The sequence below is a fragment of the Artemia franciscana genome, chromosome 8 (genome assembly GCF_032884065.1).
Source record: "Artemia franciscana chromosome 8, ASM3288406v1, whole genome shotgun sequence".
Lineage (NCBI taxonomy): Eukaryota > Metazoa > Arthropoda > Branchiopoda > Anostraca > Artemiidae > Artemia > Artemia franciscana.
Genome location: NC_088870.1, coordinates 11830784 through 12082912, shown reverse-complemented (window position 1 = coordinate 12082912; position 252129 = coordinate 11830784). Strand labels below are relative to the sequence as shown.

Sequence of the window (252129 nt, the reverse complement as noted above, 5' to 3'; positions counted from 1 at the left end):
TTTGGCTCAATAAATAAACAACATTTAAATTTCGTCAATACCTCTTTCTTTACACTAAAGCTTGAATTTTGTCCCAAATCTTCAAGAATGATCCCCGAATCACATGGGCCGTAGAATAAATAGTTGAAATTATTAAAAATACTTTAGCGTAAAGAGCAAGGTATTGGGGAGGAGACAAACCCCCTTATATGCTTAATATTTTATGTTCGTTTTAAGTTTTAATGCTGCTCATTACTTCCAGTTGAAAAAATGTATTTATTTTCTCATTGTTTTTTCAAATAATGCTAGAAAATCCTGCACCTCTTTCATGGAAATTCTCTTCCCTCATGATAAATTCCTCCGTGGAAAGATCCTTCCACATTACCCCTCCCCCCGACCCACCCCCACCCCAACGCGAAAAAGTCCCTCTGAAAACGTCTGTACACTTCATAATAACCATTACTAGATGTAAACAACGGTCACAGTTTGTAACTTGCAGCCCCTCCCCCAGGGACTGTGGGGGATTAAGTCGTCCCCGAGGACGTAGTTACTAGGTTTTCGACTAAGTTGAACAGAATGGCTATCTCAAAATTTTGAACTGGTAACTCTGGGGGAAAATGTGCGTGGGAGGGGGCCTAGGTGCCCTCTAATTTTTTTTGTCACTTAAAAAGGGTACTAAAACTTTTAATTTTCGTTAGAATGAGCCCTTTGACGACATTCTAGGACAACTGGGTCGATACAATCACCCCTGGGGAAAAAAAAAACAAACAAACAAAGAAACACGCATCCGTGAAGTTCCGCATTTTTGTAGATGAGAGCTTGAAACTTCTACAGTAGTGATTTCTGGTAGATGATGTTATTTTCATTGCGATTTAGAAAGCTTAATGGCTTTCTCATATTTTTAATCGGAAGATTTTGAGAAAATAGAGCGAGGGAGGAGGCCTAGTTGCCCTCCAATTTTTTGATTACTTAAAAAGGCTACTAGAACTTTTAATTTTTTACGAACGTTTTTATTAGTAAAAAATATACGTAACTGACGAATTAATTTACGTAACGAACTTCTATATTCGTATGTTTTTATTGCGTATATGAGGGAGTTCACCCCCTCGTCAATACCTCGCTCTTTACACTAAAGCTTAAATTTCGTTCCAATTCCTTAATAATTACCCCTGAATCACAAAGGCTGGTATTATGAGGAGGTAAACTCCTCATATGCGTAATAATTTCTGTTCGTTTTAAGTTTTAATACTGTTCCTTACTTACAGTTGAAGAAACTTTTCATATTTATATTTACATTGTTTTTTTAGATAATGCTAGAAAATCCTGCGCCCCCTTCATTGAAATTCTCTTGCCCCATTACAAATTCCTCCATGGAAAAATCCTCACGCGTAATCCCCTTTAACTTCTCCCCCCTCCCAAACGAAGAAATCCCCCTGAAAACGTCTGTACACTTGCCAATAACCATTACTATGCGTAAACACAGGTCAAAGTTTGTAACTCGCAGCCCCTCCCACGGGAACTCTGGGGGAGTAAGTCCCCAAAGACATGGTTGTTAGGTTTTTCGACTATGGTGAATAAAGTGGCTATTTCGGAATTTTGATCCGGTGACTTTGGGAGGAAAATGAGCGTGGAAGGGGGCCTAGGTGCCCTCCAATTTTTTTGGTCACTTAAGAACGGCACTAGAAATATTAATTTCCGTTATAATGAGCCCTCTCACGACATTCTAGGACCACTGAGTCAATACGATCACCCCTGGGAAAAAACAACAACAAAAAATGCGAAATTCCACATTTTTGTAGATATGAAAATAACACATCTGATGGTGTTATTTTCGTTAAGATTGTATGACTTTTAGGTGGTGTTTCCTCGTATTTTCTAAAATGAGGCAAATTTTCTCAGGCTCGTAATTTTTGACGGGTACGTCTAATCTTGGTGAAAATTCATGTTTAAAATGAGCATTAAAATGCAATTCTTTTGATGTAACTATTGGTATCAAAATTCAATTTTTTAGAGTTACGGTTACTATTGAGCCGAGTCGCTCCTTACTACAGTTCGTTACCACGAACTGTTTGATAGCGATCCCAGTAAAGAATTATGCTGTGTAAAACTTGAGAACAAACCGGTTTCATTTGCCTGTATTAAGAGAGACTAGCTTACGCTCAGTGGAAAACAAGTAGCGGGTAAAGTATTTGGACAGCGTGAAGTTAGTTTTTAAACTATTATGTTTTCATCAAGTTAAGGTATATTTGATTAGGATTAACAAGACTTCACTTTTTGAGTGAGGTCACCATAACAGATAAGTACCATATAATCCTTTGAGATTGACTTATAGTTCGTAATTTAAGTTTAATTTTTTCAAGTTGATTGAATTCTGTTTCTACAATTAATGTTTGACTGACAGAGAAATGGCATTAATATGAATTTGTTTTTGGTAGGCTACTCTGCTTGAGAAGATTTTAGAAGTATTTTTCTTGTGAGGGATCTTTTATTAATAGGGAGAATGTTCCATGAAGGGGGGAGTAAATTTTGGAGCCTTATCTGCAAAAACGGTCTAGGATTAGATTTTAATAGTAAATTTTATCAATTAAAAGTAATGAGTAACATAAAAACTTAAAACGGACAGAAATTATTCCATATAGAGGGGCTGTTCCATCCTCTGCCTGCTGCTCGTTACGGTAAAGTTTTCTAATGGTATAAGAAATTCTTATTCCATTTCACTAGTCTTTTTTTACCAGTCATGTCGTAAGGGTAGAGGGGGGTTAAAAACCTTGTTTTTATGATATTTGACAATTAAGGTCTGGCTCTTCAGGAGAGAATTTTCTCGGAGGGAATTTTTATTGGTAGGGAGAATATTCAACGAAAAGGGGTGGGGATTAAATATAAGGCCGTATTTGCAAAAACAGTCTGAAATTAAATTAAAAGAGCTAATTTTTTCCATTGAAAGTAAGGAGCAACAATAAAGCTTAAAACGGGCTGAAATTATTCCACATGTGATATGGGCTCGTCCATCCTCTACCTGTCCCTCGTTGCAGTATAATTTTTCTAATGCAATAAAGAAATTAAGTGGCCCTTATTCCAATTCACTGACCCTTTTGTTTCACAAATCATTTTTCAAGAGAGGAGGGACTAAAAATCCTGTTTTTAGAATATTTTACAATTAAGATCTGACTCTTCAGCAGGAACTTTTTGGGGAGGAGTTTTTTATTGGTAGGGGCAATATTCTACAAAGGGTGACATTTGATGGGGAGTCTAAGGCCTCGTTTTTACAAACAGAGGGAAATTAAATCATTTTTTTTAAAATAGATGTTTAAATGTTTTTAAAAGTTTTTTTTTTAAATAGATGTTTGGATCAACTTTCATGTCCGAATTATCTCCAGGGGAAATAAAAAAAAAAACATAAAAAACAGATAAACCCACATTTTTGTTCATTGGCCTGACTAAAAAAAAATCCACATACTTTGCAGATAGGAGCTTGAAACCTCTACTATAGGGTTCTCTGGGTTTTCCGACAGAGTATTGAACAATTCCTCTCCCGATTCTATAGGATCATTGGTTCGATGCAATCATATCTGGCGAAAAGGAAATAATAAAACAAAATGACAAACCCACATCCGTGATCTTTCTTCTGGCAAAAAAAAATCCGCATTTTTGCTGATGGGGGCTTGAAACCTCTACAGTAGGGTCCTCTGATATGCCCAATCTGATTTTGTGATTTTTATTAAGACAGCGAGACTTTTTCAGTGCAAAGCCTCGCTCTTTACGCTAAAGTTTGACTATTTTCCCAATTCTTTAAGAACGACTGCTGATAAAAAAGGGCCGGTGAATTGGAATGAAAAGCCCTTTTACTGCATTGAAATATTTAATGTAACGAGCGAGGATTAGAATCATTGGGTAGGGCTTCTCATAAAAAAAAACAATTTTTGTTGATGTTAATTTCTAGCTTTGCTCTTAGCTTTCCATTAAAAAAAATACTTTTAATCTCTGAAAAGTTTTTTTTCTATTTCTGATCAAAGATCATATTATTGTGTTAACAAAGAAGAATGTTTAGACAGCCCATTGAAGCATCATCAAGCCAGCTTTCGATTCATTAAACCTGTCGCGAACACAATATTTGATTAATTTGTGTTTATTAATTAAACACAATAAACGCAAACACAATATTTGATTACTTTGGCTAAGCATCAGTAGCGCTTACAGTAGTCTTATCTCAAGTATCAAATTATCATTCGATATTCATCCTATTAGCCATGATTATTCATAGGATTTAGCCCCCTCTCTTGGGTTTAGGTCTTACAATCATAACTTTAAATGGCAAGAACAAATAAGAATAGACTGAATTATATGGAACCGAACAGGCAGTGCAAAAAGTAGAATATCAAAAAATTGGCATCAATTCAGGCTTGTTCAAGTTCTATGGAATTAATGTTACTGAGTCTATAAACTCTTCCTTTGTTTTCTGTGATTTCAAGCTTAATCGCATAAATGTACAGACGTCATAGGTGAACAGTACCTGAAAGCATTTATATACACTGTAGCACACAAAGTGTTAACCTCTTTATTCTTTCTACCTGTTCATCCAGCTTTGAAACATTTCTTCAGGGCATGATTATAGGTCTGTGACTCATGCAGTGCTTCGTCACCCAAAATCCAGACTCTGAAAGAAGAAAATGGAACAAAACCAGGTGAACCGAGCACCACGATCTAGTTCTGGGTTTTAGTGGAATCTACTTGCATGTTCTGCGTTCCCTTGAAGCTCTTGAAGAAACAGTAATTAAAAACGTCTATAAAGGAATCACATTTGCCGTATACAAGGAACCGACCACAGTTTGTAATGCGGCTTATGGCAATAGAGCTATTCTGCCTAACGCTTCCCTCGTGTAAGACTTTTCAGTCACTTGGCTCTGATCTCTCTGCCCCTAGTAAACACAAGAAGACCGCCCTTTCCAGAACAACAGATATGTGAGAACTACTTGAAATGCTCTACTGCTTTCGCTTCTATTTTTAGCGAAGCTTAACTTTTTGACAGTACTTTAGGAGTTGAGTTACCTTGTTTAAGAGGAGGGGGAATGAGAGAGAAAAGGGGGAATGATTGTGTGCCTGAATTATTCTGATCTATTTGCTCACTATACCAGTCACTCTGTTTATTCATTTTCTAGTCTAGTTCACGTAACAGTTGATAACTTTAGTTATGGATATCAAACTATTTTGTTGGTCTTGAACCTATTTCGTTTGCTGTAATGCATCGCTTTCCCTACATAAACCATAAAATAATTTTCAGATCTTAATTATTTTTGAACCTATCCTCTTTTCAGGCCGCCATTGTCGTATGCATTTCTAGTCTAGCCTCTCCATTTTTTAGTGAGCTCAGTAAAAGAAAACTGACTCAGTCCAGAAGTATCAGCTAAAGACCCAATACTCCTTCCTCTTCAAATTTTCATTGCTTGCCACCTTAAAAGAAAGAAGGGATAGAATTCCTCTATGCTTTGCTTTATCCGCCACTTCTAACAACCGGCTTGAGGATGCTTCCCCAGAATTTTACAACCCTACTAGATTCCGTCTCCTCCACTATGTCTTTTCAATTGCTCCACATTGTTCGCCAATCCATGCTGTTCCTAATAGCTTTTAAATGTTTTTAGTTCCCTTTGTTATCGAGCATCATGACAAGGGTTAATATCTTCTTTGGAATAAATAGGTATTTTTCATCTCTTTTCTAGTATCATCGTATACAGTTACTTGTTTTAAACGTGTTTTTTTTCTCTCTCTCTCTCTCTCTTTAGGGCATCACAACGGTTTCATCATACTTGACATTACCGCATTTAACTTTTATCCTGGTAACTTTAAGCCCAGTTTCTTGTTGTTCTTTAGTGTCTGTATTAGTTTTAGGTTTATATAGTTTTGCATTTCTTGGCATTACTACATTTCCTTTCCTTTTTCGTTGTTCTTCCAGTTGTAAAATTATGTATCTTTTTTGTAAGACTTTTACGATTCTATGTGGCTTAGACCACAATCTTATACAAAGTTTTTAGCCCAAAAACTAGGATAATGGTAACATGCCCTAATTCTTTCGAAGACTTGGTAAGATCTTAGACCCAGTATAATTTACGACCTTTTTTAATTTACGAATTTATAATAGGTTAGATTGGTGAAGTTTTATGTTCTAAGCTGAAATTGTTTCTCCTGTCTATTTCTCTCTTGATCGAAGTCTTCCTTCCATAGTAAACGGCTGGGTTAAGACGTTCACCGATGAAAGAACGGATAAATTAGTTTAAACTCTCCAAGAATTTTAGTAGAATTTGGGCTAATCGTAAATTTCTCAGTTCATTATTTATGTAAAACTGTCACTTAAGATGGAAATTAAAAGTTTTTAAATTTTCTATTATTAAAATTACATGGTTAGATGAAAACTATAGATGTAGTGATTTTAAGAAAAGTGTTTACTAGTCTGAGGTCTTTAGAGCTCTGATACCCTGGGACCTTTGGTTTCTGAATTAAAGCTTATTAAACTCAGTCCGGTTTTCACACGTCCTAAAATTCCCATAGTATGTATGCCATGGGCAATTAAGGAATTTTGGTTGGATTCTAGAGTCTGTATTTTGACTAGCTAGAAAAACAAGAGGATTTTATAAGGATTTGCGCTTATAACCTTTAGTACCTGATCCCAGAAATTCTCAGCTTCTCATTCAACATAAGACAGTTTACTGTTACTTAAAATCTCCAGTCAAGGAGCGAAAGTAAAAAAGAGGGAGGGGGAAATTATAAGCTATATGTTGGCTTGAGGCTCGGTTTATCGGCATACTGATCGGCCCAAGTTACACCCTTTGTAGAATTAAAGCGAGGGACTATATTAAGAAAAGTAACACTCTCAGTGTGTTGCAAGGGAAAGACTTCATTGCTGAGTGTCCCCAAGAGGTAGAGTCTTAAAAACCAAGCTGAAATATTTTGACTTAGAAAAGCCAGCGCTTTATTAATTTGTTTTAAACTAGAATATCTTTATATCGAGAATAGTGCTGGTATTTCTTTTTAGAAGAGACTTGAAGAAGAGAAGCTGTTTGGATTAAAATAAGTGCGTAAAAAGAAACTCACTCGAGATCCGGTATTTGTAATTTTTTAATCAGAATTCCGTCCTCATTGCTCCGACTTGGGTCTTGAAGTCTGTGAAGGCTGGTAAATTCACTATAATTCAATTTTGCGTTACATGAGTAGTGAACTCTACCGGTTTATGGGGTAATGCGTCCCCTGTATTTTGCCCTCAATAACTTGAGAATTTATGGCTTCATGTGTTGCAAAATTCTTGGGTTTCTCGAATGGTACCTTCATATGGGTTTGTTTGTTATTTATTTATCCTGGATTTAAGTAATTTCAACTAGACAGTTTTTATTCAATCTAATCCTGTTATTAAATAAAAAAAACAAGTTTTTTCAACTGAAAGTAAGGAGCGACATTAAAACTTAAAACGAACAGAAATTACTTCGTATATGAAAGGGGCTGCTTCCTCATCAACGCCCCGCTCTTTACGCTAGAGTTTGACTCTTTCTCTCAACTCTTCTTTTTTAAACAGTAAAAAACTTTAGCGTAAAGAGCGGGGCGTTGATGAGGAAGCAGTCCCTTTCACATACGAAGTAATTTCTGTTCGTTTTAAGTTTTAATGTCGCTCCTTACTTTCAGTTGAAAAAACCTTTTTTTTTAATTTAATTTTTGAACGTGTTTGAATCAATGCATGTTATGATTTTGGCTCTCCGCAGAGGAATAATTAAAACGAAATTTGCATATTTATTTTTTTTGGCTAAATGGCTTTCTCATAATTTTGATCGAATGATTTTGAGAAAAAAAGAGCGAGGGAGGAAGCCTATTTGCCCTCCAATTTTTCGGTTAATTAAAAAGGCAACTAGAACTTTTAATTTTTACGAATCTTTTTATTAGTAAAAGATATACGTAACTTATAAATTAGCTTACGTAAAGAACTTTTTATTCTCATGTTTTTATTACATATATGAGAGGGCTCTCCCCCTCGTCACTACCTCTCTCTTTACACTAAATCTTAAATTTTGTCCCAATTCATTAAGAATGACCTCTGAATCACAAAAGCCGTAGAATAAATAGTTGACATTACTAAAAATGCTTTAACGTAAAGAGCGAGGTATTAGGAGGAGGTGAGCCCCTCATATGGGTAATATTTTTGTTCGTTTTAAATTTTAATGCTGCTCCTTACTTCCAGCTGAAAAAAGTTTTTCATATTTATTTTTTCATTGTCTTTTTTTTAAATAATGCTAGTATATCCTGCCCTCACTTCACGGAAATTTTCTTCCCCCAAGACAAATTCCTCGATGGAAAGTTCCTCCAGCATATCCCCCTCTTCTCAACCCCTCCCCCAACAAAAAAATTCTCGTGAAAACGCCTGTACACTTCCCAATAACCATTACTATATGTAAGCACTGGTCAAAGTTTGTAACTTGTAGCCCCTCCCACGGGGACTGTGGGGGAGTAAGTCGTCCCCAAAGACATAGCTATAAGGTTTTTCGACTACGCTAAATAAAATGGCTATCTCAGAATTTTTATCCGTTGACTTTGGGAAAATAATTATCGTGGGATAAGAGGGATAATGGGATAATGGGATAAGGAGGGCCTAGGTGCCCTCCAATTTTTTCGGTCACTTAAAAAGAGCACTAGACCTTTTCATTTCCGTTAGAATGAGCCCTCTTGCAAAATTCTTGCGATTCTTTTGATGTAGCTATTGGTATCAAAATTCCATTTTTTAGAGTTTTGGTTACAATTGAGCCGGGTCGCTCCTTACTACAGTTCGTTACCACGAACTGTTTGAAACCAAACATAATTTTAAATTTTTGAATGACTATAACATTGATATTAACGGTTGAATTTTGATTTTTTGTCGGTTGCTAGGGAGGGATAGTTGATTAGGGGTGGTGGTAGGGAGCAATGGCTGATTGGGTATTAGCGGGGTGCAACAGGTGGATGGAAGATTGGCCTGGCAGAGAGAGAGAGAGAAGGGATGTCGGAAGAAAAACCATAAAATGGTTTTTGCAGAAAAGCATTTCAAAATTAATTTATTAAAAGCAGGGCACCGTGGTCTAAGACACTATTAACCTTGATCGGAGGACTGCCAATCCCAGCATAGTTGAAAAAAAACAAGAAAGGCAAGATAATTCCCTCCATAACAACTTTTTTCATCTTAGCTTCCTAGCTTCCTAGGCTTAACGCGGTACAATGGTGAGAAGCAAAATGAATCAGACCTCCACTAAATACAAGAGCAAAATCATACATATTTACACTATATTTACAACAAGTTTTCATCATAATATCCCAAAATGACGTAATCAACCACCTTGTACCGGCGTAGTGGAAGCAGCCGAGTCTTTGTGTGCGAGAGTTCTCTGGTTCGATCCCTCACGGTACAAGGAATTTTCAATTGTTATTTCTAGATCCAATTTTTTATTATAATGGACGGATTATATACCCTGAGGACTATGGGGAGGTTGACATATGGAGAGGTGAAATTACTAAAAATACTTTAGCGTAAAAAGCAAGGTATTGTGGAGGAGATAAAACCCCTTTTATAGGTAATATTTTATGTTCGTTTTAAGTTTTAATGTTGATCATTACTTCCAGTTGAAAAAAGAATTTTGTATTTATTTTCTCATTGTTTTGTTTTTTTAATAATGTTAGAAAAACCTGCGCCCTATTGAGCCGGGTCACTCCTTACTACAGTTCGTTACCACTAACTGTTTGATTATCAGCAGTGAACTGCTGCAGATGACAGTAGTAAGGCTAAAACAAACTTTTGGGAGGGCAAAGGTGACACTCTTGTGCTATACTTTTAATTTACGTGATTTATTGAAGTATTACTTATGATTTTTATCAAATTGATTTGTTTATGGTTTCTCCAATTTATATTATTCGTATTCGTATTCGTTTATTTAAATAGCTATCGTAGCACTCAAAAATGAACGCTAAATTATGCTATTTTTACAATCGCAAAATTACAATTAACACTTGTTAAATGCTCTTACAAAATATGGTACAAAGGAGTTTGCGAATCTGTTCGTACGGCACTTGACTGGTTCTAGTTTGTTGTAATGCCTAGTATATCTGCTGATTGATTTACGCTAAAGTATTTTTAGTAACTTCAACTATTTATTCTACGGCCTTTGTGATTCAGAGGTCGTCATTCTTAAAGAATTGGGACAAAATTTATAAAGAGCGTGGTATCGACGAGGATTGAACCCCCCTCATATTAGAAGATCGTTACGTAAGTTAATTCGTTAGTTCCGCATATTTTTCACCAATGAAAATGTTTGTAAAAAATTAAAAGTTCTAGTTGCTTCTTTAAGTAATCAAAAAATTTGAGGGCAACTAGGCCTCTTCCCTCGCTCCTTTTTTCTCAAAATATTCCGATTAATTCCATTAATATGCAAATTTCGTTATAATTATTTATTTGCGGAGAGCCAAGATCAAAACATGCATTAATTCAAAAACGTCCAGAAATTAAATAAAAAAAAAGTTTTTTAAATGAAAGTAAGGAGCAACATTAAAACTTAAAACGAACAGAAATTACTCCGTATATGAAAGGGCCTCAACGCCCCGCTCTTTACGCTAAAGTTCGACTCTTTCTCTTAACTCTATTTTTTAAAACAGTGAGAAACTTTAGCGTAAAGAGCGGGGCGTTGAGGAAGAAAAGCCCCTTTCATATACGGAGTAGTTTCTGTTCGTTTTAAGTTTTAATGTTCCTTACTTTCATTTTAAAAAACTTGTTTTTCTATTTAATTGAATCAAGAGCTAAGCTGTGTTATAATGTATTCTCGCTTTTATGATCATTTTGGCGAAGTTTATCCTAAGGAACTCAACAAAAGTCACGGGAGAGCATGGAATCAAATGGGGAAGTAAAGCTTTCTTAGACTTAGATTTTGCTGATTTTGTCAGTTGTCGATGGCAAAGCAAAAAGCAGATCATCAAACAGTTCGTGATAACGAACTGTAGCAAGGAGAGACCCGGCTCAATAGTAACCAAAACTCTAAAAATGGAATTTTGATACCAATAGCTACATCAAAAGAATCGCATTTTAACGCTGACTTTAAATATATATGTTTCATCCAGTTTAATCTTACCCATCAAAAGTTACGAGCCTGAGAAAATTTGCCTTATTTTAGAAAACAGGGGGAAACACCCCCTAAAAGTCTCAGCCCCTCCCTTCAATTATCACGGGAGAGCATGGAATCAAATGGGGAAGTAAAGCTTTCTTAGACTTAGATTTTGCTGATTTTGTCAGTTGTCGATGGCAAAGCAAAAAGCAGATCATCAAACAGTTCGTGATAACGAACTGTAGCAAGGAGAGACCCGGCTCAATAGTAACCAAAACTCTAAAAATGGAATTTTAATACCAATAGCTACATCAAAAGAATCGGATTTTAATGCTGACTTTAAAGATATATGTTTCATCCAGTTTTAATCTTACCCATCAAAAGTTACGAGCCTGAGAAAATTTGCCTTATTTTAGAATAAAATTGTCCAAGGGAAAAACAATCCGTATTCAGATCTATAGCTGATTATTCTAATGATTGCCCTTGAGCTTTGTTGATGGTGATTGCTAATCGAACATTCCCTGTGTCCCCGTCGTCATTTATATATCACCCAGTGCCCCCGGAATCCCCCTGGTAGTGTGTCCCTGTGTCCCGGTCGGCATTTATATTCCCAGTATCCCGGTCGTCATTTGTGTCCCAGTGTCCCAGTCTGTAATTTCTCTTTGAGCGTCCCGGTCGTCATTTATATTCCCTGTGTCCCGGTGTTCCGGTCGTCATTTGTTTCCCGGTGTCCCGGTCTGTAATTTATCTTTGAGTGTCCCGGTCGTCATTTATATCTCCCGGTCGTTATTTGTGTCCCAGTGTCCCAGGCTGTAATTTCTCTTTGAGTGTCCCGGTCGTCATTTCTATTCCCTGTGTCCCGGTTTTTATTTTTCTTTTTCTCCATTATTATTCAGTTTTTTTCCTTTTTTTATTTTTTTTTTCTTTTTCAGTTTTTAGTTTTTTTAGTTTTTTATTAGTTTTTAGTTTTTTTTTCTTTTTAGTTTTTTTGTAGTTTTTACCTTTTTTTTAGCTTTTTTTAGTTTTTTTTCTTTTTTTAGTTTTTTGTTTTTTGAATTTTTTTTTTAGTTTTTTTAGTTTTTTAGCTTTTTTAGTTGTTTTAGTATTTTCTTATTAGTTTTTCATGTAGTTTTTACCTTTTTTAGTTTTTTTCTTCTTTTGTATTAATGCTAAAGCCAAGGTTCGAACCTGGAACCTCTCGGACCTGGAACCTGGAACATAACGCTTTACCAACTCAGCTACTTCGGCTTGAATACATTCGTTTTTGAATTGGTATATGATGAAATAATTCAGACGTCATATAATGACGTCACTTGACAGAGAGACTTGAAAGAGAAATTACAGACTGGGATACCGGGACACAAATGACGACCGGGACACAGGGAATATAAATGACGACCAGGACACAGGTATTTAAGAATATCGTTCAAAACAAATTTTTAATTGTAAGAAGACCGTTGAAAGAGAAATTTCTAATTGTAAAATGACTGAAGAACCTACAATGGCAACACCCGAGGAAGCTGCTCAAAACGAATGTATTCAAGCCGAAGTAGCTGAGTTGGTAAAGCGTTATGTTTCAGGTTCTACGTCCGAGAGGCTCCAGGTTTGAACCTTGGCTTTAGCATTAATACAAAAGAAGAAAAAAACTAAAAAAGGTAAAAACTACAAAAAAACTAAAAAGAAAATATATATATATATATATATATATATATATATATATATATATATATATATATATATATATATATATATATATATATATATATATATATATATATATATATATTTATATAACTATATATATAAAAATAAGTTGTTTTTCTGTCTGTCGAGTGACGTCATGTTTGTGTGTCGACTGACGTCATGAAGTTAGTTGTCGTCATTTTTGCTATGACGGTGACGTCATTAACGGTATTTAAGACATTTGTTCACGGAAAAATGTTTAATTGTAAAATGACTGAAGAACCTACAATGGCAACAGCCGAGGAAGCTGCTCAAAGAGTTTATGCCGAAAAACTTGCTGCTGATAGAGAAAGTAAGGAAAGAAAGCGTTCCGAGGAATCACAAGAACAGCAAGAAATTCAGGCTTGCAGCTGATAGAGAAAGTAAGAAAAGAAAGCGTGCCGGGGAATCACAAGAACAGCAAGAAAACAGGCTTGCGAGTAAAGAACGCAAAACCGCGCAGTTAGATGAAAATCCACCTGGACAGCGAGAGTCAAAACATATCAAAACTGAAAATGATAGCGATGATGATTTGGTTTGGGATTTTGACTTGGATAAGGTCATCAATGCCTACCAGATTTAAGTTAAAAAAACAAAGGTTCGTCGATATGTACTTCATAGTGACGCTGAAAAATAAAGAAGAAAAAGAAAACTGAAAAAAGAAAAAAGGTAAAAAACTAAAAAAAAAACTAAAAAGAAAAAACACTCAAAGAGAAATTACAGACCGGGACACAAATGACGACCGAGACAGAGGGAATATAAGTGACGACCGGGAACCTCAAAGAGAAATTACAGACTGAGACACCCGGACATATATCACGACCGGGACACGGGGAATATAAATGACGACCGGGACACAGGGACACAACTACAACGGGGACGCCGGGGGCACAGGCGGGATAAATAAATGACGACCGGGACACAGGATTGTTCGAATAGAAATTACAGACCGGGACACCGGGACACAAATGACGACAGGGACACAGGGAATATAAATGACGACCGGGACACAGGGACACATCATTAGAATAATGAGGTATAGATCTGAATACGGATTGTTTTTCCCATGGACAATTATATGTTGCATGTTCAAGAGTCAGTAAACCTGACAATCTATTTATATGCACAGACAATGGGACAGTGAAGAATGTTGTATATTCGCATGTTTTACGTAGTTAAAAACATATATTTATATCTATCTCTATTCACAGGTGGGACACAGGGACACAACTACAATGGCGCGTAACTAATATGGCGCGTAACGACTTACGCGCGCGGGGGGCTTGGGGGGCGCGAAGCGCCCTACCAAATAGGTGTTGGGGTGGCGCGAAGCGCCACCCCAACAGCTATTATATATATATATATATATATATATATATATATATATATATATATATATATATATATATATATATATATATATATATATATATATATATATATATATATATATATATATATAAATATATATATATATATATATATATATATATATATATATATCTATATATATATATATATATATATATATATATATATATATATATATATATAAATATATATATATATATATATATATATATATATATATTATATATATATATATATATATATATATATATATATATGTATATATATATATATATATATATATATATATATATATATATATATATATATATATATATATATATATATATATATATATATATATATATATATATATATATATATATATATATATATATATATATATATATATATATATATATATATATATATATATATATATATATATATTATATATATATATATATATATATATATATAAGTTATTGCTTCTCGGTAACAAGATCAAATAAATTGATTGATGATCTTTTCGTTTATTTATAGGATTGTGCAAACTGGCGCCTCACTGAAAACGCAAAATCCGTAGCAAAAAAAAACAAAAACGAAAAACAATCTTTTAAGAGCTAAAAAGACATTAAGTAGCATTGAGCAAATAATAACTATTTTGTTTGCCTACAGCCCCATAATTTGGAAGGGGTCGTCGCAGGGACTTTAGAGAGAGCGGATTGGACTAGGAATGGAAAGTTCTAGGGCTCTAGTCTAGAACCAATGTGATTGAAGTGCAACCACCGCTTTCCCTTTGTTACTACTCCCTGTAGCCTCCAAAAAGAATTTGAATTTGTTTTAGAGAGCTATTTTGTCCAAAATAGTTGAAAGCTCCAATCAAAATGTATCTGAGGTGACGTGACCCCCCACAGGCCCTAGGGAAGGGCTGTAAATAATGGAAATTGATAGGATGTTGACTGGGATACTGAGTTAAATCAAAAGTCACTAGCTACATCCAGGTTGTCGAAGGGGTCGTAAAAAAACATAATGAACGACTCACAGGCGGATCCAGGGGGTGGGGTGCCCTAGACCCCCTAGATTTTTTCTTGCGCCCTCCTTGCCTGTTTTTTCACTCTTTTTTAGAATAAATTTATCAGTTTGGTCAATGATTGGCACCTTCGTCACATTGGCCCCCCCCAAGACTTTGCTCATTGGCACCCGTGTCACATTCTCCCACCCCCCCAAGATTTAGCTCTAGATCTGCCCTGGAGCAACTAAGGGCATTAAGTTGAAACTTTCAAGGAATGCTGAGGGTGATGTCGAGTCCAGTCAATTTGCAAGAAATAACCCCTGGTTAACCCAAAAAAACAAAAAAAAAACAATACAAATGTTTTTTTTCGCTACTCAGACCCCAAAGATAAGTTAATTTCAAAAAAGCAAAAACTTTGCCAACCTAGCCCTTCCGTAAATTGGTCAAATTTGAGATACAGAGAAGGTGCAAGAAACAGCTTTTTCCTAGATCGACTATTTTAAAGAATAAAATACAGTATTCCGAAGTGGAAAATGTCAGAGAATCTAAATATGATATCTATTTTGATGTTTGGTTATGTTCGAGGGATCTACAACTAGTATGAGCTCTAAAATACTTATAGAATACTGCTCGTTTTGGGGTTTAATGTTAATCTTTACTTTATTCTAATAGCGGCGTATACCAGAAATATTCTCGGAAATCAAGAGAGATTATAGATCAATTTCTACCTCCACCCTCCTTCCTTAGGATTAATTTTGTATTTATCTGAAGGTTACATGAGATTTAGGATGTTTTGGCATCAAAATGCATCCTTTAAGGAATCTGCCCCCCTCCCTGATTACAAAACGATCAGAGAACCCTACTGTGGAGGTTTCCAACTCTCATCTGAAAAAATTTTGAATTTTGTGTTTTTGTCCAAGAAAGATCACGGATGTGTTGTTCGTCATTTTTTTTTGTTTCCCCTAGAGATGATCGCATCGAACCAAGAAACCTAAAAAATCGGGAGAGGGCTTATTCGAATAAAAATTACAAGTTTCAATGCTCTTTTATGAGACCAACAGATAGGAGGACGAACAACCCACAACCAACTCCACCTTTCCCAAAATACATCCAATTGAAGTAGTCATTTGGTTAAGCATAGTCGAGGGGCCTGGCCCAATAAATATACATCTGGGGTTGGTATAAACTACCGCTGGCCTCAGGGAAAGGGTATTTTGCAATTTCCCAATTGTCTACATATATTATTTGTTATTGAGAAAATACACGGACATTTTTAGTGGACGTTTTCTGCGGGGGGAAGGGGGGATTTTCAAGGGAGGAAATTTTTTGGGAGGAATTTCCATGGACTCATATACAGAAATCTGTTTATTTCTCTTTCTTTGGACGTACAGCTTTACATGTAAAGAGAATGTTACGGGGGATGTACCACGGGGAACTTTTCAGCAGTTACGGAATTTGACGGGCGGAAATTTTACTCGGGGGAATTTTCCGCAAGGGGTATTTTACAGGGAAATTTCCTTTGGGACTTACCTGGGGGGAACTTCTATCACCATTAGGTCGATTATGGTTCTTATGCATGCTCTGCAGATAAGTCATTTTGGCAAAAAGGCGAGGAAAGTATATGGGGCTCTGCCATCGACAAAAAAGATATATGACCGACCAACAGATTTGAGGCCGCCTGTACAATGCTTTGATTATACAACATATTTCAGCTATGTCAACATTTTAGACTATTTTTTCTGTAAGCTGAGCTCAGATTTTCTTAAGTATAATAAATTTCTTCTTAATTTACAACTGTAGACAAAGAATTCATCAGTGCTGCACCGACTCGGCATTATCTACCCCATTGCAGCTCTTAATAAGCTTCGGGCAGAATTCTTGAAGTCAGTCGAGACCAGTAGGTTTTCCGTTGTGATTCCTCCTTAAGTTTCTGTGTATATGTAACTCAAAACAAACAGAAATTTAAATGAATAATCGTATCAAACATAAGGATACCAAATATTGGCATATATGAATAAAATACGTAAATAAATCTATAAGAAATAAGTATATAAAAAAGAAATAAATATGTAATTGAATATTCAAGTTAAACTTAAAACGAATAGTAATTATAGTTAACACAAGTATGGCTACTACCACTCTTTCGCCTATTAGAGACTATCGCGTCATTTGCTCTTTACAGAATTAAATAAAAAAACAAACAAGTTTTTTCAATTGAAAGTAAGGAGCGACATTAAAACTTAAAACGAACAGAAATTACTTCATATATGAAAGGGACTGCTTCCTCATCAACGCCCCGCTCTTTACGCTAAAGTTTGACTCTTTCTCTCAACTCTTCTTTTTAAAACAGTAAAAAAGTTTAGCGTAAAGAGCGGGGTGTTGATGAGGAAGCAGTCCCTTTCACATAAAATGTAATTTCTGTTCGTTTTAAGTTTTAATGTCGCTCCTTACTTTCAGTTGAAAAAACTTTTTTTTTAAATTTAATTTTTGAACGTTTTTGAATCAATGCATGTTATGATTTTGGCTCTCCGCAGAGGAATAATTAAAACGAAATTTGGATATTTATTTTTTTTTGGCTAAATGGCTTTCTCATAATTTTGATCGAATGATTTTGAGAAAAAAAGAGCGAGGGAGGAAGCCTATTTGCCCTCCAATTTTTCGGTTAATTAAAAAGGCAACTAGAACTTTTAATTTTTACGAATCTTTTTATTAGTAAAAGATATACGTAACTTATAAATTAGCTTACGTAAAGAACTTTTTATTCTCATGTTTTTATTACATGCATGAGAGGGCTCGCCCCCTCGTCACTACCTCTCTCTTTACACTAAATCTTAAATTTTGTCCCAATTCATTAAGAATGACCTCTGAATCACAAAAGCTGTAGAATAAATGGTTGACATTACTAAAAATACTTTAGCGTAAAGAGCGAGGTATTACGAGGAGGTGAACCCCTCATATGGGTAATATTTTTGTTCGTATTAAATTTTAATGCTGCTCCTTACTTCCAGCTGAAAAAACTTTTTCATATTTATTTTTTCATTGTCTTTTTTTTAAATAATGCTAGTAAATCCTGCCCTCACTTCACGGAAATTTTCTTCCCCCATGACAAATTCCTCGATGGAAAGTTCCTCCAGCATATCCTCCTCTTCTCAACCCCTCCCCAACCAAAAAATTCTCCTGAAAACGCCTGTACACTTCCCAATAACCATTACTATATGTAAGCACTGGTCAAAGTTTGTAACTTGTAGCCCCTCTCACGGGGACTGTGGGGGAGTAAGTCGTCCCCAAAGACATAGCTATAAGGTTTTTCGACTACGCTAAATAAAATGGCTATCTCAATATTTTATCCGTTGACTTTGGGAAAATAATTAGCGTGAGAGGGGGGCCTAGATGCCCTCCAATTTTTTTGGTCACTTAAAAAGGGCACTAGAACTTTTCATTTCCGTTAGAATGAGCCCTTTCCCAACATTCTAGGACAACTGGGTCGATACGATCACCCCTGAAAAAAAAAATAAAAAAAAATAAACACGCATCCGTGATCTGCCTTCTGGCAAAAAATACAAAATTCCACATTTTTGTAGATAGGAGCTTGAAACTTCTAGAGTAGGGTTCTCTGATACGCTGAATCTGATGGTGTAATTTTCGTTAAGGTTCTATGACTTTTAGGGGGTGTTTCTCCCTATTTTCTAAAATAACGCAAATTTTCTCAGCCTCGTAACTTTTGATGGGTAAGACTAAACTTGATGAAACTTATATATTTAAAGTCAGCATTAAAATGCGATTCTTTTGATGTAGCTATTGGTATCAAAATTCCATTTTTTAGAGTTTTGGTTACAATTGAGCCGGGTCGCTCCTTACTACAGTTCGTTACCACGAACTGTTTGAAACCAAACATAATTTTAAATTTTTGAATGACTATAACATTGATATTAATGGTTGAATTTTGATTTTTTGTCGGTTGCTAGGGAGGGATAGTTGATTAGGGGTGGTGGTAGGGAGCAATGGTTGATTGGGTATTAGCGGGGTGCAACAGGTGGATGGAAGATTGGCCTGGCAGAGAGAGAGAGAGAGAAGGGATGTCGGAAGAAAAACCATAAAATGGTTTTTGCAGAAAAGCATTTCAAAATTAATTTTTTAAAAGCAGGGCACCGTGGTCTAAGACACTATTAACCTTGATTGGAGGACTGCCAATCCCAGCATAGTTGAAAAAAAAAACAAGAAAGGCAAGAGAATTCCCTCCATAACAACTTTTTTCATCTTAGCTTCCTAGCCCCTCCCCACTAGAGTTAATTTATGGATAGGCCTACTTCTTTTTACTGGCTTAACGCGGTACAAAGGTGAGAAGCAAAATGAATCAGACCTCCACTAAATACAAGAGTAAAATCATACATATTTACACTATATTTACAACAAGTTTACATCATAATATCCCAAAATCATGTAATCTTCCACCTTGTACCGGCGTAGTGGAAACAGCCGAGTCTTTGTGTGCGAGAGTTCTCTGGTTCGATTCCTCACGGTACAAGGAATTTTCCATGCTTGGAATTTTCTATTATAATAAAATATTCAATTTTTTATTATAATGGACGGATTATATACCCTGAGGACTATGGGGAGGTTGACATATGGAGAGGTGAAATTACTAAAAATACTTTAGCGTAAAAAGCAAGGTATTGTGGAGGAGATAAAACCCCTTATATACGTAATATTTTATGTTCGTTTTAAGTTTTAATGTTGATCATTACTTCCAGTTGAAAAAAGAATTTTATATTTATTTTCTCATTGTTTTGTTTTTTTAATAATGTTAGAAAATCCTGCGCCCTATTGAGCCGGGTCACTCCTTACTACAGTTCATTACCACTAACTGTTTGATTATCAGCAGTGAACTGCTGCAGATGACAGTAGTAAGGCTAAAACAAACTTTTGGGAGGGCAAAGGTGACACTCTTGTGCTATACTTTTAATATACGTGATTTATTGAAGTATTACTTATGATTTTTATCAAATTGATTTGTTTATGGTTTCTCCGATTTATATTATTCGTATTCGTATTCGTATTCGTATTCGCTTATTTAAATAGCTATCGTAGCACTCAAAAATGAACGCTAAATTATGCTATTTTTACAATCGCAAAATTACAATTAACACTTGTTAAATGCTCTTACAAAATATGGTACAAAGGAGTTTGCGAATCTGTTCGTACGGCACTTGACTGGTTCTAGTTTGTTGTAATGCCTAGTATATCTGCTGATTGATTTACGCTAAAGTATTTTTAGTAACTTCAACTATTTATTCTACGGCCTTTGTGATTCAGAGGTCGTCATTCTTAAAGAATTGGGACAAAATTTATAAAGAGCGTGGTATCGACGAGGGTTGAACCCTCCTCATATACGCAATACAAACATACGAATATAGAAGATCGTTACGTAAGTTAATTCGTTAGTTCCGCATATTTTTCACCAATGAAAATGTTTGTAAAAAATTAAAAGTTCTAGTTGCTTCTTTAAGTAATCAAAAAATTGGAGGGCAACTAGGCCTCTTCCCTCGCTCCTTTTTTCTCAAAATATTCCGATTAATTCCAATTAATTAATATGCAAATTTCGTTATAATTATTTATTTGCGGAGAGCCAAGATCAAAACATGCATTAATTCAAAAACGTCCAGAAATTAAATAAAAAAAAAAGTTTTTTAAATGAAAGTAAGGAGCAACATTAAAACTTAAAACGAACAGAAATTACTCCGTATATGAAAGGGCCTCAACGCCCCGCTCTTTACGCTAAAGTTCGACTCTTTCTCTTAACTCTATTTTTTAAAACAGTGAGAAACTTTAGCGTAAAGAGCGGGGCGTTGAGGAAGAAAAGCCCCTTTCATATACGGAGTAATTTCTGTTCGTTTTAAGTTTTAATGTTCCTTACTTTCATTTTAAAAAACTTGTTTTTTTATTTAATTGAATCAAGAGCTAAGCTGTGTTATAATGTATTCTCGCTTTTATGGATCATTTTGGCGAAGTTTATCCTAAGGAACTCAACAAAAGTCACGGGAGAGCATGGAATCAAATGGGGAAGTAAAGCTTTCTTAGACTTAGATTTTGCTGATTTTGTCAGTTGTCGATGGCAAAGCAAAAAGCAGATCATCAAACAGTTCGTGATAACGAACTGTAGCAAGGAGAGACCCGGCTCAATAGTAACCAAAACTCTAAAAATGGAATTTTGATACCAATAGCTACATCAAAAGAATCGCATTTTAACGCTGACTTTAAATATATATGTTTCATCCAGTTTAATCTTACCCATCAAAAGTTACGAGCCTGAGAAAATTTGTCTTATTTTAGAAAACAGGGGGAAACACCCCCTAAAAGTCTCAGCCCCTCCCTTCAATTATCACGGGAGAGCATGGAATCAAATGGGGAAGTAAAGCTTTCTTAGACTTAGATTTTGCTGATTTTGTCAGTTGTCGATGGCAAAGCAAAAAGCAGATCATCAAACAGTTCGTGATAACGAACTGTAGCAAGGAGAGACCCGGCTCAATAGTAACCAAAACTCTAAAAATGGAATTTTGATACCAATAGCTACATCAAAAGAATCGCATTTTAATGCTGACTTTAAAGATATATGTTTCATCCAGTTTAATCTTACCCATCAAAAGTTACGAGCCTGAGAAAATTTGCCTTATTTTAGAAAACAGGGGGAAACACCCCCTAAAAGTCATAGAATCTTAACGAAAATCACACCATCAGATTCAGCCTATCAGAGAACTCTATTGTAGAAGTTTTAGGCTCCTATCTACAAAAATGTGGAATTTTGTATTTTTTGCCAGAAGGTAGATCACGGATGCGGGTTTATTTGTTTGTTTGCTTGTTTTTTTGTTGTTGTTTTTTCCAGGGGTGATCGTATCGACACAGTGGTCATAGAATTTTGCAAGAGGGCTCATTCTAACGGAAATGAAAAGGTCTAGTGCCCTTTTTAAGTGACCGAATAAATTGGAGGGCACCTAGGCCCTCCTTATCCCATTATCCCTCTTATCCCACGATAATTATTTTCCCAAAGTCAACGGATCAAAATTCTGAGATAGCCATTTTATTCAGCGTAGTCGAAAAAACTTATAACTATGTCTTTGGGGACGACTTACTCCCCCACAGTCCCCGTGGGAGGGGCTACAAGTTACAAACTTTGACCAGTGCTTACACAAAGTAATGGTTATTGGGAAGTTTACAGACGTTTTCAGGGGGATTTTTCGGTTGAAGGGAGGGGCTGAGAAGAGAGGATACGTTGGGGGAACTTTCCATCGAGGAATTTGTCATGGGGGAAGAAAATTTCCATAAAGAGAGCGCAGGATTTTCTAGCATTATTTAAAAAAAAAACAATGACAAAAGAGATATGAAAAAGTTTTTTCAAGTGGAAGTAAGGAGCAGCATTAAAACTTAAAACGAACAGAAATTATTACGCATATGAGGGGCTCACCTCCTCATAATACCTCGCTCTTTACGCTAAAGTATTTTTAGCAATTTCAACTATTTATTCTACGGCTTTTGTGATTCAGGGATCATTCTTAATGAATTGGGACAAAATTTAAACTTTAATGTAAAGAGGGAGGTACTGACGAGGGGGGCGAACTCCCTCATATACGTAAAAAAAACATGAGAATACAAAAAATCGTTACATAAGCTAATTTATAAGTTACGTATATCCTTTACTAATAAAAACATTCGTAAAAAATTGAAAGTTCTAGTTGCCTTTTTAAGTAACCAAACAATCGGAGGGGAACTAGGCCTCCTCCCCCGCTCCTTTTTTCTCAAAATCATTCGATCAAAACTATAAGAAAGCCCTTCAGCCAAAAAAAAAAAATGCAAATTTCATTTTAATTATTCATCTGCGGAGAGCCACAATCAAAACATGCATTGATTCAAAAACGTTCAGAAATTAAATTTAAATTAAAGTACACTAGGATTACGATCCCTCGCCCTCTCGGAAAAAAAGATCCTAAATCCGGCACACCAATCCACTCGGCTAGGACGGCATTTAATCGCTACCTTTCCGAAATTACGGGGTTCTATAATTTTCCAAAATTTTACAATCATTAGAAAAAAAAAATCAATATGGTACTGCATGGTTTAAGAAATTATCATGAAGGGGTATCTAGAGTAATGCCCAAGTTCAAAGCGCGATATTTTTTCTTAAAAAAAAAGACAAAAAAAAATCTAGTTACGTATAAATTGATTGGTAAGAAATTAAAATTTACATGAAGATTTTTTAGTTTTTTATTTATGCTTTTCCTGTACATGGTCATCTATTCACCAATCTTTTAGACTTGTTCAGAAGAATTTATGAAAGCTATCCCTTAAGCCTCAGGTTAGTAAAGTATTTAGTAAGGTAACGTATGACCTAATAACCCCAAACTTTGGCTTTCTGTAACATTATAGAAGTAATTTACCGTAAATACTATGGAGTTGCTTGTTCCTCCAGAATTCTTGTTTGCTTGTATATTTAGATTTGTCACTCATCATTAATTCATATTTTTCCTAGAATCGTGTACAAATGGTTGTTTTTCTCATTTGATAAGATTATTTATCTATATATATAAAAATAAGTTGTCTGTCTGTCTGTGGATCAGGTGACGTCATGTTTCTGTGTTGACTGACGTCATGAAATTAGTTGTCGTCATTTTTGATTTCACGGTGACGTCATTCAAGATATTTAAGACATATGTTCACGTAGAAATCTATTAATGTTTAAGTTTACAATGACTGATGAACTTACAATGGCAAAAGCCGATGAAGATGCTCAAAGAGTCTATGCCAAAAAACTTGCTGCTGATAGAGAAAGTCAGAAAAGAAAGCGTGCCGAGGAACTACCAGAGCAACGCGAAAGCAGACTTGCTGCTAAAAGAGAAAGTGAAAAAAGAAGGCGTGCCCAGGAATCAAAAGAACAGCAAGGAAACAGGCTTGAGGCTGATAGAGAAAGAAAGAACAGAAAGCGTGCCGAGGAATCAAAAGAACAGCAAGGAAACAGGCTTGAGGCTGATAGAGAAAGAAAGAACAGAAAGCGTGCCGAGGAACTACCAGAGCAACGTGGAAGCAGACTTGCTGCTAAAAGAGAAAGTGAAAAAAGAAGGCGTGCCGAGGAATTACAAGAACAGCAAGAAATCAGGCTTGCTGCTGATAGAGAAAATAAGAAAAGAAAGCGTGCCGAGGAAAGTATTTGAACGTCGAAAACAGGGTAAGTCAGTCGACGGCCAACCTACCATCTTCAAAGATACCACGATAGGAAGACTCTACACCGTTCACCCCAATCAACATGAATGCTTCTTTCTACGCCTGCTTTTGGTGAATGTACCCGGTCCGACATCCTTTGAGTATTTGAGGACTGTAAATGGTACTATACATGACACTTACCGTAGTGCATGCCAAGCTCTGAATTTATTGGAGAATGACCAACACTGGGATAACTGCATCAATGACGCGTGCGAAACGTCAACCCCAAGTCAAATTCGTGCATTGTTTGGCATCATTTTAACAACTTGCTCTCCATCAGCTCCTACAGAGTTATGGGAAAAATATAAGTCAAAAATGTCCAAAGATATACTCCATCGAAAACAGTTAGAGACGTCAGATATGACTTTTGATTTTACATCAGAAATTTATAACTACACTTTAGTTGTTATAAAAGATTTGTGCGTACGTATGGCAAACAAACCTCTTCAGGATTTGGGAATGCCTTCACCTAACCGTATCGCTGCTGTTTCGACATGTGTAGAATTGGATCGTGAACAAAGTTACAGTACGAGTGATCTATTGTCGTATGTACAAAATAACATTTCCAAGTTAACGTCGGAACAAAAAGACATTTATGATACGATAATGCATTGTGTCGATAACAACGTTGGAGAAATTTTCTTTTTGGATGCGCCAGGAGGTACTGGTAAAACGTTTGTGATAAAACTGATTCTGGCATCAATTCGATCAAAAAATGATATAGCGTTGGCAATTGCGTCGTCCGGAATAGCCGCAACATTGCTGCCTGGTGGAAGAACCGCTCATTCCGCTTTGAAATTGCCTCTGAACTTGCATTCTACAGAAACTCCCACGTGCAATATTTCCAAATCATCTGGGATGGGTAAAGTATTGCAGCAATGCAAACTTATTATTTGGGATGAGTGCACAATGGCACACAAAAAATCGCTCGAGGCTCTGGATCAATGCTTGAAAGATTTGCGAGGGAAGTCGAAACCCTTTGGCAGCACATTAATATTGCTTGCGGGAGATTTCAGGCAAACATTACCTATAATACCTAGATCAACTCCTGCAGACGAAATGAATGCTTGCCTGAAAAATTCTAATTTATGGGCACACATAAAAACATTAAAATTAACTACAAATATACGTGTCCGATTGCAAAACGATGACTCTGGTCAAACATTTTCAGATCAATTGCTGGCAATGGGAAACGGAAAGCTCCCAGTAGACTCAATTTCAGGACGTATACAACTACCTGCTGATTTCTGTAATTTAGTGACGTCCAAAAATGAATTGATTGAAAAAGTATTTCCGAATATTCTAAAAATTATAAAAATAATAAATGGCTAAGTGAAAGAGCGATTCTCGCACCCAAAAATATAGACGTCCACGAAATCAACAATATTGTTTTGACCAAGATTCGAGACCAGGCAGTCCTTTACAAGTCAGTCGACACAGTTTTGGAACCAAATGAAGCGGTTAATTATGCATCTGAATTTTTAAATTCCATAGATCTTTCAGGGTTTCCACCACACGTGCTACAACTAAAAATTGGCGTACCAATAATACTTTTAAGAAATATAAACCCACCAAAGCTTTGCAATGGCACTCGACTTGCCGTAAAAAAAACAATGGAAAACCTAATAGAGGCCACAATCTTGACAGGGCCTTTTGAGGGTGAGGCTGTTCTTATTCCTCACATTCCCATGATTCCAACGGATCTGCCTTTTCAATTTAAAAGATTGCAATTCCCAATTCGATTAGCATTTGCAATCACCATTAACAAAGCTCAAGGTCAATCATTAGAAAAATGTGGTATAGATCTTAATACTGATTGTTTTTCCCATGGACAATTGTACGTTGCATGTTCGAGGGTCGGTAAACCTGACAATCTATTTATATGCAGCGACAATTGGACAGCGAAGAATGTTGTATATTCGCAAGTTTTACGCAGTTAATTTGTATTTTGGAACCAAATGAAGCGGTTAATTATCCATCTGAATTTTTAAATTCCATAGATCCTTCAGGGTTTCCACCACACGTGCTACAACTAAAAATAGGCGTACCAATAATACTTTTAAGAAATATCAACCCACCAAAGCTTTGCAATGGCACGCGACTTGCCGTAAAAAAAAACAATGGAAAACCTAATAGAGGCCACAATCTTGACAGGGCCTTATGAGGGTGAGGCTGTTCTTATTCCTCGCATTCCCATGATTCCAACGGATCTGCTTTTTCAATTTAAAAGATTGCAATTCCCAATTCGATTAGCATTTGCAACCACCATCAACAAAGCTCAAGGGCAATCACTAGAAAAATGCGGTATAGATCTTAATACAGATTGATTTACCAATGTACAATTGTATGTTGCATCTTTGAGGGTCGGTAAACCTGACAATCTATTTATACGCACAGACAATGGGACAGCGAAGACTGTTGTATATTCACAAGTTTTACGTAGTTAATTTGTATTGTATCTATCTATCTATCTATCTATATAAAAACGAGTTGTGTGTATGCATGTTTGTTTGTTTGTAAAAAGAGCGTTTGCATATGACGTCATTATTAGTACATACGGCTTTGTATATGGACAGACAATGGGAAAGCCAAGAATGTTGTATATTCGCAATTTTTACGTAGTTTGAAACACATATATAATTCTATCTATATTCACAGGTGGGACACAGGGACACAACTACAATGGCGCGTAACTAATATGGCGCGTAACAACTTACGCGCGCGGGGGGGCTTGGGGGGGCGCGAAGCGCCCCACCAACTAGGTGTTGGGGTGGCGCGAAGCGCCACCCCAACAGCTAGTATTAAATAAAAACATTGGTTTAAAAACAGCAAATTAGATCAATTGGTTACTTTTCTCATTAGATAAAATAAAATTCTCCAAAAACTCTCAGTGTACTTCCCAGAGTACAGTGCTATATTGGTTTTCTTTTTTTCAGGATCTCTTGATTAAGTTGTATGAATATCAATAACCTTTGAATTAAATTTTAGATTCATTATTGGTGGTTCAGAGTGATTTTCAGCTCCCATATCCCCTGATCATGGCAACAGGAGATGTACAAAGCATGCTCTTTGTAAACATAAGAATTCTTGCATTTATTATATGCTAGAGGTGTGTATTATATGCTGGAGATATATACAATGTGCGAGAGGTATATTGGGGGTTTTAGTATATGCTAGAGGTGTGTATTATAGGATAGCCGTATTTACAATGCTCTAGAGGTGTGTATTATGTTCTAGAGTTATGCATAATATGCTAGAGGTGTTTATTAGGTGCTAGATGTAGGTTCTAGGTATATATCGTATGCCAGAGGTATGCACTATGTGTGAGAAGTGCGTGTTTTTGGGTAGAGGTATTTATAGTACTCTATAGGTATTTATTATATGCTACAGATATGCATTATACGCTTAGGGTTTAATATGTGCTAGAAATGTTTATAGTACTCTAGAGATATGTATTGCGTTCTAGAGTTATGTGTAATATGCTAGAGGTGTTTATTAGATGCCAGATGTATTTTTAATACTCTAGAGATATGTATTGTTTGCTATAGACATGTACTATATATTACGGGTGCATTTTATGGGCTAGAAGTATTCATAGTATTCTAGAGGTATGTATTATATGGTTGTTTTGGAGCTTTATGTTTTGGGACTGTTATGGGGCTTTATTATGTGCAAAAGGTGTTTATAATACTCTAGAGGAATGTACTGCGTGATAGACATATTTGCAATACCTAAGAGGCATGCAGAGGCATATACTATGCGCTAGTAGTGTGCAGTATGAGCTGGAAGTATAAGTATATATATATATTTATGTATAAAACTGTTTTCAGAACACAGTGAAGGCATATATTTTCCTTTGTTAAATGCTTGAGCTCCGCCTCTCAACCTGGGAATCGTGCTGCAATAGGTGAGACAAAACTTTAGCCCTTGTCTAGAAGCGAACCTAAAATCCAAAATTTACACGAGAGTAAGAATCACTACAAAGAAGAGTTTGGTAACATAAAAGATTTCCAAGTTTAAGGGGTGGAGACGAGAAGAAAACTCCAGAAGCTCTTTTCAATGCAGACTTTAAGGCTTAAATTATTAAACCTTGCTGTATCCAGCAGAATTTCATTTATGAAATTCGAAAACTTTCTAATATAATAAAGCAGGTTAGGGGTTTTTTCCAAATTTACTTGCTTTTAAAAGTAGTTCAGTCACTTGAGTCCCTCAATCTAACTAATTACGCTAAATGACAAGTGTTGGACTGAATTTATACCCATAGGACAAGATTAGCTATTTCCAGGCTGTCAAACTGCCCTTCTGGAAGGTTTTTGCTAATTAAGAATGGCCTATCAGTGACTTCAGATAATATTAATACAGTTCAAATTACTCTAACACCTTCTGATATTCCTTCTTGATAAAAGAATGTTTTAATATTGGCTGTATTCTCAATCGCCTTGCCTTATCTGAAACATGCAGTCAATAATTTTCCTTTTGCCAAAAGTTTAAAGCACTAAACTAGGAAAATCACTTTAACTGTTATATATTTTGTTTTTGATTTTTATTTATTATGTGAGAAATGTTTTATACAATACTAAAACACGATAAAATTTAAAATTTTTGAAAATCTTTGAAAATACAACACGTTAGAACCATCAAGGTTTAGTATAGTCTTTGTATAAAAATTATAATAAGTAGTTATAATAGTTATAGTAGTTATATAATAGTTATAGTAATAGGTATAGTAGTTAGAATAAGTGCGATTCTTTCGCAAGGTTCTGAATGAAACTAATTTTTGAATTGCTGGTTTGATTGAAGTTGGACATCCTCATCTTCAACAAACAGCATCGAACCTCTGATGTTTACTGTTCTGAATTATCTCAAACTAATACCAATACCAGTTTCCTGTCTCCAACCGTTAGCATCGCTACCACGCACTGTGTCCCAAAAATAAATCGAGTTTTCATAACTGTATATTGGTATCTAAGCTGTGCTGCTACAGTACGGTACTTTACTTGACTACACTGAAGCCAGCTGTAGTTATGAAGCTGTGCCTCTAGCTGTAGTTGAGACCTTTAGTATTCTTTTCAGAACATTCGAACAAATTGGGGACAAAAATGTATCTAAATATTTTATGAAATCAACTATAATTCAGTTAATGGTCCAATTGATCAAAATTAACCCATACAAATTCTTGCAGAGCATTACCTCTTAGCCATAAAAATAATGAGAATTTATATCCAACTCTTTATGTAGAGGTAAAGTTAAATTGGGAGCCCTTCTGAATTTATTTTAAATACATTTAAAAAATTTAAAGGTAATATGTTTAATTATCGCAGGGTAACGTATAACCATTTACAACTGACGTAAGAGTGGCTGTGGTAGCCGCACGCGTGCAAATATTTTGACCTGTACTTTTTTCTAGCAAAAATCCCTCTTTTTGGCCCTTGATTTGGACTCTTTTTAGACGTCGGCAGTTGGCAAGCTTGGCAACAATAAGTCTTTGAAGCTTAAATCACCAAAAGCCTACTTTTCTTCTTTTTTTTATTAGTTGACTAATAAGTAGAATTTGCCTTTTGTTTTGGAATTCATTGCTTACTTTGAATTTTTTTTTTATATAAGGATTATTAGTTAACTAAAAAGTTTACTAGGAAACTACTATTAAAAATGCTTCGCTGTTATGTATCTACAAAGAATTTCTGGCAAGATATTTGAATTCGAGAGCTCATGCTACCCTTTATGGTAAAAGTCTTGGCTCTAGCAAAATATGATGACTGATTTAGGGTTTTTCAGATTGAATAAGGCAGCTGTTTATTAAAAGTACGTATTTAGAGGCTGTATTTTTAATACTCGAGTTTACTTTTCGTCTTATAAAAAACCTTGGCTTTAGCATTAATACAAAAGAAGAAAAAAACTAAAAAAGGTAAAAACTACAAGAAAAACTAATAAGAATATACTAAAAAAACTAAAAAAGCTAAAAAACTAAAAAATCTAAAAAAAAGGTAAAAAACAAAAAACTAAAAAAGAAAAAAAAAAACTAAAAAAAGCTAAATAAAAAGGTAAAAACTACAAAAAAACTAAAAAGAAAAAAACAAACTAAAAACTAATAAAAAAAACTAAAAAAACTAAAAACTGAAAAAGAAAAAAAAAACTAAAAAAGGAAAAAAACTGAAAAATAATGGAGAAAAAGAAAACTAAAAACCGGGACACAGGGAATATAAACGACGACCGGGACACTCAAAGAGAAATTACAGACTGGGACAGTGGGACACAAATAACGACCGGGAGATATAAATGACGACCGGGACACTCAAAGATAAATTACAGACCGGGACACCGGGAAACAAATGACGACCGGAACACCGGGACACAGGGAATATAAATGACGACTGGGACGCTCAAAGAGAAATTACAGACTGGGACACTGGGACACAAATGACGACCGGGACACAGGGACACAACTACAAGGGAGATTCCGGGGGCACTGGGTGATATATAAATGACGACAGGGACACAGGGAATGTTCGATTAGCAATCACCACCAACAAAGCTCAAGGGCAATCATTAGAATAATCAGGTATAGATCTGAATACGGATTATTTTTCCCATGGACAATTTTATGTTGCATGTTCAAGAGTCGGTAAACCTGACAATCTATTTACATGCACAGACAATGGGACATCGAAGAATGTTGTATATTCGCAAGTTTTACGTAGTTAAAAACATATATATATATATATATATATATATATATATATATATATATATACTAGCTGTTGGGGTGGCGCTTCGCGCCACCCCAACACCTAGTTGGTGGGGGCGCTTCGCGCCCCCCCCCAAGCCCCCCCGCGCGCGTAAGTCGTTACGCGCCATATTAGTTACGCGCCATTGTAGTTGTGTCCCTATGTCCCACCTGTGAATATAGATATATATATATATATATATATATATATATATATATATATATATATATATATATATATATATATATATATATATATATATATATATATATATATATATATATATATATATATATATATATATATATATATATATATATATATATATATATATATATATATATATATATATATATATTATATATATTATATATTATATTATATATATATTATATTATATATATATTAGCAATCACCATTCCCTGAGTCACCATCGTCATTTATATATCCCCCTGTGCACCCCGGCGTCCCCTTTGTAGTTTTGTCCCTGTGTCCCGGTCGTCATTTATATTCCCTGTGTCCCGGTCGTCATTTGTGTCCCGGTGTCCCAGTCTGTGATTTCTCTTTGAATGTCCTGGGCGTCATTTATATTCCTCGTGTCCCGGTGTCCCGGTCGTCATTTATATCCCCCTGTGCCCCCCGGCGTCCCCGTTGTAGTTGTGTCATTTATATTCCCTGTGTCCCGGTCGTCATCCCGGTATACATTCGTTTTTGAATTGGTATATGATGAAATAAATTTTTAATTTTTTCCCTTTTTTTCCTTTTAGTTTTTTTTTATTGGTTTTGACCTTTTTTTAGGTTTTTTAGTTTTTATCTTTTTTCTTTTTAGTTTTTTTTTGAAGTTTTTATCTTTTTAGTTTTTTTATTTTTATTTATATTTTTTTAGTTTTCTTTTTCTCCTTTATTTTTCAGTTTTTTTCCTTTTTTTAGTTTTTTTTTCTTTTTTACTTCTTTTGGTTTTTACCTTCTTTTAGTTTTTTTTAGTTTTTTAGATGAAATTTTTTTTTAGTTTTTTCCTTTTTTTCTTTTTAGTTTTTTATTGGTTTTTACCTTTTTTAAGCTTTTTTAGTTTTTTTTCGTTTTTTCTCTTCTATTTTTCAGTTTTTTCCTTTTTTTAGTTTTTTTTTAGTTTTTAGTTTTTTTAGTTTTTTACCGTTTTTTAGTTTTTTTAGTTTTTTTATCTTTTTTATTTTTTTATTAGTTTTTAGTTTTTTTTTGTAGTTTTTTTGAAGATTTCATCTTTTTAGTTTTTTTATTTTTATTTATATTTTTTTAGTTTTCTTTTTCTCCTTTATTTTTCAGTTTTTTTCCTTTTTTTAGTTTTTTTTTCTTTTTTAGTTCTTTTAGTTTTTACCTTTTTTTTAGATTTAGATTTTTTTAGATTTTAGTTTTTTAGATGAAAATTTTTTTTAGTTTTTTTCCTTTTTTTCTTTTTAGTTTTTTATTGGTTTTTACCTAGTTTTTTTTTCTTTTTTAGTTCTTTTAGTTTTTACCTTTTTTATTTTTTTTTAGTTTTTTAGATGAAAATTTTTTTTAGTTTTTTTCCTTTTTTTTCTTTTTAGTTTTTTATTGGTTTTTACCTTTTTTTTAGCTTTTTTAGTTTTTTTTCGTTTTTTCTCTTCTATTTTTCAGTTTTTTCCTTTTTTTTAGTTTTTTTTTAGTTTTTAGTTTTTTTTAGTTTTTTACGTTTTTTAGTTTTTTTAGTTTTTTAGCTTTTTTATTTTTTTTTAGTTTTTAGTATTTTTTGTAGTTTTTGCCTTTTTTTTAGTTTTTTCAGTTTTTTTTTTTAGTTTTTAGTTTTTTACCTTTTTTAGCCTAACCAGGATTTGAACCTGGGACCTTCATTCTCCGTTCTGACACCCTCTCTCACCGAGTGACTACTCCAGCATGTTCATTTTGGTGTTTTTATTTTTCAGTTTTTTCCTTTTTTTTAGTTTTTTTTTAGTTTTTAGTTTTTTTAGTTTTTTACCTTTTTTTAGGTTTTTTAGTTTTTTATCTTTTTTATTTTTTTTACTAGTTTTTAGTTTTTTTTGTAGTTTTTTTGAAGATTTCATCTTTTTAGTTTTTTTATTTTTATTTATATTTTTTTAGTTTTCTTTTTCTCCTTTATTTTTCAGTTTTTTTCCTTTTTTTAGTTTTTTTTCTTTTTTAGTTCTTTTAGTTTTTATCTTTTTTAGTTTTTTTTAGTTTTTTAGATGAAATTTTTTTTTAGTTTTTTTCCTTTTTTTCTTTTTAGTTTTTTATTGGTTTTTACCTTATTTTTAGCTTTTTTAGTTTTTTTTCGTTTTTTCTCTTCTATTTTTCAGTTTTTTCCTTTTTTTAGTTTTTTTTTAGTTTTTAGTTTTTTTAGTTTTTTACGTTTTTTTAGTTTTTTTAGTTTTTTAGCTTTTTTATTTTTTTGTAGTTTTTAGTTTTTTTTTGTAGTTTTTGGCTTTTTTTTAGTTTTTTCGAAACATGACGTCACCTGATCCACAGATCCACAGACCCACAGATCCACAGACAACTTATTTTTATATATATAGAAGATATATATATATATATATATATATATATATATATATATATATATATATATATATATATATATATATATATATATATATATATATATATATATATATATATATCTTTCTATATTCACAGGTGGGACACAGAGACACAACTACAATGGCACGTAACTAATATGGCGCGTAACGACTTACGTGCGCAGGGGTCTTGGGGGGGGGCGCGAAGCGCCACCCCAACAGCTAGTATATATATATATATATATATATATATATATATATATATATATATATATATATATATATATATATGGGGGGGTCTTGGGGGGGGCGCGAAGCGCCACCCCAACAGCTAGTATATATATATATATATATATATATATATATATATATATATATATATATATATATATATATATATATATGCCGATCGATTCACAACTCAGCATCTTTTCAAATATAACGTATGCTAAGCTGTAAGCCCTCTAATCATAATGGTGGCGGTCCATACGTCTCATTTGCGTAGCCTCCCAGTCTCGCTATTTTGCACCTGTACACTTGCGCACTTAAGTTGAAACAAAATGTAAAGCAGGTATATGAAATCATACCACCCGTTCAAAGTTTGAACCAACAATCCCATGTAATTCTATTTTATTGGTAAATGAATATCTTTTTAATCACTTTTCACTTAAAATTCTTTACAGTTTGCAATGGATTGTCAAATTGGAATTAGAATGAAAGCATGGCTTTCCATAGACATACTAATTTTGACAACAGCTTAACCCTTCGTCTATTATGAAGGCCAAGAAAAACAGGTATGTTTACATCAGTGACGTAATTTTGTCAAAATCCTAAGGGGGGGGGAGAAGTTGGAGCCATTTTCCCAAATCAAGTGAACATGACAGTGAAAACTGGAAAATGGTCATTACATTACCATAAAGGCAGAGATATACTATAGAAAACTGACAAAACTGACTGAAATTTTTGCAAAAACTGAATTTCAGCAGGGAGGCAAACTGGGTTCTGGGGGGACAGACTTGGGTATGGAAGGGGCAGTTACCCCCTGCCCCATATTGAAGTATGCTCCTAGTTTACATGTAAGGTAGATAAACATACTTTTCTTACTTTTCTGTTCCATTTTTTGTAGTTTTCAATTGGGTTTAAGGTCTGAGACTGAAAAAAGCAACGACTTTTCATGTATTAAATAAAAAAACAAGTTTTTTTTAACTGAAAGCAAGGAGCGACATTAAAACTTAAAACGAACAGAAATTACTTCGTATATGAAAGGGGCTGCTCATTTCCATTTTTTTCTGAAATTGCCTCAAGCAACGATTGTTAGCCATCTGATTCCCAGATTTATTTATTCAAATACATCATCACATGGACATATTGGACTTAGTGAACTGATCTTAGATAGACGCTGAAGTATCAAGAGAAAAAGTAAAAACAAAAAACAAAAATTACTTACTTAGACTTTGCGATATTTTATTAAAATCATCAGTCAAGGAATCGTTGACAACTGAGGTGGCCATGGCGGAAGAATTTGAATCGTGAACATCAATATGGAATAAATTGATAACTAGAAAAAGAAACTCACATTAAATCAGGTACCTAAGTTCATTAGAAAATTTTAATGAACTTACTAGCAGATTTAGGGGGTAAACTTGCCGAATGTTTGATTAGATTCCAAGCTGAAACATTGTTCGATTTGATATTTTGCGTCCTTTCCACTTACAATAATTAATGCTGGTGCAAAGTGTCCCGACTCCCTTTGAAAGCTTGGATATAGCCCTAATACACAAGTTTCCATTATCTTTTGTTCGAATTTCATATCAATAGTTGGTCATTATTCTTTTTTCCCAGTCCAAAAACATAGTAGAATACAGTTTGAAAGATCAGTTCATTTCAAGGGGTACATTATTGCTTGAGATTAGCCTTCCAATGAAGGAGCTAAATTGTCAACTCCCTTGTGTAAATATATATATATATATATATATAAATAAGTTGTCTGTCTGTGTGTCTGTCTGTGGATCAGGTGACGTCATGTTTCTGTGTCGACTGACGTCATGAAGTTAGTTGTCGTCATTTTTGCTATGACGGTGACGTCATTAAAGATATTTAAGACATATATGTTCACGTAGAAATCTATTAATGTTTAAGTTTAAAATGACTGATGAACTTACAATGGCAAAAGCCGATGAAGATGCTCAAAGAGTCTATGCCAAAAAACTTGCTGCTGATAGAGAAAGTCTGAAAATGATAGCGATGATCATTGGGTTTGGGATTTTGACTTGGATAAGGTCATCAATGCCTACCAGATTTTAGTTAAAAAAACAAAGGTTCGGCGATATGTATTTCATAGTGAAGCTGAAAAATAAAGAAGAAAAAGAAAACTGAAAAAAGAAAAAATGTAAAAAACTAAAAAATACTAAAAACAAAAAACACTCAAAGAGAAATTACAGACCGGGACACAAATGACGACCGGGACACTCAAAGAGAAATTACAGACTGGGATACCGGGACACAAATGACGACCGGGACACAGGGAATATAAATGACGACCAGGACACAGGTATTTAAGAATATCGTTCAAGACAAATTTTTAATTGTAAGAAGACCGTTGAAAGAGAAATTTCTAATTGTAAAATGACTGAAGAACCTACAATGGCAACACCCGAGGAAGCTGCTCAAAACGAATGTATTCAAGCCGAAGTAGCTGAGTTGGTAAAGCGTTATGTTTCAGGTTCTAGGTCCGAGAGGCTCCAGGTTGAACCTTGGCTTTAGCATTAATACAAAAGAAGAAAAAAACTAAAAAAGGTAAAAACTACAAAAAAACTAAAAAGAAAATATATATATATATTATTTATATATCTATATATATAAAAATAAGTTGTTTGTCTGTCTGTCGAGTGACGTCATGTTTGTGTGTCGACTGACGTCATGAAGTTAGTTGTCGTCATTTTGCTATGACGGTGACGTCATTAACGGTATTTAAGACATTTGTTCACGGAAAAATGTTTAATTGTAAAATGACTGAAGAACCTACAATGGCAACAGCCGAGGAAGCTGCTCAAAGAGTTTATGCCGAAAAACTTGCTGCTGATAGAGAAAGTAAGAAAAGAAAGCGTTCCGAGGAATCACAAGAACAGCAAGAAAACAGGCTTGCAGCTGATAGAGAAAGTAAGAAAAGAAAGCGTGCCGGGGAATCACAAGAACAGCAAGAAAACAGGCTTGCGGCTAAAGAACGCAAAACCGCGCAGTTAGATGAAAATCCACCTGGACAGCGAGAGTCAAAACATATCAAAACTGAAAATGATAGCGATGATGATTGGGTTTGGGATTGTGACTTGGATAAGGTCATCAATGCCTACCAGATTTAAGTTAAAAAAACAAAGGTTCGTCGATATGTACTTCATAGTGACGCTGAAAAATAAAGAAGAAAAAGAAAACTGAAAAAAGAAAAAAGGTAAAAATCTAAAAAAAAACTAAAAAGAAAAAACACTCAAAGAGAAATTACAGACTGGGACACAAATGACGACCGAGACAGAGGGAATATAAGTGACGACCGGGAACCTCAAAGAGAAATTACAGACTGGGACACCCGGACATAAATCACGACCGGGACACAGGGAATATAAATGACGACCGGACACAGGGACACAACTACAACGGGGACGCCGGGGGCACAGGCGGGATATATAAATGACGACCGGGACACAGGGATTGTTCGAATAGAAATTACAGACCGGGACACCGGGACACAAATGACGACCGGGACACAGGGAATATAAATGACGACCGGGACACAGGGACACATCATTGGAATAATGAGGTATAGATCTGAATACGGATTGTTTTTCCCATGGACAATTATATGTTGCATGTTCAAGAGTCAGTAAACCTGACAATCTATTTATATGCACAGACAATGGGACAGTGAAGAATGTTGTATATTCGCATGTTTTACGTAGTTTAAAACATATATTTATATCTATCTCTATTCACAGGTGGGACACAGGGACACAACTACAATGGCGCGTAACTAATATGGCGCGTAACGACTTACGCGCGCGGGGGGCTTGGGGGGCGCGAAGCGCCACCCCAACAGATAGTGTATATATATATATATATATATATATATATATATATATATATATATATATATATATATATATATATATATATATATATATATATATATTTATATATATATATATATATATATATATATATATATATATATATATAAATACATATATATATATAATATATATATATATATATATATAAAATACATATATATATATATATATATATATATATATATTTATATATATATATATATATATATATATATATATATATATATATATATATATATATATTTATATATATATATATATATATATATATATATATATATATATATATAAGTTATTGCTTCTCGGTAACAAGATCAAATAAATTGATTGATGATCTTTTCGTTTAATTTATAGGATTGTGCAAAACTGGCGCCTCACTGAAAACGCAAAATCCGTCGCAAAAAAAAAAACAAAAACGAAAAACAATCTTTTAAGAGCTAAAAAGACATTAAGTAGCATTGAGAAAATAATAACTATTTTGTTTGCCTACAGCCCCATAATTTGGAAGGGGTCGTCGCAGGGACTTTAGAGAGAGCGGATTGGACTAGGAATGGAAAGTTCTTGGGCTCTAGTCTAGAACCAATGTGATTGAAGTGCAACCACCGCTTTCCCTTTGTTACTACTCCCTGTAGCCTCCAAAAAGAATTTGAATTGGTTTTAGAGAGCTATTTTGTCCAAAATAGTTGAAAGCTCCAATCAAAATGTATCTGAGGTGACGTGACCCCCCACAGGCCCTAGGGAAGGGCTGTAAATAATGGAAATTGATAGGATGTTGACTGGGATACTGAGTTAAATCAAAAGTCACTAGCTACATCCAGGTTGTCGAAGGGGTCGTAAAAAAACATAATGAACGACTCACAGGCGGATCCAGGGGGTGGGGTGCCCTAGACCCCCTAGATTTTTTCTTGCGCCCTCCTTGCCTGTTTTTTCACTCTTTTTTAGAATAAATTTATCAGTTTGGTCAATGATTGGCACCTTCGTCACATTGCCCCCCCCCCCAAGACTTTGCTCATTGGCACCCGTGTCACATTCTCCCCCCCCCCCAAGATTTAGCTCTAGATCTGCCCTGGAGCAACTAAGGGCATTAAGTTGAAACTTTCAAGGAATGCTGAGGGTGATGTCGAGTCCAGTCAATTTGCAAGAAATAACCCCTGGTTAACCCAAAAAAACAAAAAAAAACAATACAAATGTTTTTTTTCGCTACTCAGACCCCAAAGATAAGTTAATTTCAAAAAAGCAAAAACTTTGCCAACCTAGCCCTTCCGTAAATTGGTCAAATTTGAGATACAGAGAAGGTGCAAGAAACAGCTTTTTCCAGGATCGACTATTTTAAAGAATAAAATACAGTATTCCGAAGTGGAAAATGTCAGAGAATCTAAATATGATATCTATTTTGATGTTTGGTTATGTTCGAGGGATCTACAACTAGTATGAGCTCTAAAATACTTATAGAATACTGCTCGTTTTGGGGTTTAATGTTAATCTTTACTTTATTCTAATAGCGGCGTATACCAGAAATATTCTCGGAAATCAAGAGAGATTATAGATCAATTTCTACCTCCACCCTCCTTCCTTAGGATTAATTTTGTATTTATCTGAAGGTTACATGAGATTTAGGATGTTTTGGCATCAAAATGCATCCTTTAAGGAATCTGCCCCCCTCCCTGATTACAAAACGATCAGAGAACCCTACTGTGGAGGTTTCCAACTCTCATCTGAAAAAATTTTGAATTTTGTGTTTTTGTCCAAAAAAGATCACGGATGTGTTGTTCGTCATTTTTTTTTTGTTTCCCCTAGAGATGATCGCATCGAACCAAGAAACCTAAAAAATCGGGAGAGGGCTTATTCGAATAAAAATTACAAGTTTCAATGCTCGGGATTTGACGGAATTTGACGGGCGGAAATTTTACTCGGGGGAATTTAACAAAAGAGGGAATAGTTGTGGGAAAAGTGGAAGTCATGGCCCATTGTAGAAAAAAGCCAAGACAGATTGTTGAATTAAGTGGGCAGCCCAGTCAAGGGTTAATTTTATCCGTTTGATTGCCGTTGTTACTGTCTGTCATTTATGCTACACCTTTCCGTGCATGTGTGTCCCTTCACAAATGTCAAGCTAGAGTTGTACCTGTTGGAGGTTCTCGCTGGGGAACACACGCAGGTTGACTACGGGTTAAATTACTTGAAAATTTTCCCTCTCAAGGCTATCACTCGACAACGCTGAACTAGAGTCAACCCTCTCATGCTAATTCACGGTGAGTTGGGTTCCAACCTGTTGGAGGTTCTCTCTCAGGTTAATTCACGATCGCAGAAAGGGGGAAGCAGCACAGCATATTGACAAATGGAAATAACGAGTCCAATTCAAGGCCTACAAGGGCCTCCTGCAATCTGCCTCGACTCTTATGCAAGTGAACTTGCATTTATAAGCCAAGGAATTTGGGCGAGAAACAAAAATTTCAACTGTCTGTAATTGACTACAAAACGTCGACTAGACATGGGCTAGATGGGAACCCCAAATGAGAATGAGTATATTGTTGGTATGTGTGAAGCGGATGGTTACTACCACTTGAGCAATGGTCTAACCATTGACGGCTTTAAGGATTCGTGCTCTAAGCGCGGCAAACATAGGCTCAATGAAATACCCTATGAAAGAGGTATATGGTGTTGGTGTTAGCGGGAATCAATTGCTAAACAGTAGATCAACAATATAGTCCTTTCCTTATGCCCATGTTTTACCGCTTAAAGAACGGATGCCTTCAAGCCGAGGCTAGTTGGACCCGTTGCTCTAGCGGTAACCCATTGCTCTAAGCACATACCAACACTATATTCCTCTTTCATGTGGGATTTCATTGAGCCCATGTTCGCCGCTTAAAGAACGAATCCTTACAGCCGTCAATGGTTTGACCAACCATATAGTTATTTTCCTTTGGGGTTCCCATCCAGCCCATGTCCACTGTAGAGCATTCAAGCTTCTCTCTCGCTCTCTTTCGCTAATAAATATCAGACAGTCATCCCATCTAGCTTATGCCCACCGCCTAGAGTACGGATGCTTAAAGCCGTTGAATGGTTAGACTGTTTCCTTAGCGGCAATCAATTGCTAAACATATACCAACAATGTAGTTCCTTTCTTTTGCCCATGTTCACCGCTTGAGGTACGGATGCCTTCAAGCCGAGGCTAGTTAGACCCGTGGTTCTAGCGCTAGGCCATTGCTATAGGCACATACCAACACCATATACCTCTTTCATAGGGTATTTCATTGAGCCTATGTTTGCCGCGCTTAGAGCACGAATCCTTAAAGCCGTCAATGGTTAGACCATTGCTCAAGTGGTAGTAACCATCCGCTTCACACATACCAACAATATACTCATTCTCATTTGGGGTTCCCATCTAGCCCATGTCTAGTCGACGTTTTGTAGTCAATTACAGACAGTTGAAATTTTTGTTTCTCGCCCAAATTCCTTGGCTTATAAATGCAAGTTCACTTGCATAAGAGTCGAGGCAGATTGCAGGAGGCCCTTGTAGGCCTTGAATTGGACTCGTTATTTCCATTTGTCAATATGCTGTGCTGCTTCCCCCTTTCTGCGATCGTGAATTAACCTGAGAGAGAACCTCCAACAGGTTGGAACCCAACTCACCGTGAATTAGCATGAGAGGGTTGACTCTAGTTCAGCGTTGTCGAGTGATAGCCTTGAGAGGGAAAATTTTCAAGTAATTTAACCCGTAGTCAACCTGCGTGTGTTCCCCAGCGAGAACCTCCAACAGGTACAACTCTAGCTTGACATTTGTGAAGGGACACACATGCACGGAAAGGTGTAGCATAAATGACAGACAGTAACAACGGCAATCAAACGGATAAAATTAACCCTTGACTGGGCTGCCCACTTAATTCAACAATCTGTCTTGGCTTTTTTCTACAATGGGCCATGACTTCCACTTTTCCCACAACTATTCCCTCTTTTGTTAAATTCAATTATCAAATAAATTTATCAGTTTGGTCAATGATTGGCACCTTCGTCACATTGCCCCCCCCCCCCAAGATTTAGCTCTAGATCTGCCCTGGAGCAACTAAGGGCATTAAGTTGAAACTTTCAAGGAATGCTGAGGGTGATGTCGAGTCCAGTCAATTTGCAAGAAATAACCCCTGGTTAACCCAAAAAAACAAAAAAAACAATACAAATGTTTTTTTTCGCTACTCAGACCCCAAAGATAAGTTAATTTCAAAAAAGCAAAAACTTTGCCAACCTAGCCCTTCCGTAAATTGGTCAAATTTGAGATACAGAGAAGGTGCAAGAAACAGCTTTTTCCAGGATCGACTATTTTAAAGAATAAAATACAGTATTCCGAAGTGGAAAATGTCAGAGAATCTAAATATGATATCTATTTTGATGTTTGGTTATGTTCGAGGGATCTACAACTAGTATGAGCTCTGAAATACTTATAGAATACTGCTCGTTTTGGGGTTTAATGTTAATCTTTACTTTATTCTAATAGCGGCGTATACCAGAAATATTCTCGGAAATCAAGAGAGATTATAGATCAATTTCTACCTCCACCCTCCTTCCTTAGGATTAATTTTGTATTTATCTGAAGGTTACATGAGATTTAGGATGTTTTGGCATCAAAATGCATCCTTTAAGGAATCTGCCCCCCTCCCTGATTACAAAACGATCAGAGAACCCTACTGTGGAGGTTTCCAACTCTCATCTGAAAAAATTTTGAATTTTGTGTTTTTGTCAAAAAGGTCACGGATGTGTTGTTCGTCACTTTTTTTTGTTTCCCCTAGAGATGATCGCATCGAACCAAGAAACCTAAAAAATCGGGAGAGGGCTTATTCGAATAAAAATTACAAGTTTCAATCCTCTTTTATGAGACCAACAGATAGGAGGACGAACAACCCACAACCAACTCCACCTTTCCCAAAATACATCCAATTGAAGTAGTCATTTGGTTAAGCATAGTCGAGGGGCCTGGCCCAATAAATATACATCTGGGGTTGGTATAAAATACCGCTGGCCTCAGGGAAAGGGTATTTTGCAATTTCCCAATTGTCTACATATATTATTTGTTATTGAGAAAATACACGGACATTTTTAGTGGACGTTTTCTGCGGGGGGAAGGGGGGATTTTCAAGGGAGGAAATTTTTTGGGAGGAATTTCCATGGACTCATATACAGAAATCTGTTTATTTCTCTTTCTTTGGACGTACAGCTTTACATGTAAAGAGAATGTTACGGGGGATGTACCACGGGGAACTTTTCAGCAGTTACGGAATTTGACGGGCGGAAATTTTACTCGGGGGAATTTTCCGCAAGGGGTATTTTACAGGGAAATTTCCTTTGGGACTTACCTGGGGGGAACTTCTATCACCATTAGGTCGATTATGGTTCTTATGCATGCTCTGCAGATAAGTCATTTTGGCAAAAAGGCGAGGAAAGTATATGGGGCTCTGCCATCGACAAAAAAGATATATGACCAACAGATTTGAGGCCGCCTGTACAATGCTTTGATTATACAACATATTTCAGCTATGTCAACATTTTAGACTATTTTTTCTGTAAGCTGAGCTCAGATTTTTCTTAAGTATAATAAATTTCTTCTTAATTTACAACTGTAGACAAAGAATTCATCAGTGCTGCACCAACTCGGCATTATCTACCCCATTGCAGCTCTTAATAAGCTTCGGGCAGAATTCTTGAAGTCAGTCGAGACCAGTAGGTTTTCCGTTGTGATTCCTCCTTAAGTTTCTGTGTATATGTAACTCAAAACAAACAGAAATTTAAATGAATAATCGTATCAAACATAAGGATGCCAAATATTGGCATATATGAATAAAATACGTAAATAAATCTATAAGAAATAAGTATATAAAAAATAAATAAATATGTAATTGAATATTCAAGTTAAACTTAAAACGAATAGTAATTATAGTTAACACAAGTATGGCTACTACCACTCTTTCGCCTATTAGAGACTATCGCGTCATTTGCTCTTTACAGAATTAAATAAAAAAACAAACAAGTTTTTTCACTTCATTTATGAAAGGGACTGCTTCCTCATCAACGCCCCGCTCTTTACGCTAAAGTTTGACTCTTTCTCTCAACTCTTCTTTTTAAAACAGTAAAAAAGTTTAGCGTAAAGAGCGGGGTGTTGATGAGGAAGCAGTCCCTTTCACATACGATGTAATTTCTGTTCGTTTTAAGTTTTAATGTCGCTCCTTACTTTCAGTTGAAAAAACTTTTTTTTTAAATTTAATTTTTGAACGTTTTTGAATCAATGCATGTTATGATTTTGGCTCTCCGCAGAGGAATAATTAAAACGAAATTTGCATATTTATTTTTTTTTTGGCTAAATGGCTTTCTCATAATTTTGATCGAATGATTTTGAGAAAAAAAGAGCGAGGGAGGAAGCCTATTTGCCCTCCAATTTTTCGGTTAATTAAAAAGGCAACTAGAACTTTTAATTTTTACGAATCTTTTTATTAGTAAAAGATATACGTAACTTATAAATTAGCTTACGTAAAGAACTTTTTATTCTCATGTTTTTATTACATGCATGAGAGGGCTCGCCCCCTCGTCACTACCTCTCTCTTTACACTAAATCTTAAATTTTGTCCCTATTCATTAAGAATGACCTCTGAATCACAAAAGCTGTAGAATAAATGGTTGACATTACTAAAAATACTTTAGCGTAAAGAGCGAGGTATTACGAGGAGGTGAACCCCTCATATGGGTAATATTTTTGTTCGTATTAAATTTTAATGCTGCTCCTTACTTCCAGCTGAAAAAACTTTTTCATATTTATTTTTTCATTGTCTTTTTTTTAAATAATGCTAGTAAATCCTGCCCTCACTTCACGGAAATTTTCTTCCCCCATGACAAATTCCTCGATGGAAAGTTCCTCCAGCATATCTTCCTCTTCTCAACCCCTCCCCAACCAAAAAATTCTCCTGAAAACGCCTGTACACTTCCCAATAACCATTACTATATGTAAGCACTGGTCAAAGTTTGTAACTTGTAGCCCCTCTCACGGGGACTGTGGGGGAGTAAGTCGTCCCCAAAGACATAGCTATAAGGTTTTTCGACTACGCTAAATAAAATGGCTATCTCAGAATTTTTATCCGTTGACTTTGGGAAAATAATTAGCGTGAGTGAGGACTTATCCTCCTCAACGCCCCGCTCTTTACGCTAAAGTTCGACTCTTTCTCTTAACTCTATTTTTTAAAACAGTGAGAAACTTTAGCGGAAAGAGCGGGGCGTTGAGGAAGAAAAGCCCCTTTCATATACGGAGTAATTTCTGTTCGTTTTAAGTTTTAATGTTCCTTACTTTCATTTTAAAAAACTTGTTTTTTTTATTTAATTGAATCAAGAGCTAAGCTGTGTTATAATGTATTCTCGCTTTTATGGATCATTTTGGCGAAGTTTATCCTAAGGAACTCAACAAAAGTCACGAGAGAGCATGGAATCAAATGGGGAAGTAAAGCTTTCTTAGACTTAGATTTTGCTGATTTTGTCAGTTGTCGATGGCAAAGCAAAAAGCAGATCATCAAACAGTTTGTGATAACGAACTGTAGCAAGGAGAGACCCGGCTCAATAGTAACCAAAACTCTAAAAATGGAATTTTAATACCAATAGCTACATCAAAAGAATCGCATTTTAATGCTGACTTTAAATATATAAGTTTCATCAAGTTTAATCTTACCCATCAAAAGTTACGAGCCTGAGAAAATTTGCCTTATTTTAGAAAACAGGGGAAAACACCCCTTAAAAGTCATAGAATCTTAACGAAAATCACACCATCAGGTTCAGCGTATCAGAGAACTCTATTTTACAAGTTTTAAGCTCCTATCTACAAAAATGTGGAATTTTGTATTTTTTGCCAGAAGGCAGATCACGGATGCGTGTTTATTTGTTTGTTTGCTTGTTTTTTTTTCCAGGGGTGATCGTATCGACACAGTGGTCATAGAATCTTGCAAGAGGGCTCATTCTAACGGAAATGAAAAGTTCTAGTGCCCTTTTTAAGTGACTGAAAAAATTGGAGGGCACCTAGGCCCTCCTTATCCCATTATCCCTCTTATCCCACGATAATTATTTTCCCAAAGTCAACGGATCAAAATTCTGAGATAGCCATTTTATTCAGCGTAGTCAAAAAACCTTATAACTATGTCTTTGGGGACGACTTACTCCCCCACAGTCCCCGTGGGAGGGGCTACAAGTTACAAACTTTGACCAGTGCTTACACAAAGTAATGGTTATTGGGAAGTTTACAGACGTTTTCAGGGGGATTTTTTGGTTGAAGGGAGGGGCTTAGAAGAGGGGATACGTTGGGGGAACTTTCCATCGAGGAATTTGTCATGGGGGAAGAAAGTTTCCATAAAGAGAGCGCAGGATTTTCTAGCATTATTAAAAAAAAAAAAACAATGACAAAAGAGATATGAAAAAAATTTTTCAAGTGGAAGTAAGGAGCAGCATTAAAACTTAAAACGAATAGAAATTATTACGCATATGAGGGGCTCACCTCCTCATAATACCTCGCTCTTTACGCTAAAGTATTTTTAGCAATTTACACTATTTATTCTACGGCTTTTGTGATTCAGGGATCATTCTTAATGAATTGGGACAAAATTTAAACTTTAATGTAAAGAGGGAGGTACTGACGAGGGGGGCGAACTCCCTCATATACTTAAAAAAACATGAGAATACAAAAATTCGTTACATAAGCTAATTTATAAGTTAAATATATCCTTTACTAATAAAAACATTCGTAAAAAATTGAAAGTTCTAGTTGCCTTTTTAAGTAATCAAAAAATCGGAGGGCAACTAGGCCTCCTCCCCCGCTCCTTTTTTCTCAAAATCATTCGATCAAAACTATAAGAAAGCCATTCAGCCAAAAAAAAGCAAATTTCATTTTAATTATTCATCTGCGGAGAGCCACGATCAAAACATGCATTGATTCAAAAACGTTCAGAAATTAAATTAAAAAAAAACAAGTTTTTTTAACGGAAAGTAAGCAGCGGCATTAAAACTTAAAACGAACAGAAATTACTTTGTATATGAAAGGGGCTGCTTCCTCCTCAACGCCCCTCTCTTTACGCTAAAGTTTCTTACTGTTTTAAAAAGTAGAGTTAAGAGAAAGAGTCAAACTTTAGCGCAAAGAGCGGGGTGTTGAGGAGGAAGCAGCCCCTTTCAGATACGAAGTAATTTCTGTTCGTTTTAAGTTTTAATGTCGCTCTTTACTTTCCGTTGAAAAACTTGTTTTTTTATTTAATCCCGGAAAAGAATGGGAGGAGGCTTTGAGGAACGATTTAAGGGAAACTGAAAATTATTGGAAGTGTGTAAAGAGGAAAACTTTTAGTAGACTGGGATGGAGTTGGATCGTGCGTAGCTGTGGCGGCTTGGTGCTGCAGTGAGTTCTTAGCATTAGTAGTACTAGTATTAGTTTATCGTTGAATAAAAAAACTTAGATTTGTAGGTTTTATTAAAAAAATAATCATGAAATATCCATAAATAGATCAATATCAGTTACAAACTAAGGAGATAGACAATTATTATTAGTTGGCACATCAGCAAACTTTCTTTAGATTGATTGGAAAAACAACAGATATTCTTTCAAACATGCTTTTTTTGGAAGGGGGAGGGTGGCAAAACTTGGAAAGTTTTTTCCTGGGTGCTACATTCTACAGAATTTGAAGATCTACGCATGGTATAGAGTAGAAGGAAATATTTTGAAAAAAGACAACAACTAGCTAGAGTGAAAAAAAAATCAATCAAATTAATCAATCAATTAATTACACAGTATATTATATAAAAATAAAATAATATTATAAACTACTAAAACATAAAACTCGGAAACAGGATAAGAATCAAAATAGGAAGGAGTAGGAACACAGATTAGGTCTCTGGCATTTTTTTTTACTAATATTGGTGCTCATAAATTTTTTTATCCAGGAATTTTTCATCATAGGGAATTTCGTGAGATTTCTGATGGGACTATATATTATAGTGAGGTTGAGTAGTATGGGAAGTTCTGTTGAGGCCGAGGAAGATTGGTATGAGGGAATAGGTTTTCTGGACAAGAGTTTTGAAGTGCGTTCCTTATGAAGCGTCCGGTTAGAGGAAACTGAACCAACTTGAATTGAAACTTGAAAAAGAAACTGAACCAATTTGAAATAAAACTTGAAAAGGAAACTGAACCAATTTGAAATGAAACTTGAAAAGGAAACTGAATCAATTTGAAATAAAACTTGAAAAGGAAACTGAACCAATTTGAAATAAAACTTGGAAAGGAAACTGAATCAATTTGAAATAAAACTTTAAAAGGAAACTGAACCAATTTAGAATAAAAATTTTACAGAGGTGTATTTGGAATAAATCTGATCATAGAGTTCTTACCTTGATATACCGGAATACAGAATCTAAATGGGATAAGTGCAATCAAGCAATGCCCCCCCCCCCAATGCCAGATAAACCCTTAAGGAATGCTGTTCAGGATATCTAAATCTATGTGGAGTCTGGAAGAAGGAGTTAACAACTTTACCTGGGCGGAGGATATTACATGTGTAGACACCACATTTTGCATCAAACTTGATTGTAGTTCCAAGCAACTTGATGGAATATTAGAGATGGCTTTGGACGGCAATCCGTTAGGTGCTTGGAAAAGGTAGATAAGAAATTTTACCAAGTTTTTAAGATTTAAACAGAGATTTGGCTAAACCAAACATTTAGTTTAACCTTCCGTTGTTTATGAAAAACTTAAAATAAGGCATGGCAGTTAGCTAGGTGAAATGCTTGAATTAGATGGAATGGGGTGGTTGATAAAGAGGAAAGGGAAAGGATAAAGAGGAAAGAATTAGGTGGAAAGGGATGGTTAAATTAGGTTGAAGATAAAGAGGGGGAAAGGGATCAGTTGAGTAGCAATCAGCAATCTACCCAGTTAGAATTGTTTGTGAGGATGTTGAATTTGATGAATATGCAAATCACCCAAGTGCAAGTTTTTTTGCAGTTGATCAAAACGTTGGGAAGAACAGGAAGACAAGTCATAGAAATAAGATTGGTATGCTCGAGGCCACCTTAATGGTAGTAAACAATAAGGCTCTATAAAGTTGGAACTTTTGGCACGTTTGGAAGAACAGGGCGATAATTTTTAGAAATATGATTAGGATACTTGATGACACTTTAACAGCTGTGGTAAAGTAAGGCTCTGTAAGGTAGACACTTCGAAGCGTTTGCTAGAACAGGATGGGGAGTCATAGAAATACGATTTAGATACTCGAGGCCAACTTAATAGTAGTCAAACAGTTCGTGGTAACAGAATCGTTAGAAAGAAGCGACGCGGCTCAATAGTAACCGAAACTCTAAGAAACGGAATTTTGATACTGATAGATATATCAAAGAATTGGCTTATTGTGCTGATTCCAAATATAGAAGTTTCATTAAATTTAATGTTTCACATCAAAGGTTACAAGCATGAGAAAATTTACCTGATTTTCCAAAAAGGGGGTAAAAGACCCCTAGAAGTCGAAAAATCTTAATGAAAATCACACTAGTAAATTCAGTGTATCAGAGAATCTTATTTTTTTCAGAGAATTCAATGTCCTATTTGCAAAAATGTGGAATTTTCTTTTTTTTGCTATAAGAAAGATCTCGTATGTGTGTTTATTTATGTTTTTTTTTTCAGGGGTTATTTTATCGACCCAGTGGTCCTAGAATATTGCCAGAGGGCTTATTCAAACGAAAACTAAAAGTTCTTGTGCCCTCTTTAAGTAACCAAAAAGATCGGAGGGCAGACAGACTATCTCCCTGCCCCTTTTTTCCAAAATCGTAAGATCAAAATCTTGAGATAGCAATTTTGTTCATCATAGTTGAAAGGCCCAATAACTATGCCTTTGGATGTAACATGATCCCCCCGCAGCCCCAGGGGAAAGATCCATAAGCTAAAAAAATTGCCCGTTGTTTACGCATAGTATTTGTTATTGGGAAGTATGCATTCTTTTTTGGGTAAGGGGGGGAGCGTAATTTCTGCTGGGGGTTTTTCCACAGGAGAATTTTCCATGGGGAAGGAGGTTTCCAAGGGGTGAACTTGTCAGGAGAATTTTTACACTGGGGGAATTTGCCAGAATTCCTATACAAAATTCTTTTTATATGTGTTGCTTTTTCCTTTTCGTCTCAATTTTACTCGTACACTTATTAAGGGTAATAGTCGGGGGGTAAATTTTCACCGGTATTAAATTGTCTAGAGGATATTTCCGTAGGGAAGGGGATTTCGCCATGGAGGTTGGGCCAGATTTCCTGGAATTATTAAAAAAAACGATCATGAATTGCATAAAAAATAACAAGCTTTATCCATTGAAAGTAAGCAGCAACATTAAAATTCAAAACAAAAAAAAATATTACGTATATGAAGGGGGCTGCCCCCTCCTCAACACCTCTCTCTTTACGCTGTCCTTTGAATTGTGTCCCAATTCTTTAAGAATAACTCCTGAAAGACAAGGGTCGTTCAATTAGAACAATAAGAAGGTTTTTTAAGGATACTAAGAAACTTTAATGTAAAGAGCGAAGTATTGAGGAGGGGCCAACCCCCATCTATACGTAATAAACTTTTTTCTTTTGTTGTTGTTATCTCCATGTTATCGCCAGTGAATATGTTGTTACTTTGTTGTTCATGCTACGGCAGTACATAAGAGTGGAATTTATAAGTTTGTTGGAATCTAACTGGATAGTTACTGTCTTTGTGTCTTTTTGTGCATTTTGCTATGCTTTTCTGTACAAATGCAAGCCCAGGATTGTATTTAGTGACGTTTGTGATGTCTTTTGATGTGATGTTAAAAATTTATGATGTGAAGTTCAGAATGTTAGAAAAAAGAGAAAGCAGACTGGGTAATCAGTGTCTTCACGACCCTTAGAGTATTCTGTTTTTTTTTAATGTATAAATTCGAGGATAATCAACGTACAGATTTAGTTTTGTATATTGTTTCTGTCTGCATTTGGTAAGTTGCTCGAAAACTGCCTATATAACCACATTGTCAGCTTTCTACTGAAAACTAAATTTTTTAGCCCAATGCAATTTGGGTTGCAAGCTAAACTTCATAATTGTGATACGAGAAACCTTGTTAACGACCTAACGGCTTAACGACCAAAGAAACCGAAATCAGTACGCTGAAGAAGGCGATATTTCTTCCTCAGCAATATCTCAATTTCAGTCAGATGGGGTTCCACAAGGCTCTATTTTGGGTCTACTACTATTTCTTATTTGTTTGAACGATATCAGTAACAGTGTCAAAGATACTGGTTTTAACATGTCATTCGCCGATGACACTGCACGCAACATAAACAGTCCCAACTTTAGATCTTTTAAGCTCAGGTTGGAATCAACATTAGGGAGGCTAATCTTATGGTTTTGGAGAAATAAGTTATCTATCAATTGTGCCAAAATAAATCGTCTTCTCTCGTACTGGCAGAACAGCACTGGAAGTTATGGCCATTAACATTCGAGGCCTGCCCGTAAAAATTGAAAGAGTTAATAATATTAAATATCTTGCGGGATAATTGTGGATTCAAATTTATCATTTAAAACCCATGTAATTTATCTTCGAATGAAACTGTCAACAAATATTTGAATGATGAGTCATCTGAAATTTATACTGCCATTTTTAGTCCTGAAACCTCATTCTCTAGTATATTAATATATAAATTGCTGTCCTATTATTTTTTTGAATTTTTTAAAAACCCATATTCATCCACTTCAGAGGCAACAAAATAAATCTTTACCGATATTGAAAAATTACCAGCCTAGTCCGTATTACTGCCCTGGTAAATCGTCAACGAAGATTATGTATCAAATATTAAATATTCTTCCAATGGATCTTTTCACTTCTTTCTATTTTGCTCTTTTTATTTGGGTAATATTCTCTTTACCTGATTATTTTTATTTGGGTAATATTTTTTTATAGATCATAATCAGAATTTACATGCTTATTTGACACGAGGCATTCCTGTAGTTCGTCAGCCTTCAATATAATCTGAAAGGTTTTATTTTCCCCACAGCATAGCATTATATATAACCGGAATAAATTTCATGGTTCTGTAGATTTGAATTAATCCCTGTTTAATAATAAAATTAGGTTAAAGAATCATATAACCTCATTAACCACGAGTTAACCTCATTAATTTGACAGTTTGGTAAAAAAAAAAGAATAATTATTTATTATTAAAGAACTTGAACTCTAACAAAGCTACTCTATGGTCATGACTCTAAAAAAGTGCAACAAATAAAGATACAAAAGATTTTTTAGCTGAAATGGACAGCGTTCCAACCATTAATAGTTACCACAGCAGTGACTGATTATTATTTATTATTATATAGTTATTATTATTATTATATTTATTATTATTATATTATTATTTATTTATTTATTATTATAGTGACTATTATTTTTGGAATGCTTTATGGCATATTGCTCCGAGCCTCGACAACAAAGTCAGGTTTCGGGTTCAAATCTTGTGCCGAAGTAGCTCAGCAGGGAGAGTGATAGAGTGAAGGTCTGAGGGTGCCACGTTCGAACCCTGGTTTGGGTTCAATAAAAGTTCCGATTTTTCAAAGAAAATAGCAAGAAAATGCAATACCTTTCCCAAACTCCAATTGGCAACATTACTCTAAATTCAAAACTTAGTTTGTACTAACAATTTTCCTAAATTCTAGAACTACTTTTTGTCAGAATAATACTGAAGATGTTAAACGAAAATATATATTTCTAAAAAATAATACATCATTACAAGATTCAAACAACATTTGAAAATACAAAAGGTACGCCAAATCACAATGCCCACAAGATTCTAGAGGTTTTACCGACTTTATCTACAATTCCCCTACCTCTGACAGTCTTCTCAAATACAAGTTCCCTCAAAAAAAAAAAAAAAAAAAAAAAAAAAAACAATGCACAAGTTACCATTTCACCAAAGAATCCCGGTAAAAATACAAATTTACTATGCACTTTCCAAGTATTTCCGCTATACTATATAGGTGAAAGAGGAGCTGGATAAGGGGCCCAACTGCGAAAAAAAAGACATTTTTCTGGTCAGAGAAGCCATTCAGCCTTTGACTATCCCACCCCTTGCCGAGTGACCTACCCTGAGTTACAGTAATACCATGCTCCTACCACTGTTGAGAACCAATCAAAGACCTTAAATTACACAATAGTGCTATAAGATGTACACTACAATTGCAAATAATTTAATTCTACTAGGAGTGTAACATTTACTCTTAAGGGCCCAAATAATTTCGCTCAAAGAGTGACTAATGTCTGTTTAGCATTTCAAATTTTATTTTGGGTTGGTTTCATTTGCGAATCTCGTTTGGGCCCATTTACAGCGAGGTTTTACTAAAACTGTAAATTAGCAAGCTCGATCCAATCACAATTTTTTAGAAATTTTTTCAACCAATCAGAAAATCTTATGACAAATTTTATTGGCGCAAATTAGAACTAGCTAAATTACGATATTAGAAAAATTTCATCGGATCCTCCTATCTAGGCTACAAAGTAACTATCACAGCCGTTGTAAAATCGAAAAAAGAAAGAAATTTAAACAGAAAGAAAATAGATTAATATATGGAAATTCTAAGACCTTGTACATAAAGTTCAAACCATATTTTTTTCATTTAAAGGGGGGGGGGTCAAAGTCGGAGAAATGTAGATTTTTCAGCCAATACTTTCTCTTTTCTATAGGTGACTCCCATTGAAGGGTACATCCTTTTAAATTTTAACAATTTCTCTAGATTATAAAAACTAGTCAGTTAGAATGACAGTTTTACATATCCTATCCACACTTCAAAGTAATTTATGGCAACCGTTATAATCCTAGAATATTTTGATTCGATTTTTTGTTCAGTGAAATGTTCATTCTCTGAACATTCTAGACAAAGTTCTACAATTTGCCGGCCGATCCTAAAAACAAAATCCTACAATCTGCCAACCAATCAAAACCCCTTCGCTAGCTTAAATGTTGGTACAAATGATTAGTCACTATTAAACTTTCAAACCTCCAATCTAACCTGCAAAGCAGTTCTATGACAGCCGTTCTAAAAACGAGGAATCTTGTAATCTTTTCTCCTGCAAACACTCATAAGTCTGACCAAATACAAACGTATCGTAAAAATCTCCAAAAAATAGTAAAAGATGGATTAGTTATTGGTTTCACACTGCGGTACTTAATTAGACTTGTAAAATGAAAATATTTAACAATAAAGCAACATTCCCCTATTCAGTAGATCCTAAATTAAGAAAGACATTAACCCAAAATATACTAACAAAATCTCTGTTAAAACTTAACAAGAATTAAAGATATAACTTCAGTATTGAGTGTAGAACAATACTTTGATTTTGTGGTAAAATAATTAAAAACTCAGGGAATATTCCATATAGTCCCACCGGGTGGTGTTCGGGATATTTGGAGCTATTCCCCAAAGGCAGAAGGAACACTTAAAAAAAAATTGATATTGCAACTGATACTACTTAAACTGAGACCCAGATGTATAGTTTGGAAGACTTGGGTCAGTATTAACTTAAATTCAAAACCTTTTCTGGGGTTGTTGGCGCCCGAGGAAAGATTAATTACAGCTCCCTCTTCCGACTTAAATATAAAAAAAAGCCAAATCAAAGTGACAAATTTGGTCACGTGAGCAATCCCCCAGCCACCCCCCTCCCCTAGCTGCGGCTGCTCTCCACCTTTGAACGACTCTGCTTGAACTGAATCTCGATTTTGTTCAGATTAAATCAAATTAGGTTATTTTTGTCATCGATCAGATTTTGATCAAAACTGGAGGACGTTACATCTTGCATCTAGATTTTTGCGCCAGCTTAGAACTGGATGGATTATTTTGTCATTTACAGATCTGGACGAATACTAGTGGATGATGAAATGATTAACTGACATTACTTGTTTTTTAAACCTTATATCTCGATTTTGCATTAGGTTAGCTCAAGCTCGATTATTTTGTCATTCACCAGATTTGATCGAAACAGATAGATGACGAAATAATTAACTGACATTACTCGATTTTTTTTACAACTTACATCTCGATTTTGCATTAGACTAGCTTAAGGGAAGTTTTTTGTCCCCCATGTAAACCAGAATTTAATCAAACTCGGGGGACGCTAAATGACTGACTGGCATTACTTGACTTTTACATGTTACGCCTCATTTCTGGGTTAAATTATCTTCAGCATGATTATCCATAAGTTATTTTACTTTATAATTCATTTGATACATTACGGATACTATTTTAAATACTAATAGCAATCCCCATAAGCCAAATAAATGAACCTGACACAAAACAGATACTTTAGCAAAACGCCTCTAGCTAGGATGTCATCAAAAATTGAGGATTTAAACCAAACATGGATCTTAATTCCTGGGCCAAAAAGGGACACTACTGGAGGCTTCATGTTACTTTTACTTTATAACTTTTACTTTTTACTTTATGTTACTTTTACATGTTACACCTCATTTCTGGGTTAAATTATCTTCAGATTATCCATAAGTTAGGTTACTTTATAATTCATCTGATTTTGATTAAAACCTAGATTTTGATTTGGATGATTATATAATTAACTGTTTCAGTATTTTACATTAAAGCTCTCCGGGTTGGGTTAGCCCAAGTCAGGTTATCCCTAGGCTAGGTCTTTCCCATTCTCGGATATTTCGATCAAAGTCCAAAGTTCTTCATCAAATTACTGTTTCATTATCTTACAGCGACATAAATGTTAACAAGTATGCAATTACATTACGGATACTATTTTGAATACTAGTAGTAATCCCCATTAGCAACATAAATGAACTTGAAACAAAACTGATACTTTAGGAAAACGGCTATAGCTAGGATGTCATCGAAAAATGAGGATTTAAACCAAACATGGATCTTAATTCCTGGGACACGTGGTCAGCTTCATATTTAGGCCAAAAAGGGACACTACTGGAGGCTTTTGGTAAAATTAGATCCAGAACTTGTCGGTTCATTTGAGCAAATCTAAAAAAGAGACAAAAAATGTGATGAGAAAGGCTTCTAAGATTCAAGTCAAAAACCGGAATTTCTATTAAAGATAATTCAAGATCATAATCTTGCAAACAGATCGGGCATACGGATTTCTTACCACAAATTTTTTTGCCAGACCACACACTTAGATTTTTCTGACTTTTTAAAAGATAGAATAAATATAAAGCACTGAAACTAGACTAGTGACATCTCTAATGTGGCCCGATCAATAAAACGTGCTCATTTCTTTTATTATTCATTTATACGTTGAGCGTTATGCAAACTACTGTGTCGTTGAAAAATGCTTACTTATTACTTTTTTGATGGTCTACGGATACTTTTGATAAATAGAATCCTCTCTTATATGGAGCTATTATTATATTGGAATTATCCCACCGACATGGGATAATTCCAATCCCCTTAGCAGAAGAAAAAACGTTCAAATGGGAATAAGTCGATTTATTAGATAGTGAAAACAGATATAAGAGTCTGGATAGTTCAACCGCATATACACCGATTGTCATAAGCAAATATTAAAGCATTAAAATTAGCATATTTATAAAGAAAAAAATAATTACTTCCGGTTCAAAAAACACCTAGTTTAAGGTCAAAAATCCCCTTTGATAGGTTATTCCATGATATTAAGTAATAACGAGGGAACTGAGCAATTAAATGAGGCACACGGGGTTTCTAACCTTAAATACTGTAGTTGAAATGAGAGGCATCCTTTTCCCTAGCGTTTTTCTACTATCAAAATTCTATAGTTTTTATATTCTACTTTTCATTTTTTTTTCTCTAGCATTTCTTTTTATTTTGATTTTATTTTTGCCTGATCGTGACAATTACCTAATATAAAGTGTATTAAGTAACAGACCCTGAATAAAGTAATAAAGTAAGAATGCATAAATTAACAGATCCTGAATAAGGTAATACATTAATTATGCAAAAAGTAACAGACCCTGAAGCAAAACTACTCGTCTAACATTAAGTTGAAAGACGGGAAGGGGAGAAATATTGGGAGCTACCGAAAGCATTTAGAATTAAGTTCTAAACCTTACTATTTTTATTTTAGCACTACTTATACTAGTAACAACTCATCATAGTATCAAGCTACCACCTCCACCACCTTGAGTACCAAGGCCAATCCATTCCTCCTCCGTCCTACTCTCTTCAGAACTACTATGTCCATTAAATTACACTCTTTTAAGTCTTTTCTAATTGCCCAGCCTTTATTGAGGATGTCCTGTTTTTTGTTGGCCACTAGCCGGCTACCAAAACCACAATTTATTGCACCTATAATCTCTAAACGGTAAAACATGGTTTGCCAAATCAGTGTTTCGTTTATTTTGACATTTTATTGTGAGAAATTTTATTAAATTTCTCAGAAGAGTGCTTGTTTGATTCCAATTTCTTTATATCAAACTCTTTGTATATACTCTTCCTTCATATTTCTATACATAATTTCTATATTTTCTATATTTATACACTCTTTCTAACCTCCTCTTTTGTTTCTTCTTAAAACTAATTCCAAATTTTGTTATTTCCAAATTTTTGAAAAAATCCAAATTTTTGTGATTTGTGCTTCAAAATTTAACTTTTCTCGACACTGGCTAGAATTTTGATTTATAATTCTAAAAATACACAGCTGGCTACATATTATCTGAAAAATAATAGCTGATATATAAAACTATACACAAATAGCTGATATATAAAATAGTGTGAGACTCCTTTCTAATTTATCAAAACAGAGCCAAGAGTTGAAATTTTTTTAACCCAACAATTCATTTTCCATAGACATTTACTGATTTAACTTATTTAACATATTTATTAATACATTTACATATCACTATACAAATATATCAATCTATTAATTAATATATATTAATATATTTATTTCCCTATTCAACCCTCTCAATCACCTGGTCCAGTGGAAACGACAATCTTCCTCGATTCCTTAAAATCCTGTTAACTCCATTAACGAGTAAAAAACTATTAATTAAGGGTTATGTAGTGGTGCAGTTGGTTTGATATCACCTTAGTGATCTGGGACCCAGTGTTCAAACTCAACACACTGTGGGATTGACTCAAAGACTTGAGTAGTCAAGAAGCATTACCAATTGAAAAAAAAAACAAAAAACAACTGTCAAGTGATGAAGAAACAACATTTGGTTTGTTCTTTACTTGATTCTAGTCAAGAGAAAGTGGAAGGCTTTCTCCTGCGTGTACTATAGGATTTTTCCATACTCTTAGGAGCAAACCTTGACCCACGGTAACGAAAATTTAAAAACATGTAAAAAAAACAACAACTATTAATTAAGGGTTCTGTGGTGGTACAGTTGGTTTAATAACACCTTAGTAATCTGGGACTCGGAGTTCAAACTCGACTATATCAACACACTGTGGGGTGGACGCAAAGACTTTAGTAGTCAAGAAGCTTCGTTGCTTTCTTGCTTTCTATCCTTGCTTTCTATTCTTGCTTTCTATCCGCTTCCTTGCTTTCTATGACTATATTTGAATGGCAGCTGAAAATGAGGGCCATGCCTTTGATAATTTTTCCAGTAAAAACCTCAAGTTCAAAAAAGAAATCATGACGGAAAAGGTGTATACAAATTGATCAAAAACTCAAATTTTACTTACAGTAAATATCAGAAATGCAACGAGTAAGACGCAAGAAATGACGGTAGCAAAGACCCTAATCCTAAAACCTTTAAAGTTAAGGTACAATATGGTATGAATAATAGAGTGGTAAGTCAAGGTAGGAATGAGTCCAGGTCAGTTCAGTTAAATTCGGTTGAAGAATCGAGTTACAATGGGTATCACGGGAAGAGCGTTACGAATAGAGAAGTAGTGAAGTTAGTGCACGAAAACATTTCTATGATTCCTGTATATCTGTATATCTGTATGATTCTGTATATCTATTCTTTAAAGTTATATCTCTGTAGCTAAAAAACTTTTTGAGTTAAAAAAAGCTCCTAAGGCACTATTTAAAAATAGAATGGTAGGTTGAGGTAGGAAGGATTACTTCAATCCCTAAAGATGTCTTTTGCTGGCTATTTTCTTCCTCTTCAATATGAACGGATATTCATCTATCTACTGAACAGAGAAGTTTACGCAAAAATAAATAAATAGCCACAGTGACATTGAGCATCCTTTGAATACCCTGATCTCCGAATTCGTGACTGGAAGAATTTAGATACCGATTTAATACAAACGTAATTTCTGCTAGAACAAAAGCCTTTGGAGTGCGATTGCTGCCCAGAACTGAAATATATATAATGAGTCGGAGGTAATAGGCTTGGGACTGTCTGTGCAGGATTTCGACTCTTGTTGATAGAAGAGCATCGCCAAGTGCTGAAAACCATGTTGTGACCAAGATGGGCCCAGGATTGCACAAAGCCTCCAACTTACTGGAGGTCCCAGGGACTTCTTGCTGTCCGGTTCTAAGCCGGCTTAAGCGCTTCGGTGTAGACTTGAGAAGATATGTTGGTCCCCATCCTGCACTGGTATCCGGGATCACTGCTTTTCTTGAGGCCAAAATAATTTCAAAGATTTAAAGAACATGAAAATTGGAACTTGGAATGTTACGACGTTAAAAAATGACTATCGCATCGACATTTTGACTGACGAATTCAGACGGTTTGAACTGGATTTATTAGGAGTTTCAGAAACTCATATCCCAGGGGTAGGAAGCATGAAATTAGGTGACATAGAATTTGTTTACTCAGGAAGGAAGGATGGGGTACATAGACAGGGAGTAGGGCTCATGATGAATAAGGAAGCTGCGAAGTCTTGTTTAGGCTGGGAAGGTATTAATAATAGAATACTAATTGCTCATTTTATGACTAAAAAGTTTAGGGTATCAGTTATAGTAGTATATGCCCCCATTGAACCAACTGATGGAGATACTAGTGACTCAGATGAATTTTACTTACAGTTACAGGAGCAAATAGACAGGGTACCAGGTAGAAATATGGTGTTTTTGCTAGGAGATTTTAATGCCCAGGTTGGTAGAAATAGGGATAGATGGTATCCTAGCCTAGGTAATTTTGGTGTAGGAAAAGAAAACAGTAATGGCTATAGGCTTTTGCAATTTTGTAGGTATAACAACCTAGTTATAACCAATACGGTGTTTGGTCACAAAATGGCCCACAAGTTGACATGGTATTCACGTGATGGTAAGACAGCAAACCTTATTGATTATGTTATTGTAAACAGAAGACTAGCAGGATCAATACAAGATACTAGGGTGTATAGGAGTGCCGTTATTGATGTTAAAAGTAAAGATCACCATCTAGTAGTGTCTAAGGTTAATTTAAAGCTGAAATTTCGGAAGAGTAACTCCCTCCCGGAAAGTTATGATGTTGGTAGACTTCAGGATGAAAATTTGAGAAAAAAATTCGAGGAACAGTTGAGTACTAAACTTGAGGGTTTAAAATTTGACAATGTGGAAGATGGATGGAATAATTTCAGAAAAACAATTTGTGAAGTTGCTGATGGTTTCCTAGGGAAGAGTGCTAAGACAGCAACTAGGAATATTAGTGAAAAAGCTTTAGGTTTAATAGAGAGTAGAAGGGGTTTGTATAAGAATTATCTGAGCGATAGGTCGTATGAAAACAAAAGGAATGTAAAGAAAGTGGAGAAAGCATTAAAATATGAACTAAGGAGATGTGAAATGGAGGCGATGGATAAAATTGCTGAGGATCTGGAAGATGCGGCTAGACGGCATAATAGTAAAATATTATACTGGCATGTTAATAAATTGAAAGGGAGTAGCCGATCCGGACTAGTCCCAGTTAAAGATAGAAATTTGGTCACAATTAGTGATAAGGAAAAAGTTAAAGAAAGATGGGTGGAACATTTTGAGAATGTGCTAAACCGAGATACAGTTGCAGGAAAAGATATAGATGAAAATGAAAAAGTTTGTGATACCTTGGATGTGAAGGAAGATTTGTTTAGTGAGGAAGAATTAGCGACAGTACTAGAAGGATTAAAAAATAATAAGGCCCCAGGTGCTGATAGTATGATTAATGAGTTCCTTAAATATGGTGGCTCTGAGGTTAGGAATAAGCTACTGAAGATTATGAACATGATTTTTGAAAAAGGGGAAGTACCCAATGATTTTAGGAAAACCTTAATTAAACCACTGTATAAGAAAGGTGACAAGAGTGAATGTCGGAATTATCGAGGCATTAGTCTGGTCTCTGTAGGTAGCAAATTACTGAGTAATATGATACTTTGTAGACTGAGACATGCTGTAGACAAAGTTTTAAGGGAAGAACAATGCGGTTTTAGAAAAGGTAGAGGATGTGTCGACCATGTTTTCACTCTTAGGTTAATAATTGAGAAGTCCCTTCGTTGTCAAACACCTTTGGTCCTTAGTTTTATCGATTATGAGCAAGCTTTCGATTCTGTTGATAGAACAGCGTTAACAAAGGTCTTATCGTTATATGGTATACCAGAAAAATACATTAAAGTGATTTGCGCTATGTACGAGAATAATACTGCTGCGGTTAAGGTAGGAAATGAGGTTAGCAACTGGTTTTGTATTAAATCAGGAGTTAAGCAGGGTTGTGTTCTATCCCCCTTTATATGGATCATTTTGATGGACTTCGTCTTAAGGAGCACAGGAAAGGCAATTGGAGACCATGGAATCAAATGGGGAGGAAGAACGCTCCTGGACTTAGATTATGCTGATGATTTAAGCATATTAGATGAAAGTGTGAGCAAAATGAATGAATTTTTAGAGGTTTTACGAGTTCAGGGTGCTAAAATAGGCTTGAAAATTAATGTTAAGAAGACTAAGTCACTAAGGTTAGGAATAAGTGAAGATGAACAGGTGACCTTAGGTAACGAAAAGATTGATCAGGTTGGGAGCTTCAGTTACCTTGGTAGTATTATTAGTAAAGATGGTGGGAGCAGTGAAGATGTTAAAAGTAGAATAGCTAAAGCTCAGGGTGTTTTTTCACAGTTAAAAAAAGTTTGGAAGAATAGAAAGATAAGCCTAAAAACCAAGATTAGAATATTGGAAGCTACAGTGATGACAGTGGTCAAATATGGCTCTGAAGCATGGACACTCCGAAAAGCAGATGAAAATTTACTAGATGTTTTCCAGAGAAATTGCCTACGGATTGTTCTGGGTACCCGGCTGACTGACCGTATTTCAAACAGTAGGTTGTACGAAAAGTGTGGTTCAATCCCGCTTTCTGGGGCTATAATGAAAGAAAGGTTGAGATGGCTAGGCCACGTTCTACGGATGAAGGATGACAGATTACCGAAGATTGTCCTTTTTGGCCAACCGTCTGGGGCTACACGGAAAGCAGGTCGTCCTTGTCTGGGTTGGGAGGATGTCATAAATAAGGATTTAAAGGAAATGGGAACTTCCTGGGAGGGTGTAAAGAGGGAGGCTTTAAATAGATTAGGTTGGAGGAGGAGCGTGCGTAGCTGTGTTGGCCTCAGGCGGCTTGGTGCTGCAGTGAGTTATTAGTAGTAGTAGTAGTAGTATGTCGAAGAAAGAAGACGATCGAGTGCGATTCATGAAAGCACGTGTTGACGCAGTTCGTGTGACTCATACATACCAGATATTATTTCGAATCTAGAAGAACTAGAAGAATTTGGCCATAAAATTCCAAAATGCTTAGTACAAAGTTGGTGGAGAACAATTGCGAGGCGATACCACAGTCAAAAGGAACATCTCTCCATACTAACCAGACTACGATTCAAGATACTCAAGCAAATACTTAAGTTACTGTCAAAGCCTTTACTCAGTTTTTAAATCCTGTTGACGACGGCTAGGAAGTCTCTGACTTTTTCATCGCACAGATACTAAACCAAGTCATATGTTCTGCTCCAAAAGTCCAGTGGGCTCTAAGGTGCCTTGAAGTAGCCAAATCATTCAGTCCATTTAGTATACCAAATTTAGTCCTCAAGCACCCTGGTGCAGAATTAGCTGGCCCTTTGTCATCACTCTTCTAGCTCTCTTTTTACTCTAGTTCCTTCCCAAAGGTGCGTAAATCCGCCTTTGTCATCTTTTTCTCACGCCAGAAGGCAACGTCACCCATATTGGCTCAATTTGTCGATAAGCCTCCTTTCTAGCACTGGTATGGTCTATAAGGGTATTTCAAATAAAACTATTTGCACATTCCTGGAGGCAAATAGCCTTATTACCGATAAACAGTCTGAGTTCTATCGAAAAGACTCAAAACCTGACTACCTGAATACCCAGCATCAGAATTAGGTTAAATTTTCTGACCCAACGAGACGACACTAGGGTTCTATCTTTTAATATTACAAAAGCTTTCGATAAAATTTGGCATAAGACCTGATGAGGAAACTGCAAGTACATGGAATTTGTAATCGTCAACTTGAAGTTTTGAGGAGTTTTATAAGAAATCGTACTCTCCGTCTAGTTCTCGAAGGGTTCCTTTGAAACAGATGTCTAGTAGTGGCTGTAATTCCTCAGAGGAGTATCCTTGGACCGACACTTTTTCCGGAATGTGTCAAAGGCATAGGAGACAATTTCATAAGTCCTTGGTAATATTTAGCTGACAATGCCACAGATCATGCAACTGTTGACACATAAGATGACCCTGTAAAAACTTTCCTATTCCTACAATCCGGATCTCATGGAGATATAAAAGCGGTCCGATACCCGAACGGTCAATGTCAGTGCATCGAAGACCGAGCAACTGATCAGCTGACTGAAGGTCTCGCACCCAGATCTCGACTTTATGTTCATGGTAATGCTATCAAAAGAGTTGATAAACGTCGTCTCTTAGGGCTTCATCTCTACTCAGACGCCTCTTAGGTTGAAAAACTTGATCGGGTTCGGTCGTCCTGCACGAGAAAGCTCGGTATGATTCTTTTCATAAGAGCCAGTTACTATCCAGCTCCATTATCCTTCTATGTAAGTCATGCACTACGTTTAGTGCTGAATAGATATCCACTTTTTGCAACAGCTCTAGAGACCCCATTGGCTCCACTTAAAATTACCCAAAACAGAACCTCAAGGGCGAGCGTTAACATCGAAGGACAACTTTTCAGCCTCGCAGTAAGAAATTTAGCATCGAAATAGAACCTCAAGGGCGAGCGTTAGCATCGAAAGGACAACTTTCCAGCCTCTCAGTAAGAGATTTAGCATCGAAATAGAACCTCAAGGGCGAGCGTTAGCATCGAAAGGACAGCTTTTCAGCCTCTCAGTAAGACATTTAGCATCGACATATAACCTCAAGGGCGAGCGTTAGTATCGAAAGGACAACTTTTCAGCCTCTCAGTAAGAAATTTAAATTAGCGGGAATGACAGTTTTATACAAGCAAATCTGCAACCCTTCCTCCTATGAGATGTCGCTACTTTTAGTGCAGTTTTCCCCGCCAATAATATAAAGGCACACAAATATTGTGGACAGAATTGCCAATAAAAGAAGATATCTCGAACTAAATAATTTAATAACAGTGTTATAAGACAAAACATCTCCATTTGGAGATGTTCCAATTTGGAGATTTTGGAAGGTCTTCCAAAGGATGTCATTCCTGTAATACCTTCTACTCATTCTTTTAAGAGGGAGTCCAGCAGACACAATTCTAGAAAAAATCTAGGTAATGGTTGACTAAAGACATATTAAACCCTACTGGTAGCCAAGTGCGATGAATTTTGCCAAAAATAAAATAAATACGAAAAGAGATCCTAATGATAAATAGCTTAAATGCAAAGAAAGGTAAGACTTTATTCATTTTTTTTCTATTTTTCTCCCTTTTTTTTCTTTTTTCTTCTTTCAATTAAGGCTTTTACCTTTTTTCTATTTACCTTTCTTATCTTTCTATATTACTTTTTTCTATTTCTATTTACAGTTTTTTCCTATTTACCGTTTTCTATATTTTTTCATTACAAAATTAAAGTTTATAATTCCATTTCGTCGCTACTTATTCCATAGATAAGAAATTTAAATATAGACAATGAAATGCAAGTAAGAAACACAAAGAGAGGTCCTACTACCTTGACACTGATGAAGGAGCTTTTTCTTTTGCATTTCCTAAAGAATAATAATAAAAAAAAGTTTGAAAATAATTATTTTTATTCGTCAGATTTTTGATGCTCTAGTTTAGTGCCATGAATTTTGTTATAAAAAAAAATGCAAAAAGAAATCTTAATAATAAAAAGCTTAAATAGCTTTTCCTTTTTCCCTATCCTTTTCTTTCTTTTCTTTAAAGGCTTTTTACCTTTTTACTAATTACCTTTCTTACCTTTCTATAATATCTTATTCCAATTTCTATTTACTATTTATTCTATTAATCATTTTCCATATTTTTCTATTACCGAAGTACAATGAAAGAGGTATGAATACAAAGTAAGATATCATATAGACAACTAATGTAAGCATGAATGGTGTAAGTAAGAAATTTCATAATAAGTAAGACTTACGGTTGTAAGTAAGAAATGCACAATGGAAGATAAGAAATACGATTGAGATCCTAACTGAGATCTTAATGATGAATAGCCTAGATTCTAAAGATAAATTTCAAACCCATTACTTCAGTCAGTAATACTAATAAGATTCACAAGGGAAGAGATAGGAACACACATTGTATTGCATAGCCTTAAAATACTTTACGTTCGTCAAAAAAGTAACAATGAATGCTTATACAACTTCAAGAAAATTGAAAGAGAACATTTTGCGTAATTATATTTATTAAAAAAAACTTTAAAACGAGCCCCCCCCCCCCCGGAAAAAGCAATCACACAGTGCTTCAAATACATTTCAATACTTTAAACACCTACACTCCGCCTCTGAACTAGTTTCAATTCGTTTTTGATAGTTAATAAGTTTTAGTTCCAATTTTTTAAATCACCACCATACTCTCCCCCTCAGAAATGAAAAAAACAAAACAGTCGCATTGTTCTTGGCCTCTCAAGATTTTTGCATTATATTTGTTATATTACCTCAAAGTTTGAAAATTAAATATATAACATGAATTTTAAAACGAATGTTGACACTGTCTTCTTGAAGAATGCAAAGAATTCACTGTGTGGTACCTTGGATGCCGTAAATTGAGTGAAATATCATCCCTTTTCGTAACAATTTTAATTTAGGAAAGAGGTATATGTTGGTAGAGACCAAATTGGGGGAAAGGGGGTAGCGGAACAATAAAATTTTTGAATTTTCCAAAAAAAAAATAAAAAATTCAATGCCATTGAAGCCATCAATAGAACTAAAAATACATCTACAACTCATGGACCACTAGTTGAGTAAGTGAGTAGCTCACCTTAAATCAGTAAGATTAACAAGAAACTTCCAGTATGATGGTTTCAAATTGTGAGGCTCAAAAACCGCCATGTGAAACAGCATTGCAGTTGAAAAACTGTAGAGAAACTCGATGAAACCTGGAATTGCTGGCAGCTTACCTGCCTGTATGCCCTCTCGATAGACTACCTATTTATTAAAATCAATTAACTACAAATTATGTAACTAATTAACTAGCCTAACTAATTAAATAACAAAAATAACAACTAATATTATTTATTATTTATTTATTTATTTTCTTTATTTCCCTCAAAAAATGAGGAGTAGGCTACAATATAATATAAAGAAAAGACAAATGATAACGCTTACAATAAAAAAATATCAAATATTGATCAAACACTTGAAAGAGAAAAAAAAGATACAAAAACACTTGCTAAATAATTTAGCGTATAAATCATCAAGAGCCAGAACTGCTACTAAAAAACGGAAATAAATTGTGGCCTAAAATGATAATTTTCGCTTGTCTTCAAATATTTTATATTTTTTCTTTATACAGACTACAGGATCCTTCACTTTAAGCTTTAAAACAATCTCAGTGTTACTAAAAGAAAGGGGGAAACCAAGTAAAAATTTGCAAAATTTAAAATAAGAAACTTAAATGGGCGAAAGATAAGAAGGTCTGAAATTACGGAAGGAGGAGGGATGGGAACAATACGTGAGGCAGAGCAACAGCGCTATACATACGACCAAGGACGTCCCGACGGTAAAGACCCCGAAAACGAATTAAAAGACCAAATGCCTTGCGTAGTTTCATCTGAACATGCTGAAGCAGGACTGGTTTAAAATCTCTTTTAGAAGCAGCATAAGGTGATCCCAAATAAGTGACTATTGGCAACGACTGGAAAATAACACCATTGACGCAATCGAGAGTCGCCCTGACATTATCCTCTAAACAATTTAAAAAAAATTGACATTTTTCAAAACTGATAGAAAGGCCCAAACCTTTTAAACAATTAATTGAAATAATAAAATTAGAAACAAGACTAGACTTGGACCGGGTTAGAAGGATAATGTCATCAGCATATGCAATGTAAGACAGATTTCGAGATAATGAAACAAAAGAGCAGGAAAGAGAATTAAGGGCAGTAGCTAAACATGAATTGAATATATAAGGATAAATAATTCCTCCTTGTCTAATTCTTCTACCCACTTGAATTAATTTAGACTGAGATGAAGACGAACTCGGACAAATGCGGATCTTTAATCCAGAATACCAAGAGCGAAGGACTCGAGGGGCAGCTCATGGATTAAAGCGAGCAGTGCAGATGCATGAGAAATGTTATCAAAGGCCCCTTTGATATCAATCAAGAGGGCGTATAGCGGTTGACCAGAGATTCTCGCTTCTTCAATAACTTTGTTGAGAGATGCATGGGCGTGGTCACATCCCAAACCTCTTTTGAAACCAACTTGATTAGAACCAACGTCAAGAATCTTAAGAAGATCCTTCAAACACAACTCAAACACTTTCCCAATCATAGAACCCATAGTAATTGGCCTTCAGGAACTACAAGATGACAAGTCTTTCTTTTCGCTCTTAGGAATATGCGTAACTATGGCAATATAGAATGACGATGGTACTAAACCAGTAATAAGTAAAAGGTTGAAAAATGCCAGTAGAGTAATAAGAAAAGAAGAAGGAGCAAGTTTGAGGTGATTAGCAAATACGCCATCATGATCCTTAGCCGACTGCACCTTTAATGCTTTGATTGCTTTACATAACATATCCTCAGATATCCTGTAATCAGTTGAAAAATTCTTCAACCTTTCATCTAATTACAACACAACACTTTTAGAAACGTGCGAAGTCGACAACTTAGAAAAATAGTTTTCCCCCTCTTTTAGCGATGGTGTGGAATTAGTATCAGGCATGTTAGTCCGCCTATTGCCTCGGAGAACTTTCCAAAGGAGATTCTTGTCCTTGTTGTTATCAATATTTGAAGAAGCTTCTTCCATGATTAGGTTATTATGACGGCGGTTATTATGATTACGTTATTATAACCTAATCTTCCATGATTAGGTTATTATGACGGTTATTAATTCTTCAAATTAATAACTAATATTCAACTAATCAAATTAATAAATAACTCTTCTCAAAGATTTTTTTCATCCTTTTGATCACTTCTTCCTTTTAACAGTTAAAACAATGCTGAATAGAACCAATACGAAACTATCAAACTATTGAAAAAGATTGTTGATATGAATTCAATAAACGTGTAAAGACCAAAATTATGAAGGTGACATTTTAATTTTTCAAAGGCAATCTTATTCCCTAATTAATTGGGGAATGTTGTATCGAAAAAAAGGTTTCCCATTCCATTTTCCCTACCTATTATTTTATGTAAGTAAACCATTCTTCTATTGACTATCATGACATTATGTTATGAATACTATTGGCGTTGCAAATATTTCATGGTGTGAAGACAATACCATCTTCCCTAACCGTTTTTTTTACAAGCCAAGACCAGTGTGAGAGCCACAGCAACAATGAATTAATAACAGATGGCACTATGACAGAGGGCATGGGTACCCGCAAGTTACTTGAGCCTTTTCTTCGGCGTCACTAGCAAAGGTTTTCTGAAGGACTGGACATATGTAGCGTTTCTCCTACTAACGATGTGCAAAATAAGCATTAATTTAGATACAATCCTTAGATTAAAAAATGGCGTAAGAAAAATTTGCGTTGAATACATATGGATGAGTCTGCATTATTTTTTAGGGGGATGTAGGGAGTTGCGCTCGGAAATATTTGGTAGGGAGGTCGGAGGGAGAGATTGGATTTTGAAAATTTTGAGAAATAGGTGTTACATAAATATAAATAATATTGGAAAATTCGTCCGGGTGGGTATAAGGTATCATGATGATTTTCTTAAATATTTAGTTTTAATGTCTTTTGAGTCTATGTTTTGTTGCTGTATTTTTTCAGCCAGAATAACGCTAGCTGTTTCCATGTCTTCGGTAAACATGGTTTCTTCTCAGAGATATCTCCACTAATTCACTTTTCCTCAGAGAATTCACTGTTATAGTACCTTTATCTCACGTGTACTAAAACGATTCACCTATATTACCTAGTATATATTCAGGTAATATTATATTAAACAAATTATGGTTCAAATTACTACTAAAGAATAATTTTATCTTTTGTAATGCATTAGCCATTTTTATAGCTCCAAGGTGTTTTTTCCAAGAAAGCTTTAAATAAAAAGCATTGGTGCAAAAAAAAAAACCAGTAAAAGGTCAAATCTCAGCAGAATGTTGAGTAATGTTGCCCTTTTGTATAGCCCGCTTGGACACATAGGGAAACACTAAAAAATCGATCGGTACCATTGGATAACCGACCGGATTTGGGGCTAGAAATTTTTTCTAGTTTTTCCATGGTATCGATCGGTTTTTCGTGCGTCATCGAGCAATAATGAGCCAGCATTTTTAAAAGTGGAAAGCATGTCAATTGTCAAGCACACGAAAATTCAAGATTTGGTGGTTCTTGTTCATATGTAGCTTTTAAATCCGAGATATCTGAATCTGATGATATATTTTACATTTTTTGCCGAAATTTTGGACACAGAAAACGTGTAAAAGGATAGTTATCTGTGCTTTTCAGAAAAATCTAGTATCGTTTGAACACTTTTCCTTCGTACTGACTGCTTTTTCTCGTCGTTTTCCCAGTGCGTCTGAACGGGCGATAAATCTCAGTTAGGTATTATGTTTAGCAATTGGTCAAATTATCACCGACTTTTACACAGACTCCAATTTGTAACTGAATTCACGATAAACTTCAAGAATTAAAAATAATCCATTAAGTCTATTGCTGAATAGATATCCATTTTTTACAAGGGTTCCATAAACCCTCTTGGCTCTACTTCAAATGATCCAAAATCGAGCCTCGAGGGCGAGTTGTAACACCGGACGGGCAACTTTACAACCTATCAGTAAGAAATTTAACGTAGGGCCAATGACTGTTTTCTACAAGCAAACCCGCCGCCCTTCCTCCAATGAGCAATCGCTACTTTTAGTGCCGTTTCCCACACCATACATATGGTGGTAGACATATGGACACTGGTAGACATATGGTAGACCTATGGACACTGCACAGTCGAAAGTGTAGTCGTTACTTTAATGTTTAACTTAAGCTTCATATTTAATAAAATTCCTACAAAGAAATAAAAAAAAAGTTTCGTTTAAGTTTCTGTCTAGTTTAAATGGTATATTTGATTTTGCGGCCTAATATCACCGTCTTCTTTTCAAAAATATCAGCTAAGTGAAATTTGCGGTTGATTTTGAGAAGTAAAAAGGAAAGAGTTACTTAAAACTAGGCAGGAAAAGCCACCAAAGACTAAAAAATAAACAATGATTAGATTACAGAATGCCCTATAAAGATAGTAAACCTTCGAAAAGAAATAAACCCACTAAAGTTTTCGTCAATAGTATATTTGATTTTGCGTTCTAACGTTATTGTCTTCTTCCCTAAATACCAACTAAGCTGCGGAACTATCCACTACTACCCTATTATCCAGTGTGGAACTAATCAGTTCCGTCAGTTGTAGGCTGATATCATAGCTACTAATGGCGCTTTCGGTGAAAAGTTATTTACATTACAAGACTCCAAATATTTGAAAAAATTATATTCTCAAAATTTGCGATGATCTGATTTTCCCATTGGCAGAATTAAAATTATTGGCCACGTGGGCCTTGTTTCATGGGTACTGCCTATAAGCCATTCAAGCCTAAAGGGGTTATATGTGTGTTCTGTCCACAAAGAAATATTGACGGAGATCGGTTACATTAGCGGTAGTTAATTTGTACAGCGTTCTAAAGTCTTTGATTTCAGTTGATTCTGCTGTTCAACTTCGACCTCAAAAACGTAAAAAACATTCAACCTCAAGAACAGACCAAAGACTTGAATCATCTAATGACTAATCTAATGATTTTAGATAAAAAAAAAAAGGCTCAATTACGCGTCTTGAAAAAATAAAATTTCAAAAAATTCAATGCTTTGTTCAATTTTTTTCTCTAGTTTCCAGTAACATAACCCGAGATCATAATTCTCAGTGTGGCCCAATTTAGGATTGTCTTCAAACGGGAATGCTTAAAAATGGTAGAAGGATACAATATCTTGAAAAAACTTACTTCAATTGTTTTCCACATAAGATACGAAGCGAGTGTAGTACTCTTATAAAAGAGCATAGGAAGTCCACCCAAAAATCCTGCAATCACCCCATGTTCAGGTCTGTCTTTACCAGTAATCCAACGGAGATTGCACAATACGCTCTAGAAAAAAGAAATTTACTTTAGCTGTCTTATTGCTTGAATTACACAATAGTCACATTTCGTACCGGTCAAGTGTAAAAGTAGTATGTAACAATTTAATACTTCTGGAGATAATTGCCAAAACTATTTGCCAAGCAGTTATTAGAGGGTGGATAATAAGGATGAAAGTATGATTGGAAATAATTTGACATGCTGAATTCTGCTAATTAAATAGCTTTGGGCAATCATCTCGGAGGCATGAACACATCACATACGACATTTAGAAGCTTGAAAGATAATTGTCAAAAAGACCCCAAAATTATCAAATTATCTTGGAAACATCATTAATTGGAAGCATATTTTATCAGGTACGACGTTTAGGTGATAGTTGCCAGAAACTGTTTGCTAAACTGTTCTCAAAGGGAGGATCAGTAAAGTGGTTTGGATCATGAGGACCAAACCATGATCAACTTGATATGCTGAAACCTGCTAAGTAATTGGTATTTAGTAATCATTTCTGAAGCAGGAGCATATCAGATACGCCGCTTAGGAGTTTGACCGATAATTGCCAAAAAACGTCAAAAATTGCCAAATGATATCAGAAGCGTAAACATATCAGATACGACGCTTAGAAGCTTGAAAGATAATTGCCAAAAACCGTCAAAATTTACCAAATGATATCAGAAGCGTAAACATATTAGATACGACGCTTAGAAGCTTGACCGATAATTGCCAAAAACCGTCAAAAATTGCCAAATGATATAAGAAGCGTAAACATATCAGATACGACGCTTCGAAGCTTCAAAGATAATTGCCAAAAACAACCGAAAATTGCCAAATGATATCAGAAGCATAAACATATCAGATACGACGTTTAGAAGCTTTAAAGATAATTGCCAAAAACCGTCAAAAATTGCCAAATCATATCAGAAGCATAAACATATCCGATACGACACTTAGAAGCTTGACCAATAATTGCCAAAAACCGTCAAAAATTACCAAATGATATCAGAAGCGTAACCATATCAGATAAGACGCTTAGAAGCTCGACCAATAATTGCCAAAAAACGTCAAAAATTGCCAAATGATATCACAGGCGTAAACATATCAGATACGACGCTTAGAAGCTTAACCGACAATTGCCAAAAACCGTCAAAAATTGCCAAATGATATCAGAAGCGTAAACATATCAGACACGACGTTTAAAACCTTGAAAGACAATTGCCAATAACCGTCAAAAATTGCTAAATGACATTGGAAGCGTGAAAAATCAGACACGACGTTTAGAAACTTGAAAGCAAGGATTTTACTTAGACAAAATATAGGGAATTCGCAAAATCAAAGCCTCAAATTAGAAAAAGACAAAGAAGCAATTATATTTCTGGAAAACAAATGACAGTGACATTTCTTAGAAGATCAAGATATTTCTATCCATGAGGGGGAAAAATTCTACCTTGCCTGAAAAAAAAAAAAATGTTACCTCTAGGATGTCCAAAAAAGTTGATGCGTTATGACAACTTTGAAAATTGTTTCTAAGTGAACGATAAAAGAAAGTACACAGGAAATAATAATAAGGAAGTATATAATAAAGTTCAAGTGATATTGCACACTTCTCATAGCATTATTCAATTAAAACACAAACGACATCAAAACACAAATTCCAGAAAACAACCCAAAAAAATTAGAATTTAGGATTGACGGTCGATTTTTCCAGAATTACTTACAAGAAATCTAGAATAGACACAGTATTTTGCTCTCCAGTTCTAAGAGAAATGAGTAATAGTTGACATATTATTACTCAATCAAAATACTAAATTCACAAAAACACAAATTATAAAATACTGCCCAAAAGTTTGGAATTTGGAATTCAAGATCGACTTTTCCTAGAATTATTTCCAAGGAATCTAGAAGAGATACAGAATTTTGCTCTCCAGTTCTAAGAGAAATGAGTAATAGTTTTCATAGTATTACTCAATCAAAATACAAAATTCATCAAAATACAAATTATAGAAAACTACCCAAAAGTTTGGAATTTGGAATTCAAGATCGACTTTTCCTAGAATTATTTCCAAGAAATCTAGAAGAGATACAGAATTTTGCTCTCCAGTTCTAAGAGAAATGAGTAATAGCTTCCATAGTATTACTCAATCAAAATACAAAATTCATTAAAACACAAATTACAGAAAACTGCCCAAAAGTTTGGAATTTGGAATTCAAGATCGACTTTTCCAGAATTATTTCCAAGAAATCTAGAAGAGATACAGAATTTTGCTCTCCAGTTCTAAGACAAATGAGTAATAGTTTTCATAGTATTACTTAATCAAAATACAAAATTCATTAAAATACAAATTATAGAAAACTGCCCAAAAGTTTGGAATTTGGAATTCAAGATCGACTTTTCCACAATTATTTCCACGAAATCAAGAAGAGATACAGAATTTTGCTCTCCAGTTCTAAGTGAAATAATTAATTGCTTTTGGGAGAACGATATAAAATTTGTTTTAAAAACTTTATTTTCCCAGCTAGAATAGTTTTGTCTTGACACCATGTACAATATGAGGAAAAAAGATTTCTTTCAGGAAAACTACTGAGAATCTTCAAAACTTTACTAGGCCTTTTTCTGCTCCCTTTCATGGTTCTCACCCCCAGGAAAAACTTGAGACTAATAAATCTAATGATATAAGCATCTTGTCTTTTTCGTGCAAGTTACAACTGCAGACTTGTCGTAAAATTGCTTCTTTTAGAAGGAACATAAACCTTAAACTCTTTTTAAAATCATAAAATAATTATAGCTAAGTCAGTAAGTAGATCATAGGCTAGTTTTAAAAATAAGTGAATATACGTACCTATTGCGCCCTTTTGAAGGTATTTTAGTTTCAATCCAAAGTAAGTCAAAAGTAGAAGTAAAAAATAAATCAAACAAGTAAGGCTGATATCTTTTATAATCAGATTTATGGTATGGCAAGGTAACGCAATAAGGAGGTGGTTTTTTGTCTTTCACAGAGGCAAACTAAAGTTCTGCTAGGAGGTATGCTAGATGGTGCTGATTATTTTGATTATTCTCAAACACAAACCTGAGTTTCCCCTCTCATTAATTTTCCATTTCCATTTCCAGTCAAACAGTTTTGTGGTAACGAACTATAAGTAAGGAGCGACCCGGCTCAATAGTAACCGAAACTCTAAAGCAATTGTGATACCAATAGATAGATCAAAAGAATCGAATTTTTATGCTGATTTCAAATATATAAGTTATATATAATATAATATATAAATATATAAGTCATCAAGTTTAGTTTTACCCGGAGAAAGTTACAAGCCTGAGAAAATTTGCCTTATTTTTTACAAAGGGGGAAACAGCCCCCTAAAAGTCCTAGAATCTTAATGAAAATGACACCATCAGACTCAGCTTACCAGAGAACCCTACTGTAGATGTTTCAAGCTCCTTTCTTCAAAAATGTGGAATTTTTATTTTTGCCAAAAGAAAGATCACGGATGCGTGTTTATTTGATTTTTGTTTTCTTTGTTTGTTTTTTCCCAGGGGTGATCGTATCGACCCATTGCTCCTAGAATATTGCAAGTGGGCTCATTCAAAAGGTAATTAAAGTTCTAGTGCCCTTTTTAAGAAACCAAAAAAATTGGAGGACACCTAGGCCCCCTCCCACGCTCATTTTTCCTTAAGTCACCCGATCAAAATGTTGAGATAGCCATTTTGTTCAGCATAGTCGAAAAATTTGATAACTATGTCTTTAAGGATGACTTAATCCCCAGCAGTCCCTGGCGGAAGGGCTGAAAGTTCTGAACTTTGCCCATTGTTTACATATAGTATAGGTTATTACGAAGTCTACAAAGGTTTTCAGGGGGGGATTTTTTTCGCGTTGAGGAGAGGGGTCAGGGGGAGGGGTTAAGTGGGAGTATATTTTCATCGAGGATTTTTCCAACGGGGAAGTGAATTTTCCATAAAATGGCCACCGCATTTCCCAGCAATATTTAAAAACAATCAGAAATTACATAAAAAAAAAACAATTTTTTCAACTGAAAGTAAGGAGCAATATTATAACTTAAAACGAAAAGAAAATTATTACATATATGAAGTGGTTCGCACTCCCGTCAATACTTCGCTCTTTATGCTAAAGTTTCCTTTAGTGTAAACTGCGGAAGCGGAAAAGCGGAAGTGGGATTTTCCGTGTTTCTGTCAAATATTCATATTCTGGTTAAATTATTAATATTTCAAGTTCTAAGTAAACTGATTATTTAGGGATGTCAGTTTCCTGTACCATGTTCCGTGTTTTATAAAATATAAGTTAGAGTTGCAAATTAGCCGAGTCAGTCGAGATTCGGATTCTGTCCTCAACGTTGTATTATATGTATAAATAAACATTTTTATTACACTTTATGAGAGTTAGAGATACTAGATATCCTCCACCGGTCGAACCCTATACTGTAGGCCAACGCTACCGTAATGTTCTAAAGAAGAGAACGCAGAGAGAGAAGAGGAGCCTTTACAAAGTGGTGGCAGCGGTTTTCGCCGGAGAGGATTAGAGTTATTATCATCCTCTAGATTCCCATCGCAAGTTTCTTTACCTTCCAATTTTGGTAAAATTCATCTTTATCAGCTGTGATTGTGCTGAATTGTGGCGTAGAGACTATGCGCTGAAAGCTGTTTTGGTTCGTGCACAATTGTGTTATTGATATATGCTAAGAAACTTTTCATTATTTGACTTCGGAAGTAAAGAATTGTTGCTGTTTGCATCGTCAAAGATTCCAGTTTCAAGTTCCAGGTTCCCGCTCCAGATTCCAGTTTTAGAAAAAGAAGTGAAGGACGTGAAGAGCAATTTACGATTGTAAGTCATGCATTTTAAGTTCGCACGCGAGTAGGAAATCTGTTAGGAGTGTTTAGTAACAATTTTGCCTTGTTTTTGCAGCTTTGACTTAATTTCTTTTAATTACTTTTCTTTTGAAATGAGCGCAATTCCAATTTTAGATCCTTCAGACCCTGAATTTGATAGAGATATTGCTTCATCCTTTTTGAACGAAATAAAAAGTAAAGGTTTAAAACCCCCTTTGAATTTGGATTCTTCAAGTCGGGATTATAATCCCACTTCAGTCATAAAATTTTTGACAACTTTGGGTAATTTAATGGCCAAAGAAAGTGCCAGTGTAATTATGGGAGATATTTCGGGGAATAATATAACTGATACACCTATCGAGAGTAACGGCAACAAGGATAATATGAATCAAAGAGTAATTGGGTCAGTAATGGATCCCCTGGGAAATATTCCAGTTCTAGACAATGCAAAATTTATAAAACCTTTTTTTAGCCAATTGAGAAGGGTTAAAACGCTGCTTGGCTGGTCCGACTCGCAAGTAATAGATGCAGTACCGCTTAGAGTAACAGGGCCACTACTTAATTTTTTTTAAGATAGAGATTCCTCAAATATTAGAAATTTAGAGGAACTTGAAAAAGAAATGACACAGGCGTACCTACCAGGAAAGACAGCTGGGAAGAAATAGTAGAATTCAGTACATTCTGAACAAAAGGCAAATAAGTATCCCACGAATTGGGATGATCCTGACAATGAGCTTTTAATACAGATTTCGCTACCTTGACACGGTTCTCACATAACCCATTTGACTGAGGATTATAACTCGACGAAAAATGATGCTTAATTTTCAATTTTGCACACATCTGTGAAATGAGATTTGAACGGAAAGACTGATGGGAATCAGTGATCAAAACTTCAAAAAGACCAAAGTATGCTATCACTGACTCGCAAAGGAAGTTACACATAGTCTCCGCTGTAATTCTTGGTACGGCTTTCAGGATACAAAATTTTGAAAAATGGTCAACTCCAACTAAAATATGAAAATTTCCGTTTTCAGTAGGTCCACCTACTGCACCCCCCATGGGACCAGCAGAGTCTACCGAAAACACACGGAATGGGTATTTTGGCTCTTCATTATTTCCTAACATAGGTTTGATATTCTGATGCATTTTATTTCTACGCAAGCACAAGTTACAGTTTTCGCAATACCTTCGAACTTTTGTGTTCATTCTCTCAAATATAAAGGTACGGCTCACTCGGTCTAACGTCTTCTCCATAGACATGTGACCACCAATGAGTAAGTGATCATGAGCCAGTTTTATTGCCGAGTCTACTAGGACACCTGGCAGAACTAATTTAGCTGTTCTAGGGATCCCATTGTCCTTACCAACACCTCCTAACGGATAACAATAAAGAACACCTTCATTTAGAAAAAGACCGTCAAAAATATTTAACAGCCAAGACGCGAAATTATTATCTATTATTTTCCCAGGCACGGAACTCTTTTCCGCCCTATCGGCTGTTAATATCCCATGTACGGAACTCCTTTCCGCCATATCAGCCGCTAACTCCTCAGGTACGGAACTCTTTTCCGCCCTATCGGCTGTTAATATCCCATGTACGGAACTCCTTTCCGCCATGTCAGCCGCTAACTCTTCAGGTACGGAACTCTTTTCCGGCCTATCGGCTGTTAATATCCCATGTACGGAACTCCTTTCCGCCATGTCAGCCGCTAACTCCTCAGGTACGGAACTCTTTTTCGCCCTATCGGCTGTTAATATCCCATGTACGGAACTCCTTTCCGCCATGTCAGCCGCTAACTCCTGGTCCTTCGGTCGACCGCAGTCCGCCCCTTCACCAGCCTCATCTCTCTCGACACAACGCCTCACTACGTCAGTGCCTAATAAATTATCAGTCATAGATTCAAGGTACTTGATGACTTTTTGTAATTCGGGGTCTTTTCTTTGAAGTTTTGCTACCTCTGGCAATTCCAACCCTAAATAGTCTATTTCAACGCCAGCACCAGCTGCTACGAATTCTGCTTCTTCTTCTGTGAAATTTAGTGGGCGACATTCTTCAACTATCTCAGGACGGGATAGTAAATCTGCAGGGTCATACTTTCCAGGCAAATGTGACCAATGGAATAACTCATTGTCTAGGATTAAAGCTATTCTATATAGCTTAGAGGAGTGATCTTTAGACCTTCTTAAGTAAGTTAAAGCTTTACAATCGACTAAGAGATGTGTCTCTCTACCCCAAATATAATACTCAAAGCACTTAACTGCTTGGACAACACCATACAATTCTCTTGACATGTTATCCATTTTTCCAAAGTTTAAAGAAAGAACTTTACTGAAAGTTGATACTAGTCTAAATCGACCAAGACCATCTTTTTGCATGAGTAATGCTCCGCAAGCAATTGAACTTGTGTCGACTGCAATATAAAAGACTTTTGAGTAGTCCGGGAATGACAAAAATATTGTTTCTGGATTGCTCAATTCTCGTTTTAGCTTTAAAAAACTTTCTTCCTGATCAGGGCCCCATTCAAATGGAATTCCTTTCCTCAAAAGCTTATTTAAAGGGTAAATTAACTCTCCGAAATTCAAGTGAAATATTCTATACCAGTTGACCAAGCCAATAAAGCTACGTAACTCACTGACATTACGAGGTCTTCTTATCTTTTGGATACTGTCAAGCTTATTAGCCAAGGGTGAAATTCCTCGAGAAGAAACAGAGAAACCTAGCAGTTCAAAATTCTCTACAAAGAACTTGCATTTCTTTATTCCTATCTTCACATCACACTCAAATAATCTGGAAAAGACCTTTTCTAAATCCCGAAGATGCTCACATTCGTCTCCCTTGGATGCCACAACCAAATCATCAATGTACATCGAAATAATAGAATAAAAAATCTCTGACTGAAATAAAACTGAAGCCCATTGACAAAACGCTTTAGGGCTCACATTGCTACCTTGGGGTAGTTTACGATACACATATTGTACACCATCCGGTCCGCTAAACGAGTAATACTGTTTGGCTTTCCTCCGCCAATGGTACATTGAAAAAGGCATGTTTTAAATCAAGAATACTAAAATTCCTCTTTGAACTAAGTTGGTTCAGCACATCCTGGATCCTCCTAATAGGCCAAGCACTGTCTTTGACTAGTTTATTAATTTCCCGACAATCATAGATAACCCTCGTATTTTCCATAGTCCACTCATGCTTAGGGGGTATTTTTCCCTCTGAGATTTTTGCAATAACAAATATAGGGCAACAATATTCACTTCTACCGGGTTTTATAATACCTACTTTTGTCATAGCATAAATATGTTGTTGCAGAAGAATTCTACTATTTCTTCCACAACTAAATATTCACCACATCACATAGTTTTTGGTAGGCAGCCTCTTTCATTTTTAGATATTCAATTGTCACTGCCTTCAATTGATTATTTTGATAGTTATGAGGATTATATGATTAATCTAGTTAGAAATTTGTTCACGATCTATAGGATTTGTGATGAACAAATAGGAAAACAGAAAAAATCTCAAAGAGCACAATATAATAAAAATGCTGTAGAATTACCAGTTTCGAGAGAAGGGGACTTAGTTTATGTCCAAGATAAAGCTCAGAATCCAAAGGAAATCAAGGGTTTAAAGCTTAAATTTCGTGGACCCTATATAATTTTAAAAATATTAAGATTCCCTATTCCTGGTACAAGAACTTTCGGGGAAATTTGTAAGAAGAACAGTAAACGGTCGTCTAATAAAGCCTGTAAAGGATTCAGAAACTTTCTTACGTTTGAATCCTATGTTTCAAGAGAAAATAGATATGATCAAAAACCCTAATAGTGTCGCTAGTAGATTAAAATCTAAAGACAAAGAACAAAGTAGCAATGGTTATAGCTTACGTCAACGTCCGGTTCAGAAACTTTTGGTAGTTCAAAATTGTCTTGACCAACCAATAATAACAAGTACATTAATGTCAGAGGAATCAAAAATGGTAGAATTAGAGTTAGAGAATCGTGGACTTAGTAGAGTTGATTCAAGATCATCTGTATACCAGCGTCCAGTGGAGACTCCAGCAGTAACTTCAGGGATAAGGGAGGATAGCTCCATTTCTAGTGAACAACAGGAGATTCAAATAGAGCATAGTCAGGCTAGTTTAGAGTTAGATAAAGGGGAGATAGAGGTTGAAGTAGGATCGAGTGGAGAGTCAAGTAGTTTTAGGAGAAGTAACAGGAAAAGAAGCAATAGGCCTCCAGGCTATTATAGAGAGTACTAAGAGATAAATAGAGTAGGGCTAATATAGAGACTAGTAAGTGATTGATATAGACAGGTAGATAGAGGGAAGGATGTAGATAGAATTCGTGATGATTAATAAGACAGAAGAAACACTTCCTTTCAAATAGGAATAATAGAAAAATAAATGTGGTGAAGGAAAGCATTGTAGCGACTTTTCTCAAACGGCGTATTAACTTCATTTTGATATATTATGAATAGTAAAAGAACTGAATAATTTTTGAAAAAAAAAAATTAAGGCTTTGGTAAAAATCTTCAAGTTAATCTTCATGAAGACAAACACAAGGTTTTTTTTGTTACGTTCAAATGTTTTTCTACAAATTTTTTCTACTAGGTGTAGATATGCGAATTTAATGCGAACTTAGCGTGACAATATAAAGTGCGATGAAAGTTAAAAGTGTCAATTGGAACAATATTTTCTTGCGTCTTATTGTTCAGTTTTAGTATCAGTAGTTTAATTTGTGTGTGTTCTTATTAAGTGTACCTTTGTTTGAGGATCGAAAATCATTTTTATTTTTTTTTGAAAAAAAAAAAAATGATTTTGAAAACCCGGGCGAAAATCTGTAAACAGCGGAAAAGCGGAAGTGGGATTTTCCGTGTTTCTGTCAAATATTCATATTCTGGTTAAACTATTAATATTTCAAATTCTAAGTAAACTGATTATTTAGGGATGTCAGTTTCCTGTACCATGTTCCGTGTTTTATAAAATATAAGTTAGAGTTGCAAATTAGCCGAGTCAGTCGAGATTCGGATTCTGTCCTCAACGTTGTATTATATGTATAAATAAACATTTTTATTACACTTTATGAGAGTTAGAGATACTAGATATCCTCCACCGGTCGAACCCTATACTGTAGGCCAACGCTACCGTAATGTTCCAAAGAAGAGAACGCAGAGAGAGAAGAGGAGAAGAGGAGCCTTTACATTAGCATAAAGGGCAAACCCCCTCCTTTTTATTTGGAATTTACATGGAATCTTCCTTTATCTTTGTTTTGCAATTTTATTTTGTTTGCTTTGCTTTTGTTTTATTTTGATTTCACTTTTTTTATTTCCTTGTTAAATTTACACTATTATTTATTTATTTTTGGAGAGAGAAAGAGAGAGGGAGAAAATTTTCTCTCTCTCAGCAGGAAACTTTTCAGAAGGGCAGGCAAAAAATACACCAAATAAAATACTACTAAATAATTTCTTTTTTTTTTTAATTGATAGCCAGTTTACAACACCATTTCTAATCGGCACCACGCACCTTATAAGAAAGAATTTGTGCAAATGTACTATTCTATTCATAACCAAAGAGTCCATTATAACTTTCATTTCAAAAAAGCATAAAAGGTCGACTAATAAAAACATCACAATTAAAACTGCTTATTATTAATAATTACAAGTTTCAATGCCCTTTTATGAGACCAACAGATAGGAGGGCGAACAACCCACAACCAACTCCACCTTTCCCAAAATACATCCAATTGAAGTAGTCATTTGGTTAAGCATAATCGAGGGGCCTGGCCCAATAAATATACATCTGGGGTTGGCATACACTACCGCTGGCCTTAGGGAAAGGGTATTTTGCAATTTCCCAATTGTCTACATGTAGTATTTGTTATTGAGAAAATACACGGACATTTTTAGCGGACATTTTCTGCGGGGGGAAGGGGAGATTTTCAAGGGAGGAAATTTTTTGGGAGGAATTTCCATGGACTCATATACAGAAATCTGTTTATTTCTCTTTCCTTGGACGTACAGCTTTACATGTAAAGAGAATGTTACGGGGGATATACCACGGGGAACTTTTCAGCAGTTAGGGAATTTGACGGGCGGAAATTTTACTCGGGGGAATTTTCCGCAAGGGGTATTTTACAGGGAAATTTTCCTTTGGGACTTACCTGGGGGGAACTTCTATCACCATTAGGTCGATTATGGTTCTTATGCATGCCCTGCAGATAAGTAATTTTGGCAAAAAGGCGAGGAAAGAATATGGGGCTCTGCCATCGACAAAAAAGATATATGACCAACAGATTTGAGGCCGCCTGTACAATGCTTTGATTACACAACATATTTCAGCTATGTAAACATTTTAGACTATTTTTCTGTAAGCTGAGCTCAGATTTTTCTTAAGTATAATAAGTTTCTTCTTAATTTACAATTGTAGACAAAGAATTCATCAGTGCTGCACCAACTCGGCATTATCAACCCCATTGCAGCTCTTAATAAGCTTCGGGCAGAATTCTTGAAGTCAGTCGAGACCAGTAGGTTTTCCGTTGTGATTCCTCCTTAAGTTTCTGTGTATATGTAACTCAAAACAATCAGAAATTTAAATGAATAATCGTATCAAACATAAGGATACCAAGTATTGGCATACATGAGTAAAATACACAAATAAATCTATAAGAAATAAGTACATAAAAATAAATAAATATATAATTGAATATTCAAGTTAAACTTAAAACGAATTTTCCGTTGTGATTCCTCCTTAAGTATCTGTGTATATGTAACTCAAAACAAACAGAAATTTAAATGAATAATCGTATCAAGCATAAGGATACCAAATATTGGCATATATGAATAAAATACATAAATAAATCTATAAGAAATAAGTATATAAAAAATAAATAAATATATAATTGAATATTCAAGTTAAACTTAAAACGAATAGTAATTATAGTTAACACAAGTATGGCTACTACCACTCTTTCGCCTATTAGAGACTATCGCGTCATTTGCTCTTTACAGAATTAAATAAAAAACAAACAAGTTTTTTCAATTGAAAGTAAGGAGCGACATTAAAACTTAAAACGAACAGAAATTACTTCATATATGAAAGGGACTGCTTCCTCATCAACGCCCCGCTCTTTACGCTAAAGTTTGACTCTTTCTCTCAACTCTTCTTTTTAAAACAGTAAAAAAGTTTAGCGTAAAGAGCGGGGCGTTGATGAGAAGCAGTCCCTTTCACATACGAAGTAATTTCTGTTCGTTTTAAGTTTTAATGTCGCTCCTTACTTTCAGTTGAAAAAACTTTTTTTTTTAATTTAATTTTTGAACGTTTTTGAATCAATGCATGTTATGATTTTGGCTCTCCACAGAGGAATAATTAAAACGAAATTTGCATATTTATTTTTTTTTGGCTAAATGGCTTTCTCATAATTTTGATCGAATGATTTTGAGAAAAAAAGAGCGAGGGAGGAAGCCTATTTGCCCTCCAATTTTTCGGTTAATTAAAAAGGCAACTAGAACTTTTAATTTTTACGAATCTTTTTATTAGTAAAAGATATACGTAACTTATAAATTAGCTTACGTAAAGAACTTTTAATTCTCATGTTTTTATTACATATATGAGAGGGCTCTCCCCCTCGTCACTACCTCTCTCTTTACACTAAATCTTAAATTTTGTCCCAATTCATTAAGAATGACCTCTGAATCACAAAAGCCGTAGAATAAATAGCCGTAGAATGACATTACTAAAAATACTTTAGCGTAAAGAGCAAGGTATTAGGAGGAGGTGAGCCCCTCATATGGGTAATATTTTTGTTCGTTTTAAATTTTAATGCTGCTCCTTACTTCCAGCTGAAAAAACTTTTTCATATTTATTTTTTCAATGTCTTTTTTTTAAATAATGCTAGTATATCCTGCCCTCACTTCACGGAAATTTTCTTCCCCCATGACAAATTCCTCGATGGAAAGTTCCTCCAGCATATCCCCCTCTTCTCAACCCCTCCCCCAACCAAAAAATTCTCCTGAAAACGCCTGTACACTTCCCAATAACCATTACTATATGTAAGCATTGGTCAAAGTTTGTAACTTGTAGCCCCTCCCAAGGGGACTGTGGGGGAGTAAGTCGTCCCCAAAGACATAGCTATAAGATTTTTCGACTGCGCTAAATAAAATGGCTATCTCAGAATTTTTATCCGTTGACTTTGGGAAAATAATTAGCGTGAGAGGGGGGCCTAGATGCCCTCCAATTTTTTTGGTCACTTAAAAAGGGCACTAGAACTTTTCATTTCCGTTAGAATGAGCCCTTTCGCAACATTCTAAGACAACTGGGTCGATACGATCACACCTGAAAAAAAAAAAAATAAAAAAAATAAACACGCATCCGTGATCTGCCTTCTGGCAAAAAGTACAAAATTCCACATTTCTGTAGATAGGAGCTTGAAACTTCTATAGTAGGGTTCTCTGATACGCTGAATCTGATGGTGTAATTTTCGTTAAGATTCTATGACTTTTAGGGGGTGTTTCCCCCTATTTTCTGAAATAACGCAAATTTTCTCAGGCTCGTAACTTTTGATTGGTAAGACTAAACTTGATGAAACTTATATATTTAAAGTCAGCATTAAAATGCGATTCTTTTGATGTAGCTATTGGTATCAAAATTCCATTTTTTTGAGTTTTGGTTACAGTTGAGCCGGGTCGCTCCTTACTACAGTTCGTTACCACGCACTTTTTTGAAACCAAACATAATTTTAAATTTTTGAATGACTATAACATTGATATTAATGGTTGAATTTTGATTTTTTGTCGGTTGCTAGGGAGGGATAGTTGATTAGGGGTGGTGGTAGAGAGCAATGGTTGATTGGGTATTAGCGGGGTGCAACAGGTGGATGGAAGATTGGCCTGGCAGAGAGAGAGAGAGAGAAGGGATGTCGGAAGAAAAACCATAAAATGGTTTTTGCAGAAAAGCATTTCAAAATTAATTTATTAAAAGCAGGGCACCGTGGTCTAAGACACTATTAACCTTGATTGGAGGACTGCCAATCCCAGCATAGTTGAAAAAACAAGAAAGGCAAGAGAATTCCCTCCATAACAACTTTTTTCATCTTAGCTTCCTAGCCCCTCCATACTAGAGTTAATTTATGGATAGGCCTACTTCTTTTTACTGGCTTAACGCGGTACAAAGGTGAGAAGCAAAATGAATCAGACCTCCACTAAATACAAGAGCAAAATCATACATATTTACACTATATTTACAACAAGTTTACATCATAATATCCCAAAATGACGTAATCAACCACCTTGTACCGGCGTAGTGGAAGCAGCCGAGTCTTTGTGTGCGAGAGTTCTCTGGTTCGATCCCTCACGGTACAAGGAATTCTCAAGCGTAATTTGTGTTTATAATTTTTTATTATAATGGACGGATTATATACCCTGAGGACTCTGGGGAGGTTGACATATGGAGAGGTGAAATTACTAAAAATACTTTAGCGTAAAAAGCAAGGTATTGTGGAGGAGATAAAACCCCTTATATACGTAATATTTTATGTTCGTTTTAAGTTTTAATGTTGATCATTACTTCCAGTTGAAAAAAGAATTTTGCATTTATTTTCTCATTGTTTTGTTTTTTTAATAATGTTAGAAAATCCTGCGCCCTATTGAGCCGGGTCACTCCTTACTACAGTTCGTTACCACTAACTGTTTGATTATCAGCAGTGAACTGCTGCAGATGACAGTAGTAAGGCTAAAACAAACTTTTGGGAGGGCAAAGGTGACACTCTTGTACTATACTTATAATATACGTGATTTATTGAAGTATTACTTATGATTTTTATCAAATTGATTTGTTTATGGTTTCTCCGATTTATATTATTCGTATTCGTAATCGTAATCGTATTCGTTTATTTAAATAGCTATCGTAGCACTCAAAAATGAACGCTAAATTATGCTATTTTTACAATCGCAAAATTACAATTAACACTTGTTAAATGCTCTTACAAAATATGGTACAAAGGAGTTTGCGAATCTGTTCGTACGGCACTTGACTGGTTCTAGTTTGTTGTAATGCCTATTATATCTGCTGATTGATTTACGCTAAAGTATTTTTAGCAACTTCAACTATTTATTCTACGGCCTTTGTGATTCAGAGGTCGTCATTCTTAAAGAATTGGGACAAAATTTATAAAGAGCGTGGTATCGACGAGGGTTGAACCCCCCTCATATACGCAATACGAACATACGAATATAGAAGATCGTTACGTAAGTTAATTCGTTAGTTACGCATATTTTTTACCAATGAAAATGTTTGTAAAAAATTAAAAGTTCTAGTTGCTTCTTTAAGTAATCAAAAAATCGGAGGGCAACTAGGCCTCCTCCCTCGCTCCTTTTTTCTCAAAATATTCCAATTAATTAATATGCAAATTTCGTTTTAATTATTTATGTGCGGAGAGCCAAGATGAAAACATGCATTAATTCAAAAACGTCCATCAAGAGCTAAGCTGTGTTATAATGTATTCTCGCTTTTATGGATCATTTTGGCGAAGTTTATCCTAAGGAACTCAACAAAAGTCACGGGAGAGCATGGAATCAAATGGGGAAGTAAAGCTTTCTTAGACTTAGATTTTGCTGATTTTGTCAGTTGTCGATGGCAAAGAAAAAAGCAGATCATCAAACAGTTCGTGATAACGAACTGTAGAAAGGAGAGACCCGGCTCAATAGTAACCAAAACTCTAAAAATGGAATTTTGATACCAATAGCTACACCAAAAGAATTGCATTTTAATACTGACTTTAACTATATAAGTTTCATCAAGTTTAATCTTACCCATCAAAAGTTAAGAGCCTGAGAAAATTTGCCTTATTTTATAAAACAGGGGGAAACGCCCCCTAAAAGTCATAGAATCTTAACGAAAATCACACCATCAGATTCAGCGTATGTGGAATTTTGTATTTTTTGCCAGAAGGCAGATCACGGATGCGTGTTTGTTTGTTTGTTTGCTTGTTTTTTTGTTGTTTTTTTTTCCAGGGGTGATCGTATCGACACAGTGGTCATAGAATCTTGCAAGAGGGCTCATTCTAACGGAAATGAAAAGTTCTAGTGCCCTTTTTAAGTGACCGAAAAAATTGGAGGGCACCTAGGCCCTCCTTATCCCATTATCCCTCTTATCCCACGATAATTATTTTCCCAAAGTCAACGGATCAAAATTCTGAGATAGCCATTTTATTCAGCGTAGTCGAAAAACCTTATAACTATGTCTTTGAAGACGACTTACTCCCCCACAGTGCCCGTGGGAGGGGCTACAAGTTACAAACTTTGACCAGTGCTTACACAAAGTAATGGTTATTGGGAAGTTAACAGAGGTTTTCAGGGGGATTTTTTGGTTGAAGGGAGGGGCTGAGAAGAGGGGATACGTTGGGGGAACTTTCCATCGAGGAATTTGTCATTGGGGAAGAAAATTTCCATAAAGAGAGCGCAGGATTTTCTAGCATTATTTAAAAAAAAAAAAACAATGACAAAAGAGATATGAAAAAGTTTTTTCAAGTGGAAGTAAGGAGCAGCATTAAAACTTAAAACGAACAGAAATTGTTACGCATATGAGGGGCTCACCTCCTCATAATACCTCGCTCTTTACGCTAAAGTATTTTTAGCAATTTCAACTATTTATTCTACGACTTTTGTGATTCAGGGATCATTCTTAATGAATTGGGACAAAATTTAAGATCGACTTTTCCTAGAATGGAGAAACAAGGAATTCAAGATCGACTTTTCCTAGAATTATTTCCAAGAAATCTAGAGGAGATACAGAATTTTGCTCTCCAGTTCTAAGAGAAATGAGTAATAGCTTCCATAGTATTACTCAATCAAAATACAAAATTCATTAAAACACAAATTATAGAAAACTGCCCAAAAGTTTGGAATTTGGAATTCAAGATCGACTTTTCCAGAATTATTTCCAAGAAATCTAGAAGAGATACAAAATTTTGCTCTCCAGTTCTAAGAGAAATGAGTAATAGTTTTCACAGTATTACTCAATCAAAATACAAAATTCATCAAAATACAAATTATAGAAAACTGCCCAAAAGTCTGGAATTTGGAATTCAAGATCGACTTTTCTACAATTATTTCCACGAAATCTAGAAGAGATACAGAATTTTGCTCTCCAGTTCTAAGTGAAATAATTAATTGCTTTTGGGAGAACGATATAAAATTTGTTTTATAAACTTTATTTTTTCAGCTGGAATAGTTTTGTCTTGGCACCATTTACAATATGAGGAAAAAACATTTCTTTCAGGAAAACTACTGAGAATCTTCAAAACTTTACTAGGCCTTTTTCTGCTCCCTTTCATGGTTCTCACCCCCAGGAAAAACTTGAGACTAATAAATCTAATGATATAAGCATCTTGTCTTTTTCGTGCAAGTTACAACTGCAGGCTTGTCGTAAAATTGCTTCTTTTAGAAGGAACATAAACCTTAAACTCTTTTTAAGATCATAAAATAATTATAGCTAAGTCAGTAAGTAGATCATAGGCTAGTTTTAAAAATAAGTGAATATACGTACCTATTGCGCCCTTTTGAAGGTATTTTAGTTTCAATCCAAAGTAAGTCAAAAGTAGAAGCAAAAAATAAATCAAACAAGTAAGGCTGATATCTTTTATAATCAGATTTATGGTATGGCAAGGTAACGCAATAAGGAGGTGGTTTTTTGTCTTTCACAGAGGCAAAATAAAGTTCTGCTAGGAGGTATGCTAGATGGTGCTGATTATTTTGATTATTCTCAAACACAAACCTGAGTTTTCCCTCTCATTAATTTTCCATTTCCATTTCCAGTCAAACAGTTTTGTGGTAACGAACTATAAGTAAGGAGCGACCCGGCCCAATAGTAACCGAAACTCTAAAGCAATTGTGATACCAATAGATAGATCAAAAGAATCGAATTTTTATGCTGATTTCAAATATATAAGTTATATATAATATAATATATAAATATAAAAGTCATCAAGTTTAGTTTTACCTGGAGAAAGTTACAAGCCTGAGAAAATTTGCTTTATTTTTTACAAAGGGGGAAATAGCCCCCTAAAAGTCCTAGAATCTTAATGAAAATGACACCATCAGACTCAGCTTACCAGAGAACCCTACTGTAGATGTCTCAAGCTCCTTTCTTCAAAAATGTGGAAATTTTTATTTTTGCCAAAAGAAAGATCACGGATGCGTGTTTATTTGATTTTTGTTTTCTTTGTTTGTTTTTTCCCAGGGGTGATCGTATCGACCCAGTGCTCCTAGAATATCGCAAGTGGGCACATTCAAAAGGTAATTAAAGTTCTAGTGCCCTTTTTAAGAAACCAAAAAAACTGGAGGACACCTTGGTCCCCTCCCACGCTCATTTTTCCCTAAGTCACCCGATCAAAATTTTGAGATAGCCATTTTGTTCAGCATAGTCGAAAAATTTGATAACTATGTCTTTAAGGATGACTTAATCCCCCACAGTCCCTGGAGGAAGGGCTGAAAGTTCTGAACTTTGCCCATTGTTTACATATAGTATTGGTTATTACGAAGTCTACAAAGGTTTTCACGGGGGATTTTTTTTCGCGTTGGGGAGGGGGTTAAGTGGGAGTATCTTTTCATCGAGGATTTTTCCAAGGGAGAAGTGAATTTTCCATAAAATGGCCACCGCATTTCCCAGCATTATATAAAAACAATCAGAAATTACATTAAAAAAACAATTTTTTCAACTGAAAGTAAGGAGCAATATTATAACTTAAAACGAAAAGAAAATTATTACATATATGAAGGGGTTCGCACTCCCGTCAATACTTCGCTCTTTATGCTAAAGTTTTCTTTAGCATAAAGGGCAAACCCCCTCCTTTTTATTTGGAATTTACATGGAATCTTCCTTTATCTTTGTTTTGCAATTTTATTTTGTTTGCTTTGCTTTTGTTTTATTTTGATTTCACTTTTTTATTTCCTTGTTAAATTTACACTATTATTTATTTATTTTTGGAGAGAGAAAGAGAGAGGGAGAAACTTTTCTCTCTTTCAGCAGGAAACTTTTCAGAAGGGCAGGCAAAAAATACACCAAATAAAATACTACTAAATAATTTCTTTTTTTTTAATTGATAGCCAGTTTACAACACCATTTCTAATCGGCACCACGCACCTTATAAGAAAGAATTTGTACAAATGTACTATTCTATTCATAACCCAAGAGTCCATTATAACTTTCATTTCAAAAAGCATAAAAGGTCGACTAATAAAAATATCACAGTTAAAACTGCTTATTAATAACTTACCCGAACAATGCCGGAAATTCCACCAACAAACAGCCCAAATTTGACATTGTCCATATTGGAAACAATTTTTGTTATTAGTCTAGGATTCCGCAGAAGGTTTGCAAATGAAAGAATAAATCTGAAACCAGCGTGAATGCCATAGCCAGCAATGAACTTCTTCACAAAGCCCTTCATAAAAAAGAAAAAACCCTTTTAAACAAGAATATACATACATGTCTGGTGAGGAGAGAGAGAAAGAGAAAGAGAGAGAGAGAGAGAGAGAGAGAGAGAGAGAGAGAGAGAGAGAGAGAGAGGAGAGAGAGAGGGAGGAGAGAGAGAGAGAGAGAGAGAGAGAGAGAGAGAGAGAGAGAGAGAGAGAGAGAGAGAGAGAGAGAGAGAGAGAGGAGAGAGAGAGAGGAGAGAGAGACAGAGAGAGAGAGAGAGAGAGAGAGAGAGAGGAAAAGAGAACATCAAATATATATTGATATTACATCTAAACTACTTAAAATATGTCAAACATAAAACTATAAATTTTCCCGCACTATGCCTATATTCTTGTCTCAGATAGGGAATGCTTAATGTTTTTTGCTATCTGTCTTACGTCCTTACGAAGGCTTTTAGACTCAAGGGAATGTTTCTTCTAATTTAATATCGTATTTTCCATAACAGACTGCATTTATGCAATTTTAGTGTCAAAGCATTTTAATCATTCTTAAATTTTCTTTGTGTTCATATTAGTATATCCCAGTACTAAATCATACACCATGGAATTCAGAAGACTTGTCAGTAAACCGACTGAAGTTAAAATCTTAATAGATCTTAAAAGAGAATACGCACTGGTGAAGGGAGAGAGAGAAAGGGGGAGGGAGGGATTAAGAGAGGGAGAGAGAGAGAGAGAGGGAGAATATCGAACATATTAATTATATTAATTATGTAACATAATAATACTATATTAAAACTATATAGAATATATCAGACTACGAAATATTGAATGTACCTATATTATGTACCTATATTATAATACGTATCTATAATATTTGAAGAATAAAGCCCGATTATACTACTTAAATAAACAAAAACTAATCAAAAGAATTATTTTAACATTTAACTTTTATTTAACTGTTATTACAAGACTTTTTAGGTTAATATTAAAGTATAGTAATTTAGCTCCGTTAGCTATTATTCGATTTTGATTAGCTAATATTTAAATCATTTGGATCAAACTTATTTGACAACGAAATTTATGCCAACATTTAAGTATCAATTAAGCATATTCTACCAAACTACTAAACTACTACTGCCGAAAACTCATCACAGTACCAAGCTGCTTGAGGGCCATCAAACCCGAGCAGTAGAAGAAGTGAGCAAAAAATGAAAGATGGGTTTCATTAAGACAGGAAGCCAATGGAAGAAGAAGGTATAGAAAATCGTTTGTATTTTCAGAATGAGATTTATAAAGTGTTAACTTTATAGGATTAAATCGTAACAAATGAATGTCTTTGGAATATATTTCTATAATGTAGCAAATATTTATTTTGAATTGCAAGTTTTTAACCCATTTTTTAACCCCCTTCTAATGGCAGAACCTGCCACGTATGAAAAAAGTCAGGCGGTAACAGAAAAAGAGGACGTCCCAAAACAACCAATGACAAAGCTACCGAGCAGACCTTATAAATCACAAAACCTCGTTCCAACCCGAATGGCCGCAGCAATGAGGGATGACTGGCACCTCTTCTTGGATGCCTATGTACCCTTAGAGGCACAGGTTAGATCTCAGGTCTAAGGTAAGCGACAAAAACTAAACAGAAGGTATCCCTTTTAGTGTCCCCTTTAAGGGCTCCAAATAAAACTTGCAATAGAAAGTAAGACCTAAAAGCGATTAGTATACATAAAGAGAACAAAAAAACACATCGAGTGATATATTCAACTTCTTCCTATCTAAGCACTGGGAAGGGGAACTCAACATTCATAGATCAAAGCTTCCTCTCTACTCCCCACCCCTTTAAAACTCCTCCTTTCTTAAATGCTTGGCTACAATCTCCTCCCGCTCCATTCGAGTATACAAATAGAGGTATATAAACACCTCTAGCCCAAAACATGCACCTGTCACATATAGTGCATACCTCTGGCACACAATATATACCTCTAGAGCATTGAAAATACGAATGACATTTGGAGTCAGATAACATTTTGCGCAGAGCTTATTGTTTGATGAGATTATCTTCTCAACCTTTTGAAGCACTCGAGTTTCAAAGCCATACCTGACCACAATTACAAACGTGGGCTCTAGCACCCTAATATTTGCCCTAAGAATTGTCTTCCTATTATGTCAAAGCTTTGGTTCAACTATAAAAAATACCACGTGGTTTACATAATATAATCTTACATTACTACTGCACAGTCCCGACTAATAACGTTACCCAGAAAGTGAAACTGTCGACTCGGCCAGTTTTCTCTATACCTATAAATCACCTCTTTATCTTCAATTAGTCCTAATATAAGAAATTCTTCGTTTACCTATTATTGATTTTCCAACCAATTCCTACACTCTGAACTTCTAAAGCTTCAAAAAATTCATTCATTTCACTAAATTATCAAGTAAGCGTAAACATAACCAAGGTCCAAAAGGGTCTCATTTTTCCGTTTACTTTCATGTTGTCCCAGAACTAAAACATTAAACAGTTAGATAGAACTATTCTCAATTAAAAAAAGATAAGAAATTTATGCCTTAACCTCAAGCATATTAAACATACCTCATAACCATCGATTTCTCAGGCTTTTTGTTGTAATCCCCACTCCGCAAAAATATGTTAAAAATAAAGCTAGTCATCTAATGAGACTAATAATTAAAATAATTAAATAGATCATTAAATAAATAATAAATTAACAATTAAATAAATAAAAAATAATAATTAAATAATTAAATAAATAATAAATTAAATTTATTATTAAATAAATTATTTTTTAAATAATTATTTTTAAATAAACTAATAAATTATTTTAAATTAATAAATTATTTTCATTAAAAAATATTTTTAAATAAATAAATTAAATAGATTAATAATTAAATAAATAATAAATAAACAATTAAAACAATAAAATAATTAAAATAGCTAAATAATTAGACAATTAGCGTTTATCAGCCAAATAGACAATAAGACCAATTGATTTCATTTCATGAGGCGTACTAATTCGGTTTTAAAGTTTTTCATTTGTTATTTGAATGTACATTTGTACACATTTAAATGTGTATCTAATTTAAAAATATTAATAATTAAACAAAGGTTCGCTTCTAGACAAGGGCTAAAGTTTTGTCTCACCTATTGCAGCACGATTCCCAGGTTGAGCGGCAGAGCTCAAGCATTTAACAAAGGAAAATATATGCCTTCACCGTGTTCTGAAAACAGTTTTATACATAAATATATATATATACTTATACTTCCAGCTCATACTGCACACTACTAGCGCATAGTATATGCCTCTGCATGCCTCTTAGGTATCGCAAATATGTCTATCACGCAGTACATTCCTCTAGAGTATTATAAACACCTTTTGCACATAATAAAGCCCCAAAACAGCCCCAAAAGATAAAGCTCCAAAACAACCATATAATACATACCTCTAGAATACTATAAATACTTCTAGCCCATAAAACGTACTCATAATATATAGTACATGTCCATAGCAAACAATACATATCTCTAGAGTATTAAAAATACATCTGGCATCTAATAAACACCTCTAGCATATTACACATAACTCAATACATATCTCTAGAGTACTATAAACATCTCTAGCACATAATAAACCCCAAGCGTATAATGCATATCTGTAGCATATAATAAATACCTATAGAGTACTATAAATACCTCTACCCAAAAACACGCACTTCTCACATATAGTGCATACCTCTGGCAGACAATATATACCTAGAACCTATATCTAGCACCTAATAAACACCTCTAGTACATTATTCATAACTCTAGAACATAATACACACCTCTAGAGTATTGTAAATACGGCTATCCTATAATACACACGTCTAGGATATAATATACCTCTCGCACATTGTATATATCTCCAGCATATAATACACACCTCTAGCATATAATAAATGCAAGAATTCTTATGTTTACAAAGAGCATGCTTTGTACATCTCCTGTTGCCATGATCAGGGTATATGGGAGCTGAAAATCTCTCTGAACCACCAATAATGAATCTAAAATTTAATTCAAAGGTTATTGACATCCATACAACTTAATCAAAAGATCCTGCAAAAAAGAAAACCAATATAGCACTGTACTCTGGGAAGTACACTGAGAGTTTTTGGAGAATTTTATTGTATCTAATGAGAAAAGTAACCAATTGATCTAATTTGTTGTTTTTAAACCAATGTTTTTATTTAATATAAATAATCTTATCTAATGAGAAAAACAACCATTTGTACACGATTCTAGGAAAAATATGAATTAATGATGAGTGACAAATCTAAATATACAAGCAAACAAGAATTCTGGAGGAACAAGCAACTCCATAGTATTTACGGTAAATTACTTCTATAATGTTATAAAAAGCCAAAGTTTGGGGTTATTAGGCCATACGTTACCTTACTAAATACTTTACTAACATGAGGCTTAAGGGATAGCTTTCATAAATTCTTCTGAACAAGTCTAAAAAATTGGTGAATAGATGACCCTGTACAGGAAAAGCATTAATAAAAAACTAAAAAATCGTAACTTGAATTTTTCGTCTTTTTTTTAAAGAAAAAATATCGCGCTTTGAACTTGGGCATTACTCTAGATATCCCTTCATGATAATTTCTTAAACCATGCAGTACCATATCGATTTTTTTTCTAATGATTGTAAAATTTTGAAAAATTATAGAACCCCGTAATTTCGGAAAGGTAGCGATTAAATGCCGTCCTAGCCGAGTGGATTGGTGTGCCGGATTTAGGATCTTTTGTCCGAGAGGGCGAGGGATCGTAATCCTAGTGTACCCAAGTATTTGATTTGGGACAGGGGTCAGTGGCGTGACTCTATAAGCTCAGCCAGAGTCGACCCAGCTCTAAATGGGTACCTGGAGAAATCTGGGGAAGGTAAACAGGAAGGGTGTGCGAAAGCACAGGATGGCTTGCCCCCAACCCTCCATTGCACTTTCAGGCTGAAGGGCGAAGAAACGGATATCAGCATGGCTGGTAGGGACTGTGAAGTCCAATACCATATTCTTTACCTTTACCTAGGGATTGAACGAGTCAACCGTTAAAAAATTGTAAGAACTTGTTCATTTGTTGTGATAATCTTAGGTAGTCTATCGATAGGAATAAGACAATTCTTTTTTTTTATTTCCACAGAAAAAAAAAAAGAAAATTTTTGTGGAAATAGATCAAGAACGGATAGGAGATATCGTTTGTCCTAATCCTAAACTAAACCCTTTATTACAATCCCTTCTAACCTAGCAAACACCTAGCAGGACCTAGCAAAACAAAAGGAAATTTTATTTCTCCTTTCTCTTATGCATACAGCTTTAAAGAGGAAGGATTATAGGATTTTGCTGTCTTTGTTAACGACCCTGAGGGAACGCTTTGGGTCGACTCAAGTTTGTTGCTTAGTTTGAAAATTTTGAATGCCAGACTGGACCTACATACTTCAATAGCGGCCTGACAAAGGATAAACGGAGGGAAGCCAGATAGAACATTAAATAGAGGTGATACTCTCATCCTAGTCCCTAGACCTCTGCTCAGAGCAGATTGTATTTGGATGTTCTAAAAAAAAAATGTGTGAGAAGTCAGAAAACGGGGCTAGTAACATAAAGCTAAGCGGTTCTGTACACAGAAAATGTAGATAACTTAAAAGTATTGCAAAGTGTGTCATTATAATTAACAATAAATATAACATACTTCAAGAAAGTATTTGAAAGAAGATGGCACTGAAAATCACCCTTTGTCTACAATCATGCATCTTATTTTCCAGTCTTTTTTTCTAAGACATTAATGATGTTGTTGATTACTAAACATGATTTATTTACTTATTATTATATTATTTATTATTTCGAAGTTATTTCTACTTTCTAAGCTATTATTAATAATAATAGGAAGAAGAGTACCGCAATAAAGAATATACAGAATCACGCAAGGAGGTGCAGCGTCTGCACCACAGCACCAATGCTGCTAGTGTCTGCACCAGGGCAGCAATGCTGCAAGTGTATTACATGAAACTATTATTTCTAAGTTATTTCTACTTTCTAAGCTATTATTATTAATATTAGGAAGAAGAGTACCGGGACAAAGAATATGCAGAATCACGCGAGGAGGTGCAGCGTCTGTACCACGGTACCAATGCTGCTAGTGCATTATAGATATTTATTATTTCTAAGTTATTTCTACTTTCTAAGCTGTTATTATTAATATTAGGAAGAAGAGTACCGGGACAAAGAATATGCACAATCACGCGAGGAGGTGCAGCGCCTGTACCACGGTACCAATCCTGCTAGTGTCTGTACCACGGCACAAATGCTGGTAGTGCATTATAGATATTTATTATTTCTAAGTTATTTCTACTTTCTAAGCTATTATTATTAATAATATAGATAGAAAGAAGAGTACCGTGACAAAGAATATACAGAATCACGTGAGGAGGTGCAGGGTCTGCACCACAGCACCAATGCTGCTAGTGTCTGCACCAGGGCAGCAATGCTGCAAGTGTATTACATGAAACTATTATTTCTAAGTTATTTCTACTTTCTAAGCTATTATTATTAATATTAGGAAGAAGAGTACCGGGACAAGGAATATGCAGAATCACGCGAGGAGGTGCAGCGTCTGTACCACGGTACCAATGCTGATAGTGCATTATAGGTATTTATTATTTCTAAGTTATTTCTACTTCCTAAGCTATTATTATTAATATTAGGAAGAAGAGTACCGGGACAAAGAATATGCAGAATCACGCGAGGAGGTGCAGCGTCTGTACCACGGTACCAATGCTGCTAGTGCATTATAGATATTTATTATTTCTAAAATATTTCTACTTTCTAAGCTATTATTATTAATATTAGGAAGAAGAGTACCGGGACAAAGAATATGCAGAATCACGCGAGGAGGTGCAGCGTCTGTACCACGGTACCAATGCTGCTAGTGTCTGTACCACGGCACAAATGCTGGTAGTGCATTATATATATTTATTATTTCTAAGTTATTTCTACTTTCTAAGCTGTTATTATTAATAATATAGATAGAAAGAAGAGTACCGTGACAAAGAATATACAGAATCACGTGAGGAGGTGCAGCGTCTGTACCACGGCACCAATGCTGCTAACGTCAACATAAAGACCAAAACTTCACCATGACGGACTGACTTCACTATACCTCGCGCAACAAGCATCCTCCATACTGACTCACTTGCCTAAAATAAAACAAATAATTATGGCTAGTCCTATATACAAACATATATATTTCTTAAAATAATAGACTCATGATTCTAGAAAATTGTTTCTCAGCCTAGGGATAGCAAGTCAAAGAAAAAGGAGCACTTTGGAAAATAGATCGCGACCAGTCAATAAAAGGAATTAAATGCTTATAAAAGAAAGCACCTCATATTTATTAGAGGATTCCACCAAACTACAAATGTAAATTCAAAAGCAAAAAAAAAAAAAACTGAAAAAGAATAAGCATGCATAAGTCACTAGCTAAGATGAGAATAAGACTCTAATGATTAAAGAGAAAAACTAGTTTGAAATACTTATTAATTACTAGCTGTTGGGGTGGCGCTTCGCGCCACCCCAACACCTAGTTGGTGGGGGCGCTTGTCGCCCCCCCCCAGGCCCCCCCCGCGCGCGTAAGTCGTTACGAGCTATTGTGGTTGTGTCCCTGTGTCCCACCTGTGAATATAGATAGATATACATATATGTTTTTAACTACGTAAAACTTGCGAATATACAACATTATTCGTTGTCCCATTGTCTGTGCATATAAATAGATTGTCAGGTTTACCGACTCTTGAACATGAAACATATAATTGTCCATGGGAAAAACAATCCGTATTCAGATCTACACCTCATGATTCTAATGATTGCCCTTGAGCTTTGTTGATGGTTATTGCTAATCGAACATTCCCTGTGTCGCCGTCGTCATTTATATATCCCCATGTGCCCCCGGCGTCCCCGTTGTAGTTGTGTCCCTGTGTCCCGGTCGTCATTTATATTCCCTGTGTCCCGGTCGTCATTTGTGTCCCGGTGTACCAGTCTGTAATTTCTCTTTAGTGTCCCGGTCGTCATTTATATTCCCTGTGTCCCGGTCGTCATTTGTGTCCCGGTGTCCCGGTCTGTATATACATTCGTTTTTGAATTGGTCTTTTTTTTAGTTTTTAGTTTTTTACCTTTTTTTTAGTTTTTTTAGTTATACCTCATGATTCTAATGATTGCCCTTGAGCTTTGTTGATGGTGATTGCTAATCGAACATCCCCTGTATCCCCGTCGTCATTTATATATCCCTCTGTGCCCCCCGGCGTCCCCGTTGTAGTTGTGTCCCTGTGTCCCGGTCATCATTTATATTCCCTGTGTCCCGGTCGTCATTTGTGTCCCGGTGTCCCGGTCTGTATATACATTCGTTTTTGAATTGGTATATGATGAAATAAATTTTTGTGTTTTTCCCTTTTTTTCTTTTTAGTTTTTTCTTTGGTTTTTACACTTTTTTAGTTTTTTTTTAGTTTTTTTTCTTTCTAGTTTTTTTCTTGAGTTTTTACCTTTTTAGTTTTTTTTTTATTTTTATTTTTTAGTTTTGTTTTTCTCCTTTATTTTTCAGTTTTTTTCCTTTTTTTATTTTTTCCTCGGCACGCTTTCTTTTCTTACTTTCTCTATCAGCCGCAAGTTTTTTGGTATAGAATCTTTGAGCAGCTTCCTCGGCTGTTGCCATTGTAGGTTCTTCAGTCATTTTACAATTAAACATTTTTCCGTCCACGATCTTCTTACAATTAAAAATTTGTCTTTTGAGCAGCTTCCTCGGCTGTTGCCATTGTAGGTTCTTCAGTTATTTTACAATTAAACATTTTTCCGTCCACGATCTTCTTACAGTTAAACATTTTTCCGTGAAAGAATGTCTTAAATACCTTTAATGACGTCATCGTCATAATGACGACATGACGACCTGATGACATGACGTCACTCGACACACAGACACACAGACAACTTATTTTTATATAGATCGATAGATAAGGAATCACGAGATGGCTAGAGTTATTTTTGACCAATTTTTTAGAAGGGTGGCTACGATACTATAGAAGTTGGAAACAGTGTAGAAAACACAGTTGAGTCTGTGCGAACAAAATATGTGAAAGTAACATTCAATACACAGGTTTACACAACTTGACTTGAAACCGAATCATTTACTTTCACCTATAGTTTCGCAGTCATCACAAGAAACTCATTGTGCATTACGGATTATATGTATATATTTACATGGACTGGAATTACTTGACTGAATAATTCGGGGGGAGGGGTTAAAATTATGTTCCGAATTAAAGATTATAATTGAAGTTTATTCACTAAGCTTTTAAAATTACATTTTATTATCCAAAACCTTTCTTAGCATGAAAAACGCGGATTTTAGCTGATTTGATACTATCATATTATTCTACCATATGATGCTATCATATTATTTCGATTAATGTAGTTACTTTTAAAATACTATCATATGATATATTATCATACGATATCATATGATCATATGGTATACCACGTGATACTATAATATTATTTCGATTAATGTAGTCACTTTTAGAATACTATCGATGATACTAACATATGATTTCATATGATAAACCAAGAGATTCCATCATATCATTTCGATTATTGAAGTTACTTTTAAAATACTATCATATGATATGTTATCATATGGTCATATGATATACCATATGATCATATCATATTATTTCGATTAATGTAGTCACTTTTAAAATACTATCATATGATACAGTCATATGACACAATATCATATGATCATATGATACAAATTATGATACTACAATACTATTTTGATTAATTTAGTCACTTTGAAAATACTATCATATGATATATGGTCATATAATATATTATATGACTATCATATTATTTCGGTTAATGTTGTAACCCTTAAAATGGTACTGCTCAATGAGAGACAATTTTCACCCAAAATCAGATTAATTTTGCAATTTTTTAGACATAAATATAGCACCAAACAGCATCATTAGCATCAAAGTATCATATGATCACATGATATACCATAAGATACTATCATATTATTTCGATTAATGTTGTCACTTTTTTCACGAAATGGTACAGCTCAATGAGAGACTATTTTCACCCAAAATCACATTAATTTCGCCATTTTTAGACACAAATATAGCATCAAACACCATCATCATTGTGAGAAGACCAAAACACCTTCAATGAGCCATTGAAGCAAATCCGTCTGGTATTCTTCCTTTCTTTTTCACCAAGAAAAGGTTTTTTTTATATAAAATCATTTTGTTTTGATAAAAAAAAAACAGAGGGAAGTCATTGGCTTATAGCGTTTCTTCGTGTCTATCGAAAGCTCTAAACATGTGATATCTAATCAAGAACATTTTTAGATTTCCTCACTCTAAGATTTTCCAAAAGTTTCAAGTTTTAAACTTTTAATGTTAGTTTTCTTGGCATGCTTAAGCAGCAATTCGCTGACACGAATATCTTACTTGTTTTTTTTTTTTTTATTTTTATCTTTATAAAAGAAATTATATATACTTTTTTACTTTATTTTTGTTTTAAATTTATTTTTGGAAATAAAAGCGAGAAACCAAGAGCATTAATCTGGGTTTAATAGGAGCTAAAAACGACTAGAATCACTGAATGTGCAACTCTAACCAGGAGGATTCGAAAACTCAAAACAACCATGAATTGACTGACACTTAAAGCTATTTAATCTGAGATATAAATTAAAATTAAACTACCTTTGGATCAAACCTGATATTTCACAAGAGTAACCAGATTATTTTTCTTCAAAACTATATTTTATTACTTAAAAATTGTTAGAGTAACGATAGTAGGCAGAAGATAAGATAGTTTTTAAGAAAACTGATCAGGAATATACCTTTTGTGCCCTTACCAACAGCGGCCAGTAAAATGATAAAAAACGATAGAAAAAAATAAACACAGATAACATTTTCACTTATGTTTTTTTTTTATAATCAATCTGATGATTTTTTTGGGTAGTAATAGACGGCAATTGTTTTTGGGTTTTGTTTATGTTCCGGTAAATTCCCTCCCTCTTTATAGAAGGAAACAACCTCACGCATTTTTGCCAACGTAAGTCATCCCTTTGCTTTCTACTTCCATGTTGTTATTTTGTAACTATTCTGTAAAGAGACAGAGAAAGAGAAAGAAAGAAAAAGAGAGAGGGAGAGAGAGAGAGAGAGAGAGAGAGAGAGAGAGAGAGAGAGAGAGGGAGAGAGAGAGAGAGAGAGAGAGAGAGAGAGAGAGAGAGAGAGAGAGAGAGAGGGAGAGAGAGAGAGAGCAGCAGAGCAGCCTTGATACCCAACATCCAGGAAAACAGTCACAACTAACAAAAAATCAATAGACAAGCAGAGGACAGACTATATCGCAATTGATAAATGTTCCGTTTTCCGAGAGATAGAGTGAGAGAGGAAGAGAAAAAGATAGAAAGGCAGGCGAGGGGGGATTTCTATTCGGGGGAGGGATTTCTATTCGAGGGAGGGGTTATTAGCTTTCAGGCGGAAAGGGGTACACAAGTCCAAGAAAACTCATCAAAAATTTAGTTTATATTCAGTTTTATCACGTCTTTACAAGTCAGAGAAAGATTTCATGGGAGGGGATTGAATATTCCATTTTCCTAGCCTTTTTGGGGAACACAAAAAACTGTCTGAAATGAAAAGGAAATCAAATTCATTGTCATTTTACAACAGCAGAGCTTTAAAATTTGATTATTTACTGTACAAACAAGAACTGTAATCATTAATTCGACTTTGATATGTGAAGTGTTTTATCTTATCGTACTGACTGAGCTAATTTTAGACTTTTTTTTCTCTCGAAAAACGTTAAATGGGACTATTAATCCAAATAATACTACTAGCAAAAAGAGGTTATAATCTACCATATTGACCGTCTCAGATTAATCCAGTTTTTAACAAAATTTAAATTATCATAAAATAAAATGAGGTAAGGGTAGCCAAAATTCATTTTTCATTTCGACATAACATAAAACGATGCTTTTCGGTAGCTGCATTTGCGACCATATTGCAGGAAAATCCTGCATCTAGCACCAATATCAATGATATAAAGAAACAGCGTAACCAAAACCTAAGAAATATTTTTTTCTCAGAAATTTAACTGAAACATATTATATTTTAGTTTTTTTCATGCAACCATATAGTTTTTTTGCTGCATTTGCAACCATATTGCAGGAAAATCCTGCATCTAGCACCAATATCAATGATATAAAGAAACAGCATAACCAAAACATAAGAAATATTTTTTTCTCAGAAATTTAACTGAAACATATTATATCTTAGTTTTTTTCTAATTATTTTTTCTTAATTTTTTTCGTCTCTGAACTTTTTTTTAACCTAGTGCATAGGAATTGAACATTATTGTCTCCATTCACCTCAAAGAAGGAATAAAGAAAAGAGCACCCTTTTTAGTTATGTCCAATCTTAAAATTTTACATTATTTAACTGCTTCAGATACACAGACGTACTTTACATTCAACTCTAGAAGGGTATGGTCTTGAATTTGAATCCTTAACGAGATACAGGGTGTATATATTTCGGGTATTCATTGGAATAAAACCAAAAAACATTAAGTTAAAGGATCCTAAATGTTCTGTCTATTGGAAACAGTTCGTGCTGTAATTTCTGGTCCGGATAGCCCCTCCTTCTTTGGTACCCCTTTCTACAAATGTATGACAACTTCCACTAAAACAAACGCTGAAAAATAAGGACATGATATTATTCTGTTATAGAACATTGGTTGAAAGCTTATTATTTGATTATAATTCCCTTTTGCTAAAATTATATAATCTACGTCCGTTGATGCATCACGATTAAATTGAATAAACAGTCAATAAATCGTTAAAAACTGCTGTGTTTGCTTTAAGCTCTTACTACCACTCTTATTTAAACCGGTGTACCCGTAAATTGAATCGACTGTGACGGAATCGAGAATCGGAAAACACGTGGGAAACAAACAACTCGAGCTAAATATTTGCACATTAGGGGGATTGGGGATAAAGTACAGACAAGCTGCAGTCAAAATATGTTAACTACAATGAATCTGCATTAAAACTAACGAGCTCATTAATTAATTAATTAATTAACAATTAATCTGCATATAATGAAGCAGGAATTGTTGTTTTTAACACTTTTATATAGCCAAAAAAGGAGAAAAGGGTTCACAAAGGGCTTAGAATTGAATTTTCAAGTAAAACGACTATTATATTTGGAAAAAACATAAAAAAGGCATCGAGTGGTATATTCACCTTGATCGTAGGTTAGTAATGTAAACACCTCCACTTTTATCGAAGCTCGTACAAGTAAAAATCATTTTCAGTACAAAAGAATGTTTTGGTCAAGATTGATTGCTCGTGAGGGTGTACACAGTAGATGTTATAAACATTACAAGAAAGGCTATGCTTAACAGTTGAAAATATCTCAAAAATAGCGCCTTTTTAATACCCTACCACCAAAATTATTGCACATTTTGCCTCTTTTGCAGTTGAAAAGGAAACGACAGGCGTGTGCATAGGGAAGGGTTGGGGACTCTGGTTTAGATCTTCAAGATGAAAATTTTTTTTCTATTTTTCTTCACAGTTTCAAATATCTTCACTATTTTTTATGGTGAAGTAAAATGCACAGTTTCCAGTTAAAATATATTTTCAAACCAATTTACGGTATAAATAGCTTCACCGTTTTTTACGACGAAATATAATTCACGGTTTCATGGTTCACGTATAGTTTCAAATAAACTAATGGTTCAAAAAAAATTTACCGTTTTTTACGATTTTGATAAGCTTGTGAACACTTATGCATTTGGTTCACAGGACTAATAAGTTTCTATTGCAATAAGCCAATAACTTAATAATTTGAAAAAGTTCGTTACTCAAAAAAAAGTTCGCTTTTAAAGCTCTACATCAAGATTATCATATATTTCGCCTCATTTTCATTGTGGGAAAGAAAATAATAACACGTACAGAGGGAAGCGATGGGAAATCTGGTTGGGACTTTCAAATCCCCGGTATTTTCATAATATAATTTTTCAAGTAATTTCAAACAATTAGATATTGAAAATAAAAATATCAAAAGAGTCAAGTCAATTAGTATGGCATCGGTGCAGCTAACATGTGTGTACCTATATTTTTTATTTATAAGCACCATGAAGAATACTGACTTACAACATTAGTGACATACAAAGCAAGTTGCCCTCGTCTGCTTGGCCTTTCTATTAAAATTGCAAGGAACGAGCCAATGAAAGCTGGTAAAAATCCAGCGTTAAACTTTGTGAACCCACCAGAAAAGTATCTGAAAGAGAGACAAATCTGTCACTATTTTCAAGGTTCAAAACATGTTCTTTCTTAAAACTACAAGCAGGGCTGTGTTAATACATGGGCCTGATTGACACTGGCCTGGGGGGGCCAACTAGTAAGTGTCTCAGAGCTCAGCAAGTGTAGAGGGTGCACGAGCCTAGAAACCCTGGATACGGTAATTGCAAAGGCGTGAAAATGTTATTTAAAACGAGAGAAATACCTTAAGTGCAACCTGAAATAAAGGAAAACAGAACAAACACTATATCTGGCACACTCAGTTCTGAGGAGTAGGGTGTACAACTCTGTTGTGGTAAGTTGAATGGCCCTATATCCAGTGCTTCCACAACTCAATATCTCCAAATTTTAAAGCCACGTTTTATTTGAGACAAAATAGTTTTAATTTGGGCTACCGTTTCCAGTCTTGTTTCGCATAATTCCATTTTATTTGAGCCTTCGTTTTGTTTCGTTTCGGTACTACCTTTGACAAATAAAACGCTAGAAAAGAGCTAGGCAGCTTACTGGCAAAAGTATTCAAAATCTGCGAATGCTTCTTAGGAGTTACTAACTTTTTTAAGGTTAGGTTAGACCAAAAGGTGCTCAAATTTGAATTTGCAATAGAAGCGATTATTATATTCGTAAAGAGCATAAAAAAGGCATCGAGTAGTATATTCACTTTATTGGTAAGTCAATAATACGAACTGTCATACATTTACCCATCTGGGAATGCTGAAAGTGAAGTCTGGCTTTTTTTAGGATTCAAAAAGAAACAAAGTACTGGAATTTGCTAGAGTTATACCTTACAGTAGGCACAGAAAAACAGTGCCGTGCACATATCTGGAAAAATACATCCACCAGGTAAATATTTTCTGACGTCATTTTTATGAAACAAGGGTGAAACTACCTGGACGAACAAGTTTCGATTTTGGGGATCTATTTACGGAAAACGGTACTGTCCCTTACGAGATATCCCGAATAAAACGGCTTTGACCTAACTAAATACGTAAAAAAACGCTATTAAGCAAAGAGGACTGAAACTACACTGAATCAAGATCAAATAAAACGCGGCATAAGGCTAGCCTAAATTTGTTATCATAACGTATTATAGCCCCGATGTGTTATCATAGACGTATTAAGCCAAGGCAGAATCAAAACTCTCAAGCCTTTGGAATAGCTTCATAACTTTGTTGATTGATGATTTGTGTTCCGACATCCTATCACTTAATTTTTGGTATGAACTCCAAATATAAAAACAGCAACAAAAACAGGGAAGTTTATACCCATAATTACATAGAATAAGGCTAGTTTTAATCTTCCTGCATTTAAAAAAGCTTTATACTTTGTTAAAACACTTAAATGTGACATTGAGGTTGTGGGTTTTTTTAGTTCTTGCTAGTTTGTCACTCAATTTTGAAAAATAGGTTCAGACAATGAAATTCTTCTTATCGCCAATCAATGAGATTTTATTAGTTCAGGATTGGGACGTTGATATTTTTTTCTGCCTTTCTACCTTGCATCTTTTTGATAGAATCTAACAAAGAAAAAGGTTATGACAGACAGAGAAAAATACATCAACACCCTAAACTCAAGGCGAGGCCACAGTCACACCTTGTGCCTACAATGATACAAATTTGCAGTATTTGACTTCAAACAAGGTGCAACATGCCTCAGTTTTGCTAAAAAGCTGACAGGGAGAGTGGGGAGGACCACAGACCCATTCTGTTCCTTCTATCCCACAGGTTGAAAAGCCTTGTATCATTCTGGTGCTAACAAGGCATACGCGTCTATATTTTGACTAGAAAGTTGGCAATTTCAACGGAGGAAAATTGGGGGAGATACCGAAAATCCACTTAAGTCTTTAATTTATATAGATTGAAAATTCGAGTGTTATTCCAGTTCGAATTATTCGCTACATACCTATCTTTTTTCTAAATGTTGATGGTAGGTAACGTCATTGCATTTGTCACTGCTGTCTCAAAGTGCACTATTTCTGATTCAACCAACCTTTTTCCTGTATTTTCTGACATCAAATAAATATTGTTACCTTTACAAATGCCAAATCTGTAATGGCTACAAAACTTTGATGGTAGGTAACGTCATTGCATTTGTCACTGCTGTCTCAAAGTGAGCTATTTCTGATTCAACCAACCTTTTTCCTGTATTTTCTGACATCAAATAAATATTATTACTTTTACAAATGCCAAATCTGTAATGGCAACAAAACGTTGATGGTAGGTAACGTCATTGCATTTGTCACTGCTGTCTCAAAGTGCACTATTTCTGATTCAAACCAAACCTTTTTCCTGTATTTTCTGACATCAAAGAAATATTGTTACCTTTACAAATGCCAAATCCGTAATAGCAAAAAAACGTTGATAGTAGGTAACGTCATTGCATTTGTCACTGCTGTCTCAAAGTGAACTATTCCGGATTCAAACCAACCTTTTTCCTGTATTTTCTGCCATCAAATAAATATTGTTACCTTTACAAATGCCAAATCTGTTATGGCAAAATGTGCAAAAACGCATTTTGTGACTTTTCTCCAAAACACGAAACCTACCCCAGATTAATCTGTTGATTTTAAAAACACAACAGGTGCAAGGTAAAGCTACAATACATGGTCTCAAACTGTAACACCTATTACTAGCATCCAATGCATCTAATGATAAGAACAACTGAACAATTTGGTTCTACCTCTGCAGCAAGATTGCAGCAGATAGACCTGCAGCAATATAGCTCTAAAATATCATTAATATTCAGCTTCAAACAATGTGCAACGTGTCTACCTTTCTGCTCTAAAGGTGGGGCGGAAGTGGTGGAGGGTGTTAGCACCCTTCAGAAGTAAAATAACTGTCTTTTGTCTTTTAATATTACATTAATTAGATAAACTTTTTCTGCCTGTTTTAATTTTTAGGTCTGAAAGAAACATTTTCAATATGTCATTTTCACCTTTTTGTTGGACACTCCACAAACTTGCTGTTGGATACAAGGACATAGTTGTTTTAACACCCAACAGACTTGATGCTGAATGCAAGGACATAGTTGTTGAGTAATATGTTAGAAAATTGATCAGTAACACCATGAGAAAGGCACTTTTGTTTTTTTTTGTTTAACCAAATTTCTGAAAAAAGACTACCATTAAAAGAATACAAAATTGAAATAAAAGTGCAGATGTTTTAGCATATTGGGGAGGACAAGTAAGAAATGGACTGAAAAATCCCACCTTCCTTCCCCTATGTATATCCCTGAATGTAGCCACTGAAGTGGGACTATGGCAAACATAGTTCTTTGGTAATTTTTTTAGCTATCTAAGTATAAACAAAGGTACAAATTAAAGGTATAATATTAAGTATAAATATAAGTATATAACACAACAAAAATGTGAAAAAAAGGAAAAATCTAGACCTGCAGCAATATAGCTTTAAAATATCATTAATATTCAACTTCAAACAATGTGCAACGTGCCTACCTTTCTGCTCTAGAAGTGGGGCGGAAGTGGTAGAGGGATGTTAACACCCTACAAAAGTAAAATGTCTTTTGTCTTTTAATATTACATTAATTAGATAAGCTTTTTCCGTCTTAGATCTGAAAGAAACACTTTCAATGTGTCATTTTCAACTTGTTGTTGGGCACTCCACAAACTTGGTATTGAATACAAGGACATACTTGTTGTAACACTCTACAGATTGTTGCTGAATACAAGGACATAGTTGTTGAGTAATATGTCAGAAAATTGATCAGAAACACCATGAGAAAGGCACTTTTGGTTTTTATTTTTGTTTACACAAATTTCTGAAAAAAGACTATCAGAAAAGGAATACAAGATAGAAATAAAAGTACAGATGTTTTAGGATATTGGGGAGGACAAGTAAGAAAGGGACTGAAGGACCCCACCTCCCCTCCCCAGTGTATATGCCTGGATGTAGCCACTGAAGTGCGACTATTGTAAACATAGTTCTTTGGTAATTTTTTAGCTATATAAGTATGCATATAAGTATGGGGTGCAAAAATTGCCTTTTTGCATTTGGGGAGAGAAAAGGTCATACTGATAACCCTGGAGAAGAGCTTTCCAGCTCCTATCAAAGAAAATAAACAGATTCGTATTTTTCCTGTAAGATTTCATTGATGTATTCTGCAGGACTCTGTCACAAATTATACACATTCAGATACTATGTATATACATATTATATACAGTCAGAGAGTGTTGATGATGAACATTATGAGGAGTAACTTTTAAACTTATTTACCTGACAGCACAGAAACTTCCAATGAAACCAAATCCATTGAAACCAAGAAATGCTGAAGACTGAAGTATCCCTCTAAGCAACTTTTTTATATCTGCTGGAACAGGTTTCTTTCCTCTTGCCACATATGACAACTAAAATAAATTAATTATAAATAATTGTGTACAAATTAGACCCCTAGTCTAATAAAGGATAAGAGCAGGATTTTAAAGTGTTAGTTAACAAATAAGCATTGGAGTATGAGAAGGGGGTTGAATTACAGCCTGTTGTCTTTGGTACAAAAAATGTTGTGTTCTGTAGTTTGTTTCTATTTAGCACTTATATATGCATATAAATACTGCTTCGCACATTGAAAGTCAACATTTTGTACAATATTCTTCTCTATTACTGTGGCAAAATTCTTCTAATGAGTCAAGCACCCTTGCCCTCCTGCACTAATAAAACTTTGGTATGTTTATGATTAAAAACTGTATGTCTGGCACTGTTCAAGCTTGACAGATCCTATGAAATAACTTGGGCTATACTTGAGCCTAATCTAGAACAATAGTCCAACCTAGTCCTAATTTTAGTCAATAAAAGGAATTACACCAAAATTATCAAACAGCGAAAATTTTGTTGTCATTGCTGCTAGATTAACAAGGGAAAGCAGTACATACATAAAAAAATACACAACTAACACAGCAACCAAGTGAAGCATAAAAACTGTTCAATTCCTTTTTTATGCTTTTTGAAATAAAAGGATCCAATCACTTGCAAATATATTATATTAAACTGGTTATCTTCTCAGTCTGGAAATTATCTCTTTCTAAGATTGAGTATATAATTTATCAAAATATTATTTAAAATCATTTTTAAAAGTGGATAATAAAGGAGAGAAACGTGGTAATCTGATTAATAGAAACATGTTGTCTTAAATTATAGCTTTGAGCAATCTAAGCATTACTCCTTGTGCAGCTCTAGAGTTGATAATGTGAGTTGTATTCAGGATTCTTTAGTGACCCAGTGCACTGTGCTTATCCATAGTTTCCCAGTTGAGTTTCCCTGACTTGTTGTTTCCAAAACACTTCCCTGAGGAACTCCACTGAAAACATGCTTGGCCAAAGAAAGAATATATCTGCCAGTGTCATCAAATAACTGAACACATTAAGATTGTATATAAAGAAAATCAAGGATCCAGAGCAGGGCCTTCCCTTCAAGCTTAATAGCATGCAATTTGATTGCAAGTTGCTTGTGACAAGCTTTAGAAAAGACAAGCAGAATCATGTGAGCAGGCACCCCTGTACCACATAACTTAAAGATATGACCATATGATTCAAGGAGATTGGTATCAATAGACCTTCCAGGACAAAAGGTTTGCTGTGAGCTGTGCAAGAGATTATTTGCTTCAATGTGTCTTATAACTACAGAATTGATTATTCTTTCAAGAACCTTAACAACTGCTAATGTCATTCTAATAGGTCAGTAATTTTCAGCAAGGCTCTTTCTACCTTTCTTAAATATTGGAATGATATGGGCTGTTTTCCAATCCAGAGGTAGTCTGGAAAGATTTAATGATAACTTGAACAGTGAGAAAACAGGTTGACACAAGACATTTGTCTAGTGTCATTTGTTTGGCATTTGTGGAGGATACAAGAGCAGGTTTATTCATTTTGAAGGACATAAGTTCCATTAGAGCTATTGTATCATTAATCAAAATAGGTTCCATGTTATGTGATACATCATATATAGGAGGTGGGGGAAAAACAATGCTGAAACTGGAAGAAAAAAAAGATGCAAATTGTTGGTTTAAAATTTCAACTTTCAGCATAGGATCAGCAACTGGCTGACTATTGTGCAGGAAATCAGGGATTGTACATCTGAGGTGACATTTTTGAGAGGCATAATGCCAGAAAAAATTAGGATTATCCCTAACATCTAAGCCAATTTTTCTTCAAACCTTCTCTTCAACTGCTTGATATGGTTGGTTGTCTGGTTACAAAAAGTGTAAAGATTTAATAGTTTTTGAAGTTTTCTTCTTCATGTACTGATTCCATACTTGGTGTTTTCTGTTAATTAACTTACTTATTTCAGTTGTTAAAAAAGACAGATTTTTGTCCTGTTTAGCCCCAAAATTCTGGTGCATGACTTTTCAGCATGCAAAATTACAGTTTTCACATTAGACCAACTCTCATCAATATCATTGACTATAAGCTATTTCCAATAGATATTGGCAAGTCTTTTGGACAACTTTGACACATTTTTGATGCTTGGAAGAGAGTTGTTTAGTAGACAAACACAACTCTGAAATATTTAAAACATGGTTGCTATTACCAAAAGATGTGGTCATTACATTCTCAATAGATAGATAAATTTATTGCACATTTGAAAAATAGAATAAAACCACAAATGGAATAAACAAACAAACAAAAAGGAACAAAAACTTAAGGACAAATCACAATGGCAAGGCTACTGGACTCGATTGACTTAAAAATCCATCTGGCACCTGATGAAAGCTGCAATGGAGTCTGCAACACCAAACTAATGCAATACCTACAAATTCCTTGTCCATAGTCATAAATTGAGCTGAAATTTTGCATATTTATAATAATCTGAGTGGAGCTGTCTTTTGTTACTTTAGGAAAAGATATTCCAAAATGAAAACATAGCTATAAAATGATGTATAACCAAAGCATTGTATAGCCAGGCTCAAATCTGCTAGTTATATATATACATATATATATGTATATATAATTTTGTTGGAAATAGAATGCTATACACTTTTCTTGCCTTTTCTCCAAAATGATTTATCTGAAGGGAATGTGTAAAAACCATACTCAACCCAATAGGTCTTCTTAAATAAACAATAGCATTGGATAAAACAACATCATCATCACCACGCTTGACAACATAGTCTAATGAATTTGCTTCTTTTCTGCAAAATGCAAAAGCTTCACTTTTGTTAGCATTAAATGCAACCATTCTGTTTATATGCTGTTCTAAGTATATCAAAATTTTCTATAATTCTAGAAAGGTAATGGTTTGTGTTGAAAATAACATCTGCATAATTTAAAAGCAAGAGATCCATTCCCAGGAAAATAAAACTCATTTTTGCTGAAATCTGGCTATCAAGAACTCTATTATTATGTCAGTGGTGACAAGATAACACCCTGTTGGATTGCTTTCCTCACTGGTACTGAGTTATGTAGAATAATTGTTCCACTTGTAAAACTGATCTATCCCATGTTTATGTGCACCAAGTAATAACTGAGAATGAATTCTGGAGTCAAAGTAATAAGAAGTTCAGGCTTACTGAGAATAATCAAATGGATTGAGGTAAGGTAATTAAGGTAAGTATATCCTGGGAAGGTATTTTAAAGTACTCACCTCCACTCCTTCTCCCTCTATAGGACCCTGAAATTTGCCTACATGACAGGTTCATACCTATTGAAATTTTGACAAAACAACATTTTACCTTAATTTTCAGTTACTAGTTGCTTTTTCTCTGCCTTTAGTTCTGAAAATGCAATTCCTGTTATTTGAGAAGAATTTTGAGCCATATCAATGTTCTTTTTCCAAAATTTAGGAAATGTATTTGCATATCTTTAAAACTTTTTAAATGGAATTGAGCAAAGTTATGAAGCTGAAAACAATTTTGTTGTACTTCAATTAAGCAGAAGATCTATTATGCAAGGTTTCACTTTTATAACACACATATTTTTAAAGGTCAGGGCCCTCTAGAGGGAGAAGGAGTGGAGGTAGGTACTTCAAAATACTTTCCCAGGACATATTTTAGCCTGTAGACCCATCACTGAAAGTTTCAGTTTCCTAACCTAAACCCTTTCAGAGATAGCAAGAAGTCAATTAACTAGAATTGTACCCATTATTTTGCTCAACTTGTCCCTGTATCCATCAGAGGTGATTCTAAGCCTGGAAAGGGGTGTTTTTATACACTTATGGTACACCATACCCTTCTCCAAGATTATAAGGCCTGAATCTACTACTGGCATTAGTTATGAAAATTTACTGTACAGGTGCTACTAACTGTAGCCTACCTCTAGACCTGATTATAAAGCAATCAAAAAGATACCCTACTAAATAGACAGAAGTGTATATTCTCAGGCTTTGCTTAAATGCTATAGCTCCCACACCAACGGCAGAATCAGCACACGATGTTGTCCACGGATGACCAGCATCATAGCAGCTACAAATTAGCTTGCTGGCAGACATCTCAACTATAGAATGGTTCCTTGTATAGATAATTATGCTTTGAAATCTTCTACGCATGTAAGTATCTTATACGTCTCTCTCGCCGCATATTTTTGCAAGTTTTAGCTTTCAATTGCCGATTGCATTGAATTGACGACGTGAAACTATGACGGGAATCATTCTTAAAGGTGTAAGATCTTAAAAGTGAAATATTAAAAGATGAATCATAATGGAATTATAAAAGAAAAATAAAATCAATAAAGGGGAATTTTCATTGCAGTGACTCCACTTCAAATAAATTACCAAACTATGCTGCATAAAATTAATAGGACTGCTGCAAGTGAGAAAAAAAGCTTTCTAAGGAAGTGTCGTATTATTCTTTTTGGGGGGGCCGCAAGCTCGACATCTCCCTTAAAGCTTAGCTTAGAGACAGCTCTCATTCTCATTTTTGGTAAGAAATCAATATTGACAGAATTTTACAAAACTGCTTGGCCTATTATCTTGCTTAGCTCACCGAAATAAAAACATCTCTGCAAAAACATTAGACAGGCTTGCGACGCTCTTCACTGATGGCATTGACAGCATGTAGCCGTTTTGACGGTATATGCGGTGTGCTGGCGAAACACCAGAATTTTCCTTCACGCTGGCACTGGCATCTGTATAATAGACCAATTTCTAACTTTGTTTGGCCAGCAGCACGCTGGCGCAACGTCGAAATTTTCTCCATGCCGGCGCGCTGTCGATAGATCGGTGCGGGGGCTTTATAATAGACAAATTTTATCTTTATTTCTACTCTCATGAAAACTTGAAATATTTGATAAGTATCAATCGATTTTGGGCGAGGAGACCTCAATTCGCCCACGAATGTCCAGGCTTCCCTAATACTAAATTTAGACTTTCTTTTCTTTTCTTTTCAGGTGCTTGGTAGCTTTGTATTAACCAAAGAGACCCACATAAACTTTCGGAGGAAAAAAACGTTCAAGACATTCCGTTGGTTTTTGGTAATTAACTCAGTACCATGAAGACGTCAGACACGACCTTGAGGTATAACAAAGATTATATGTACCTTTTACTCTAATTAGATACAGATATGCTAGGCGATTGTCTTTTCTTCATTTATACATAGATCTGACAGGTAGCCTCTGAAAAATTGGTTTCTATGCTCTTTATGTAATTTACCGCTCTAGGCTATAAAAAAAAATCGTCAAAATAAAATCTGAAGCTGTAGTTAGGAATGTTAAAGATAGATTAAGTTTCAGTTACAAATATGATGTCGACACAGGCAAAAAAAACGCCTTAATTATTTTGCCTATGAGTTTCGAAAGCCAGATATTGCGTTCGCTAACCATTTATTGCATTCTAAATTCCGGAGCCACTAAAAGAAAGTCAAGGACAATAAATAAAAATCTGGGTCACCACAGTCAAAATAAACATTAAACAGATAGTTAAGTTCCAACGAAAAAGTAAATATAGGACAGACAATGGCACAAATCTAAATCTTTTGTCAAGTCATAAGGCAAGGGAGCAAGCTGCCAGCTAGCTTAAAAGCTAAGGAGCGGGTGTCTTGGTAGAAGTGGAAGTAAAATTGAATTTTGACATCCAGGAAGATGAAAAATCGATCTATTTAAATGAATGTGTATCAGTTATTGTCAATTTTTCTTTTATTGGTTGCAAATCTTAAAAAAGATCAAAAAGAAGACTTATAGAAAATTGTAAGCACATAAAATCACATTCAGCCAGAAAGCCTAAACACCTAAGGGGAGATTGAATCCATGGAAAAGTATACTCATTGAAGACTATGAATCGTGACAGTTGCCCTGGGACAATGAAAATTGCAGACCTTTTTTTTTTACTTAATATTGAATATGTAGTGGCATTAACTTGAATGCTTCTGAGAGTTTTCCTTAACGAACGCGATTCCTGGGCTTAGGACCTACTATGGTCTTACAACAAATTCAACAAACAGAAAGTTTCCACAACTATAGAGCATTTTCAAACTTTATATTTTTTATCACAATCTAAGCTACCCTCCATATTTTCCAAATTTGAGGAGTTGGATGGCGACATGTTCCAACGACGTTAATACGTATTCTTTTTGATTGTGAGAAAAACTGATTTTCATAACGACTATATAACGGATTTGGAGAATTTCAGTAATATTCCGTCTAAAGAGAAATCAGTGAGTTAAATTGACAGTTATACTTTCTCTATAGTTCCATTTTTATAGGACTCACAGACTCATATTGTCTGGAATAAATGCTTGAAATCAGTAGGACAGCGAACAGTGTTGCCAATGCTCAATGCTAGTTCTGGGACAGTTTCATGCGAGAACAGTGTCGTCATAGTAGTGTCTAAATAAATAGAAACCAAATGGGTGGAATATCTAAACGAACTATCAGTCGCCAAAAAAAGGTGCCGGTAAATGTGTAGTATGTGATGCCAATTTAGCTGATGATAGCTACGCACTACTATGCAACGGCTGTGAAATGGGGTTGTGAGTAGAGTTCATGAAAACGTCGAAATGAGAATACTGAAGAAATCAGAATACTAATAATGAAAGGATGCAGAGCTGTTCAGTTAAATGTTCTTTTATGGTGCAGTTGGGTCATAAGCAGGCTAACAAAAATAGAACAGTTAAGTTAATATTTAAGTCACCAACATACCGATGTTCATCCGCCTTCTTTTTAACAAGCATAGAAGCTGAGCTTAAGGCAAAGATTCCGTATTTTGGGATTACATAACAGGAGTGATGCTGATCTGGCGATAAAAAAGAAGTATGATGCTCTGAAAAAATAATTGAAGGAAAAGATTGATGCTGGTGAGGTTGGTTGGAGGATTAAGACTCGCAGGAGTGAGCCGGAATTAGTTCAAGAACAGCGGGCTTTCGGTACCCAAGCCGAATTTGAAGTGTCGCAGTGATCCCCTTTTTGTGCTTTACACTAACGCATATTGTCTCTCCTCCAAATGGGCAGAGTTTAGTGAGTTAGTTAATGAACGGAAACCACACGGAGTCACTGTTACGGAAGTTTTAGTGAAACATATCAGTAATCCATTTATTTTCGCTTCGCTGTTACCGCGTTATAGTTCTGTGTTTACATTTAAGAATCTATAGGGTTTTCTGTAGTAAATAATCCATTAGTAGATTCAGTGTCAGAATGCGTTTGGATTGATATCAAGGTACCTCCTCAAAGTAATTATATGCATATTGCTGTTTTTATCGGAGTCCTACATCCAGTCTCAAAAGCCCTATTAACACCTTAATATTCTTTCGTGCCTTTCTCGTCGTGCAAAATGTTGTTTCAAATTACTTATTTTGGATGAATTTAATTTACCGTGCATAGATTGGTGTGTTCATAGTACAAGTCAGCTAAGAACAGCAGTTTTAGAGCAAGATAGGATACTTTCCCATGTATTTTGTACTTTGTCATTACTCAATCTGTAGATGATGTTTTGAACATAGATTTTAGACCATCTTTAGGTAAAAGTGATCATTTTGTCTTTGAGATTTATATGAATACTAATGTTCGGACAGAGGGGGTTGACACTTTGAGGCATAATTATATTAGTGCAGATTATGAATCTATGGAGAATTCTATTTCGTCTCTTTATATCATGCATGAGTTGAAAACTGGTCAGGTGGCTCCAGATTCAGCTGGGTTGTAGGATTTAAAGTCGCGTAGGGGGAAATTTGTTCAATTGGTAAGTAGTTGTTCTGACCACCGAAGAAAGCCTTAGCTCTCACGTCAAGTACTCTAAGCAAATCGTGAAAAAATAATCTTTAGCAGTCTCATATTTAATCGCGTAATAACAAAAACAAGCCACGGCAGTCATAAAGCAAATTGCAAGATGAGAAATAGGATTACTAAGCTTCTTAGAGCCAATCGTGAAGCCGTTGAGATGCGTAATATTCAATTTAGTACTACAAAAGGCCCACATTTTTAATGACCCTTTTGCTTCTGTTTTTGCTAAGTCAAAACGAAAACCCCCACATTTTGAAATACAAGCAACATCACCTGAAACATCTTCACCCTTTGATGCTTCAGATTTTTTAGTAAATTAAGTGCTTGATATTCTTGAAAAATGTGACACATCAAAATCACCAGAAATAGACGGATTCGCAAGTGAAATATTAAAAAATAGCTGCGGAAATTGCATTAATTAAATCTATTAATTAATTTATTTAATGAATAAATTAATTTAATATTTAATTTATCTTTTGCACGTGGGTCGTGTCCCTCTGGCCGGAAAAAAGCATTTGTAAAACACTTTCATAAAAAGGATTCCAAATCAGATTTTACAAATTATCGGCCAATTTCAATCACATCTATTCTTTGTCGAGTGATGAACAAATTGATTACAGAGCAAATTCAGAAGTACTTCGATGACAATAGTCTTTGGAGCCCTGCTCAACATGGTTTTTTGAAAACAAAAATCTAGTAATACCCACCTTCTTTAGGTAATTATTGACTTTAAGGGCTTTGCAGACCTAGATATACCATTTGATTGTGTTTATATTGACATTTCAAAGGCTTTTGATAAGGTTTCAAATCTCTTACTTCTTCGCAGTAACAACCTAGGACCAAGAACAGTTTCATTAATAGCTGACTATCTAAAGGAGTGTACTCAACACATTGTTGTTGGGGAGATGACATCATCTACGATTGAGGTAATAAGTGGGGTGCCCCAGCAGAGTTGCGTTGGACCTGTTTTATTCTGTTTATTTGTTAACGACTTGTCTTCTTCTATCCATCTTTCATTTTAAATTTGTTTTGCCTACGACTTGAAAGTCCACTTACCGATGAAAGATCTAACAGACGTACAATTTATACAAAAGGACATGGATTCCCTGACTCAGTGGTGTGAATCAAATTCCATGTTTATAATTCCGTCCAAGTGTGTTGTTTTACATTATGGTCGCAGGATACCTCGCCATTACATATATATTTTGTCTGGTACAAGTGTCCCTTCTGAAAAAATTGTTGTAGACCTTGGTATCCATTTCGATACCCAACTAAAATTTAATAAGTATGTTTCGGCAATCCATAGAAATACGAATTACCGTCTATTGTCTTTGAAGAGAAGCTTCCGAAAATTTAATCTTCGAAATTTACTTTTGCTTTACAAGTCTCTTGTTCGTCCACTTCTCACACTTCCATCTGGTTTCCTTTAAATGTAATGGATGAGCTTCGCGTAGAAAAGGTACAACGAAGAGTGTCAAGGATGATTCCTAACCCTTAATATCTTCCCTAAAAAGAGCGACTCTCTAGACCTGGTATTCCGTCATTGCATTTCAAACGGCGTTGTAATGGCCTTATAAACGTCTTTCGTATTGTAATAGGTTTAGATGACCTAGATTTTGATTCACTTTTCAAACACAGTCACTATCACACAACTCTATCCGTTAAAGCCGTGGAATCTGGGAATTTGCAGATATTTAAACGTTCTTTAGTGGAGACACCTTTCTTTTTGGGAGTTTTTGATGTTTAGTTGTTAGTTACAAGTTGATCTTTGGTTATGAGTTTTTGTTTAAGTTTATGAGTTTTACAGTTTTATAATTATGACTTTGGATAAGAGTTACTATTTTCTGATATTAAAAAAAAAATTAGTGTTGCTAGTTAGCTTATTTCTTGTTTTGTGCCTATAGCGACAAGCATTATTGCTTACCGTTAGATGTATTAATAATAAATAAATAAAAATAGCCTTTCGGGATCCAAAATAAAAAAAATCTATCAAATGCAAAAAGCTATTAGACAACCGTGATCTAAGATGTTTAATACAATTTTACCAACCAAAACCAAGTATAATCACTGAGTATGATCGTAAATGCATATATCGTATATAACAAGTTCTAGATATTGAAGATACAGGGTGAGATAAGAGAAAGCTAAATGTTTTAAAATAGAATACCAGTATATACGTAGGAAAATAACAATTTAAAGAAATTTAAGATCAAATAGGCTATGACAATTATTTTTGTAGATATTTTATAATTTGTTTGATAATTTGCTCCTGGGGTAAGTTGATTGCAAAGTATTTCATAAAACGCAGGCTACTTTTGTATAATATTGTCAGGCTAACAAGCCAATGTTACTATTGAGTATCAAAGGCTGCTTTTTGCCAGCTTGATAGTTTATGTATGGTTAATGCAACTCAAAACGTCACTCCCAACAAGATTTTATCAAGCTCCAAGGTGTGTATTTTTCAAATCTAAATTTGGTAAACTTCTAGTTTGGCTGCTTTATGCTATCTTTAAAAGGGGTTAGGTTAGGAAAATGAAACTTTCAGTAGGCCTAATAAATCCAGGGCCAAAAACAAACCCTTGGAAGGTTACTGCATAGCTTCCATGTTAACAATCTTCTGATTTCTAAGTCTTATAAATATGTCTACTCAACAAGCTAGGATAATCAGTCTGTGGGAGGAATTGATTGTACACTTCTCATTGAGAAGAAGTTGCATCCATTGTCTTGATATCCTTTTTTGACAGATTTCAATGATAGTTAGTAAAACATACATATTGAAATTTTGACAAAAAAATGTTTTACCTCAATTTTCAAATATCAGTTTTGGTAAATAGCCTAGTTCATAGCCTATTATTGACTTACAAATAAAGTGAACATACCAATCAATGCTTTTTTTCCTGTTCTTTACAAATTTAATAATTGCTTCTATCAGAAATTCAAATTTAAGCACTTTTTGACATAACATAACTAGCCTATAAATAATTTTGGCACTGAGAAAACATAGTATTATTTTGTCAAAAATACATAATTTAATTGAAAACTTGGATAAATTTATAGCAAACAGTATAACTGGCTTTTGTATAAAGTGAATATACCACTTGATGCCTTTTTTGTGCTCTCTACAAATATAATAATCACTTCTACCAGAAATTTAGATTTAAGCACTTTTTTAGCTCTTAAAAATAACAAATTTTCAAAAAATTATGACTGTTCATATAGCCTAACTGACTTACCAATAAAGTGAACATACCTCTTGATGCCTTTTTTGGTAAAATTCTAGTTAATTGACTTCTGTCTATCTAGGAAAGGGTTTAGGTTAGGAAAATGAAACTTTTAGGGATGGGTCTACAGGCTAAAGTATGTAATGGGAAGGTATTTTAAAGTACCTACCTCTACTCCTTCTCCCTCTAGAGGGCTTTGAAATTTGCCTACATCACAGGTCTATGCCTATTGAAATTTTAACAAAACAACATTTTGCCTTAATTTTCAATTACTAGTTGCTTTTTCTCTGCCTTTAGTTCTAAAAATAAAATTCTTGTTATTTGAGTAGAATTCTGAGCCATATCAATGTTTTTTTTTTTCAAAATTTGGGAATTATATTTGTATATCTTTAAACCTTATAGAATAGAATTGAGCAAAGTTATGAAGCTGAAAACAGTTTTGTTGTACTTCAATTAAGCAGACAATTTATTTTGCAAGGTTTCACTTTTATAACACACATATTTTTAAAGGTCATCGAAGGTCAGGGCCCTCTAGAGGGAGAAGGAGTAGAGGTAGTTGCTTCAAAATACCTTCCCAGGACATACTTTTGTCTGTAGATTCATCCCTGAAAGTTTCATTTGCCTAATCCAAACCCTTTCTGAGATAGCTAGAAGTCAATTAACTAGAATTTTACCCTTTTTTCAAGTTCTTTAATATTATAATTGCTTCAATTGCAAATTCAAATTTAAGCACTTTTTGAGCTCTTCAAAATGACAAATTTTCAATTAGAGTATGACTTATTGCTCATTTTCTGCAAAATAATACTACATTTTCTCAGCACCATCTTTTCCATTGAAAAAATAATGCTACATTTTCTCAGTGCTAAAATTATTTATAACAAGGTTAGGTTAGGTTGGGTTAGGCTAACTTAAAAATTGGTTAAATTAAAATTTCCAGTAGAAGCAATTATTATATTCATAAAGAGCATAAAAAAGGCATCAAAAAGTATATTCACTTTATACAAAAGCCAGTTATACTGTTTGCTATAAATGTACCAAAATTTGGTGTCAAGGAAGAAGAAAACAGTATAAATAGCAATTTTTTTTTTTTTTTGGGGGGGGGGGGGGGGTAAGATGGGCTTCATTAGATACAACCAACTCTGAGAGAGTATTGGCACTGTTCTTCCTCAGTGAAGTCAAACCATACAGATTGAATGGAGGCTGAATTTGCTGCAATGCTCAGCTCATGTACTGCATATGTATTTTGATCAGAGCCAAAACACTGCATTTGCATCCTACAACAAGAAAGGTTAGAAATGACTCTGTAACTAGGCATACTAATATGAGAATCTTCTAGCCTTGTTCTTGAATTCTTATGACAAGGCTCCTAAGTTCCTGTAATTTGTTTGTTAGTTGGTCAACATTAGATTGGAAAATATAAAAGTCTGGACTTGCATGTTGACTGCTGTTTATACCTGGTACTAGCTGATCCTCTTTGATAGGCTCAAAGGGGGTAGCATCTGACTGAGAGTCTTGAGACCTGATACCAGAACTAGCCTGATACTAGGGAATAACTCAGCATCACACAAGAACTTTGCCATAGGTCTTGGACACTTTCACATAGTCCTATACTATGCTCACTATAACTGGACACTTTATTAACAATGCTATATACAAGTCCCCTATCATGCAGGTTTATTGCTGCATGGGCACTGACTGGGAGGGGTTGCTTCCCTTTGGCTTGGTCAATTTTTTGACACAATTTGAAAGCCATGGATGGCTAAATTTATCTCCCCTGTGGCAGTTCTGGTTTTAAGCTCTTCTGTAAGCATTTACAGCAGGCATGGTCTTCCTTTGACATGTCATTTCTAATTGTATTTTACCCTGCTTCTCAAAAGATTTCTGCAGAATTTGCTTTTTTAATGCAAAGGAACTAACTGTGAATATGACTGGTGGTGGGTGGCTACCTGATGGCTGCACCACAGATTGCTCTCTGATGTGAGGCGGGAGTCTTTGTATGTTGGTTACTGAGTTGCATTTTATGCTGAAACCAATCTCTAGGATTGAAAGAATAGCTCTGCTGTCTCTTTTTCTTTTCTGCTGTCTCAGAAGGACCTCTTTTTGGAAATACCAATTATCCTATTTTGATGCATATATCCTTTCAGTGTTTCAGTTTTATCTATATATTAACAGAGATTCAATTGTCTTCTTATTTTAAAAATGTAACTTTTATTGTTTGATATTTAGCCTATTCTATAAATTATAAATATTAGATATAATTTTTTCTTTTCAATTGCTTGTCAAAACAGAGACCACATTTTGACTTTATGATGACAAATTATTGATGAAAATTTCACCTAGAATTCAGAGAAAAGGCAGGGTTCTTAAGGAGCAACCTGGCTTAATGGTAACCAAAACTCTAAAAAATGGAATTTTGATCCAATAGCTACATCAAAAGAATGGCATTTTAATGCTGATTTTAAATATATAAGTTTCATTAAGTTTAGTCTTACCTATCAAAAGTTACGAGCCTGAGAAATTTTGCCTTATTTCAGAAAATAGGGGGAAACACCCCCTAAAAGTCACAAAATCTTAACAAAAATCACACCATCAGATTCAGCGTATCAGAGAACCCTGTTGTAGAAGTTTCAATCTCCTATCTAAAAAAATGTAGAATTTTGTATTTTTTGCCAGAAGGCAGATCATGGATGCATGTTTTTTTGTTAGTTTTTTTTTCCCAGGGGTGATTGTATTGACCAGAAATGAAAAGTTCTAGTGCCATTTTTAAGTGACCAAAAAAATTAGAGGGCACCTAGGCCCCCTCCCACGCTAATTATTTTCCCAAAGTCAACAGATCAAAATTCTGAGATAGCCATTTTACTCAGCATAGTTGAAAAACCTTATAACTATGTCTTTGGGGACGACTTACTCACCCACAGTCCCCATGGGAGGGGCTACAAGTTACAAACATTGACCAGTGCTTACATATAGTAATGGTTATTGGGAAGTGTAGAGATGTTTTCAGGAGGATTTTTTGGTTGGGGGAGGGGTTGAGAAGAGGGGGATATGTTGGGGGAACTTTCCATCAAGGAATTTGTCTTGGGGGAAGAAAGTTTCCATGAAGGGAGCACAGGATTTTCTAGCATTATTTAAAAAAAAAAACAATGCAAAAATAATTATCAAAAAGTTTTTCAACTGAAAGTAAGGAGAAGTATTAAAACTTAAAACAAACAGAAATTATTACGCATATAAGGGGTTCTCTTCCTCCTAATATCTTGCTCTCTACACTAAAGTATTTTTAGTAACCAACTATTTATTCTATAGCTTTTGTGATTCAGGAGTCATTCTTTATGAATTGAGACAAAATTTAAGCTTTAATGTAAAGAGCAAGGTACTGACAAGGGGGTGAACCCCTCACATATGTACTAAGAACATGAGAATACAAAAGTTCATTACGTAAGCTAATTTATAAGTTACTAATTTATAAGTTGCTGTAGCAAAATAAGGGGCAGTTAAATGCTGAAGAAAAATCGTTTTTCCCAAAAAGAGGTCTTTTACCCTAGGAAAGATACTCTATAATCAGGATATCTGTCTAAGATTAGGATATGACTGAGTACTTGGGGCTTATATATTTATTTTAGGGCTATGTCACAAGTGATTATCATAGTTAGAGAGAGCATAAAATAAGATATCTAATGGTACCATTTTTATTTTATTAACTTATTTTCTTCTAAGGAGTCTAACTCTCTATTTCATAATATCAGTATAGACCAGAAAAAAATATAGCCTATAAAAACGTTTAGTTTTGTTTTATCAGTTTAGATTATAAAATGTTTAGTTTTATCAGTACACTAGAGAATTGTACTGCTCATAAGAAAATAGAATAATAAAAAATAGATTATTTCCTAATGAACACTATTTCCAAATAGGCTTATATTAGCTGTGCCCTTTTCCCATGACAATACTTCCTGTCCTCCCTGGTATTGCCAGATATAGCCCAAGAAAATATATCTCCTCTATTGATTTTCATTGCTTTATGTTTTGAATTTCTTTTTTAGTGGGAATTTGTAGTCTTAACATGTCAACACCATTACCTCATTACATTGAGGTAAAAGTTTTGAGAAAAAGTAGCTTATAGGTTAAACCTAGTATCTTATCTTTTAAAAGTTCCTGAAAAGGGAAGAAAAGATTAATTTGATAAAGCATTTTGCTAATTTTCTTATTTTCTTTGTTTTACTGTTTAAACAGTTAATATTAAGGTATTTAAGATATTTTTCCTTCTCTTCTTTTCACCCTGTGACTGGTTTTGTGGAATTTCTTTCTACTTTTTTTTTTTTTTCTGTTGTGTTTGGAAAGGCTTTCATCATGCCTAACCCCCATGATTCAGGGGGTTCGGGTGTTCTCACGGGTGAGGACAGTATCATTAGAGTATGGTTGACTAAAATAGGGCAGCCTGGTCTTCATAATCCACCACTGGGTGTAATCATGAAAGGAATTATGTTGTTGAGAAATCAATTTAATGAATGCCAAAAAGATACAATTTTGGTAGAATCCTCAAATGGTTCTAACTGCCTTAAGATCAGAAATCAAGCAGTACTGAACAAGATACTAGCGATAGGGGAGCTAGTTTTGGATAATAACCAATCATTAACATTCTCATGTGAGAAGGATTCCTCAGCTCAAGGCTCTCAGGGATTGCACTCAAACTCCCCCAACGGTTTCATGCCTGAGGGGCTGGTATTCTTTGACAAGGGTATTTTTACAAGTGAAACCTTATTAGATGAACTGATGGATCAAGGTTTCACAAGAGTACGTCCACTTTTCGGTCAACAGACATCTGACAAGATGAATGTTGATGGGTTTATCCTTACTCCTTCACTTGACCTTCCTGAATTTATTTGTATTCTGGGTATGGAAAAAAAAGTCAAGACATATATTCCCCGTGTCATGATCTGCAATCACTGCCAAAGGCATGGCCACACTGCCAAAGTATGTCGCAGTAAACCTAGATGTTCAAGATGTGCCAACAACCATCTAACATCTTCTTGTATTATTAAGAGAGATAATATTACGCTATTCAAGTGCCCCAATTGTCTTGGCAACCATCACGCTAAAGACAAAGCATGTCCTGTAACAAAAAATGTTGAAAAGGTTATTGTTAAGGCAGTACAAGAAAAAATCACTATTGGTGCTGCAAAAAAAAAGTATGCAGATATCCTTAAATCCAACATGCAACTAAATGACACAACTCCAGCTCTTTCTAATGAAGAATTCCCTCCCATTCCATCCCCTGAAAACCCCACTCCTAGCCCATTCATGTCAACTCAACAATCAGTATTAGAACCCCTAATCAAGAAAATAATTGATGATATCTTGACAGTTAGAATTCCTGAAATGATCAGCTCATTCCTATCCTCAAAATTTAAACAAATTGAAGATTCTATCTCAGGCCGTTTGGAAAAAATGTTTCAAGACTTTAGTTCCTCACATGCACCATCTGATAGAACATTTAAAGATTTCACCTCAAATCATTCTATTTCTGAAGATGATTTGGAATCTCTTGACTCTGTCCTAATCTCTACTTCACCTGTAAAACCAACATCAGAAATCTCCAAAAAACCTTCTCCAGCAAAAAATCAATTCCTTAAAAGAAATGCAAATGCTCTCTCACCTATCTCAAAACAGAAAGCAACTAAAAACAAACGGAAACAATCCTTAATATCAAAGACAGCTAACAGTTTAGAATGAAAATAGTTCAATTTAACACTACAGGTCTACCCATTGATCGTTTGGTTGAGTTAAAAAGATTTTTGGACATTGAATCCCCAGAAATTGTCTGCATCCAAGAATCCCATTTGTCCCCTGGAAGAAATTTTAGCGTTAAAAATTATACATCACATAGAAAAGATAGGGTCCTAAATTCCTCTTCTCAAAAAGGTGGAGGCCTATTGACTCTTGTGAGAAAGGACTTGATTAGCTCTGTTGTCAATATTGATGTCCAGTCATCAATGGAAATACTAGTTATAAAGGTTGAGATGGATGACCTTCCCCCCTTGTCAGTAGTCAATATCTATATAAATAAACCCTCTTCTTTCAATAACCCAACCTTCAAGAAATTATTAGATCTTTCCCCAAACCAACTAATACTTGGAGATTTCAATCTTCACCATCCCCTGTGGGACTCAACCCACCCTAGAGACCCTCAATCATTGTTGCTCTTGGATTCAATCTCTATCAGTCAGATTTCCCACACACTAATCACACCTAAGAATTTAGGAACTTATGTGCACTCCTCCAATGGTAAAAACTCAACCATTGATCTTTGTTTTGTTGGTAGCAGACTATCTGCTTATAGTAAGGTGTCCAGGTTCCATGACAATCTTGGCAGCCAGCATTACCCACTTATTACAGAACTGTCAAAAAGACCAGTTCTCTCTAAATTTAACATTGCTCCTAGATGGATTTTCAATGATGATAATTGGAAACCATGGGCACTTAAATTGGGGAGTATGGTACCAGCTCTAATTAATGATATAGATGTTTTAAATGAAAATATCACTAAAAGCATCATTGATGCTTCAAATTTATTTTTTAAACTCCAAACACAACTAGTAAAAAATAGAAAAAAAAATGTTCACTTTTGGAATAATAATTTAGAATCACTAAAACAAAATAAGTGTAATGCTAGAAAAATCTGGCTTTCAGATAAAAGCAACCTTTTCAAAAAAATTGAAATGAGAAAGGCCGAAGCTACTTTTAAGAAACATGTCCTAGCTGAAAGAAAAGGAGCTTGGGAAGATATTTGTGAAAATCAGTTTAATCAGTCAACTCCTTCTAAAACACTTTGGAAAAATTTCAGAAAATTTGCAGGTTATCAGCATAGTGATCAGTCTACTCCAAAGATTAAGTCCAATGATGGTTCAATTATGTACAAGCCATATGAAGTGGCAGAGTCTTTGAATAGTTATTTTGCAGGTCAATCTTCAAATAGTAACACATATAATAACTCTATGTTTATGGAAGCTCAGTTTCCCCCAGGGTCTGTCACTAATCTTGACAAAGATTTTGATATGGATGTGCTAACTTCTACAATACAGTCTCTAAATGACTCAGCAATGGGGGAAGATTTGGTCCACAATAAGATGCTTAGAGCTCTTCCACCGACTTTCTTGGTCCCTCTTCTTTACTTGTTTAACAGATGTTGGGATAGTGGCACTGTCCCATCTGCTTGGAAGTCTTCTATTCTAGTCCCAATATATAAAGGTAAAGGGGATCGTTCAGACCCAGCTTCATACCGCCCAATTGCCTTAACCTCATGCATTGCTAAACTCTATGAGAAAATGATTAAGTTGAGATTTGAACCCCTTATTGATAATTCTCTTATTGCTGAACAAGCAGGTTTTCGGAAAGGTAGATCAACCCTTGATAACCTAATTCAACTTGATCATGACATTAAGAAAGCTTTTACAAGAAAGAGAGTTGTTTCTGCAGTCTTCTTTGATATTAAGAAAGCTTATGATACATTGGACCCCTTTGCAATCCTAAGACAGGCTCATAAATTTAATGTTGGAAATAATTTCTGGAAGTGGTGCAGGGCAATGCTTTTTAATAGGACTATTAAAACCAGAGTTGGATCCATATGCTCCTCTGCTAGTACAGTCTCATTAGGTGTTCCTCAAGGAGGAGTTTTGAGTCCTCTTCTTTTTAACATACTGATTAATGATATTATTTTGGCTGATATGCCCTCAATAAAGTTTGTCTTATATGCAGATGACTTAGCTCTTTGGACTGAAGGCTCCTCTCCTGAAGCTTGTCAACCCAAGCTCCAGGGAGCAATTGATAAACTGTCAATATGGCTTAATACAAAAAATCTGGTTTTTTCTATCCCAAAGACCACTGGCATGGTTTTTTCTAGGAAAATTGACCTTAGGCAAGATTGTCTCTCAATTAATCTGACTCTATATAAACAACAAATTCATTTTGCCAGGAATGTGAAATTCCTTGGTATGTGGCTGGATAGTAAGTTAAATTGGAATGATCATATCTCTCATCTTTGTGATGCACTTGAAAAACGACTGAATTTTATGCGTGCTGTTGCTGGGCAAAAGTGGGGAGCTAGCCGAGATAGTCTTCAAAAACTATTCACATCTATAATATATGGAAAGATTGAATATTGTCTCCCTGTCTATTACTCAGCTTCAAAAAAGTTAATTTCTAAAATTGAATCAATAGTTCACCATGGCCTGAGATTAATCACAGGTGCACTAAAAAGTACTCCTATTGCAGCTCTGTTCAATGAGGTTAATATACCTTCTTTAGAAGAAAGATTCTTGAAACTTTCTTCTAATTACTTTATGAAAGTAAATACTAACCAAAACCTCCATGTTCTCAAGGAGTGTCTCATAAATCATACATTTCTCTATGAAAATCAGAAGACATATAGTAGTCCAGCCATTATCAAGTTGGTCTCCTTGCTCAATGGCATAGGTGTTCCTGAAAACCTAATCTTTTCTTGTCAGACCCAGATATCTCCCAACACTCCTAATAGCATTGATAATGTTATAGATATAAAAATCCCTGGCATGGATTTTCCTAAGAATAAAATGAATAGTCTAATCCTTCATCAACTTACACTAGCTAAAATGGTTGAATTTTATAATTGGAAAAAGATATTTACTGATGGATCTGTCTCAAATGATGGGAAGGCATCCATAGGCATTTTTTCTGAGTGGAATGGCTCATCAGTTGGGATTAGAGTTTCAGATGGAATCTCCATTTTCCATGCAGAATGTCTTGCTCTCCAAAAAGCTTTGGATACAGTGCTGGAAGTAGGATCAGGCTCATTTGTTATCTTTTCTGACTCTAAAAGTGTTCTTTCTGATCTAAAAAAGAGGCAAGGAAAAGTTATTCCAATTATTGTTCATCTACAGGGAAAAATTCAGAAAATAATGTCTTCTGATGGTCTTCAACTGAAAATGGTCTGGGTTCCTTCTCACATAAGGATTAAGGGAAATGAAATTGCTGACAGTATTGCAAAACAGGCTATCCACCACCCAATTACTTGGAAGGTTGCTCTCACTGTAAATGAAACTTCAAAGTTAATAACCTCTGCTGCAAGTTCTATTAGAATTAATAATAGATGTATTGCAACAACAAATATTTATGTTTTGTCTTTTGAGGGGCATTATATCCCACATCACCTTATCCACCCAAATAGGAAAATTGCAAACTCTATTTTCCGTCTGAGAACTGGTCATGCAATGACCAGATCTCGTCAAGCACTATATCATCTTACAGATAGCAAGTCATGCCCTTTTTTTAGGTGTGTAAATATTGATGAAACTATAGATCACATTCTCTCAGAATGCCCTCGTTTCACAACTGAGAGAAATATTCTGATCAGAAAAATTGAATCATTGGGCCTGAAGACGTCCACTCCTCTCGTTTTAGGTTTCACTCGTGTTAGTAAAGATAAGGAGTTAAAAATATTGGAGGCATTGGGAGTTTTTGTGTCTTCAACAAAGATTTTCAACTGGTTGTAATTTCATTTTTTTTTTTTTTTTTTTTTTTTTTTTTTTTTTTTTTTTTTTTTTTTTTTTTTTTTTTTTTTTTTTTTTTTTCAGTCACAAGAGTGTGGTGAGAAGAGAAGATGATTTGATTTATTTGATTTGTATGTTCTTTTCGTTTCTGTGATTTTAAGTTTAATTATTGTTTGGTGACGCAGAGGGCGAAAGCTGAGCGTATTTTCTCTACAACATACAACAACAAATAGGCTATGACAATTATTTTTGTAGATATTTTATAATTTGTTTGATAATTTGCTCCTGGGGTAAGTTGATTGCAAAGTATTTCATAAAACGCAGGCTACTTTTGTATAATATTGTCAGGCTAACAAGCCAATGTTACTATTGAGTATCAAAGGCTGCTTTTTGCCAGCTTGATAGTTTATGTATGGTTAATGCAACTCAAAACGTCACTCCCAACAAGATTTTATCAAGCTCCAAGGTGTGTATTTTTCAAATCTAAATTTGGTAAACTTCTAGTTTGGCTGCTTTATGCTATCTTAAAAAGGGGTTAGGTTAGGAAAATGAAACTTTCAGTAGGCCTAATGAATCCAGGGCCAAAAACAAACCCTTGGAAGGTTACTGCATAGCTTCCATGTTAACAATCTTCTGATTTCTAAGTCTTATAAATATGTCTACTCAACAAGCTAGGATAATCAGTCTGTGGGAGGAATTGATTGTACACTTCTCATTGAGAAGAAGTTGCATCCATTGTCTTGATATCCTTTTTTGACAGATTTCAATGATAGTTAGTAAAACATACATATTGAAATTTTGACAAAAAAATGTTTTACCTCAATTTTCAAATATCAGTTTTGGTAAATAGCCTAGTTCATAGCCTATTATTGACTTACAAATAAAGTGAACATACCAATCAATGCTTTTTTTCCTGTTCTTTACAAATTTAATAATTGCTTCTATCAGAAATTCAAATTTAAGCACCTTTTGACATAACATAACTAGCCTATAAATAATTTTGGCACTGAGAAAACATAGTATTATTTTGTCAAAAATACATAATTTAATTGAAAACTTGGATAAATTTATAGCAAACAGTATAACTGGCTTTTGTATAAAGTGAATATACCACTTGATGCCTTTTTTGTGCTCTCTACAAATATAATAATCACTTCTACCAGAAATTTAGATTTAAGCACTTTTTTAGCTCTTAAAAATAACAAATTTTCAAAAAATTATGACTGTTCATATAGCCTAACTGACTTACCAATAAAGTGAACATACCTCTTGATGCCTTTTTTGGTAAAATTCTAGTTAATTGACTTCTGTCTATCTAGGAAAGGGTTTAGGTTAGGAAAATGAAACTTTTAGGGATGGGTCTACAGGCTAAAGTATGTAATGGGAAGGTATTTTAAAGTACCTACCTCTACTCCTTCTCCCTCTAGAGGGCTTTGAAATTTGCCTACATCACAGGTCTATGCCTATTGAAATTTTAATAAAACAACATTTTGCCTTAATTTTCAATTACTAGTTGCTTTTTCTCTGCCTTTAGTTCTAAAAATAAAATTCTTGTTATTTGAGTAGAATTCTGAGCCATATCAATGTTTTTTTTTTCAAAATTTGGGAATTATATTTGTATATCTTTAAACCTTATAGAATAGAATTGAGCAAAGTTATGAAGCTGAAAACAGTTTTGTTGTACTTCAATTAAGCAGACAATCTATTTTGCAAGGTTTCACTTTTATAACACACATATTTTTAAAGGTCATCAAAGGTCAGGGCCCTCTAGAGGGAGAAGGAGTAGAGGTAGTTGCTTCAAAATACCTTCCCAGGACATACTTTTGTCTGTAGATTCATCCCTGAAAGTTTCATTTGCCTAATCCAAACCCTTTCTGAGATAGCTAGAAGTCAATTAACTAGAATTTTACCCTTTTTTCAAGTTCTTTAATATTATAATTGCTTCAATTGCAAATTCAAATTTAAGCACTTTTTGAGCTCTTCAAAATGACAAATTTTCAATTAGAGTATGACTTATTGCTCATTTTCTGCAAAATAATACTACATTTTCTCAGCACCATCTTTTCCATTGAAAAAATAATGCTACATTTTCTCAGTGCTAAAATTATTTATAACAAGGTTAGGTTAGGTTGGGTTAGGCTAACTTAAAAATTGGTTAAATTAAAATTTCCAGTAGAAGCAATTATTATATTCATAAAGAGCATAAAAAAGGCATCAAAAAGTATATTCACTTTATACAAAAGCCAGTTATACTGTTTGCTATAAATGTACCAAAATTTGGTGTCAAGGAAGAAGAAAACAGTATAAATAGCAATTTTTTTTTTTGGGGGGGGGGGGTAAGATGGGCTTCATTAGATACAACCAACTCTGAGAGAGTATTGGCACTGTTCTTCATCAGTGAAGTCAAACCATACAGATTGAATGGAGGCTGAATTTGCTGCAATGCTCAGCTCATGTACTGCATATGTATTTTGATCAGAGCCAAAACACTGCATTTGCATCCTACAACAAGAAAGGTTAGAAATGACTCTGTAACTAGGCATACTAATATGAGAATCTTCTAGCCTTGTTCTTGAATTCTTATGACAAGGCTCCTAAGTTCCTGTAATTTGTTTGTTAGTTGGTCAACATTAGATTGGAAAATATAAAAGTCTGGACTTGCATGTTGACTGCTGTTTATACCTGGTACTAGCTGATCCTCTTTGATAGGCTCAAAGGGGGTAGCATCTGACTGAGAGTCTTGAGACCTGATACCAGAACTAGCCTGATACTAGGGAATAACTCAGCATCACACAAGAACTTTGCCATAGGTCTTGGACACTTTCACATAGTCCTATACTATGCTCACTATAACTGGACACTTTATTAACAATGCTATATACAAGTCCCCTATCATGCAGGTTTATTGCTGCATGGGCACTGACTGGGAGGGGTTGCTTCCCTTTGGCTTGGTCAATTTTTTGACACAATTTGAAAGCCATGGATGGCTAAATTTATCTCCCCTGTGGCAGTTCTGGTTTTAAGCTCTTCTGTAAGCATTTACAGCAGGCATGGTCTTCCTTTGACATGTCATTTCTAATTGTATTTTACCCTGCTTCTCAAAAGATTTCTGCAGAATTTGCTTTTTTAATGCAAAGGAACTAACTGTGAATATGACTGGTGGTGGGTGGCTACCTGATGGCTGCACCACAGATTGCTCTCTGATGTGAGGCGGGAGTCTTTGTATGTTGGTTACTGAGTTGCATTTTATGCTGAAACCAATCTCTAGGATTGAAAGAATAGCTCTGCTGTCTCTTTTTCTTTTCTGCTGTCTCAGAAGGACCTCTTTTTGGAAATACCAATTATCCTATTTTGATGCATATATCCTTTCAGTGTTTCAGTTTTATCTACATATTAACAGAGATTCAATTGTCTTCTTATTTTAAAAATGTAACTTTTATTGTTTGATATTTAGCCTATTCTATAAATTATAAATATTAGATATAATTTTTTCTTTTCAATTGCTTGTCAAAACAGAGACCACATTTTGACTTTATGATGACAAATTATTGATGAAAATTTCACCTAGAATTCAGAGAAAAGGCAGGGTTCTTAAGGAGCAACCTGGCTTAATGGTAACCAAAACTCTAAAAAATGGAATTTTGATCCAATAGCTACATCAAAAGAATGGCATTTTAATGCTGATTTTAAATATATAAGTTTCATTAAGTTTAGTCTTACCTATCAAAAGTTACGAGCCTGAGAAATTTTGCCTTATTTCAGAAAATAGGGGGAAACACCCCCTAAAAGTCACAAAATCTTAACAAAAATCACACCATCAGATTCAGCGTATCAGAGAACCCTGTTGTAGAAGTTTCAATCTCCTATCTAAAAAAATGTAGAATTTTGTATTTTTTGCCAGAAGGCAGATCATGGATGCGTGTTTTTTTGTTAGTTTTTTTTTCCCAGGGGTGATTGTATTGACCAGAAATGAAAAGTTCTAGTGCCATTTTTAAGTGACCAAAAAAATTAGAGGGCACCTAGGCCCCCTCCCACGCTAATTATTTTCCCAAAGTCAACAGATCAAAATTCTGAGATAGCCATTTTACTCAGCATAGTTGAAAAACCTTATAACTATGTCTTTGGGGACGACTTACTCACCCACAGTCCCCATGGGAGGGGCTACAAGTTACAAACATTGACCAGTGCTTACATATAGTAATGGTTATTGGGAAGTGTAGAGATGTTTTCAGGAGGATTTTTTGGTTGGGGGAGGGGTTGAGAAGAGGGGGATATGTTGGGGGAACTTTCCATCAAGGAATTTGTCTTGGGGGAAGAAAGTTTCCATGAAGGGAGCACAGGATTTTCTAGCATTATTTAAAAAAAAAAAAACAATGCAAAAATAATTATCAAAAAGTTTTTCAACTGAAAGTAAGGAGAAGTATTAAAACTTAAAACAAACAGAAATTATTACGCATATAAGGGGTTCTCTTCCTCCTAATATCTTGCTCTCTACACTAAAGTATTTTTAGTAACCAACTATTTATTCTACAGCTTTTGTGATTCAGGGGTCATTCTTTATGAATTGAGACAAAATTTAAGCTTTAATGTAAAGAGCAAGGTACTGACAAGGGGGTGAACCCCTCATATATGTACTAAAAACATGAGAATACAAAAGTTCATTACGTAAGCTAATTTATAAGTTACTAATTTATAAGTTGCTGTAGCAAAATAAGGGGCAGTTAAATGCTGAAGAAAAATCGTTTTTCCCAAAAAGAGGTCTTTTACCCTAGGAAAGATACTCTATAATCAGGATATCTGTCTAAGATTAGGATATGACTGAGTACTTGGGGCTTATATATTTATTTTAGGGCTATGTCACAAGTGATTATCATAGTTAGAGAGAGCATAAAATAAGATATCTAATGGTACCATTTTTATTTTATTAACTTATTTTCTTCTAAGGAGTCTAACTCTCTATTTCATAATATCAGTATAGACCAGAAAAAAATATAGCCTATAAAAACGTTTAGTTTTGTTTTATCAGTTTAGATTATAAAATGTTTAGTTTTATCAGTACACTAGAGAATTGTACTGCTCATAAGAAAATAGAATAATAAAAAATAGATTATTTCCTAATGAACACTATTTCCAAATAGGCTTATATTAGCTGTGCCCTTTTCCCATGACAATACTTCCTGTCCTCCCTGGTATTGCCAGATATAGCCCAAGAAAATATATCTCCTCTATTGATTTTCATTGCTTTATGTTTTGAATTTCTTTTTTAGTGGGAATTTGTAGTCTTAACATGTCAACACCATTACCTCATTACAAAAGAATTGAAATTAGTTAGTTTCACCTATTTAATTAAAAAAAATAATTTTATGATATAGATAATAATAGAAGGAAACAAGAAAACCTGGTTAGACTAAGAGAAACATGTTTGCTTGCAGTTCTGTATATATCCTAGGGCTTTACCTGGGATCAGTAGAGGGAGCTTGCTTTTATCTGAGTAGCAACTGTTATGGGCTATTTAAGAAGAGCATCAGTTAGGGGGATTTCATGATGCTGTTATTATTATCTTAAATCACACTTGCCAGGAAAAGGATGTTGTCACTCATCAGTGAAGATAGCAGCCTTGAGTTAGCATGCGTTTTGATAAGTTTTTGATTATATCCTCTCATTCATGAAGAATTATCCAGTTGAAAGATTTTGGGGATAAGCTTTCATGGTTTAGCAGCTTGAATGCCATTATTTCAAGTTGCATTGGCTGCATCCCTTTCTTGAAGCCATGGCTTTGGATGATCAATTTTTGTCCACAGCTTTCTGGAAGGCCTTTACACTAGGGGCAGGTTAACTAATTGCTTCTTAACTCAGGGAGTTCTAGAGCCCCTTGACTCTGTTTGTGAAGAAGTTGTTCTGTAGTCTGATGTTGGCTTGTTTGCAGTGCAGCTTCGTGATGTCCTTAATTTCTTGTTGACTGGACAGGCTCAAACATATTTTGTTGCAAGCACTGAGTGTGTAGCTTTTTGTATGCCATGATGACATCCCTATGCTTCCATTGATAGGAGAAGGTAAAAATCGGTAACTTCTCCAGGCAGGATGGGTAGTCCAGGCATGTACAACCCTCTATTGCTTTAGTTGCTTGCCTTTGGAGACACTCTAGTTTTTTGCCTTTATTTAATAGGGTTGCCACACAATTACCAAATTTTATTCCTCCCGCCCTTTCAACCTCTCTCTCTCTCTCTCTCTCTCTCTCTCTCTCTCTCTCTCTCTCTCTCTCTCTCTCTCTCTCTCTCTCACCAAATTCCAGTTTTGGTCAAACAAGTCTTGTATAGCTCTGACTTCAGCTTTGATGACTTGCTGTGGAATGTTCTTTCTAACTGCAATTCTTTGTCCACAAATATCCCCAGTTCTCTTCCAGCATAAGAGGACTCAATCATCTGCCCAACACCATCTATTCCAAACATTTGATATTGACCACTCAAATTCTTTCTGATAGTATGAATTGTCCTGCATTTCTTAATATTGAATTCTAACTTCCAGAGTTTTGCCCAATCTGAGAGTTTGTCTAGGTTAGCTTGTTTATAGATGTTAAATATTGTTGGACCAAGGATTGTTCCCTGTGGGACTTCATTTTCTACTTCAATACTATCTGAGTAAAGTGCCTGACCATTTTCTCTATGCACCTTTATGCTCTACTTTTTATCTTTCAGGAATGCAATCATCCGCTTAACAACCTCTTTTCTACCCATATTGCAATTAATTTTGCCTGTAGTCAACAATGACATACTTTGTCAAATGCTTTGGCAAAATCTAGGCAAATGAGATCTACAAGGTTTGTCTATCTAGGAGTTTGGGGATAAAATTGTATGCCTCTATCAGATTTTAGTTAATGGATCAGCCTGATTTAAATCCATGCTTACTCTAGATAATAAGATTGTTGGAGGTGAGGTGTCTGACAATGACAGTATTTACTATTCCTGTGCATTCTGCAAGTTGTGAGGCACTATCTTTGCATCCAGGGACTTTTGGCCAATTCTGCATGAGCTTCCTTTAATGTCTGAGGATATATCCCATCATGCCCTACAGATTTGTTCTGGTTCAGGTTTTTCAATACAGCCTCAACATCACCTTTACTGACAGTAATTGGTAAAATTGGTTTATCAACTCAACTTACTAGATTGCATTAAGGCTGAGGCTGCAAAGGCTTCTTCTATGCCCAATGAATAAATAAAAAATATAGTACCAGTAGCCTCTGTAGATGGTGATTTTAACAGTAAATTCAGTCTAAGTCTGGTTTAAAATATGCTGGTATTGGACTATTGGCAAGAGCAAGGCAGTTCCCTGGATTGGTAGTTCAATATGAGTTTTCTGTTCAAAGTTTGATCATTCGTCTGGAATCGTTTAAACCTTACTAGTAAGTAAGTAATTGAGGTTGAGAGCACCTTCTTAAACCCTTATTTGGACTAAAAATGTATTCCTGAAAATATTGTTCATGCAGCACTACTACTTTTAAAGTAAGAAAAAAATACTTTAAGCCTACAACACTTTTATCAAGCACTGATGAAAGGTTTGTCTTTTCATTTCTTTAATATTATCCAAATACAAGTTGTAGTATAGTAGCTTTTTGCTATCCCAAAGAGTTCGTGCTCTTAGCAAAAATTAAAATTAAAGGGTAGGAGCCTTTATATTCTTATCATTAAAACATTTAGAAAAAAAATGTTATCAGCTCTCAATCAGACTTTTTGTGGGTCAGAGTAAGTGTTCCATTTAGGTCTTACTGGTGTCTAGGAATAATGAATTATTCTTGAAAAAGGAATGGGACAGGAGCTGGTCCCCAAATCTGTGTAATCAGGATGTCTACCAGAAAGGATGTTCAGGTTGCAACCAAAACGAGTTATACTTTTTCAGATCTAGAGGTAATGCAACCTTTTTGGGGGAGGTAAAGTGTGAGAGCTTTCATATTATTTTAATGAAGGCATGTTGTCTTGACTGAAGTGAGGGTAAGTTTCCTAGTAATGGAAATTCTTTTATGAGGATGTTGGGCAGAAGAGGTTATCTAATCTCATTGAAACTTGATTGGAAGTAAGAATAAGTGTCTTAGTGATATCTTTTGGGGATCTGCTCCCCTTTATTACCTTTATTGGACATAAATTCTTATCATGACAACATCTAATACAGTGGGCTATTGGCCAAATTTGATGGGAACTATGAGTAAGTGTCCTAATGTACCCTAATGTAATAAAGAGGAGGGGATCTGCTCCTCTTTATTACCTTTACTGGGCATAAATTCTTATGACAACATCTAATTTATTGGGCTGTTGGAAGTTGGCCAAATTTGATGGGAACTACAAGTGTCTTAGTGGTGCCCTCTGGGGATCTGCTCCTCTTACCATTATTGGGACAAATCCTTATCATGACAACATGTAATGGAGTGGGCTGTTGGATATTGATCAAAATGGATGGGAACTATGAGTAAGTGTCATAGTTGGGTTTTTTGAGTATGCACCCAATTCAATCTGTGTTGAGGGTGGTGGTAAGCATGCTCTTGTTATTAAAGTTATAATATGGCAGAATCATCATTCTTTTTATGGGGAAAATCACAAAACTGATTCAAGTCTCTGGCCACAATGGCCTATTGACTCCATGTCAAATAAAAAAAAGAGCATGACGTAGGACTTGCCTGTTATCCCCTAACATTTTGGCTAGTGATATCTCCAGCTGTTACCTCACCAAGTCCATGGGAAGTAATTACTCATTAATGTTAGTCCTAGCCTGTTATCTGCATGCATTTCCATTACAGGGCAACTTTTTAACTTCCACCACTAATTTTATATTTCATATTATTTTCCTTAACCTTTCTTCTACTCTGATATAATAACTTGACCCCCCCAAAAATTAGAAAAAGGAGCAAAATAGATGAAAATGTAAAAATACATTTTGTCAGATTTTCAGTATTATACAGTCTGCATAATATATAGATAGAATATTCCAAAATTTTTTCTTTTCTTTATTTTTTTTATGATACTTTCTCTTTGGCTGCTCAATTTCGCATCTAGGTGGAATTTTTGGTTGGGGGGATTTGTTGCGGGGGCAGAGGAATACGCCTAGTGCAGCTTCGGAGATCTTCTACCTTTCAAGAATATGTTAGTTGTTCCATGCCTGCAGTTTTATCTTGTGGTGTTTGCAGTAAATCTAATCATTTGGTGATATTCTTATCACGTTAAAATGATATCAGAATATTAAAAGAAGTTTGTTTTTAAGGAAATTAGTATAAGAATGACATGTTATCACCATGTAACTTATCCTTTATCCTAAACAAACAGAGAAGTAAGACAGAATTATGACACATAATATTTGTGACCTTCAATTTTTTCTTTTTATCTCTTATTACTGTGAAAAATTTGTAACTTTTTTCGGGAAATATGACTTCATTATTCTGCAAGCTTCATAATTGGCTATATTGTGATTATCAATACAAATACATAGATGTACACCAATCCTTGGTGTGTTGTGTCTTTGGGTTGTCTTGTGGGGATGGTTGGGCTGTTGTAAAAATAATGAAGAATAGAGTCAGAAGTGATTAGGTTACCAGTATTAGTGCTGTTGCTGTTGCTGTGATTGCGACTGTAACTGTAAATACTATTACAACTAAATCTATTTAACTAAAATGAAAAAAAATTATTGGCATCCTGCTTGTCAGAATGGTATACTGCATGAAGGTTGTCCAAAGGTCTTATCTGTAACGTCTCACAAATGGCTAAGAGTCTTAAATTGTAAATTTTGTTGAATATTGAGGGGGTGTTGCACTAAATCAATAGTCCAGAAGTCCAGTAAATCAGAGTCCAGGTGCATCCAAGTTGTTAAAGGGGTGTATGTGAATGTATCTGTATTGATCCCAGGAACGGGATCATCCCAGGAATGCATCCCAGGAATTGATCCCAGGAATGGGCATTAAGTTGAAACTTCCATGTAATACTAAGAAGGATTTTAAACAGAATCAAAAGACGATCTATTGATCCACGCTGTACAAACAACAAATCTTGAGTATTTCAACAGTAGTTAGGGAAGAGTATCAAGTTCAAACGTTCAGAGATTGTTGAGGGGGATGCTGAACTTGAGGGCACTGTGCATCCCAGTTCGAACTGGGCCCAGCTATGTTTATTAAGTTGAAAATTTCTAGAAATGTCAAATTTGATGTTCACCAGTATTGAATGAAGAGACATCATATGCATTCTGGTTGTTAAAATGGTATGTCTGCAATATCTCAGGAATAGGTAAAGGTATTTAGTTGAAACTTTCAGAGAATGTTGAAGTGGGATATTGAACTTAATCAAACAGAACTATTTGGATTCCAGTATAGGTATGGGTTGACATTTCCATATTTAAGGGGAATGTTGAACATGATCAAAATATAACTATAGGCATATCGGTTGTCAAAAGTGCAAAGTTACAATATCTGAGGATTGACAAGCTAAAGATATTTAGTTCAAACTTTCAGGAGATGTTGAAATGATTTAAAAGATAATATATACACCCAGGTTGTTAAAATAGTATGTGCATAGATATGTTAAATATGAGATATGTTAGGATATTAGATATGTTATTATTAGAGATTAGATATTAGATATGACATTAGATATGACTGATATTAGATATGTTAGATATGTATAAAATGGTATGTTAAGAGTTTAGGTTGAATTTTTAGTGAATGTTGAGGGAATGTTGAGCTCAATCAAAAGATATTTTATCCATGTTGGTTGTCCGAAGGGTATATATCCAATATCTGGGGATGATTAATAGTACTTGATCAAAACTTTTAGGAAATGTTGAGGAGTGTTGGAAATGCTTAAAAGACACTAATTAGGCCTAATAAATTATCATGTATTTCAATGTTACTCCAGAGACGTGAAAACAGGAAAATATTTATTATGTTGACCAATAGCAAACCTTTGACAGTCAAAACGAACAGAAATTAATTAAAGATTTTCCAAAAAATAAGTTTTCCAGGGGGAAGCAAAGAGCAGTATTAAATCTGAAACTACGAGAAACAAATTTCAATAATAATTTAAACTCAAAATAACCAGAAATTGCTATTAAAGAACAAATGAAGCTCAAAATGAACAGAAATAAATGAACAATCATAACAAACACACAGATAACACGTACAATAAATTCTTATAACGAGTAAAAGATAAATTGAATATTCAGGTCAAGCTTAAAACAAACAAAAATCCCTAGAAACAGGAAGTTGGCTACTTCCCTCTTTCCCCTCCCCTAACCATAACAGTTTAAAGCCTGTTAGATCATTTGCGCTTTACTGAAAACGATTTAAATTGCAAATTTTATTTTGTATTTATGACATTGAAAAATAAAAATTGCAGTGAAATAAAATTTTGAATTGCTGAGTTTTTCAGCAGTTAATATTATTGTATATCGAAAATCCATTTTTTCTTATTTTTTTCTTTCCCGGAACTGTTCAAGACATATAGTTTTTTGTAGAGCTAGTATATTTACATTATATAACTTGTATACTGGGGGGATATTGTATTTAAATATCTCCCCTCCTCCAATAGTTTCCTGTGTATGTGTTAGTGCATTTGTATTGCATCAATAATTGCTTATTAGGGGGACATATAGGGGGGCAGGTATCCATATCACTCCAGCTCTCAGGATAGATGCAAAACCTGGTGTCACAATCTCTTTAAATTATCTCTTAAATTAATTAAATAAATCTTAATTTTAATTAATTTAATAAATCTTAAATTAATCTCTTTTTAAATTATCCAAATTAAAAAATGAATTTCATGTGCTCGTTAATGAGTTATGATTTAGGATTTTCTTTTTCATTTTTCTTGGGTGGCGGGTGGGGGAGTGTTGACTTACAAATGCATTCATTTAATTGGTCTGTTTAGGTCAATAATTATGATTAATATTGTACCCACTTACTGTGGTCTGTTTAAGGAGATATTTTTCATATGTGTTGATTGTATAGATCTTTAGTTGCTCCCCCCATTCCACCTATTAGATATAGGTATAATACGCCATATTTGAGCTGGAATTATAAAATAATTTCCAATATGTATGACTGTAGGTAATGACTATTACAGATCAATAGGCCTCTCCAACAAATCAAATTCCCTCCTCCATCTACTGTTCAGCAGATAGATAGGCCTAAATCGTCTTATTGAACCAGAATATTAAAAAAAACCAACTCAAATTATATTATTTTGGGATGAAAGTGGACCTATGTCTTCTCCAAAAATGCTCTCTCCTATTTTCAACTTTTGGGTTGGAAGGTAGGCATGATACACCTTGTTTGAACTGGAATCATGTAAGGATTTTTCCCATCTGAATGATTAGAAGCATAAGTGGGCCTATGATATCTTGAACACCCTTCTACCAAATTGCATCCTGTAAAAGACTTGGTACAATATGTAAAGCCTTGCGGGGTTTTGTATGAAAAGTCTCATTTCAAGATTTCATCTTGCTTCATCTTGATTGTATAAAAATATTTGTACAAATGAAGGCTAAAAGTTTATTTCCAAGTTTTTCCATAGACTAAAATGATTAAAATGAAAATAAAAATGTCCCTTTTCCTCTTACCTAGTGAAGTAGTATGGTGCTATGTCATAAAACTCATTAGCAATTTCTGATAGTCAGGGTGAAAAAGGTAAGTAATACAGCATTGGATTTTTCAATCCCTACTGGAGGTGCTGATATCCATTTCATGGCACTCAGCCAGGAAGTGCAATGGGGGGTGGGGGCAGCCATGCTGTGTTCTTGCACACCCTTCCTGTTTACCTTCCTCGGAGTTTCTCCAAATACCCATGTATAGCTGGGTTGACTCTGACTGAGCTTACAGAGTTATGCCACTGACCCCTGATTTAAACCAAATACCCCAAAAGAATGGAAAAAGGGTGATGTGGTCTGACTTATTATATATGTCATGACTTATTGTTCTGTTTATAGTAAAAAGATTTCAGTTTTTTTAAGTAGCAGGAAAGAAAAACCTTTTTAGTGCATTTAGGGAAAAAACGTGTCTACTGATTTGTTCTTCAAAGTTTGACTTTTTTTTCTGTTTTAGGTGGTATTAATTGTTGATGTTTTTGCAGTAAATCACCATGCTTTGACTGCAGGAAGAAATAGAACATCACAAGCAATGGGTAAAATATTCTCAAAACTGTTTGGCAGTAAAGAGATGCGAATCTTGATGCTGGGCCTAGATGCCGCTGGAAAAACAACCATCCTTTACAAACTCAAACTTGGACAGCCGGTCACCACCATTCCAACTGTAGGATTCAATGTAGAAACAGTAACTTATAAAAACGTCAAATTCAATGTCTGGGTAAGTTATACCTGATCTTAAATATAGGTTAAGGAGTACTTTGAGAAACTAAGAATTGATGAGCTATTCACTCGCCCACTTGCTTATATATCAATTATAGTAAAGCATCAAACGCAATACTACTACTACTAACAACTAGCTGCAGAACATGGCTACGGATGCTCCTCCTCCATTCCAATTTATCCAAAGACTCCCTTTTTAAACCCTCCTAAAAAGTTCATATTTCCCTTAGATTTTTCTTTATAACATCCTCCCACTCTATTCAGATACGACCTGCTTTTTGTTTGACCCTAGACGGTTGCATGATAAGGACGATATTGGGCCATCTGTGATCCTTCATCTTCAGAAAGTGTCCTAGCAATTTCAACCCTTCTCTCTTTATAGCCCTAGAAAGCAGCATTAACCTAAATTTTCTGTTCAGCTTATTGTTTGAGGTACAGTCAGATGGGTACACCAAAAAATCCATAAGCAATTTCTCTGGAAAATATCTAGCAAATCCTCCTCAGTTTTTTGGAGCGTCCACGCTTTAGAACCATACCTGACCACTAACGTCAATGCGGGTTCCAATATTTTGATCATGGTGTGCAGATTTATCCTCCTATTTTTCCAAGCTTTTTTCAACTGTGGAAAAACACCCTGGGCCTTTGCTATTCTACTTTTAACATCTTCACTTCTCCCACCATCTTTACTAATAATGCTGTGTAGGTAAGTGTAATAATAATAGTAATATGTCGTTGTGTATTTTATATTTCAAATATAACAATAGCAAACGCAATAATAAAGAGTAAAATATAATAGACTCCATGGCTTTTGAATTTGTAGATTATTTTACTTTATTTCTGCTCATTTTTTGTTTTATAAAGCTCTTTATATTTCTTTAAAAAATATGTTTTGTGGACAAAATTTATTTTTAATTAATTGTTACAAAAAATCTTACGTCGATATCCTAAGAATTTCTTTTTAAGGATATGTCGTTGAAAGATTCCAGCTCCCCTGGCCTTCATCCGCCATGTTAGCTCCTTAAAGAGAGGGTATCATAAGGACACTATCCTCACTTATTTTTGCCTGGCTACTCTTGAGTCAATAAGACGCATCCAAAGTCGATAATCATAGGTAGTGAAATTTTGCTGCCTAAGTAAAGAGCGATGTGGGCACAATGTACTATTAATTTATTAACCAATTTGGTTTTCGGCAAGGTCTTGGCGTGCAGAACGCCCATGAAACTTTTCTACCGATTCTTGAAAGACATAAAAAGGCAAAAAGTAACTTTTAATTTTGTGCCATTGAAATTTCAAAGTCTCCGTTCTTCACTCCCAAGCAATTCTGTCCCTCTATAGAAGTGCAGTTAATCAATTTGTTTATAGCTGCCTGTGGCAGTGGTATCAGAACTCCTCAATCCGGATATGTTTGTAAGGTACTGTTAAAAATTGTATTCGTGTGCGCCGTGGTGTTAAGCAAGGTTTTGCTCTTAGTCCGGCAATATATAATAACTCTATTGGAGTAGTCACTTGACAGATTCCACCATACTTAATTAAGCCATATATTGACGCAAGTCACTTGCCTTGTGCTGATGACATTCTTCTCTTGGCTGATAATCTCAGGGCACTCCAGAATATTGTTGATGTTGTTCACTCTGGACTGAAAGAAATCGGTCTTACAGTTGCTACTTCCAAAACAGAGTTTCTCGTATTTGGACCGGAGGTCGCCTCCAATGATACAATCCAGGTTGGTCCCACCACAATGTCATCTTCAGTTCACTTAGGCATTTAGGCCTTCCATTCGGAACTTTAGATAGATCTACTAGGCAACTTATAATTGTTTCTTTGAAAGAGAAATTAAGAAAATCTTATGGTTTTCTCGCCAGGGCAAAGGGACAGTTTGATAAGGGAACCCTTGGTCGGCCGTGTAATGTGTTTTTTTGTACTGCAGGTGTTGTTTTTGACATCTTTTTGGAAATCTTTCTCTGCATCTGATAAAAAGCAAATCAGATCGCTGTTCTTTAGGTTCTGCAAGTGTTTTCTTAGTAGGCCTATCCCCATTTGGACTCGATTTTCTACTGACTTGCCTTCTATCATGTGCTTAGCGTCGCTAGTTGTGAAATCTATAAATAATTTGACCGATGGACTAAAGCATGAAGAAGACAATGGAAAAAGGGTTGACTCAGTAATATTTATGTAATGTGCAGAAGAGAGTGGGAGTGAGTGGGAAGAACCGAATAGGTACCGGCCGGCCTATAGGCCTTAAACTGCTGGGGACTGGCAGCTCAAGTACCCGCATTTCCCACAACACATCAGTAGAACTAAGTAATTTCATAAGGAGAACCCATTGTTAGCTGATAGGATGATATTTTATTTTGTCGAAGATATTTTTGAGGAGTTGAAGAGGTGAGTGGGCTAATTAGGTAGTCCGTGTACCCTTACTCAAATTTAAGAACTAGAACTGGATGCTGAATGGGTGTTTGAAAGTTAAAGTTGTCAAGAATTGTGCGTGATTTTTGTCTGTGTCCTTGTTATTTTCTTATACTCCTCTTTATTGCATTTTTGCTGTGTAGAGGGGGTAACAATAAATTATTATTATTTTTTATTTTACTTTTTTTGCCAGTGCACTTTGTATAGGAGTTGTCGTAGAAACTTCGAAGGGGGCCTATTTGATTCGAAATTGAAAGGGCAGTACTCTTTTTAATAGTCGAAAGTAATTGGAAGGAACCAGACACCCCCCCACGCCCATCATTTCTCCAAGATATCCAATAAAAAATTTCAAGATAGCCATTTTGTTCAACTTTAGTGAAAGGCTGAGAAATTATTTTTTGAGGATGATAACTTCCCTTTCCCCTCAAATCTCTCACAGTAACGGTTGTAAGCTATGCCATAGGGCATATAAGGTTCCTTATAGAAAGAGTGGTCGTATAAACCTCGGAGGGGCTCATTGGATTGGTAATCAGAAGTTATAATGCCCTTTTTGGGAGTCAAAGTGATCAGAGGGCAGTTACCCTATACGCCTATCATTTCCCCAAATACATCCAATCTAATGTTAATTAGCCAATTTGTTCAGTGTAGTTGAATGGTCCAGCAATTACGTCTTTGAAGGTTAACCCCCCCCCCACCACATTCCTCAGGGCATGGGGTTTTAAGTTATGCCCCGGGGGTATATTAGGTTTTAATAGAAAGGGTGGTCTCATAAACCTCAAAATGGACTTATTGGATTGGAAATTGAAATGCCTACTACCCTTTTATATATTTAAAAATGAATGGAGGAAACAAGCATTCTGATCAAAATTACTATGAGGAACTATCAAAACATATTAAACAAAATACTTCAGTGATGAGCATATATACCATCAAAGGGATTCCGCATGGAGTTATAAGATTTCATAGTGTGTTCTCTGAGTATATCACTTCCTGATTGCAGCAATATTTGTGACATACATTATAATGCGTATGAAATCTGCACTTCCTAACAGATACAAATATCCTAGTGTTGGACCAACTCATTTTACCCGCCGATTCAGCTTGTTTAGTCCCAGGATGCATAAATTTTACTTTGGACGAAACCGTAATACTTCCGGGCCGGCACTGATGTTTTCAATAATTGGTTATTTGTTATTAAAATATTTTTGATATTCAGTATAGTAACTCTTTTATGAAATAAACAAGCTAATGAAATTCTAAGAGAACAAACACGCTTTTTAACTAAAATTAAGGACCCTTATTAAAACATTAAATAAATAATTTTTCCATATATGAGGGGGCTTCCCCCTCCTAAGCCCCTCTTTCTATACGCTAAATTTTGACTTTTTTTCCCAATTCTTTAAGAAAGACTTTGCAAACATAGGGCCGCTTAATTAGAATAAAAAGCTTTGTCAAAGCAATAGAGACTTTAGTTTAAAGAGCAAGGGATTTAGAGGGGTGCAGCCCCACTTATATATGTACTAATTTTTTGTCTTTTTCAATGTATTTCTGTACTTTGAGTTGAAACAACTTATTTTTCTAAATTTTAATTTCTGATTGTTAATCCGATCATGCCGGAAAATCCAGCTTCCTCAGAGTGTGTAACAGGCATCGTTCTCTGTCCCCACTCTTCACCCACCGACACTCTTTCATAACTAATGCTTGAAAATAAAAAAAAAACCTATTATTATTCAGCGGCCATTCTGTTTCAGGAGTCGCTCTAAAAGAATTGCGACAAAAAGTCAAAACTTGCGATTAATCAAAAGTATACCTATACCAAAGTAATTCTGTACTATGTACTAAAATATATGCTATGTTATATACCATACCATGTTATAGTACACGTAATGATTTTTGTCCATTTTAAGTTTTGATGTAATTCCTTACTTTCACTTAAAAAACTTTTTTTTTAAATTTAATTTCTAATCGTTTTTAAATAATACCGGGAAATCTGGCTCTCCTCCATGAAATCACCATGAAAAATTCCTTCCCCCACGGAAAAATTCCGACGTGGAAAGCTCTTTTCGCGTAAAAATATCTCTCCCCCTCCGGGGAAATTCCCCCTAGACAATGCCCTTCTAGCTGAAAATACCATCCAGAAACTTTCTTGCGAATGATCTCAGATGAAAAATGTTTCTTGCGTATTTTCATTTGAAATAGGCATTGATTTCTAATTGTTTTTAAAGTCATGTTGGTAACCCCCCCCCCCCCCGTAGAAAGTTTCTCACCAAAAAGCCAGCAAAAGGCTATTTTCCAGCAAAGGTTTTTTCGGGGGGAGGGGTGCAAAAGAAGCTTAAAGCCGCATCAAAAGTGCTAAATTGATACCTATTCCGTTATGATTTCTGGAAATATTTCTAGTCTACGCTATTGTTATGAAAGTAAAGAATAACATTCAATCTCAACTCCCCAAATAGCAGTTGAAAAACCTTTACCCTACCCATTTGCTGCTCTAGAAAAAAAATCAGCGCAAACAATCCAAACAAAATGTTTTACCAAGCAAACAAACACCGCCACACAAAGAACACCCAAGACGAGCTTCCCAAAAGCAACAAGCAACTTCTCCGGAACCTCTCTATCAAACCAATTCATCTTAGCCAGTCTGAGAGAACGTCCAGTATTGGACCAATCATCTTCCTCCCCAAATCAAAATGTATTTCCTTGGCTACCAATCCGTAATAGAATCGAAACAGAAACCTTGATGCCATTAGACTTCAAGTATGGCTGAATAATACGAACACTTATATAATGAGCTATTACATCACCAAGTACCAAGCAGTAGATGCTTCTGATTTCTTCATTTATATAAGTAATTCTAAGACGTAGGCAAATTCAATAATATGGGGAGATTTTAATGTCCATTGTCTGCTTTGAGGTAATAACCCATAAATAAAGCAGGTAAATTTATCAAAAGTTTCATTTTAGACAGTAATGTGTTGATAATTGCCATCCCCCCTAATTTACTTTGTCGCCCAAAGTGGAAAGTTCTCCACATTTGACATTCAAAATCCTTCAGAAACAATCTGATACACCACGCTCAGACTAGTTTCAGGAGGTACCTTTTTTCAGCTGGTGCTTTTGTCTCATTATCAAATTCCATAAATAAGGACCGAAAATGATATTCTAGTTGCTGAATTTCTGGACTTTTTGGGTGTATACGATAATGTGAACAGCCAAATCATAATCCCAAAAATTGTATTGCAAATTGCAAAAAAAATACAAAAAGTATTGGAATACCCCAAAGCTACTATCTTCCATCAAGTCCTGCATTGAAAATAGATGCTTCATTGTTCATGTTAGTTCAGTTTCCTCTCCAAAGATAACATTAAGCAAAGGTCTTCCAGAGGGTGCAGTCATGGGCTGCCTCTTATTCTCTTTATTCCCCTGGGAAAAACCTCCCCCATACTAACATACAATATGCTGATGACCTTGTATTATGGGCAACTAGCAACGCTTTCGTGATTGCACAATCGAAGTTACAAAATTCACACTTCCAGTTTGACAAATTTCCCCAAGATTTTTCTACCCATTGCACCTACTAAGTCTACATTTATTCAGTTCCAGCAAAGCCGTAATACGGTGCATGTAAAACTAACACTAAATGGCACCATAATTCCTGAGTATAATTACATGAATTACCTTGGCCTTATGACTTGACTTACTTGGCTTAAAGCTCTTGCTCGGCAACGTCGCTAGCGTAAAAAGAACCAGAGGCCAACGACGTTAGTTGTCTCCAGAGCGTTCTGTCCTGGGTGAGGGTTAGAGTTTCTTTAGGGTCGATATTCCTAGTAGTGAGTCGACCGCGGAATAATTCCGCCCATCTTGTGCGTGGTCCACCTCTAACGCGTTTCCAGTTGGATTGAAGTCGAGAACGAGTTGGGCGGGTGTTTAAGCGGAGAGGCAAAGTAGATGACTGCACCAACGCAGCGAGTGAGACTCGAGCTGCTTTGACAGTGTTGGTAATTTACAGGATCGGAGGATCTCCATGTTTTTACCCTACTAAACCATCTAAAACGTTCGATTTTGCCGATATGTTTCGTCTGGACAGTATTTACCATTATCATCTGCGTCTGAGCCATGGGCCAAGTCCTGACGAGCACAGCATAACGCTTGCTACCGAGGTTGAGTAAATTTGTGCATTTGTGGGGTGGCTGATTTTGAGTGAAATGTTTTTCACAGAAGACAGCATTCGCCTTTATCATCCTTCCTGATATCTCCACATCTAGATTTCCGTTTGAGTAGACAGTTGAACCGAGGTAGGTGAACTGCTTGACTGTCTCAACATTCTGGCAACACACTTCCATAGATGCCAGGGAACTGGATGATGCCTTGTCCAAAGGTGTAACTTTGATCTTAGACTTGTTTACTTTTAAATCAAGTTTTTCTGCTGTAGACGCTATTGCTTCCAGTGCAGTTTTGAGCTCATCGTGACTTTCGCACACCAGTACCACATCGTCAGAAAAGTAGATATCCGATAGAACACTTTCAGCAAAATGATGCCAAATGGCAGCACCATTAGTGTTTTGCTTAGAAAGTGTTTGGCCTTACACTTAACCAAAAAGCCAATTTCCGCCTTCACATTAAAACCACAATAAACAAATTACATAGGAAAATTAGAATAATAAAATCTCCTAATTAATTATTACTCAAAAATTGAAGCTAATAGCTTACATACTTTGCATAACTGGCTAAGAAATTAGTGCATGTTTTGAGGCTTTGCAAATGGAGTTGCAAATATTTAAAAGAATTTCCCAGTGCCAGCCAGATCTATTACCCCACATTCTACCTCCTCGTTATTTTTATATATTTCTTATACTGGACGAAAGAACTCACCCCATCCAATCATGTGGAGATTACCAATCATGTGGAGATCACCTCCCTTAAAACTGCATTGGATGAGGAACTATTTAATGATCTTTCTGTCATGTCACCAATCCAATTCGAATGTGCAAAATAATATAATATATTCTGATTCCATAGAAGCCTGGAAATCCTGGACACGGCCTCTCACCATAAGGTGGACATAGATACTTTCCATTGTCTTACACTCACAGATGGACTTGCTTGAAACAGCTTAAAGCGTTTTTAAGCTTTTGGTTACTATAGGCTAGAGTTTGTTCTGTAGTAGGCTATGGCAGATGTTATAAAAATGGCTACCTCTTAAAATTGGGCTTTTCAGAAGATGTTTTCTGATCGATGTGCTAATCTCATGATGTTATAATATATTTAGAATTATATTTCGTATGTTTAAGAAAATCTATTAAATTTCATTTTGTAAAATAGTAAATTCAGTATAGTCTTATAAAAAATTTAAAAAATACAAAAACTTGTATGAATAAAATTTACAAAATTAAAAGATAAAAAACTTGTATTAATAAAATTTACAGATTTTATGTAAAAAAATTTTTTTTGTTAAAAACTGGAAGTTACTTCAATTGAAATGTTTGTCAGATTTTGAATTAAGAATTGAATTAGTTGAAACAAGAGTAAAACTTTTGCGTTTTTGGCAGCCCTTCCGTGTAATTGAAATGACCAACATAAACAAGTTATAGTTCGTGTGCATAAAATCGTTGTCATTGAAATAATTTTCATTTCCGGTCACGACCCACTTTTTTCTTTTCGAATTAAAAAAAAATTATAAAAGGAAATGAAATTAAATGTGTCTTAGCAGTTTCCTTAATAATTAATGGCTTAGTTTTTGTTTTCTCTGCTGAATGACAAAATAATTTTTCTGTCAAGCATAGTTATTAATTTGGCATATACCCAGAAATTTTCTTTGGGTAAGGGGATGGAAGAGAGTGGCGAGGGGTGGGGGTCAAGTGAAAGACATTGAGTTATTTCACAGGAGTAAAATCAGCATCAAACTTTTGGTATATTTTCGCAATTGCTTAGCCAAAAGTGGATATTTGTTAGCATTTTTTTGTAGGGGGAGGGGGTTGTCAACTTTAGTCCCCATGGGAATGGTCGTGCTTATTTCCTATTGTTTATGGAATAACTATCACGCTGACACTGAAATGGGTATTTCCTGAATGAATTAATAACTTTCGTCGTGAATCGACCCTAAATGGTTTTAAAAAGGCAACATCATCATATAACTTGCTATGCCAAGGAATCCATTATTTTCGTTTCCATGGAGAGTTATAAGAAGTAAAGGAGTATTTGGAAAATTTTAAACAAAAAATTATTAAATTTGAGCACAAAGTATTAAATTTTAACGATTTTTTTTTAACTCACTTTTTTGAAGTTCACAGATACTATTGAATACTGTTTTAAGCTCCTTATTATCTCTGTTACTTTTAAATGACAGATTATTGTCTAGAAGGATGCCAACGATTACGACCAGCTAAAGACTTGGCATAAAATCACCAACTCTCGAGAGAATAGCAAATTTGACTTGGAGCAATTCACTACTAGCCTGTTATCTTGACACCAATGGACTAGGTGCATTAAATCCCTTACCTCCGAGAGAGCTTAAATTAGGTTTGGGAGGATGGATTGTTAAAAAAGTATGAATTTTGGGTGTAATATACTTCTTCTCCTCTGTTGCTTTATAATTAATGTCAAGCATTTTAAAAATAACGGTATAATGTACATGATTGATTGTGTTTGTTTACCTTGTAAATTCGTTTCGCGCTGGTGATCATTGTGTTCTGTTGATGAGAAAAGACGATGGAACTCGTAAAGGCTGGTTCACAATGGGACTTCGCTTAATACCGAGGTTTCACTAACGCTCATTTGAGCCAATCAGTTTTCATAGCATTTTCTGATTGGCTCAAATCAGCAAGCTAAATCTCTGCAATAGTAAAATCTCAGCATATATGAACCTTAAGTTAGTTGTTCTCTATAGTTGATTTTATGATAATTACCTCAATAGCCACAATTAAAATTTTCAGGATGTCGGTGGTCAGGATGAAATTCGACCTTTATGGCGGCATTACTACACTAAAAAAATTCTATGTACAATTCTGATTGGCTCAAATCGAAAAATTCTATGTACAATTCTGATTGGCTCAAATCAGCACGAGCTAAATCTCTGTAATAGTAAAATCTCAGCATGTATGAACCTTAAGTTAGTTGTTCTCTATAGTTGATTTTATGATAATTACCTCAATAGCCACAATTAAAATTTTCAGGATGTCGGTGGTCAGGATAAAATTCGACCTTTGTGGCGGCATTATTACACTGGTACTCAGGGATTGATATTTGTTGTGGATTGTGCGGACAGAGACCGAGTGGACGAAGCGAAACAAGAGTTGTATCGTATTATTAACGACAGAGAAATGAAAGATGCTATCATTCTAGTTTTTGCGAATAAACAAGATCTTCCTGATGGTGAGCTTTTCTAATCTATATAAATTTACTTGTTTACTTGTATATATTTTTATTTATTTATTGCGATTTTATTTATTTATTTGTATTTCCTATATTCAATCCATTTATATACCCTGCTTTGTTGTGCTATATAGTTTTGCAAAAATAAAGCATGTGTTGTACACGTGAAGGCCAAAAAGGAAACAAAAAAGGATCTTAGGTTGATCACGGAACTTTTTTGGCTATAACAAAACTTCTTTTTCCTCTTACCACACGATGATAACATTAAAATCCCTTTTTCAATTTGTTTATGTGATTCTGCTTTCAGTATAATAACATAACGAAACAAATATTATTCATATGAGAGTTAAAAAAACGATTTAAATCTGTTAGAAAACTGATTTGGCTATAGCTAGACTTCTTCTGTCTGATCATGCGATTTGAGATACCATTATATTATTTTTATTTAAATGTTCTGCTTTCTGTATTATTACATACGGGAAAAAGGGTCTTAAATTTATCAGAGAACTGTTTGAGCTATAACTAAACGTCTTTTTTCTTTGATAAGACAAGTTTATGATAACATAATTCTTTTTATTGAAAAAAAAAAATGAAAAACCGTGATCAGAAAATTCACCTTCTTCGAGTTTTCAACGTCATCTCCATTTGGGAGAGTTTTTCGACAAAGCTTGAACCTGCGTATACTTGCTTTTCCATAGATCATTGTTGACTAGGTGCAACCATAGCAGTAATATTATCCTCTTAAAAAAAATTGCGACTAGTCTTCGACATCCTAGCTAGATTTTCAAGTCATTTTACTTCCCATTCTACCCAAAACCTAATATATGATTTATATTAGTGAGCACTCAGATTTTTGTATAGTTTAGTTTTATATCATTTAGTTTATATTATCATTTATAGTTAGTTTTTGTATCAGAAGTAATACCAAAAGCTTGATTATTTTTTCTCTGATCATTTCAGACTTTTCAGGTTGTCTTGGTTAACTCAAACCAGTATTCTGTAGTTAACTCCCTCTGCTCCCTTCCCAGTGTGTAGGTAAAGTTTAACAGAGTTTGGTACGACTTGCAGTCGAAATAGAAATAAGGGACTTGAGCTTTTCTTCCAAAAACTTGTTGAAGTTTCCATTATTGGGGAAAAGATAAGTTTTAGTTAAGAAGTGAAGCGAACCCTTTTTCACCAACCGAAAGTTGAGATGTCAACTGAACATGTCAGTATTATTAAGATCGATTTCTTTTTTTATGATGTTTTCCAGATGCCAGGGCTTTGTTAGTAGCGTCATAAATGTAAAGAGGTATGGAAGCTCTAAAATCGTACCACTGAACTTTTTAAGAAGAATTTGATCTTTCCAATAGATTCGGCCTCAGAATTGAATATTGCCTGTTCCAAGTGGCTTTGCCAATTGAAAAAGCCTAGGCAGTACCTTCATTACCAAGGATTTGTGCATTTTGCAAAGCTTTAAGAACCCTATTAAATGTAATAAATGTGCAGGCGATGTCACTACCGAGGAGCAAGCATGTTCAGATCAGACTGTTAAATGTGCTAATTGTGGAGGGATCATCGTAGCATTAGCTTGGTGAGTACACGGCATAAGAAGCACCTCCAAAACAAAAGCATAACAGTTCAAAATAGGGATGAAACCTTTCATTCGACAGTGAACAGATATAAAATTTTTAACTGGATATCTCGAACACATATACAGTTTTCATCATCAGCAGTAAAACTAAAAGACATCAATAAATTTTATATCTGTTCACTGTCGATTAAAAGGTTTCATCCCTATTTTGAACTGTTATTCTTTCATCATGGAAAGGCAATGTGGTTTTCGAAGTTATCTATAAGAAGCACCTCCCCACTCAAGAAACCTAAAGAAGATTAAATTCGTCTCCCTGTATCTAATTTCTAGATGATATTGGTATTTGAATCAGTTCTGTCATTGTATATTGAAATATTAACTCTGCCTGTAAAAAGCTTGGAGCTCTCCAAAGTGTTTGCAGTAGTTAGGAGATGTATGCATCACTAAGCCGCTTCTGAGTGTTAATAATATGTCACAGCCACAGTTTTCGCGTGATCATGTGTGATTTTGTCGGCTCGCCAATCTGACATCTGGGCAACTGTCCAGCAATGCAATGAATAAGAAATTTTTCTTTGCCTTTCTTGAATCTTCCTATGCATATATTTTGGTTAGTTTGTTCGTTTGTTTTGGTGTGTGTGTATATGCCAACAAACTACAGGAATTAGATCTCCTGTCTTAAAAATACTTGAAATGTCCATTGCTGACATTTCAAGTTACATCCCAGCAAGTTTGCTGTTTCGACTTACTTATCAAGCAATGCCATGACGTTGATTGATAGAAGTATCCAGTTCATCCGTAAGCGTCGCCGGATCCAGCAATCAGGTTTCATGCCCAACAGATTCAAGACCGAGTGGATATACACTATTCGCAGGGTCATCCAGAAAGCTCGTGAGTTTCAACGTGCAGCATATATTGCTTTTGTTGACTTTAAAGCAGCTCTCGATTTGGTCCAACGTGAGTCCCTTTGGCTGATACTAAAATGAACGGGTCTCCCTGACAAATACTGCTGCCTGTTCAAGGCGCTCTATACTGGTACAAAAAGCTCTGTCCATGTAAATGGTCGCCAAAGCCCACTATTCGAAATAGATACTGGTGTAAGGTAAGGCTGTGTTGCTGCTCCTGAACTTATCAACGTGGTCATTGATTATGTCATGGATCGAACAACGAGTTGGCTCCAATTTGGACAGAAATATTGCGATAGGGCCCTAGCCGATTGCGACTTTGCGGATGATATTGCCCTGACGTGCACTTCTGCAGCTGAACTTGAGGCAGCCCTTAATACACTGTCGGAAGAAGGCCTGAAAGTGGGACTACATATTAGCCGGCAGAAAACAAAAATAATGATCATCGACCCGGCTGGTAATTCCGCCATCTCACCACCATTCAACGTATTAGGAAATACTATTGAAGTTATCAAGTCTTTTGCTTACCTTGGAGTTACCGTGTCGTATAACTGCTAAATTGAAATGGAAGTAAAGTCGCGCATCGCTAAAGCTGCGTCTACTATGGCTCGATTATGCCGTTCCATGTGGTCAAAGCCTAACATCAGCCAAAAAACAAATGTGGATCGACAACAACCGAAACGTAAGTCCTTCTCTACGGTGCTGAAACTTGGCCGGCTGCTGCTTCTGTTTGTGATGCCATAGATGTGGCCCAAACAAACTTCCTATGACAAATTGAAGGGATCAAGTGGTATAACTTTGTCTCAAACAGCCAACTGCTGACACTAACGGATCAGACCCACAGATCTCGTCAGCTTGCCGTAAGAACCCTACGGTGGTTTGGCCACTTAAGTCGCATGCCAGCAGAAGCACCCGCCAGTAGACTTTTCAGTTTTGATCCCTCTGAACATAGGTGGAAGCGCCTTCGTGAAAGACCCTGGTTCCGATGGAGGGACAACCTTACCCAGTAGGGGAGACGAGCCCAGCTTCGCCACAGCCCAGGTTCACCATTTGCGTTTTACTTGCAATCCATCAACTGAGAAAATCCCATAATCTAGCGTTTGAACCGCCATCTAGTAGCGAAAGTTTAAGTAGATTAAGAAGCAGGTTAAAACACGTTTTGTAAATTTTATGCGGTAAGTTGTTTTTTGGTGCTTTAAAACTAGATTTTCTCCTGATGGAAAATAGAAAAAGTCAATGCTTAACATAAAGGTTTGAAAGGACTCATTATCTCAACGTGATCATCTGCGACTTAGCAACAATGATGGGTGCATATTTGACGCTATCTATGGTAATAAGTGATCAGCACTTTTTTCTCAAAAGAGGGAACAAGTCCACGTTCGCCATCAAAAAACCAGCCCTGGTTCGCCACTCCTAGGAATGGCGAACAAGGGCCTGGCGAACCTGGACGGTTGAATTCTTGCAATAAACCGACTAAGCCTATCTTCTTTTTTTTACCTAACCGGGAAGTAAATGTTGTGATTTTTGTTCAAATGACCTTTCTACTTCTTATACTTTGTGACCAACAGTCGGTACGATCAACCCCGAGAAAAAATACAATAGTTGATATTCTTGAATCAGCTTCAGATGACGATTCCTCCTCCCTAGGCAGCTGTTTTCCCAAACATGTTTTAAGTTTTTGGCTGCTATGGTGGTTGTGGGGGAAGCACCAACCATAAAAAACTGATCGCTCCAAGTTTTGCTTTTCCTTTTGGTTCAATGTGTGGAACTGTAAGTCTTCAATCGAGGATTTTCAAGAATTTCGATTTCAATGGTGTTTTTATTTCGATTTGACATACTTTTTGAGGTGTTTCTGGCTTCTTTTGAAATTCTCAAAAATGCGTCTCAATAACGACAATTTATTGTTCTTTAAAATCAAATAATAGCTATTATTTTGTATCAGCATTCATTCGGAAATATTTCTCACAATACGGTTCTTACAGCATACATTTTAAGATTACGTTGAACATAAGTCGTGTTTCACTCTTTACTAAGCTGTAACTAGTGCTGCACTGATGATTAGATAAACACTAACCGCCAGTATTCTGCTCAAACTTATCTGTTTGTAAAACCTGACGTGATTCATGCACCAAGGGGATTCCTTAAATATGTAAAAACGCAATTTCTCACTTTTCTGTGAGCAAGGAGACAAAAGAAAATAGCGTTTCGGGTCAATCATTTACCGATTTTTGTTCAAACCAGAGATTTTATCAGTCAGGCAAGACCAAGCAAAGCTAATCCTGTGCTTCTAATTCTTGACAATCACATTAGTTGTTACAGTAGTGAATTGCTTGAGTTAGCAAAAGAGAATGGAGTTGTTATGCTGACAGTGCCTCCACACACAACGCATAAGTTGCAACCACTTGACAGGTCAGTTATGTATCCTTTGAAGGCATTCTACAACAGGGAATCTGCGACTTTTATGACACAGCACAAATGCAAGACTATTTCCATGTACAATGTATCCGAGCTTTGCGGAAAGGCGTATCCCAAAGCACTGACTCCAGAAAACATAATAAGCGGTTTTCGTTGCACTGGGATTTTCCCTTTGGATCCCAATGTTTTCCAAGATCACGAGTATCTCAGCTCATATGTCTCTGATCGACCATATCCTTTGGACCAGGATGTCTTAGTACCTCCACCACCAATTTCTGGTTCCCGTAAAGATGATGCGGCTAGCCATGACAACACTACCCAATCTATATTGGGCTTACCTTCAGATGTAGACCTATTGGCTGACAAAAGCTTCTCTGAACTAGTTGACGTCTCTCCATTCCCAAAAGGTTCTCTGAGAAAACAAATCAGACGTGCAGTGAAAAAAAAATCTACCGAAATCTTGACTGGAACCCCAGTAAAGGAAAGAATCTGTCATGAAGAAGAACTGGAAGCTGACAGGAAGAAGAAGAAAGAATAGAAAAAGGGCCAGGGAAAGGAGAATGCAAAGTAGGCCAAATTACAAGATGCAAGCAAGCAACTATTTCTTGAGAGTGAATCCGATCATGTTGAGATGGAGTTTGATGATGATAGTGACAACAGTCTGAATCTAGGAGAAGATGAAGAGGATTTGGGAAGCAGGCCAATAGAATTGGGCGACTTTATCTTAGTTGGTCTTGCAGGTAAAAAGAGTGGCAAGCCTTTCTATGCTGCAAAAGTTTTAAAGAAATATCCAGACGAGCTTAGTGTTAAATTCTTGAAGTGTGTAGAAATGAGCAAGTTCGTGCTGACTGAAGAGGAATCATGCGTCTTGAAGTCCGAGGTTACAACAAGATTAGGAAAACCCTCAATATCAGGTGGAACTTCAAGACTTGCTTAACGGCTGAAGTTTGGTGTGGACCTTTCAGTATACAAGATGGGTTAAGTGAATTATGCTATACCTAATTCCTTTTGTAGCTGCATGACAAATAAATATCTGAAATAACTATACATTAACATTATTCTAGCGCTACATTTAGAGCAATAGATGCTTTAATAAGCATGATACAAGATGGTGGCGAACGTGGGCTAATGTGTGGCGAACGTGAACCAGGTTGGCCCAGGTTAGCCATCTTTGGAGAATCTCACTGTGGCTCTTTTTTTCGCTGCATCGAAAATTATTGACTGCTGGGGATTTTTTTCCTAGATACCCCATAGATAAGCCTATATTCCAGGATTTTCAGAATTATTTTAAGACGAAAACTGTGGTTACAATAAATAAAGAACGAAAAAAGTGGCGAATGTGGGCCGGTCTCCCCTACCTGTCCACGATCGGTACTGATCTCCAAGAAGCAGTCAGGCTTGCGCAGGACCGTTCGAGATGGAGGCGAAAATACACATTTCTCTACGCTGGACCACCAGCAGGAGCTTTAAGTCAAAATGAGTCAATTGATTTTAAATAGGATCTTGTAAATGAGTCAAATTAATCTTGAAAACGGGTCTCATCGGATCTTAAAAATAATTACTCAACTGTTACTTTCATTCCCTCCCTGTGGTGTTTTTCGACTATCAAAATCTAACCTGCTGTCATATGTGCACAAATCATATTCCGCTTCAGATCTTGATTTCGTCCTAACGGATGCGGGATTCCATTGCTGACATTTCAAGTTATATCCCAGCAAGTTTGCTGTTTCGACTTAATTATTCTCTTCGTGTGCAAAAGTCTTAAGTTGTGTTTTAAGCCTTGCTGGGATCGCCCTGATCCCTCACTATACAAGAATACATTCGATTCTATGCTGTCAAAAATACAGATCCTGTCTAATATTTTATGTTCGTCCATTAACGAGAACGCTCTCGGTTCTGATTCTTATTTGGCGGAATTTGTCCCTTCTATCAAGATCTCTGCTTCTGTTTTTTCTTCCTTTATCCAATATATATTTTTTTCTTTATTCCTAAACTTGTAGCGCCAGGTGCAATTAAATATCTTATTTTCCGCTAGTCTGTTATCGAGTATTATAGATGAATATTGAATCTTCTTTTTAGAGTCAACAGAGAAACTTCGGCATATAACTTCCTCAGGAAGATCAATCCAGATTAAAGTGCAAAACGAATGAAGCTGTTCTTCAAGTACTCCGTTCTCGGCTTGTCGTCCTCGAGATAATTAGACCGAGTTGTGTACTCTCGTATCTGTATTTTTGGTTGGATAATTGTTGAGGTACAATACGAAAAAACTCTAGAGGAGGTGAATTTAATCAAGGAGGCACACTCGTGCCTCTATAAAGAGGCGAACCACGACAATGTTAAGCGATCTTCGGTTCCAGTGGTCGCAGAGGGATGCATTTCGTAGCCCGAGCTCCAACTAAGAAGCCTGCCAAATTTCATCCCCCTCCAATATTTCCTTCATGGGGAAAATCTGGCCGAAAGTTTCGACCCGTCAACCCCAGCCCCCCTTTAACGTTGTCCGATCGGGCTGAAATTCACAAGTTAAGGTTCCCTAGGGCCCAGGAGCTTATCTGCGAAATTTCAGCTCGATCCGATAACTCCTTCCCTGTTTTCCAGAAACCACGCATAGCCACTTAATGTTCATTTTCTTTTTTTTTCCTCGACGCCTACAGGTCACAGCCGACATCGGATCTGGGTGTACGAAGACTCATTCGATGCGGAATTCTCCGAGTAATTTTCCTGGAAAGTTTCGTAGGAAAATCTTAACCCCCCGAAAGTTTCGACCCCCCCCTTTTAACGTTGTCCGATCGGGCTGAAATTCACAAGTTAAGGTCCCCTATGGCCCAGGAGCTTATCCGCGAAATTTCAGCTCGATCCGATAACTCCTTCCCTGTTTTCCAGAAACCACGCATTAGCTACTTAATTAACGCATTTCTCCATAAGAGCCCATGTTAATTTGAAATTTTAAAAAGTTATTTAGAAGTTATATTTACACACATGCAAGTGGTTAGCTCAGTCGGTAAAGCGTGGGACTTTAAATCCTGGGGTCAAGGGTTCAAGTCCCTTACGGGCGGTTTTTTTCACAACATCAAAATAAAAGTGTATAATTTTGATAACACCTGGACAGCTTATCATTTGAGAGATAACAGAATATTAGCTTCTTATGAGCAAAAGAAACATTTCGGTCATTCTATCTATTTTTTTTCTATTTTATACAATGATTTAAAAGCGGGGGGGGGGGGGGCGGCAGCCACCCAACTTCCTCTCCTAATTCCTGTACGAGGAGTACAGGAATTATTAAATTACATCCACCATGGATTGTAGAAAAACGTACAGAAATAATATAAAAAAACTTCGTTTTCTTAAAGAGTTAAAGAGGCCGCGTCCCAAAGTCGAACCTTAAAACGTACAGGAATTAGAAGAGGCAGTTGGGGGGCTGCCGCCCCCCAAACCCCCCGCTTTTAAAGACTCTTTTGTACAGGTTTTTGGTTTTTTTTTTGCTAACCCCCCGCTCTTGGCTTCGGAAAGGCCCTCTTTTAATTAACAAAAAATTGAAATGAATGAATAATGGAATAACTTCGAAAAATGTTAAACACAAGAGGACAGGAGAACCATTGCGCCGAAACTAGTAATTAGTAACAATGAAGTCCCCCCACAAAAAAAACCTGTACAAAAGAGTCTTTAAAAGCGGGGGGTTTGGGGGGCGGCAGCCCCCCAACTGCCTCTTCTAATTCCTGTACGTTTTAAGGTTCGACTTAGGGACGCAGCCTCTTTAACTCTTTAAGAAAACGAAGTTTTTTTCATATTATTATTTGTAGAAAGCAGCCATCGATGCTACATCAAACCTCTTACTAACAGACCGGAGAGAGTCATGGTAAACAACTAACCTGCCCTTTTAGCCCTATTTTGGATCTTTGGAGTGATGCCAGAAACGTTTTCGGAGTACCAGCATACAGCGGGCATCCATACTCTGCAATGGGTCTGATGCAAGACTTCTATATTGGGAAGATAGAGCTGAACGGTAGAAGGGTTTTGCTGCGAAGGGTTGTCCCCAGCTTTCTTACACATGATGTTCTTACCCGATCGAAAGGGGTGTTCCAGGAAAGATCTGTAAAGAATTGGATTGCAGGGAGATGAAGCTCTTCGACTCTGTATAGCTTCATTCAAGAAGATAAAGCTAGGGTGTATGTGTGGCACTTTTAATCGGGAGATTATCAGCTCTTTTACTTTCGATGCATTGAACATGACCATTCAGGCATCAGACCACTTTTGAATTTCCAAAAGATCTGTCGCTAGTGAGAGGGTGGCTTTGATTCGTTTTTTAATGACTATATGTGTTGTGGTGTCATCAACAAAGTGATGCAGAGGTTTCCCAAGGTTATCTCCCATATCATTTATATAAAGAATGGAAAGCATAGGTCCAAATATACTACCTTGGTGTACGCCTGTCTTTATTGGATATTCAAGGTAGGTGAAATTGTCACGAATAACCCGCAATAAACGATTAAAAAGAAAGCTTTCAATCACCCTTAACAGATATCTTCTGACACCATATGCGTAAAGTTTCTTCAGTAGGTAGTTAGCCCAGCAAAGGCAAAGAGATCAAAAGACCAGTGCATTCATTGGATAAGGAACAGAGCCAAAACACTTTTTGTCTATCCTCAGCATTGGAGGTGGTGCCCCGGCATAGACATTGAGTTGATAGTCATTCGAGTTGGGGCACATAAAAAAAGAATGAAACGTAAGACGTAGAACCTTCAAAGTGTTAAACATAGACACACATTTTGGTTTCATATTTTGGCTGATTGCGGCTATCCAAGATCTGGCAGTTTATTTCAGATCTTCAAACATACGAAGCATGTATTTAAAGAAAAAACTTTCCAGCAATGGAAACGGCGTCAAATCAGCATCCTTTCTTGGGACCTCATTTTCTGGCAACCCACCAATTGCTGAAACAAAATTTGGTAGTATACTTTTTGGCCATTTTGCAAAGTTAAACCATGCTAGAAACTTTATCATCACTGCTGCACCGGCATATATTCAGGCATATATTCCTCGTCTAAAACCAGGCAAAGTTTCAGGTTCTGATGGCGTGCAACCCCCAATATCTGATATACGGGACGGTAATTGTTCGAACATTTTGTCATCTTATTCTATACCTCTATCGGCCAGCAGTATATAACTACGCGCTCTGAGAAGGCCTAGTAAAGTGTTTTCATAAGAAAAATGAAGATCCGAATACTTGCGACTCATATAGATTGATAACTATATGTTTGACGGTTGGAAAGATTCTTGTGATGCTTATCTATAATGAAATTAGTACGAATTTTAACCACCGTGATAACCAGTTAGGTTTTCGTAAAGGACTTGGCCTGTGAAACGCCCATGCAACTTTTCTGGCGATTTTGGAAAGGCATGAAACATGACAAAGTAAACTCTACGTTTGTACCATTGACATTTCAAAGTCTGTCGACTCTCTTCTTCACTCCCAAGCAATTTTGTCTCTAGAAGTGGCATCAGAAGACCTCAATGCGAATACTATTCGTAATTCGTGTGTGCTGTGTTGTTAAGCAAGGCTTTGTTCTAAGTCCTGCAATATTGGATAATGCTGTCAGAGTTGCCACTCCTCAGGTTCCACTGAACCCTCAAGAGATTTTGTAATTGATTCTTTGAAGTAAAAGCGAAGAAACTCTTATGGACCCCTCTCCAGGGTAAAGGGCCAATTCGATAGAGACCTCTTGGTCGGATTTGTAGTGTATTCTTTGCACAACATGTGGTGTTTTGACACCTTTTTGGAAAATTTTCTCCGCCTCTGATAAGCTGTCAATCTGATCGTTGTTCTTCGAGTTCTGCTAGTATTTTCTCGCAATCCCTGTTTGGACTCGTAATAGTTAAGTTTGCCAAAGGTACAGCGTTTTGAAGATTTTTCATGAACTGTCACGTAGGTTTGCTAACTGCTGCAACAGAATTGTCCATGTTTCTTTGATGTGTCTTCTTTTAAGTGTGTAGTATTGTAAGTCACCAAACGTCATAATATCTGACCATGTTGAATGACTGTTAAAAAGTTAAAGGTGTCAATACTTCTGTATAATTTTATCGGTGTCCTTTCCATTTTTTGTTGCTCGTAGTCCTCTTAGAGCATTATTGTTATGTACAGAGGGTACCAATAAATTATTATATAAGGTAACAATTTCTATTGCTGGTTTTTTACGTAAAAAAGAAAGTAGTTCCCATAAGAAAAATAAATCCATCAACTCATCTAAAACCCATCTACCAAAGAACAAGTTGACATTCCAATATATCCGTACTGTCGAAGGTTTATAAGGTTATGTGAATTCAACTTAAGATTCAACTTCAACGTTATGGTCGCAAAACGTTGCCAACGTATTGAGAAATATTTCAGTTTAAGTCCGCTAATAATCCCAGACACATGGCTGTTCTCTCCCAAAACCTAGTATCTAAACTAAAATTCAATTTCAAGTTAAGTATTTTATGTTTTAAGTCTTAAGTTGACCAGCTATACTTTTTGAGGTACGTCCTATGATCTACAAAGGCAAAAAATAAAACAAAATAAATAAACAAAAAAAATAAAAAAAAAAAATAAAAAAATAAAACAAAAAAGGCAAAATAAAAAAGACTTTACTGGTCTTCAACTGTCAAAAAGCTTTTTCGGGCGTACGAAATTCCTTTTACAAAACCTATCATCTATGATCAGAGACAATAGAAGGGCAAGGACGGGAAGAAAACGAACTTCAGGAAACCTTATGAAACTCTTCATCTATTTCTCCCATTTCAAAAACAAAATGATTATTTTTTTTTAGAAATCTCCTCAAAACCTTGAAAATTGCAGATACTACGTTTTGGCAGACGACAGCCGAAGGGGTTAACGTAATGATTTGGACTAAAGTGTTTGAACTCTCCAACTCACTATGAACTATTTCTCGATCCTGAGGGCACCGCTCTTACACATTCTTACAAATGAAAAAGAAATGTCCGTAACGAATAGCTTACCCAGCTTTTGGTGCCAAGGGATATATTAATTTATTTGTCATTAAATCATTTATTTCATCCGGCATTTTTCTTTTTAAGGGAGGAGGTAACGGGGCTTAGTATTTTTGTTTGGGAGAAGAAGGCAAAGTATTTTTCTTCCAATCCATAAGTTGCTATTATGATTTATTTATAACTTTTTATTTTATTACTTTTTTTATTTTGTCTTGCTATCATATTGTTATTATTTTTATTTTTTTTTGCTTTCGCTAATTTTGCTTTTGACAACCATGCATTATGTGTATTATTTTTGACTTTGTGTTGCAAGGAGAAACACGTAAATCCAGTGAAGTAAATAAGATATTATTTCCAATAGTTGCAGTGTTGTTTTATTTTATTTTATTTATTGCATATCTCTATTACTCTATTTTATTAATTTATTTGTAACGCACCTCCGTTACTGTATTTGATGTATCTATTTTGGTTACTACAGCATCATACTGTAATGTTACAGAGAAAGGGTTGAAACTAAGCTTGTACCTTATTTGAAACGTTTGCCGTATGAAAATAGACTGCACAGGCTAGGATTGCCAAGTCTTCAATTCCGAAGGGATAGGGCAGACATTAGTAACATATTCCGTATAATCAAAGGCATTGGTAATACAAGTACATCACAGTTTTTCACATTTGATGACGCTAACAGGATCCGTTATCACCCACAGAAATTGTACCCCTCACTGTCAAAAAGGAAAATAGGCCAACATTCATTTTACAGCAGGGTGTGGAAGCCATGGAATGACCTTCCACGTGAAACATTTCTAACAGATGATATAAACAGATTCAAAACAAAACTAGCAGAAACACTTTTTCATAGTAAATCATTTTTAAATCATTTATAGTATTATTTTTCAGTATTTGTTGTAGTTGTTATTTTTCATAGATTTGTATGTTTGTATTATGTTGTCAGCATTGTCATAACTTCTTTTTATTATGTTTAGTGTGACAAGCTTGAAAGCTTACCGTATTTGGTATTAATAAATTAATAAATAAAAAGCCTTAAGGCGTGCATAGGTTGAAAAGCCTTTTTGTTTTAGCAATGAAGCCACATGAGATACAAGAGATAATTCCAACCGTAAAGTTTTCCAAGGGCAATTCCCCCTGGGTAAATGGCCCCGTATGAACAATACATGAAAATACAGAATTGCATTTCTAGTCGCAATAGTTTTGTTGAATACGTGCCAGTTTCCTGTCTCCAGCCTAGCGATGCTAGCGGCTGGAGACAGGTATTTACCAAGTGACTTATAGCGATCGCAAATTCTGTCGGTCTGTCTGTCCCGGTTTTGCTAGTTTAGGCACTTCCAGATAAGCTAGGACGGTGAAATTTGGCAGGCGTATCAGGGACCGGGCCAGATTAAATTAGAAATAGTCGTTTCCTCGATTCGAACATCTGGGGGGGGGGCAGTTAATTTATTTGTAACGTACCTGCGTTACTGCATTTGTTGTATCTATTTTGGTTACTACAGCATCATACTGCAATTGGACAAAAAGCCTTAACGTGAGCATTGGTTGAAAAGCCTTTTTGTTTTAGCAATGAAGCCACATGAGATACAAGAAAAGTTGGGTTTAACACGTATTCGTGATAGAAACTGGTACATCCAACCAGCATGCGCAACAACCGGTGATGGTCTTTATGAAGGTCTTACATGGCTCATATCCAATCACAAGTCATAAAAAATTTCATGTGATTCTCAGAGAAAACGCCTCTTGTGAATTGTGAAAAGTGCTATTAACTCTTTAGACTCCAGAACTTGAGATTATACATGTTGACTTTATAAAAAGTGTTGTGTTTTTAAGATAATAGCGATAAGAATACTTAAACAGTACAAAGTGTGCACAGGATTTGTACTGCCATAGGATGCGCGAACGTGCCGTTTTTTCTTTATGTGCTGCAGAGCTTACACTCCTTTTGGTGGAGTTGCTTATTTTCGTCATGGTATGAGTTGCTTTATTATATGTGCTATTTTTATCCATTTTTTGTATTTCTTTCCATAATTTTCTTTTCTTTTTTCTTCTCTAGTTCACCCTACATTCCAGTTTGTTTTTCATTTCCCCTTATTCATTTACCTCAGAATAAGTTTGGAATATTGTTGCTACTTTTTGGGGAAAAAAAAATGTATTTTTGAAACATTAAAAGAAGTTTTTTGTATATCTAGCCTTATTCCCAGTTCAATGTTTTTTGACGAGAATAGAATATTAAAAGCAATCGTCGTATTCGATTTTAGAGAATTCTTGTGGGTGAATCCTTAATGTGATAATTAGATCAAAATTGAGGATGTTCAGTCCAGTAAATTAAAATTGCATTGTAAAATCCTTATGTTCGGGAATTTTCTTTTTTAGTAAATCCTTTTTCAAAGAGTAGCCGAAACTTATGAGAAAACTCACGCCAGTGTTGAAAGAAAAATCGCCAATGCCATATAGCATTTGACAAACTTTTTGGCCCAGAAACTGCTGTATATTTGTCTTTTCCTGTGCTTTAGCTTGTAGGGGAGGGTATATAAAAGCAGAATTCTACCCCCAGCAGGCCTACCAGGATAAAGCTGACAAACCTACATATTCTACCAAGGTTTTCTCAAGGTAACCTAGACCTACTTTGGGTAGGCTGGATTTTCACTTTAAAATAGTTCATGAAAACAAAAAAGGCTAATTTGTTATAGCTTACACATAAACTTCAGCTTTAATCCTACTGCATTTTAGATTAATCATGTCAAATATCTGCTACACTTAGGTGGCGCTACTCGTCTTCTTTGCTGAAGATTCAACTCTTACAAGTTTTTTTTATCCTATTCCTTAAACTTCTAGTTAGAAAAATATAATAACCTTATACTGTTTGAGCCCACTCCCCCGCTTCCTGATATTGTGATATTTTTACTTTATTGAAAATTGAAGGTAAATTTCAGAATGGTAAATGAAGTGAAAAGAAAAAAAGTTACAAAGCAGATGTTCTTATCTGAATGTAGGGAACTGAGAAAAATGTACAGAGCTAAATTTAGAACCACCTTAACGAGATTAAAAATTAAAAATGCTCCCAGTCAGTGATCGACTTATTTTTACCCGCGGGAATAGGGGGTATTCGTCTAAAGAGCCTAATTCCTGGGATAGGTTTTTGTCAAATTAGTAAGTCTGGGTTGCAAAAATTCTTAGAACCACTTTCTGTGAAGATCATATCTCCCCCAGCCTATAATTTACTGAAACGATAGAAACAAAAAAACCTTAACTTCCTGATATTTTAACTGCAACCAGGACAGTCGTTTTGGTGGAGGCTAGAAATAGAATATCCCCCCACCCTTTCGTATGTGTATATGGCTACTGGAAAGGGAATGCGAGGCTATACGAACGCTCAAAATATAACTTGTTACTGATTTTGAAGGAATTAAGATTGAATTTTGGTAGAATTCACATATTTTGAAAGATGCAAGTTGACTGATGGAAGTTCTTGCACAACCTTGATTACTACTGTGATTATATTTATTCTTGAAGCCTTTATATTTCTAATTTAAAACTAAATTTGATTGAACCTGTAAAGGAAATTTTCTTTAAATCAAAACTATTTTCAAGTCCTCGTTTGATTACTGGCAAGATGTACAGTGGCTCCTTGGGAAACTCATTACTCTTTTCTGTAAATTCCTGAAAAATAAGATTGATATTGGGTTTTGATACATGTCAGTAATCCCCCCTTCTAAATGGACAATTGTCCTCTCCCTAGGAAAAACCTCTATCTGTTCCCATACATCTCACTCTTCTTACGAATTTCAAAGTAAAATGCAAATAACACGCTTTTTTGTGGTGCTAACAATCTAAATCCATTCCGCTGGTGTCGCTCATTGCTATGTTTCGTGAAAATAGTGCCTATTTCTATTTGTAAATGTGTAAATGATGTAATTTAAGTAGTTAAGTGATGATTTGTTTTATTTCTTCACGCGATCTGGTTCCCTGTTTAATGTTTATTTATTTAGTGGCTATAGCTGATTTAAGCAAAATTGTAAGAACTTCTAATACTCTTTTACAAGGTCGTCAAGAGTTTATGTCGTGTTCCTGAACCTCTTCATTATCTTTCAGAGGGGCACGCGATGATTTCCTATTAGGTAAAGTAAATGACAGTGTGCCTTTTTCATACTCTGGCTATATCCCTGTACAGCCTTCATATTTTGCCTACCCTAAATGCTTCCCACAAGACATGCCTATACTTTCCTGGTCTAAAATTTTTTGTGTTCGTTTTGGGTTAGCATATAGTGATTTTGGACCTTCGTTATTGATCCTAGACTATCTAATAATTGTTACATATCTCGCATGTTTCTTTTGTCTTAGATAGCAGGAGTGTGAAATCTGAAATCGCCACTGTCTCACCTAATAGTTTAATCTGAAATTTTTATACTTCTGTGATAATTGGCTCTCAAAGCCAATTTTGGGGGAAGCTTGTTCTCAAAAGTAGAACTGGGAGAGCAGCAAATTTTTTTTTGCAGATGTGCCAGCTGATCTGTGTTGCTCGAATTATAAAAAAAAATCCAATTAAGTTGTCGACTGCTAAATTAATTAGAATTTTACTTTAATTGAGCAATGTTTTTAGCCTTAAAGTTAAATGGATTTTTAACTATACAAATTGATTTTGTAATTAATCAAATCTTCAGCGACCTGTATCTCAAACCAGGAACAGGGATTTTCTTTGACGAAGTAATATCTTTGCAAAATGTTGAGGCATTCAAAAAACATGCCCGTCTAAGTTTACCCTAAATTAAAACATATCATATATTAAACAAAATTGTTATTTAAATCCACAAACCTTTATCAAAACTTGTCTTAAACCTTAAATGATAACAATTATAAGACTGTTTTTATTTTTGTCTCGGAGGTGGAAGTTTTTTTATTGCGTCAAAAAATATTCTCAATGAAGAAACGGCATTTTTCAAATTCAGAGAGAACAGGTACTTGCATGATATATTATTTCATTTAGTTTTCAATTTAATCATTAAATTTTCAAGCACTTTTTTGACACTTCTATGAAAACAATAATATCCAATTTCTACCTTCCAAGCTCAAGAATTTGAACTAAATAAAAAATGATTTCCTAAATGAAAAAAGGGTGTCCTTTCAACTTTGATGTTTATACAATTTTTTTTTATAATTTTAAACCATCAATGAAAACAAAGGATTGGCGGTAAAGGATTTTGAACTAATTAAAAAAAATTCCCTGAATTACATCTAAAAAATTGGAATTTTTTAAGCTTTTCTTTAATCTTCAATGAAAAAAAAAATTATAAGGCTGTTTTTAGCCTCTCGAAGGTTTTTTTAATTATATAAAAAAGAATTTTTAATTAAAAACTAAAAAAAAATTTTACACTTACACTATTTTTTACACTAAAAACAAAAAAAATCGCATCTTTTAAATTCAACTAGAGGAAATGCATGATATTATAATTCCAGTACCACGGGTAGGCTTTTTGGATTTTTAGATTATTTTTTTTTAATCTATGACATAACCCCTTCCATTCCTCTCTGTAAATCTTTCATTCATTGGAGCAATAATTTTAGTAATATATTTAGGAAATATTCAATAAAGTTGAAGTCAGTGCTTTTCCAACATCTCTATAAAGTCACACCAAAGAGGGAATACTACCCATTACTTCCGTCTTAAAAAGCGTGCTTCAAATGCATTGGTTTGTTCATTTGACGTCATGTTTGATTTGAACCTATCATTAATTCCTTAAGCATATGTCGGAAACGGAAACAAATTTTGTGTCTGAAAAAAAAAACGCAAACCTTGTTGGTTTTTTTTTGTATAAAATTTTAAACCAGTAAAGAGAACGAAAATTTATTGAGTCAAAGCATTTTTCAAGTGAGAACTCTATTTCTCTGTAGTAAAGTTCTTTAGTAATATGCCAGACATCGGTGAGGAATGAAGTGATTTTGACGTTGAATAACGATAGTTCGACTCACATTCTACTAAAAATCACGAAGTGTAGTGCTAATTGTACGCACTATGATGTGTTATGGTTTATTATATTAAACTGAATTTGAAGAAGAATGTTCAAATAAGGTCTACGGTATGAGGTCAAGTAAAGGCTCATGTAACCTACTACATGTTGTTTTAAAGGTAAATTTCTGAGTGAAGCATAGCACTGTATATATCCTTTTCGTCTCTACCTTGATGCCTTTACCAGTTAATACACGAATTTTTCCAGGCTCGTTCCCTTGAAAAAAACAAAAACAAACATAGGCACCCAAACATCTACTTCGAAAAGCACTGAAATAGGAAGTTGCTGTATCTGCTTTTTATAGAAACTTGTTTCTGGATTTTAGTCACTTTATAAATCACTTTTAAAATCTAAAATTTTCACAGAGTTCTCCCACGAATTTCCTACTTCATTTACATCTTTTCTTATGACCCGGCCCCACCTCTTTCTGAGTTTTGCTTTTTGTTTGGCCCCAGCTGGATTGACGAAAAGCCCAATTTTTTGGCAACGTTTCATCCTTATAACGTGAAAAGCTTACTAAATTCGACGATCACCATTCCCATGATGTCTTAAAATATCTTGTTAATATATCCCTCTGTTAATATACCGATGGACATCATATAGGAATTCTACCGAGTCTTTAGTTATATTTTTTTTAAGTATAAGTTTAACATGTCTAATTTATAAACTTTTTAAATACCAGTTTTAGTTGAATCCTAATTCTCAGAAAACGTATTTTAATAGGACAAGTTTATAGGTGTTTGTTTTATAGAGTGCTGGTGCTTTATATAACTGTTTGAAATATGTAAATTTTGTTCTTATTTTCTTTTCGTGCATTCGCCAAAAATTGACTGTTGACATAATTTGTAAAGAAATGAGGGAATATAATAAAAAATGTATTAACAATGAGCTTTTGTATATTCAAACCGACTGATAGAGGATTTTCAAACGTTACCAACAATAGCCAATGTTACCAACCCACCATAATGTGATGTTCAGACCATCAAAAGCTATTAAGAATGTGTAGAGTATGAAATTTGATTGAAAAGACAACTAACTTTTACATCGCCTGTATCGGCAAGCTTTTTTATCAAAGCGGGTAGCATCACAGAGATCTCCAAAAGCTGCCAAATTGTTCGAATGATCTTTGCTTTCAGCTGTTTGTTACCGTTTTCCTAACAGGTAATGTTTTGCTAACAGGAGCATTTTCAGGGACTGCCCTTTCCTGAACTTTTTAATCCGACTTTAACCTATTAACCGACTTTAATGACTCCGACTAATAACCTATTCTTTAATTTCAATTTCACAAATTTCTTTTTATTCATATTATAAATTCTTCTTTTCATGTTTAACAGGGGCCACGAAGTTATCAAAAACTTCGTTATCAGTAATTTCCACAAAAAAAGAGTACAGTCAATATTTACTGAGTGCTTCCTACCAAATACCGTTATATTTCTTAGTTTTAGCTGGCCATTTTAAATAACAGCTATTCAAATGCCTGATACAAAGGTGGTAATCATACTTATGTGTGTGTGTGTGGGGGGGGTAACTCCCCTAGGATCAATTCAAAGTGCAGGAACGATATAATTTCTTTTTTAGACTTTGTCTGAAGTACACATTTTTCTTATAGATCGATTCTTCAAAAAAACCTTTGATATTTCATATAATCCATCTCTGTGAAGAGGAAAACAATGACAACACGACAGAGTAAGAAATAAAATTTATTAGGTTAGCAAGGACAGAAGTTAGTAAAAATAAGAGTTAGTAAGAAGTAAAATAAATTTACTCAGATGTTTTCATAATCAATAGTATTTACAAACAGGGATTCCTCCGCCTAATATCCCAGAAGAATTTAGGCCTTGCAGTACGTGTCACACCAGAACTCCCTCCCTCGAAGAAATCCTTTCGCCATCAAGCCCTTGAGTAGTAGGGCATATGTTATCCAGGTCCTCTTCGGAATTAGTGGCGTCAATTCAAGAAAATTTAAGTGGGTTGGGGTGGAGTGAGGAATCAGTGTCGAGGTGGAGCAAGTTCCGAGCTGAACGCTATCATTAAACTCCTCTAAGAGGGGGTTTGTACTATATTATACGATCAAATGAAGTAAAAATATATAATAATAGGTAAAACTTTTAATTAAGACAGAGAAATATATATATATATATATATACAAACATAATCTATGAAGTATATGAGGGGGGTTCACCCCATAATCAATACCTCGCTCTTTAGGCTAATTTTTTTAAGTACTTTCAAAAGAGCTATTTATTCCAATTAAACGAACTTTGTGATTTAGGGGTCATTCTTAGAGAATTGAAACAAAATTCGAACTCTAGTGTGAAGAGCGAGGTGTTTTGGAGGAGCAACCCCCTCACATACGTAATAATTTCTGTTCGTTTTAAGTGTTAATGTTGCTCCTTACTTTCAGTTGAAAAACGTATTTTTTTAAATAAAAAACTAGCACAATAAAAAAACTCACGATGATAGATCTCTGTTGGGGCGAGGGACAGGCGGCAGGGAGCTTTCGAGCCCGAAAGCTCAGATCTGATGGCTTTTTCTTCTCTTATTATTTTGCTTTTAATATCTCAATCCCCCCCCCTGTCCCAGAAAGAGATAAACTAGAGGATCATCATATATGAATGACAGAGCGAGAGAATCATCCCGCTTGCCCCCTTTATTCTTTTTTTACCCCTATGTGCCTCTGCTCAGGACACACATTGGTTGGCAGATCTCTAAGATGACAAGAGCTAAGCCTTATTTAGTCTTTTATTTTTAAAGTTTGTTTTGTTTTATTTTGTCCTGAGAATATTCATCTGCATTTTCATCTGCAATTTTCTTGTAGTAAGGACTGTTGAGCGAAGGTCTCAAGCGAAATATTTGCTTTTTGTATTCTTCTTTTTATAACTGGCAGGAATTATTCCTGTTTTTTCTTTGTCACATTTTTTTTCATTTGAACTTAATTTCTATCATAAAAAAGTGGAAGCAACTAACCACATTTCAAAAATCACAGGCGATTAGAACAAAGATAGCAATTTAATTCTCATATTAGTCTATAGGCTACATTTTAAAATATATGCCGCTAGGGTGCTAATGAAGAATTACTCCTTCTCAAAAGGAAACACTAAGATTCTGAGAACAACTTCAAAAATCCAAAAATACTTACTTGTACCATTCTTAAAGGCACTTCACTTTACTTTAACCCCCCCCCCCGTGGAAATATATAGCCAAAATTAAATTTTCTCAATGCAGTTTTCCGTTGTTTAATTTCATTGAAGTTGCTTCTTTACCGTTAAATTTATTTGAAGAAAAAAGTGACGTTTGGAAACATATATGAAAAACAGATAATTTGGGCTATATATTTGCACATTTGAAGAGGGATGGGGGTAAAGTGTAATGATACAAGCGAGTGTTTCGGAATTTTTCAAATTTGTTTTCAGAGTTTTAGAGTGTTTCTTTCCGAGGAGGAGTAATTCTGCATTAGCACTACCACTAGTGCTAACAGATCATTGCAGACCCACACTGCCTGAGGACAACACAGTTCTACAAATTTATTTTTCACCCCAGTGTGCCCAAAGCTTCGCTCTTTATTCCCTACCATGAAGTTCTAATTTATTTTGATCCTTTGTGACCTATCACCACCCCACTCGGGACGACCCGCGTTTTGTTTCACCTTAGCTGAACGGCCAAAAACACAACTTCTGGTAATCAATAATCTCTGAAATATGGCATAGCTCATGTTAAGCCATCTTTCATTATAGCCTTTGAAAGTGGGATCGAACCATACTTACCGTGCAGTTTTCTTTTTTTTATATATGATTAGTGAAAAGAGTACCTAAACTATGATTACACAATTCACCACAAAAATTTCAAAACGTGTACTTATATGGTGTAGTATCATAACAAAACATGATATCAGCTTATCGTCGAAGCTACGCGGAATATCGTCAGGAAATTGAAAAGATACCGGTAAACAAAATTATAACAATTCCTCAGAAACAGGTTTTGCTATTTCAAAATAATCTGCCATTGCTCAGTTTCTACTTTCTCGGTAAGTTAAAACCTGTCTCAGACATTTACTTGCTTATATTTGAAGAAAAAGACTTTATTAATTTGCTCCTTTTTTAATGTACTGATAATAAACTGGCCGACTTTCGAGTTTCAGACTGTTAGATACTGGACCTGTCTGCCCCCTTTCTAAGTTGAGTGTGTAAAACTGGACCCCTCCTTTTCTGCAACTTTCCTCCTCTTCTTTGTCATTGCAGTCATAATATATGCCTATCCTAGAAGTTATTTAGAATATAAGTTAGAAGTGTGATATTGACAAGTGAAGAGTAAGTGGCGTCAATCCAGGAAAATTGAAGGGGGGGGGGGGCTTTCTCAGACATTAGTTCCGTTATAACTGAACAAATTAAGTTCATTAATTGTGCTGATAATAAAACAAAATTTCAAACAACACTTTTTCTTCTATATTAAAAAAAAAAAAACCAAAAGCACCAATTTATGAAAATGAGAAACAAAAATAAAACTAGTTTATCTGAAAATTGGTGCCAGATACTGCTACAGTCCAATTCTGTCCAGATACTGTCCAGTCCAGATACTGCTACAGTTCAGTTGCTATAGAAGGAACTCCGCTACAATCCGAAGTTATTTTCCGTTTAATCTTCATCCAACTGCAGTTACCGACAGCTTCTACTATTAATTAATATGTCGGCCCACTTTCTAAGTTCAATATATAAAACTAGGCCCCCTTACTTGATTCAACTGCTCCGTTCATCTTTGTCATTGTAAGCATCATATATGCCTATCCTGGAAGCTATTTGAAATATAAGCTAAGTAGGAAATTGACAGATGAAGAGGCAGTCTCCCCCCTGAAATATTTGTCCGACTCACAAATACATAACACAAATGAATATGAAAAATTTAAGTTTTTTAGTTTTCTTTGTAACCCACCTTCCCTGGAAAAAAAAAAATCCTTGATACAGCCCTGCTGACAATAAAACAAAATTTCAAAATAAGCTTTTTAAAACGAAATATCTTTAGAACATTTAATCTTTCTCAGACATTAGTTCCCTTATAACTGAACAAAACAAGTTTATTAATTGACTCCTTTGTAAATGTGCTGATAATAAAACAAAATTTCAAACAACACTTTTTCTTCTATAATTTTTAAAGAAAACAAACCAAAAGCACCAATTTATGCAAATGAGAAACAAAAATAGAACTGCTTTATCTGAAAATTGGCGCCAGTCCAATTCTAAAAAATTGGCGACAGTCCAATTCTAGAAAATTGGCGACAGTCCAATTCTACCGCTATAGAAGCAACTCCGCTACAGTCCAAAATTATTATCCGTTTAATCTCCATATGACTGCAACTACCATCTGTTTCTACTATTAATTAATATATCGGCCAACTTTCTAAGTTTAATGTATAAAAATAGGCCCCCTTACTTGATTGAACTGCTCCATTCACCTTTGTCATTGTAAGCATCATATATGCCTATCCTGGAAGCTATTCAAAATAAGTAGGAAATTGACAAATGAAGAGGCAGTGCCCCTCCCTGAAATATTTATCTGACTCACAAACACATAACAAAAATGAATATGAACAAGTTTGTGATGTGTTTTTTTGCTTCCTTTGTAGCCCCCCCCTAAAAAAAAAAGTCCTGGATACAGCCCTGCTGACAATAAAACAAAATTTCAAAATAAGCTTTTTAAAACGAACAATAAAACACAATTTCAAAATAAGATTTTTCTTCTGTATTTTTTTTTAAACAAACCAAAGATCAATTGATAAAAATGTCTAAAGAACAGGATTTCTTAATTTTAAATTCGTGCTAGCTACTACTACAGTCCACTGGTACTGTTTTAGGAGCAAATACGCTATTCTCCTAAATGATTACCTGTTTACTCCTACCCAATTACAACTACCATGTTTCTATCATTGATTAACCTATTTGCCCACTTTCTAAGCTCAATGTGTTAAACTGGATCCCTGCTTCTCTTACAGCTTTCTTATTCCTCTTTATCATTGTAATAATAACATCCTGGAAGTTATTCAGAATATAAGTTATAAGTAATATATTGACAAGTGAAGATTCAGTAACATCAATTGAGGAAACGCTTGGGGGGGGGGGGTGTTGCAAAATGTATTTTTTCCATATCTTGGGGGTGAGGGGTAAATTTATATTTTTTTTCCTATTTTTCTTACGGAAATACTATAAACGGCATTTTTCAATCAAAATGCCTCCAAATGTGTATTTTTCAGAATTTAAGAGAGAACAAAAATCTACAAGTGGCGGGCACAGCTCCCCTCCCCCCTACTCAATTGACGCCACTTTAAAGAGTAACAATATATTAACAAGCAAAATTACATCAATTCCTCAGAAACACGTTTTGTTATTTCTAAATAATCTGCCATTGCTCCATTTCCACTTTCTCCACACATTAAAACCTTGCTCACACACTTAATTTCCTTATAGCTGAATAAAACGAGTTTATCAATTTGCTCTTTTGTAACTGGATGCTCCCACATCATCGTGTTCATAGCGGGAGCAAATAACAAAGGCTTGGACAAGTCCCAGGCTCTTGCCACACATGTTAACAGATTGTCACATAGCCCATTTGCTAATTTACCTAAAGTGTTGGCATCTAGCGGAGCAATTAGAAATAAATCTGCCCATTTTCTAAGTTCAATGTGTAAGACTGGGTCACCTCGCGTCTTCCAACTGTCCCATTCATCTTTGTCACTGTAAACTACGACACTTTTATCAATATCTTCTAAACTAAAAAAATGTTTGGCATTTTCTGTTGCTACTAATCGGACACTATAGCCTAAGGCTGTTAGTTCATTAACTATGAATGGTACTTTTATTGAAGCAACGCTCCCCGTACAGCCAACTAGGACATTCTTCATTCTTGGACCTGTAACAAAAATAAATATACTTGTTTGCTTTATGAAATAAATAACACTAACGTTCGGGAAAACGAAATCTGACTGTTTGAACTGGTTGTTTGAAAATCAGAGACAAAAGGTACATGATTGAGATGTCCAACAAAATAATTTTTTGGTAACCAATAAATTGGTGCAGTGTTCGTCTGTCTTCAGTTTCTTCCAAAACTGTTTTATGAATTATCTTCGTTAAAAGCAAATTTATTCTGAATAATAATATCTTTATAAAAAAAATCGAAAGAATTGAATATGACTAAATAATCTTAAATTTTCTTACAATTATTACTCTTTTTAATCCTATTATTGCTTAATCAGTATTGTCTCAAGCATAAAATGATTGTTTAATAAAGACAGCCATCATAGCTTGAAGGCACGCCTTTTTAGCATAGGGGGATAGGCAAGCTGAACATCTGTGTTACATACTTTTGTCTGTGATGGGAATTTACATATCCGTGTATGAATTAAACTAGAATTCAGTTTTTACTGAAAAAAAAAACACCTTCATATGCAGTTATTGGTAGTAGCACGCGCAAAATTTAAAAGAAGGAAACGTGGGTTAAAAATCGAAAAAGATAATCTAAAGACATATGGCACCAAACAGCTTAAAAAGTCAAAATTTCCCTAAGAAGGTTTAGTTGTAACAAAACTGAAACACCGTCCTAGATACTTTATTAAATAAAAAAAAACAAGTTTTTTGAAATGAAAGTAAGGAGCGACATTAAAATTTAAAACGAACAGAAATTACTGCTTATATGAAAGGGCTTTTCCTCCTCGACACTCCGCTCTTTACGCTAAAGTTTTTTATTGTTTTAAAAAGTAGAGTTGCGAGAAAGAATCAAACATTAGCGCAAGGAGCAGGGTGTCGAGGAGGAAAAGCCCCTTTCATATAAGGAGTAATTTCTGTTCGTTTTAAGTTTTAATGTCGCTCCTTACTTTCATTTCAAAAACTTGTTTTTTTATTTAATTTCTGAAAGTTTTTGAATTAATGCATGTCTGATTTTGGCTCTCCGTACATAAATTATTAAAATGAAATTTGCACATTAATTCTTTTTTGGCTAAATGGCTTTCTCTTAGTTTTGATCAGACGATTTTGAGAAATAAGGGGTGGGAAAGGAGGCCTAGTTGCCCCCAATTTTTTGGTTACTTATTATGACAACTAGAACTTTTAATTTTCAACGAACGTTTTTATTAGTAAAAAATGTACGTAACTTAAGAATTAACTTACGTACCAAACTTTTATATTCTTATATTTTTGATTATATATATGAGGGGGGTTTGTCCCCTCGTTAATACCTCGCTCTTCACACTAAATCTTAAGTTTTGTCCCAATTCTTTAAGAATGACCCCTGAATCAGAAAGGCCGTAGAATAAATAGTTGGAATTACTAAAAATAATTTAGCATAAAGAGCGAAGTATTTATCTCCTTCTAAATACCTCGCTCTTTATGCTAAAGTATTTTTAGAACCCCTCATATGCATAATAATCTCTGTTCGTTTTAAGTTTTAATGCTTCTCCTTACTTTCAATTGAAAAAACTTTTTCATGTTTATATTTTCATTGTTTTTTTAAATAGTAATGCTAGAAAATCCTGCGCCCTTTTCATTGAATTTCTCTTCCCCCATGAAATATTCCTCCAAGGAAAGATCCTCCCATATAGCTCCCTCCTCTGAACCCCACACCCAAACAAAAAAAAGCCCTGAAAACGTCGGTACACTTCCCAATAACCATTGGTGTATGTAAACATTGGTCAAAGTTAGTAACTTGCAGCCCCTCCCCCAGGGACTCTGGGTGGTAAGTAATCCCCAAAGACATAGTTATTATGGTTTTCGACTATGCGGAACAAAATGGCTATCTCAAAATTTTGATCCATTGACTTTGGGAAAAATTGAGCGTGGGAGGGGGACTAGGTGCCCTCCAATTTTTTCGGTCACTTAAAAAGGGCACTAGAACTTTTCATTTCCGTTAGAATAAGCCCTCTTGCAACACTCTAGGACCACTTGGTCGATACGATGACCCTTAGGAAAAAGAAAAAAACAAAAACAAAAACAAACAAGCAAATAAACACGCACCCGTGATTAGTCTTCGGGCAAAAAATACGAAATCCCACATTTTGATAGATTGGACCTTGAAATTTTTTCTATAGAGTTCTCTGATACGCTGAATGCGATGGAGTGATTTGATGGCTTTTAGAGGGTGTTTCCCCCTATTTTCTAAAATAAGGCAAATTTTCTCAGGCTCGTAACTTTTGATGACAAAGGCTAAATTTGATAAAACTAATATATTTGATATCAGCATAAAAATCCGATTCTTTTGATATATCTTTTAGCATCGAAATTCTGTTTTTTAGAGTTTCGTTTACTCTTGAGCCGGGTCGCTCCTTACTACAGTTTGTTACCACGAACTGTTTGATATTTCTGATACAAGCAGGGGAAAATTCGTCTGAGTTGCGGTTTTCATGAATAAATGGACCTAAGGTGGATCCAGGCGACAAAGGCTAGGGGCCCAAGTTTAAGTGCAAACTAATGGATTTTTTCCCGACTTTTTAAGATTGGAAAAGTATTAAGAATAATGGTATATGTTAAAATGTCTCATTGTACATAGTAATAAGTTCACTGACACATGAAAAATGACGACTATAGGCGGTCATGTAAGACGAAGTATCACCCATGTCAGCAGGCCAAAAGAGATTAATCTCAATTGTTCTGTAAAATAATGTTTCAGAATTATTTTCAGTCAACCAATCAGATATTTTAAATATTTGAACCTGTCTTGTAATTGATTTGCGAACCCCCTTTAATGTGTCCTCTTGTATGGTGATGGCGGTTGCTGTGAATGGCGTTGAAGATTACAGATTTTTTCTTCTTGGAGTTTGTAAGTCAGAATATCACTAGGTTTTAGGCATTTAAAATAATTTACCAATAATGTGGCAACCTTTTTTGTCAATTGCGCATTTACACTCTTAAAATGTTAGAAGAAAATGCCGCGTCCGTCTAGCCATTTACTCTGCAATACAGCACGTAGCCAGGAGTTAAACGTACGTTGTTAGAATTTATTTCTTTCAGTATATTCTAGTGGTCTGGGAACAATTGCAAGGGAAAGTGATGTTTTGTTAAAAGAGGATATTCCTGGATATATATTAAAATGGCCATTTCTTTTAGTAGTGAAAAAGTTGGGAATGACGGGATAATATACATACACTATTCCCTTACTGACATAGGGACAAGCTGAAGACACTACTTGATTCCTTTCTTTCCAAATACAGCGATCAATTCACTCGCAAATACACCCCCCCCCTGACGGTCCACTATAGCCCTGAGAATGTATTTCTCTATTGTATCAATCTAGTGATACGTTAAAGCTCATATATTAAATTTGTTAATTTCTCTGTCTGTACCACTGTAGATGAATCTAGATTTTACCAATACTCTACTGCTGCTCTATGCTTTACTCTAAATTTATTTACAGTGATCTGTACTTTATATCCGTTTGAGATTGAGTGCGTATTTAAAAACATATTATTTCAAATGATTTTAAAAAGCATAAAATAAGTGCAAAAAAAACATGATAACATGATTAAAACAAACAACCTGCATATTATAAAGTAGGAACTTAGCTGTCTTTGTGGCACTTGGTATTTACCAAGTGACAAAAAGCGATCACAAATTCTGTCGGTCTGTCTGTACCGGTTTTGCTGGTTTGGGCACTTCCAGATAAGCTAGGACGATGAAATTTGCAAGACGTATCAGGGACTGGGCCAGATACCAGATCCGGTGGCATTGGGTGGAGTTGGAGGGGGAAACCTGAAATCTTGGAAAACACTTAGAATGGAGGGGTCGGGATAAAAATTGGTGGTAAAAATAAGCACAAGTCCTAGATACGTGATTGACATAACTGAAAGGATTCGCTCCCTTTGGGGGAGAGGGTTAATTCGGAAAAAAAAAACAATTACGAATGAGTGATCGGATCTTAATGAGATTTGATATTTAAAAGGACTTCGTAACTCAAACCTCTTATTTTAAATGCCTACTGGATCCAGCTTCATTGGGAGGAGTTAGGTGGGGAACCAGAAATCTTGGAAAACGCTTAGAGTGGAGGGATCGGGATGAAACTTGGTGGGAAAAATAATCACATGTTCTAAATACGTTATTGACATAACTGGACCGGATCCGCTCTCTTTGGGAGAGTTGGGGGGGCACCTAATTCGGTAATTCAAAAAAAAGAAAAATAAGGTATTTTCCACTTACGAACAGGAGATTGGATCTTAATCAAATTTAATATTTAGAAGAACCTCGTGTCTCAGAGCTCTTGTTTTAAATCTTGACCGGATCTGGTGACATTGGGGGAAGTTGGAGGAGGAATATGGAAATATTGGAAAACGCTTAGAGTGGAGAAATCGTGATGATAATTTGTGGGAAGAATAAGCACAAGTCCTAGAGACGTGATTGACAAAACAAGTCCGGATTGACTCTCTTTGGGGGAGTTGGAGGGGAGGGGTTTATTAGAAAAAATGATGTATTTTTAACTTATGAAAGGGTGATCAGATCTTAATGGAACTTGATATTCAGAAGGACCTTGTGTCTCACAGATCTTGTTTTAAATCCCGAATAGATCCGGTGATATTGGGGGGGGAGTTGGAGGGGGAAATGGGAGATCTTTGAAAACTTTTAGAGCGTCGAGATCGGGATGAAACTTGGTGGGGAGAAAAAACATATGTCCTAGGTACGTTATTGACATAATTGGACCAGATCCACTCTCTTTGGAGGAGTTGGGGGGATTTACTAGTTTGCGCACTTCCAGTTAAGCTAGGACGATCAAAGTTGGCAGGCCTATCACGGACCAGACTAGATTAAATTAGAAATAGTCTCTTTCTCGATTCGACCACCTGGGGGGGGGGGGAGCGAGCGAACAAGATAGTTGGGAAGAATTTTATTTGTCGATAAAAAAAACAATTGTTGTTCTTAACTATGGCATGTGGTCTTGGGGTATGATTCTTTCTTAGGGTACGAGAGGTCTCGGGTTCGAATCTCTGCCCACCCCCATTTTGACGTGAAGAAGATCCGAAACTATATACGTGATCAATTTAGCGATCGCTGAAAGTTGCCAGGCGTATCAGAGACCCGATCAGATTAAATTAGAAATAGTCGTCGCTTCCCCGATTCGACCATCTGAGGGGGAGGAGTGGAAAGACTGCTAATTCGGAAAAATTAGAAAAAATGAGGTATTTCTAACTTAAAAATGGGTTATCAGGAATTTGGTATTTAGAAGGAACTCGTATCTTAGAGCTCTTGTTGTAAATCCCCAACCGGATCAGGTGATATTGGGGGAGTTGGAGGGGGAAATCGTAAATCTCGGAAAACGCTTAGAGTGGAGAGATCGTAATGAAGCTTATTGGGAAGAAGCTCTCGGGTCTTTCAACCTCGTCAGAAGTGCCACATGAGCTCTTGGTTTTTCTTTTTATATGTTCCTTAATATATATATATATATATATATATATATATATATATATATATATATATATATATATATATATATATATATACTAGCTGTTGGGGTGGGGCTTCGCACCACCCCAACACCTAGTTGGTGGGGGCGCTTCGCACCCCCCCTAAGCCCCCCCGCGCGCGTAAGTCGTTACGCGCCATAATAGTTACGCGCCATTGTAGTTGTGTCCCTATGTCCCACCTGTGAATATAGATATATATATATATATATATATATATATATATATATATATATATATATATATATATATATATATATATATATATATATATATATATATATATATATATATATATATATATATATGGTTTTAACTACGTAAAACTTGCGAATATACAACATTCTTTGCTGTCCCATTGTCTTTGCATATAAATAGATTGTCAGGTTTACCGACTCTTGAACATGCAACATATAATGGTCCATGGGAAAACAATCTGTATTCAGATCTATACCTCATGATTCTAATGATTGCCCTTGAGCTTTGTTGATGGTGATTGCTAATCGACCATTCCCTGTCCCGGTCGTCATTTATATCCCCCTGTTTCCCCCGGTGTCCCCATTGTAGTTGTGTCCCTGTGTCCCGGTCGTCATTTATATTCCCTGTGTCCCGGTCGTCATTTGTATCCCGGTGTCCCGGTCTGTATATACATTCGTTTTTTAGTTTTGTTTTTCTCCTTTACTTTTTTCCGTTTTTTTCTTTTTTAGTTTATTTAGATTTTTAGATTTTTTAGTTTTTTTTATTAGTTTTTAGTTTTTTTTCTTTTTAGTTTTTTTGTAGTTTTTACCTTCTTTTTAGTTTTGTTAGTTTTTTTTTTACTTATGTCCTGGTCGTCATTTATACTCCCTGTGTCCCGGTGCTTTGTTGATTGCTAATCGAACATTCCTTTTGTCCTGGTCGCTTTCTCTTTGAGTGTCGTCATTTATTTTTTTCTTTTTTAGTTCTTTTAGTTTTTACCTTTTTTAGTTTTTTTTTAGTTTTTTAGATGAAATTTTTTTTTAGTTTTTTCCTTTTTTTCTTTTTAGTTTTTTATTGGTTTTTACCTTTATTTTAGCTTATTTTTCAGTTTTTTCCTTTTTTTAGTTTTTTTTATTTTTTATTTTTTTAGTTTTTTACCTTTTTTTAGTTTTTTTATTTTTTTTAGTTTTTTAGCTTTTTTACTTTTTTTATTAGTTTTTAGTTTTTTTTGTAGTTTTTGCCTTTTTTTAGTTTTTTCAGTTTTTTTTTTTAGTTTTTTATTGGTTTTTACCTTTATTTTAGCTTATTTTTCAGTTTTTTCCTTTTTTTTAGTTTTTTTTTAGTTTTTAGTTTTTTTAGTTTTTTACCTTTTTTTAGTTTTTTTAGTTTTTTTAGTTTTTTAGCTTTTTTATTTTTTTATTAGTTTTTAGTTTTTTTGTAGTTTTTGCCTTTTTTTAGTTTTTTTAGTTTTTTAGCTTTTTTATTAGTTTTTAGTTTTTTTTGTAGTTTTTGCCTTTTTTTAGTTTTTTTCTTTTTAGTTTTTTAGTAGTTTTTACCTTCTTTTTAGTTTTGTTAGTTTTTTTTTTTTTACTTATGTCCTGGTCGTCATTTATACTCCCTGTGTCCCGGTGCTTTGTTGATTGCTAATCGAACATTCCTTTTGTCCTGGTCGCTTTCTCTTTGAGTGTCGTCATTTATTTTTTTCTTTTTTAGTTCTTTTAGTTTTTACCTTTTTTAGTTTTTTTTAGTTTTTTAGATGAAAATTTTTTTTAGTTTTTTCCTTTTTTTCTTTTTAGTTTTTTATTGGTTTTTACCTTTATTTTAGCTTATTTTTCAGTTTTTTCCTTTTTTTTTAGTTTTTTTTTATTTCTTATTTTTTTTAGTTTTTTACCTTTTTTTAGTTTTTTTAGTTTTTTTTAGTTTTTTAGCTTTTTTACTTTTTTTATTAGTTTTTAGTTTTTTTTGTAGTTTTTGCCTTTTTTAGTTTTTCAGTTTTTTTTTTAGTTTTTTATTGGTTTTTACCTTTATTTTAGCTTATTTTTCAGTTTTTTCCTTTTTTTAGTTTTTTTTAGTTTTTAGTTTTTTTAGTTTTTTACCTTTTTTTAGTTTTTTTAGTTTTTTAGCTTTTTTATTTTTTTTATTAGTTTTTAGTTTTTTTTGTAGTTTTTGCCTTTTTTAGTTTTTTAGTTTTTTAGCTTTTTTATTAGTTTTTAGTTTTTTTTGTAGTTTTTACCTTTTTTTAGTTTTTTTAGTTTTTTAGCTTTTTTATTTTTTTTTTTAGTTTTTAGTTTTTTTGTAGTTTTTGCCTTTTTTTTAGTTTTTTCAGTTTTGACGTTACCTGATCCAGTTTTTTCAGGTGACGTCACCTGATCCATCCACAGATCCACACACAGACAACTTATTTTTATATATATAGATATATATATATATATATATATATATATATATATATATATATATATATATATATATATATATATATATATATATATATATAGGACCATCAGAGGGGAGGGGTGCATTTGCGATTGAACTGATTATTTTATTTGGAAACAGCAAAAAAAGGAGTCGAGTTGAGTTCACCTTGTCCCTGCGTCAGATATGGAATCTTGCATCAATTTATTTGATTATGAGCTAGACAAAAGCTGTAAGCTCGTCTTAAATGTAGAGTTCAACCCAGTTTGAAGTTTGTCTAATGTTTTGAAGCATTTCCAAGTTGTATGCTATGCATTGGTTCAATTCTTGCTAAAGAATAGCTTCTTATCGACATGGTTTAAACCCCACTTAAGGGTAGAAGAGATATATACCCTCGGGTTCTCCACAGAGTTGTGTCTGATCCATAGCCCACTGAAATTGGGATTGAGTTTGAGGAACTGGTTGTCGGTACTGTTTCGTGGATTGCCAGTGATGAGTGAACATAATTACTTGTATTACCATTATCCTATTATGTATTATTGAATTATTACTATTTTGTATTATTACTATTATACTTGTACAATTACTATCCAAGTTTACTTGGATAGAGCAAGTCAGATCTCGACATATACGCGTTCAATAGCTACGTCACTCAAGGGTATCATCGTTTTCAGTCAATTCAGTCAAAATTCAGTAAAAAGTGACGCCACTATAATCTATCAGTTTAGCTTTAAACACTAATATGTTTTCTTGAGAAGATCAGTCCAAAAGGAGGATTAAAAATCCTCAGAAAATTCTTAAGTTTGTGGCATGGAAACACAATTATATCATGGAGGGGAAACCTTCTATGAATCTAACCTGTGCGAACACACCGTCCCTTTTACAAATAAAAGCAGTATTTAACATTTCTAAATTCCTGAAATAATTACCAAAAACAGTTCGCTTAGCTGCATTCAAAGGAAGAAACAGCGGACCAATAGAAACTGCAGTGCTATTGATCTACAGTATCCTGCTCATTATCCCTTGGAGAAAACTTGAAAATCAGTCTGTGATAATTACCTCGGGGGTGGAAAAAATTAGAAATGACCTTTAGGCGTGACGCCATCGAACATAACCTAACCTCAGATGTATAAAAAATGTTAGAAACAACTTTTAGGCGTGACGGCCGTCGAATCCAACCTAACCTCCAATGTGTAAAAATATCAGAAACAATCTTTTTGACGTGACTACGTTGATATGTGCAAGTCTATACAATTCTCGGGGAATTTTCGGTAGGGTATTTACTGTAGGGAACAAGTCAATTACCTACGCAAGCCCATATGGATCCTCAATTTTAATTTTTACCACAAAATAATATACACAAGTTTCTTTTCTGCTCTTCTTTAAAGTTTAGGTCCTGTAACAAGACATCTTTTGAGTTATGACAGGTAGTATGTACCCGAACTTGCCATATTTTGAATTGTCTAAAAGGCAAATGAGGTTATGCATCATTAATTATAGGTGGGAAAAAATTCCCACCATTAAAAATTTAATGGTGGGAAAAAGTGTAAAGTCCATTACTATTGAGTAACAGAGATACAACTTATGAAAGATCAAGTGGTTTAAAACTTGTCATTCTTTTTACTGGGTTAAGATTACAAACAGGAGAACGAATTAGATTGTTTAAAGGCAGTGTTATTTGTCTCAAAAATTACTGAAATTAATGCACACATTTTACCACAGAATCACAGGGAAGTAATATTTCTTGTTTTCTTTGCTATTAATTTATGCTCTATTATCATAATGTATTTTTCGAGTCTATACTATTGTTCATTTACAGTGGGTGTTGAGAAGGATGACACTTTCCCGTTATAATTGGTGTTTTTATAATTCTGGATATCTAGGCTGCGTTTTCATTTGGGGTTTGTCTGTCAAAGTAGCTGACAAATCAGCCAATTGGGAACCCTGTTTTCCTATAATTTGTCAAGAAAAAACCACCTATTCGCAGTTTTATTGGTTTTAGTTTTATTTGTAAATAGTTAGTAAAGTTAAATGAAAACGCGGCTTTAATTTTGCTCCTTACTATCCTTTGATATACTTTATTTTTTACTATAATTCAAAAATAAATAAGAAATCATTCAAAGTGTTAATAAATAAGATCTCTAACGCCATCTAGCGTTAGGCAACACTTGAAATTTTTCAATGCTAAAAAAAATCACTTTGATTTGTCTAGTTGGTAAAATTGGCACAGTAGTAATTGTCTAATCTCAGTAACTGGCAAAAAAAAAACGATTAATAAACTTTAACAATGCACAGTGCCACGCGACACTAGATGACACTGCTGTTTTTTTGCCAATGCTAGCGGCAGTTTCAATTCTTATAAGTTACCCATACTGTTTCTACCAGCTCCTAAGTGCCCAGGGTTATAATTTTAGTGAGAAAAGGGGTGTTGTTTTCAGAAAATTCTTGAGGTCAGAGGGGTTCATCAACTGAAACACATGAATTGCAAACAAACAAAATAAGAGAAGAGTATAATTTTAGGCCGCAATTTTCCTGAAGAAGGGGAACTAGAATCTGGACATTGATGGGAGTGACTTCAAAGAAATTAGAACCTCCTTAAATGTTCATTTAGGAATTTGGATTTTAGGCATGGCATTGTCAATAATGATGATATTAGACATAAAGTGTTCATCGTATAAATACTGAATATTAACTTGAAGGTCAGTTACAAAATTTATTAATGTCACAAAAGAAAAAAAATGTGACAAAAGGGCTCTGGTCATAGTGTATAAAAGGTTTTAATCCTGCGGGAGAGCATGGGGCTAAATAACAAAATAAAAGTAAATTTTAATCTTGAAAAACTTGTTAATGGTGGAGGGGGGAACTAGGCCAATGATTGGTTTAAAAATACTCTGCATTTGCAGTGCTTCTTTTTATTCCGTGGAACCACACTTAAGTATAGAATTACTTTAGTTGGCTTCTTAAAATTAATTAGTAAGGGCAACACTAATTTTTCCTGTCACGGATAATTCAAATTAATCCTATTTTTAGGAAATTTACCCCGAGAAAATTCGAATTTAAAATTAAATCAAAAGGTTTGACTTGGAATCTAAGAAAAAAAACTTTTTAGCAGGTAAATAAACTGAACTGAATAGTTGAACAAATGAATGCCTCAACTATAGGTAGTTATACCTCAGGAATTAAATCAGCAAATCCCAGTTTCTTCAAATCCTCTTTTGACATCAATTGTTTTTCCATTCTACATTCCAAATAGTCTTTTGAAAATTTTCTGCACTCTGAATTCTGATTATCATTTTCCATCAGGCACCGCATATATTTGATCATAAACAATTTGCATTCACCTTCGTGATCGAGCGGAAAGCTACCCTTTTCTGGTGGTGTCACTTTAAATTGCTTAGAACCGCTTGTCATAACATTCATGATCTGCAAGAAGTGAAAATTTATGCATGATTTTGTTTTAAAGATTAAAGTTTTTTGTATCTTAAGTTTCTGTATTATATCGAAAAAGAGACGTTAATGTTCAATACTTCCATGTTAAATTGTGTGCCTTAACTCCACTGGTTTATTTTTTTGACGTATTTTTACGAGCCAGTAACATAATTCCGCATTTATAGAGAGGGAAATAGCCCCGCCTTACAAAACCAGAGCTGACTAACGATACAGTTTAACTTATTCAGAGCGAAAAATTTAGCCAAAAAGAAAAATACAATTTCTTGAGAGATAAACAACTCCAGCTGATTGGTCCTTTTGTGAGAAATATTAAAGAAGGAAAACATTCTAGGATAATTTTTCAAGCAAAGTCTCTGTGAATATACTCAAGAGAGTGCCATACACAAAAATGGCGACTTAAAAAAATTTCATGGTGTCTCAGAGCTCTTATTTTAAATCCCGACCGGATCCGGTGACATTGGGGGGGGGGGACCTAAAATCTTGGAAAGCGCTTAGAGTGGAGGAATCAGGATGCAACTTGGTGGGAAAAATAAGCGCAAACCCTAGATACGTGATTGACATAACCGGAACGGATCTGCGCTCTTTAGGGGAGTTGGGGGTGGGGAGGGAGGTTTAATTCTGAAAAATTAGAAAAAAGTAGTATTTTTAACTTGCGAAAGAGTGATCAGACCTTAATGAAATTTCATATTCAGATGGACCTCGTAACACAAATCTCTTATTTTAAATCCTGACCAGATCCAGTGCCATGGGGGGGGGGGAGGGGACCGGAAACCTTGAAAAAGGCTTAAAGCAGAGAGATCAGGATGAAACTTTGTGGGAAGAATAAGCACAAGTCCAAGATACGTTACTGACATAACCGGATCAGATCCACTCTCTTTTTTAGAGTTTTTTTTTTTGGGGGGGGGGGGGTAATTCAGAAAAATTAAAAAAAATGAGGTATTTGTAACTTACGAAGGAGTAATCGGATCTTAATAAAATTCCATATATAGAAGGATCTTACGTTTTATAGCTCTCAACTTGAATCCCGACCAGATCCAGTGACACTGCGGGGGTTGGGGGGCTGGAGGGGGATACTGAAATTCTTGGGGAACGTGAAAATTGAGGTATCTTTATCTTCCGACTGGGTGATCGGATCTTAATGAAATTTGATATATAGAAGGCTCAGATGCTCCATTTTCAATTCGAATCGGATCCGGGGACATAGGGCGTTGAAGGGGCGAAACCGAAATCTTGGAAACCAGAAATCTTGGAAAACGCTTAGAGAGTAGAAATCGGGATAAAACTTGATGGGAAGAATAAGTACAAGTTATAGATACGTGTTTGACATAATTGGAACGGATCCGTTCTCTTTGGGGGAGCTGGGGGGTGTTAATTTGGAAAAATTAGAAAAGTTGAGGTATTTTTAGCTTAAGAACAGGTGACCGGATCTTAATGAAATTTGATATTTAGAAGAAACTCTTGATTCTTAGAATTTTGCTAGAGCTCATACCATATGAGCTCTTTGCTCTTTCGGCCTCGTCACAAGTGCCATATGAGCTTTTAGCTCTTGTTTTTCATTGGTTTTGTTGACTTTTCGCGTTTGTTCTTTTTTTCTTAGACATTTTCCTTGATTATATCATTTTGTTCGTGCTGAAGAAGAGAGGCGGATGTTCTCTCGAAATATTCGCTTTCTGTGTTTCTTCAGTGTTTCATTTGGCCTTTAAAAACCCCATTTTTCATCGTTTTCTTTCTTTATGTTAAGAAAAACAATATAAACAAAAAATAAGTTTTGTTCTTCAATTTGACATTTTTTTTTCTCGCTTTGTTTTGTCAAGGTTGGCCAGTTCGGCTTTGGATCTTTTAAATCTCAAAGATTAAAAATTATTGACAAATAACTTAAAATGGTGCAATGTGGGTTTGAGTAATATGGTGAAATTATGCGCTTCAAGATATAAAATGAACATACTACACTTTTTTTAATTACTAACTCAAAAACTAGAATAAGCATCTCACGAAGAAAAACAAATTTATTTAGCTAATTGATTTATAAGTAGAGCAAGTACAAACAGATATTAAAAACAAAACTTTCATTCAAAGCAGAAGTTTCTTTCTGGGCTTACATGTTAGCGCAATCACATATACTGCGATATAAAATACATAAGGTTTGCCAAGAAAAATCTTCATACAGAACAAAAAACTTTAGGATTCGATGTTAATTGAAAAAAAAAGTTCAGCAGATTTTTAAATACATGGCTTAATGAATTTCGGCTTTAAACAAAAACTTAAGAACTGTTCAAATAGCAAATAAAAGACGCCTTTTCAGTATCATGATCATCAGCATTATAAGTGCAAATTCCATAATCAGTTTCTCTAAGAGATGGCATCACTTGGGATAGAAATTAAAAACTGCGCAAATCCATGTTAATTACAAAAATATTTCAAACAAAAGGCCATAACTTTTTAATAAAAAAGTATTAGCCACATTTTTAGTTTTAACATCATCAGCAGCACGGGATGACAACTCCAAGTTTCTTTCTCTCTTTTGAGCTTTAATGGTAAACAGTTTCACAACTGTTGCAGACTGGCAGAAGGAGAAGTTAATGCTAGCTCCAGACAATTTGATTGACAGAGTTATTTGACATATCTTTTAGGAAAAATCTTGACCAAGAGAAAATAATTCACAAACTTCTTCGATTCTTAGTGGTCACTTTTCATTGGGCTTGCAGGAGGCGTGGCATATTAGTAAGTCCTCCCTTTGTCTTTTAAACCAAGATAATGACAACAGCATTCACACTTAATATAATCAATGAATCAAGAATCAGGCAAAACCCTACTGATCTGAAGTATATTTTAGAGACACATCTGAGCACAAGCGCTAATTTCAGATTGTCGATATCCATATTTTAGTATTTAAAACAAGTTCAGTTCAAAATATAATCCTCTTCTTCCTTAATTTCTCTTCAAAACTTCTACTGAGAAGTACTGGCCACTGATTCCTCACATTTAATTTGATCGCTTCCTACGTCGATTATGGGTATCTAATATGATGCCATCACGATTATGATGTCATCACACAGAGATGGCATCACGATTATGGGTACTCATATCTTAGCGATCTTCCTATTGTTGATGTCCATATTTTTGTATTTAAAACAAGTTCAGTTCAAAATATAATCCTCTTCTTCCTTAAGCTCTCTTCAAAACTTCTACTGAGAAGTACTGGCCACTGATTCCTCACATTTAATTTGATCAGTAGCAGGGGTTGACAGCTTCAAGAGTTCTCTCAGTGTCCTATTCTCTGTTGAGAGTCTTGACAGAAGTTCAATCACCTCAGGCATCTCTTTGTCATCCAATTCAGCCGCCTGCTTCATAACATTTGCCATTTTCAATATTTTTTCTGCCTGATTTACCGAAAAAGCTTCATCCAGTGGAGCTGGACTTGACTTAGTACGGTTTAACTGATCAAGTTTTAGAGAAACATGCTGACGATATTTAGACATAATATACTCTAAAGCTGATTGATAGTCTTCCAGAGTTGCCTTCAAATCCCGATTCTCAGCTTGAAGTTCACGAAGAAGTCGATTCTCTTGCTGAATACTGGATAGCAAAGCAGCATGTGGTCTATGGTGCAGCATTATATTCAATTCTGCTATTTCTTCTTGATACTCTTTCATTGATGTTATTTTAAATAGCATATCATGGGCTTCACTTATAACTGAGTCAGCTGTAGCATCAATATCGCGTAGTTTTGATGACAGACGTCGAGCTTCTCCAAGGATGATCTGAATGCTCATAGACATTTTTCTACAAGAAAAAGAAACTGGTATTTTGGGCTGTATTCAGAATAGTTTAGTAGGCTAGCATAAGCTGACATTCAGATGCAAATACACGAGAAGGAAACATCTGTTAACTTGTTACACTTAGGGCTGCCATTACTGGTAGTTTTTTAGTCATTTTCTTTCAGAAATAGTACATTTTCATAAAAAACGATAGTTTTTAAAACTTATTTTGCTCATGACAAGTTTACTTTGGGTTTCAAACATTGCTTGTCAATCAATATTTAGTTAAAAATTATAATTATAGAAATTTTGTTTTAATGAGAGTGACGAAATAAAACTATAATGCAAAATTATAGAAAAAAAAATAAAAAATAAAATTCTTAAAGAATATAAAATTCAAAATGAAATTGTGAAAAAAAATAAAGAAAACATAATGAAAAGATTTATGATTTCTTCTTTAAGCTAATAACGGGATTTAATAATCTAAGCATAAGAGCTACTATTAAGGTGAGCCTAGTAACAGATAATGAAAAAGGGAATTTCTGGGAAGTTATGACGTTGGTAGACTCTAGAATGAAATTTTAAGAAAAACTTTCCAGGAGCAGTTTTAGGCAAAATAATTTAAAAATGGACAATATAGAAATGGATGGAATATTTCTAGGAAAATGGTTTGTGAAGCAGAAGATGGGTCTAAGAGAGGAAAATCAGTAACGCAGCAAGGAATATCAGTGAAAATGCTTTAAGGTAATAGAGAAGAGGCTTGTACAATAACCATTTGAGGGATAGATCATATAAAGATAAGAAGAATCTTGGAAAGTAGAGAAAACAATAAGAAATAATAGGATATGAAGTAGAGGTCATGGACAAAGCGCTGAAGATATAGAATATGTAGCCAGACATCATAATAGTTAAATGTTACATTGGCAGGTTGAAAAATTCATAGAGAACAGTCAATCTGGGACTTGTCCCAGTTAAAGATAGGAATAAGGCCACAATTATGAATAAGAAAAGAATTAAAGAGTGATGGACAGAACATTTTGAGAATGTGCTAAACCGTAATAAGATACAGGAAATGATATAGCAAAGAATGAAAAATCTATGACACTATGGAAGCAGAAAATTTATTTTGCGAGGGAGAATAGGTACAGTACTAAAGAAGTAAAAAAATAATAAAAATTTTATAATTGCATAATACAGAAAGGCCACTGCAAATCTTGAAGACGTCATGTTATATGTTAAAAACTTTACAAGAGCAAAAAATGTTTTTTTTGTTGATATTCATGACAAGTTGTTTATACTTGGAAGTTATTTAAGGATCCAAGATAAGGTGAAAAGATGTTTGATCTCAAAAGTTCCACAAAAAAACTTCTAACATATTTTTGAAAAACGAGAAAGTTCTAAAAATATCGCAAACAAAACAAAAAAGAGAAAAAAGAGGATCAGTGAGTCCGGTTGGTGGGTTTCTATGGACAACGGCAAATGATGGTTTCGCAGGGGTGTGTCTAAGGGTATTAGGTTTGGTGGGCAGGACAGCCTCAGGAGTAATAGAGCTATTAAGCAATTTCAATTGATCTAGGCAAAGGCTTACTTTTGCATTGAGAGTTGCAAAAGCTGATGCCAGGAACTTCACATGGCATTATAATTACAAAAGTTGGCGATTAAGCGCAGCCATAATATCAGAAACTGATCTTGTCTTAGCATTCAATCCCTGGCGCCAAGGCATAGCTTCAGTAGGAAAGCAATTCTTAAACAATAGTTTTTTTCCTTCATTGATAGCCTCATATTCAAAAAAATCTGTTGCATGTTTCACAATCGTGGTACTATCCTGCCCGCTATCAACATTGTGTTGAATAAAGTTCAAAACAGGGCAGCAATAAAAACCCTTCCAATTTTTCTCAGACGACATTTTGCGTCAATAGCAATCAGAACTATCCGAAATATGGTCCAGCTTCAATGGAATATATTTTTGTTCAAAATGTAATTAAATACCTGAATCTAGGTCAGTAGATCGTAATACTTTTAATCCGTATCAAAGTTTTTTGAAAGAAAAGAATGGTCACTGAATTAATTTAGGTTTGAACGGATTTTCAAGTTCAATTTAATCACAAAAAGGTGTTACCACTCTGAAGACTAATTGAAGACATTATTATGTTTCCTCTTTCATGTAATCTCACTAATCTAAACAGCTCTTCATCTTCCATGTTTGTCTTCAACTTCAGAATTCCAAAATGTATCTCATACCTAATTTAACGCATGTCTAGCGTTCTATATCAACACTTCGTTTCATTCCCATCAGTATAAAAAAATCAGCCTTAGTTAAGTATTTCTTCTTTCTTCATTTTATGTTCAACTGTTGGTATTTTACCTCTTACACACCACACAGCGTCGGCCCAATTTCATTGGATTTTGACAAGAATTTAAGATGTTTTCTTTGCCTGTTCAATTCGAGCATGGTCAATGTCACACTTTAAGTGGGTGTGACCTAGTTTTAAGAATTTCTGATCGATATGTGACAGGGTGTTACAAGCTAACTGAGATATGTAGTGGCAAAAAATTATTATTTACACAAACATATTTCTATTTTGTGAGCCACCGGCTTTAGAATAAAGTGTCAGAGTTTCTAAAGACCGAGCAAGATTAGATAGACTGAGGAAGAAGCATGATGCCACCTTACTCGCCCTTTTCTCCCCCATTCCTTCCTGTTAGAGGTAGTTACAGGACCGTGTTTCCTTATGAGAGATAACTTGAACTGTGAGACTATAGGTTAAGCTGCTGTTTATAGAAAACAATTTTCATTTTATTATCTGGTGTTGGTAGGCACTGCTGCAAGTCAAAGCACCAGACCTCCTGTTTTCCTTCACTGATTAATGGTGAGGCTATGTCAAAGCACCAGACCTCCTGTTTTCCTTCACTGATTAATGGTGAGGCTATGTCAAAGCACCAGACCTCCTGTTTTCCTTCACTGATTAATGGTGAGGCTATGTCAAAGCACCAGACCTCCTGTTTTCCTTCATTGATTAATGGTGAGGCTATGTCAAAGTTCCAAACCTCCTGTTTTCCTTCATTGATTAATGGTGAGGCATGTTTGCTCTTTTTATGTGGTAAGCCTTGGTGAAAACAGATTCATAATGGATTTTTCTGTTCTGACTGCTTCTTTAGCCTCATCGTTGATGGCAGATAAATTCCTGAATAACAAACTTTTCGCATGTGCCACAGCAATCCTTGGCATGTGCAGTAAAACCAAGATTGAAATGATCACAAAAAGCTCTCGTATAGACAGCAAGGCTTTGAAATTCCATTTCAGGAGTTCTCTCGGCTTCAACAAACAGATCATAAATCTTGTTCATGTTCAAAATAGAAGAGAGATACTTTCTCTAAATTCTGTCTTGAATGATGAGATTCGTAAGCTGGGAAATTCATAATATGTTCTTTTATTTCTTACGCACTCTCTGAAAAGTTTTATTAACCGCTTCTTTCGGAGGAGTAGAAGATATAATGCCTATATCTGATCTTTAACAGTCCCCAGCTTTCTTCTTGTCAAGCAAAAAGTAGTCATAAAAAACTTACTGCAAACCTTTTTTTTTTACCTTTTTTATCAGGCAAATAATACTTAAAAGTTATTAGGCTTTTTCTGGGGTTCTCTCCTCTCTTAGATTCTTTTTAGGTGACATGCACATTTTTAAGCTATCACCACCGGATCACCCCAGTCAAAACCACTATCTTGTAGGGCAGCTGTTCTCCAATCTTTTTTTTTTGTTTCTTGAGACTGACGGCCGGCTGAAAACTTACAATCTGCTTGATCAGCCTCACAAAACAAGCTGAAGCACTAACCCAAGTGTTTGCATAAACAAAATCTCCAAAATATTTGACTAATGTCTTTTTCTTCACTGCAACACTGATGATGCTGATGAAACAAGATTTGCTCAGTCCCAGATTGTTTAAATCCCCAAAATACATAAGCGTGCTCAGTCCAGAGAAGTCGGTTTACATGGACTGAATACGTTTATGCTCAATTACAACTGGCTGAAATGGGACAGAGTACGTAAATGCAAAATCTCTAGCTTCGACATTAGCAGATTAAAAAGCTTTTCGAATAGACCAATTGAAGTAGAAAAAAAATTCTAGATGTCACTTTTGACTCCATTTCGTCAAAAAGTGGACTGAACACGTTTATGCACAACAGTACAGACTTCTAGCGGAGACAAATGACGTGCTTTTGGGAGTTGATGATTATTTCATTATTTTAAACATGTTGATGACTAATCCCTCCTGCTAAAATACCAAGCAAACAAACACCAAATCGGTCTGCAGTTTAGTACTGACCTCAAATCGACTTTTATCAGCCATTGAGACACATATGAGCTGCAAATACAACGAGAATAAAGCAAAAGTGATGAGGTTCAGCCCTCTAAAACGTGATATTTCCCCTCCTGAACCATAGTACACAGGCATCTCAATCGCATTTATACTGGGTGTAAGCTCAGACTGCTCCTTTAGCCCATATGTTGCAAACCTAGTAAAGAAAGGAAATTACACCTTAACATCGTTGGTTACTTTGCAGCACCTGGGCTTTTCTACAATGCAACTCAAACTGGCATATCTGTGTTGTGTGCAGCCATTACTTGAGTACACATCTCCAGTCCAGTATCTGAGAAGTGACATTGAAACAGTGTAGAAACGTACTGCAAAACCATATTTGGTGCAACTTATGTGTCTTATAGATCTGTTCTCAAGTCTCTAAAAATGCCCTCTGTCCATAAGCGCAAATACGAACTTATCCTTAAATTTGGATGCTCACTATTCCGAGTCAGAAGTATCATTTATTGCTACCACCTCCTTACACAAAGCATCTGCCGACCCTAAGCAGGAAAAAAATCGAACCACTGAGATGCCATTTATATCGTTATATGAATTCTTTTGTTCTTTTTTTTTGCTATTGCATTTAATAATTCGTAATTTATTCATCTTACAATTTATTAATGTCTTATGCATTAAAAACATAGCTGAATGACTCTTCTAGCTTCTGTTTAAATTTCAAAAGTAAAAAAATAGACCTTTGGTATAAAATTTTCAGATTTTGTAGTCGAGACCCAAGTGTAGTATATGAAGATTTAACAAGGAGAGCTGGTCCTTGAGAACAAATTTTATTTTGATATATGTAATAGTATTTGGGTGAAAATTGGTCTGAAGTGATGTTTCCCACAGCTGTGAAGTGGGATGAAAATTTTCATGGGTGGTGCTAGTCTGACCTGCAACTTCCCAAGGGGGTTTCTTCGAAAAGGATATGGCGAGAAGTTAGAATTATTCTCTGTGAAACGAGAGTCAACAGAGATCAGGATTTGGTTTTCTTGAGGATACTGAGTGTCCTAAATCTTGAATCCAGAGAACAGGGTGGATAAAACAGATAAATTTAAAGGATCCTTCATGGGTTTGATCACCAGATCAAACCCATCAAAGGATCAGCTTCAACATTGAGGTATCCTAAGAGGATCAGTCAGGATACAGCCAACTTGTACTCCATTTAGCAACACTAATTTTGAGCACATTTTTTAGCCCCAGCATGAAAATAAGAATTGCACCCTCCATATTTAACTGATTTGAAAAACGCTCTAAACCTGCACTTAGGACAGACTAGTGTTTGCCTTACTTTTCTGAATACGAAGAGGTTAACAGGTGGAATACTAGATGATGACTAAAAATATCTTTACTTGCCTGAGTAGTAACATTAGTAGGTCATGAATTCAAAGAAGGTGTAAAAAGCAAAGTAACCAAGGCATGGTGTGTTCTTTTTAAGTAAAAAAAAAAAAGATCGAAGAATAACAAGGGCAAAAAGCCCAGGGCAATTATTGCGGTCAATTACATCTGTGGTCAAATATTGGCACTTTAAAAAGTTGAGGAAGATGTGCATTCAATTGTCCAAGGCGAATACATTTAGGTACTAATTTTCCTTGCTGTATAACAAACAATAAGCTGGACAAACAATGTGGTCTGATCCCGTCTTCTAGGACTACAGTAAAAATAAGCCACATATAACAAGGCCATTTTTTATGGATAAAACGTTATAAATTGCCAAAGATTGTGCTTTTCAGTAATCCATCTAGGGCCAAACAACATATAGGACATCCCAACATATTAAGCAGGGTTGTAACAAAAAATAAGAAAGGATCTAAAGGTAATTGGGTATTCTTGAGAGCTGGTAAAGATTACAGCTTGAAAGAAATTAGGGTAGAGGTGGAGTGTGTTCAGATGTGATGTAGTAGTAGCAGCAATAGTATGCATTACGTACAAACAGTTGAAAGGCACAAAAATGACACAAACAAACTAAATTAGCACACTTCTGGATAGAGTCTAGGGCTTTTTCAAATTTAAGTTTGTAGTCAAACTGGAAGGAACTACAAAAATTTTATAATTCAATAACACAGAAAGGCTACTGCAAATCTTGGAGACGTCATGTTATATGATACAAACTTTACAAAAGCAAAATAATGATTTATTGGTTGATATTCACGACAAGTTTTTTACACTTGGAGGTTATTTAAGGATCCCACATAAGGTGAAAAGATGTTTGATCTCAAAAGTTCCACAAAGAAACTTGTAACATATTTTTGAAAAAAGAGAAACTTCAAAAATATCGCAAACAAAACAAAAAGAGAAAGTGGATTATTTAGACAATCATTGCCAGGTCCAGACAATAAACGAACTCGGGAGTCACACAGAAACGTTACATACAGGCCTTATTTTACGTTCTACAGTACCCTTTAAAGAACACTTGGACTAAAAGAAAGCCCTTAAATGGCAGGTAAAAATTATTTCGTTTAAAACTAAATAAAATGTTCCTTGGACTCGTAAATAAAAAATACAAGAAACGCAGCAAGACAAATTCCATGGGAGGTTAACTCCTTTTTCTTCATTCCTTTGTTAACCCTCCCCCGTCTCAGATAAAAATTCTAATGTTATTATATTTCTTTATATATTATATTATAGATTAGTTCCAAACAGGATATATGCGCCTAGAGCTCCATTAGAGGAGTCTAACTGATTTCTGCCTTTTAATATAGCTTGAACCTTACTACATGCAATTGTTTGATGATTTCAAGAGTTTGCATTAATTTCATTGTGCCGAGTTTTCACCAATAATTGGTGCATAATACCAAATAAAGATATTCTTCAAAATAAAAAGCAAAACTTTGTGCATAGGCTGTATCTTGCCCCATAGGGGGGAGGGGCTTGGGACACATTTGCAATAATAGTAATTGGCATGTTTGGAAATACCCTTAAATGAAATGTTTGGCTTTTAGCTACCATATCAAATGCATGTTTAAAACATAAAACTTACCAATAAGCTAACTTATCTTTGACTGACCAGCTACCATTATGCTGGGCAAAATCTTACTTGCATTCCATATGGCTAAGCGTCTTGCCTTAGCTATCAAAACGTTGCATATAGCCCTGAATTTTTCAGTGGCTTGGGCATCATTGACGTTGAAACTAACCAAATTATGCATGTTTTTTATATATTGTCAAATCTAATCCCAAAATTTTGTAGAAGTGTAATAATCAGAAGAAATGGGAAAAAAAATCACAGCTGTGGGAACCATGGGTCAAATGTAAATGTGCGGACTAAAATTTATAGAAAAAGTAAAACTATTTCTTTTTATAAAAATAAAAAGGAACAGTGCATTACGAGTAGTTGCCTAGAGGGACCATTTGAGGTGGGTCATCTGACCTCTGAATTTTTTAATTTAACAATACTGTGTTTTTCGTCATCTCCCAAATTCTTTAAAATTTCTTGACTCATGTTTAACAACAACAGGGCATTCTTTTTTTACTAAATGCAAGACCTATCAAAAATGAATAAAAAAATGAGTTTTTAATTTTTAATTTGTGCTTTACTGAAAACAAAATACACTTGAAATATCTTCACCTCTCTTACTTTCATAAATGAAAAATTATCAAAACCTTAAGGAAGAAATATCAGTATATGTCAATTAATCTGACAATACACTGTCTTTTATTTGTTTTTTTTTTTTCAGTAAAGCAAAAGTTGTGTTCTGGTCTTGTAAAGGCATAGGGATTATCAGCCCTACTCATGTTAATTTTTGCTCGTTTGGAGTTTGACATGGCTATTTATTATAATTTCTATTTGTTATGGGTTTCAGTTATCTATTGATTGTGATTTGTGATAGTTTTAAGCTCAAAAGTTTATTTGACTTTATTTTTGCTCATTCTTGGCTTAATGGATCTCTTTACAATTCTTTGAAAGACTTGTCTTTCAAACTTTAGTGGTGTTTTGCCATTGTCTCATTAGTTTTTGCCAGTCTTTCTATCTTTTTTTTTATTATCAAAACAATGTTTTTAGATTTTTTTTTTCTAGCTAGAATTAGGTAAATTAGAATAATGGTCCTTGTGTTAGGACAGAGCCTAATCTCAAATAATTATTTTGGATCAAAAATGCACCTTTTATGAACACAGACATTACAGTAAGTGTCTACTCTTGTATATGATAATTAGGATAATCTAATGGATGTAACTTGGGTAGTTGGGATTACCTGACTACAATCATGGAATTTTTTTTTTTAATATTTAAAATTAAATCTTTAAATAAATTTATATTATTAAAATAAATAAATTCATTTTATTTCACAATGTTTGTCTTAGATTGCATATATTTATGATTTACTGTCTATGATTTAAATTCCTTAATTTGCATTATAGCTACAACATCCAATATTAGGCTCTAGCCAACAAGGTCAAAAATAACGCAGATGCCAATCTACTGAAACTCTCCACTCAGCTGAAAGTTTTATGCATGGTTGGGGTATATCATCTGTGCTTCTCATGTCTTCCCTAGATTGCTATCTATTTGAAGATGGGTGGACTTTTGGGTTTTCTTACATGCAGGGATTGGCTGAATCTCTAAAATCACTTTTTTAAAGACATATCACTATTTGTTGCCATACAACTGAATTTGTCACTAAAGTCACTACCTTTTGTTAATGTTTTGATATTTTTCTTTGGCAATTTAGTAAACTAATGGAAGGTTGGACATTCAAGTTTCTAGAAAAGGCAAGTTCAATTTTGATAAATGATCCTACCATTGCTACTAATAGACAACTGTGCACTGAGCATCCAACCATATTGCCTGCTTAGAAAATAGGCATTCTAGTCCAGATTCTTCAGTCATGTTTCCAGTATTTGCCTCTCCTTTTATGTCTGGCTGTTGCATGTAGAAAAAATAGAAACTTGGACCCATAAGTTAGACCATAAGGATGTTAAAATTTAAGCAGGAATAAGCATCTTTCATTGGCTTTATGAGCTTATGCTTGTTTGCATAAATACATGAGTTGGTATGAAGGCTTTTTAAATTCATTCTAACACCTATTCTTTTTTCAAGTCACCTTGAATGATAGGTAAACTGGCTTGGTAGGGAAGACAGGACTGGATGCAAAGTGTAAGAGTGGTGTGTCAAGAGTATTGATACTGCAAAACATGTAAAAGAAACTCAGATGCCAAAAGGGGTCTCAATCTTTTTTTCAACATGCAGCTGTAAAGGAACAAAAGATGAATATGTATGCTATGCTGAACCCATATCAACTCGGTCTCACTGGATCAACAACAATGAAAACAAGTCACAAGGTAAACAATATGGACCAATAAAAAGAAGCTTGAGATAAGGCTTCAAGGGCAGAAATAATAAGGGTCTTAGATATCATAGCCAGTTCTTTTGCTGCAGTGTCATGTGATGGTGTTCTGACGTCTTTTAAACCATTTTCCTGGGTGCTGTTCTAACCAGCTTCTTTTTAAATTCCAAAAAAATGACATACTTGTTGAAAAAGACCATTTATCCTTATTTTAGGAAAATTCTGGTTGAGAAAATCCAGACGTCTGACTTTGTACTGGAATATGATGAGACAACAAACAATACAGGGGTAAAAGAGCTCCAAATAAGGGTCCAGTACTGGCCATGAGATCAAACCGAGTTATTACAACGCATCTTAGAACATTTTACCTCAGATATGCTATTAATGAGTGTCTGAGCATGAAACTCCTCCAGTGCATAGAAAATGAAGGACTACCATCTGAGACTGTTGATGCTTGCAAGCATTAGTCCAGCAGTAAATAAAAAAGTTTGGCCAATAGTTGACTTTGAAAAAAATTGGTATTCAAACAATCAACATAAATTCTAGTTGGTACTTGCATAATGCATTTCACAAAGGATTACAGGAACTTGGGGAAAATATTCTGTGATGATCATTGTTGTTCACCATTTCCTGAGCAGATGGTCTGTTTGTTGTGATGATTTTAGCTAGTGTCAGCTAAAAGTTAATACTTCAAAACATAAGCATGTAAAGTATGTTCCCACAAGGTGGCTTGCTACATGAGAAGCTGTAAACTGCTTGATCAAGCAATGGCCTGCACTGGCTCAATATTTTCTTGAATTTTTAAAAATAAAGGGAGAACGGCTATTATTTCAGTTACATCCTGTGTTATCACCCACAGAAAGTGCACAAATTGATGGCTATTGGTAAAAGATCCAAGAACTGAAGACACCAGCTTGTGATGTGAAATATCAGGCCTTGAGTTGAGAAGTTAGAGCAGATCTTTTACAAGGAAATCAGAACTGATTCATTGCTTTTCAAAAAGCCTAATAAGTGATTATGCTAGTTATGTTCAGTGAAATTCTACAAGTTACTCATTACACTTCCTCCTGGATGCCAATTGTCTGTCTTATTGCTATTTGCAACAATCAAAAGTTATGCTTTACTCATGTTGTTTGTTCCTTGTACCTTAATCAAAGTTCTCTTTTTGTGTGAGCAAATAAATTAGTGAAAGAAAAAGTAAGACTTTCAGCCTTTTTTTATGGCACTTGGTATTAACCAACTGACATTAAGCAATCACAAATTCTGTCAGTCTGTCTGTTGGTCCCAGTTTTGCTACTTTAGGCACTTCCAGGTAAGCTAGGACAATGAAATTTGGCAGGCATATCAGGGACCGGACCAGATTAAATTGGAAATAGTCGTTTTCCCGATTTGACCATCTGAGGGGAGTGGGGGGCTGGTTAATTTGGAAAAAATAAAAAAAATAAAGTATTTTTAACTTACAAATGGTTGATCAGATCTTAATGAAATTTGATGTTTGGAAAAATATCGTGTCTCAGAGCTCTTATTTTAAATCCCGAACGGATCTGGACACATTGGGGGTGGAGTTGGGAGGGGGAAACCTAAAATCTTGGAAAACACTTAGAGTGGAGGGATTGGGATGAAACTTGGTGGGATAATAAGCACAAGTCCTGGATGCATGATTAACATAACCAGAACGGATCTGCTCTTTTCGGGATAGTTGGGGGGGGGGTAGGGTTCATTCTGAAAAATTAGACAAAATGAGGTATTTTTAACTTATGAACAGGTGATCAGATCTCAATGAAATTTGATATTTAGAAGAATATCATGTCTCAAGGTTCTTATTTTAAATCCCAACTGGATCTGGTGACATTGGGGGAGTTTGGGAGGAGGAACCTAAAATCATGGAAAACACTTAAGAGTGGAGGGATTGGGATGAAACTTGGTGGGAAAAATAAGCAGAAGTCTTACATACATGATAGAAATAATCTGCAGCAACTGGTTTTCTTTCCAATTGTTGTGCATGGAGGCAAAGCCAAAGATCAGCACACACAAGCCTATGGTTTGCATTTCCAAGCTCTGCTGATCTCTAAGTTCTGCAGTTCTTCACCAATGATCTCCAGCGTTTGGAAATAATGACGTAGTCAATCATCTTCTTTGTACAACCATTGTTACTATACCATGTGTACTAATGAATTGTTTTGCATTGGAAGTAGGTGTTTCCAATGTAAAGGTCATGAGATCAGCACAGTTCAAGTAAGCAGAGCCTATTGTTGTTTAGTGGGTTGGCGGATACAGGACCAACTGTGCCACGCCATACACCCATATCACCACGCACTGTCGCATTAAAGTTGCCAAGGAGAACAGTTATATCATGGGGGGTACTGTTGCAAGGCATCTGGACAAAGCAGAGTAGAAATCCTCCTTATTTGCATCATCAGAATTGTTGGTTGGGGCATAGCATATGATGACAGTCATCTCAACCATATGGGGCTACACAGAAAGCAGGTTGTCCTTGTCTGGGTTGGGAGGATGTCATAAATAAAGATTTTAAGGAAATGGAAACTTCCTGGAATGGGTGTAAAGAGGGAGGCCTTGAATGGATTAGGTTGGAGGAGTGTGCATAGCTGTGTTGGCCACAGGTGGCTAGGTGCTGCATTGAGTTATTATTAGTAGTAGTATATTCACATTTCCAACAATGCATAGCCCCTCCCCCCCTGATTGTCCAATACATAGCTCCAGTATATGTACATAAAATCTCTGTTACACAACATAGAAAGTGGATTGTTTCACCATCAAATTTGTCTAAATTTTCTTTAAAATATATAATAAGCTTGAATTTTCTAACCATATGTAAAACTAATAATTTTAAATGTACGATTAGTTAGCAGTCAAGCTTAATCATGGACTTACACATTGAGCTTCAGCCTTAAGTAGGAAAATGCTACCTATTCTTATCCATGAGGTCTAAAGTTTAAACAAAACATTTATATAATGGAAAGACTCTAAAAAGGACACATGTAATTTAAGACAAGAGTTTTGAAACATAACAATTGTGCTTAAATAGGCTGGAATTTCCAGATAGCCAAATTCAAATGCAAAAAAAAATTCTCACTGATTACAGTTAGCTGTTTCTAACCAGCCTATTCATAACCATCAGCCATTTTTAACAGTCTAAATTATATCCAGAATTGGAAACCTACTGTCCACAGGTATGCCAGATACACTTTACAAAATGTATTTGTTCAAGATAAGGTCCTGTCTGAGGGTATTATCTTATGTTGCATCATGAACACAGCATAAGTATATATACTAACAGTAGCAAAAACTCCTATAACCTCCATTAAAAATTTTTGAAACACATCAGTCTAGAACCCTCTTCATGACACTGCCTCTTGACACATGTACAATGACAAATGTCTATTGCATTACATGCAGTGACCTGACTGAATGCCAAGAGCCAACTGAAACTACTGTTGCAATGCTCTGGGAACTTTACAGTCAGTATGTTATGATGTTTGTCACTTTTGGACAACATTTTTACTACTTTTTATATATATATATATTTATACTGTAATCATGACATGAAAAACAATAAAAAAATATATATTATTAAGGCTATATATGGGACAACGAAGAGGGGTACAGCTTGTATTTTCAGAAGAAGAAAACAATATTTGAAAAGGGCATAAAATAAGGAACATAATGGTACTTGCCTAGGATTACTTTTATTTTATTAAGATGATTTCTTTTGGGGAGCCCCTAGCCTAGAACATTACTGATTGGTAGAACCCTAGTTTAGGGGCTTCTTGCTATCTTGGAAATTAGTAGGCAACCAAATTGAACCTTCAGCAGTGAATCCAAAAGCAAAACTATATTCTGGGAAGTTGTTATTAAGCTATGATATCTGTCTTTTTCTTATTTCTAGGGCTTAGAAGATGGCATACATTTTACCTTAATTGTAAGTCTTCTATCTCTTTTTATTGGCTTTAGTTTTTTAATACTGGTATGTGATTATTGTTACTTTATTAGAATTTTCAGCCATATTTTTTTCCTAAATTTGGATAACAGATTTACAGTTCTTTAAAAGCTTATAAAATAGGATTGAGTAAAGGTATGAGGCTTGAAACTGAGTTCTTAAGCCTTATTTGAATAGTATATCTACTTTGCAAAGTTATCTTTTTGTAACATGATAAGCCTATTTTTGACTCAGTAAAGTGCTAAGATTTTTTTTCCCTGCTCAGATCACCATTATATGCTTCATCAAAGTGTTAACACCTTATAGCTCACTACCAAATAAAGCTTAATGAAAATCTCAACATAGCCCTTAGACCACTGATCTTCTGAATGAAGAAAGAAGTTTGAAAAAAAGCTGATGAAGCAAGATCAGAGTCCTCAGATTTTTTAAGAGCTATTTGTATTGTTTGTGATGATGGGAAAAATTAATTACAACCCTCCCCTTCCAACTCAAATATAAGCAAGACAGCTAAATAAAAGTGGGTAATGCATAACCTTCAGCCCCCCTACCTAGGCCATGGCATCTAAGGCTGCTTCCCTGGCTGCCACCCCCTTGAATGGCTTGGGATTGTTAGTCATTTTTGGTCAAATGATATACAATCTTAATATACTGACTTGCTAAAAGAAACAAAAAAGGTAAAATTCTAGTTTAGCTATTTTTTCTATTTTGGAAAGTGGCTTAGTTAGGGAAATGAACCTTTCAATAATGAATCTAGAGCAGAAGCATAGGCTACTCTGGGAAGGTATTGCCAAGCCTCCATGTTAACCCTCCTCTGAACTCTATGTCTTAGAAACGTGTATACTTACCAGGTCTATATTTATTGAAATTTTGAGAAAACAAAACTTTACATTAATTGTTGGTTATCACTTTCTTTTTTTTGGGTTGTAGTTCTGAAAATACAATTCCTATTACTTGAGTAGAACTTTAAGCTGTAGCAATGTTTTTTGTTCAACTTTTCTTGCACTTTATTGAAGCAGAAGATCTGTTTTGCAAGGTTTCACTTTCATAATATGAAGATTTTTAAAGGTCACAGCCCATTAAAGGGAGAAGGAGTGGAGGAAGGAACTTCAAAATACCTATCTGGGACATACTTTAGTCTATAAACCCATCCCTGAAAGTTTCATTTTCCTAACCTAACACCTTTCCAAGATAGTGAAAAGTAGCTAAACTAGAATTTTACCCCCCCCCCCCCCCCCAAAAAAAGAACAACAAAAAAGCAGGCAAATGAAATATTACTTCAGGCAGGCAAAGTAGGCTAGCCTATTTTTATGGATAGACAGAAGCCCCAAAAACTGGGTTTTTCAATTATTGAAGTTGTTATGACATTTTGAGCTACTAGGCTACTTATAATTAGGCTACTAGGCTATTTAATAGGTCTAGCCTACAGTCTTCTACTTAGAAATCAGGATTTAATGGAAAGCTCGCCAGAACTGTTTATTTTTATAAAATATGGTAAAAGCCAAGAACTAGAGCTGTTGGGAAGGGAAATGTTAAGAAAATCATTCCTAGGCTACTTAATAATATGCAGAATGATTGTAGATAACATCTTTTGACTGTAATTCAATTATACTTTACCCCAACCTCCTTAATATGTGATTGATGCATGGGAATAATACAACTTGTGATACATAAATACGTACGTTAAGGGGATTAAGTATTCTGGTCCAAATCTATCCACTACAGTAATTTCTATTAACTATTAAATTAATTCTATTCTTACTAAATTCTATTAACTACAGTAATAGTTTTCTTGACATGTTTCCCTCTCAACAGTCCCAGTTCTAGGCTTATACCTAAATATTTCAAAATAAAGAAAATAGTCTTACCAGTTTTTTTCAAGAAGTTCCCTTAAACTGTTGTGACCAGGCCTAACTATTCTCTTGGACTATTGTTGTATGACAAGGTAAATAAAATCATAAAATGTTGGATCTTTTATTAAATAGAATATTTCATCCACCAGTGTCTCCCGTGTTTTTTTACTTATCCGTTTACTTATCTGACTAATCCAAGCGTTTTATGAGACGCACATGACTTCAGAGGCTACTCGGAATACCCCTGAGGACAAGTGACGTCAATGTTATAAATTTTTTGAAATGGATAAACATGTGAAATCGTTAAGTTTAGAGAAAAGACAAGGAAACTGTGAATAGTAGAAATAATATCAGCTTTTTAGTGACCTTGTGAGTAATCTTATGCATATTCCTTAGGATCTAAAGGGTTTTTGGTGTTTTAGGCCTGTCTTGCATAGGCTAAGCTTCATAAGGAGTCAGAAGAAAAGTTTTTTGGTTATTAAAAAGGTTTTTTCTTAGGAAGGCAGCTATCACATTGGTGAGTTAGTCAAATATTACTGTATCAAACAGGCCTAGTTTCTAACCATCCTATAATTTTTAGTTGGTAAAAATTTAGAATGATTAGTCCTATACCCATAGCCTTTTATATAGTCTATTTTTGTTGAGATTGCTATTTAAACTGTATTTTTAAGGAAATATAGGGGTTAAATTATACTTTAGCTACTTTTTTCTATCTTTGAAAGAGGTTAAGCTAGGAAAATGAAACTTTTGAGGATGTGTCTACAGGCTAAAGTATGTCCCAGGAAGGTATTTTGAAGTACCTACTTCTACTTCTTTTCTCTCTAGAGGGTCCTGAAATTTTTTCAGTGCCTTATTTTTTGGTTATCAGTTTCTTTTTCTCTGACCTTAGTTCTGAAAAGACAATTCCTGTTGATTGAGCAGAACTTTAAGCCATAACACTGTTTTTTTCTAATTTTAGAAATTATCTTTTATGCCACCTCATTATAGGTTAAATATATGGCTGATATTAATTATTCCCCATGAATTTTGGTTTTATAGCCTATATAAATAATGACAAAGACCACACTGCCCAGGGACTGCAGTAGGGCCCCCCTAGAGTGGTCCTAGTTTCCCCTAGAGCAACCCCAAGGCCCTAAAGCCATCCCAGGCCCCCTGGGACTGCTTTAGGGAATTTTTGGGTGCCCTGCAACTTTGCAAGTGCTCATACACTAGGACTAGGAGGCATCAAAGGCAGCCCTGCTCTAGGACCCTTTGAATGCCCTAAATTATGATGAAACTTGTTGGGAAAAATAAGAAAAAGTCCTAGATACATGATTGACATAACTGGAACAGATATGCTCTGTTTGGGGGAGTTGGGGGGGGAGGGTTAATTCTGAAAAGTTAGAAAAAATTATGTATTTTCAACTTACAAAGGAGTAATTGTATCTTAATGAAATTTTATATTTAAAAGGACCTTGTAACTAAGGTACCTTGTTTTAAATCCTGACCAGATCCAGCTTCATTTGGGGGGGGGGTGGAAATCCTTGAAAACACTTGAAGCAGGGAGATTAGGATGAAACTTAGTGGGAGGAATAAAGTCCAAGATACATGACTGACATAACTGAAACAGATCCACTCTGGATCCAGTGACAAAAGGAGGAGTTGGGGGGCAGACCTAAAATCTTGGAAAACACTTAGAGTAGAGGGATTGGGATGAAACTTGGTGGAGAAAATAAGTAGAAGTCCTAGATGTGTGATTGACATAACCAGAGCAGATCTGCTCTATTTGGAGGAGTTAGGGGGAGAGTGTTAATTCTGAAAAATCAAAAAATAATGAAGTATTTTTAACTTACAAAAGAGTGATCATATTTTAATAAAATTTCATATTTAGAAGGTCCTTGTAACTCAGATATCTCATTTTAAATCCCAACCGAATCCAGCATCATGTTTTCTATTTTTTTCCGAATTACTCCCTCCCCCCCCCCAACTCTACCAAAGAGGGTGGAGATTTCCAGAGGTTTTCAAAGATTTCCAGACCAGAAATCTTCAAAAACACTTAAAGCAGAGAGATTAGGATGAAACTTGGTGAGAGGAATAAAAGCATTTCCAAGATACATGACTGACATAATTGGACAGGATCTGCCCTCTTTGGTAGAGTTGGGGGGAGGGAGCTATTTGGAAAAATTAGAAAAAATGAGGTATTTGTAACTTAAAAACAGGTGATCAGATCTTAATGAAATTTGATATTTAGAAGGATCTTGTGCTTTAGAGCTCTTATTATTTGGTGGCATTGGCAGAAGTTGGTGGGAGACACCAGAATTCTTAGAAAATGTGAAAATCGAGGTATCTTTATCTTACAAATGGGTGATCAGACCTTAATGAAACTTGATATTTAAAATGATATTATGTCTCAGATGCTCCATTTTCAATTCGGATTGGTTCTGGGAACATAAGGGGTTGGAGGGGGGAAACAAATCTTGGAAAATGCTTAGAGCAGAGAGATCAGGATGAAACTTGATGGGAAGAATAAGCACAAGTTATACATACATGATAGACCTAATTGGAATGTATCTGTTCACTTGAAGGAGCTGGGGGGTTGTTGACTTGGAAAAATAAAAAAAAAAATTAGGGAATTTTAACTTAAGAATGGGTGACTGGATCTTAGTGAAATTTGATATTTAGGAGGAACTCATGTCTCAGAGCTCTTATTCCAAATCCTGACTAGATCTGTTGACATTGGGGGGGGGGCTGGAGGGGGAAACCAGAAATCTTGGTAAACGCTTAGAGTAGAGAAATCAGGGTGAAGTGTGGTAGGTAGAATAAGCAAATGTTGTAGATACATGATTGACGTAACCGTACTGGATTCACTCTCTTTGAGGGAGTTAGGGGGTGGGGTTCCGTGCTTTGCCAAGTTTGGTGCTTGATAAAGTCATTTTTCCCAATTAGCCCATGTGGGGAGCTGAAGGGAGAGGAAAAAATAAAAAAAATGAGGTATTTATAACTTACAAGTGGATGATTGGATCTTAATGAATTTTGATATTTAGAAGGACCTTGTGACTCAGAACTCTTATTTTAAATCCTGACTGGCATTAAGCCTCCGATTTTCCTTTTAAGTCAATCTATTGATTCTTAGAATTTTGCTAGAGCTCAAACCATATGAGCTCTTGGCTCTTGGCTTGTTCAGCCTTGTCACAAGCTCTTTTTATTGAGGAAGTTTTTTCCATTGCTATCCCTGTAAAAATTTCATTCCAATTCACCATTCTGAGTTTTCTTGTGATGGATTTGTAATCTGTGAAGACATTTTTAAAAAGATCAGTTAGTCACAGTCTTTAGTCAGGTTTATTTCAATAGCAATGTGGTTGCTCTTACCAATGGGGGGGGGGGAGTACTACTCAGCATTTTACAAAAGGTGTTGATTATGAAGGGAAACAAAGTCTAAAAAGGTTGGGTCTATGCAATCAAGGAAAGGCTGTTGTGTTGCACTATCTTCATGATAACCAAATCCTTGTTTCCATGATATTTGCAGGAAATTAGAATCCCCAGCTATTTGCAGATCACCTTTATTCAAATCATTCCTAAGCTGTAAAATACAAAATATTCTCTCTGAACCCCTCCCTAATTAGCGTGGAATTCCTTATAGAACCCTGCTGGGACCACTCTTATATGTAGTATTGATTAATGAAATTGGAAATTAGAATCCCCAGCTATGAGCATCACCTTTATGTGATTCTCTGATTTTGCCTGCTATAGCTTGTTCTGTATTAATCTTAGATGGATCTGAAGGATTTCTATAAACCTAGACAATTCTTGTAATACCAGAGGTGAGTGGAAACCTTAGATCAAAGTAGACCAACTAAACATAATCATTAATAAGGGGATTATCTACCGCTTAATGTCATATTCCGCTTTAACTATTGCCAGTATACCCCTTTTGCAATTACTTGAACTCAAGGTTGATATTATCTGGTATCCAGGAATAGAGATATGACTATCCTCCAATCTAGAATTACTATTCTAGGGACACACCTCTGTTAACATCACTAAAGCATATCCCTTATTTGTTACAAGCTTTTTACTTCCTCAATCTTATTGGTAATTTAATTCTTACTGATTGAGTTTTAAGTTCTAATTTTGCTCTGTACTTTCATTTGAAAAAAACTATCTTTTTTATTTAATCACAAGCAGGTTCTATAGAATTTGTCTAAATTTTACAAAAATGGCAATTTGAAGGAACCCTGGGAGTGAGCTATATCTCTTGCTGATTGTGCAATAAGGTTTTGCTAAAATTATAATAAGGCTATACTTACTTCTTATTCCTTTTTTTTGTACAATGGCTAAAAATTGAAGCTTAAGGATTCAATATTAAAATAGCGAAGAGCTTATTTTAGTTTTAATTGGTTATGTTGTTTAAGTTAGGTATTTAGGTCCAGAATCTGCAGACAAGAATTCTTGGAGGAGAGGTTTAATGAAAAGAGTTTCATGGGGAGAGCACAGATTGAAACTTTACTCTACAATGCAGTTTACTCTGCATTTTAAGAAAACAGGCTTTTATTTATTTTGTTATGTAAAAAAATTTACTTTATATCTACTTTATTCTATATTGCAATTTACTTTACAGTTTAAGAAAAGCAATTTCTAGTCTTTTTTTAAGTAAAAATATTTCTACGCGTATTGTCGCTGGATCTTGAGAGATTTTTAAGTATGGACAGAAAAGTAACTGGTAAGGCCGTTGTTTGTGTTAAACTATAATGCAACCCTTTTTGACAAGACTAAAAATAGCTTAATGGAGGTAATAAAGGGACATCAAAGTAAATAAAAGAGCAACATATTAGTTAAGAGTACGGAAAAGTATCCTCACATCATTACCCTGAAAGTGTCACTTCCTGTTTCACAAAAGCTTATATTCTGAAGTTTAGTGTGAAATTTTATGATAAATTTTAATGTAAAAATTTTAATTCTTATGAGAAATTATATCAAGAAGTTAAAGTCTTTGAGCTTTGATACGGTCTTCTTCTAAAATTGGACCAACTTCTTTCTATGGTTTGATCTGCTCAAGTAGTTGAACCAGCTTCTAAGATTTTAAATTGGATCTTGAAAGAGGTACCCTTCTAATACTAAAAGTTTTCCAAGCCGAAGAGCTCTATATTTTTCAGTTTTACTGTAAAATTTTGTTAGAACTTAAAATCTAAAAATACACTCTTAAGTACATTTTTTGAACACTTCTATATTTCTTACCTAAAACTTGAAGAGAGGGGGAAAACAAAAGCAATTTTACTACATTGAACCACTGAAACAGCTGAATTCAGGCTTTCTTTTTCAGAAAACTGCATGTGCTCTGCTTGAAAGGAGTCATTACAGTTTGTTCATTTTCTAGGAATGTTTTGCTTCCATTTTTCCGGGTAAAACTGGAGCACATTATTCAAATGGGAAGGATGGTATTATACATTTTATGAATGAAATTAATTATGTGGGAGGATTCTTCAGCGGATCTGCCTCAAATTCCAAATATGGCTGAACTTATTACCCTTTCAGAGGCTCCTGTTGCTAAGGTTGGTAAGTTACATGATTATTGTTTTCTTTTTCTAATAGAATAAAAAATAAAGTGTATGCTTCTAAAGTGGTCTACAGTAAAAAAAAAAAAAAAGAAAAAAAATGTAGAAATATTTATAAAGAATAGGCATATTTGCAAGTTTGGGGATACAACTAATCTCAGAGAGAAGACTTTTTACCCATCCTTTCCAGTGAGTTTCTATTGCACTTGGTATCTACCAAGTGGCATATAGCGATTTCAAATTCTGTCGATCTGTCTGTTGGTCTGTCTGTCCCAGTTTTGCTACTTTAGGCTCTTCCAGGGAAGCTAGGACGATGAAATTGAGCAGGTGTATCAGGAACCAGGCCAGATTAAATTAGAAATTGCTGTTTTCCCTATCAGACCATCTGCCGGGGGGAAGAATGGGGGGACAGTTAAATCGGAAAAATTAGAAAAATGAGGTATCTTTAACTTACAAATGTGTGATCAGATCTTAATGAAATTTCATGTTTGGAGGGATATTGTGTCTCAGAGCTCTTATTTTAAATTCCAACCTGATCCGGTGATGTTGGGAGGAGTTGGGGGGAAGCTAAAATTTTGCAAATCTGCTTTGCTCTCTTTGGGGGAGTTGGGGGTGGGGAGGGCAAATTCTGAAAAATTAAAAAAAATGATGTATTTTTAACTTACTAAGGAGTGATTGGATCTTAATGAAATTTGATGTTTAGAAGGATATCGTGTCTCAGAGCTCTTATTTTAAATAACGACCGGATCCGGTGACATTGGAGGGATTTGGGGGGGGATCTAAAATCCTGAAAAACGCTTAGAGTGGGGGGATCGGGATGAAACTTGGTGATAAAAAATAAGCATAAGTCCTAAATACGTGATTGACATAACCGGAACGGGTCTGCTCTCTTTCGAGGAGTTTGAGGGGGAAGGGTTAGTTCTAAAAAATTAGAAAAAATGAGGTATTTTTAACTTACGAAGGAGTGATCGGATCTTAATGAAATTTCATATTTAGAAGGACATCGTGACTTAGATCTCTTATTTTAAATCCCGACCGGATCTAGGGTCATTTGGGGGGGGGGGACCGAAAATCTTGGAAAACGCTTAAAGTGGAGAAATCAGGATGAAAGTTGGTGGGTAGAATAAACACTAATCCAAGATACGTGACTGACGGATATGGACTGGATCCGCTCTCTTTGGTTGAGTTGGGGGGGGGGGGGTAATTTTGAAAAATTAGAAAAAATGAGGTATTTGTAACTTACAAACGGGTGATCATATCTTAGCGAAATTTGATGTCTAAAAGGATCTTGTGCTTTAGAACTCTCATTTTGAATCCCGACCAGATCCGGTGACATTGTGGAGAGTTTCAAACGGAAGGGGAAACAGGAAATCTTGGAAAACGCTTAGAGGGGAGAGAGATCGGGATGAAACTTGATGGGAAGAATAAGTACAAGTTATAGATACGTGATTGATATAACTGGAACGGATTTGTTCTCTTTGGGAAAGCTGGGGGTTATTAATTTGGAAGAAATTAGAAAAATTGAGGTATTTTTAACTTAAGAATGGGTGACCGGATCTTAATGAAATTTGATATTTAGAAGGAACTCATGTCTCAGAGCTCTTATTTCAAATCCCTACCAGATTTGTTGACATTGGGGGGGGGATCGAGGGGAAAACCTGAAATCTTGAAAAACGCATATAAATGTCGCAGATACGTGATTGACGTAACCGGACTGGATCCGCTCTCTTTGGGGGAGTTAGAGGGTGAGGTTCAGTGCTTTGGCGAATTTGGTGCCTCTGGACGTGCTAGGACGATGAAAGTTTGTAGGCGTGTCAGGGAGCTGCACAAATTGGCCTGATAAAGTCGTTTTCCCCGTTTCGACTATCTGGGGGGCTGAAGGGAGAGGAAAAATTAGAGAAATTGAGGGATTTTTAACTTACGAGGGGGCGATCAGATCTTAATGAATTTTGATATTTAGAAGGGCCTCGTGACTCAGAGCTCTTATTTTAAATCCTGACGGCATTAAGCTTCTGATTTTCCTTTTAAAGCAATGTATTGATTCTTAGAATTTTGCCAGAGCTCATACTATATGAGTAGCTGGGACATTTTCATCTTTTCTTGTATTTTTTCATAATTTGAGATCATTTTTGTTATTTTCTTGAAGCTGGAAAGCTATCGCATACTATGATAGGGGATAATAGAATTTTTTTTTGTATTTTGGGAAGGCTATAAAGTTTAAATACAGGGTGACCTTTACTGTGAACTCTTGTGTACATCTGAGGGGCTAATCTACTATTTTTAAAATTTCCAGTCCCTTTCTTAATTGTGGGTGAATCTCTAGGGTCAGTTTTTATTTCTTTGTGAAAATAAGTATTATATTTTAGATATTATGCTACACATTATTATTATTATTATTATTATTATTATATATTATTATCATGCACAATATTATTATTATTATATTTTATTTTGAATGTTTCAAATATTATATTTAAATCAACAATTTTTTTTCTTTATCCATCAAGTAATTAAAAAACTTTCTTCCAGAGAAGTTTTTCGAAGAAAGGTAAAGAGCTCATTAAAGCAACGGTGAACAGAAATAAACTAATACAACAATTCAGGGGTAAAACAAAAAGGAATTATAATGAATAATAAAAAAAACTTAAAACCAACAGAGATTACCACTAAAAAAATTAGGCTCGACAGCCTTTTAAGTACGCAAAAATTATGTGTGCTTTACTGGAAAAAAGTTAATTTTGAACTGTGTGTTTTTATTTGTCATTAATAAAAAAAAAAAAAATTCCCACAAAAGGAGTTTTAAAGAAGAGTAAAGAGCTATTATAAACTAATAACAAGCTGAACTAACGTCAAATAATATTTCAAGCGAAAAAGACGATAAATGACTATTAATAAATAAATTTAAACTCAAACCGCTCAGAAATTACAACAAAGAACCACGTCAAATTTAGAACAAGCAGAAACTACCACAAAGAGGAGTAAGGCTAACGCCCCCTGTCCCTTTTAAAGGCTAGAACGTAATTTAACTGTACTGAAAAAAATTGTTTAGTTCGAGCTTTAAGATTTTATTTATCATAACATCAATAATAGAAATCACCATGATTCACTGAGATTTCTCAAAAGAACAAATTAATGACAAGCATTCAAACAGAAATACAAGGACTGAAAAGTGAAATGTCAGAAACCAGAGGAGAGATAAGTAATCTATCATCCAGAACCGAAAATTTGGAAAGTTCTAAAAAAGTTCATGATGACGAAATCACTAAGCTACAAAATAAAGTTAAGGACCTCCAGCTATTAGCTAACCAGTCCTATGATAACCCTAGCCTTGTAAAGTACTGAGCTTAGAAAATGCTGACCGACGAAGTAATATCATGGCCTGGAACCTAAAGTGTTCGTCGAAAGAAGTGGGGTGGGAAAATTGGTGAACTATGGCGGAAATAATATATTCAATGTGAATTTCTGGTCATTGAATTGAATGAAAAATTTACTAAAATCCGACTCCACAACTATAAGAATAAGTTTCCGATCTGCGAGCAAACTAACTACTTTGCGATCGTGCTCTTAGAAAAAAAAGCCTGTATAATTGTCCGATATTCTCTAAAGTGTATTTATCTGATGATGTGAGCAAGTCTGTCCGAGATATACGCACATGCCTCCTGAGAAGAAAAGTGAACTTTACAGAACGGATTTCAGGCTTGGAGTCCTCCTGCAATCCCATCAATCCTATGCTGTATCGATGAAATTGGAGAGAAGAAAAACATGGATTGGTTCTGAATCCAACCAAATTGACGTTTTTCTTTGTCTGGTCAATTAACGTCAATTAGCCAAGGAGTATATATTTTCTTTGTGATATATCGGTTTTTTTCCCCCGATATGGTGTGATTTAACATTACTTGGGCTCATAGCTGAATGACATGATATCTTCCGCGAGAATAAATTCATTTAGTGGGAGTTTTATTGCTTTTAGTTTTCTATAGGAGAGGCATGCAGGGGTACTCCTTGCCTTGAGGTCAATACGCGATAATGGTTTGTCAAGTTCTTGTGATCCCTGCATCTAGGCTGGAAGAATTTGAAAGAAATTCAGCCCTTTTTAGTAATGTTCCAAACGTCCCTAGCCTATGATAATAATGAAATTTTGAACTCTTTTTTATTCCCCTCAAATAAATATTTAATTTCTCATGAAATTGTTCGTAAAAACCGAAATATGAGAAAAATATCTTTTTGGAACTGCCGTGGATGGAGGAGCGGGCAAGGTGAAACTGAAATTTTTTTTTATTTGAATCAGGTATGGATATTCTTGGAGTTTGTGAAACATTCTTAGATGAAAATGTGGAAAATAAAATGAATATTTGTGATTTCCGTCATTATTTCATGTAAGCAGAACTCGAAAAAAGCAATTTGGTCTTGCAATACTAGTTAAAAATTATATTCCCGCTCAGGGGAAAGAAGAATTTCTATTCCTGAATTCTGAGATGATTTTTGAAAGTTGTATTGTTGAATGTTTTTTACCAAATAATGATAAGTTTTTAATTGCTGTAATTTATCGTCCTCCCTCATTTAGCAGGGCAGACTTTATTGACAAATCTGAAAATATGTTAAGTGTGATATCAAATCTTTGAATGCCATTTTTATCCTTGGTGACTTCAATATTGACTTAGTAAGCCAGAGCCACCAACTTAGAGCCAGCAAGCCAGCAAGCCAGCAAGGAACTGACCGACATGTCTTTCAGTTTTTAGATCGTAACCTTTCTTATGGACCCTGTATTCAGTCTTCACTTAGATACGCTGTCTGAAGGCCCTTTTATCATTTTAAATAACTTTCCCTTTTAAATTTCCTTTTATCCTTTTATAAACATTCAAATGCATATTAATGTTCTTAAAGCCATTTTCTAGCTGGTTAACTTTTTCAGCATAAAACTTTATGTGCTAAAAGGAATGGTTGTATTATTTTAGGATACTGGCAATTTCGAAGAGTGTTTCAAGGTTCAGACTTGAAGTATCTGTACTGGTATATCAATATACATTAACCAAAATTGTATATAACTTGGACTTAGAAAAATAAGATTCTAGCTTAAATCAAAAATAAATAAGAACCATAAAAAGGGATCGTCGGGATAAGAACCTGGGATAAAAAAGGGATAAAAACCACAAGCAGAAAAAAGGTCATTATAGTAACTGAATCTTTCTGTCATACTTTTGTTAGGAAAATTTTAATGCGGTTTTGTAAAATATCTTTTATGCCCTTATTGATTCTACTTTGTTTTAGAAGTTCAAGATGGTTTACCAAGTGACAGTGAAGACTCGTTGAACCTTAAAAGCTCTTTTTTGTCTCCCAAACTTGAAGATGGGACTTTGGATGCTTTTCCCAGCATTTCTGTACCATTTAAATCTGAACCTCAATTCGAGGAATTCTACTCCATTTCTCCTCATGATACAGGTACGTTAAATAAATTCGGTGTTTTGAGCTTTTTTAGGATTAAAAACAACTAAAAAATGAGCACCAAATAAGGAGTCCCGGAGAGCATTAAATGTTCTTTATCAAGAAACGAAATATATATATGAGTGCCCTGACTGCCCAGTGAATATAACAGCCCAGGAATGGTATTCTGTACTATTTCAGTAGCCTGTGCCTCTTTTTTTATGTTGTTGTTGCTTGTTTGTTTGCCTTTTTTCACTATCTCTTTTGCTTTGTCTTGTTCGAAACTTTATTTTTCTATGTCTGTGTCATCATCTTATATCGTGGACTTTGAAAGAGGTTAAGATTTTTTTGTTGTATTTTTTTTTAAAGTGTTTGTCTTAGCGCTCAGTATGTATTTTTTCTTGTTATTCTTGTTTTTTCTTGTTTTTTCGTTTATTGCTCCGTCTTTTCCTTTTTTTTGTTATGACGGGCTTTTCAATAAATAATAATGTTAATTGATACTTTGAATTTAGGAGCTTCCTGACATGTATCGTACACAACCTGATGGTTCTCAACAAGAACCATAAAATCTCGAATTTTTGTGTGCTTAACAATTGGCGTGCTTTTCACTTTTAAGAATATTTGCTCATTTTCGCTCGAAAGCACACGAAAAGCCGATTGGTACCATAGGGACTCTAGAAAAAATTCCTAGCCCCAAAGCCGATCGGTATTATGGGAAATCTCAGGCGGTTTTCCCATGATAACGATTGGTTTCCGACTGTTTCCCTGTGTGTCTGAACAGGCTATAAGTGAATATATTTTTCTGTGTTTTTCAGAGAAGTATCACTGTCTTTTATATGTTCATTGTTCACATTTTTTTTGCTAAGGTTGAAGGTACTTCTTCAGGTAAAACGCTCTTCGAAACAGCCCATTCTGCTTTCATACTTAAACGTCAAAAACGTGCTTTCACGTAATAATATTTCAGTTATCCCCTCTCCCAATAGCTTGATATAGCCCTATGCCAAACATTAAGCTCACTTATATTGTTGTTTCCGATTCTCTTAAAGCTTGTTTTGATAGCAGTTTATATTAACTCCTGATCTGAACGAAACTCTCAAATAACGAAACTCTTGCTTAATTTTATTTACTTCATTACTTGAAACCTAACTGAATCTTACCACTGATTGGGCAGGATTTAAGTATATGTATTTGAAATGCGTACTGAAACGTTTTCCATATATCACAAGTGCACGTTTGAATGTCCTCCTGCATTGCTGCACTGTGTGGTCTGCAGTGTGAAGTTCCGGAAAGGAATCTTATAGAAGAAGAACATTTCTTGGTATAAAATCCCCACAGTTTCCTCTTTTGTTTTAAGATTATGAATGATATTGCCCCCAACACCTTACTGAGTTCGTGTCTATTCTGTGGCTCTACAGACTTGCATCATTATTTTACTTCTTCTGCGCTTAGTAATTTGGTGGTGGTTGAACCTTGCCGCACAACAAGGGGCTCATTTTCTTTAAAACACAAGAGTGTTCAAATTTTGAATAAATACTATTTTGAATTTTATTTTGAATAATAAAAGAAATTAAAGAATTTGTTTTATTTCTCTTAAGCTTAAAATGGGGAAATATCTTTTGTCAGGGGAGTCTGAAGGTGTTTAGTTTGTACTTACCCATCATTTTGAATCGTTTATGCTCATGTTTTTTTTCTTTTTTTTATGAGGCTTTGTTGTTTTTGTGAATGCTGTTCACTGATATTGATCTTATAGTTTAAAGCTTCGTAATACTCAGGTTGGCATCTTGGCTGAATGGCAAGTTTGTTTAGTTCTGGTTTACCACGTGATATATATTTTGTAAAATAATAAAATCTGAAGACTGATAAATGTAGTAAAGTGACTGAAACACAGCTGATATCTCCAGACAAAATATGCTAGAACTCGACCTCCAGCGCTGTCTAGCTTTTTCTTCAGATTCACGAAAAAGAAAGTCTATAAAAAGCTTATGATGATGTGAAAATACTTCGATTAAATAAAAGTATTGACTGAATTTCTAGATGAATATGTTTTGGTTACCAATCCATTCACCAAAGCATTTGAAATACATTAGACATTGTTGTTGGCTGGAATCTGAAGTGTGGTATATAAAACCTGATAATACATGTTGACCAGTTCTTCCTGGGCGTCACTTTGTCTTAAACCCTGAGGGTGGCCTTGTTCAAGTGCTAATTTGTCACAATTGCTAAGTAGGAAAACAGTTTTTTTTTTCTTTTTCTTTTGTCTCTTCTTACCATATATATATATATATATATATATATATATATATATATATATATATATATATATATATATATATATATTATATATATATATATATGTATTCATATATGCAATATTTGTATCGATTTTTTTCGTTTTTTACAGAGATAACGAATTCGGCTCTATGCAGTTCTGTTGGTATAATTCAACCGTCAATTCTTGGCCTGAAACCAACTAAAATGGTGCAAAAGTGGACAGAAAAAATCGAAGAAGAAACAAAAGCTTCTACAGTCTCACTGGAAGAATCTCTTTTACAGAACTCATCACTGGTTGTATCACAGAAACCAACTAAAAACACCTGCTTAGGTTCATTTGAACTGAAGTCTGAAGTAACAGGTTTAAAGAATCGCCAAGAATATTTGAAAAGCCCCTTGCTTAGTGGCGAAAGGTCTTGTCAAAGACCCCATTCAAATGGCGAAAGACCATTTGAATGTAGCGTATGCAAGAAGAAGTATTCTAGATTAGACTCGTTAAATAAGCACCACAAAATACATACAGGAGAAAAACCATTTGAGTGTGGTATATGCAAGAAGAGATTTTTTCGGTCGGATATTTTGAATAATCACTTCAGAACCCATACAGGAGAAAAACATTTGAATGTAGTATATGCAAGAAGAAGTTTTCGCAGTTGGGTAATTTGAATAATCACCATATAATACATACAAGAGAGAAACCATTTGAATGCTGTGTATGCAAGAAGAGATTTTTTCTTTTGGGTAATTTAAATATTCATTTCAGAACACATACAGGAGAAAAGCCATTTGAATGTGGTTTGTGCAAGAAGAGATTTTCTAGGATGCAACCGTTAAATGATCATCAAAGAACACATACAGGAGAAAAACCATTTGAATGTAGTGTATGCAGGAGAGCATTTTCATTTAAGTCGAGCTTAACTAATCATGTAATAATCCATTCTAGGAAAAAACCAGCTAACTCATAGCTCAAAACCATCATAAATAACTAAATAAATAACTAATTTTTAGCAAACTAATCATTTTTATAGACGGAAGATATCTTGATAAAGAATTAAACCTGCCCCATACAAACTAATTTTCACATCTGAATCGGACCAGTACGTGTAGCGCAAGGGAGCAACATGTATATTGAGGAGTTTTCAGGTAATCTTTGCTAATTCTCACCCCATCACCCTTTACCTTTGCTAGAATGCATAACGCAAACACACAAGCGTTTAATTTTCAATAAAACACTTCTTTTTCTGTGTTTCATTTTTGCTTTTTTTTTTTTTTAGGTTGAATTGAAACACCTGACACTATTTTGGTAATGAAAAGGCAGTAAAAACAGTAATAATTTAAAATCCTGTAAATTTTCTTAATATATTTATCACATAATTATTTGCATGTATATATATATATATATATATATATATATATATATATATATATATATATATATATATATATATATATATATATATATATATATATATATATATATATATATATATAATATTATTTATTAATTGTATAATTAATTTCAATCAATGCCTAAATAATGAAAAAATTATATATATATATATATACATATATATATATATATATATATATATATATATATATATATATATATATATATATATATATTTATATTATATATATATATATATGTATATATATATATAATTATATTAATTAATTAATTACTTATATAGATGATTAATTTATTCATATATAGTAAAAGTCTAGATTAGCGACTTTTGAGATTGAAACATTTTAAGAAAACTATTCTTACTTCATAATATGCAGAATAATTAAAGATAAAAAATTTTGACCGTGGCTCTACTTTACTTTAGTCCCCTCTAATTTGCAAATATATAGCCCAAATTATATATTTCGAATACGTTTTTGCAATGCGTCTCTCTCGTTTCAACCCTAGTACCTCTAAATTGAATAAACACTGACGATACAAGAACCGGAAAGCAAGTGACCGGAGGTGGAATATGTTGGAAATATATAATTTGGGCTATATATTTCCATATTAGGGGGGATGAGTTAAAGTATAGTGGAGCTGCAGTCAAAATATGTTAACTAAAATTATTCTGCATATTAAGAAGTAAAAATTGTTTTCTTTTCATATTTATTTCTCAACAGCCTTTAATCTAGACCTTTACCAATATATAATTAATTTATAATTAATTAACAGGGATTTTGAGACACCAGCTCACTTGTTGAAATTCAAGATGCTCGTAATTCTGTTGGAAACCTAATTTTTGATGATTTCGATAATTTTGATAATTTTTGATGCTTGTAAGGTAATCATTGATTGATTATACAGTAGACAGTAGATTATTGATTGTCAGACAAATTTAAACAGAAAAATATTCACAAAATTGAATGTGTTCACGTTATTTATTTATTTATTATATTTAAGTTACAGCTAGTTGAGTATTGTAATTCCTGTGATCATCTTTTTGATTAAATTGTGGTTTACTATTTGTTTTAAAATAATTTTTTTATCCTAAATGATGTTTGTGAACATTTGAGACGAGTCTTAAGTGATATCTTTGTCCTTGACTTCAATAAGTCAAGTCCTTGAGTTTGTCCTTGAAAAATCCAGCTGCGTCGCTTCTCCCACCCTCAAGTTCCTAGACAATTAGGATTTGACTTACCAAAGAAAATCATATAACTATCTGTTTGCCTAGAAATACGGACCCCCTTGTGGTCAAATCGAAATTAAAAAAAGAATCGAAAACGTGTTGGATTTGCGTGGGCTCCAATATGCCTAACGAAACTAGACTAGAAAATATTCGTCGATTCTAAGCTTTACTCAAATTTGCGTTGAAAAGCTCCAACTTTAGAGCTATCCATTACCAAGGAGCTCCTGCTAAGTTCCAATTGAAGCTCCTCCTAAGTTACACTTGATTAATGTTTAGCTTTTGAAAATTATCAATAATGGAAATAATAAAAGGTTCAAAAATATAGCTTCAACTGAGACGCTTTTCGTCGAATATGAGATAAACTGCAGAAGCCTTCCAACATTAATCAAGGTTCAAAAAAAAATATGAAGCCAATAAATTCAATGTAACTATGACTGAATGCGCCACTTTTTATGTGTCAGGAAGGATAACAAGCATGGCGGAGGTGTGGCATGCTGTAAAAGATTCTTTGATAGGAACTCAAATTCATTTTGAAAAACAATGATTTCAAAGCCTCTGAAAAAGAAAATAATATCCTAAATAATAATATCTATTTTTGTTATAGTTATAGTTTTATTACAGAACTTACATATTATAAAATAGTTGTAGTTATAGAATTATATAAGAATTTATATATATAATTAAATTTTAAACGTAGAATTATATATAGAGTTGATTGTAATTTTACAGAATAGTTATAGAACTGGCCATTTTTGTCATTGTTTTACTTGAGAGTATACTCTATTCCAACATTAATGAAGTAAAAGCAGTGTAGTAAATAGTCCTTTTGAGATCGGAATCCATCAAAAAAAGAAAACAAGGATGGTCAACATGGGTACATATAAATATATAAATATATATATATATATATATATATATATATATATATATATATATATATATATATATATATATATATATATATATATATATATATATATATATATATATTTTATATATATATATATATATACAAATTTTGTTTTTATATATATATACAATATATATTTGTTTGTATATATATATATATATACAATATATATTTGTTATATATATATATATATATATATATTTATTTTATATATATATATATATATATATATAATATATATATATATATATATATATATATATATATATATATATATATATACAAATTTTGTTTGTATATATATATATATATATATTAGTGCCAACAAATAAAATTTGTCAGCACTTAACACGGCCACAGGCAACACTTAAGATACCTTGGGAGAGCACTAGAATGTTGTACAGAGTGTTCTTGCTTAAATCGCTGGCACTAGTTTGTATATCATATCTCCATTCAGCTATTATTGCTTAAAATATCTGTGAAAAAAAAAATAACCAGATTTAAATAAGGCTAAAAAACCAGATAAAATAAATAAATAAAAAGGTCACTACAGTGAAAATAGAAGTTAATACATTATAGCTTAAAAAAAGATCAGGGAAATGTTATGGAGATTACAACTCCTTATTTGACACAAAAAACATAGTCTTTCTATGGACCCACTTAGGGGACGTAGCCTGACTAGGATTGCTCTCATTGTAAATGCACCAAAATACTTTATAATTTGGTTTCTAAACACATTTCTTTGTACTTCATATTTTGTGCACTTCATGAGAATATACCTAACATGATCATACTCATTACAAATATCAAAGAAGGGCGAGCTAACTCTCTCCCATTTATGTAAAACTGAACGGGTTTTGGCATGACCTGTCCTCAATCTAAAAACAGCAACAGATCTAATATTCTGTACAAGTCCATCAGGTGGTGCCTTATAGTTATAAAGTTCTAAAATTGGATTTATAGAATTTCTATTAAAATTATCTTTCTAGACCAATAAATATGGTAAATGTTCACTGACGTTTAACATATTTTTCGTTTGATCTGCGTATCATCTACTTTTTTAAAACGTATTCATTCTAGATGTCTGTGTAACCCTAAGCTTGATTTATTCAGGTCTAAGCAGGGACAAAATATGACTTCTTTCAAGAGGGTCTCTATGGAGAGCCTGGGGAGATTTAAATCAACTTCAATAAAAGACCATAATAATGCTACCAAGGACCTAACGTAAGCAACATCTGATTAAAAAGTGCTAAATCACATTTGCATTATTTGGAGGGGTGCGGTAGTTACCACTCTTTAAAATTATGATTTGGTAGATATTATGAATTACAAAGTAAACTTAAAATTTGTGAGAAATTGATGTATGTTATTGCCGGGCTCATTTTTCATGTAAAACTTAACATCTATACGCCACAAATTACTATAATGCTAGTTTTGTTTGAAGTTTGATAGGGTAAGGTAAACGTACAGAAATACGTACGTATACAGAAATAGATACGTGAGATACATGCAACGTGCGAAGAATCCTCCGGTGAGCCTCCACCACTAGACAGGCACGGTATTGGGATTTCCAACTTGATTTTATGTTTTTTGGATCTGTGTGTATTTATTATATATTGTGCAATATGCTTTTTGATTACCTGAATAGTGCCTTGAAGAAAACTGCTTGAATAAAATTATGCTATCGAAGGCTAAAGGCAGGCCCAAGCCATCTTCACTTTCATAACTCGTATTTCATAACTTTACCACAGGGGGTCCTTTGGAACCCCCTTCCGCTGAAGGATATCTGTACCCCTCATCCTCTAGGTATCCCCCCTCCCGAATAGAGATGCTAAAAATACGTTAATCTTAATTCCTGTAATGTTTAGAAAATTCTCACTTTTTTTCTGGTAGTAAGTAAAGCTTTCTTCTGAACCTTGGTATGCCTGAAAACATGTTTTTTTGGCTTATTTTCCTCGTCAATAAAAAACTACTGTGAGTTTCCTATTAGTGCAAATTCATGGAAATTTATTCTAGGGGCATAATTTGATTTTCGAAATCTTGGTGGATAATTAGTGTTTTTTTGGCACTTGGTATTAACCATGTGCAATATAGCAATCGCCAATTCTGTCGGTCTGTCTGTCTGTCGGTCCCGGTTTTGCTACTTTAGGCACTTCCAGGTAAGCTAGGACGATGAAATTTGGCAAGCGTATCAGGGACCGGACCAGATTAAATTAGAAATAGTTGTTCTCCCGATTTGACCATCTGGGGGGGGGGGGGAGTGGGGGCCCGGTTAATTCGCAAAAAAATAGAAAAAATGAAGTATTTTTAACTTATGAGCGGGTGATTGGATCTTAATGAAATTTGATGTTTGGAATGATATTGTGTCTCAGAGCTCTTATTTTAAATCCCTACCGGATCTGATGACATTGGGGGGAGTTGGAGGGGGAAAACCTAAAGTCCCGGTTTTGCTACTTTAGGCACTTCCAGGTAAGCTAGGACGATGAAATTTGGCAAGCGTATCAGGGACCGGACCAGATTAAATTAGAAATAGTCGTTTTCCCGATTTGATGATCTGGGAGGGGGGAGTGGGGGCCGGTTAATTCGGAAAAAAATAGAAAAAATGTAGTATTTTTAACTTATGGGCGGGTGATTGGATCTTAATGAAATTTGATGTTTGGAATGATATTGTGTCTCAGAGCTCTTATTTTAAATCCCGACCGGATCTGATGACATTGGGGGAGTTGGAGGGGGAAAACCTAAAGTCCCGGTTTTGCTACTTTAGGCACTTCCAGGTAAGCTAGGACGATGAAATTTGGCAAGCGTATCAGGGACCGGACCAGATTAAATTAGAAATAGTCGTTTTCCCGATTTGATCATCTGGGGGGGGGGAGTGGGGGCCGGTTAATTCAGAAAAAATAGAAAAAATGTAGTATTTTTAACTTATGGGCGGGTGATTGGATCTTAATGAAATTTGATGTTTGGAATGATATTGTGTCTCAGAGCTCTTATTTTAAATCCCGACCGGGTCTGATGAAATTGGGGGGAGTTGGAGGGGGGAAACCTAAAATCTTGGAAAACACTTAGAGTGGAGGGATCGGGATGAAACTTGATGGGAAAAATAAGCGCAAGTCCCAGATACATGATTGACATAATCAGAACTGATTCGCTCTCTTTGGGGTAGTTGGGGGGGGGAGTAATTCTTAAAAATTAGAAAAAATGAGGTATTTTCAACTTACGAACGGGTGATCGGATCTCAATGAAATTTGATGTTTAGAAGGATATCGTGTCTTAGAGCTCTTATTTTAAATCCCGACCGGATCTGGTGATGGGGGCGGGGAGTTGGGAGGGAGAAACCTAAAACTTGGAAAACACTTAGAGTGGAGGGATTGGGATGAAACATGGTGGAAAAAATAAACACAAGTCCTAGATAGATGATTGACATAAACGGAACGGATCCGCTCTCTTTGGGGTAGTTGGGGGGGGGGTATTTCTGAAAAATTAAAAAAAAATGAGGTATTTTTAACTTACGAACGGGTGATCGGATCTCAATGAAATTTGATATTTAGAAGGATATTGTGGCTCAGAGCTCTTATTTTAAACCCGACCGGATCTGGTGACATTGGGAGGGGGAGTTGGGAGGGGGAAACCTAAAACTTGGAAATTACTTAGAGTGGAGGGATCGGGATGAAACTTGGTGGGAAAAAACACGAGTCCTAGATGCTTGATTGACATAACCAGAACGGATCCGCTCTCTTTGGGGTAGCTGGTGGGGAGGGGGTTAATTCGGAAAAATTAGAAAAAATGAGGTATTTTTAACTTACGAACGGGGGATTGGATCTCCATGAAATTTGCTATTTAGAAGGATATCGTGTCTCAAAGCTCTTATTTTAAATCCTGACCGTATCTGGTGACATTGGGGGAAGTTTGGGGTGTGGAAACCTAAAATGACGGAAAACGCTTAGATTGGAGGGATTGGGATGAAACTTGGTTGGAAAAATAAGCAGAAGTCTTGCATACGTGATTTACATAATTGGAACGGATCCGCTCAATTGCGGGGGGGGGGGTAATTCTGAAAAATAAGAAAAAATGACGTATTTTTAACTTACGAAGGAGTGATCGGATCTTCATGAAACTTCATATTTAGAAGGACCTCGTAACTCCGATGTCTTATTTTAAATCTCAACCGGATCAAGCGTAATGGGGGGGGGTAGTTGGGGGGACCGGAAATCTTAGAAAATACTTAAAGCGGTGAGATCAGGATGAAACTGGATGGGAAGAATAGAAACCTGTCTAAGATATGTGACTGACATAACCGGACCGGATCTGCTCTCTTTGGTGGAATTGGAGGGGGGGTAATTTTGAAAATTGAGGTATTTGTAACTTACGAAAGGGTAATCAGATCTTAATGAAATTTGATATTTATAAGGATCTTGTGCTTTAAAGTTCTTATTTTAAATTCCGACCAGATCCTGTGACGTTGGGGGGGGAGTTCGAGGGGGAAACCGGAATTCTTGGAAAATATGAAAATTGGGGTATTTTTATCTTACGAATAGATGATCGGATCTTAATGAAATTTGATTTTTAGAAAGAATTCATGTCTCAGAGCTCTTATTTCAAATTCCGACCAGATTGTTTGACATTGGGGGGAGTTGGAGGGGGAAATCTTGGAAAAACACTTGGAATGTAGGAATCGGGATGAAGTTTGGTGGATAGAAAAAACAAATGTCCTTGATACGTGATTGACAGAATCGTACTGGATTCGCTCTCTTTGGAGGAGTTGGGGCGAGGGGTTCAGTGATTTGGCGAGTTTGGTGGTTCTGGACGTGCTAGGACGATGAAAATTGATAGGCGGGTCAGGGAGCTGCACAATTGACTTGATAAAGTCGTTTTCCCAGATTCGACCATCTGGAGGGCTAAAGGGAGAGGAAAAATTAGAAAAAGTTAGGTATTTATAACTTACGAGTGGGTGATCGGATCTTAATGAATTTTGATATTTAGAAGGACATCGCGACTCAGAGCTCTTATTTTAAATGCTGACCGGCATTAAGCCTCTTATTTTCCTTTTCAAATCAATCTATTGATTCATAGAATTTTGTTAGAGCTCATACCATATGATCTCTTGGCTCTTAGCTCTTCTCACCTCGTCACAAGTGCCATATGAGCTCTTAGCTCTTCTTTTCAGTGGAAATACCAAGAGAAAGGGTATTTTTCAATGAATATTTATAATTCATGCATCATTAAATTAGAAATGTACGGTGATTTAACTCGCACCTTTTTAACAATTAAATGGGAATGTTGCAGCTAACAAGACTTACAGGATAATGGATAATTATGTAGCTTAAGAAACGTAAAATTCCAATTTGAAGAGTTAAATTGCGCTATTAGAAAACAAAAGAATGTAACCTTACCTTATTATTGATATGGTTTTTAATTTATAATTTCTCAATTTTTCCTTAGAATTTAGTAATATATGTGTTTATTACCACTATTCTTTGTTTCTTAGAGCTAGTGTCTTTTTCAACTTATTAAACTAGTATACATTTCTAGGCAATCTTCTAAAAATCTGTTTTATTGTCTGTACAGTTGGCTTTGACTCTCTGTGTTTTCAATTATTGATGGCAAAGGTTATTTTGATCAGGCCAAATAAAGAGTAATTACGCCCTTTGCAAAACCCTAAATTTTCAGCAAAAATCCAATTAAATTTTTTTATTTACTTCTCAACTTTAAAATAAAATACATTTTAGACTCTCGCACCAACAATTTTACGACCAAGTCATAAGACCACAGTTACAAGTCACACGGCTGGTTGACTATCAAGAGGGATCTTAAAGTTAATACGACGAGAAAAGAGCACTCGAGAAACAGCTTCAAAGTAATCTATAACCACGTAATGGGATAGTGTAAAAGACCAGTGGCAAACCGGATGTTTCAAAAGCATAGTGCAGTGGTGCCACCAGTTTTGGAATATAAAAAGTTACTCGGAAGAAAAAGTAAAAAAACTACATACTCAAAAATTTACAGCAAAGCAAAATTCAAAAATGTAAAGCGCTTCAACTGAAAAATTTTAAAGATTTAGAAAAATTATAATCTGCATATGTTGCTGTAAATATAAATTGAAAATAACAACATAGTCAGTATCATTAAAATTGCAAAACTAATACTGCACAAAAAAATTAAAACTAAAAATGTTTAAAGAGTATAAAAATAGAAAACTGCTATAGTTAATCAAGATGAAAAAGGACCTACTTAAAATTGTTAAGTTATAAGCTTAAAACGTGTCAAAACTTTGAAAATAGAAAATCACAAAGGTTACTTAAGAAAAAAGAGCTACATGCTCAAGAGAAACTAGTTTAATACAAAGGTGGATCTAGAACAAAATCTTGTGTGCAATGTGACAAGGGCACAAATAATTGAACAAATTGGCAAGTTTATTTTGAAAAAGAAGAAAAAACAGAATGAGGATGCCAGAAAAATCTTGGGGGGTCTGATCCGCTCTTGGTTTACTAAAAATTTTAGCACACAAGTCAGTCGACAACAAATAAGTAATTATGACATCCACATAATTGGAACAAATTTAAACTTTTACACATGATTTAAAAACTTAAAATTCAAAAATACCTAGAATGTTTTTTTCTCGTTCTTCCCATTTTGATTGAGCAACCTTCAGCAAACTTTTTAACTAATAGTCGTTTAAACCTTCATATATCCTAAACATGCATTATTCTACACAACAAAAACCGATTTTCTGATAGCGAAAAAGTTTCATTGCTCCACTGGATATTGTTTAAGTATTTGATTTATGACAGTAAGTTTAAAGTGTTGCAAATTAGTCTTGATTGTTGTCAAAAGAAGAAAAAAGTGAAGGGCATGTGTGTGGTTGAAGGACAAATTTTTGCATGAAATAATTTGCATAATCCGTAGGGCTATAAAACATAGTAGAATTCAGCTTTTCTAAATTTTGGCACCAATTTATCAATGAAATAGGACATTATTATGAGTTTTCTGGAAGTTTTTTTTATCAACAGTCAAAGAGCTGATTGTAATAATTGGAAATTAAGATTTTTTGGCAAATTATTTAAAAAAAAAACTCTTTCACGGAAGAAGTTCTGTCGAGAGACAGAGCAAAGAGAAGCAAAGAGCTACATTAAACCAAAGACGACCATAAATCATTATTAATCAATAAATGAAACCCAACCCGGACATTCAAGCTTATCAAACAATTCGTGGTAACGAACTGTAGTAAGGAGCGACCCGGCTCAATAGTAACCAAAAGTCTAAAAAATGGAATTTTGATACCAATAGCTACATCAAAAGAATAGCATTTTAATGCTGATTTTAAATGTATAAGTTTCATCAAGTTTAGTATTACCCATCAAAAGTTACGAGCCTGAGAAAATTTGCGTTATTTTAGAAAATAGGGGAAAACACCCCCTAAAAGTCATAGAATCTTAACGAAAATCACACCATCAGATACAGCGTATCAGAGAAACCTATTATAGAAGTCCTATCTACAAAAATGTGGAAATTTGCATTTTTTGCCAGAAGGCAGATCACGGATGCGTGTTTATTTTTTTTTTTTTTTTTCCCAGGGGTGATCGTATCGACCCAGTTGTTCTAGAATGTTGCAAGAGGGCTCATTCTAACGGAAATGAAAAGTTCTAGTGCCCTTTTTAAGTGACCAAAAAAATTGGATGGTACCTAGGCCCCCTCCCACGCTAATTGTTTTCCCAAAGTCAACGGATCAAAATTCTGAGATAGCCATTTTATTCAGCGTAGTTGAAAAACCTTATAACTATGCATTTGGGGACAACTTATTCCCCCACAGTCCCCGTGGGAGGGGCAACAAGTTATAAACTTTGACCAGTGCTTACATGTAGTAATGGTTATTGGGAAGTGTACAGGTGTTTTCAGGAGGATTTTTTGGTTGGGGGAGGGGTTAAGAAGAGGGAGATATGCTGGGGGAACTTTCCATCGAGAATTTGTCATGGGAGAAGAAAATTTCCATGAAGGGAGAGCAGCATTATTAAAAAAAAAATTAAAAAATAAATATGAAAAAGTTTTTTCAGCTGGAAGCCAGGAACAGCATTAAAACTTAAAACAAACAGAAATTATTACCCATATGAGGGGCTCACCTCCTTCTAATACCTCGCTCTTTACGCTAAACTATTTTTAGTAATTTCAACTATTTATTCTACGGCTTTCGTGATTTAGAGGTCATTTTTAATGAATTGGGACAAAATTTAAGCTTTAGTGTAAAGAGCGAGGTACTGACGAGGGGACGAACCCCCTCATATATGTAATAAAAACATGAGAATACAAAAGTTCTTTACGTAAGCTAATTTATAAGTTACGTAAATCTTTTATTAATAAAAAGATTCGTAAAAAATTAAAAGTTCTAGTTGCCTTTTTAATTGACCAAAAAATCGGAGGGCAACTAGGCTTCCTCCCCCGCTCTTTTTTTCTCAAAATCATTCGATCAAAATTATGAGAAAGCCATTTAGACAAAAAAAAAAATGCAAATTTCGTTTTGATTATTCCTCTGCGGAGAGCCAAAATCAAAACATGCATTGATTCAAAAACGTTCAGAAATTAAATAAAAAAAACAAGTTTTTTTTAACTGAAAGTAAGGAGCGACATTAAAACTTAAAACGAACAGAAATTACTTCGTATATGAAAGAGGCTGCTTCCTCATCAACGCCCCGCTCTTTACGGTAAAGTTTTTTACTGCTTTAAAAAGAAGAATTGAGAGATAGAGTCAAACTTTAGCGTAAAGAGCGGGGCGTTGATGAGGAAGCAGCCTCTTTCATATACGAAGTAATTTCTGTTCGTCTTAAGTTTTAATGTCGCTCCTTATTTTCAGTTAAAAAAACTTGTTTTTTTTATTTAATAACGACTAAAATGCAAACGAGACTTGGCATAACGTCCCTTACGCTCTCTAAAGACCAGAACGTCATTTGCACTATACTGAAAACAATTTATTTCTGAGCAAATTTTTTTTTATTTCTTATAACATAAAATAAAAGAATCACTAATAACCATAATTGCTGAAAAAACATATGAATGTGCACTAACAATTAAAGTACGCTGATATTCATTCCTAAACTCTCAAGAATTTTTGATTTATTAACGTTATAAGAAAAAACGTAAAAATGTGTTTTGTGTGATTTACTTTAAACGTAAACATTCAGTTTAGTACATATTGATATTCATTCCTAAAAGTCTCTAGAATTTCGGATTTATTAACCTTACACAAAAGAAAGTGCTAAATATATATTTGTTTTTTGTTGTACATTTTGTTTAGTTTACATTCAGTTTAGTACATATTGATATTCATTCCTAAAAGTCTCTAGAATTTCGGATTTATTAACCTTACACAAAAGAAAGTGCTAAATATATATTTGTTTTTTGTTGAAAATTTTGTTTTTAAATGAAAGTTTTAACTTAATTTTCATGAACTTTCCTGAGATATTGAAGATACACCCTTTTGACAACCTTGGATGCAAATAGTGTCTTTTGTTTTAGTTCAACATGGCCGGAAAGTTTTTCTTAATACCGTTAGCTATTCCTGAGATATTTTATATACACTTTTTGACAATCTGGATACATGTAGTGCCTTTTGAAGTAGTTTTACATCCTCATCAACTTCCCCCGAAAGTCTCAACTTAATACCTTATTCTGTTCCTTAGATGTCGTATCTATTTAAGTTAGTTGAATCTATTACAGGCGCAAGTAAGTCACAAATCTGCAACAGTTTTCATCGAAATTAGGATGAGATAATATACACATTTTGACCTGAGTGGAAAACTGAGGCAAATGAAAGACTATAAAGCCAGAAATCCTAAAGAATCGTGAAAAAAGAATTGTTTGCAGTTACCATTATAAGATTAGCTGTTACTTGCTGGGTTCCAGGTTTAATTTTGAATAGCTCTTCACTGCTCTCGAAGCATAAAACTAAATTGGGAGTTGTGAGTCTCTATAAACTTAATCTTATTTAGTTAACTTATTTAAACTTAATGAGCCTAATTTTACATAAAAAAAAACTCTAGTCCCGCTTTTCAGGAGAGAGCTACAGGCCTTATACACTTATAATATCGTTTGGTAATAATGATATTACCAAATGATATTATTTTAATATTACCAAAAATGATATTACCTCTGTATTTCTGTAAAAAGAAATACAGAGGCAGTCTCCATCTGTGGCACAGAATGGCGACATATCCATGAAATACAAGGTCACCAACCCTTCCATGGCCATAGAGTACTTTAGTATCATTTTCTTCTCTTTTTGTCATTAAATAAAAAAAAAGTTGTTTCAACAGAAATTAAGGAGCATCATTAAAAGTTAAAACAAATAGAAATTATTACGTATTTGAGGGGGGTTTGCCCCCTTCTCAACATCTCGTTCTTGGCGCTAAACTTTCTAAATACCTTTAAAAAAGCTTTTTATTGTACCAAATTGAATGGTCCTTGTGTTATAGGAGTCTTTCTTGAAGAATTGAGACGAAATTGAAACTTTAGCGTAAAGAATGAGGTGTTGAGGAGGGGGTGACCCTAATCATACCCGTAATAATTTCTGTTCGTTTTAAGTTTGAATGTTACTCTTTACTTTCAGCAAAAAAAAACTTTTTTTATTTAACTTCTTATTGTTTTTTAAATAATACAAGGAAATCTGGCTGAATTTACCCAGGACAATTACCCTTAATACCACCACGCGTAAAACTGAGTCGGTAAAAAAAAAACGGAGTCGATGTATAATAAGCCGATGATTAAATATCAATATAATAAAACAGAAAAGTGCACTAAATTAAAATCAAGTAGTTGTGGTCGTCAAGCCATGGATAATTGTAGAAAAAGCCAAGACAAATAGTCTAATTGAGTGAGAGGCAAATCTGGCATAAGCCCTTATTAGGATAGTATCAAAATGATGCCAGTTCATTTATTGATAGATAAGTCTATCATCCGTCCATGCATCATTCCTAGGGCAAAACTAAGGTAAATAGTCATAGAACTAAGGGATGAAAGAATTGGATTGATTTTGGGTTGATTCTCCTGGCAAAAAAAAATCAACAGTTTTGCAGATAGGAGCAGATAGGAGTTACAGCAGTGTTCTGTGATACACTGAATCTGATGTTGTAATTTTCATTGATATTCTTTGACTTTTAGGAGGGATTTCCTCCTTTTTCGAAAATCAGGTAAATTTCCTCTTGCTTACTTATTTTTATGGGTAACACTAAGCTTATATATTTGATATATATATATATATATATATATATATATATATATATATATATATATATATATATATATATATATCTATATATATAAAAATAAGTTGTCTGTGTGTGGATCTGTGGATCAGGTGACGTCATGTTTGTCCGCATATGACGTCTGAATTATTTCACACTAATACAAAAGAAGAAAAAAACCAAAAAAGGTAAAAACTACAAAAAAAACTAAAAAGAAAAAAAAACTAAAAAAGCTAAAAAACTAAAAAAAGGTAAAAATCTAATAACTAAAAAAAAACTGAAAAAAATAAAAAAAGGCAAAAACTACAAAAAAAATAAAAACTAATAAAAAAACTAAAAAAGCTAAAAAACTAAAAAAACTAAAAAAAAACTAAAAAAAGGTAAAAAACTAAAAAAAACTAAAAACTAAAAAAGAAAAAAACTAAAAAAAAGGAAAAAACTGAAAAATAAAAGAGAAAAAGAAAACTAAAAAAATATGAATAAATATATATAAAAATAAGTTGTTTGTGGGTTATGTCTGTCTGTCTGTCTGTCGAGTGACGTCGTGTTTGTCCGCATATGACTTCTGAATTATTTCACACTAATACAAAAGAAGAAAAAAAACTAAAAAAGGTAAAACTACAAAAAAAACTAAAAAGAAAAAAAACTAAAAAAGCTAAAAAACTAAAAAAAACTAAAAAAAGGTAAAAAACTAAAAAAAACTGAAAAAACTAAAAAAAGGCAAAAACTAAAAAAAAAACTAAAAACCAATAAAAAAACTAAAAAACTAAAAAAACTAAAAAAACTAAAAAAAGGTAAAAAACAAAAAAAAACTAAAAACTAAAAAAGAAAAAACTAAAAAAAAGGAAAAAACTGAAAAATAAGAGAAAAAGAAAACTAAAAAAATATTAATAAATATAAAAAATATAAATATAAATATAATATAAATTAGCAATCAACAAAGCACCGAGACACAAATGACGACCGGGACACAGGGAGTATAAATGACGACCAGGACATAAGTAAAAAAAAAAACTAAATAAATGGTAAAAACTACAAAAAAACTAAAAACTAATAAAAAAACTAAAAAATCTAAAAATCTAAATAAACTAAAAAAGAAAAAAAAGAAAAAAGGAAAAAAATAAAGGAGAAAAACAAAACTAAAAAACGAATGTATATACAGACCGGGACACCGGGATACAAATGACGACCGGGACACAGGGAATATAAATGACGACCGGGACACAGGGACACAACTACAATGGGGACGCCGGGGGGCACAGGGGGATATAAATGACGACCGGGACACAAGGAATATAAATGACGCCCGGGACACTCAAAGAGAAATCACAGACTGGAACACCGGGACACAAATGACGACCGGGACACAGGGAATATAAATGACGACCGGGACACAGGGACATAACTACAAAGGGGACGCCGGGGTGCACAGGGGGATATATAAATGACGATGGCGACTCAGGGAATGGTCGATTAGCAATCACCATCAACAAAGCTCAAGGGCAATCATTAGAATCATGAGGTATAGATCTGAATACGGATTGTTTTCCCACAGACAATGGGACAGCAAAGAATGTTGTATATTCGCAAGTTTTACGTAGTTAAAAACATATATATATATATATATATATATATATATATATATATATATATCTATATTCACAGGTGGGACATAGGGACACAACTACAATGGCGCGTAACTAATATGGCGCGTAACGACTTACGCGCGCGGGGGGCTTGGGGGGGGTGCGAAGCTAGTATATATATATATATATATATATATATATATATATATATATATATATATATATATATATATATATATATATATATATATATATATATATATATATGTTTGAATCTTATATAGTTGGAATGAGTATAATAAGCCAATTCTTTTGATACATTTATTGACATAAAAATTCTGTTTTGTGGAGTTTTGGTTACTATTGAGTCGCTTCTCTCCTTACTTATAGTTCGTTACCACGAGCTGTTTTATATGATTAATATAAATCACTGCGCTAGGGGAAAGGTACTGGAATCGTACTAATGCACAGCGACTAGCATTCTCACCTTTACTTTACTCTACATAATAACAGGATATCAGAGAAAAATAGAGACAAAATGAATAAGATTAAATATCAATATAATAAAACAGAAAAGTGCACAAAATTACAAAAGAGTTGAAGGATAAAAGAAATATAAAGAAAAATAATACCAAAACTAGAGAAATTCATATAATTAAATCAATTTTGAACCTCTTTTTCTCAATATTGATATTCGTAACAAAAACTTATTATTTTGATGTATGCCTTTATAGCCTGAATCTAACTGAAGTAGCTTTTTTGCCGTCTTAATGCTCAATGGGAATGCATTCCGCACGCTAGGACCTAAGTGCTTTGACTAAAAAGCTTACCTTATTACTCATTTATAATTTGTAAGCGTATTTTTTTTCTTTTCTTGTGTAAAATTTTGATTCTCAGAATCTGATCAGAATGACCTGACTGATCTTAGCATGGCCTAAGGTACGAAAACGTTTTAGAAAGTACGTGTGACAAGCTAGTAAAAGATTAAAGGTTTATGGAAGCTTTAGTTTGCTGAAGTTTTATTTCTAGCAATAATATGGAGATATTATTATTCATCAAAAGAGGATGAAAGTGCTTTACTGAAGACTAAGCTTGGTTGAAGGTTTTAGAGAAAAAACTGTATAGTAAAATCTATTAAATTCACGATTGGTAAAGACGATCATCATGAAAGTATTGTTATGTATTCGTTCATTTTTGTTGGCTACTTAAGGGTTTTCTGCTCCCAATCATGTTTCGCTGCGTCGGCTTTGCGTTTTCAATAAAGTGTTTGTTTTTCGGAATTCTCCAAATATAATTCAGTATCAAGAGCCAGTTTGCTGAAGCATATTATTTCGAGGATATGCAGCATTAACTGCGAACCAGTATTCTTTGTTCGTTGTAGGTTTCAACCTCCGTGTTTGCTTATTTTCAGACTGACTCAGATTTTTCTTTTATTAATCTTACCCAAAACCAAGCAAAAACTAGTTCCTGAAACTAAAATCATTCGTGTATATAAATTGGTCCTATGACAAAGATACTTAATCCTCCTTCTGGGGTGGCGTTGAGAACGTCATCAGCCTTCTCTACGTGGGACGGTCTACAGCTAGGGCCTCTCCATCAAACAGCAAAATTCCAGCTTGATCCAAGAAAATCCCAAGACTTTTACTCTACCGAAATTTGGGTCTTCCTCTTAGACGCTTCCAGTCACTACTGGTTGGTTCAAAGTCGTACAGAATCCAAGCTGGAGTGGTAGGCAATCGCAAAAGATGTCCAAACCAGCGACGTGTCCACTCGGCTACAAGGTGTAACAAAGGTAACTGTAAAGTCTTACTTTGTAGGCCGTCGTTGCTGACAAAGTCTGTACCTTGGATTCCCTCGATTGTGCGAAACCATTTAGACTGAAAAGTGTTGACACGGTGCTGGACAGCTACAGATGTAGGCCAAGTTTCAGCTCTGTATAGCTGGATCAAATAGACTGACTGTCCAAGGATCTTTATTTTGGTGGCTCGTTTGATCATTGGCTTCTTCCGAACATGGCTCAGTCTACCGAAGATGGCAGAGGCCTTTGCCGTGGGGGCAGCAACTTCATGGTCGACGCAGCTATCCGATGATATGATAAAACCAAGATAAGTGAAGTGGCCGACACTTCGATTTGGTTTACGGCGACCAAGTAATTAGACATTTTCGTGTCAGACTTTGCCTACACTGCCAAAACTTTCGTCTTCTTCCAGTTTATGGATAGTCCTATCCTGGCAATTTCACCCAGAAGCGTTTTTAAAGCCAGGGGCCGTGATAGGTTTAACAACGCCCATAGTCGCTACTATTTCCTTCCTTAAATATTTTAGATCACTCAGAAATTCAACGGCGATTCCCTCAAGATACAGGTGTTATTAATTTCCTTTAAGATGCAGCTATTTGTTAAGTAATGGGGAATGTTTTCTGAAAGATACAAGTGCTTGTTACATAATAGGAAGTGTTTTTCTTTAGTTTTTATGTTTAAAAACCTACAAGGGCCAGGAAAAACCTTCAGGGGCCCCGCAAAATCATGTTTTCTTTAGATGCTACGTAATAAGACTTGTTAGAGTCGAGTAGTCAAGGTGCAAATGTACGCGTTACATAACAGTTTCTTTGACTATTCAAAGACCTAGGGATGTAGGGGGGGGACCTTTACCTTTAAGGGTCGCTAGTCAAGATGCGAACATATGCCTTACATAATAGCTTCTTTGATTGTTTAAAAACCCAGGGGTATAGAAGGAAAAAGCCCCCCGCCAAATTATGATTTCTTTAGTTCTTACATCATATGGAGAGTGTTTTCTTTAAGACATTTTCAAGATATTTCAAGATATTTTGAAGATATTTTTCTTCAAGATGTTACAAGACATTTCAAAATAGTTTTTAAAACATTTTCTTCGTGAAGGGTCAAGGTGTTTTTATGTTTCTTTACGACATTTTTCTTCAATGCGTTTTTCAAGACGTTTCGAGACTTTTTAAGATGTTTTCGAGAGATTTTTCTTCAAGACGTTTTTCTTCAAGATCTCTTTAGAACTTATGTAATAGGGAATGTTTACCTATACTAAGGATGGTATATTCTCGCGTAACTAGTTTCTTCAGGCCCCATGGAAGCCCCGCTTGTAACTGAGGAGGGTACACATGTAGGATGTAACGTGATGACAATGCACACGTGGGTTTTACGTAATGCTTTGAAAGATTTTTTCTTGAGGATTTCATTTTTCTTTCAAGGTGTTTTTTTTTCTCAGAGTACCTTTATTTTAAATTTTGTTGCCCCCTTTAAAAATTAAAAGAGATTTGCCCCCAATGAAACTGTGCGATAAACATATGGACCAAGAAGCAAATGTCTTTACTTTGGTTTGGGAATAGATTCAATGAAATATCCCGTTCTCTGCATAGAGAATCTCCTGCCCACTTTCTAGAACGTTCTAGACTTTCACCTTTCACCTGCCTGCTATACTTTTATTAATTTAGATCTTTTTTAGATCATTTTTAGATCATTTAGATCTTTTTTAGATCAATTTAGATCATTTTTAAAATCATATTTTGAACGGGCCTTAAGTATAACGTTTTATGCACCAAAAGTCATTACTTACAATAGCTATAATAAGAAAAAAATTTCAACTTCACAATGCGTTTTCTCACTAGCAAATGATACACGCTAACGAAGAAAAAAGAGATAATTTTCCTGTAAGGGTTAAGATAGGTTAAGTTATGAACCAGTGAGATGTTACCACTTGTATAGATTTAGACAGTATAATCATTTCCTATCTTAACCATTATACAAAGCCGGACCAAGATTCAAGTGTCCCGGAGAACGTAGAAATACAAGCGACATTAGATTTTTTCTAGACAAGTTAGATTTCTCTTGAACGCGGAACTTGGCTTCACCTTTGTAACACTAAATTTTAAAGAATCTATCTTTCAATTAATGTGTTCCAATATAAATATAAAATTGATAATAAGTAGTGTAGTGTTATTATTAGATATATTTGAAAATTGTAAGTGGGTTTCAAAGTCTCGAGCTGGTTTCAAAGGCATTTTGAGAAAGTTTCTGCCAAAATACGTATTTCAGGGTAATATACACTGAATTGTTGATGGACAAATATTACTAGTTATTCAGAGCTACTCAGAGTTTTATTCACCAATAAATACAAAATTAAAACGCAATACTCTTATTTCCCCTTGAAAGGCTCCATGGCCAGGGATACAAGGGGGATACAAACAAACAATATAAGCAACAACCAAAACACGAGAACAATAGCCAAATTGTTCTGGTCATGTTCTGGCCAAACTGTACTGTACATAAATGATACACAGTAGTTTTACATACCATTGGTTTCAGATATTTCATTGCGTAAATGATAACGTATTGCAGATCCATTCTGGAACAAGAAATCTAAAAGACACGCTTTCTTTGTGTACACGCAAGTTTTAATAATAAAAAAAAACATTAGAAAATCGTTAAACCGCAGAAAAAATCAATTAAAACACAACAAACGGAAAAACAAAACATGAAAATGCTAATGTAGGATGAAATGTAAGCAAAAACGGTGTGAATTGAAGAAAGGCGGGGAACCTAGCAATAAATTCAAGGGAGAGAGAGAGGGTTGTTATTAGAGGTAAATTTACGATTTGTTATGAGATATTTCTGAGAAATTTTAATGAAAATGTCTCGTTTCTTTGAGCCAAGACAATCCGTTCATGGTGGACGAACTCACATTTGATTAATGTCTTTCTTGGTATTTTGCTAAATCTTGTTAGAGGTAAATTTACTCCATATTAATAGATATTGCTGAGAGCTTGTAATGAAAATGCCCTGTTTCTCTGTCTGGGGGTTAAATTTCAGTCCCACTTCATCGCAAACTCTGGATGTCACAAGGAGCCGTCTAGCGCCCTAATCATTCCCAAGATATGCTTCAGATATTTCCAAGATGAAAAATCATGTTTTAAATCCGTCGGTTTTTGTTTTCTCAAGCCACCCCCTCTTGGTACACCGTGTCAATTTCTTCCACCGTGGCAGACTATTATTGGCCTGAAGTATCCATGTGACACTCAATGTCTGGCACATACCACCATCTGGCGCGCATTATCACACATGATATTTTCCGGGCGTTTTCCTGCTTTTTCCTGATTTTGTTTACGATAGAATCGTTCGCTTGAACTTAGAGGAAAATCGTTTAAACTCTTGATGACTCAAAGCACTTGACACCAAAGTGGCATAATACATCCCCCCCTCCGATGACATCTCCTGGCGTGAACACAGAGAGATAAACACAGAGGGGAACAAACAAACACTCAGACACGCACAGAGACAAGCATAAACACAGTCAGACAAACAGGCACAATGAGAGAGAGACAAAAACACACAAAGTCAGACACATAAACACAAAATGACAAACATATAGAAAGGCCGACACACACTCAGAAACACAAACAGAGACAAGCCAACACACATTCAGACACGCATGCAAGGTGAGAGAGAGAGACAAAACCACACACACAAACATACAGAGTCCAACGCACAAAGACAAACACAAAGACAGGCAGACATGCACTCTGACACGCAAAGAGAAACGAGCAAACACACAGTCAGACACACAGGCACGGAGAGGGAGAGAGGCAAATCCACAAAAAAACACACAGAATTAGACACACAAAGACAAACACAGCGATAGGCAAACACACACACACACACAGATAGGCAAACACACAGTCAGATACACGGGTACGATGAGAGAGGGACAAAAAAACACACACAAAGAATAATACACACAAAGACAGGCAAACGTACACTCAGACACAAACAGAGTTAGGCAAACTCACAGGCACGATGAGAGAGCCAGATATACAAACACACACAGGCAAACACAGAGATAGGCAATAACACACTCAGACACTCAAAGAGACGGGCAAACACATAGTCAGACACATAGCCACAGTGAGAGAGAGATGAAAATCGCACACACACACATAGCCAGACACACAATTACACGAAGAGAAACATTGAGACAGGTAAAAACAAACACAAACACACACAATGATAGGCAAACACACTGTCAGACACACAGGCACGACGAGAGAGATAAAACAAAAAAGCCAGAAACACACAGAGTCAGACACACAAACTCGAAGACAAACACAGAGACAGGCAAATACACACTAAGACACATAGAGAGACAGGCAAACACAAAGTCAAATACGCACACAGGATGAGAGAGACAAAAAACACACGAAAACACACAGTCAGACACACAAACACAGAGAGAGGCAAAATACACTGAGACACACACAGTAGAACACACAGGCACGGTGAGAGAGAGAGAGACAAAAAACAAACAAAAAACACACATATTAAGACACACAAACACGAAGACAAACACAGAGACAGGCAAACATACACTAAGACACATACTGAGACAGGCAAACACAAAGTCAAATACGTACACAGGATGAGAGAGACAAAAACACAAAGAAAACACATAGTCAGACACACGAATACAGAGAGAGGCAAAATATACTCAGACACACACAGTAGAACACACAGGCACGGTGAAAGAGAGACAAAAAACAAACAAAAACACATATATTCAGACACACGAACACAAAAAGACCAACACAGAGAAAGGCATACACAACTCAGACACATACACACAGAGACAAACAAACACGCAGTCAGGCAAACAGGCATGGTGAGAAAGAAACAGAAAAGACATGCAAACAAACAGTATCAGTCTGAGTGTGCTTACCTGTTTCTATGTATGTATTTTTGTGTTTGTGCGTCTGACTCTGTGTATTTATGTGTTTTGTGTCTCTCTCAACGTGCCTTTGTGTTTGACTATGTATTTGCCTGTATCTGTGTTTGTATTTGTGTGTTTGTGTGTCTAACCCAGTGTGTTTGTGTGTTTTTGTCTCTCTCTCATCGTGCCTGTGTATCTGATGGTGTGTCTGCCAGTCTGTGTGTGTGTCTGAGTTTGTTTTCGCTTGTCTCTGTGTTTGTCTTTGTGTTTTGTGTGACTGACTCGGTGTGTTTGAGTGTGTGTTTCATTGTCTCAGTCTCACCGTGCCTTTGTGTCTGAGTGTCTTTGCCTGTCTCTGGCTGTGTGTCTGAGCGTCTGTTCGCCTGTCTCTGTGTATGCCTTTCTATTTTTGTGTGTCTGACTATGTGTTTGTGTATACTTTCTGTTTCTCTATCATCGTGCCTGTTTTCTGACTTTGTGTTTACTTGTCTCTTTGTGTGTGTTATGAGTGTGTATTTGCCTGATTTTGTGGTCCCTCTCTCACTGTGACTATGTGCCTGACTATGCTTGTGTTTTTGGTATCTCTCTCTCACCGTGACTATACGTCTGACAATGTGTTGGCATGTCTCTGTGTGTGTCTGAGTGTGTATTTTTCTGTCTCTGTGTTTTTCCTTGTCTGTTTTTTGTCTAACACTGTGCGTTTGTGTTTGTAATTGGTCTCTGTCTCACAGTGCCTGTGTGTCTGACTGCGTGTTTGTCTCTCTCTGTGTGCGTCTGTGTGTATTTTTGCCTGTCTCTGTGTTTTTTTTCGTGTGTTTGTGTGGCTGATTCTGTGTGTTTCTGTGTGTTTTTTGTCTCTCTCTCACCGATACCGTGTGTTTTACTGTGTGTTTACCATTCTCTATGTGTGTCCGACTGTGTGTTTGCCTGCCTCTGTATTTGTATTTTTGCATTTGTTTGTCTGACTCTGTGTGTTTGTGAGTTTTTTTGTCTGTCTCTCCCCATTCCTGTGTGTCTGACTGTCTGTTTACCTGTCTCTGTGTGTGTCTGATGGTGTGTTTACTTCTCTCTGTGTTTGTCTTAGTGCGTTTTTGTGTCTGACTCTGTATGTTGGTGCATTTCTTTTGTCTCTCTCTCTCTCTTACAATGACTCTGTGTATGACTTTGTGTTTGCATGTCTCTGCGTGTGTCTGAGTGTGTTTGTTTGTCTCTGTGTTTGTCTTTGAGTGCTTTTGTGTCTGACTCTTTGTGTTTGTGTGTGTTTTGTCACTCTCTCACCTTGCCTTTGTGCCTGACTGTGTGTTTCCCTATGTCTTTGTGTATATGAGCGTGCTTTTGCTTGTCTCTATATTTGTGTGTCTTACTCTGTGTGTTTCCATTTGTTTTCTGTCTCTCTCACCGTACCGTTGTGGTCAACCATAGTGTGCCGCTTTGGTATGAATTTACATAATATACCATAACGGGGGTTCGAGAGAACACGAGCTGATGGATTTAAAACTTGATTTTTATCATGAAAATGTCTGAAGTATGCTTTAAGAATGATAAGGGTGCCAGAGGATGCCATTTGACATCCATACTTTGCCATGGTGGCGTGAATTGCCGTGGGGGTTGACTGCTAAAACATGAACCAATGGTTTTAAAGCATATTTTCATCATGAAAATATCTGAAAAATGCCTTTGAAAAAAAAAGGTGCCAAGGGATGTCGTGTGCCATCCATAGTTTGCCACGATGGCGTAAATTGTCATAGGGGGCATCACGTTCTACAGCTTAAAGTTAAGGTGGGAGGTGTTAAAAGAGTTTTTTCGACGGATAGGAACTGAAACATAACACCCAGTCAAAGAAACGGGGATTTTCCATTAGAAGCTCTCAAAAAATCTCTTATTGTGGCTTATATTTACCTCTAACGAGATTTTGCGAAATGCGAAGAAAAATACTATTCAGATGTGTGCTTGTCCACTAGGAATGCATAGTCACGACTCAAAGGAATGAGGAAATTCGATTAAAACCTCTCTGAAACCTCTCATAATATGGAATAGATTTATCTCTAATAACAACCCTTCCCTCCTCTTCTTTCTCTGGATTTGGTCGCTAGGGTCCCTGCCTTTTTATATATCAGGTTTTTCTGCTTATATTTCATCCTATGTCAGCTTTTTACTCGTTTTATTTTTCCGTTTGTTGAGTTTTAATTGCTTTTTTCCGTGATTTCATGATTTTACAATTGTTTTTATTAATAAGGCCTGTAGGTAAAAAACTTTTGTTTCTTTTAGATTTCTTGTTCCATGATTAATTTTCATTTCGTAATTATTTACGCAATTAAATATATATAACCAATGGTTTGTAACATCCACTCTATATAAATTATATACATTACAATCGTGCCTGAGTAATATTTGGCTACTAAGACCTTGTTGTGTTTAAAAGCTCAGCCAATATCCTCGTCCGTCCTCATCCATTATAAGTTCAGTTTATATCACCTGGAAAACCTACTTTGGCAGAAATTTTCTCAATGTGCCTTTGAAGCTAACTCAAAACTTCGAAACCTACTTGTAATTTCTAAAAATATCTAATGATAACATTAAATTACTAATTACTGATATATATATATATATATATATATATATATATATATATATATATATATATATTAAATTAATATAAAGTCAGACTCTTTAAAATTTAGTTACAAAGGTGAAGCCAAGTTTCGCGTTCAAGAGAAATCTGACTTGTCTACCTACAGAAAAACCTAATGTCGCTTAGGTTTCTAAGGAGCACTTGCATCTTGGCCCGGCTTTGTATAATGGTTGAGATAGGAAATGATTGTACTGTCTAAATGCATGTACAGTAGTGACATCTAACTGATTCAATACATGACTAAACCTGTCTAGGAAAAAGTCTCTTTTGTCTTCGATAGCATGTTCCAATTACTAGCCAAAAAACGTGTTGTGAAGTTGGCATTTTTTCTCTTATTATTACTATTGTAATTAATGAGACTTCTGCAGTATAAAGCGTAATACTTAAAGCCCATTTAAAATGTGATTTGCTAATATCTATCATTTAAATTAATAGCATTATAGCATGCAGCTGCACGTCAAATGTAACCAATTTCCAGCAATTGGTCTTGTCCCCCACATTTCGATTATTCTGGACATAGGAAACACGTGATGCATTTAATCGTTCTAGAAAGTGCGCAGGGAATTGTTTATTTTGTAGAGTTTATTCCTCGAATCAAAGTAACATCAATTGGTTCTTGGTCCAACTGTCTAGCGCACAGTTATATTTGTGGAAATCTCTTTTGATTTATAAATGGTACAAAAAATCTTTGGAATATAAAGGTAACCTGAGGAAAAAAAGCCTTGAAAGAAAGTGAGATCTTGAAAAAAAGCCTTGAAAGAAAAAAACGCCTTGAAATAAAATTGAAATCCGGAAGAAAAAATCTCTTAAGGTATTATGTAACACCCACGTGTGCATCGTCATTACGTAACATCCCACGTGTGTGCCCTTCTCAGTTGGAAACGGGTGTTCCCCACGGGACCAGAAGAACAATTTCGTGCGATAATTCTTCATATTTAGGTAAACATTCCCTATTACGTAAATACCGAAGAAATCTTGAAGAAAAACGTCTTGAAGAAAAATGTCTAAAACACGTCTTGGAATGTCTTGAAACGTCTTGAAGAATGTCTTAATGAAAAGTGTCTTATAAAAATATCTTTAAAAAGATATTGAAATGTCTTAAATCACGGCTTGACGAAAACATGTTGAAGAAAACACGCCCTATGATGTAACAACCACAAATCATGATTTGGTGGGGGATACCGAAGTTTTTCCCCTACCTCTCTAGGTTTTGAAACAATGAAAGAAACCATTGCGTAATGCATACGTTTTCACCTTGACTGAAGATATTGGAAGATTTGGGGATATATAGGATGAGGACGGACGAGGATATTGGCGGAACGTTTAAACGCACCGAGATTTTAGTAGCCAAATATTACTCAGGCAGGATTATAATGTATATAATTTATATAGAGTGGATGTTACAAACTATTGATCTTTGATTGGATGATAGAGATCGCTTGACATCAACTCCAACTAATCAAAAGTGTTTTCCACCGGCGTAAATTTATTAAAAGGGAAGGTGATATTTTACGCCTTTAGTCAGATTTACTGATAGCCAATGAATACCACTCTTTTATAAGTAATTAAATAAAAAAACAAGTTTTTTCAAATGAAAGTAAGGAGCGACATTAAAACTTAAAACGAACAGAAATTACTCCGTACTTGAAAGGGGCTTTTCCTCCTCAATGCCTCGCTCTTTATGCTAAAGTTTGACTCTTTCTCTTAACTCTACTTCTTAAAACAGTAAAACACTTTAGCGTAAAGAGCGGGGCGATGAGGAGGAATACTACAGTTCGTTACCACGAACTGTTTGAAACTAGAATTCTTTTCCGCAGCTGGTTCAAATTTGAAACAGATGGTCTCAAGCTTGATACATATCGTTCAGTTTTAGGATAGAAGGCCAAAATATAGATAATGGGGGTGGGGGGCTACGCAATTGAAGCTGGCGGGCCACTTTCTCTACCCTGATGCTAATTTTTGACGTAATACCTGCAATTGGTTTTTTTTGTCAAGACTACTCTGCCTTTTTTGACGAACAAGTAATTGTTGAAATGGGGATAAGTTGATTTCTTAGATAGTGAAAACAGATAAAAAACATGGATATTTCAACCACATGCACAGCGGTCATCATCAGCAGAAACATATACCTCGGTATATGTGGTCGAAATACCCAGACTTTTGTATCAGTTTTCACTGTCTAATAAAACGACTTATCCCCATTTGAGCGCTTATTTGTTCCTGTGTCAATATAGAAAATCGTTGTATCCTATTGTCTGGCTAAAAAGGGCAGAACACCCCCCATTTTTAAAGGAGAGGGCACTTACCTGTACATTGCGGTAACTAGCCAAAAAACAAATGTGCCAAAAAATAGTAAACTTTGTATTTAGCCTTGACAAGTTAAGGGAGTGGGTAAGACGAGTAAGGGAGACGAGTAAGTTAAAATTTTAGGGATTGGCGATTCCAAAAAAAGTTATTTTTCTGGGAATATTAAAGCAAAAGTCTACATCACAAAAATTGGGATGTCACGAGCAAGGTTGTATCCAATCCTTTTTTGTGTGTGGGGGAGGGGACCTTAATAAAGAAGTTTTATTAGGGAGGGCCACTGAATATTTTTTACAGTGGGTAGACTTAAGATTTTTCCAACCTGTATTTTTACGACCGACTTACGAGTAACGGATATATTTTTTATTCATTTATTTATTATTACAATTATTTTTTTAAGAGAAATAGCGTTTTTACGTTTATGTTGGGATCAAACTACGAATTGGGGAACTATTTTGGAAGGAGTTGGATTTAAAACTGATAACCTCCGTTTTTCGTGAAAACAAATCTTGTAAATTAATAAAAAGTTGCTATTACAATTGAAAGACCTTGCAGAATGTTATTTCCGAGTGAGCATGTTTTGCAAGGGGGAGTGACCAAGTTGCAGGTTAATTATTGGATATCATTTTAATGTTTAATCACTCTTTAAGAATACAAAACTGTCAAATCCGATATCACCTCCGACTTATTACCGTTTTGTATTGTGCAATTTAATTTTGATTGTATTTAATTTCATTTATCCAGCATATCCGATTCGTTTTGGTTGTATGTTTGGTTTACGAGTTAGAATCGTGACCGATCATCTGTTCGATAATAAGTTCTGATGTCATTTTTAAAACGCGATTCAAAAAATAACTTGTTTACACGCTTGAGATTCACTCATTGATTTAATTAGCATATTCATGATGTTTAGGTTTGGTTAAAGAAGTTAATTTTTTTTTGTTGTTCGAAGAGGTCGTTATCCCATTTAAAAGGTAGCAACTGGAACTGCAGGGTTTTCTTTTAAATTGAAATAATGCCAAATTTGAGTGTTGTTTTTCCACTTACATGTGCGTGTGTGGCTCATCTCATGTGTAATTTGCTTCTTATCTTTTTTTTTTTATAAGTTTCTGTTCTTAAAGGTTTGAGTATTCGTTAAAAAAGTTTTATAAATGTTTTTTTATCTTTTTATTTGTTTTTATTTGTGACACTTAAACAATTGAATTATTTTCATTTATTTTTGTACTTTATTTTTGTTTTCTCTTAACGTTTCTTAGAAAAAACTATTACATCATCGAGAACGTATCCAGTGGGGCTGACCCCTCCCCCTGAAATGTTTGTCTTTCTCAGAAAAACGTAACAAAATGAGCATAAACGAATTTTTTTAAAGTTTTTCTTTTATCTTGAACACATTTTGCGCTTGTTATTATGCATCTGCAAATAAGGAGCAGAAATTGGACGGGAGGAGGTGTAATTGCCCTTTATGCTTTGAAAATATCTTCATAATGATGTTTTTAATAAAAACATTCCACAAAGCCAAAATTGCCCCTCTCCTATAATTTAAGAATACTTTTTTTCTTCATTGCAAAAGAAATTGAAAAAGAATCCTGAAAAAAGCTGAAAAGGAAAGTTTTTTTGTGAATTGGCACACTTTTTCTTAGCATAATAAAAAGCCATATATAAGATATAATGATTTTAGAAAATGAAGAGCTGACAAGAGAGTTTCATTTTCGAAATTTCTTTCATAAGGAAATTAAACTGAACATGTATATTTTGTAGAAGAAAAAATCGTATAAAAAACAAAAATTGTACAAAACACAAAAATTTTGAAAAAAAAACAAGAATCAAGTTCGGTTAGAATTAAACAAAACCCTTTAACTCATGCTCGTGCGCAGAGGGGGCCTCTGGGCCCCCTAAAATCCTAAGCCCTGCCAAATTTTTTGAGAATTGCTTTCAAATTAACAAATATTCTCTTTTTATTATTCCCCCCTGAGTGTGTCCACGTATGTGCCTGTTTTAGATCAGTCATTCTAAGGTTTTCTAAGGCATAGACTGTTTTTTTTTTTCACAATAGCATGCAACAATATACTGCGTAGAATAGACTAGTTTAATAGGTTTTTGAATCACAAAAAACATTAAAAAAGAAAAGAAGAAATCCAACGAAAAAGAAGTACTATCCAACAAAGAAGTTGTTTATTAAATATACGCATTTATGAAATGGTGGCATCTGGATAATTTCTGGGTACTTTTTTTTTATAATATCCTTAAGTGCAAATACAAAACTTTTAGTGTCAAATTCTAATACATAACGTCACGTCTTGTCGGAATTTCAACTTAACAAATATGCTTTGAGAGTATAGGGTTTCCAAACTTTACGCGTGAAAAAAAAAACGCAAAGAAGAGTTTAAGGATTTCTTTCTTTTTTTAGAGTTTAAGCATTTCTTTTTTGCTATTATTGAATCATTAAAAGGCTTTTTAGCATTCTAAAATGTTGCCACCTCTGAATTTGGCAGTTTGTGTGGGTTAAAGCTACTCACTTATGTACATTTCTGATTTGTATCCAGTATCTGTGGA

General features: G+C 35.0%; 6 protein-coding genes across 16 annotated transcripts; 2 read left to right on the top strand and 4 right to left on the bottom strand.

Moving 5' to 3' along the window:
• Positions 1-52500: 52500 nt before the first annotated feature.
• On the bottom strand, positions 52501-113466 carry LOC136029987 (transmembrane protein 135-like). Its single transcript, XM_065708572.1, has 9 exons — positions 113289-113466; positions 109221-109351; positions 104845-104971; positions 97677-97831; positions 94529-94649; positions 90452-90619; positions 71218-71358; positions 66056-66222; positions 52501-55792 (listed from the first exon to the last, which is right to left on the bottom strand). The coding sequence occupies exons 1-9, from the start codon at positions 113421-113423 to the stop codon at positions 55642-55644; spliced, it is 1296 nt and encodes a 431-aa protein (XP_065564644.1). The 5' UTR covers positions 113424-113466; the 3' UTR covers positions 52501-55641.
• Positions 113467-119255: 5789 nt separating this feature from the next.
• LOC136029984 (ADP-ribosylation factor 6) lies at positions 119256-171760 on the top strand. 6 transcript variants are annotated; one of them, XM_065708566.1, is made up of 4 exons: positions 119256-119270; positions 142951-143211; positions 152789-152987; positions 166432-171760. In XM_065708566.1, the coding sequence occupies exons 2-4, from the start codon at positions 143026-143028 to the stop codon at positions 166572-166574; spliced, it is 528 nt and encodes a 175-aa protein (XP_065564638.1). In that variant the 5' UTR covers positions 119256-119270; positions 142951-143025; the 3' UTR covers positions 166575-171760. The 6 variants fall into 6 exon arrangements, with proteins under 6 accessions (XP_065564638.1, XP_065564639.1, XP_065564637.1 ...); XM_065708567.1 differs by lacking the exon at positions 119256-119270 and adding an exon at positions 119318-119416 and having other exon boundaries at positions 142979-143211; XM_065708565.1 differs by lacking the exon at positions 119256-119270 and adding an exon at positions 119323-119416.
• Positions 171761-172775: 1015 nt separating this feature from the next.
• On the bottom strand, positions 172776-189082 carry LOC136029986 (phosphopantothenoylcysteine decarboxylase-like). Its single transcript, XM_065708571.1, has 2 exons — positions 188841-189082; positions 172776-177769 (listed from the first exon to the last, which is right to left on the bottom strand). The coding sequence occupies exon 2, from the start codon at positions 177759-177761 to the stop codon at positions 177216-177218; it is 546 nt and encodes a 181-aa protein (XP_065564643.1). The 5' UTR covers positions 177762-177769; positions 188841-189082; the 3' UTR covers positions 172776-177215.
• Positions 189083-191107: 2025 nt separating this feature from the next.
• On the bottom strand, positions 191108-208506 carry LOC136029985 (FGFR1 oncogene partner 2 homolog). 3 transcript variants are annotated; one of them, XM_065708568.1, is made up of 2 exons: positions 208342-208506; positions 191108-192902 (listed from the first exon to the last, which is right to left on the bottom strand). In XM_065708568.1, the coding sequence occupies exon 2, from the start codon at positions 192896-192898 to the stop codon at positions 192305-192307; it is 594 nt and encodes a 197-aa protein (XP_065564640.1). In that variant the 5' UTR covers positions 192899-192902; positions 208342-208506; the 3' UTR covers positions 191108-192304. The 3 variants fall into 3 exon arrangements, with proteins under 3 accessions (XP_065564640.1, XP_065564641.1, XP_065564642.1); XM_065708569.1 differs by lacking the exon at positions 208342-208506 and adding an exon at positions 208156-208243; XM_065708570.1 differs by lacking the exon at positions 208342-208506 and adding an exon at positions 207322-207454.
• Positions 208507-208565: 59 nt separating this feature from the next.
• Positions 208566-222928, top strand: LOC136029982 (zinc finger protein 79-like). 4 transcript variants are annotated; one of them, XR_010618151.1, is made up of 4 exons: positions 208566-208695; positions 213680-213854; positions 219126-219296; positions 221680-222928. XR_010618151.1 is itself a non-coding variant. In XM_065708560.1 (4 exons), exons 2-4 carry the CDS (start codon positions 213759-213761, stop codon positions 222213-222215), a joined length of 804 nt encoding a protein of 267 aa, XP_065564632.1. In that variant the 5' UTR covers positions 208566-208695; positions 213680-213758; the 3' UTR covers positions 222216-222928. The 4 variants fall into 4 exon arrangements, 3 of the variants coding, with proteins under 3 accessions (XP_065564632.1, XP_065564630.1, XP_065564631.1); XM_065708560.1 differs by having other exon boundaries at positions 213680-213858; positions 219129-219296; XM_065708558.1 differs by having other exon boundaries at positions 213680-213858.
• Positions 222929-239558: 16630 nt separating this feature from the next.
• LOC136030610 (uncharacterized) lies at positions 239559-249586 on the bottom strand. Its single transcript, XM_065709678.1, has 2 exons — positions 249579-249586; positions 239559-239991 (listed from the first exon to the last, which is right to left on the bottom strand). The coding sequence occupies exons 1-2, from the start codon at positions 249584-249586 to the stop codon at positions 239559-239561; spliced, it is 441 nt and encodes a 146-aa protein (XP_065565750.1).
• Between the last annotated feature and the right edge of the window lie 2543 nt (positions 249587-252129).

Excerpts from the sequence above, each read along its gene's own strand:
- LOC136029987 (XM_065708572.1), bottom strand. The coding sequence starts at position 113,423 with ATGTCTGCCAGCAAGCTAATTTGTAGCTGCTATGATGCTGGTCATCCG. Across the intron at positions 66,223-71,217 it reads TTATGTGGAAAACAATTGAA|GTAGTCTATCGAGAGGGCAT; the intron begins GTAAGTTTTTTC and ends TTTAATAAATAG. Across the intron at positions 55,793-66,055 it reads GTTAATCTTACTGATTTAAG|ATTTGCTCAAATGAACCGAC; the intron begins GTGAGCTACTCA and ends TCTCTTTTTTAG.
- LOC136029982 (XM_065708558.1), top strand. The coding sequence starts at position 213,759 with ATGAAATTAATTATGTGGGAGGATTCTTCAGCGGATCTGCCTCAAATT. Across the intron at positions 213,859-219,125 it reads GGCTCCTGTTGCTAAGGTTG|AAGTTCAAGATGGTTTACCA; the intron begins GTAAGTTACATG and ends ACTTTGTTTTAG. Across the intron at positions 219,297-221,679 it reads CATTTCTCCTCATGATACAG|AGATAACGAATTCGGCTCTA; the intron begins GTACGTTAAATA and ends CGTTTTTTACAG.
- LOC136029985 (XM_065708568.1), bottom strand. The coding sequence starts at position 192,898 with ATGTCTATGAGCATTCAGATCATCCTTGGAGAAGCTCGACGTCTGTCA.
- LOC136029986 (XM_065708571.1), bottom strand. The coding sequence starts at position 177,761 with ATGAAGAATGTCCTAGTTGGCTGTACGGGGAGCGTTGCTTCAATAAAA.
- LOC136029984 (XM_065708561.1), top strand. The coding sequence starts at position 130,294 with ATGGTTAATGCAACTCAAAACGTCACTCCCAACAAGATTTTATCAAGC. Across the intron at positions 130,348-142,950 it reads AGATTTTATCAAGCTCCAAG|GTGGTATTAATTGTTGATGT; the intron begins GTGTGTATTTTT and ends TTTCTGTTTTAG. Across the intron at positions 152,988-166,431 it reads TAAACAAGATCTTCCTGATG|CAATGAAGCCACATGAGATA; the intron begins GTGAGCTTTTCT and ends TTTTTGTTTTAG.